At 45.2% G+C, this 288358-nt stretch overlaps 1 protein-coding gene and 1 long non-coding RNA gene across 3 annotated transcripts; one reads left to right on the top strand and one right to left on the bottom strand.

Annotated features, from left to right (window-relative positions):
- Positions 1-80377: 80377 nt before the first annotated feature.
- On the top strand, positions 80378-174051 carry LOC142467074 (5-hydroxytryptamine receptor 7). Of its 2 annotated transcripts, XM_075572642.1 has the most exons (4): positions 80378-81073; positions 81787-81821; positions 81904-82355; positions 167673-174051. In XM_075572642.1, the coding sequence occupies exons 1-4, from the start codon at positions 81007-81009 to the stop codon at positions 168442-168444; spliced, it is 1326 nt and encodes a 441-aa protein (XP_075428757.1). In that variant the 5' UTR covers positions 80378-81006; the 3' UTR covers positions 168445-174051. The 2 variants fall into 2 exon arrangements, with proteins under 2 accessions (XP_075428757.1, XP_075428758.1); XM_075572643.1 differs by lacking the exon at positions 81787-81821 and having other exon boundaries at positions 80379-81073.
- On the bottom strand, positions 167422-266711 carry LOC142467100 (uncharacterized). The gene is made up of 4 exons (XR_012788309.1): positions 266608-266711; positions 224371-224510; positions 177543-177711; positions 167422-168345 (listed from the first exon to the last, which is right to left on the bottom strand). It is a non-coding gene; the product is annotated as an uncharacterized LOC142467100 (long non-coding RNA).
- Between the last annotated feature and the right edge of the window lie 21647 nt (positions 266712-288358).

Below are 288358 nucleotides of genomic sequence, written 5' to 3'. Positions count from 1 at the left end.
CCCGGCATTAATTTAAATGCCGTCGGGAAGCGCGCGTGGGCCTCAGTAAACACCGCGCCCCCCGCAGCAAATCTCTCCCACTTTGCGCACCGCTGCACTATCGTACGACCAGTTTTTTTATCAGTGCCATCACGCTAGAAATCCTCTAGCGCGGCAACTGATAGAACAAAATTCAGTATGGAAGAGCTGCGTCTCCATGCACGGCTTTTGCAGGCGATCATACTGTTCAAATTTACATTTTACTAATAGTGTACGTCAGCAGGGGGGTCTCCTGAGCTGAAACGCATTGATTTCTGCCTCGGGACCCCCTACTTCCGAGATACAGACCCACAAATACACAACCCCCTGTACCCCCAACAATCCCCCCTAACAAATTCTGCAACGTAATGGGCAAAATTACTACTATCCCGATATGGATAATAGTGCATTTGCCCATTTAGAATAAAAACAGCCAGCATAAAGTAAATAAAACTTGCACTTACCCCTGCCAGCCTGCCTGTAACGATGCTCGTCTCACGCAGGAAGTGGACCCGCAGGGCTGAGGTAGGAAGGTGAGAGAACCGACCTGAGTCCTGATAGAGTAGTGAGTCGTAGGCCGAGGGTCAGGGCTGGCAGCAGAGTTGTGTATTCGGTGTGGATGCAGAGGTCGAGCCAAGCTGGAGACAAGGACAGTCGAGGTACGTGAGCCACCCTCCCCCACTACCCACCCGGGAGGCCTAACTCTGGCTGTTAATGGTTGTTAAAAAGCCATTATTGCGTGAAACTGCAGTGTTATCCCTGCTTTATGAATAGCACAGGAGGTATTATCACACAATAAGGGCATTTATCGACCATTAAACCACTTATCACCGCTTTGTGAATAGGTGCCTTAGTGTGCAAGAGAGGGTAAGGAGGAGATGTGAGGGAATATGATCAAGGGGGCAGGACGTAGAGCGAGATGATGACAGGAGCGGGGAGACCTCATCCTCGGTCACAGGGGAAAATGAGCCGTGAGTGGATTTTGGTTTGCGAGGGGAGCTTCACATGAAGAGATGTCATGTCTGATTCACTTAATCTTTCTGTGAAGTAGGTGGCAAGGTCTCGGGCTGTGAGGGGAGAGGGGGTGTAGGTATTATTGGGTGGAGAAGGGAGTTAAAGGTGGCAAATAGTCATTGAGGGCGGGAGGACAACTTTTGTATGAGTGAAGAGAAGTAGGTTTGCTTGGCAAGGGAATGGGCAGGGTGGTAGGAGGAGAGCATACATTTATAGTGGAGGAATATAATTTGAGTGAGATTTCCTCCAGAAACGTTCTGCAGTGCGTGAGCACTTTTACTGGTAGTGGGTGAAAGGTGTGGCTTGGATTGTCAAGGGGGATGTGTGATTGTGGGAGCAGTCTTGTCTAAGGCTGATGAGTGTATGCTGTTGTATAGAGAGGTTGCAAAGTTAGGGCACGAAAGGGTAGAGATGGGAGAGAGGAGAGGTTGTAGAGATGTTGAAAATCAGAGGGGGTCTAGGGTATGTAGGTTTGTGTATGTGCATGTAGGTGTTTTGGCAGGTGCATAGGATAGAGTGAGGTTAAAGGTTAGGAGGCGATGATCATAGAGAGGAAAGGGCATGTTAGAGTAGTTGGAGAGAGAGCAAAAGTGGAGAAAACAAGGTCAAGGGAGTGACGGAGGAGGTTAGAGAGATAAGATTGGCAGCTGAAGTGGAAGTGGGATTGTCAATAGGTATGTTAAAGTCTCCCAATGTGACAGTAGGTGTGTCAGAAGAGAGGAAGTGAGGGAGCTAGGTGGCAAAGTTGTAAACAAGTTGGGATAGATGACAATGGCATGGAGGAAAATGGGAGAAAAGAGGCAGACAGTGTGGACTTCAAAGGATGAGGACAGGGAGGGAAATGGGAGTATGACATGAAATGTGCAGCGTGAGGAGAGTAGTATTCCAACTACCCTGCCCAGTCTATTCCCTGGTCTGGGGGGGTGGCTGAGGGAGAGACCACTGTAAGAGATGACAGCAGGGGAGGCGGTGCCTGAATGAATCATAAGGCAAAATTAGGTCCATACCAGATTAAACAGAAAACAATTTATGAAGGGCGGCTTGAATTTTGATCAGAGGGGTTCTCAGGTGAATCAAATGTAACAGTGTTTCCCCCACCCAATTGCAGATAGGGGCCATTACATGGTGTATGGTGCATATACCTGCTGGCAACAGGAGGGCTGAGTCATCCGCCGATGGTAGTGGGGACACAGGAACATGCTTCTGGGTTTCATACCCCACTTATCTCCGTAGCAGTGCAGCGCCTCCATCTGCCGTAGACTCCAGGAACTGAAAGTGATCTTCTATGGTAGAACTTATTACCTCTCCCCCCAGTAAGGTCACGCACCAGGCAGGAGGTATATTGCAAAACAGGAACGGGTTTATTACTACATTCTGCAGTAACAGTTACACGGCAGTCTTCTGCCAGATACAGTCTGTCAGGTTAGCTATCACTGAAGATGGTCCCTGGACCGTCACTACAGGTCAAGGGACCTGCAGCCGTCCTAGCTCTTCCCCACCTCCATAGCGGAGGCAGATGTATGGTCCACACTCACTCTCCCCCGGAGGGAAGAGCATATGGGAAGGCCCCAATCTCAGGCTCAGGTTCCTCTGGGGTGCAGGTCTGCCCTGCTAGTTAAGCACAGGAGTCGTGCAGTGGCACGGATTGCAGGATGTGGCTGCGATCTACAACCTTCACCCTGCCAGAGCCCAAAGTGGTCCAGACTGCCCTCCTCTTGGGACGTCTCTGAGGCAGTGGTGGCCTCTCAGTTGGTGCCTGTGTTGGTCAAGAGGATGCACAAAAACTGCCTATTTCAGCCTTCAGACTCACAATCTCTTCCTGCAACACATGTGACAGTACCGGAACCCCCAGAATGTGTCATGTAACAATACTGCCGTATCCACTGCACAACAGCTAACATTGTAGCAGACGTATACGCTATTGTCAATGCTGTGATCAACTCCTGTGTTCATACCCCTGCTACTCTTAAAAACTCTTATTTAAACACAAAGCAGATGGCACTTCCAATAAACAGATGCTAACTGGTATTTATTTATTTTTAGTTATAAAATGTTATACCAGGAAGTAATACATTGAGAGTTACCTCTCGTTTTCAAGTATGTCCTGGGCATAGTTAAGATGACAAATAATCCATGGATACAAATACATAGTTACATTAAGTGAGCAGGTTTATTCATTATATACAATACATTGCATGCAGTTAGAGAAGATGTATATTATAGGTTTATGTAACAGTTACAGACCAGATTAAAATGTGAGACAGCTTTAGTTTTAAAAGAACTTAGACTGGTGGCGGCTGGGAGAGTCTCCGGTAGGTTGTTCCAGTTTTGGGGTGCACGATAAGAGAAGAAGCAGCGGACGGATACTTTGCTGAACCTTTCGGACCATGAACAGTCTTTTGGAGTCTGATCTCAGATAAGTGCTGCATGTTGTAGGGGTGGGTAGCTTGTTCAGCTAGACGGGTAGCTTGCCCAGAAAGTATTTGAAGGCAAGACAGGAAAGGTGAACTTTGCGTCTGGACTCGAGTGATGACCAATCTAGTTCTTTGAGAATTTCGCAGTGATGTGTGTTGTAGTTGCATTGGAGAACAAAACGGCATATTGAAATGTAGAGGGTATCAAGTTTGCTAAGGTGGGTTTGGGGTGCCGAGCCGTATACTATGTCCCCATAGTCGATAATTGGTACAGTATTAGCATCTGCTGTGCGATACGCTTTCTGACCAGCAGACTTAGGGAGGATTTGTTCCTTTAAAGTACACCTAGTTTGGCATAGGTTTTGGATGTCAGGGTATCAATGTACATCACAAATGTTAAATGGGAGTCAAACCATATGCTCAAGTATTTAAAACTACTAACAGGAGCTAGGGTGATATTAGCGTTTGTTCTGATCTGGAGCTCAGTCATTGGAAGATTTTAAAATTTAGCCTTGGTCCCAAATACCATTGTTACAGTCTTCTCAGTATTTAAAAACAGTTTGTTTTGGGAAATCCAGTTTACGAGTCTCAAAAAGTCAGACTGAAGTATGTGTTGAAGGTCAGAGAGGCTATGGCTGTGTGCATATAAGATTGTGTCATCTGCATACATGTGTATTGAAGCTCCCTTACATGCTGTAGGAAGATCATTAATGAACACTGAGAAGAGTAGGGGCTCCAGTACAGAGCCTTGCCGGACACCACATGTGATATCCAAGCGGTTGGAATTAGAGCCTGAGATAGACACATGTTGGGATCTACCTGATTGGTAGGAATTAAACCAGTTTAAAGCATGCTGCCCTATTCCAGAGCTCTGGAGTTTGTTAAGCAGGATTGCATGATCAACTGTATCAAAAGCCTTTGCAAAATCTAGGAATACTGCACCAGTGAGTTGTCCCAGTTCCATTCCACACTGGATTTCATTGCAAACTTTTAGCAGGGTAGTTACGGTGGAGTGTTTGGGGCGAAAGCCAGATTGGAATTGGCTAGGGAAATTTGTTTTGGTATAGTAATCGCTTAATTGGGAGTGAACACATACTGTAGTGAGCAATCTCAACACTTTAGCAAATGGTACAAATAAGATACAGTATGAAGAGCTCAAGTCAGTGTGTTAAAGCTGCAGACCAAACAATATCCTACGTGTCTTAAGAAAAAAAAAAAAAATCAGTTCTGTACTATGAGAAAATACTTGTAGCATTTTTTTTAAACAATGCTGAATTAAATGTTTAATGTAATATAATGTAACATGCATTTTTTGTTTCTATAGCAACCATTTCCAAAGTCACATCCCCTTCCTCTTCTGAAACAGGCTCTGGCACACTATTTTTGAGCCCTGCCCTCTCTCTAGTAGTGACCCAATTGTATCTAGTGACTGCCTGGTCACATGATCTTCCCTACAGAACTTTGCATCTTGGGTCCTCTTCTGCTGCACTGACAGCCATTTAGTGAACCCCCGAGCCGAATCTTCGCCGATCGATCACAGGAGAACGGATCGATCGGCAACTTAGCTAATTACTTATCATTGTGTGGATTGTATTGCTGCACATATTAAAGGGACAAAATAAATAAAATAAAAAACGGCAGCTTGGACTGCAGCTTTAAGGGTTTGGCAGGGAATCCACAACCTTGACCAATATTTATGGGATTTGAACAGGGCAAATATTTTAGAATTGTAACCTTTAGCAGAGCAATGTGTTCCTCTCGCCGGGAACTCATTCATGTTTCCCAATTCCATTTATAGCTGCAATCCCCCAATACCAGCACCCCATTCTCTTCCCTCCACTGCACACATTCACTAACACACACACACACACACACACACACACACACACACACACACACACACACACACACACACACACACACACACACACACACACACACACACCAACTAACAGATACACACACACCATGGTACACACAGCTCAACACACGGATACACACACACACCATGATACACACACATAAACACGGATACACACACATCCAAACACTGATACACAGATCAACACACACCTCAACTCACTGATACATACACCTCAACATAGTGATACAAACACACCAGATACATCTACAAAACACGGATACACACCTCAACGCACTGATACAAACACATCAAGACACAGATACACACACATTAACACACACATACACACACATCAACACATGGATACACATGCTTCAAAACAGATACACGGATACACACACATCAACATGCATCAAAACACAGATACACACATAAACACACTGATATATACGCCTCAACAGATGGATACACATACATCAATACACAGATACATACTCATCAACACGCAGATACATACTCGTCAATACCCGGATACACACACCTCAATACACAGATCTATACACCTGAACAGACGGATACACACACCTCAACATACTGATACATACTCATCAACACATGGATACACATTATTACATACCGATATACACATCCACACACTGATATACACACATCAACACATGGATACTCACATCAATACACTGACACAGACAGGTGCTGCTATAAACGCAGACGGACTGATACAGTATGTATAGTGATATAAAAAGATTGGCACAATCCCTCTCGTGTATAAACACACACACAGACCCACACATATCACACTGCTGAGATTGTAAGACAAAACTTTTTTTGATTAAATAAGTCCTTTCACCATTTTGGTGAAAAGATTTGCAATAGCTGGGTAAACTAATCAGTCTACATTGTCTACACTATTATATGACAGATAAATGGAGTTAAGTTATAATTAGATCATTAGATGTCTTAAACGAGGACCTGAGTGGATTCATTGGTCCTTGAAACGTTGTCTCTCTGTCGGACGGCTAATAAAGTACCCTCTCTATGCAGCCTTTTGTTCCTTTCCTTGGACTAATTGGATCAAAACAACATTTAATTGGGTTGTTGATAGTTTATTGAACCTAGCTGAATAAGATTGTATAAGCTCGTTAGACGCTCCTTATAAACACTGAGATGAATGTTAACATTATTATTTTCAATAATAGGCGTGTGCTGTAAGTTTAGGTTTCTGAATGATTGTCGGCTTGTGCCAGTACATACTATTCATACATTCACAGATAATAGGAACGATATTTTAGTCCAGAAAAAGACACATCGGATTTGACAGCGGAGAAGAATAACGTGCCCCACCTCGCCTGAATATTTCTCTGTCCGCTGTGAAACCGCAGATCCTATGATCCTTTCTTTCTTTTATATTAAGGATCTAGCCTTATGCCTATCCCACATATTTGTTTAATTCCCTTTCTGTAAATGGGTACATTTTTAATGACACTAATGAGAACTTTGGTATAATATGAAACCTTTTTATTTCCTTTTGGGCCAAGCTTCTGAGAGCTCTCTCTCATCCTCAGGACAAGCAATACTGATATACAGAATACTAGCTGTACCCTGCGTAACATACGCCGATCTAGCAAGGTCTATTAATGAAACATTACTCTTTGTTTTCACCCCTCCCTGTAATGCCTTGCTGTCTCTTGTCCCCTCTTCCCCACGTTACTCTCTCCTCCATCATGCCCTGCTCCTATTTGCACTCCCTGCCATGTCTGCTCCTCTCTGTGCACACTACCTCCTCATCTTATCTGTCCCCTCCTCTCCTTGCTGTCTCTGTTTCCTCCTCCTACCACATTGCTGTCTCTCCTCCCCTCTCTTTGCATTCCCTCCTGGACCATGTGCACACTGCTCTTCATTCCCTCCTTGTCATCCATCTGTTTCCTTCTCTTCTTGTAGTCTCTCTGTCTCCTCTCCCCTCCTTGCTGTCTCTCCTCCCCTCCTTGCTGTCTCTCCTCCCCTCCTTGCTGTCATTGCTTAGCAACCCAGGTGAACCTTTGTAGGGAAACATACCTAAGATTATATAGCAACTGTAAATATTACTGTATGCTCATTTGCATGTCTTAGACAGGTCTGCAACCCTGTCTTTCCCCATCATCGCCCAGCATACAGTGCTTCCACTGCAGCAAGGGATTCTGGGAAATGACATGCAAATGAGCACTCAGTGCCACCTTTTGTCTCAAGCTCGTATTACACAAGCAAATCCTCAAGCCAATGCATGCTGTTTTAAACACAGCTTTTAGACAGAGGCTGGGATGAGATGCAAAGCCATTAAACCCACTCACAGACATGTTTCAACCTTGATGGGTATCATAAGTGTGAGGTTGGTCTTAATGGCTAAGCAGGTTTGAGACTAGACTAGGTAATCACCACTATTATTAAGGTTATGGTGGGTACAAAAAGTGACAAAAACCCTCCACAGTAAAGCATAAAGCAACTGTAAATATTACTGTATGTTCATTTGCATGTCTTAGACAGGTCTGCAACCCTGTCTTCCCCCATTATCGCCCAGCATACAGCGCTTCCACTGCAGCAAGGGATTCTGGGAAATGACATGCAAATGAGCACTCAGTGCCACCTTTTGTCTCAAGCTCATATTACACAAGCAAATCCTCAAGCCAATGCATGCTATATATATTCTGGGAGTTTAACATAGATGTGAGATCCAAGATAACAATGTATTCCAGGGGACTAGTAAATAAACAGATGGAGCAATAAATGGAGGAAAGGGATAGTGAGATGTGGAGAGCATGTAGGACCATATATCCATCAGCAGTGTGAGGGGGAGGTGGGGGGTGGAATGGGGTTTGAATTATAAAATGAACAAAGAGGAAGGAGGAAGAAACATTACACAACATGTCACTGAGGTGGGGGCCTGGGTCCTGTCACTTGGGGTTTAACTCTTATACTGGGTGGTACACAGGGTGGCAGGCAGGAGTAATTAGATACAACACAACTATAAAGAATTATGACAAACTTTATATTTCTATATCTATAACTCTGAAAAGGGATACACACAGGGTTACTAAACTCATGTGACCCTAATGATCAGGGCCACCACATAACCACACAGTATGCCTACAATCCTACTAAAGGTTACCAACGCTGGGCCTCTGATTTTATATATTACAGTTACTGGACCTGGGTTCACATACCCTGTTGATCAGACAGGGTATTTGCACAATAACACCTTCGTTGGAGCTCTTGATTCAACTAGATGCAGGCCTGTGCTTCTTACTGTTAATGTGAAAACATAACCTCTTGTTCCAGTGCAAGGGAATCTCTTCCTTTCCTCTGGGCTGAGAGCACTCTGGGTCTTTACTCATCTGAGCCCTGATCCTTTTCCTCTGGGCTGGGCAGTGCTCACTGAGGGGGTCACTGTGCTTTGATACTAGCCCGCAACTCCTCCAGTCTCCTCACTACCAGGATCTGTCAGGCACTTGCAAAGTACCTTTGCAAGCACCCTCGCACTCCGAAACTCCATCCAGCTCTGAGCAACACAAGATGGCCATCTCTCCCAGACTCAATGTTTCACTCACTCACTGGTTGATACCAGTCACATGTCCATTAGAGAGCATAACAATTAAAAGGGCGATGTCCTGTGTAGCATAACAGTTAAAAGGGCAATGTCCTGTGCTGCTTGCAGGCATAGGGGGTTACACTAATAAAGATATTAAAGAGTGCCAGTCCCAGTATAGATCCCTTAGGTTCTCCACTTGTCACTTTCCCTTCCTCTGAATGTACTCCCTTTACCCTACTTCTGTTTTTGTGGACTGAGACTACATTTGCGCTTCAACAGTCACCTGGAACTACACCTCTTATTAGTGATTGGTAAAATACCGGTTTTGTTCGACTATAAATCAATGTTTTTTTCTTTTTAAATAAAGTTACGTTGAAAAGTACATGCTCGCCTTCTAAACGGGCCTCACCTACTTTGCAATCCAATCAGCAGTTGGATGTATGAGGTAGGAGGGTAAAATGAAGGAAACACCACCTTGGGAGCCGAGGCAGCCATGTTGCTTGTGGCAGGAAGGCCAAACCGAGTGATAGACACACACACACACACACACACACAGTGAGTGTGTATGTGTGTGTATGTGTGCCTAACCTGAGGGTCACCTTATTTTCACATTCGCCCTATAACCGGGAACTTCTATTAATGGTGGTGCCGGCCATTCCCTAAGCTCTTTTAAAATCCTTGGATGAATCCCAGGGGGCCTTATTGACTTCCACTTTCAGTTTAGAAAGCTGCATTAGGACTGTCTGCTCTGTAAGTGGACTGGTTTCCAATCTATCTAAGAATTATCAATGTACCACACCAGCAAAGACATTAGTCTAAAAAGCTGGAGTTTTTCACCACAATTCCAGATGGGCCTGTTTTTGTTGTTGTTGCTAAGTCTGCAGACTTATTTTGCAAGTCACCAATGTAGTTGATTTTGTAATGTATTTCTTCCATATACCCCCATATTGGCTTTATTCCTTTGCAAGTCACTACCCAGAATTCTGCAGTTTAACTGACATATCACAATGAGGTAAAGGAAGCTGGTTTGAGGACCTGCGGAATACTTGCAGATATAGTCATGAGTTCATTACTCGCTGTACTTTTTGCCATTGAGGGCATAGATAACCACAGTGGCAATCAATGGGCACCCTAAAAATCACAATTAAATTAAATACAATCAATGTGTGTCACGGGAGACCAGGACTTTTAACAACTTTATACCGGGATTATTCACTAAGCAAAACACAGTAGTAGAATAAAATGAGGGTTATTCGGGTAAACCCGCGTACACGCAGTGAAATACAAAGATACAGGCAAAATACACACTTACTGGGGGTCTGGGGGTGAAATCTGGGCTAAAATAGGTGCAGGGCGCCTGCTTCGGTAGGCTTACCCTGATCGGAATATACTCCCGGGCCTCCTGGTCCCCTTTTCGGCTTCAGTTCCTAGCCACGACCGCTACGTTCCAAAACGAGAACTTGCACTTCGCGTCTGACTTAGTCTCTGCAGGGCACACTTTCCTAGCTTCAAAACAAAGCAATTTTGAAAAGCCCGCCCTTGCGTCATCGACTGAAGCTACAAGATGGTCTGGTTCTCTGACTGGGGTATCTCCTTACATACCTTCCGCTGTTCTATGTTCAGCGAATTGACCAATGGGAAACGCGTTGACCTTCTGCCGCTTCCCCCAGTCAACACATTGCCACCTACTGGGCAGGCTCCACTAAGTCTCGCAGACCAGAGTGTCCTCCCCGCAAAAGGTCTCTGTTCTTCAGACTCAGAACTCTACCCTGGCCACTTAGCACCCTGACACCTCAACATCCCGTCTCCCCTTTAAACAACGATATCTAACCAGAAATTTGTATATGCCTGAGCTGGCTGAATAGACATTTAGAGAAAATGCACAACTAACAATACATTTACACAATATCTCTTAGAGAGACCCATATCTGTGCGGGAGATGGATCTGGGATATCTGGACTAGAAAACCAGGAGTCTGGGGGACACTGGGTAGCCCCGGTGTAATTCCACCCGCGTACTAGCAAATACTGTAGTGCCTACACGTTGGGGAGAATTAGGGGACTACCGGTATCTTTGGCCCCGGAACGCCTGCAAACAAAATAATTGCATTTTTACACAAATATCCCACATTAAACGTACACACAAGAAGTTTCACGTTTCTAGGGCAAAGGGAACAAGTTAACAGGAAAAGCAGGGGTCACTTTATTTTTACATGTGTAATCCCTGGTCTCTGGTTTATGGCGCTACACTAGGTAGCTGTCAGGGGCCCCACGGGTTCAGGGGTAACCACATGGGCTTAAACCTTTATTGTATAGCCTGGTTACCCCCTGACCATCGCAATATGTATCTTACCCTTGCCAGGATGAAGGCTCATCCTCCTCATCCAACTACAGTACCAACAACTCTTGACCCATGAAGCAATGAACCTCATCTTGAAGAACACCATGATGTGCAGAAGTCCATGATCTTCCGTTGCTTGAAGAGGAGGCACCGGTGAACAGATCTTCCTCCTTCTTTTCATCTTATCTTCATCCATGTCTTCTTTCTCCTCTTGAACAGGTCCAGGAAGAGATGTTGCCACGCCATCGTCTTGCTGTCAAAGGAGACGTGACTGGCCTTATACAGTCACATTACAGTATATAAGCCATTTCAAAATGTATTTGATATCCAGAACTGTATAGAGAGGAAGCGTTAGATACAGAACCTCTGTTACAGTGAATACATCGTTACATCGTAGATGGTACATTTTTATTTGAACTAATTCTTTTATTAAGAAGGGAGAAGGAGCGGCTCAGTGAGTAACGACACTGACTGGCACTGAGTTTGAAGCAGGGGAGCCTGGTTCAATTCCCGGTGTCGGCTCCTTGTGACCTTGGGCAAGTCACTTTATCTCACTGTGCCTCAGGCACCAAAAACATAGATTGTAAGCTCCACGGGGCAGGGACCCGTGCCTGCAAAATGTCTCTGTAAAGTGATGCGTAAAACTAGCAGCGCTATACAAGAACATATATACACTGGAGCATACTATTATTATTATTATTATTATTATTAATAATAATAAAGCATTCACTCATTTTTTCAATTTACCACCAGTCTAGCATGGATGCCACAACTTTATTTATGCTAAAGAGAGTGACGAAAACATTGGCAAAAATTCAACTGCATTGCTCAATGAATCAATATGCAGATTCCTCTGGAAATGACTTTATTACGTGGAAGTGTTGCATCACAAAGCCGTACTCAGGCATAAGCTTATAGGGACCCATGTTAAAATGGACAAGAAGCCAAAGGTTTACACTGTGTGCTAATTTGCATGTCATTACCCAGAATCCCTGGCTGCAGTGGAAGCACCGAGCGATATTGGGGAAAGGCAGGGTTGCCGACCTATCAGACATGTGACAAGTGTATTTTTATTTGCTATATGTTCATATAGTGCTCTGGAGTTATTACATACTGTACCTGCACACTAACCCCAACTGTGCGATAATGATCCCGTCCCGTCTGTCTTAAGATCGTACACTATTATACTGAGGTTGTTAAAAGGATGAGACCAGTGATGCTAAAAATTAGTAAATTTTCCCAAATCAGTGAGACTTGCAGAAAATCAGCGACAGTTGACATGTCTGCTAACACAAAACACAAGCTGTGGAAAAAGGTATATCTTACATACTGATGTGTCTCGTAAAAACGGAAGCAAAATAGAGGAAGAAGCATCGATAACACAATTAATATTGGTATTATTTGTATTGTATAAATGAAACAGGACACGTCTGCATTCAGACGTGAGAAAATGCTACTGTAAAAAGATTTGCTGTTGTCCGGCGCCACCTACAGTTTAAATATAGAATTGCCATCAAAGCACATTTTGCCGGTGAGCTAAACGTGCAATCCCAATGCAAAATGACGTGCCATAAATGTTCTGAGAATAAGTTCTAAAACGGGGAAAGAACCAGTTGTTGCTGCAAATAAAAGTACCGCCCGGCACTGGGTGAAAAATGCCTGCAAACAAAAAAGCTGAAAAAACAGGAACAAATCTGATTAGTAAAGCATTGTATTGAGCAAAAAGGGTTCCCCATTTCGGTTTCATAAGTCACTGGTTCTCAACTCCAGACCCAGGTCCGCTGACAGATTTCCCGGTGTTCAACTCCAGACCCAGGTCCGCTGACAGATTTTCCGGTGCTCAACTCCAGACCCAGGTCCGCTGACAGATTTCCCGGTGTTCAACTCCAGACCCAGGTCCGCTGACAGATTTCCCGGTGCTCAACTCCAGACCCAGGTCCGCTGACAGATTTCCCGGTGCTCAACTCCAGACCCAGGTCCGCTGACAGATTTCCCGGTGCTCAACTCCAGACCCAGGTCCGCTGACAGATTTCCCGGTGCTCAACTCCAGACCCAGGTCCGCTGACAGATTTCCCGGTGCTCAACTCCAGACCCAGGTCCGCTGACAGATTTCCCGGTGCTCAACTCCAGACCCAGGTCCGCTGACAGATTTCCCGGTGCTCAACTCCAGACCCAGGTCCGCTGACAGATTTCCCGGGGCCCAGGACTAGAGTTACGTCCCCCCCTTCCCACACGTGTCGACCGTATTTCGAGCCCACCCATGTCATGGTATTGAGAGCCTCCCACCCCCATTTCACACCTAACGAGCCCCCTCTATTTCCCCCCTTCTTCCCATGTATCTCTCTCCCCTCCGTCTCACTCCCTCTTCCTCACTCACCCCTCACTCTCCCCCTCCCGCCTCACATGTATTTCTCTCCCCTGCGTCTCACTCTTACTCTCTCTTTTCCTCACTCACTGCCCCCTCTCTCCTCTCACTCGCCCCCACCTTCCGTCAATTACACCACTCTCACTCAACCTTCCACAAAATACATACCAAAAAACACCACGCCCAATGCATTTTTTTTTCCAAAACACTCCCCACCGTTCCAATACATATTAAAAAATTACCCCCATTCCTCCCAATACATATATAAAAAAACAAATACATATAAATAAAAAACCCAATGCATATAAAAAAGATAATGCATATTTAAAAAAGACAATACATATAAAAAAATACATATAAAAAAACAATGTATACAGTATATAAAAAAATACATAAAAAAAACAATACATATAAAAAAACAATACATATAAAAAAATACATATAAAAAAAATAAATACATATAAATAAAAACCCCAATGCCTATAAAAAAACCAATGCATATATAAAAAGCCCCAATACCAGGTGTTGGGCCGGTTCTCGGATCCTTCATGTTTGTGTATTTTTGCATCTTATTATTTGATTGTTTGATGTTTTGTTACTGTGATTTCCCCCCCACACTCTTTTTTCTGTACCCCAAAATCTGAAAAGTTCAATAAAAACAATTGTGATAAAAAAAAGCACAAAAACATATAAAAAAAAGCCCCAATGCATATAAAAAAATCAATGCCTATCTATTGTATATATAAAAAGCCACAATACATACAGTATACAGTATAACGAGCCCCAATACATAAAAAAACAATACATATAAAAAAATAAATACATAAAAATAAAAAAAACCAATGCATGTAAAAAAAATACATATAAAAAAAATACATAAAAAAAACAAATACATATAAATAAAAAAACAATGCATATAAAAAAAACCCCAAAGCATATATAAAAAGCCCCAATACATATTAAAAAACCCCACTAAATACACAAAAAAAGCAATGCATATAAAAAAAAACACCCAATAGATATAAAATATACACTTACCTTGTGGATGGTCTCGGGGCCCCGTGTCTGCTGGGGGGCCGGCCGGTGCTGCAAGTTGGGCCGACCTCTGGCCAGGCCTTGATGCCATTCGCAGCCCCGGCTCTCCATCAGCTCCCTACCGGCTTCTCCCTCACTCTGTCCCATGCGGAACTTCCGACGTCAGCGCACGCCAGACCTCCCATGCCAGCTCACGCCAGAAGCTAGGCTAAGCTTACTTCCAGCGCGTTGACACCAGAGGCCCATCGCGCACCGCCAGCGCTGCAAGCTCGGCGGGGCACAGACAGAGGAAGAGGCCTGCAGGCAGCTGATGGACAACCGCAACTGGCCTGGCCAGAGGTAGGGCCCAATTTGCAGCGTTGGCTGACCGGGCCCCTGCCAGCCTCTGGGCCCGGGACACCTGTCCCTTCTGCCCCCCCTATCAGTGGCCCTGTTCAGACCTCAATAACCCCTCCCCAACAGGTCAGTTTTAAGGATATCCCACTCCTGTACAGGTGGCTTTAATCAGTGATTGAACCACCTGTGCTGAAGTAGGGATATCCTTCAAACCTGACTTGTTGGGGGGTCTTGAGGACTGGAGTTGAGCCCCCTCTGCCCTAAGTGACCATCATCGGATCTGCTTTCCTGTGTGCAATTCCTTGCAAAAACAAACCCGTGAAAGATATGGGGAAGCAAAAATACCCCGCACCCTGTTTTTACATAGTTTATATTTCTCCTTGGAAGTTATGTTGTTATACTGAAATGCTGAGCGTCAAAGCCACTATTTATTTATTTATTTATAAAAATGTTTTAGCAGGAAGTAATGCATTCAGAGTTATGTCTGGTTACATTAAAAGAACTGAGGTTACACAGTCAATTCACATGCGTTTCATGACAGATAGAGTTGGAAAATTGGGTATAGGGGATAAAAGGGCTGGTGAGACCCTGATTGAAATAGAGAAGCTTCAACATCACCAAACATCAACAAATGGCTCACACCCTTTAGCAGCCCTTCGGCTATATGCTCAAATACTGTATATACATATACAAAACAGATAAATGTGGCGCTCATCTAATTGTGAATGTGTACAAAAATCTGTACAACCCCAATCTACGGTGTGACTACCTTAAAAACAGAAACATACTGTGTATTCTCCTAGAAATGTAGATCAGCTGATATACATATATACATACCATATGTAGTACCCGAAGCTGGAATTAACGCGGTTCAGCTCGAGAGACCCCCTCCTTCATATATTGTGATGGTGTCACTGTCTCTGTATGCTTGCCGTGTCTATGTTCCAGGGTGTAGGAGCTTAAATTCCTCTGCACCTGCAGCTAATTAAGCAGACTGGACTCCTGAATAAACAGGGATTTAATAGGCAGACAGGGAGGCAGCTGCCACAGAGAGAGACTTTAACCCCAACCAGGAGGATACTGGTTGGTCTGGTCCCCAGGCCTGCAGGGAGCAGGGTATTGGAACCATCTGGGAATCACACCCAGGAAACAGAATCGTCGCCACGGGGGTGAACAAGCCTCAGTACACGGCCCTGCTCCATGGAACCGGCATTCATGACCTGATGAGGAAGAGGAGCTCTGATGTATCCAGAGGGATTTGCTGGACTCGATTGGGACAGAGTTCCCCAACTAAAGATAAGTACTTTATATCTTATTCCAGACAATGTGTGATTGTTTAAATCTGGAAATTGGCTAGTTACCCAGGTAGATCACTGGTGCTGTTCTGTGAGTTAGGCCTCGGCCAGGCTCCCTGCTGGCGTACTGAGGCGCACTGAGGCTCAGGAAAAGCGGTTGCATTCCCTTGCCTTGCGGTTGCTTACGTTGCTTACGGGGGCAGGCACGTCACTGGCCGTGGGCGGGCCAGTGACGTCACGGAGCTGGTTCGCCCTCATTGGGCGAACCGCTCATGTGACCGGCCTGTCGCGCCGGCAAGCGGGGGAATTTTAAATTCCCCTAAGACTTACGCTTCCGCGTGCTTGCGGAACCGTAGGCGAGCCCCTACTAAAGCCGCTCTAATTGCGGCTGTAGGGGCTCAGTGCTGAGCGGGAGCGCGCCTCAGCGCGCTTCCGCCAGCAAGCAAGTAACATGGCCGAGGCCTAAGTCTCTCAAGGGAGGGTAGGTTTTTATTTTATGATTTGATTTGCCTTAAAGAGACAGTGTGCCTATTTGTTTTGTTTTGGAAAATAAACCTCTGAAGGTTTAAATCCTAAAAACATACTGTTTGGACTCTTACTGACCTTACAGCAAGGCTCTCCTGCCATAATCTATATAAACTAGTAATTGAATGAAACTGCACCTTTAATAACCATTTCATTCTACAAACTACAGGCTGTACACCTGAAAAGGTGTATAATTGGTTGTTCACTTGCATCCTACAGGCAATGCTAGTAAATTAATAAACCTTTAACAGGAAATACAGATCTCGGCTTCATTTGTTAGTGAGTTATTGCTTTGATGCGCGAGAAACTGTCAATGTCTGTTGTACACACATGGTAATGGTACAGCTGGGGTGGGGAGATAACTCAGAAAAATTAGCTCTGCATTCTGATTTAAAAAGGTCACATTGATAGAGATAATGAAGGAATTTAACTAAGCAGCAAATGACTTATTGTAGGAAGCACTGATTTCTTTTCTGTTCATCTTCTTGAATACAATGGGCTTGTAGCAGAGAGGGCAAAACTGGGGGTGTGAAATCAGAACCTACCAGAACCAGAACCTTACATTCCAAAACCAAATAGAAAAACAAAAAAAAAACCCTAAGATTTTTAAAACCAAAACCTTAAAATTGTTTAGAACCAAAACCAGAACATCAGTCCAAGTGCCCATCTGTTGGTACTTCTCAGAATATATTGTGCAATAATTTAAAGGTTTTTAGCAATATTCCCCCCCCCCCCTGTAATTGTTTTGATATTATATACTTATTTTAAGCGTTATCCATGCTATAAAATGCTATCTTAGCATTTTTCTGCTTATTTTAATTTTTTCTTGCATTTGTTAAAAAAAACAACACCAATCAAATTTATGAAAACAACAAAAAAAAAAAAACAGTGCAACAAAGCGTAAAACTAAAACCTGGTCTAATACGAACACACACATTTTCTTTAGAATGAAAACATGAGTGTATATACCCACACAGTGGCGTAGCTAGACATTCGCGGGCCCCCAGGCAAAAAAACAAACATGGCCCCATCCCTCCCCCCATCCACCCCCTGATCCTCTCTCTCATCATCTCCCCCCCATCATCATCTCCCCCCTCATCCTCCTCCACATCATCATCATCATTTCTCCTCCTCCTCATCATCTCTCCCCTCCTCATCATTATCTCTCACCTCCTCCCCCACATCTCTTTCTCTCCACTCCCCTCAGCATTTCTCTCTCCTTTCCCCCCAGCATGTCTCTCTCTCCTCTCCCCCCTCCTCATCTCTCTCCCCTCTCCCCCCTCATCATCTCTCTCCCTCCTGATTATCTCTCTCCCTCCTCCTCCTCATTATCTCTCCCCCTCCTCCTCATTATCTCTCCCCTCCTCCCCCACATCTTTCTCTCCACTCCCCTCAGCATTTCTCTCTCCTTTCCCCCCAGCAAGTCTCTCTCTCTCCTCTCCCCCCTCCTCATCTCTCTCCCCTCTCCCCCCTCATCATCTATCTCCCTCCTGATTATCTCTCCCCCTCCTCATTTCTCCCCCTCCCCCTCCTCATCTCTCCCCCTCCTCCTCCTCATCATCATCATTATCTCTCACCTCCTCCCCCACATCTTTCTCTCCACTCCCCTCAGCATTTCTCTCTCCTTTCCCCCCCAGCATGTCTCTATCTCCTTCCACCAGCATGTCTCTATCTCCTTCCACCAGCATGTCTCTATCTCCTTCCACCAGCATGTCTCTCTCTTCTCCCCCCAGCATGTCTCTCTCTTCTCCCCCCAGCATGTCTCTCTTCTCCCCCCAGCATGTCTCTCTTCTCCCCCCAGAATGTCTCTCTTCTCCCCCCAGCATGTCTCTCTCTTCTCCCCCCAGCATGTCTCTCTCTTCTCCCCCCAGCATGTCTCTCTCTTCTCCCCCCAGCATGTCTCTATCCTTCACCCAGCATGCCTCTTTCCTTCCCCCCAGCATGTCTCTCTTCTCCACCAAGCATGTCTCTCTGCTCTCCCTCCCATTAGCATGCCTCTCTTCTCCCCAGCATGTATCTCTCCTTTGCCCGAGCATGTCGTTCTCTCTCCTCCCCACACAGTATCATTCTCTCTTCTCCCAGATCATGTTTCTCTCTATCTCCTTTCCCGCCTAGCATGTCTCTCTTTCCCTCCTCCCAGCATGTCTCTCTTTCCCTCCTCCCAGCATGTCTCTCTCTCCCTCCCTTCAGCATGTCTCTCTCCTCTTTCCCCCCACTAGCATGTCTCTCTTCTCTATTCCCCAGCATGCCTCTCTCCTTTGCCCCCAGCGTGTCTTTCTCTATTCTCCCCACACAGTATAATACTCTCCACCCCCCACATCATGTTTCTCTCTCTCCTCTCCCCCCAGCATATCTCTCTCTCCTCCACCTCAGCATGTTTCTCTCTCTCCTCTCCCCCAAGCATATCTCTCTCTCCTCCCCCTCAGCATGTTTCTCTCTCCCTCCCGCTGAGCATGTATCTCTCCATCCCCCAGCATTACTTTCTCTCCCCCTCACCATGTCTTTCTCTTCTTACACTGCTCATCTCATCCTCTCGGTTCTCCCCTCATGTATTATCTTATTTCCCCCCCATGCCTTTTTTTCACCCTCTTCTCTTTTCTCACACATGCCATTCTCTTTATTTAATCTCCCATATATGTCCCCCTGTCCTCCTCTCTCTAACAACCCGAAGTTTCTTTTCCCAGCATCTTTTTCTCTTTTCCTTCTCCCCACATGTCTCTCTTTGTCTCTATTCTCCCCCTCATCTCTCTCTCTTTTCTCCCCCTCATGTCTGTATCTCTCCATGATATCGGTTTCTGTTATCTCCCCCTCATGTCTCTCTCTCTCTTTTCTCCCCCTTATGTCTCTCTTTTCTCCCCTGTCCCTCTTTCTTTTCTCTCACTCATGTCTCTGTCTCATCTCCCATTCATGTATTTCTCTTTTCTCCTCATTTTCTCTCTCTATTCTCTCTTTAGTGTCTCTCACTCTTCTCCCATTCGTGTCTGTCTCTCTTTTCCCACCATGTCTCTCTCTTTTCTCCCCTCATGTCTCTCTCTTCCCCCCCCCCACCCTCAGGTCTCTCTCTCTTCTCCCCTCATGTCTCTTTTCCCCCTCATGTCTCTCTCTCGTTTCTCCCCCTCACATCTGTCTCCCTTTTACCCTTGTGTCTCACTCTCTCTTTGCTCCCCTCATAGCGCTCTCTCTCTCTCTCTCTCTCTCTCTCTCTGCTCCCCTTCATGTCTCTCTCTCACTCTCTTTGATCCTCCTCATGTCTCTCTCTTTTCTCCCCCTGATCTCTCTCTCTTTTCTCCCCTCACATCTGTCTCTCTTTTACCATTGTGTCAGTCAGTCAGTGTGTGTCAGTCAGTGTGTGTCAGTCAGTCAGTGTGTCAGTCAGTCAGTGTGTCAGTCAGTCAGTGTGTCAGTCAGTCAGTGTGTCAGTCAGTCAGTGTGTCAGTCAGTGTGTCTGTCAGTCAGTGTGTCAGTCAGTCAGTGTGTCAGTCAGTCAGTCAGTGTGTCAGTCAGTCAGTCAGTGTGTCAGTCAGTCAGTCAGTGTGTCAGTCAGTCAGTCAGTCAGTGTGTCAGTCAGTCAGTCAGTGTGTCAGTCAGTCAGTCAGTGTGTCAGTCAGTCAGTCAGTGTGTCAGTCAGTCAGTCAGTGTGTCAGTCAGTCAGTCAGTGTGTCAGTCAGTCAGTCAGTCAGTGTGTCAGTCAGTGTGTGTCAGTGTGTGTCAGTCAGTCAGTTGTGTCAGTCAGTCAGTGTGTGCCAGTCTGTCAGTGTGTGCCAGTCAGTGAGTGTGTGTCAGTGAGTGAGTGTGTGTCAGTGAGTGTGTGTCAGTGAGTGTGTGTCGGTCAGTGTGTGTCAGTCAGTCAGTGTGTGCCAGTCAGTCAGTGTGTGTCAGTCAGTCAGTGTGTGTCAGTCAGTCAGTGTGTGTCAGTCAGTCAGTGTGTGTCAGTCAGTCAGTGTGTGTCAGTCAGTCAGTGTGTGTCATTCAGTCAGTGTGTCAGTAAATCAGTCAGTGAGTTTGTGTCAGTCAGTCAGTCAGTGAGTTTGTGTCAGTCAGTCAGTGAGTGTGTGTCAGTCAGTGAGTGTGTGTCAGTCAGTCAGTGAGTGTCAGTCAGTGAGTGAGTGTCAGTGAGTGTCAGTCAGTGAGTGTCAGTCAGTGAGTGTCAGTCAGTGAGTGTCAGTCAGTGAGTGTCAGTCAGTGAGTGTCAGTCAGTGAGTGTCAGTCAGTGAGTGTCAGTCAGTGAGTGTCAGTCAGTGAGTGTGTGTGTGTCAGTCAGTCAGTGTCAGTCAGCCAGTCAGTGAGTGTCAGTCAGTCAGTCAGTGAGTGTGTGTCTGTCAGTCAGTGAGTGTGTGTCTGTCAGTCAGTGAGTGTGTGTCTGTCAGTGAGTGTGTGTCTGTCAGTCAGTGAGTGTGTGTCAGTGAGTGTGTGCCAGTGAGTGTGTGTCAGTGAGTGAGTGTGTGTCAGTGAGTGTGTGTGTGTGTCAGTCAGTCAGTCAGAGTCAGTCAGTGAGTGTGTCAGTCAGTCAGAAAGTGTGTGTCAGTCAGTGAGTGAGTGTGTGTCAGTCAGTGAGTGTGTGTGTGTCAGTCAGTCAGTGTGTCAGTCAGTCAATGAGTGCGTCAGTCAGTGAGTGTCAGTCAGTCAGTGAGTGTGTCAGTCAGTGAGTGTGTCAGTCAGTGAGTGTGTCAGTCAGTGAGTGTGTCAGTCAGTGAGTGTGTCAGTCAGTGAGTGTGTCAGTCAGTGAGTGTGTCAGTCAGTGAGTGTGTCAGTCAGTGAGTGTGTCAGTCAGTGAGTGTGTCAGTCAGTGAGTGTGTCAGTCAGTGAGTGTGTCAGTCAGTGTGTGTCAGTCAGTATGTGTCAGTCAGTGTGAGTCAGTGTGTGTGTGTCAGTCAGTCAGTCAGTTTCAGTCAGTCAGTGTGTGTGTGTGTCAGTCAGTCCGTGTGTGTGTGTCAGTCAGTCAGTGAGTGTGTGTCAGTCAGTTAGAAAGTGTGTGTCAGTCAGTGAGTGTGTGTCAGTGAGTGTGTGTCAGTCAGTCAGTGTGTGTGTGTGTCAGTCAGTCCGTGTGTGTGTGTCAGTCAGTCAGTGAGTGTGTGTCAGTCAGTTAGAAAGTGTGTGTCAGTCAGTCAGTGAGTATGTGTCAGTGAGTGTGTGTCAGTCAGTGAGTGTGTGTCAGTGAGTGAGTGTGTGTCAGTGAGTGTGTGGTAAGTCAGTGAGTGTGTGTGTCAGTCAGTTAGTGTGTGTGTCAGTCAGTTAGTGTGTGTGTCAGTCAGTGAGTGTGTGTGTCAGTCAGTGAGTGTGTGTGTCAGTCAGTGAGTGTGTGTGTCAGTCAGTGAGTGAGTGTGTCAGTCAGTGAGTGTGTGTGTCAGTCAGTGAGTGTGTGTGTCCGTCAGTGAGTGTGTGTGTCAGTCAGTGAGTGTGTGTGTCAGTCAGTGAGTGTGTGTGTCCGTCAGTGAGTGTGTCCATCAGTGAGTGTGTGTCTGTCAGTAGGTGTGTGTCCATCAGTGAGTGTGTGTCCGTCAGTGAGTGAGTTTGTGTCCGCCAGTGAGTGTCCGTCAGTGAGTCTGTGTCAGTCAGTCAGTCAGTGAGTGTGTGTCAGTCAGTCCATGAGTGTGTCAGTCAGTGAGTCATTCAGTGAGTGTGCCAGTCAGTCAGTGATTGTGTCAGTCAGTCAGTGAGTGTGTCAGTCAGTATGTGTCAGTCAGTGAGTGTATGTCCGTCAGTGAGTGTGTGTCCGTCAGTGAGTGTGTGTCAGTCAGTGAGTGAGTGTCAGCCAGTCAGTGAGTGTGTGTCAGTCAGTGTGTCAGTCAGTGTGTGTCAGTGAGTGAGTGTGTGTCAGTCAGTCAGTGAGTGTGTGTCAGTCAGTCAGTGAGTGTGTGTCAGTCAGTGTGTCAGTCAGGGTGTGTCAGTGAGTGAGTGTGTGTCAGTCAGTCAGTGAGTGTGTGTCAGTCAGTCAGTGAGTGTGTGTCAGTCAGTCAGTGAGTGTGTGTCAGTGTGTGTCAGTCAGTATGTATTTATGCGTGGGCTTCCTCCCGTCTCTCCTGACTCCCTCCCCCCTCCTCGCCTAACTCCCTCCCCCCTCTCTCCTGACTCCCTCTCTCCCGACTCCCTCCCCCCCTGCTGACTGGCAGTGGCGCGCTAGTGTCAGCGGCGAGTGGACAGGTGATGCACTGCTAAGAGAAGGGGGGGTGGTGGGGCAGAGGCAGCTGCAGTGGTGTTGTCCTTCCCCCCCCCCAGGATCTGTGTCGGCAGCGGGTGGGGAGGAGGTGAAGCGCTGCTGAGAGAGGGTGGGGGGTGGTGGGGCAGAGGCTGGTGTCGGCGGCGGTGGTTCCACCCCCCTGCGCGGAGCTGTGTCGGTGGCGGGTGGGGAGGCGAGGCGCTGCTGAGAGACGGTGTGGTGGGGCAGAGGCGGCTGTCGGCGGTTCCCTCCCCCCGCGCGGAGCTGTGGCGGGTGGGGAGGAGGTGAGGCACTGCTGAGAGAGGGTGGGGGGTGGTGGGGCAGAGGCGGCTGTCGGCGGAAGTGGTGTTGTCCTTCCCCCCCGCAAGGAGCTGTGTCGGCGGCGGGTGGGGAGGTGAGGCGCTGCTGACAGAGGGTGGGGGGTGGTGGCTGTGGTGTGTGTGTTGGCGGGTGTGAGCGGAGGAGGCTGCTCACGGTGTGCGGTGATGGTCAGAGGCGCACGCGGTCACGGTGTGAGGATGCTGTGAGGTTGCGTGTGTCCCTCTTCTCCCTGCCTGGCTCCTCCCTGCCCGGCCCGCAGGCCAATGAGCTGTCGAGCAGAAACACACACAAACATTATTTAAGTCTTATATATATATATATTTTCTCTCTTCTTTTTTTTATCCTCCTATGGTAATTAAGCGGTTAACTCCTCGCACAACCTTCCCGGTAGGCCTAACCACCCACCCTGGGCCAAGAACCCCCTTCACTCACCTCCCCTGCCCCCAATAAACGTGGTAGTCTGCCTTAACCCCTTCATTGCCTTAGCGGTTAGCCACTAAGGCAATTAAGCTGTTTTTTTTTTATTTTATGGGGTGCCGGTATCCCTCTGGTTTGTTAAAATCCCCCGATCACGTGACGCGGTAGAATTTAAACATGGGGCCTGTAACTCGGGAAGCAGGGAGTCCCCGGACCTGAAATCAATGCGGTTCAGCTCCGGAGACCCCCTGCTACAATACTGTATTATTAAAATTAAATAAAACCCCCGCGATCTGCCTGTCAGAGGCACGCTGGGAAAGTGACTGATTTAGTCTCTCTCTAACTGCGCGTCTCTTACAGACAGGAGCAGCAGCCGGTAGGATTCACGCAGCAAGGACCGCTGTAACCTCGCGACATGCTAGAGGTGTCCGTGCAAAACCCGTATGGCAAGTGGTCGGCAACAGGCACCTGCAACTTAATGATTTGTCGCCAGTTAACATGTCTAACATGAAGTATGTCCCTGTACGGTGAGCCTTATAAACAGATGTGAATAAAGCCCTCATTGTACTATCAAAAGTTATTGGCGCCCATCTGTATCCTATCTGCATACCCACGCCCAGCCTGCATGGTCCCAGCACCCCGACCAGCTATGGGAGACTGAGCACAGCTAGGTATACAGTTCAATTCGTTTAAACTCCTCTGGAGCCGTTCAAGGAGGGTTACATTTTACTTTAAATATTTGTCCAATAAGTAGGGTGACCAGATGTTCAAAATGAAAAACCGGGACACATTAAAAAATTATTTATAAAAACAAATTACATAACATGACGCACCCCGTTGCCATGACAATGAGACACTGACGTCAGACGGTGACATGTTGCCATGACAATGTGGCATCACGTGATGCCTCGGCGCCATAATGCGTCCCGTTGTCATGTCAACTTGATGCCGCGTGACGTCACGGAGCAGCTCGTTGTTATGGCAATGTGCATTACGTGACGTCGCGCAGCCATGTTAATGGAATTTGGAGGGGAGGATACAGCCAAAGGCAAGATAAAAAAATATATAATAAATAGATCTAAAAAAATGTTATCTCCACACAGAGCCACACACCCACACACCCACTGACCCACATCCACTGACCCACACAGACACACAGAGCCGCTGATCCACAGAGTCACTGACCTACGCACAGAGAGCCACTGACCCACACACGGAACCACTTACCCACACACACGGAGCCACTGACCCACACACACGGAGCCACTGACCCATAACACCCACACACACAGAGCCACTGACCCGTAACACCCACACACACACACAGCCACTGACCCACACACACACAGCCACTGACCCACACACACAGAGCCACTGACCCACACACTCGGGGCCACTGATCCACAAACACACACAGAGCCACTGACACACACACACACACACAGAGCCACTGACCCACAGAGCCACTGACCCACACACCGAGCCACTAACCCACACACACACACAGAGCCACTGACCCACACACACAGACCCACTGACCCACACACACACAGAGCCACTGACCCACACACACACAGCCACTGACCCACACACCCACACACACACAGAGCCACTGACCCACACACTCGGGGCCACTGATCCACAAACACACACAGAGCCACTGACACACACACACACACACAGAGCCACTGACCCACACACAGAGGCACTGACCCACAGAGCCACTGACCCACACACAGAGCCACTAACCCACACACACACAGAGCCACTGACCCACACACACAGACCCACTGACCCACACACACACAGAGCCACTGACCCACACACAGAGCCACTGACCCACAGAGTCACTGACCCACACACATACAGACACCGGGCCACTAACACACACACACACACACACACACACACACACACACACACACACACACACACACACACACACACACACACACACACACACACACACACACACACACACACACACACACACACACACACACACACACACACACACACCAAGTGTGTACTGTATGCTGTTCTCTGTATGTGTCTTTAAAAGGAGAAGTACTGCCATTAGACACTAGGTGGCACCTCTAGCTCTTCTTGCTGGGTTCCGTTCGGTAATGGATGTGTGCTGCGTATTATAGCTGCAGTTCAGTCAATATCCTGCATGTGTTTTTTTTTTTAAATAAATCAGTTCTGTAGTAAGAAAAAATACTTTTAGCATTTTCTGTTTTTAAAAAAACAACTTTGAAAGACCAATTTTCTTGTATTCTATTTTAACAGCCATTTGCTAAGGCACTGCCCCTTCATGTCCTGTCACAAGCCCTGGCACACCCCTTTGTCAGTCCTGCCCTCCCTCTAGCACATGTCAGTGCAGGAGTGCTCATGAATATTCATGAGCTTCCACTGACGGACTGAAGCAGAATATAAACAGATCCCTTCACTAATTATGTCACCAAATTTCGCTGATCAATACATGGATAACGAATTGACTGGCAGCTATACAGTTCTTTAGGTAATTAGAGATTGCTCACATGAAACTATTGAAGTAAAAAAATAAATAAAAATAAAAGATAAAAAAAAGACTGAACTGCAGCTTTAACTCTTTCAGTGCCCAAGGGTCGTACCACCTCTGTCACAGACCCTAAGGCACTTCAGCATCACATAACTGCCATAGGGTTGATGGGACTGTGCTGGTACTGTGGGTATAGCGGGGTCTGCGGGATCAGAAGGTACTGTGGCACCTGCTGGGGATACAGGTACTGTGGGTATAGCGGGGTCTGCGGGATCAGAAGGTACTGTGGCACCTGCTGGAGATACAGGTACTGTGGGTATAGCGGGGTCTGCTGGATCAGAAGGTACTGTGGCACCTGCTGAGGATACAGGTACTGTGGGTACAGCGGGGTCTGCTGGATCAGAAGGTACTGTGGCACCTGCTGGGGATACAGGTACTGTGGGTACAGCGGGGTCTGCGGGATCAGAAGGTACTGTGGCACCAGCTGGGGATACAGGTACTGTGGGTATAGCGGGGTCTGCGGGATCAGAAGGTACTGTGGCGCCTGCTGGGGATACAGGTACTGTGGGTACAGCGCGGCCTGTGGGATCAGAAGGTACTGTGGCACCTGCTGGGGATACAGGTACTGTGGGTACAGCGGGGCCTGTGGGATCAGAAGGTACTGTCGCGCCTGCTGGGGATACAGGTACTGTGGGTATAGCGGGGTCTGCGGGATCAGAAGGTACTGTGGCGCCTGCTGGGGATACAGGTACTGTGGGTACAGCGGGGTCTGCGGGATCAGAAGGTACTGTGGCGCCTGCTGGGGATACAGGTACTGTGGGTACAGCGGGGCGTGCGGGATCAGAAGGTACTGTGGCGCCTGCTGGGGATACAGGTACTGTGGGTACAGCGGGGCCTGCGGGATCAGAAGGTACTGTGGCACCTGCTGGGGATACAGGTACTGTGGGTACAGCGGGGCCTGCAAGTTGTGTGCTGGCTGCATGTACAGGGGGTAGTGCAGACATTGCTCCGACCTCCGCCATGGTGCCGGAGTTGTGTGTCGTTCAGGGTTTCCAGACTTTCCAGTGACCTTGTTACATTGTATAATGTATAAAAACACGTGTTAATCAGTGAATCACACAACTAATTCTGCTGGCTGCCTGTGTCTGGTCCGCGGCCGAGTTGTGGTGAACAAAGTGCTCCTGCGGGTGAAATCTCACACCTTGTCACAGTCCTGAAGCCCGTAAGTCCGGCTGCATCTGTAATACAGGCTGTTGGAAGAATAGCAACATTCTATAATAATATTCTTTTGGGGGAAGGTATGTTATGTTGGACATGTAACGTAATCACTCTTATATAATGTGGAATAGGATTTTGTCATGTCCCAATACATACTGTAAATAACTAACCATTCTATTGGTTAAGGGAATTTTGTTTTTATTTTTATAAAAAAAAAAAAATTTTAATTATCAAACGGCCCAGCATAATTTGAAGTGGACACCTGCTCCTACTGTAAATACAGCTGCTATAACAATGTACAATTCTTGACCATGGTGTGTTCCAAATGCATGGTGAGGTGTACTGTAAGCAGAATCAAATGCATGGGGAGGTGTAAGCAGAATCAAATGCATGGGGAGGTGTAAGCAGAATCAAATGCATGGTGAGGTGTAAGCAGAATCTAATGCATGGTGAGGTGTAAGCACAATCTAATGCATGGGGAGGTGTAAGCAGAATCAAATGCATGGGGAGGTGTAAGCACAATCTAATGCATGGTGAGGTGTAAGCAGAATCAAATGCATGGTGAGGTGTAAGCAGAATCAAATGCATGGTGAGGTGTAAGCAGAATCAAATGCATGGGGAGGTGTAAGCAGAATCAAATGCATGGGGAGGTGTAAGCAGAATCAAATGCATGGTAAGGTGTAAGCAGAATCAAAGGCATGGTGAGGTGTAAGCAGAATCAAAGGCATGGTGAGGTGTAAGCAGAATCAAAGGCATGGTGAGGTGTAAGCAGAATCAAAGGCATGGTGAGGTGTAAGCAGAATCAAATGCATGGTGAGGTGTAAGCAGAATCAAATGCATGGGGAGGTGTAAGCGGAATCAAATGCATGGTGAGGTGTAAGCAGAATCAAATGCATGGGGAGGTATAAGCGGAATCAAATGCATGGGGAGGTGTAAGCAGAATCAAATGCATGGTGAGGTGTAAGCGGAATCAAATGCATGGGGAGGTATAAGCGGAATCAAATGCATGGGGAGGTGTAAGCAGAATCAAATGCATGGTGAGGTGTAAGCAGAATCAAATGCATGGTGAGGTGTAAGCGGAATCAAATGCATGGGGAGGTGTAAGCAGAATCAAATGCATGGTGAGGTGTAAGCGGAATCAAATGCATGGGGAGGTGTAAGCAGAATCAAATGCATGGGGAGTGTAAGCAGAATCAAATGCATGGTGAGGTGTAAGCGGAATCAAATGCATGGGGAGGTGTAAGCAGAATCAAATGCATGGGGAGGTGTAAGCAGAATTAAATGCATGGGTAGGTGTAAGCAGAATTAAATGCATGGTGAGGTGTAAGCAGAATCAAATGCATGGTGAGGTGTAAGCAGAATCAAATGCATGGGGAGGTGTAAGCAGAATCAAATGCATGGTGAGGTGTAAGCAGAATCAAATGCATGGGGAGGTGTAAGGAGAATCAAATGCATGGGGAGGTGTAAGCAGAATCAAATGCATGGGGAGGTGTAAGGAGAATCAAATGCATGGGGAGGTGTAAGCAGAATCAAATGCATGGTGAGGTGTAAGCAGAATCAAATGCATGGTGAGGTGTAAGCAGAATTAAATGCATGGAGAGGTGTAAGCAGAATCAAATGCATGGTGAGGTGTAAGCAGAATCAAATGCATGGTGAGGTGTAAGCAGAATCAAATGCATGGGGAGGTGTAAGGAGAATCAAATGCATGGGGAGGTGTAAGCAGAATCAAATGCATGGTGAGGTGTAAGCAGAATCAAATGCATGGTGAGGAGTAAGCAGAATCAAATGCATGGTGAGGTGTAAGCAGAATCAAATGCATGGGGAGTGTAAGCAGAATCAAATGCATGGGGAGGTGTAAGCAGAATCATATGCATGGGTAGGTGTAAGCAGAATCAAATGCATGTGGAGGTGTAAGCAGAATCAAATGCATGGTGAGGTGTAAGCAGAATCAAATGCATGGTGAGGTGTAAGCAGAATTAAATGCATGGAGAGGTGTAAGCAGAATCAAATGCATGGTGAGGTGTAAGCAGAATCAAATGCATGGTGAGGTGTAAGCAGAATCAAATGCATGGGGAGGTGTAAGGAGAATCAAATGCATGGTGAGGTGTAAGCAGAATCAAATGCATGGTGAGGTGTAAGCAGAATCAAATGCATGGTGAGGAGTAAGCAGAATCAAATGCATGGTGAGGTGTAAGCAGAATCAAATGCATGGGGAGGTGTAAGCAGAATCAAATGCATGGGGAGGTGTAAGCAGAATCAAATGCATGGTGAGGTGTAAGCAGAATCAAATGCACACACACACACACACACACACACACACACACACACACACACACACACACACACACACACACACACACACACACACACACACACACACACACACACACACACACACACACACACACACACACACACACACACACACACACACACACACAGCCACTGCCCCCACACACACACAGAGCCACTGCCCCCCCCCCACACACACACAGAGCCACTGCCCCCCCACACACACAGAGCCACTGCCCCCCCCCACACACACACAGAGCCACTGCCCCACACACACACAGAGCCACTGACCCCCCCACACACACAGAGCCACTGACCCACACACACATAGCCACAGACCCACACCCACACAGAGCCACTGACCCCCCCCCTCCCCACCCCCCCCCTCCCCACACACACACACACACACACACACACACACACACACACACACACACACACACACACACACAGCCACTGACCCACACACACACACAGAGCCCCTGACCCCCCCCACACACACACAGAGCCACTGACACACACACACACACACACACACACACACACACACACACACACACACACACACACACACACACAGCCACTGACCCACACACACACAGAGCCACTGACCCCCCCCCCCCCCCCCCACACACACACACACACACACACACACAGCCACTGACACACACACACACACAGAGCCCCTGACCCCCCCCACACACACACAGAGCCACTGACACACACACACACACACACACACACACACACACACACACACACACACACACACACACACACACAGCCACTGACCCACACACACACAGAGCCACTGACCCCCCCCCCCCCCCACACACACACACACACACACACACACACAGCCACTGACACACACACACACACAGAGCCCCTGACCCCCCCCACACACACACAGAGCCACTGACACACACACACACACACACACACACACACACACACACACACACACACACACAGCCAGTGACCCACACACACACACAGAGCCACTGACCCCCCCCACACACACAGAGTCACTGACACACACACACAGAGCCACTGACACACACACACACACACACACACACACACACACACACACACACACACACACACACACACACACACACACACACACACACACACACACACACACACACACACACACACACACACAGAGCCACTGACCCCCCCCCACACACAAACACACACCCACAGCCAGTGAGAGAGACACATACACACACACACACAATCACTCTCTCTCTCTGTGTCCTACGTGTCACTGTGGAGCATGAAGGGGGGGGAAGCCATCTTGACTGGCAGCAGGCACCTCACTTCCGGCTCTCACTGCTGCTGAGGCTCTGCTGACACTAACCCCGCCCCCACCCTCTGCAGCTAACCCCGCCCCCAACCTCTGCAGCTAACCCCGCCCCCACCCTCTGCTATCAGACCGGCCTCCGCTCTCCTCCTGCTCTCCTCTCTGCCTACATTCTGTGCTCTCTGCTGCCCCACTGCTCTGATGGCTAACTCCGGAACAGCCAAAAAAATGCGGGACATTTAAAGAAATGCGGGGCAGCCGGGACAGCCATTAAAAAAACGGGACTGTCCCGGCTAAAACGGGACTCCTGGTCACCCTACCTCTCACACACCTCCTCACCCCCTTTATTACACCCCCTTCTCACACTCCCTCACCCCCTCTCCTTCTCCCTGACTCTTCATGAAGCTTGATATATGAGTCTACAATGAATTGCATGGCCTCAGCAGGAAATATGTTGATTACTGCCTGTTGCACTGTTACAAATAATACATCAAAAAAACATTTTACCTGAGCACTGTAATCTATATTTCACACTGCTCTCCGCCCCAACCCCCCCCCCACCCCCCCCCCCATTGTTCAACCGTATTTATTAAATGTTGTACCAGGAAGTAAAAAAAAAAAAAAAAGTTACAAAAAAGTAATGAGTATCAAATTAAGCAAAATACTTGCAGTTTAGTCCCGGTCGGTGCTTCTGGGTCAGGGAAAACCTGTCAAACGAAATCTTGAACATAGATATAAATGGAAGATCCAAGGCACTACGGATTTATTATATCAAACTAGCGCTAGTTACATATTATAGGCGTATGTCACAGTTACAGACCAGATTAAAATGAGAGACAGCTTTAGTTTTGAAAGAAATTAAACTGGTGGCGGCTGTGAGAGTCTCCGGTAGACTGTTCCAGTACCTTAAGGCATGTAATATAGTGCGTGCGCTACCGTGCGCGCATCAATTACAATTGGCTGTGGAAGGCTGATGTTGATACAGTCGAGACGGCTGACCCACATACCCACACACCGAGCCACTGACCCCCCAACCCACACACACACACACAGAGCCACTGACCCACACACACACACACAGAGCCACTGACCCACACACAGCCACTGACCCACACACAGACACACAGCCACTGACCCACACACAGACACAGAGCCACTGACACACACACACACACACACACACACACACACACACACACACACACACACACACACACACACACACACACACACACACACACACACACACACACACACACACACACACACACACACACACACCAAGTGTGTACTGTATGCTGTTCTCTGTATGTGTCTTTAAAAGGAGAAGTACTGCCATTAGACACTAGGTGGCACCTCTAGCTCTTCTTGCTGGGTTCCGTTCGGTAATGGATGTGTGCTGCGTATTATAGCTGCAGTTCAGTCAATATCCTGCATGTGTTTTTTTTTTTAAATAAATCAGTTCTGTAGTAAGAAAAAATACTTTTAGCATTTTCTGTTTTTAAAAAAACAACTTTGAAAGACCAATTTTCTTGTATTCTATTTTAACAGCCATTTGCTAAGGCACTGCCCCTTCATGTCCTGTCACAAGCCCTGGCACACCCCTTTGTCAGTCCTGCCCTCCCTCTAGCACATGTCAGTGCAGGAGTGCTCATGAATATTCATGAGCTTCCACTGACGGACTGAAGCAGAATATAAACAGATCCCTTCACTAATTATGTCACCAAATTTCGCTGATCAATACATGGATAACGAATTGACTGGCAGCTATACAGTTCTTTAGGTAATTAGAGATTGCTCACATGAAACTATTGAAGTAAAAAAATAAATAAAAATAAAAGATAAAAAAAAGACTGAACTGCAGCTTTAACTCTTTCAGTGCCCAAGGGTCGTACCACCTCTGTCACAGACCCTAAGGCACTTCAGCATCACATAACTGCCATAGGGTTGATGGGACTGTGCTGGTACTGTGGGTATAGCGGGGTCTGCGGGATCAGAAGGTACTGTGGCACCTGCTGGGGATACAGGTACTGTGGGTATAGCGGGGTCTGCGGGATCAGAAGGTACTGTGGCACCTGCTGGAGATACAGGTACTGTGGGTATAGCGGGGTCTGCTGGATCAGAAGGTACTGTGGCACCTGCTGAGGATACAGGTACTGTGGGTACAGCGGGGTCTGCTGGATCAGAAGGTACTGTGGCACCTGCTGGGGATACAGGTACTGTGGGTACAGCGGGGTCTGCGGGATCAGAAGGTACTGTGGCACCAGCTGGGGATACAGGTACTGTGGGTATAGCGGGGTCTGCGGGATCAGAAGGTACTGTGGCGCCTGCTGGGGATACAGGTACTGTGGGTACAGCGCGGCCTGTGGGATCAGAAGGTACTGTGGCACCTGCTGGGGATACAGGTACTGTGGGTACAGCGGGGCCTGTGGGATCAGAAGGTACTGTCGCGCCTGCTGGGGATACAGGTACTGTGGGTATAGCGGGGTCTGCGGGATCAGAAGGTACTGTGGCGCCTGCTGGGGATACAGGTACTGTGGGTACAGCGGGGTCTGCGGGATCAGAAGGTACTGTGGCGCCTGCTGGGGATACAGGTACTGTGGGTACAGCGGGGCGTGCGGGATCAGAAGGTACTGTGGCGCCTGCTGGGGATACAGGTACTGTGGGTACAGCGGGGCCTGCGGGATCAGAAGGTACTGTGGCACCTGCTGGGGATACAGGTACTGTGGGTACAGCGGGGCCTGCAAGTTGTGTGCTGGCTGCATGTACAGGGGGTAGTGCAGACATTGCTCCGACCTCCGCCATGGTGCTGGAGTTGTGTGTCGTTCAGGGTTTCCAGACTTTCCAGTGACCTTGTTACATTGTATAATGTATAAAAACACGTGTTAATCAGTGAATCACACAACTAATTCTGCTGGCTGCCTGTGTCTGGTCCGCGGCCGAGTTGTGGTGAACAAAGTGCTCCTGCGGGTGAAATCTCACACCTTGTCACAGTCCTGAAGCCCGTAAGTCCGGCTGCATCTGTAATACAGGCTGTTGGAAGAATAGCAACATTCTATAATAATATTCTTTTGGGGGAAGGTATGTTATGTTGGACATGTAACGTAATCACTCTTATATAATGTGGAATAGGATTTTGTCATGTCCCAATACATACTGTAAATAACTAACCATTCTATTGGTTAAGGGAATTTTGTTTTTATTTTTATAAAAAAAAAAAAATTTTAATTATCAAACGGCCCAGCATAATTTGAAGTGGACACCTGCTCCTACTGTAAATACAGCTGCTATAACAATGTACAATTCTTGACCATGGTGTGTTCCAAATGCATGGTGAGGTGTACTGTAAGCAGAATCAAATGCATGGGGAGGTGTAAGCAGAATCAAATGCATGGGGAGGTGTAAGCAGAATCAAATGCATGGTGAGGTGTAAGCAGAATCTAATGCATGGTGAGGTGTAAGCACAATCTAATGCATGGGGAGGTGTAAGCAGAATCAAATGCATGGGGAGGTGTAAGCACAATCTAATGCATGGTGAGGTGTAAGCAGAATCAAATGCATGGTGAGGTGTAAGCAGAATCAAATGCATGGTGAGGTGTAAGCAGAATCAAATGCATGGGGAGGTGTAAGCAGAATCAAATGCATGGGGAGGTGTAAGCAGAATCAAATGCATGGTAAGGTGTAAGCAGAATCAAAGGCATGGTGAGGTGTAAGCAGAATCAAAGGCATGGTGAGGTGTAAGCAGAATCAAAGGCATGGTGAGGTGTAAGCAGAATCAAAGGCATGGTGAGGTGTAAGCAGAATCAAATGCATGGTGAGGTGTAAGCAGAATCAAATGCATGGGGAGGTGTAAGCGGAATCAAATGCATGGTGAGGTGTAAGCAGAATCAAATGCATGGGGAGGTGTAAGCAGAATCAAATGCATGGTGAGGTGTAAGCGGAATCAAATGCATGGGGAGGTATAAGCGGAATCAAATGCATGGGGAGGTGTAAGCAGAATCAAATGCATGGTGAGGTGTAAGCAGAATCAAATGCATGGTGAGGTGTAAGCGGAATCAAATGCATGGGGAGGTGTAAGCAGAATCAAATGCATGGTGAGGTGTAAGCGGAATCAAATGCATGGGGAGGTGTAAGCAGAATCAAATGCATGGGGAGTGTAAGCAGAATCAAATGCATGGTGAGGTGTAAGCGGAATCAAATGCATGGGGAGGTGTAAGCAGAATCAAATGCATGGGGAGGTGTAAGCAGAATTAAATGCATGGGTAGGTGTAAGCAGAATTAAATGCATGGTGAGGTGTAAGCAGAATCAAATGCATGGTGAGGTGTAAGCAGAATCAAATGCATGGGGAGGTGTAAGCAGAATCAAATGCATGGGGAGGTGTAAGGAGAATCAAATGCATGGGGAGGTGTAAGCAGAATCAAATGCATGGGGAGGTGTAAGGAGAATCAAATGCATGGGGAGGTGTAAGCAGAATCAAATGCATGGTGAGGTGTAAGCAGAATCAAATGCATGGTGAGGTGTAAGCAGAATTAAATGCATGGAGAGGTGTAAGCAGAATCAAATGCATGGTGAGGTGTAAGCAGAATCAAATGCATGGTGAGGTGTAAGCAGAATCAAATGCATGGGGAGGTGTAAGGAGAATCAAATGCATGGGGAGGTGTAAGCAGAATCAAATGCATGGTGAGGTGTAAGCAGAATCAAATGCATGGTGAGGAGTAAGCAGAATCAAATGCATGGTGAGGTGTAAGCAGAATCAAATGCATGGGGAGTGTAAGCAGAATCAAATGCATGGGGAGGTGTAAGCAGAATCATATGCATGGGTAGGTGTAAGCAGAATCAAATGCATGGGGAGGTGTAAGCAGAATCAAATGCATGGTGAGGTGTAAGCAGAATCAAATGCATGGTGAGGTGTAAGCAGAATTAAATGCATGGAGAGGTGTAAGCAGAATCAAATGCATGGTGAGGTGTAAGCAGAATCAAATGCATGGTGAGGTGTAAGCAGAATCAAATGCATGGGGAGGTGTAAGGAGAATCAAATGCATGGTGAGGTGTAAGCAGAATCAAATGCATGGTGAGGTGTAAGCAGAATCAAATGCATGGTGAGGAGTAAGCAGAATCAAATGCATGGTGAGGTGTAAGCAGAATCAAATGCATGGGGAGGTGTAAGCAGAATCAAATGCATGGGGAGGTGTAAGCAGAATCAAATGCATGGTGAGGTGTAAGCAGAATCAAATGCATGGTGAGGTGTAAGCAGAATTAAATGCATGGAGAGGTGTAAGCAGAATCAAATGCATGGTGAGGTGTAAGCAGAATCAAATGCATGGTGAGGTGTAAGCAGAATCAAATGCATGGGGAGGTGTAAGGAGAATCAAATGCATGGGGAGGTGTAAGCAGAATCAAATGCATGGTGAGGTGTAAGCAGAATCAAATGCATGGTGAGGTGTAAGCAGAATCAAATGCATGGTGAGGTGTAAGCAGAATCAAATGCATGGGGAGTGTAAGCAGAATCAAATGCATGGGTAGGTGTAAGCAGAATCAAATGCATGGGGAGGTGTAAGCAGAATCAAATGCATGGGGAGGTGTACGCAGAATCAAATGCATGGGGAGGTGTAAGCAGAATCAAATGCATGGGGAGGTGTAAGCAGAATCTAATGCATGGGGAGGTGTAAGCAGAATCAAATGCATGGGGAGGTGTAAGCAGAATCAAATGCATGGGGAGGTGTACGCAGAATCAAATGCATGGGGAGGTGTAAGCAGAATCAAATGCATGGGGAGGTGTAAGCAGAATCTAATGCATGGGGAGGTGTAAGCAGAATCAAATGCATGGGGAGGTGTAAGCAGAATCAAATGCATGGGGAGGTGTAAGCAGAATCAAATGCATGGTGACGTGTAAGCAGAATCAAATGCATGGGGAGGTGTAAGCAGAATCTAATGCATGTAATGTACTATATGAATCCTAAGCCGAGTGTTCGATCATATTCATTACTTCAGGAAATCACTTATTGTACAGCGTGGATGTGGATGTGGACCGTTGTATTGTATCCACTGCAAAATCCTGCTTGTTCTATAGGTTGGGCAAAGTCCTGGGTCTGTTGCAGCTAATTAGTGAGTATTTTTGTCAGCATCTACTCCGGGATTTGAAGTACACTTATTGGCCTGGAATTTTCCTATTCTTCAAGCTGCATGAAAAGAGTTTTTCAAGCATTTTCTCGACTTCTTCCCCAGCTATTGTAGTACTACGCCTACTTACTGTATTTTCAGTTGTAATTCCATCTTCCCCGCAGACCTTTCCATTCTTCATCTTTTGAAAGGACACATGGTGCCTCATTAGTGGTTTCCTATCTCTCTTTATCTGCTGTAATATGCCCTGTTTTATCTGTGTTATCTGTGTTCTTGTATGCAAGTCCTCAATTCTCTTTATGACAAGTTCACAGTGTTTAATAATTGATCCATCGTCTTGTTTGGTGATTGGTTTCTTCTGAATCAAAGGTCACTGCATTTTGGTATACTTATCCATATATCTGTAATAGATATTATTTTGGTATACATATATACATTATAAAGCTCCTCCATATAAAAATAAAGAACAATAAAAAAAATCCATAAACCCACAAAACCCAAATCACGATAATTGCTTCATAAGATATTCAAAACAATAATACCTAAAATATTGATAACAACAAAAGCTAGAATCAAAAATATAGAATAGGCTACAAGAGAGTAATGTGATTAAACATAATTATATTTGTAACCCCCCCCCCCCCCCCACATCTCAGATAGGGTCTATTGTGGGAAAGACTACACTGGTTATTCGAAGTAGCGTGGTGCATACCTGCTGATAAACAGTAGCCCTGAGTGTCCCGCCTGGTGGTATACGGGAGGTCAGGACAGGCTTCTGTGGTATCACCTGAATCGTACTCACAGTGACAGCGCCTCCATCTCTTGCAGCCCCCAGAGATATGAGGAGAAATCTCTGCAGGAGAACTTCTTCTTCCTGATAGATTTCAGTTTCAGGCAAGAAGTATGTGAAAACAGGTGTTCTTTATTCTTATGCACATGCTCAGCAATCAGATAGCAGTATAAAGCATACTCTGTAATCAGTCAGGATCAGTCAGGATCTTCACCCTCAGGATGTCCCTGGACATACATTGTAAGGGGAATAGTCTTCCACCTCTCCGCGTAGGGAGGGCACTCAGTAAGCAGAGCCCTGCACTACTGGGTTGGATAGACTAGCCCAGCGGTGCGCAAAGTGGGGGGCGCGAGATTACCGGCGGGAGGCGCGGGGTTTACAGAGGCCCCGCGCGCTTCCCGAAGGCACTTAAATTTAATGCCGGGGGAGCTGCAGGGCCTCTGTAAACCTTCACTTACCTTGATTCAGCCGGCATCTGGAGACGCGTCGCATTGGCAACGTGGGGTCATGTGACGACGGGAATCAAGGTGAGGAGGGAGGGGGCGCGCGAAGAGGAGGACATCCGGCAGGAGGGCGCAGGGAAAAAAGTTTGCGCCCCCCTGGACTAGCCTTTCTCAGGGGTAGAGGCAGCTGCCCAAATTCAGGATCCCTTAAGTACGGATCCAGTTGGAACCAGCCCCTTGCCCCCTGATTGGACAGCAGGCATGATTGCACTGCCTTCTCTGACTCACTGAGCTGCAAAGGTGTGGGGAAAAACCCATGACTACTCCTGGCAAACCTGCCAGTACTAGGGATTACTGCCAGGAAGAGGGCAGACTGATAACCAAGAACTAGCCAGGGCTACATATTTTTAAGTAGTTAAATAAATATCTGCAGGTAGACCCCAAAATGTAGTAAGATTTTTGTTCTACCTGTTTCCATATATCTCATAGTATGTTCTGGAAATTTACCACTAGGGGTTTGAGACTCTTGATTCTGAGTTGTTGAATGTCTAGATAAGCTGTATAAAGAAAAGCCCCTTTCAATGCTTTGAATATGCTCAGTATATCTTGCCCCCAGGCAGTGTCCGATTTCCCGTTAGGCTCCGGCCTAAGGTGGTAACATTTTGGTGCGGCAAAAATTTCCGCCCCCAAATAAGGCTAAGTCCATGGTCAGCGCTTATCCGCTGACCCGTGCTGAGGTGCGCTGACGCTTTTCACTGATGCTTTTTTGCGATGAGAGCGGCTTTAGCAGGGGCTCGTGCAGGCGTGCGGAGGCGTAACTCTTCATTTTTTTAAGTTTTGGCGCTCACGGGAGCGCAGGGCCGGTCACGTGAGCGGTTCGCCCCCTTGAGGGCGAACCAGCTCCGTGACGTCACTGGCCTGCCCCCCCCGACACGCCCCCGGACAGCGTGCGAACTAAGGCCAGGGAAAGCACCCGCTTTCCCTCAGCCTCAGCGCGCCTCCGCACGGCTGAAGTCACCATGGACTCAGCCTAATGTTGCCGCGCTGTCGGGCCTCTCGGACCTAATGGGAAGGTATTTGCCTGTGTCTGCCGCCTCCTTTCCGCCGCCCTGCTGCTCCTTGGAAATCCCGGTGTCAAATGATGCTGTGGACGCCCCCACAGTGACGTCGCAGGGCATCTCGTAGCACCGTCAAATGACATCATGGCGTTGCGTTTCCGTGGCAATGCGCCGCCGTATGACGTTACGTTGGCGACATTGCGGCGTCAATTGGATTCCAAAGGAGCAGGAGGGCGGCAAGAAGGAGGTGGCAGACACGGGCAAGTGTTTGGGGCGGCAAATTTGGAAATCCGCCGCTGTCCCCAGGGCAATCTTTGTTGAGTGTTTCATAATGTAGTCCACAGAGACAATGTAAAAGATCAACAACATAAGCTGTTGTGCCTCTGTGAGGCAGGCCTTAGCGCGCGCGACTGCGTGTGCGATGCGAAGTGCCGGTGCTCGCCATTCATGGGCAGACAAATACATTTGTTTCTGTCGCCCGATGGCCGGGTAACAGGAGCTGGTTCAACCAATGAGGGCGAAACAGCTCCATGACATCACGGCCACGCCTCCCCTTCGCGTCTACCCTTAGGCCACCAATCGCTCCAGCTACAGGCGCGCGTGACGCCACTCGCACGCTCGCGCTCACCATGTACGCGGTGGCCTAAGAGTATTTTATCTTGTGCTGTCTGTTTCAGATCTACTACACAGATCATCGACATGGGAATAGGTATGATACTTGGCCAATGGGAATGATAAAGTCTGAACTGTCCCCCTCCCTAATTGAACAACACATCTCATATACAGGGTTAATTAATTAAAGTATCCTGGTTACTGAATAATTTGCCCTAGTTTTGCCCTGGTTTTCCAGTCAGGAGACTTTGCTATACCGCCCTCATTACTGTGCAATGGGATTCATATGTATTGTATGTATTTATTTATATAGTGCCATTAATGTACATAGCGCTTCACAGTAGTAATACAAGTGGTAATCAAATAAATAACAGATAATATAAATAACAGATCATGGGAATCAGTGCTTCAGACATAAAAGTAACATTAAGGAAGAGGAGTCCCTGCCCCGAGGAACTTACAGTCTAATTGGTAGGTAGAACGTACAGAGACAGTAGGAGGGAGTTCTGGTAAGTGCGTCTGCAGGGGGCCAAGCTTTATGTATCATGTGTCCAGTATTATCCACAGTGCTAATCATATGCTTGTTTAAGCAAGTGTGTCTTAAGTTGGGTCTTAAAGGTGGATAGAGTGGGTGCTAGTCGGGTATTGAGGGGAAGGGCATTCCAGAGGTGCGGGGCTGTCAGCTGTAAAGCTTGATACCCCACGCCAAAGTGTAGGAGAGTACACTCATTTGATGGGCTCAGCATATTGATGAGGGTACATACTGAGAAACGTGAAAGAAATACTGACTGAGATATGGGTCTATGATAATATTTATTTTATTCATAAACTGCACAATTTGAACTAAAATACGATTTATGAAGAGTTATTACCAGTCTTTCATTTTTATGGGGCACGATGTTCTCATCAGCAGACGCCTTTATAAATTTTGGAACACTCCTATAAATATTTAAGGTGCCACCGCGTATTCACCAATGGGCTTATCATTCTGGATCACCAGTTCAGTACATACTGTAACCGCTTCAACAGCTGCAGCACACAAACGCCCTGACTCATCTTCCCCCGAATGGGGGAATCCAACGCAGATCTCACAGCTAAATTTAAGTGACAGGTTTTGAAATGATGTTGTGGGAGTCGTGGAGAACTGGCACATTTGTGGTTATATGAATCTGTATGTCAAGGTACTTAAAATAACTTCATAATTTAAAGCCATTATGTGGTCAAAGTGTGATTGAAGGGGGGGGTGGGGGAGGGAGTAAAGAGAAGCACTTCTTTTTTAAATTGAAACCCCCTTTACTTTTCAAGAGCTGTAATATAGTGCGCTACCATGCGTGTGCGCGTCAATGATAATTGGCTGTGTTAGCCAGACGTTTGTAGACTTGGGACGCGCGCACACGGCCGTGAGCGGTGGCGCGGCAGACCAGAGAAAATACAAGAAAATTGTATTTTCGCGCTGTTGCCGCGCCACCTGACGCTATGAACCAATCACAGTGTGGCCTAACGCTGTGATGTCATAGCCACGCCCCCTAGCCTCGCAGATTGCCCTATACAAACGAAAAGCCCGCACAGCGCCTACTATATAACAAGCTTAAAGCAGCAGTCCAAGCTGCCATTTTCCCCCCTTTAATATGCGCATCAATACAATCCACACAATGATAACTAATTTGATTCTCCTGTGATCGATCGGTTAAGATTCGGCTCGGGGGTTTCACTAAATGACTGAAGAAGAGGACCAAAGATGCAAAGTTCATTGGGGAAGATCATGTGACCAGGCAGTCACTAGATACAATTGGTGCACTTCTAGAGAGAGGGCGGGGCTCAAAAAGGGGTGTGCCAGAGCCTGCTTCAGAAGAAGGGGATGTGACTTTGTCAATGTTTGGTATAGAAACAAAAAATGCTTGTTACTTTATAACACATTACAAATGTCTTTCAGAGTTTTTTTTTTTTTTTAAATGTTACAAATTTTCTGATTGATTCCCATACCGTTGTCTGACGTCACGACAACGAGATTTGGACCTCCTATTGCGGGATTCCACTGCCGGAGCAGCAGCCTTGCAGAGGGACGCCAACAGACGCTTCCAAGTCGAGAGGGAGATGCCGATTTGCCATTTGATTGTTTGTGCGGTGACATACACGCACACAGCGCTATTTTACCTGCTACATTTTAAGTAGTCGATTCTCTACCTGCGTATAAAATGGCCTTTTAGTACTTCACTATTGTGGCTTTTCTTCATTTTCCACAGGATTGAAAGGAGTTGGGACTTTGTTACCATCGTGGACACCTTCCGTTGATACATTGTACTATCTACACCTTATTTATAGGTTTCACTTATTTGTGCCCTATATACATTTTTTGTTTGTATATATATATATACACACACACACACACACACACACACACACACGCCTCGCTATCTGTCGTTTCTCTTTACGACCGATTGCATATCCAACGCTTTACAATGCACTCCTATGGGGCCATTTTTCGACGCTGGAATGCATTATCCGACGCTCACCGCCACTGATTAACATGGGACTCACTTTACAATGGTTTCACTATCCAACGCTACTTCCAGATAACCGACCCGCGCTTGTGTCACAGATAAAAAAAAAAAGCCTATGACATTCACTGACCAAGCGGAGCACTATAACAACAAAGATGTTACATTTGTGGCTGGCAATGCTGTAGAAGTGCTGGGTTGTTTGGGTTCCCATAAAATGGACATAACATTAAACGTGATGCCACTGGCAAGTTGGCAATTGGAACTGGTGACGATGAGGGGGGTGGAGAGTAGTAGGGGTGGTAATATGCCTTGGACGAGGTGGCACTGGTGGCCGTTCCGCTATACTGCTCACACCTGTATCTTATCCAGCTATTGGCATATCTCTCAGGTATATCAGGTGTGTTCCTTTTTGTGCACAAGGGACATTGAACATGACAATTGCAACCAGGAAGTGGTCTACTTTGACAAGAAGCCGGGGGCTACAGGTGCGAGCAGTTCGAAAGTATGCTGTGGCAGCACGGCCAACGGGTATGAGAGGAGGGCACAACGGACTTGTGCAAAAAAAGATTTCATCAGCACTGCTACACATCAGCTGGTCTGGCACACTAGTGCTGCTGCTCAGAATAGCAAAGGTGGTGGGTTCTGATTCTCTTGGGTCTGACACCAGTGCAGTACCTCAAAAACTGCCTTAGACTTGTCAATTCAATATAGTATACTTTGCATATCTCATTAGTATATCTCTCAGGTGTGCTCCTTTTGGAGCAGAGGTGTCTCTTCCTATTTTATTTGTAGGGACGTTTGAGTATATATAATCTCTTGAGAGAGACACTAGTAAAATAGGACACAGGCACACACCTACCTACCTCTCTCTACCAAGAGCCCTATTTCCTCCGTAATCTGATTTCTAGTGATCGAAAAAAAACTGATCTGAATTTTTAAGACTGATCCACTGAAATCCTCGAACTGGCCAATTCGCGGTGAATTCGAATTCTGGTTATAATTTCGCACACCCCCAGTAGGAATGTTCTAATACACTTTATCATGCAAAACACGGGATGGCACGGAACTGCACTAGGCCAGACACGATAAATAGGGTTATTACATCTTTATTAACGCTGTATTATAGCACACAACTAGATTGATCAACTATTTGAAATCATTTGTCACTCTCTTATGGAGTTATCTGCTGGGGCACGAGGATAAGGTGAGAATCAAGCACATACTGTATGTTAAAGCGTGATTTCCTCTGGAAACGTTCAGCAGTGCGTGAGCACTTCTGAAGGTAGCGGATAAAGTTTGTGTGCCATGGTAGTGGCTTCAGTTGTTGGGGGCTGTCTTGCCTAGGACTGATAGAAGTGTACGACTGCATAGAGTTGCTAGGCCTGGGCAGGAAAGGGTAGAGAAGGAATGGAGGAAAGGTTGTAAAGATGCTGAGAATCCTGTATGTGCCTGTGGAAGTAGGTGTTGTGGAGGGAGCAGAGAGTAGAGTGAGGTTAAAGGTTAGGCGTCCTGGCTTTGCTATTTTAGCTGTGCACCGGCTATTTCTACTTGGATCTTTCCCTGTCCACTACAGTATATGTGGTTTATCTGCAAATAATGTGTGCGTGCCACAGTACAAGTAAGGCCTGGGCCAGGGTGGCGCTGAGCGGGCGTGCTGACGCTGGCCGTGATGAAACACATTGAGGCAGTGTGTGGCCAGCGTGAGTGAGCGCCTGCACCTGCTCGGCGCTCGGCCGCTTGCAGAGCAAGCAAATTTGAATTTGCCACTCGGAAGCGCGTCACGTGAGCGGTTCGCCCAATGAGGGCGAACCAGCTCCTTGACATCGTGGCCGCGCCCCCAGGCGAACGCGCACCTAGCCGGCCGCGCAGGGCGCAGCACACGAGCACCAGCACGCCTGCTCCCTGCCTTGCCGCAGCCTTAGTGTAGCGGTGCTCAACTCCAGTCCTCAGGACACCCCCACGGGTCAGGTTTTCAGGATATCCCAGCTTCAGCACAGGTGGCTCAATCAGTGGCTAGATGGGTCGAAGACTGAGCTATCTGTGCTGAAGCAAGGACTGATTGAGCCACCTATGCTGAAGCAGGGAAATCCTGAAACCTGACCTGTTGGGAGGGGGCTAGAGGACTGGAGTTGAGCCCCCTGAGTTATTGCCTCATTTTTCTTGTTAAAGGACATGAGTCTGTTCCTCCTTTCTTTACCCCAGAGGTTTCCCTTATATCTATCCCAAACATTTTTCAAAATATGACTGAATTGAGTTAGTAAAACCGCATGTGATGAAGGGCACTGATAAATTGAAGGGGAAAAAAAGGTTAGGCAAAAAAAAAAAAGGTTAATGAAATCGGTTTTTTTTGTTTTTGTCTTTTTATGATCATTTGTCTTCTAATGCAAGGAGATAGGTTGGCCTTTGGGTGCATATCAATCAAACACACAATTATACAACAATGGCATGTCCAATAGTGAACGTCTCCTGATAAAGAGAGAGGAGATTCCTAATAGCAGACGAGCTGTCATACAAGTCTTTTATCCATCCACAAATGTTCTGTGTTCCTGTCTAATCTGTCACCGGAGACACAGCTGCCCTGCGGTCCCACTGATCTGAGGCAGAGCTGGGAAAAGTATTGTCATCAGCGTGCTCCAGGTTTGTAACTTGTTTAATAGGCAGCAATCCAAGTGTGTGATTATGAAAGCAAAAAAATCAAACCCTGAATTATTCACAACGGCTCTGAAGGCAGATGGGCTGTAAGAAACATGTCACACTATTGTCTTAGTGTTCAACCAGCAAGAAGTGTTCACATACTGTATTGTCATTTATCTCCTGTGTGTAGGAAGCTTTCACAAGGAAAGCTATTCCTTTAATGGGGGAACAAGTATATGAATATTGTGACATTTTGAAGTACTATTTGTTCTCCTGCTTTGAATATGTTTCTATTTGCTATTTTGGAAATGGCTTGTAAAGTATGTTTACATTTTGTGTTGTTTTGACAGTAGACGTGAAAAAGGGAACGGTGAAGTTTCAAAAGGTACGCTCCCATTATTATAGCTATAAAGAATTCTCCAGCTGGCCCATTACACAGAATCACAAACCGTGATAAATGTGCAGTGCTTTGTAACACTTTAACAAGATGACATTTTACATGAACATTGCACAGGTGTATAGACAAAAGTAATAGACAGCACTCACACAAAGTAGATAAATATACACAAAGCGGGGTGCCACGGACTAGAGAGGGCCCAATCCCTCTCAAACACAATAAAGTACTGAAGAAAATCCAGCACACCCTAATAATAGATACAAAGTCACTGGTATATAACCAATTTGAAAATTTAATCAGTGCACAAATAAGTCAAACAACTGACAACGCCACACTAGGAGAACAGATAACATACAGGTAGGGCCATACGTGGGATGTACAGGAGGATAAGGGATAAAGGAAAAGTAGGATGGGACAACAAAGGAAAGGTGAGGTGAATGTGGAAGGGGAACAAAGAAAACAAAAAAAGTGGGTCACAACGGGGGAGTATAGGGGGGCAACGTTTCGGGACTTGTCCCTTTGTCAGGCCCGTTCCCCTCAGTCCCAGGGGGACAAGAGGGTACTTCCCTAGCCCCAGAACCCACAACAACAGAACTGACCCTAAGTAAAAACAATAGAAGACCCTCCACAAATTCTAAGTAATATTCTAATTAGATACACATACAATATCCCTAAACTAATTGGCAAAATAAATCCACAGTTTAACTTTTGTATAGACATATTCAGGGACAAACTACATGCAATCAGCTACAATGTATTAGTGAACTAGCAACAACTGAGAACACCAGAGAACAGCAAAGAGAGGAGGCAAATCAGGAGTAATGCAAACCAGACAGTCCTTAGTTAACAGGACACACGAACCACGAGCCTGCTCCTCACTCTAGAGGGTGTTTGCAGTGAATGTGCAGTTCATAGGGCTTCTTAAGGGAATCCTGACGTCATCTGCTGTGCGCGTTGCTCCAATCAGCCTGATAGCATACAGGTGGTAGTGTCCATAGCGCTGTATCACTCTCTCCTTCCTCCATGTAAATGTAAACAGATCAGGTTACCATGCTAACCACAGGACTTCACTGACGCCGTGCCTGTCCTCTGGAGCTTGAAGAAACTAATCTTTTGATATGTGGCAGTATAGGAGTCTGGCAGCATGCAGTAAGATCCCAAACCATATTTAGATGTGTGGATAATTAGCTATAGTAGGACCTCCACAGGATTACCCTCAGAGGGCTACCTATAACAGGTGGAAATAAAAACATACCATATTAAAAGCAGAGTATTATTTGGTCCTCTCATAAGCTAAGCAATGTATGAAAAGAACTGAACACACAAACAAATAATGTATATAGAGGCTACTAGATCATTAAATCTATGAAAATATGACCTGGTGGGTAATTGGGGACCCTAAACATAGGGCAAGATTTCAAAGGAACTATATAGAACCAGGGTGTCAGGCCAGCGGTGGGGGACACCTACCACTGGCGAAAGTTGGATCAATCTGCACAGGCGGCAAGACGCAGGTACCCAACACCACAGACACATACCCCAATAAAAGGGGGCACTAGAGACACAAGTAAAGGGTACCAGGCATCACAAGACCATGGAGCCAGAGAAACACTCTGTGGCAACTGTGGAAGAGACAGCAAGAGGCACTTTGGTTCAGAGGTAGCAACCCATATTGAGTTCTTTGTTCATGCCCGATGGGGTGATAGTGCCAAGGGTTCTTATCCATTTTGATTAATGTGCAGTGCTTTGTAACACTTTAACAAGATGACATTTTACATGAACATTACACAGGAGTAACATGAAGAGATCAAGATATATCAATTATAAAACGAGATATTGGCCACCATGGCAGTGTATATATATATATATATATATATATATATATATATATAAAAAGCAGAAAATAGCTGTGTTAGTCCAGTTGCGATAGTGAAGAATAAATGAGTTCTTCAGTATTAGGTGATACCTTTTTTTTTGGACTAAAAATTTATGTCATAGGACAAGCTTTCGAGAGTTATCCTCTCTTCTTCAGGTCAGCAGTTGTTACGCCGATGCTCGCCACAAACCGGGACCGGACCGCGGGGCTGAGGTGGGGTTATATAATCACCGACCTTAGTCCACGCAGACTGATCCGGAGTGTGCAGTTCATAGTCGTACATCGCAGGGTCAGGATTGGAGAAGGCAGCATCGTCGTTAATGAAGCAGGAGTTCAGCAACAGGAAGTCAGGAGTTCCCCGCTTCAGCTTAGGAGCGTGAGCGCGGGGGTGGCTTCTGCACGAGGAGCGGCCTCGGCCCATGACGCCGATCTCAGCAGGAGGAGACAGCAGGCTGGCCAAAGTTCACCGCAGGGCAGCGTCGGGAAGAACCAACGCTTCAGCGCAGAAGTCCAAGGCAGTCCTCTGCAAGAGGATAGCAGCAGGTCGCAGGAAAGGAAGGGTAGCCACTGCTAGGAGGGAATGCAGCAGGAACCAGTGCTGGCAACAACGCTTCAGCACGGACGTCCAGGAACAGGCCTCTGGATACTCAGGAACTTGGTAGGAAGAACACTTGGAGTGAGGCCTGGGGCGGTTTGTGGCAGAGTCAGTAACGTCCAGGTAGGAAATTATGCTCGGCGCTGGTTCAGTGCCAACGCCTAGACTATAAAGGGCGGAGATCCAATCACAGGAGGAGGGTGTGTGAGTATTCCTCCAATGATGTAGCACAGGACAGAAGCTGCAATGAGAGGCAGCACATGTGCCTTTGATTGCCAGGGGAAGCTTGCAACTGCATGATTCTGCAAGGCTATAGTCAAAACCAGTAGTGGATTCCTTACAGTACCCCCCCCTTCAGGTGAGACCTCCGGACGAACAGGAACCATCACAGATTTGGGGGACATGGAATTGTTCCTAATCCTCCTTAGGCGAGAGGTGGCGTTGAAAGCCCATATTTTGTTAGGATTCCTTACAGTACCCCCACCACTGGGTGAGAAGCCTGGGTGGACAGGACCATTCATAGGTCTGGGAGACATTGAGTTGTTCCTGAAGTGTCTCCGGAGAGAATTAGGTCCACAATCCAGGTGTACATTGGCGAGTGCATAAAAGACAGCGGTGGCACTGCAGTTCTTGGTACATGGACAATGGGACCTGAGGGCTCCGGAATGGGAACATCAGAAGGGCAGTAGCCAGGTGTCCGGTGCATAGTAATAGTCCAAGAGTACGGGACACAGGACACAGATTGTCGGACAAAATTGGCAGAGGGATCTTCAGAGAAGGCAATGTCTTTAGTGAAATCAGCACGTAGGAAGTTGAGAAAGTCTTTAGCTTCCAAGGAATTCCGGGTGATGGTTAGCGAGGGAATGGGGCGGGAGGGTTCACTACACACTATAGCAGCGGTACTTTTGATACAAAACAGGGTTGCTATCCTAGGCAATTTGCAAGAGTCTGTAGCAGTGTGTATGCAACCCTTGGTCATGGTACTGGCAGTTGAAGAAGGATCCGCTTCCTTTGGTTTGTGATCTTTAGAGAGAATCAACTCCGAAATTGTGGCCTTGGTGAAGGACATAATAAGCATGTCTATACCCATAATGGACCCATAGAGAATAGGGACGGACGCTTCAGGTAAAGCGACGAGGTCCAGTAAGGGTATCTTCGTCTTAGAGAAAGGCCAAATGCCATCCAGAAAGGGCACTTTGGGCACCGCACAGAGACCTGCGTGTAAGGAGTCTGTTTGAAAGGTGAGAAAACAGATTTTATCCAAAAAAAAAGGCAGGCGGTTAAACGGTGCATCAGCCTTAGGGAAAAAAGTCTTGGGGTTAAAGCTGGGTACCTCCAACACAGAGAAAGAAGACAGAGAACTAGAGCTTGGCTTCGGAGTGGAGGTCCCAGGTGCCCAGGTTTCACATGATACTGTGGGAGAAGCAATGCAAATTGTTACTGTTTTAAACATAGGGTTTTTAACATCGGTAGCTCCAGGCACCTTCTTGAGAGGTAACCATAGTTTTGGGACAGGACAGTCAATAGCAAGTACCCCAAGTATTGTGGAAGACACAGAGAAATATACGTCCATCTTAAAGACGGGATTTTTTGAAAAAAGGGAAAGTTCCAAATGCGATAACCCTGAGTTTGTGGTAGTAGACATACAGTCAGTAGTGGATATCCCGAATACTGTGGGTGAATCAGCGTGAAACAGTATTATTACAGGATTGGGCATCCCAGACTTAAAGTCATTTTTAATGATCCCGGAGGCTGTGGCATGATCCGTGAGAGAAACTGGGGTAGACTTTCCAAAAGAAACAAGGGACATCTTGCTTGTAATGAAATCAGAGAACATTGCGCTTGTTTCAGAATTGGGTCCCAGAGAATCCCTAGTGAGGGCATCAGACTCCATGGGAAACTTAGTGACAGGGTTTTTGGAACCAATTAAAGGAATTGCAGGTATCACAGACTTAATAGGAGAAACACCTTGCAAAACAGAAATTTTAGTAAAGGTGATAGGCATCACAGAAAGGACAGACAGAAGTAAGCTAGGCAAGATTGCTTCTACAACAGAAGATTTTGCAGCGGCAAAGCTTAACTCAGCGGCTGCTTGAGAACCTTTAACTATAGTGAGAAGGGACTGCAGGTTTACAAAATCAGGGATAAAGGGAGTTTTACATTTGAAAACTTGATCCTTCAAAAAGGGGAACCCTGACTGTAATGGTACAAAGGGAGCAACAGCAGATATGCTGATCTCAGAAGGGGTCACTTGGAAAGGGACATAATATGTACTGTTCACTTTAAACCCTAGGATTTGAGAAAAGGAGACCACAGACAGTGCAAGTGGGGCAACCACGACTGTGCTGGTCTCTGAAGTGGGTATTTGGGAAAGAGTGTCTGGGACATCAGAAACGACAACAGATTCCACGAAAAGGGGTCTATGCTCGGAAGCAGGGGTTTCAGCTCTCTGAGTGACAGACGGGGTCAGCGAAATACCTAGGAGTAGAGATTCTGCGAACAGGTTTAGAGAAACAAACGGCTCCAGAATACTCTTAACTGGAGCCAGTATTATTGCCGAAAGTTCAGGGGGCGTAGCCCCGAGAATTTTAGCTGAGTCAGGGGACATAAGGGGTTCATCCTCTGAGGCTAAGGAGGTATCCCTGACTGACGGACTACAGGGATTTACCAAAGGAGATTCATAGGGCTGACCTGTAGGGGTTAACATAGGAAAAACCTCAAGGGTTAAATTACTCTGTACCCGAGAATCAGGGGAATAGAAGCTAGTCTCCGAGAGTGGGGTCATAGGGGGTTCTGCCTCTTGCCCTAGGGACCTAACATTAAAGTGCGGAATACTAGGGTTAGCAGTGGGGACCTCACAGAGCAGACTAGCAGGGGTTAAAACAGAAAAAACCTCGGGAACAGAGCTTAGAATTATTGGGTTAGAAAAAGAGGGCAAACAGGATTCATTCTCTGGTGCTAGGGAAGACACACTGACCTGGGGAATGCAGGGATTTACAGTGGGGGACTCATAGGCCTGACTAGCAGGGGTTAAGACCGGAATATCCGCAGGGACAGAATTTAGGCAGGTTAACTCAGGATTAGGGAGCGTGGCAGCTTCTTCCTTCGTGGGCAGCGACAGAGAGATGGTTTGGCCATTCTTAGGAGAGGGAGGTACCCCCACAGGTTTAGCAACAGGACTGGCAGCATAGGAGATCTGCCAAGCAGCAGCGTAGCTGGCAAGGAGGGGGTCCTGTTCTTTTATACAAATGTCAAGTGTTAAGGAAAGTACATGGAGTATATCCTGATATTGATCCAACATGAGGAGGGCGCCCTGTTGTACTAGATGAATGTCCAGTGATGAGGCCAGGGCATAGAGTGCCTCTTGGGCGTCGAGCAGTTCCAAAGGGTACACGTTATCCCAGGTTAAAGGGGAATCAGGGGAGCGTATACAATCAGCTAGAGACTGTTTTAAGTCCTGGATGCAGCAAGCCTTAAGGAAGAGATCACAACGGCATTGTCTTTGCAAAGGGGTTAAACCTTCATACGTATACAGGTCTTCAATCAAGGCTATTATTTCACACAGATACTGGCCTTCACAGTGGGACTGGTACGGAGGCCGGGACATAACTTCAGTTGGAAAATTGCCCACCCCCGCCACGGCGCGGTCCGGTTTTTGTTGGCCGAACATACTGTTACGCCGATGCTCGCCACAAACCGGGACCGGACCGCGGGGCTGAGGTGGGGTTACATTATCACCGACCTTAGTCCACGCAGACTGATCCGGAGTGCGCAGTTCATAGTCGTACATCGCACGGTCAGGATTGGAGAAGGCAGCATCGTCGTTAATGAAGCAGGAGTTCGGCAACAGGACATCAGGAGTTCCCCGCTTCAGCTTAGGAGCGTGAGCGCGGGGGTGGCTTCTGCGCGAGGAGCGGCCTCGGCCCATGACGCCGATCTCAGCAGGAGGATACAGCAGGCTGGCCGAAGTTCACCGCAGGATACTCAGGAACTTGGTAGGAAGAACACTTGGAGTGAGGCCTGGGGCGGTTTGTGGCAGAGTCAGTAACGTCCAGGTAGGAAATTATGCTCGGCGCTGGTTCAGTGCCAACGCCTAGAATATAAAGGGCGGAGATCCAATCACAGGAGGAGGGTGTGTGAGTATTCCTCCAATGATGTAGCACAGGACAGAAGCTGCAATGAGAGGCAGCACATGTGCCTTTGATTGCCAGGGGAAGCTTGCAACTGCATGATTCTGCAAGGCTATAGTCAAAACCAGTAGTGGATTCCTTACAGCAGTATTGCTTGACCTGAAGAAGAGAGGATAACTCTCGAAAGCTTGTCCTATGACATAAATTTTTAGTCCAATAAAAAAGGTATCACCTAATACTGAAGAACTCATTTATTCTGCACTATATATATATATATATATATATTCTCTTTCTCTGAGTGTATATATATATATATATATATATATAGCAACTGTAAATATTCCTGTACATTCATTTGCATGTCTTAGACAGGTCTGAAACCCTGTCTTTCACCATTATCACCCAGCAAACAGCACTTCCACTGCAGCAAAGGATTCTGGGAAATGACATGCAAATGAGCACACAGTGCCACTTTTTATCTCATGCTCACATTACATGAGCAACCCTTAGTCAATGCATGCTGCTTTAAACACAGCTTTTAAGCAAGGACTTGGGAGATGCAAAGTCAGTTAACCCACTCACAGACATGTTTCAACCTTGATGGGTATCATCAGTGTGAGGTTGGCTTGCTGACATTTGCTCAAATGAGATAAGAGTAGGTAATCACCACGACTATTAAGGTTATGGTGGGTAAAAAGTCACATCTTGTAAACAATGTAATTTGCCATGGAAATGTACATATTATATTGTGTGTACGTCAGACACTCACCTTCCTTTCCTGCTGATGACACTGAGGATGCAAGTGGGGACACGTGTTGTGGCGGAGCTGGCCCAGGTTACCCAGGAGATGGCGGCGCAACTATATAGAAGAAAAACATCACAGGCTTAAATTATGTGATTTAGGTACACATGACAGTATCTGTAGTGGGAGTACTGATGTAAAACTATCACCATTATTTCACGAGATAACAATGATATGCTTAGCTCCATCTGTAGATGATCCATCTTAATGCAAATGTACATGTTTACATGATTAATATACATCTTATTTTAAGCGTACAACATACATACTATGTTAATGCAGATATGTATGAAGGGATGTGTAGTCCAATTAACTGGTCTCTGGTCTATTCTTCATACACTGGATATGTTAGGTATTATTATAGGCACAATAAGTGACATCACTGCCATGAATGAAAACAATACTCTATACTTACAATTCAGCACATAATTGTTTCACATTGTATGATATTACTTAGAAATCAGTATGAACATTTATGAGATGCAGGGGTAGCTCTGCATGTGGGTGATACTCAGCACCACATGCAGTCTCTCGCTCACAGATGCTACTGGTGTGAGAAGTTGGCGTATCAGTAAGGTTACAATAGTTATTTAAAACACTCATGACAAAGCAACTTTGTCATATTTTGTCTAAAGGTTGTTTAAAGTTGTAATAGAATTCGCATTTCAAATGACTGTCATGAACTTATCTTCCCATTGTCACCTTCAACCACCTCTACCCCCTCCCCCAACACTTCACCCCACCATGACCCCCTGACCTCCCTCTTTCCCACCACCCTGTTCACCTCTCTGCTATGATTAGATATTTTTTGAAGTTTTTTTCACACACATCAGCGTACTTACATTATATATAGGTAGCTATATATTAACAGTATTTAATTATATATGGTACATGTTCGTATTTCTGCTCACATGAGGCAACATCAACACAAAACAGAGCATTATTGACCAATAATGGAATGTCTGTGTGAAAGTTCCTCGTGTTCGCCTTTGACTTAACAATATTACAGGCAGGACATTATTATGCAGTAAGGCCCTATTTAGAGGTGTTACATAGATACATAATTATATATATATTCTATCTATAGATATAGATAGAGAGATAAATCAAATAGTTAATTATGTTTTTTTCCCCATACACACTATAACCAAGAACACAGTGATGACACCCATTAATGTGACAACGGCTGACTGCGGGTGTGTTTACTGGGTATGCATGTTAACCCTGGGTGTGCTCCAAGCTGTGACCGTACTGCAAGCTTAAACCTATAGGGGACACATGTTGAATGGTTTTGAAGGTAAAAGGTGGCACGGTGTGCTCATTTGCATATCATTACACATAATCCCTTCCTGAAGTTCAAGTGCTGTGTGCTGGCTCATAATGCTGTAAGGCAGGATTGCAGACCCAATACATGGACATGAGCATACACATATATTTCACACACACACACATATATATATATATATATATAAATACATATATTATATATATATATATATATATATATATATATATATATATATATATATATATATATAAACTATCATCACCAAGCTGTAATATATATATATATATATATATATATATATATATATATATATATATATATATATATATATATATATATATATATATATATATATATATATATATTACAGCTTGGTGATAATAGTTTATATATATATATATATATATATATATATATATATATATATATATATATATATAATATATGTATTTATATATATATATATGTGTGTGTGTGTGTGTGAAATATATGTGTATGCTCATGTCCATGTAAAAAAAAATATATATATATTTTTTATATTTGGTTTATTTAGGACATTTTGGGGGGACAATTGTTAATAACAGTTTGATACGACACGTGTAGTACAGTAAGATTTTTCCCCTGGTGGGAATGGATGTTCGTATATTCTGATATCTCGGTCCCCAGGCAAACCCTCCACGATGACCGGCACAAATTCCTCACGCACCTGCTCCTCCAATGGAGTTAGCGTTAGAGCTGGTGCTGGTGGACCGCCTCCAGTAGCACAAGCATGCATCCATTGTGCTTGGATTTTTTTTTTAATATTGGCCTTCACATCATCAAATCTCTTCCTACAATTCGTGTGGGTCCTGACACTATTCCCACACGCAGACATAGACAATCTAATCTGTTCCCACAATTCTTTCTTCACGTCTGAACTTGTCCATCCTTGAAATACATAACAATTATGGTAAGTTAATATGTTATTTAATGACGAATAACAAATAATTCTGTTAACTGTTGAAAGAGATTAATAACATGCTGGTTTAGGTTCAATATGTGTGGCACATGACTATTACAATTATGTGGAGACATACAAAGCTAAGGAAGCTTGCGTGAATGTTCAATGAACATACAAAATCACATTTAAGGGATTAATATGTTCGGTGTAAACAATCAATGATAATGTGTGTAACAATCTACTATCATTGATAGATATTAAAGATTATTAGATGTCATTTAACACATGTGACATCAGATATGAGAAAAAGTTTTTGAACAATCAATGCAAAGATTGACTTAACTACTAAATGCCCATACAGATGGTCATAGTGCTCCAAAATACCTGTCACAAGAACTCTGTTTTCCTCATCATTGAAACATGGATTACGTGGCCACTCCACACGTTTCTTCCAACCACATCCAGCCACTGAGCTTGGCTGCTGCTGGCTGGACTCTCCTTCCAACGGAAGAGCCTCCAAAAGCGCTGCACCACCAGAGGCACCACCAGACACCCCACCACCACCAGACACCCCACCACTACCAAACACCCCACCACCACCAGACACCCCACCACCACCAGCACTCACAACACTACTAGCACTCACACCAATACCACTAGCACTCACACCAACACCACTAGCACTCACACCAACACCACTAGCACTCACACCAACACCACTAGCACTCACACCAACCACACCACTCACACCACCTGACTCCCATGTTCACTCAGATGCGTACTCACACGACTACCAGTACCACTCACACCAGCATCACTTTTCACACACCCCTCTCGGCCATACCTATAGCACTCACAAATAACAGAAAACAAATTTAAACACAACCGCACTCAACACTGGCAAACTGACAACAACATAAAGATGTTAACAAAAAACACAGGACAAACCAATCACAATACACAGCAACTCTCTTTATATCAAATATGCAAATCGCCCAGCTCTGTCTGTCTGTCTCTCTCTCTCTCTCTCTCTCTCCCAACAACACAGAGATTGAATTGAAAAAAACGTTGCCTTTAAATGGGCCGCTCAATCAAGAAAATGCTTGCTTCGGCAGATTCAGAAACAATTTTCATTGGCGAACATAACATGCCATCGCCAAGCTCTCCGATACACCTATGTCTGATCGGCAAATCATCGCCATAGTGGAACAAGTGTTATCGGCTTGATTCGACAATGAATCGGCCCTTATTGCATACTGCGAGGGCAAATCGCCAAAATCATGCCGATATTCAACCCCTGCCGAGAGTGCTTTTTCGGTGCTTACTGCATGAGGCCCTGTCTCCGGCAAAACCCACCCTGAAACTCCTAGCTTCACAATCTCTGCTTGCTGGCACTCCTGGAAAGGCAAAAACACAAATTCAATTATATGCTGCACATCTTATGTAGCCATGTGTAAAATTGGTGTACATATCTCTCTCTTACTGAGCAGTAACTCCTGTTAAAAGGGCAGGGTTGCCAGTAGTCATCATGGATCTTTGCCCTCAACCCCTGTGATGTGTAAGATAGTAGCCAAGGAAGTGACAGCATGCTCTGTGTCCACTATTAGTGACACAGAGGTGGGTCTTTCTGGAAGCTGATATATTACACAGCACTTCCTAAAGTTAGTCTGTTCAGTGAGAGTCATGTGGAGTGTCTGCAACAGTGTTGCAGGGTGTCAGAGCAGAGCCAGACAGTGCAGTGTCTGATGCAAGAGCTGTGAGGCTGTGCAGCTGAAGTGGCAGAGAGACAAGCTGCTTACATACTGTGCCCAGGGACCTGGCACAGCTGTGGTCTCCCTTAAGGGGAGCGGTGGACAACCAATTTAATTAGGAGGGGCAGAAGGAACCTTCCTCAAGATGGTCAACCCCAAGATGAGCGGCTAAGTACGACCGCTATGAGGGGCAGTCTGCCTAGAAAGATGCCAATAAAGATGCCCTGGTTCCAAAGATCCCTTCTGTGTGTGTGGAGTCATTCTGCAGAAGGAGGTACCACAGAGGAGTTCCCCATCAGATACATCCCCCTGCGGCAGCAGAGATCCTGATGGGGTGGAGGCCCTGCATCGAATGTGAGTAGGACTCAGAGACACTACCTCAGATGCCTGTCATGCTGATATTCCCCATACCAATAAACAAACAAACAAAAGATTCCTCCTTGAATGCACTCAGAATGGCTAATGAAGTGATATGGTAAATATAGTTAAAAAACCTTTTAATCACATAAGAAATTTAAAACATGTTAGTATAGAGGGGTATGGTGTAAACAGTCCAGGACCAGCCCCTTGTTAGCAAACCAACAGAATCTTCGACACTTATAGGAAGATAGTAACAATACTCCACCTTAAAGTGGGCTTACTCGCTTAGAAAATCCCCTATATATAACTCCAGACTGGAAGGCCCATAACGCCTATGGAAATCCTATTGTCAATAATTCAATAAACCTGGGATGGTGAAAACAGTTAAACTAAAAACATATATTCAGCGCTCAAACCTATTAAACCTAACCTTATAAATTAATTTGAATAAATAAGTGCTCTAAATAATAAACAAGAAAGAGAATCCCCTTTGAGGGAAACTATATATGTGATTCCTCACAAACTCAGAAAAGGTGAAGGGAAACACAAAATGGATGTGCCCCCTAAAAGAATTCACTTAAATGCACACCAAAACGGAGGCTCCAGGACGTGCTGCAATGTGCATACTCAGTGAGAGGAGAAGAGGTTGATTAGCCGGGTACGTCATCAGAGGAGGGACTAGGCGCTCCGAGTCGCGGCCACGAAGCGGGGACCCACGCCGGTTCCAGCCTCCTCCTGCATCCCCTCGGCACCCTCCCATGTGAGCGGACGGCACGTTGTATGTCACGCATAGGGCATAACGGCATGTGAGTGCATGTTTTTAACCCTTGTATTTTTAGAAATAAATGTGTTGGTATCACACTATTGGTGCCCATCTTTTTTTCCACACGGTTTATGGTGTTGCTGACGCTTGGAGTGAGACTTTCGTCACCAGCTGCAAGCATCCAGTCAGGAGCCAACCGTGAGGGAACTAAAGAAACCTTTTGAGGCCCATTTTTATTTACTTTTAAGTGAGTAGCTAGCAACGGTGGGGGTGTACAGAACTGACCATTGGGTACTGCGCAATGGCTGTCTTGTTTCTATCCCCAGATCAGCCTCCCATCTAAAGGAACTGAATACTGTGGACTGTGGATCTCACTTTTATCATCGTCTGATTCATGGGACTGCAACTTTCTTGCCAGGTCTAATTATCTGTCAGCGCGCCTAGGAAATTATTGTTTTGTAATATATGTTTTCTGTTTTCTGTGTAAACCTGGGATGGTGCAGGTATATTGAAGCTGAATCTGAAGGGGTGATAAACTAAAAGCCGACTGGTCAGGTAGTATAAATCTGTGTGATATCACTAGACCACTTTGAGGGTAGGTATAAAATAACTCCAGAACAGGGTGAAGTCAACAAAAAGAAAAGAAAATAAAGTGAATATTTAACCACACATAAAATGATGTATGAATATACAGAAAGTAATAAAATGCGTGGCTAGATGGTGTTAATGCTCTGCAAAGGGCAGGCACAAAATGTGCTCTTATGGATGCCCTGAGGCACGGTTGAAGGACCGTATCCAGTTATAGCCTCATTAACATGCTAATACTTTAGCGCAGAGATCATTAACATAGTCTCCTTGCTTGAAACCAGTAGAAGACACAGGGCAAACAGGATCAATCTTGGTTATTGATGAGTACACAGGGTGTTGGACACACTAAAGGGTTAATAGTATTGTGTCTCCGTACATGTAAGCATATACAGTATATGAGCAGCTAGTGCTGTTCACAGTGAGTAAATAATACCCCAGACTCAGCCCCTTAGTGTTGGGGATTAAACCATTGATCCTTATATCCTGCACGGGTGATACGATTACAGAATGGTGGCTATATGGGGAGGGAGGCAGAGTATATAGTGCAGTGTAGTCCCAGTTCCCTAGACATAGGCATCTGGCAGGCTAGTTAAGTATTATACTTAGCTCCTGGACGCTGTCTATGTTCATAGCCCCTTCGTTTCTTCCCCGAGTGGAAGGGAAAGCAGGCAGGATGCCAAGGAAGAAGTGTCCCGGTTTCAAAGTAGCAGCTGCAGCCGCGGAGGCGCCATCTTGGGTGCGGTGACGTCACCACGTTCTGGTCACCTGACGCACGTTTCGCGCGTGATCGCGCTTTCTCAAAGGTATATGCACGTAGTAAACGTGCACTTTAAGTAGCTACTGGTTGCCATAGCGACTGTCGGGGGAGTGTCTCCCCTATGTCGCCTGCTAAGCTATCTGCTGCATTGTCAGTCTCGCAGCTTACTGATTAATCTCGGAAGTAACGTGGCCTGCACATATGTTGGGGATAATTGCCCCTATTGGATGTACCCAGTGCAGGCCAATATTAACACATACCAGTTGAGTAGAGTGTGTTTATATACATGCAAATGAGAGCAGCAGCAACTCGAATAAAATGTATGCAGCTGGTTTACCAGCAGTAGTTTAGATGGTGATGCCAAATAAATAAATAAAGGCATTACCGTCATGCCTGAGACCCATATGGCCGGTAGATTCGTCTATGTCCCCCTTACAACACTACACTGTAATCGTTGCAGGATAGGGGGGCAGAGGGAAGAGGGTAGAGGGAGAGGGATGGATGGCCATATCTCTGTCTGCAGAGGTGAGTAAAAGATTACAGTACACCCTGCAGGTAAGTAGCTTGAGTTTGGGGACAGGGGTACCCAGGGGAAGGTAAGGGCTCAGATGCAGGTAAGTAGCTTGAGTTTGGGGACAGGGGTACCTAGGGGAAGGTAAGGGCTCAGATGCAGGTAAGTAGCTTGAGTTTGGGGACAGGGGTACCCAGGGGAAGGTAAAGGCTCAGATGCAGGTAAGTAGCTTGAGTTTGGGGACAGGGGTACCTAGGGGAAGGTAAGGGCTCAGAGGGACAGGAATAAAGCAGAGACACATGTAGAGATACGCTGCCCATTGTAGATGGTCAGGAAACCAGTAGCTACTTAAAGTGCACGTTTACTACGTGCATATACCTTTGAGAAAGCGCGATCACGCGCGAAACGTGCGTCAGGTGACCAGAACGTGGTGACGTCACCGCACCCAAGATGGCGCCTCCGCGGCTGCAGCTGCTACTTTGAAACCGGGACACTTCTTCCTTGGCATCCTGCCTGCTTTCCCTTCCACTCGGGGAAGCAACGAAGGGGCTATGAACATAGACAGCGTCCAGGAGCTAAGTATAATACTTAACTAGCCTGCCAGATGCCTATGTCTAGGGAACTGGGACTACACTGCACTATATACTCTGCCTCCCTCCCCATATAGCCACCATTCTGTAATCGTATCACCCGTGCAGGATATAAGGATCAATGGTTTAATCCCCAACACTAAGGGGCTGAGTCTGGGGTATTATTTACTCACTGTGAACAGCACTAGCTGCTCATATACTGTATATGCTTACATGTACGGAGACACAATACTATTAACCCTTTAGTGTGTCCAACACCCTGTGTACTCATCAATAACCAAGATTGATCCTGTTTGCCCTGTGTCTTCTACTGGTTTCAAGCAAGGAGACTATGTTAATGATCTCTGCGCTAAAGTATTAGCATGTTAATGAGGCTATAACTGGATACGGTCCTTCAACCGTGCCTCAGGGCATCCATAAGAGCACATTTTGTGCCTGCCCTTTGCAGAGCATTAACACCATCTAGCCACGCATTTTATTACTTTCTGTATATTCATACATCATTTTATGTGTGGTTAAATATTCACTTTATTTTCTTTTCTTTTTGTTGACTTCACCCTGTTCTGGAGTTATTTTATACCTACCCTCAAAGTGGTCTAGTGATATCACACAGATTTATACTATCTGACCAGTCGGCTTTTAGTTTATCACCCCTTCAGATTCAGCTTCAATATACCTGCACCATCCCAGGTTTATTGAATTATTGACAATAGGATTTCCATAGGCGTTATGGGCCTTCCAGTCTGGAGTTATATATAGGGGATTTTCTAAGCGAGTAAGCCCACTTTAAGGTGGAGTATTGTTACTATCTTCCTATAAGTGTCGAAGATTCTGTTGGTTTGCTAACAAGGGGCTGGTCCTGGACTGTTTACACCATACCCCTCTATACTAACATGTTTTAACTTTCTTATGTGATTAAAAGGTTTTTTAACTATATTTACCATATCACTTCATTAGCCATTCTGAGTGCATTCAAGGAGGAATCTTTTGTTTGTTTTTTTACCAGTATCCTTATCCTCTTTTGCACCAGTATTTGGCATTATTTACTCATAATCACTATTGTTATTTTTGCTGATGCGGGAGCATCCCCCACCCTTCCCTCCCCCTCTTCCCACTCCTGGAATTAATTCCCCATACCAACCAAGCGGGAGACTCAGGAGTCCTGTAAGCCAGCAGGTGCACCACACATACCCATCCATGTAATTGGGGGCTTTCCTTACATATGGGTCAGGATAGGCAGGGCCCAGGGAAAACACCGTTACAGTTGGAGGCGCTGCTGAGATACTGTATCAACAGGACAGGCTTTTGCTGGGCACACTAGGAAAAAGGGAGAGTGTATGCTGCCAGTCAGTGCTGTAGATGTGGGACGGAGCCTAGGGGTAGCCAGAGTATGTAATATACTTGTCTAGGGCGACCTAGGATCCTGAGAGGAGTACAGTGGTCTGGAGCCAGGGCTATAGCTGTCCTAGTCACCTTGAGGCAGCTAGTCATAGGATGCCTGAAGGGATAGCCTGGTTATCATGGGTCAGGAATTCTGGACAGGATCTGCGTTAGTGATAGCCAACAGTAGGTTGACGCCTTAGTACTGCATGGGAGAAGCCAGAGTACTCTAGCCAGGAGCCATGACACTTACCGCAGAGCACAGACTGGAGGAAGGTAGACACAGCATACACTGAGAGAGTGAGCCTAGCCTGAGATAGTGCACAGGAGTCAAACGTACATTAGATACATGTAGGTGGTGCACCATGGCATTCTTTGTTGCATCGAAATGGCAGCTGCCCCACAGAGAGGAGTGCCATGTGTGATAACAGAAATTTCAAAGTAAAGATGGCGACCGCAAGAGGTGAAGTTCCGCGCGGTGCGGAGAATCAAAGATGGCGGCCAGCGCCAGACGGAGCGAGCGCACGTGTGTGTATACCACAGAGGAGAGAGCTGCAGAAGGGACTTTTGCCAGCATGCTATGGAGTGGCGCTAAGGCTGTGGCCGCGCCGTTTTTGCCCTGCCTAGGATCCCAGGGTGCTACCCTGGAGGACAGTGTTGAGGACATTGTGCTTATGTGTGGTGTGGATGGAGAACTTGATTGCCAGACGGTGATCCCAATACAAAGATCTACCTCAGTTGCTATTGTGAATGGCCGTGCAAACCAAGATGGCGGTTCCCGCTTCCCTGGGAGACCGCGTGGGCCGAGTGCAGAAAATTCTGCAAATGCAAAGATTGCAAGAAGTTGGCTGGGATTGGTGCCAAGTAAAGAACCCCATCCTGCTAGGGGTAGTGGCGCGAAAGCTGTGGCCGCGCCCTCCTGGACTGTGACAGGCTCAGAGCCAATTATGGGTCACCCTGTGAACCTGTGTGACCCTCCCCAAATATTCACCAGGGGGAGGGGTCTCTATCTCTGCCAATCGAGACCCGAGTTGTCTGAGGGAGGAGCTGGATGTGAACTTCCTGTCCCTCAGTTGCGAGGAGCTGGTGAACAGGAGAGACCACTGTGCAAATTGTCTCCTTTAACCAGTACTACAAAGAACGGGATGGACATTGGGGTATATCCCTATTCATTGCCAGGAGGCTTCCTGGTAGTAAAAGCTGGGGACAAAGAGACATTGCGGTGCCTGTGCATGCAGTGCAGGTTGCCCGGCGGAGAAACCAGCACGACGGCAAGGTGTCCCCAATGTGGCATCTACTATCTGTGGGCCGTACAGCCCTTTGTGCCCGGACACGCCGTGGAGGCGGGAGGAGAGACAGCCAAGCTGACGGCTGAAGCCTCTCAACAAGTCAAGACCGAGAAACCTGATCCCGGAGAATGGGGATCGCTATTGATGATAGCCACGGAGCAGAAAGATAATGGGGCCTGCAACCGCAGCGAGAACCCAGAACCTCGCACGTGGTCCCCTGTGGAAGTACCGCTACCCCTGTCGGAGACCGCTTCATCGGAGGAGGAGCAAGCCAGCCCGACATCGGTAGTGATGTGCCTACCGGCGGGCCACTACAGCTGTGCTGAAAAAGAGCCAGCACTTACCTGCATTGTAGTGGAGCTGAGTCCGGAGAGTCCGCGATCCCCTGCGCTGGTGCGACTGGAGCGGATGAGTACCACGGCCATGGTGACTCCCCATGCGGAAGCGGAGAGGACCTCATCGCAAGCCGACGGAGCAGTGAGACACCTTCTTACCCCCCACAGGCTCCGATGGAGGTGACGGAGAAGGAAGGCCCAGCCAAGGCCCAAGTGGAGCAGCAGGAAGAACCATCACATCCGGCGGCGGATGTCGAATTGGAGGAAGGGGTTCCGGTGAGAACCCAACCCAAGATTGCGCCTCATCCCGAGAGAACGATGACGTCACTTCTGGTGGCCAAAGCGGAGCCGACCGGAAGTTGCTGTCGCCTGCCGATGATCGACACCAGTCTGTCCCAGGAAAACATGGACAGGTATCGTCAAGCGGTGAAGAAGCATGGCAGCAGAAAGAATGGTGAGCCTGCTCTGTCCAAGAAGCCACTGTCCCCTAAGGTAGGCTGCGACCTAACCCAAGTCAAGGACTTTACCCCGGACACTGTTGCTGCCCCGGTCCCAGCCCAGAGTCACCTTGCCCATGCCATTGCCCCTATCCATGCCCCAGCTATTTCGGGTCCCCGCCATAGTCACTGTGGGTCATTGGGTAAATAGGAAGGCCCCAAGCCACCTACGGATTACTGGTGCGGGGTGGGTTTAGTTCAGGACTCTGGGGTTACTACAAATGTTGTGCCTATTGTGTCTGTTGACCGGGTAAAACCCTATGTGCCTCCAGTGTCAGCAAGAGTTGCCCGGAATCACCTAAAAGCTTTGCTTTATTTCCACCATCCAAGGGAGGGAGAAATTGAGTTTGAGATGGGTTCCACTGATGAGGATAGGGGATATAGTTCTGATGATGAGGAAGAATCAGACGAGGAGAATTGGGATACTGATAGTTCCATAGAAAATTGGGATCGTGAAGTATCCAATGAGAATTGGTATAATGAGACAGTAGAAAAGATAGCTTACATCTCCAGGACATACCTTAAGGAAGTGTATGGGCATGATCCTCTCAGTCCACTAGCATCCAGACCAGAGTTATGGGCTGATTGTGGGTGTCCCGTATGTCACCCAGAGTGTTATAGTCTTTCTGTTCTAAACCCAGTGGACAATGCTGTGCGCAGGCCACCTTAAGAGGGTATGGTAGTACAAGAGATATCCTGAGGGTAAGGTAGTAAAGAAGCCTGATCTCAGGCATTAGTATTAAAATGGATACTCCATCAGGGAGTAATCCTGATTGTACACCATCTAAGTTAGGATGTATCTGGTTATAAGTACTGTATGGAAATGCGTTCATCATAATGTGTAATAATGTATTGTATTGTTATGTTTTGCAGTTGCCTCTGAAGGAAGGTTCCGCAAATTTAGGTCGCAGCCGGGCCGTTGGGTTCCACCAGGGGGAGAATGTAGCCATGTGTAAAATTGGTGTACATATCTCTCTCTTACTGAGCAGTAACTTCTGTTGAAAGGGCAGGGTTGCCAGTAGTCATCATGGAGGTTTGCCCTCAACCCCTGTGATGTGTAAGATAGTAGCCAAGGAAGTGACAGCATGCTCTGTGTCCACTATTAGTGATGCAGAGGTGGGTCTTTCTGAAGCTGATATATTACACAGCACTTCCTAAAGTTAGTCTGTTCAGGGAGAGTCATGCGGAGTGTCTGCAACAGTGTTGCAGGGTGTCAGAGCAGAGCCAGACAGTGCAGTGTCTGATGCAAGAGCTGTGAGGCTGTGCAGCGGAAGTGGCAGAGAGAAAAGCTGCTTACACACTGTGCCCAGGGACCTGGCACAGCTGTGGCCTCCCTTAAGGGGAGCGGTGGACAACCAATTTAATTAGGAGGAGCAGAAGGAACCTTCCTCAAGATGGTCAACCCCAAGATGAGCGGCTAAGTACGACCGCTATGAGGGGCAGTCTGCCTAGAAAGATGCCAATAAAGATGCCCTGGTTCCAAAGATCCCTTCTGTGTGTGTGGAGTCATTCTGCAGAAGGAGGTACCACAGAGGAGTTCCCCATCAGATACATCCCCCTGCGGCAGCAGAGATCCTGATGTGGTGGAGGCGCTGCATCGAATGTGAGTAGGACTCAGAGACACTACCTCAGACGCCTGTCATGCTGATATTCCCCATACCAACCAAGCGGGAGACACAGGAGTCCGGTAAGCCAGCAGGTGCACCACACATACACATTCATGTAATTGGGGGCTTTCCTTACATATGGGTCAGGATAGGCAGGGCCCAGGGAAAATACCGTTACACTTAAATCATATACATAACAGTATTACCGGTGCTGCTGGTTCCAGGGATACCTGTAAACATCCAGTCTTGAATAAATGAAGAGATCCAGCGCTCCACGGATTTTAAAAGTTCAATTTTATGGCGCAATGAAATTGAACTTTTAAAATCCGTGGAGTGCTGGATCTCTTCATTTATTCAAGGCAAAAACACAAGCATTATTTATTGTTGCATAATTTAAACACACAGTGTAATGCATGTGCGACAGCCAGGTTCAAGTGCTGACATTCTAGGAACCCAAAACACGGATCAGGAGTAACCAAGTTGGTTTAACCTTTATTATTGAGCTTGGTTAACCCCTCACCGTCACAACAACTTGTAGTGGTATTTAGTGAGGTCTATTGACAAAAGTATTTCAGGAAGAAGAGGGTAGTGCACCAGATCTCCCTTTGACCCATGCTCCTCTAGGTTCAGGTGTGGTGAAGATCTTCAGATGAGTACAGAAAAAAAATCTTTGGGGCAGATCCACAAAGCTCCATTAAATCAGGGCAACTAACATATTACCTAAATAGTTAGCAGACGTTAGGCTCCCTGAGTTTAATACAGATCCAGAAAGCTAATTTTTAATACAGATCCATAAAGCTAATTTTAATGCAAAAACAACGTTCGTTAGAGCCCTGATTAGCATAGGATTAACAGTATGTTCAGATGTTTGCGCACATGTGTTAAACGCCAAGCTACGTATTAACATCTACTACTGCACATACGCGTTAAACCACAGCTTTCGCGCACTCTCGATACAGAAGTAGGCTGCACATGCGCTTTACTATCTAATACAATATATATAGTAGTACACACACGGGTTAGCTTTCTGTAACGTGCATGTGCATTACGTGACAAACAAGTTGAAATAAAGCGTAAATATAAGTTTATTAATGGTCGTTACTGAAATCCCATACCTAGGTTAAGTAAGCAACATGTCCCAGCCAGCATGTGGTGGTCCTTCCCTTGTACCGCAGCCGATCTGTGTATATATGTGTCTAATTGCCTTTTCATTTATGTTTACACCCATATGAGAGGAGAACCACTGTGAAGAATCTATTCATCCAACGACAAACATCAAGGACGTAGTAAGAAGAAAAGACAGGAAGAGAGGACCATAAAAAAAGAAGAAGCATCCCCTAGAAGAAAGATACGACTGCAAAAGAAACCTCGATGGGATACAACTTACACAAGGCCGTGTAAGTTATCCATTTTTTGATTTTATCTTTCAAATATAGACACATTTATCCATATACGTCAACTCCCCATCCAAGGGGTTGCCCATCTCTCTTCGAGGGTTCATTGAAGGTGTATACACCCCATTGAACATCAGCGAGAGATAACACACTTCAACCCCATCATTCCTCACGTTGTGCTCCCCCATCTCTTCTTACGTTCCACATTTATCAAGGGTCCTGGATAGACCCTAGTGGGGTAGTTTGAGTCACACGAGGACATCTCAAGCGAATTTTAAAGTTGTATTAAACATTTCTCATCTTAATAAGACATTTAGATCTAACACTAACCACGGTCAGAGTTAGCGCCCGGGTAACACACTACAGGTCCTTCTAACCAGGCAGGTATGATAAGGATGGCCAGCTTCACAGCAGAAGAGCTAGACATTGTAATAAATAGCAAAGTAGACAACTATGCAAAGTTATTTGGGGGGCTGTGCTATCGCCACTGACATACTCCAAAAAGAGATTGTCAGACAGCAAACAAAAGATGAAGAAAAAACGGTCTGACCATGCCAAGGCTGCATGAAGAACCAGAGGTCCACCTGAAGAACTCAACCTTGAACCATATAAACACAGGATAATGGAGGCCATTTCTGAGTCACAGGTGGGACGGTAGGTCTGCCCAGTCTTATAGACACTACTGACCTGCAAAGGAGGAAACTGGAAAGTGATATAAAAATTATTTTGAATAACAAACAAAATTCCCTATGTCCTAATGATTGCACGCACATTGAAAACACAACTCCATTACTCAACTATTTTCAAAAGATATGGACTGCCCCATTCACAAACATAAGTATAAGAATGTTTCTCTTGCTATTATGGGCTTTCCAAAATATGTGTAGCTTATAGAACCCCTCACCCCTCCTCCTGCAAGGCTCCGGCATCAAATGACGTTGCAGGGTCATGTGACATCACGTTGCCAATGTGACGTCACAAGAACCGCGGCGTCATTTGACGCCGGTTACCATGTAAAAGTTATTTTCTGTCTGTCTTTTTCAACCATATCTATTTTGTAACTGTGACCCATACCCACACCCACTCTGCAATCTCCTATGCATCAACCACAAATTAACCTCCATCTTGCCCACAAACATGTCTTCAGCTGCCCTTTTATACCGCGCTAATTGGTCATCACACACACATTTGCTTAATTAGTTGGTTAACACATTGTACTATTAAGTAATTCTGAACGTGGATGGGGTACGTGCATCGCCACTACAATTAACCACTTGAGATACTGCATATGTATAATGTGAATAATCTACTCCTTTGCTTAAAAGTAGTCTCACATGCATGGAATGTGTGTATTTAGAATATAGTGTTATAGTATAAAATATACAATAAAAATATAGAGTAGAGTATAGTAATATAGAATGATGTGTCTAATTCTCTGTTGTTAATGTAGCCATGTAACCCTTGGCTACTAAAATCCTCTGCCTTAACATATAAGCCCTGGTACCAGTGCAGGCAGTGTTAGGGTTAATCCCGTGCTCTTGCCCAGTAATGCCCAGTAGTTACATCGGGGAGGGCCCACGGCCGGGGTGCGGCCTACCTACCGGGGCTAAGACCTGGGACCCTCCCTTGGTAATAAAAAGGGGTTGCAGCTCAAATTTCGAGTGGTTAGTGGTGTGATGAGCCAGGGTTCTGGTTCTGTCTTCCCTCCCTCAGAGGAGTGGGAGCATCTACCCCTTATCCCAGCGGTGCGCAAACTGGGGGGCGCGGGATTAACTGGAGGAACTGCGGGGGGCGCGGGGTTTACAGAGGCCCAGTGCGCTTCCCGAAGGCACTTAAATTAAGTGCCGCGGAAGCGGCGAAGGACTCTGTAAACCTCGCTTGCCGTGGTTCAGCCGGCATCTGGAGATGCGTCGCCATGGCAACGCGGCGTCAAGTTACGCAGTGGGGTCATGTGACGTCGCATTGCTATGGCAACGGGACGTCATGACGCCCAGACACCGGGAACCACATTAAGGAGGAGGGAGGGGGCCGCGCAGAGAGCAGGACAGCCGGCAGGGGGGGCCCAGGGGAAAAAGATTGCGCTCCCCTGCTTTATCCCATCAGGGGATAAGGGAGCTAAGGAGGGACTCTTGGGGCCTCAAGCTCCTTGGGTTTTGCTCCAGGGACAAGGTGAATAACCATGCTGTGAAAAGAAATAAAAGCCCCATTGTTTTACTCCTGCCTGAGTACGCAGTTATTCAGGGGGAGAGAAGAGCGTTTTCCTGCAGGGACTGCTCCTATCTATGACAGGGCCCTGGAGGATGGAGGCGCTGCACCAAAGAGATGAGAGATGAAATACCAAAAGCCTGTCCTGTTGATCCCCAACACCAACGGCGGACGCTCAGAGCTCCTGAGAACCTACAGTTGAGCACCGCACCAGGTAGCGGACAAATTTCCCTTAGGTGGGGGGTGGGGGGCGGAGGAAGGTGCTACATTAACATGCATTATATAATGTGTATTTGTCATGCAGAACATGAACTCAAGCATTTCCGTAATTGTGAGGTTTAATAGGTGTGTATGTTATGCATTTCTCCTGTTGATTTTTAGAACTTAAACATGTGCCAGATGGAGATTGGTAATTTGATTAAGTGACCTTTGTGACCTGTTTACGGCAAGAAATAATAGAGGGTTATTTAATAGCTGTATTCACTCTGTTATTGGTATGATCTTGATTATACAAGTTAAAATGTATTTATATTGTTTCTAAAAACGTATGTACAGACTTTTTAGGAGATCTTACGATGCTTTCAATGGATTTAATACTGCAAGGATGATAGTATAATATTAAACAATGTTAAATCCCTGCTCTAACGAGTTCTGCGTTGTTAGAGGGAAACACCTCTTTGCAAATCAATAGACCCAAAGTCTGTTATAGTAACTCAATTGCTCATTAGGACTGAACGCAGCAGTTAAGTTACTGCTTTGAAGATCCCAGTTAGAAGTTAACTAGAGGTTCCCCTAAATTAATATCTCGTTAATTAATGACCAGAGCTTTGTGGATCTGCCCTTTAGTGAGTGGAGAAAATGAGCAGACGGTTTAATTATCATTGGTGCCATGTTTCTCGCCACCACTGCAAATCATAATTAAAAATAAGACACGCAAAACATTTTCGAACAAGATGAACTGGAAGATACGGCGGATGAGAAAACAGTGGATTAAATGGGTGTTACTAGACTTTATTATGGAACATGATGCAGGTAACTCTCAAGGTATTTTTTCCTGGTAAAATATTCTTTATAAATAAAATAAAAATAGATAAAATGTTCAACATTTCTTAGAATTGTTAATTTGAAACGCAGATAAAACTGCATTTCGGATTGAAGAAATAAAGGAAAAACCGTGTACCATAGAAAGCTGGAAATCAAAACGTCTTTCCATTGAGAGTTATCCTTTTCATGGGTGGGGAAGTCCCAATACTGGCGCCTGCAGCCCTAAAAGGATTAAGGGATGTAGAATGAATGGACTCTGCTTTTAAAAGTCTTAAGCTGTAAATTTAAATTGACCCAGTTTATCTGAATACTGTAGTTTGCAATGGATTAAAATATGTTTGGTCAACATGTATAATCCTTGAGGATATATATATATATATATATATATATATATATATATATATATATATATGCACGCACACACGCACACACACACACTTTATTCCTCCTTATGAGGATGACTTGGAACAAGGAGAAATATTCTGTATAATTAGATTCTATCTCCTAATTGATTTTGTTACGGAAATAAAAATGATGTTGCATTACATTATAGACAAGAAGGGATGTCTTTTCTATGAGGGGTATTGTTCATGCCTCCTTTTCCCAGTTTCAGCTTACTATTATAATGAAACAGTGAGGACAACACCGCTCTCTAAATATACAGAAAAAAAAGTGCGGTGTGTGCTGAGCACGCACTTTATACGTGAAACTTCTTTGTGTTTTGTCAATCTCAAAATGTTCATTACATCAAAAACATAAAAAGCAAACTACAATGTCATTGATAAAATGCATTGAAGTTTGACTTGGAACGTGCGTGCTCGCCACAGACCCGTTAAAAAAAATAAAATTACAGTTGCTATATTAATGTGTGTGTTTGCTTCCTTGCTGGCGTCTCCCTCAGGCTCCGCAACGTGACATCCGGGCTTTGCCGCATATCTTCTGGTTTTGGTTTAAGGCTCAACAACGCGTCTGTGAGTGCTCTGAAGATTTGGGGACCACCACTCAACGCGTTTCGCCAATCCCTTGGCTTCGTCAGGAGAGTACCCCCCTCCCTCATACAATGTGAATTATTTAGTGGTGGCAATTATAAACAATTAAGCAATAAAACAGCATAAAATAACATTAATCTGTTCCGCGCATATGGTTTTAAAGTATCGAGTGCACACAATATGAGCAAAAAGACAGGCATTACAGAGACTGAACCAGCTAAATGTGGCAGATACTGTATATTCATGAGAAATTCAGCATATAGTTGCTGAAAGAGGGGCTTATTCGATAATTGGGACGTAGGGATAGTAATATCTTTCAGATATTTTGATGCTCAAACTACCAGGTTTTAATCTTCCTTAATGCAAGTATTAATTATGTATCTGGAGCCAATTAGTAAAATTGTTTACTATGAGTTATTCACAGTGAATGGGAGTTGTATGCTGAAGTCTATTGTAATACAACTTACTGATATTTATACAGTGTAGGTGGAGGGGAAGAAGTATTTTTGAAAGTTCTAAATGTTTTGCACGAATATGTGAAGATCAATACAATTCTCACATTTGAAAATTTCTTAAAATCGAGTGTGGTACATTTCTAAAAAGGATCAATTTCTTTTAAATGCTGATAAACACGTGAGTCAAATTTGCATGGTAACTTTATCCACTGTGTAATGAACAAATATCCCTTTCAGTGACAATATGCTTATCTCACATACATCAGATGTTTATAAGAACAAATATTCCAGAAAATACATATAATTACAGAAAAATCCACATAAATGACGCCAGGGAGACAGGAAGAGAGAAGAAACAGGAATTAGATGTACATATTATCTTAGTGTATCTATGTCAAGGGAGACTAGGCATTTACACCTGTATACCGGGGTCATAACACTGAGCAAAGCGAGTTGATGAAATAAATTGTGGTTTATTCACTTACAATAGGCAAACACACAGTGGAACACAAAATACACAAGAAAGCCACACTTACTGGGGGTCTGGGCTACAAAACTAGACTTTCCTAGTTGAAATTAATGAAAAATCAGTGTCTGCAGTTGACCGGGACTTGGCCTGAAATGTCCTGGAACTCAAATTGGCATGAAGTTCCTGATGCCACCGCTCTCTTTCCTCCGGAGGTGCTGAAATCTCTTGACAGGGAGTTATCTCCAAACGTCCTGGAGTTAAATTCGTCTTGCAATCCTAGCCGCGACCGTTACGTTCCTTTTGTAAAACTTGGTCTCCAAAAGCTGGACAGAAAATATTTAGACCTGAAATTTCTGAAGCCGTCTCGCTGCTATTTCTCCGAGATCATCTTTTAGTACATTCAAATTTGCCGCCGCTGTTCTGGCGCTTAGAATCTGATCACCGGATTGGCTGAGGGATTCTTATAGAATTTCAGAGTTCATTCATGAAATACTACAGCCAAACCAAGCGTGGGAAATTTCCTACCAGCCAATCAGAGCGATGCCAGTCTTCTGAAGCCGGGTAAGCAGATCTTCTGAATCAGCCAAGGGCATGCGCAAGCTTGCCACCTCTGCCACTTGGTATTCAGTAGCCACCCGCTGGTTTAGGCTCCTCACAGTCTGGGAAGGCAAATGGTAGTCCCATTGACTTCCATTCATCCCAGGACATGGGTACTCAAGCCTAAGCCTCTGTAACGACCTGGGAGTCACGCCGCCCTCGGCGTGCTCCCCACTTACCCGCGGTTCCGCCGGGCTCTCCCGCGCCTCGCAGCGATCCTCCCTCCAGGACGCCGATCGCCATCTTGCCTAGGCGCGCGCACGCACGTCAGCGCTCCCCTTCTAGTGCTGGGTCTGGGCGTGTGCCCGGTCACGCGCCCACAGGTACGGCCACACGGAGGCGCGGCCACACGGAGGCGCTCCAGCCTCTTAAAGGCACATCTCCTCTTTGTAATGCTGCAATCAAATGTACCCTTTCTTCTAGTCCCTCCTCCAGGAGATTCTCTGGACCTATCCCTGCCTCAGCCTGGCCCATATACACACCCCCACCTTGCACCTCTGCCATTGGACCCTCTTACCTATATATACCCTGCAGCTTCATTAACTCGTCGGCTGAGCATAGAACCAGTTGATCTCATCACTCTCTGCCTCCCTAGTCCTGTCTTGTCCTGTCTTGTTTTGCAGTCTTCCTCGTGTACCGAACCAGCTTCCTCTACGTCTACCCGCACCTCTGGCATTCTGAACTTGGCATACGGCAATACGACTCTCCGCACCTCTGGCACCCCGAACCCGGCAAACGGTAAACGATTACGTCCCTCTCTCTAACCCCGGACTTGGCGAACAGAACCCTCTACCATCCGAACCTCTCCTGCCCCGACTCGGACTCCCAGACCACTCTACTCTCAAGACGTGTCCTCGTGGCTGTGGGTGGCGTTATATCCTATTCCACCTCAGCACCGCGGTCCCGCCTCGTTTGTGGTGAGCTCGTCCTGACAGCCTCCTGCCCAAATGTTCTTCACACCTCTGGCATCCTCTCATGTTCGATGTCTGAGTAGACACACTGGCACCAAGCTGGTAGCCCAGTGACTCACTCAGAACATCGGTCCGGAAAGACCCAGCTCATTATACCGTGCACACGCATGTACAGTATGTACTTTAAACACACTGTTTAATAAACTATACATTTTATACTTTCCTAAGTCTTAAGTTATGGGAAATATATATGTATGTATATATGTGTATGTATGTGAAAAAACAAATTAAACCAGCACACAAATATATACAATATGTTAAATAAGTATAGGCATAAAAAAATAAGATAAAACAAATAAACCCGGCGCCTGAAAAAGTATTAATTATAAACATTGTGGAATCGGATCATATTAAATGTCCAGTGTACATGGTCCGGTGATCATCTTCAGAAAAGCCACACGAACAGTTTCACAACATGTAGAAAAAAGAATATAGAGAATATCATAGCATATAACTGTTAAACACTGTAGGCATAAACATAACTAACATAGACCAACTAACAGACGGACAATCTAACAATACATTAAGACAACACCTGGTGCTAAGCTACAAAAACTAGTTATTAAAATATATAAAATATGACCATAGAGATAGTAAACAGAGCAACCTACTCACAGCAAGTAGGATTAAACAAGCATATAGGATAGTCTCTAACCAAAGGAGGTAGCTGCAAACCACAAAGGGACACTCTGCCAGAGTACTTGCTTGGCCTGAAGATGTAAGTGGTCGGGTCCATCTCGCGTTTGCCCCGTGGTCTGCAACCGTGGTTGGAAGAGTCACTCCGGGGTGTTCGCGCCAACACTGCCCGTGTGGCTGATCCAACTTTCCCTGTGTCCTCCCCACAGTTCAAAACGGTCGTGCGCTTTCACGTGCACACGCGTAGGACGCGAAAGTGGCGGGAGGCGTCGTTGGAGCAGACTGCTCATTGACTGTTGTTCAGCTACACCCGGGGGCTGGAGCGCCCGGGAAGGTATCCGCATAAGTGCACCAACATTCACGTGGGCAGCGCTCCCACACTGGGGGGCGGGAAAGGCCATTGGGGTCTGGACACTGGGACACTGGCGCCACTGCACCCAAGTACTGTGGGGATATTTCGTAGGTTGAAATACATATATGTCGATTGCTGTTCCTATTGTTGTCATTGTTTATTACCTCCCAGTAAATACTTCCCCATACTCTGTGTGTGTATTACTGGGCATATTGTCTTGGGTGGGGCTATCCTACTGTGTGAGGATCCGTATCAGGTGGAGGCGCTGTTTAGTAGATATACATACACCCCAGGCTCCCCAGTGGCGGAGGATCAGACCTCCTGTTTCCCACACAGGTATAGCAGCACACGTCGTCGCCCTGACACAGGGGGAAAGGGGGATACACTTGGTATTTATTAAGACTAACTAGACTTGCAATTACTGTATAAAAGCATTCTTTGCCCAGATTATAGTATATTTTGTGGCATATGGAAATCAGATTTTTTTTAAAGATCAGATTGATATATTTTGCATAGAAATGTGGACACACAACTCATTAGGAATACCAGGTAAAGAGCTAATTGTTGGTGTTGTTGGTGGTGTTAATTAATATGTGAAAAATGCAGTATTTCTCTAAGCCTTATTATGTAAGATGTACGAAGAGACCACGTATAATAGGATTTGCTTCATGTGGAAATAATAAAGGCTTACATTTTGCAGTCATTTTTAATTACACCACACTAATGACTTTATGCAGTTGATATCATGTATCGAACTTATTTTCAGAGTTGTAATCCTTGCATTGACATGCTGCTGTATCGGCAAATTCAATTCAACACCACTTTAATTAAATGGCTATAGCATTATTAAGAAATATAATTTGTAATAAAAAAACCACCATTTATATACTGTTATAAAATGTTATGAAATATTGAAACATTACCAGTGCAAGGCACTGTATATTGTAAACTTTGTAGCTCATGGAATCTTTTTATGTTCAATAAAACGATATATTTTTCAACTACAAATGTATTTTACCAGTTATGAGATCTTTATTTGTTTTAAATAAATATAGAACTGTGTAATACATTCAAATATTATTATTATTATTATTATATTAATACTATGGGTTTTTTTTAATTTAAATATAGAATGACATGTTCCGTCGGCAACAGAATAGCGGGCTGGGTTGGCCTCTGCCCTGAAGGGTTTGCAATCTACAGATGTAGCAAGACAAGCAAAAGTCTGTGGCGCCTGGGACAGTGTCTGCCGCGATCGAGCTGCGGGGGGTCCATGCTTCTGGATGGGACTCTATGCGCACTTATCTCATGGTGTCAGGACCGCACATGGCAGCCACACTGAGAACTCCAAGCGATGCTACATCTGTAAATCTGTTGCATCTTCTTGTCTCCTTGCATGAGTTTTGGCGCCCGCGAGACCTTAATAAGTGACCCGCGCTAGTCGGTGGTCAACGCACTTCTCAGATTGCTCCGATTTACCATAAGAATAATAAATAAACGCTTCCTGTTGATCCACTAAACGGTAACACGGAAAAGATGTACCTCTGGATCCTCACTAAAAGGTATTATAGCCTGCAGTAAATATACTAATTGTAATGCTTGTCTTACTTTCGTAGGTGAGAGCATAAGGATACGACTCTGGGTATGAGCATGACTGAGAGTACATAGTTATCTAGTAGTCAGCCACTAGATGGCAGGGCTAGATTTCTCATGTATTGAGTAGGATAGTGATCGCCAACATGGTTATACTTGAAGGGCCTCATTAGGGTTCTCAGAATTGGCACAGATTAATATAAATAAATAAATATATATCTATATAACCCAGGCTGTGCTGGGTATATATATATATATACACAGCAGAGCGTTGCAGCCGCGGTATCAATTTTAATTTGGACCCCATAAGATTATGCCTGCTGCATTACACGGCTTTTCAGCACAGCCTGGGTTAAAGAAGTGCAGAGCCAGTAACCCTACTCACAGACAGCTGTTTCGAGCTGTTGGGTCTCATCAGCGTGAAGTTACCGTAGTTGCTGGCTGTGCAACGGGAAGCTGGTAGCTAATACAACCAGGCATTAAAAAAAATGTTATGGTGTGTAAAAGTAATAAAGACCCTCCGCCCTACAGTGAACGGCAAATAAACATAACATTGGGGGGTACATCATGGAAGATATTCCAACGATGTGTAAGCTCGTTCATGTTTTGTGATGCTTGAATCAGGGTAAAATTAGACATTTTATATCACAGCATTTAATGCCGAATTGTCATTGGGTGATTTCTGAGTTTGTTAGCTCCCCAGATTCTGCTTCTCTATCCTTTGTCACTGTGTGTTTACTCTGATCTCCAGATGTCCGTGTCAAGCTGAATTTAGCTCTTTAGTCTTCTAAATCCTACACAATCTTGGCATAAACCTTGGATTGTTTTAACTCTCACTGTACTGGAAGAAGCAAAGCTCTAGTCCAGGGGTCTCATACGTAGTCCTCAAGGGCCAGTAACGGACCAGATTTTATGGATATCCCTGCTCCAGCACAAGTGGTTCAATCAGGGGCTCAGTCAGAGAGCTACCTGTGCTGAAGCTGAGACTATTCAGCCACCTGTGCTGAAGCAGGGATATCTATAAAACCTGGCCTGTTGTTGGCTGAGTTTGAGACCCCTGCTCTAGTCCATAGAAGATGAACATGTAAACACTAACACTGATATGTTTCATAGACTAAACAATAAAAAACTAGGTAAAATAAAAATAGATACGTACAAATATTTGTAAATAATGACAGGTTTTTCCTTTTTTTCATCACATATTATATAAGTTATGGTGGGTACAAAAGTGATAAAACCCCATCCACGGTACAGTGTGCAGCAAATAAATATCACATTAACACATTATCACATTAACCCGGTCGGCAACCCTGCTTTTCCCCGTTTTTCATCAGAAATTGTGACTGAAGAAGGGTATGGTGGTCGGTCGTGTGTTAACCACCTCAGTGATAAGCTAATTAGATGTATTAACGTCCTCTTCAAAATAAATCGCCAATGCGTCAGGCAGAGGGCAGTGCAAGGAGAAAGTAAAACTGAGATTGCAGGTGGAACTTCAGTGGGGACTACCAAAGTGTCCCGGCCAGAGTTCTGGGGCAAAAGAGCCACATTAGATGTATCATGGTGAAACTTTTCCATTTAAACCTAATGGATTTGGGGAGTTATTTACTGAAATCTCTTGGCTGAAAAACTGGCAAGACCAGAGCCAAAACATTGTTTTTAATGTACAAAAAAAGGTGTATAAAAAAATAAAATCCAATTACTTTCAACAAGATACCTATTGAACCGAAAATCCCACCACTTTATATCCAAGTCCTAATCTTTGATAAATCGAGTTCTTTTTTTGCACATCTCACATTTGACTCTGTTTTTTTAGCTTGCACATTTTTTGATGAATACGGAAGTTATTTACTAAAGTATCTTGTACAGTCTCTTGTAGGAGCAACACCAGGGCAAAATAATTGCTCCAGATTTATCAAAGGAAAAATTTGAATGGGTCCAAGTTCAAATCTTAGAGCAAAATTGCTGCAAATGCACTATTGCAGCCGAATAAATAACCCCCCCATAAGGGGGTCAGCTTTCACGGAATGGGACGTTTGGCCGCGAGCAAACCGCCACCAGCGCTCCATGCCGGTTCTTCTTGACATTTCTTAGACCTGTAATATAGAGCACGCTTGTGCGCGTGCGGGCGCGCGCATGGCGTTGCGCATGCATGTGGCGCGCGTTTTGTTTATATGTTGTAAGCCGTGGCGTGCGTGGCTAGGGGCGTGGCTATAGACGTCACAGCGATAGCCGCACTGTGATTGCCTTGGCAGCGTTATGTGGTGCGAAAGCAGCGCGAAAATATACATTTTCATTTATTTGCTGTGATCTGCCGCGCCACCACTCACTGTCGTGCGCGCGGGCGGCTGAAGTATAGAACGCCAGGCCTGGACACAGCCAATTCTAATTGACGCATGCCCGGTAGAGCACGCGCACACTATTAGTCGCCGCCATATTTAAATGTCCCGGCCGTCGCTACGAATGTGTTGTGAACGCGCCTGCTAATCAGGACCCACTCAGCATGCCCGCCGGACCCTCTCCGCCCAGGCACACTGGCGAATGTGATTGCGCCCAGGCACACCGGCGGGCACAATCACATTAGAAGCGGGGGCCGGGACATTTAAAGATGGCAGCGACAATGAAATGTCAATAAGTAGTAACATGTCAAGCGATGCATTTTCCAGGCGGCCATATGCGATGTAGCAGGGTGCTGGTGGCGGTTTGCATGCGGCCAACCATCCCAGACCGCGTTTTTCAGGCATTTATTAGAACGAAAGTGAACCATTAAGACACATTTAGTAGGTTCAATACTGTTGATTGCCACCTCTAAAAAAAAAAAAAAAAATGTTATTTTCGGAATATTATTTCCATGGTAACCAAACAGACTTCTTACCATCTTTGTAAATTGTCAATCTGTGTTGTTTATATTTTGTTTTTTTGTTAGTCATCTAAATCTAGCTAAATCATTAGTCATACAGTACTGACCATGAATGCATTTTATATGAGCCAAAAAATAAACAAACATTAATTTTGCACCAGAAACAAACACATACATTTTTTTCTAGTAATGGTGACTGGATGAATATTTGAAAGTGGATCAATCATTCATAAATTGCTTGAAAAATAGATATTTTGCCTATTTTGGGGCACTGTCCTTTGAATATTTTCATAGGTATTGTTTCCAGCTAAACAAAGCCTAATCCCCTGCATGGAATAAAACTATTGAGAATAAGTCACATCTGTTTATAAAACTGGGTGTAAGTGGATCTGATTGAAATCCTTCGGCAATGGAGCTCATCAATAAAGAGGGGCTTCAATACTCCAAGGGGGTTGTTTACTAATGTTTCCCCCCTGCATAACTGGGGCAAATTCTGTGCAAAAGAACCGCACCAGATTTATCCAAGGAAAGACTTTCAATGGGATTCCTTTTCTTTGATGCATATGGGTGTTTATGGCCTATTTTTGCAGCTGGGAGACTGTGATAAATAACTGTGGCAAATAGACCCCCAAGTGTTATAAGATTCCAATGGAAAGCTATGTACAGGATTGTAAATACAAGTCAAATTAACCCATAGTGCTATCATTGTACTATACCTGGGACATGTTGCTGTGCATTACCAATAAAGAATGTGCTTATTTAGTGGAATGAATGTAAAGGTTTCATTCAATGCAGAAGACATTCTCACCCTTCCCATATCATTAACCAGTGTAAAAAAGAAAAGAAAAGAACTGGTCTGTTCAGCTAAACTCCTTACAATCTCAAGTGGTTAAACGGACTGAGGGGTTTGAAGACAGCTAAAAACGGATTCAACCTGAAAGATTAGCAGCAATGTACTAATCAACAGACTGCCAACTGTGACAGAGGAAGAAAGGGAGGGGTGGGGGGGAGGAGAGAGAGATGAAGGAGAGGAGATAGAAAGAGAGAGAGGAGGGAGGGAGACAGAGAGGGGAGTGTAGGGAGGGAGGTAGAAAGTGAGGAGGGAGGTAGAAAGTGAGGAGGGAGGGAGACAGAAAGAAGGAGAGAAGGAGTGGAGAGAGGGAGACAGAAAGAGAGGGGAGTGGAGAGAGGGAGATAGAGAGGAGGGAGGGAAGAAAGAAAGAGATAGAGAGAGGAGTGGAGAGAGGGAGATAGAAAGAGAGAGGGGAGAGAGAGGAGAGCAATAGATAGTGAGAGAGGTAGAAAGAGTGAGAGAGGGGCGTTAGAGAGAGGAATAGGGGGGTGAGATAGGAAAGGAATGAGTGTTTGGAGTGGGAAGCTACAGAACATTTCAGAGCTAGTTTGATGGGTTTTTAAGGGGTTGGAGATGTGTTGCTAGGATCAGGAACTAATGTGATTTCTTTTATTTCTTCATGATGCTGAAGATGTGGAAATGTGAAGTGTCCTCACTGGTTCCCGCGACAGCGAATGAGCTGTCAGATGGATGTGAGCATCATGAATGGGAAAGTGATGTGATGGACTATGAAGGCAGGAGAGCCGGCTCTGGGCACCAAAGTCCCTCCACATGTTGACATGGCATCTGAGAGCAGGGCTGGGCCGGGAGAGGGGTCGCACTGCACTGAGACTTCTCTGCTGCCCCACACCTTGAATCTGCAGAGAGAGTTTGGGACATCTAACCAAGAACTGACATTCGAGATCCCCTGAGATCGGTTTGCTGATAAAGAAACCAAGCAGGTGTCAAGAAGATGAACATGTGCGGAGAAGTGACAAGGGGCAACTCATGCAAGCCACCTGCCAACATATACATCAGAGGTAATACACAGTACTGCTATAGGATATTCATATGGTTATACCTACATATGTTTAAGGGGTTCCTGCATGACTGTTCTCTGCATAATATTTGCCTGGCCTACATATAGCAAGTTATGTAATCTTTGGATGAGTTGTTCCTTCAATATTCTATGTAACCCTTTCAGCGTGGAAGCGTCTTGTAAAGTTAGTGCAGGGTTACTTTTGATAATATATACACCCTTGCCTTAAACTTGTTGCACTAAACCCCAGCTGCGGAAGGGGCAATCATTGTGAGTCTGTTTATCAGATATTAATTAAGAACCCCAGTACCAGACGCACTAATGCTGGGTGATTGTAATATCCTGTAGATCTCCACAGAGCAGTGTTCAGAAAGACAGGGAGTTTTTGATGTTGTATGTAATAAGACCTGACACAAGAAAGTAACTGTTAAAAACGATTTCAACTCTGAAAGTGTCACTTGAAGTGGAAGTAATTCCTAAGGAAAGGAGCATCCCCATGAGAGCTCTTATAGAGAAAATAAAGAAATATAAATAGACTGCATGATTCTGTGCTTGGGAGGTATTTCATTAACTATAATAATGCACATACAATTCAAACCACTGTTATTTCCCTTTCTGTTGTTGTCATATTGTTAGTGCAAATGTAACCAAAAGCAGGGAATTATCTTGTCAGATCTCACAGGAGGCTACAAATAATAATCTTCTCTTCTATAGGATTGCCCAACAAAAAGAGCATCTTGAGTATCTTGGTATGTTTGTGTGCTGCAAGCAGGAAGAATGCTGGTACGGGTCAAGCCAAGTCAGTTGACAGAAATTCATCTCTCTTTACAGAGTGCAGAACCAGCCTGTCACCATCAGAACCTTCTGCCATCCGCATTCATGACTGAGAGACCTTCAATTACAACTGAACAAGACTTGGTCACTCTCAACCTCACCAACATTACTGATTGTGGAGAGGAGATCCTGCTGTATGGGGACACCGAGAAGATTGTCATTGGGGTAGTGCTGTCCATCATCACTTTATTGACTATTGCCGGCAATAGCTTGGTGATCATCTCGGTCTGCATTGTGAAGAAGCTCAGACAACCTTCCAACTACCTGGTGGTCTCCTTGGCAGCTGCTGATCTCTCGGTGGCTGTGGCTGTGATGCCCTTTGTCATCATCACAGACCTGGTTGGTGGAGAATGGCTCTTCGGAAAAGTGTTCTGCAATGTATTTATTGCCATGGATGTGATGTGCTGCACTGCATCCATTATGACTTTATGTGTCATCAGTGTAGACAGGTAAGAATTATAGTACTGTAAGCATGCAATGGGTACACACTTGCTATGTGAGGTTGAATGACATGGTCTGTTATGTATGGCTTAATGGCATCGTCCAAAGTGCTATTGCGTTGTGTGGTTGTGGCATGACCAGAATGGGTATCACTCAGTGTAGGTTGATGGCATCACCTGGCAGACCATTGCTCTTCCTTGTTCAATATTCTGAGAACAAGCACTGCTTGCCTTGAGTCAGTGAATGGAGATAGCTACCTAAATACCCTACTGAATATATAACCAAATCCTGAATTCCCTATCCAAAATCCTAAATTGTTATGTCCATTAAGCGAGTTATGGGTTAAAGGAAAACAAACATACAGATGCTGTAGAGGAAAAGTGATCTATGTTGTTGTGGAGTATGTCTTAATCCATAATGGTGCAAAGAGTGAAAGGTCAAGAATCAAAGGAAGCTGACACAAGTCAATGGGAATGTACTCTAAAAGCACTATGCCAAATCACAGACTTATAAGAGGCTTTGCTGCTTCCTTGTGTTAGGTTGTGGAAGATGAAGCCGATTATAATAAAAGCCTAATATCAGGATTTAATGCATATTGAGTACACTGTATGTACATCATACTGTATAACCCATCCATAAAAAAAAACCTTTGCTGATATTAAGAGTATTGACATTTATAGTATACATAGTTACATAGTTACATAGTTACATAGTTACATAGTTACATAGTAGATGAGGTTAAAAAAAGACGTACGTCCATCAAGTTCAACCTATGCTAAATTTAGACGACAGATACTTTATCCTATATCCATACTTACTTACATTAACCATTGTGGTGAAAGACTCCTTTGGTGAACTGGGATCTCCTATGGAATGCCACATTCATCTGGTTTAGGGTGTCACTAACATAAAATAATAATATCTCATACTGTCATGGATGGGAATTAAGGATACTCGGTTGGGGAGGGGCAAGAAATGGCAGCACATACAGTATATTAAGGGAAAGCATTCCCTGTAACATCAGTTGGATTTAACAACTTGATACATCTGGGGCTAAAATATTTCTGCATTAATTTTGCACCAATTTTGCAGCTTATTTGGCTCCAGCTATTTCACAGAATGATGGGTTATGCATGGACATTTTCTTTCTTTGATGCAATGTGTGCAATTGTATTGCCATGATATGTTAGCCAAAAGATTTCAACTTAATCAGAGTCTCTCTGCTGCAAAAATACAGCACCGGTTTTCTAACAGGAAGAAGCAATCCCATTGAATGTCATGAGAAGAAGTTTATGTTACTATGTAACTATATTCATAGATGGGGGAGGGGGGTGGTTTTCCTACACTAGATTTGTAGCAGATATGTGATACGGGGCCAATAAAATAATATTATTTCCCATGTTACCACTGAGCAAATTTGAAATATGAAGTTCGTTTGGGGGACTGTATATTAAAGAATAGTAGAAATAAGGTGTACTAGTCCGATCTACAGGCTCGCCGACGAGTATTCTAAAACTTGCCATGGAAAATCTGGGGCTATCACCAACAAGACCAAGGTACATGCTGGGTACATGCTGCAAACATTTCAGTTACATTTCTGCAGAGACTAATGGCCCATCGGATTAACACAGCGGGGGTCCCTGGCAGTCCCATTCAAACAGTTTGAATGGGACTGCCAGGGACCCCTGCTGTGTTAATCCGATGGGCCATTAGTCTGTCAGCAGAAATGTCACTGAAATGTTTGCAGCATGTACCCAGCATGTACCTTGGTTTGCTGGTGATTGCCCCAGATTTTCCAAGGCAAGTTTTAGAATACTCGTCGGCGCACTTTTAAATAATAATAATAATAATAATAATAATAATAATAATAATAACATGTTCTTGTATAGCGCTGCTAGTTTTTACATAGCGCTTTACAGAGACATTTTGCAGGCACAAGTGCCCTGTGGAGCTTACAATCTATGTTTTGGTGCCTGAGGCACAGGGAGATAAAGTGACTTGCCCAAGGTCACAAGGAGCCGACACCGGGAATTTAACCCAGCAAACTCAGCACCAGTCAGTGTCTTTACTTACTAAGCCGCTCCTTCTCCCTCATTCTACATCCAAAAATGCCATTTGTACTGGAACTAGGCTAAAATATAACACATTGGTCATGCCACGTGAGGAAAGATATACAGGTACACTTTCATATTGGGACTTTTCTCAAGGATATTAAACAAAATAAAAAATAAAAAACAGTTGCAAAATTGGCACGAAAAAATACCTGAACCAAATTTGACACATAAAAATTACTTGAAAAATAAAGGGATTTTATCTTCTCTTCAATATATCTATCTGTTTTTGTCTTTTTTTTTTTCCACCAGTGTTGCTATATTCTTAGCAGGTGGACTTTGTGAATTCCTCTTTAGAAATTCTACATAAATAAGTAGGGCTTATTTTTATTTAATGAAATCATATTTTTTTTCTTGCACCAGATTGCCAACCAGAGGACTAAGGGGGTCATGCACTAAGCAGTGATAAGTGCTTTTAAGTGAGATAAAAAGCCATTATAGCGCGATATTGCCTGCTGTGAGGTTCACAAAACAGTGATAAGTCTTTTAAGTGAGATAAATGCCTTTATAGCGTGATACTGTCGGCTATGAGATTCACAAAGCAGTGATAAGTGCTTTTAAATGGGAAAAAATGCCATTATAGCACGATACTGCAGTGTTATCACTGCTTTGTGAATCTCACAACAGGCAGTATCACCCTATAAAGGCATGTATCTCACTTAAAAGCACTTATCACTGCTTTGTGCATAGCACCCAGAAAACCTACTTATCACTGCTTAGAGCATGACCCCCTAAGTATGCTACATTCCCCACAATAGTCCCTGCTAGAGATGTGTGAATGTCTTCAAAATGGGCTTCATGGATGTATTTGACGAATTTTGCCTTTTAAATAGAATAGAGGATATTTTTTTTGTTTTAGTCCAGCCATAAAAGTTATGCAAAAAAGTGGTGTAAAATACAATATGCCAGGTTATTTAAATGCCTAATTCCCATGTCTTTTAATGGAAGTTTGTTTCCCTGTGCTAGATACTGCAGGTACTGTATGCTGTTTCTGTGCGTCAGGCTCTGCTGCATTCTTGCAGCACGGTGTCTATGTAAAGATGCTACAGTATCGCCCTAGAGCCACTGAGGAGGTATTTCTGTCAAACCCATTCTTTCAGCCCCACTTTTAGGGTCAGTCGCTGAGTGTAACTGGCTTTCCTCCAAAGACTCAATTATCCTTAAGGCAACAACTTTATTTAATTGTGTGTCCTGTAAAAAAAAAACCAGGGTCTGCTGAATTCAAGCTCATTATTACCCATATATTTGTATCTGTTTGACAAGCAATGATAGGAAAATTGGCAGGCTTGGTGGTCCAAGTTGGTTCCTATCTGCGGTCAATTCTACGTTTCTATGACATCATAATTGTTCTTTTAAACAAAGATCAAAAGAAACAGACAATTTAACTAACCTGTTTTACCAAAATCTTCCAGCTGTAAAACTTTGGCACATGAAATATATAATATTTATCAAAGAAAATAAATATCCTATTGATTTCAAAGGGATTCCTTTTCTTTGATAAATGTGTTTTTTTTTGTGTGTGTGTGCCATTTTTGCAGCTGGAAGACTAGTAAACAAACTCTGTTGACAAATGACTTCTATAGGTATGCCTGTCTTTAATACGATTACATTTATGGGGCTATTTCTAAATGTCTTAGGGCTGAAAAATTCAGGAAAAAAAACAACACTAAAGAATTGAATTGGAAAGAATCCAGGTAGTCACTTTGTGACTGTGCGTTGAAGGGAGCCCACACGCTTGTCCTAGTTATGGGAAGACTTTATCTACTCTCCTGGATTGTGAATGAAATGACATAGGAAGTGTGCGTTGTTTTGCAATCTACCTGACACCTGAAGTTACAAAAAGGGGGGTCTGCTGAGGAGTTTACTGTGCTTTATGCACTAACTAAGGCGTTTCATTATCCTACTGCGCATCTTAGTGATAGTGTATAATAAAAAAGGCATTTTCACTGTTATTGCTCCCTGTGCCTCACTTTGGGATTTGGAGGAGTTATGGAATTATAGATTACAATAAAATATTTCCTGTTATCTGTATGTTTTTCATCTTTAATGTGCTTTAAAAAAAAAAAAGAAGAAAGATATGATGCATTGCACCAAAACGCGCGGGGGCCTCTGTATTAAGACGAGACAGTATTTGAATGTTTATTGTGCGTCAACATTTTAGTGTTAAAGCAGTAAAATAAAATATATGTCATGCGTATAAAAGCATCATACACATGACGTGTCGTTCGTCATGTTCAATACCTGATTGATGCTGTTAAAATGAAAATAATTATGCGTAGTTTTTATTTGTAACCAGTGTTAGTAAATATCAGTTATTAGTATTATAATATTTATGATAGCAGTACATTGTGTCAGTCTATATAATGAAACATCTGGGATGTGTCAAATACAGTTTTTGGTTCATACATAACAACTTAATTCTGCACTAACACTATTAATAGACATGGTGGTCAGTTTTAACACACATTCCTTTTTTTGGCGCACAAAAAATATATATTTTTTAGTTTATGACATTTGTACCTGTGTGTCTAGGGCAGTACTTTTTTGTGCACGAAAAAAGGGGGGGGGGGGGAGGGGAGAATCATTTTTGACGTTGAAGGTGCCATAGACCCAGTTCTGGACAAGTTTATGATATCAGACATCATTAAGCTTGGTGTTATGTGTAAAACAATTTTTTTTATATCAGACACACCAAATGCACACTACATTTCTTCACTTATCTCCTTACAAATGTTTTAAGGAAAATTAAATCAAACTAATAATAAAAAAATAAAAAAATTGTATTTGTTCACATGTGCTCTAAAGTATTAATAGCAGACATAATAAATGTTAAGTTTTAAATAAACCTTGGTGTGCATCATTAGAGTGCTTCTTTTTTAGAGACTGGCTGCTAACACTAGCCTTCCCTCTAAACCTTGAAAATAGATTTCAGTTCAGCACTCAGACTGCACCCAGTACCAAATTGGTACTTAGGTTAATATATATTATATATCCAACACTGTTGATTATTTGTTATATTAGTGAGCGGTATATTCTCCTTTGGTGGTTTTTAATATTTATGATAGCAGTACATTGTGTCAGCCTATATAATGAAACATCTGGGAGGTGTCAAATACAGTTTTTGGTTCATACATAACAACTTAATTCTGCACTAACACTATTAATGGACATGGCGGTCAGTTTTGACACACATTCCTTTTTTTTGGTGCAAAAAAAAATATATTTTTTAGTTTATAACATTTTTACCTGTGTGTCTAGGGCAGTACTTTTTTGTGCACGAAAAAAAAGGGGCGGGGGAGGGGAGAATAATTTTTGACGCTGAAGGCACAGATTAAGAAATTTCACGGTAGTACAGTACCTAGCTGTGCACAACCGTAATTTAAAATGAGATTTCCATGTGCCAAAAAAGCATGTTACATTGCTAAGTACATTGACCTCAAATTCTCTGCTCCAGAATTGCTTAAGTACGTAGACCCTGATGTATTTATTTATACAATGTTTTACCAGGAAGTAATACATTGAGAGTTACCTCTCGTTTTCAAGTACGTCCTTGGCACGGAGTTATGATGACAAATACATGGTTACATTAAGTGAGCAGGGTTATACATTATGTATAAAGAAACTGCATGAACAGTTTAACATATTTTATCTTTTAGGCGTATGAAACAGTTGCAGACCAGATAAAAATGTGAGACAGCTTTAGTTTTGAAAGAACTTATACTGGTGGCGACTTTGAGAGACTTTGAATTGTAGAGGGTGTCCAGTTTGCTAAGTTTGGGGTGCTGTACAATATACTATGTCCCCATAGTCTATAATTGGCATTAGCATCTGCTGTGCGATGCGCTTTCTGCCCAGCGGGCTTAGGGAGGATTTGTTCCTATAAAGTACACCTAGTTTGGCATAGGTTTTGGATGTCAGGGTATCAATGTCCACCCAAATGTTAAATGGGAGTCACACCATATGTCCAGATATTTAAAACTAGTAACAGGGGCTGGGATGGTTTTAGAGCTAGTTCTGATCTTAAGCTCCATCATTGGTAGCTTTAGAAATGTAGCCTTGGTCCCAAATGTCATTGTTACAGTCTTGTCAGCGTTTAAAAACAGTTTATTTTGTGAAATCCAATATTTAAGTCTCAAAAAATCAGATTAAAGTACGTGTTCAAGGTGAGAGAGGGGAGGGCTCTGTGCCTATAGGATTGTGTCATCCGCATTCATGTGTATTGAAGCTCCCTTACAAGCTGTAGGAAGATCAATGATGAAGACTGAGAAGAGTAGGGGCCCTAGAACAGAGCCTTGCGGGCCACCGCAGGTGATATCTAAGGGGATGGCGTTAGGCAGGTGATGTCCAAGGGGATGGCGTTAGTGCCTGAGATAGACACATGTTCGGATCTACATGAGAGGTAGAAATGAAACCAGTTTAAAGCATGTTTCTCTATTCCAGAGCACTGAAGTTTTTTTTTTTTTTACCAAGATAGCATGATAAACAGTATCAAAAGTCTTTGCAAAATCTAGGAATATTGCAACAGTGAGTTGTCCCAGTTCCATTCCACACTGGATTTCATTGCAAACTTTTAGCAGGGTAGTTACTCTGGAGTGTTTAGGGCAAAGCCAGATTGGAATTGGCTAGGGAAATTTTTCTTGGTATAGTAATCGCTTATTTGGTAGTGAACACATTTCCCCATGATTTTGGATAGTATTGGGAGAAGAGAGATTAGCCTTTAATTTGAGACAGTGTTTTTGGCGCCACTTGTGAAGATTGGGACCACACTGGCAGTTTTCCCGGTCTTAGGTAAATCGCCTGCAGACAGAATAGAGTTGATTAGGGAGGCAAGCAGTTTGGCAATGGCTGGGGCACCAAGTCGTAGGAACTTAGATTGCAGTAAGTCAGGTCCACATTGGCTGCTTAGTTTTCATTTGAGGAGCGCTTGTGTAATCTCCTCTTCAGATACTGGGACAAAGTGAAAATTGTGGGCAGTGTTGGGAGGGGGTGGGGCTATGTGGGTACTCCCAGATTGAGCTTCATGTTTGTAGTTCAGGTTGCGTATTGCTAATAAATTAGTAGCACACCCCGCAAGTATTCATTGAATGCATTTGCAATGTCAGTGGGATTTGTCAGAGTAATATCACTCTTAGTGATATTACTTGGTTGTTGATGGTTAGAAGGCTGGAATTTATTGTTGGTGACCTTCCAGAAATTTTCTGGATTTGATATATTCTGGTGGAGATTGTCAGAGTAATATTGTGCTTTTGCGTGCCTTGTTTGCCTTGTGCACATATTCCTCAGGCATCTGTAGTGATTAAGATCCTTGTTAGTGCCAGTTACTTTGTAGCTTTTCCACAAGTGATCCCTAAAATGGTAGAGCACTATAAGGTCGGTTGTAACCCACGAAAGGTGGGCCTTGTACCCTTATTCTGCGTAGTGGAGCATGGGTGTCACAGATAATTAAGAACTCTGATTGGAAATAATCAAGCGCAGAATCAGGGTCAGGTATTAAGTTGATTCTGTACCAAGGGCAGCTGTAAGATCAGAAAAGGTGAAGGGAAACACAAAATGGATGTGCCCCCTAAAAGAATTCACTTAAATGCACACCAAAACAGTGTAAAATTTAGCTTTTAATAAATTTACTTAAAACATATGTAGCGGTCATGTAAAATGCCTACAGTCATCTCTCCTGCTGGCAGTAAGGCCTGGTAAGTTGTGGGCATGCCAGCAGTAATCATGGAGGTTTTCCCTCACACCCTGGTGATGTGCCCTGTGTATGGATGGGGGTAGTCACATGCTCTGACTCCATGGTTAGTGATGTCAGAGGTGTGTCAGCTTCCAGAGTATACATAAGGCACAGCACTGTGTCTAAAGATAGTTCTATCTGAGTTCTGAGAAGAGGAGGAAGAGTTCTGTCAGAGAGTTAGTGATGTTATAGTAAGCTGAAGTAGGAGTCTGTGTCCAGGGACCTGGCACAGGACCGTGAATCCCTGATCTAGGTGACATACCTTTCAAAGGGAAGCACGAGCACCATGATTGGCTAGAGACAACCCCATTGTGGAGGGCAGCTATGCCCACCAGTATAATAAAGATGGAGCTGATCAGAGAAACCCCTGTGTGTGAGAGTCAAGTGATTACACAGGGGGTTGCACCACCGAGGAGTTCCTCACCAGGACCATCCCCTTGCGGACGCAGGGACCCTGATGAGGTGGAGGCGCTGCACTGGAACTAGGTGAGACTCAGCACACTACCTCAGCTGCCTGTCTGGACGGGTCCTCCCCACACACCATCATGCGGGAGACTCAGGAGTCCTGTAGCCAACAGGTGCACCACCCGACACTACCACACTGTAATGGGGACCGGTTAGACCACAGGGGCCAATGTGAGATTGGGTGGGTCAGGCCGGGCCAGAAATACCGTTACATTTGGAGGCGCTGCTGAGAGCAGATCTGTCATCAGGACAGGCTCTAGCTAGGCACACTGGGAAACAGGGATAGAGTCTGCTGCCACTCTGTGCTGCGTAGGGATGGACCTAGGGGTGGTCAGGGGGCTGACGGGATATTGTCAGTTCGCAGGGACAACCTAGGGGCCCGAAAGGAGTGAGGGGTTTGGAGCCGGGCTATAGCTGACCGAGTCACCTTGAGGCAGTGCTAGTTGGTAGGATGCCAGAAGGGATAGCCTGTTAACTTGGTCAGGAATCCTGGAGAGGGTCTGCGCTAGGCTGACCAAGAGAGGTAGACGCCCCAAGTACTGCATGGCAGAGCCAGAGTACCTAGCCCATTCCAGACACTCACCGTAGGGAGCACAGACTGGGAGGAAGGAGTCACAGCAGACACTGAGAGAGTGAGCGTAGCCTGAGGTAGTGCAACACTGGGTCACACCTAGATAAGGTACACATGTGGTGGTGCATCTGAAGCTAATCTTTATTGTACCGGTGTGGCGGCTGCCCCGCAGAGCGGAGCCCCATGTACGATAATTGGTACGAGAGTGAGACAACCCAAAGAATGGAGGATCCGCGTGGCGCGGAGAACCCAAAATGGCGACCAGAGGCTGATGGGGAGGGCACCCGTGGCGTGCACCCCACTGAAGAGCAAACAGTCGCCGAGCTGTCGTTAACCAGTCTGCTCTGGAGTGGAGCGAAGGCTGTGGCTGCCCCGTTTTTATCCTGTTTGGGACAGCGAGGGGCCACCCTTGAAGAGTGTGAGGAAATTGTAATAATTGGGGGAGAACCCCGTGAGGAGAGCAAACAAACGGACTTTTTAGGCTTAAAAGTCAATCAAAATGGCGGTTCCCGCTTGCTAGGGACACCGCATGGGACAGTCACAGAAAATGTGGCTGGTGCAGGACTTGCAAAAAGCTGGCCGGGAATGGCGCGAACAGCAGAGCCCCGCCCTGATGGGGGGCATGGCGCGAAAGCTATGGCTGCGCCTACATGGACAGTGACTCACTCAGCCCCTGTGCTGAGTCAACCGCTTAGTCTATGGGACCCTCCCCTGATTTCTACCAGGGGGAGTGACTTTCAACTATGGCCTGTGGGAATGCACCCACTGGGCCCAGGGACTGATATCCAGACGGCGCCACTACAAAAAGTAGTTCCGGCCATGGAAGAGCCGTGCAAAAAGGATGGTTATCTTGCACAGAGGGCGGCTGCCAGGAGAAGGCGGGAACTTGCCGCGGGAAAAGACCCCCACCCTTGTGGGGAAATTGGCGCGAAAACGCTAACCGCGCCCACCAGGACTGAGAGAGGTGCGGCCTTAATTAAGGGGCATGATATTCCCCTGTGGGACCCGCCCATAATTGCAACCCCTGGGGGCGGGTTCCAGCTCTGTCAGAGAAGGGAGGAGCCGAAGCAAGGAGTGGCGGATCCAGCAACTTCCACCAGTCAGTTGCGAGGAACCACTGAGACAAAGAGACCTATACAGGAAGTGGCTCCTGTACAAAGAATGGCCTGCTCCTCCACTGTGGGCACGATGGTCTCCACCCAACCCTACTCAGTACCCGGCGGGTTGCTAGTAGTGAGGGTGGCCAACACCGAGACGGTGGTCGGGCTCTGCCTACAATGTGGGCTGCCCGGAGGCACGGTCAACACGGCGGCACGTTGCCCTCATTGCGGGACATTGTACCTGTGGCCTATGCCCACATTTATTCCAATCCAGCCTGCTGACCCCCCGGTGGACATGGCAAGGCGCTCCGCCGAATCCCCGGGCGCGCTATGGATCAACCGCGCGAGTCCAGGAGACAAGGGACTGGAGCCGGTCAAGTCGGCTGGGTCAGTGGCGATCGAGGCGGTTGAATCACTCCCCGCAATCGGGGAAAAGAGACTTTCACTCCGCTCGGAGACCCCTAAGTCAGGGAAAGGGGATTACTCGGACGAGGACCTCCATGAGCTGGCAGTGTTAAAGGCGGAGTCAAAAAGGCAGACCGGAAGGACGACACCACCGTGGGGTGAGTGGTGGCCTTGAGAACAGGGCGTCCCCCGCAGATCGGCGAGCCGACAGACGGAGTCCCGCCATCCCAGGACCTGATCTAGGAGAAGGGAGAGAGACGCCTACACCCCTGCGGATGGGTAAGCCAAGCAGCCCTATCACTTACCTGGTTACAGCAGATGGCGAAGCGCTGGAAGGGCCGCGCCAGGCCCCGAGCGCACGTGGAGTGGCGGCATCACTTCTGGTGGCGACGACGGCGGAGCTTCCGGATGTCGTAATTGAGGAAGAGATCCCGCATGGGGGTCCCACGCAAGATGGCGACGCTTCCGGTTCCGGGGGAGACATCGCTTCCGGTGGTGATGGCGGAACCCAGAGGGAAGACGCAGCGACGCTTCAGCGATTGGGGGAAGGTCCCCAATCACCTCAACGGCTTCGAAGCTGGACGGGTGATCTGAGGACTGAGGAGGGTGAAGTATCGTCCTTTGAGATATCTACGGACAGCCAGGAACGGGTCGCAGCCCCGTGGCGGTCGCTACCCCGTCCGTATGCCCAACCCCCTGCCCTAGCTAAAACCCCTACCCCTATCACACGATCCCCGGGTTCCCCGCCTAGCCTGGAATCAGTGGACATTTCCTCAGAAGGGGAGGTGAGACGGACTGGGGAAAGACAGCGCAGTGGCGCTACGGAAGGTATCTCCAGGGGAGGGGGAGAATTGAGAGTGGCAGCGGTAGGCCGGTGGTTGCCTCCTACAGTTCCAGCGCCGGTGAGAAAGGCCCCGGGATCTAGGTGGTCGGTGCCGCGGTCTGAGCGGTCGTCGGGGGTATATTCCCTTGAGGATGATAGGGAGTCAGGGAGGTCAGACAGATTTAAGGAGAGTCGTTGGTGGGCCCCACTTTTTGAAGGGTACTCAGCCTGGATGGACCGTACCCGGTTCCTCATCCGGCGAGAGGATGTAGTGGACTATTGGTGGGCGGTGGGAGAGTTTACCCCAGAACAAAGGGACAGGGAATTGCAGGAGCGCTGGCTTCAAATAGAGCATAGGGAGATAGAACCTATGGGTCCCAGCATCTTGTCAGATCCCGTGGACCCTGACGAACCCCTATCATGGGTGCTACCCGGGAGGGCAGGTAAGGCTGACCTGACTAGGATCAGTAGGGCCGAACGGGCTATAATAGCTCGTTACAAGTCATCCCACGGGTTGGAGTATCCGTATGTCCCTGAGCCACTAATGGATGAAATAGAAGAGAATAGGGATAGGTGGCTCAAGGAAAATATTGAGATGCACTTAGTCAGTAAAGGGAATGATGTGGTGGGGAAGAAGGCTGAGGAGCGGATAGAACACTTGATCCGCATATGGGCCATTGGAAGAAATATCCACAAACACAGAGTAACATATAGGCCCGAGAGGGGATTGCCACGGCATTACTCAGTTACCTTTCTAGATATGGGGGGTAGGGAAGTAAAGAAGCCGGACCCCTATCACTATTTTTAGGTGGTACTATGCATTACGCGGGTTCGTGGCTGCTGGACGGGGCGGGCTTGGCGGATGACTGTATTCATGTATACTGTATTTGAATCGTGTGATGTTGATTATGTTTTCTGTTACAGTGCTTCCTGGAAAGAGGTATACAAATTTAGGTCCCAGCGAGGACGATGGGATTCACCAGGGGGAGAATGTAGCCGTCATGTAAAATGCCTACAGTCATCTCTCCTGCTGGCAGTAAGGCCTGGTAAGTTGTGGGCATGCCAGCAGTAATCATGGAGGTTTTCCCTCACACCCTGGTGATGTGCCCTGTGTATGGATGGGGGTAGTCACATGCTCTGACTCCATGGTTAGTGATATCAGAGGTGTGTCAGCTTCCAGAGTATACATAAGGCACAGCACTGTGTCTAAAGTTAGTTCTATCTGAGTTCTGAGAAGAGGAGGAAGAGTTCTGTCAGAGAGTTAGTGATGTTATAGTAAGCTGAAGTAGGAGTCTGTGTCCAGGGACCTGGCACAGGACCGTGAATCCCTGATCTAGGTGACATACCTTTCAAAGGGAAGCACGAGCACCATGATTGGCTAGAGACAACCCCATTGTGGAGGGCAGCTATGCCCACCAGTACAATAAAGATGGAGCTGATCAGAGAAACCCCTGTGTGTGAGAGTCAAGTGATTACACAGGGGGTTGCACCACCGAGGAGTTCCTCACCAGGACCATCCCCTTGCGGACGCAGGGACCCTGATGAGGTGGAGGCGCTGCACTGGAACTAGGTGAGACTCAGCACACTACCTCAGCTGCCTGTCTGGACGGGTCCTCCCCACACACCATCATGCGGGAGACTCAGGAGTCCTGTAGCCAACAGGTGCACCACCCGACACTACCACACTGTAATGGGGACCGGTTAGACCACAGGGGCCAATGTGAGATTGGGTGGGTCAGGCCGGGCCAGAAATACCGTTGCACATATATTACCAAAGTAATGTGTAATGTGAATTAAAAATATATTAAATCAACATTATCAGGCAACCGTGTCGTTTATTTTAAGTATATACTATCCCATTGAACCACTTGATAATGGTGGGATAAGAGGACACAGGTTGCTAGAAGTCAGGGTGTTAACCCCTCTGGAGCAACGATGAGACCCAAAAATAAAAGTATATAAATGTACACAAGTGAGTGGCCAGTGTGTTAAATGTCCAGCTACCTTGCTAGAACAACCAGCACTGCGCACTATAATAGAGATGCCAGAAACAGCAGTGCTGTGCAAGGAAAGCAGGCACACTCACTATAAATAAGGAATAAATAATTAACTAATGGGATCAACAAAGTTAGAGCCAGGAGACTGCTGACACTACATTAAAACAGCTCCAAGTAGGAAACTTTCCTGGCTCTAACTTTGTTGATCCCATTAGTTAATTATTTATTCCTTATTTATAGTGAGTGTGCCTGCTTTCCTTGCACAGCACTGCTGTTTCTGGCAGGTCTATGCTGCAGTGTATGTATCACCATTATCACTGCACTTGCCAGCTTTATCACTCCAGCACTCTTACTTTAACACACTAAAGTCTCTATTATAGTGCGCAGTGCTGGTTGTTCTAGCAAGGTAGCTGGACATTTAACACACTGGCCACTCACTTGTGTACATTTATATACTTTTATTTTTGGGTCTCATCGTTGCTCCAGAGGGGTTAACACCCTGACTTCTAGCAACCTGTGTCCTCTTATCCCACCATTATCAAGTGGTTCAATGGGATAGTATATACTTAAAATAAACAACACGGTTGCCTGATAATGTTGATTTAATATATTTTTAATTCACATTACACATTACTTTGGTAATATATGTTTTAAGTAAATTTATTAAAAGCTAAATTTTACACTGTTTTGGTGTGCATTTAAGTGAATTCTTTTAGGGGGCACATCCATTTTGTGTTTCCCTTCACCTTTTCTGATTCACTTTTCAGTTCACAGTTTGCACCCATTACTTGATTACCACATTGATGTATTTGACCACTTTATTCAATTAGTATGGTTCTGTGATCACTCCCTATCCCTTTGTTGTTTCTTTCAGCTGTAAGATCAGCCAGAAACTGTTGTGGGTTAAAGCTTATACATTTTCTAGTGAGGAGAACTTTAGGGCTTGATTGGGGTGGTTTAATTTTCCTTACACAGTACACTATTGCATGGTCACTGAAAATGTCAGGAAGGATGCCAGATGATTGGATTATGCAGGGACTAGAGGAGAGAATCCAGTCTAACAAGGAATGGTTGTGAGATTTCAGGTTTGTCCGTGTGGATTGGAAAATTGGGTTAGGTTAAGTGACTTGAGTTGTACCTGGATTTTGTTGTTTTTAAGGTCAAGCCAATTGTAGTGGAAATCCAGAAGAACTAACAGCTCACTCTTCTCGTTCAGAGAGGAAAGTGACAAACACCCACGCTAACACAAAGTGACTGTCACGGTAGCTTATGACAAGATATAATGAACACCAAATATCTGGGTTGAACTGAACGAGGCTTAGATAAAATAAAATATAATTTATTCCTTAAATAAGGTGAACACAGCAATATAGTACAATTAACAGACAAGAAGGTAACACTTACTTAGGGTTGGGGGATGGAGAAGTATCAGCTAGCAATTCTCCAGCAATCCGGTGACATTCCAGGTGGAATCAGAAGCACAACTAAAAACTGTAGGGTTGACACAGTTTATATACTAGTGTAACCCTATTCTTAACATTGAATACAGACTATTGGTGAACAATTATCTGTATCCAATCCCTAACGTGGAGACACAGATTAAACCATGCCCCCCAGCTAGTTAGCCCATGTGTACTGGGACTCTGTGGATCTTATTTCTGTAGCCCCATAATTAAATCAGGGGCGACGATCAGTCTACCAAATTAAGTATCTGGTAGGATCTGCATTGTTTGTAGGTGTAGACATAACACTTACAAACCACTCCAGTTTGATGATTCTCCGCCCTCAGGTAACAGTTAGAGTGGCAGAGTCTGTTGATTAGTACTTGGTCTGTTGATTAGTACTTAGGCTCAATCATCCGGCTGCCCTTCCTAACCTATTTAGCATAGCAGATGGGGTCTGCATTTTTAGGGCAGATCCAAAATACCATACATATACACTTTAATATCTACACATATTAATAAGTTCCATTCTGGTGGGCTCAGTGGGTCGAAATTTGCCAGTTCTTAATGCCTACAGTGACTCCACATATTGGCCAAATATCAACTCTCTGCGACCTCCAGAACTGGAGATACAGAAATGCACTTTAAAACATCTTTAAAATACAGGATTATAATGAAACATGGGAACAGGGGAACATACAGTTTCCTGACATGACAAGGTGTAAGCCACATTCCTGGACCGCAGTCCAGTTAACCACTTGCCTCCCTGGTGAGGTCAGGGGGTGGCCATATGGGGTGCAACCCCTTTAATACCGGGCCAACCCCCCTCTTCCTCTACAGTCACCAACGCCCATGCTAACACACAGTGACAAACTCCCACGCTAACACATAGTGGCAAACACCCACGCTAACACACAGTGACAAACGCCCGCACTAACACACAGTGACAAATACCCACTCTTACACACAGTGACAAACACCCGCGCTAACACAGTGACAAACTCCCACGCTAACACACAGTGACAAACACCTTGCTAACATAGTGACAAACTCCCGCGCTAACACACAGTGAGAAACACACACGCTAACACACAGTGACAAACGCCCGCGCTAACACACGGTGACAAACACCCGCACTAACACACAGTGCCAACGCTCGCGCTAACACACAGTGACAAACACCCACGCTAACACACAGTGACAAACGCTCGCGCTAACACACAGTGACAAACACCTGCGCTAACACACAGTGACAAACACCCGCGCTAACACACAGTGACAAACACCCAAGCTAACACACAGTGACAAAAGACCACGCTAATACAGTGACAAACGCTCGCGCTAACACACAGTGACAAATGCTCGCGCTAACACACAGTGACAAACACCCGCGCAGGCACACAGTAACAAACACCCGCGCAGGCACACAGTGACAAATGCTCGCGCTAACACACAGTGACAAATGCTCGCGCTAACACACAGTGACAAACACCCGCGCTAACACACAGTGACAAACACCCGCGCAGGCACACAGTAACAAACACCCGCGCAGGCACACAGTGACAAATGCTCGTGCTAACACACAGTGACAAATGCTCGCGCTAACACACAGTGACAAACACCCGCGCAGGCACACAGTAAAAAACACCCGCGCAGGCACACAGTAACAAACACCCGCGTAAACACACAGGGCCTTATTCAGAGAGGGTTGATAAAAAAAATCGCCAGGGAATTTAAAATGCCGTTTTTTTGGGTGTTGCTATCCCGGTATTCAGAAAGGCTCGATTACCAGTGATAGCAAAATTCCCAAAACGGGCGAGTTGCTGCCAGCGAGAGCATCGAGCCTCTGAAAAGGCCTGAACCGGCGATTCATTTCTGCTGCAGAGATAGCGGCTCTGAGAGAGTCGCCTCTCACAGCGGAAATGTTGCCCGAAAATTATTTATTTAAATATACATTTCTTTAATAGTGTAGAGGTGAAGGGGATCTCTGGAGCTGAACCACGTTGGTTTTATGTACGGGGACCCCCTGCTTCCCGAGATACAGGCACCTTTATGGGGTGCCGGTATCTCCTATGCAAGGAAATGTCCCAGTCACGTGACGCGGGACATTTCAATGCAGAGGGATACCGGCACCCCATAAAGGTGCCTGTATCTCGGGAAGCAGAGGGTCCCTGGACATAAAACCAACGTGGTTCAGCTCCGGAGACCCCCTGCACAGCTACACTATTAAAGAAATGTATATCAATAAATATTTTAATAAACATCAATACACGCCCCCCCCCCTCCGCCCAAACCCATACGGTACAGCAATGGGCAAAATAACTATTATCCAGATATGGATAATAGATTATTAGCCCATTATTAATCACTGCATTAGCATACAAAAATAAAGTAAATAAATACAGTTATACTTACCACAACAGCAGGTCCCTCTGTCCTCCATAACAAGAAAGCATATATACATAAAGACATTCTAATGGCCCCTAACCCCTTAATCACCTTAGTGGTTACTAACCACTATAGTCATTAAGGGGTTAACCCACCCTGACCCGATACCAACCCGGGAGGCCTAAGCACCCACCCCTGACTGACTATACCCACCCTATACCCATTGAGTAGTATAGTGGTACATCATACCCATATAATAATAGTAATATGGGCATGATAAGTCTCTATAGCACTCAATTGGCACCCTAATTACAATACATTAATACACAAGACACATAATAATAAAACCTAACTAAACTCCAAAAAAACAAACTTCACTAAATAAAAACAGTAGCCAGCTAATCCAATCAATAGAAGCAATTACAACATCAACAATGAATTAATTAAACCATTACCCAATCAAACCAATTAATTCCTAAACCAACTCAAAATGAATAGTAACACTAACCAATCCAAACAATGAATTACTCCAACATTAATGAATGTAACCACTAAAAGACAAAGAAATAAATTAAAACAATCTCTGAAGTAACCATAAAACATATTAGCTAACATAATATAACATTAAGGGGCCTATGCAAAGAGGCCGTTTAACAGTAATAACGCCATGTATTTGCCAAAATTAGCTTCCCTTATGCAGAGAATAGTGTACTAGTGGCGAGTTTCCAGTATATCGCCAAAAAAATGCGCTAGGTTCACTGAGATAGCAAATGTGGTGGCGAATTATACCATTTTCAGGCATTTCGCAATTTTCCCAGTTTCGCCAAATGCAGGGACGCAATGTTGGACATTTCCGCCACGTTCAGCTCCGTTATGTGCGCTATAAAGGCCAAAATTGATCGCCAGAAAATACTGGCATTGACTGTGTAGTTACATGTTATGTGTACTTTATTATTATTATTATTGTAATTGCTAATGTGGAAGATTTGTGGAAATGTAAATGTAAAATTGTAATAAACCCTTCTTTACCGTCTAACGCTTTCTGCAATCCAATTACTTTGCTCGCGCCACTATTCTATATTCCGTTTCTGTTAAACCCGCCCCCTCCCTCCCACCAGTGCAGAGTGGCAAAAAGGCAGAGTGACGAGATGTTGAAAATATGTGTAGATGTGCCTTGAGTGTAGTACAATGTACTTGTGAGGCGAGACGTTTCAGTGTCACAGGAATCTCTGTATGCATTCACAGAGACGCTGTGACTGGAATGGATTCCTGTAACTTTAATTTTCGGCGGCAAATGGTTTCAAAGTCGCGCGAGAGTTGCGCGAGGACAGTGCCACAAGTAGAAGAAGAAAAAAATCGCTAATGCACAGTCACTCCGCTGAACATGGCGAGATTAAAACGGACAAATTTTCGCCACTTCAGCTCTAGCCTTGTTATTCAAGTTTCCCACCTCTCTGCATATGTTGTATTAAATTCACCAAAATTTTGAGATTTTGAGCACTTGGAGATTTACAACGTCAAAACGTATCTGCATAGGCCCCTAAGTACAAGCGAACACCAATCGCAAACCTTTTATTACATTAAGCATGAACAAACAAACAATCACATCCACATAATAAACTGCAATGAAAAAAAGCAACAGCAATAACAAGCGAGAAATGCCCCCCAAATATTGTCATAATAATGTATTAATCTGTACCCTAAAGAGGTACAGATTAATATATTATCAGTCAATGTGCATGACACAGAAAATCAAAAAACACATCCAAAGATTAAACCTGTAAAAAGAGACATTTACAAACATTGAATATATTACTTACCATTAGAAGCGGTGGCCCTCCGACTCCCGGGGTAACAGGAAGCTCACGTACCTTGAAGGCCTCCAACAGCATCCGATGCCACCCGCCATGAAGATCCGGATCAGGTTCCCCAATCTTCTTTTTTTTTTTTCTTTAATCACCTTCTTCCATCTTCATCTGTAACCATTTCTTGTTCTTCTTTATCGTCTTTCTTCATCTGTCAATCCAAAATACCCCATGTTAAATCCCAGCCGATGCTGTCTCGTTCGGCTTCTTGGGCTCAAATGAGGCGTCACAGCCTTAAATAGGGCTTGTGATGTCACATTTAGCCTCAAAATGGTTAACAGCCACCTGATTGGCTGGTAAAACCATATTCCAACTTAAATTTTTTTTTTGGACATGACGTCACTTAAAGGGAATGATGCCAGCCAATCAGAATGGCTGTGCTTCATTTGCCTTTAAGATGACGTCACGAAGCCGGCGTCACATGGTATTTCAGCCAATCAGATCGTGGCAACCAATTCCACACTCTGATTGGCTGAACTACCTTGTGACACAGCGGCCATCTTGGATTTAGTGACGTCATGTTAAAGGGAATGATGCCAGCCAATCAGAATGTCTGTGCTTAATTTCCCAGTATTGTATTGTATTGTATGTTTTTACAGTAAGCCTGGCACGGGTGTTTAACCCCTTCATTGTCTTAGTGGTTAGCCGCTAAGGTAATGAAGTTGCTGTACATGCATGTTTCCTGCCTCGGATGCATGCCGGGGGGGTCCGGAGCTGCTATTAATGGCTATCAGCTCCGGAGACCCCCGGCATCAATCCGAGGCAGGAAAGGGGCCTGATTTTTTCTAAGTCCCAACACATCGCAGCTCATCGAGGCATCTCCCCACCAATTTACCAAAAATTGGTGGTGTATTGGATTTGGGGAGAAGAATGCCTTTTAGGGCTGCGATGGGCTGCGATAGGCCACGACAGCCGACTCGCGGGTCTCTGAATCGCGCACGTTTATCATCCCTCCAAAAATGGTCGATAAGCGGCTGATCGCCTCTCAATTGGCGATTTTCTGTTGTTGATAAAATTTTGCGTCGATACAGGCCGTTATCGAGCACTTATCGAGGCTTTCTGAATACGAGTAGCCATTTTGGTCGATAAGTGCTCGATAAGGGCCTTATCGAGGCTTTCTGAATAAGGCCCACAGTGACCAAAAGCCACGTTAACACACAGTGACCAACACCCAAAGAGAAACATACAGTAACAAAAACCCACACAGAAATACACACACAGTTACAACACCAACATAGACACATACATCTAGAACACACACACACACACACACACACACACACACACACACACACACACACACACACACACACACACACACACACACACACACACACACACACACACACACACACACACACACACACACACACACACACACACACACAGTGACAATCAACCACGTAGTAACAAACACAGAAACAGTGATAAAAACCTACAGAAAGAGACAGTGACAAACACCCACACAGAAACACACACACTGAACCCCGCCCCCCATACACACACAGAAATACAGCGACAACCACTCACAGAAACACACATAGATATAAAGACCCACACAGAAACACACAGTAACAAACAGAAAGGAGATGTTTCAAAGTGAAAAAACACAAATACAAGTTTGACGCTTTGATTCATTTTTAACTCACATCTGCATCATCTGTATCAAAGTGGTTTACATTTTGTCTTCCTCTTCTTCAGTGGGAACCAACAAAAAAATAACTACTGGCCACTAACCCCTTAATCACCTTAGCGGTTATTAACCACTATGGTAATTAAGGGGTTTATTTTACTGTTGGTGCCCACTGAAGAAGGGGTAAGTAGAACTTTAATTTACGATATGCTGGCTGGGTCATGTTTTGGTTATGTTTTATTTATTTTTTAATGGGCAAATGAGCTATTACCAGATATGGATAATAGGGATTTTCCCCATTACTGTACTGTATGTGTTGGGGGTGGAGTGTGGGGGAGGGGGTTCAATGTATTTTATTGATGTTTATATTGTAATGTTTATTGTTGGTAGAGGGATTGAGTGAAGGGTGTAGTTGCCCAGGGTGGGTGGTTAGGCCTCTCGGGTGGGCAGTTGGAGGGGTTAACCCTTTCATTACCATAGCGGTTACTACTGCTAATGTAATGAAGGGGTTAACCCCTCCCACTGCCCACCCGAGAGGCCTAACCACCCACCCTGGGCAATTACCCCCTTCAGTTACTCCCTCTGCCCACAATAAACTAGGTAGCTTAACCCCTTCATTACCTTAGCGGTTAGCCACTAAGGTAATGAAGTTGCTTTTATTTTAATCACACAGTATTGTAGCAGGGGGGGCTTTGGAGCTGAATCGCATTAATTTCAGGTCGGGGGACCCCCTGCTTCCTGAGTTACAGGCCCCGTTATGGGGTGCTGCAGTCGCCTGTTAGAGGTGCGCAGGTAGAGTGACTGATTCAGTCTATCTCTTACTGCGCGTCTCTTACAGACAGATGAAGTCTGATAGGATTCACACAGCGTGAGTCCCATTCTTCTGGGGCAGTCTGCAGAAGTCCCGGTGGACTGCAAAGGGACTACTATCTGTGGGAACGGGCTTGAAGAAGGGTCGTCAGAGGCCCCAAAACGTTCGTTGCCCCCCTACTTTTTTCACCCTACATTTTTACCTTTATTGTACGTTTTTCCTTTTTTCCCCCTTTTTGTTGTCACATTGTTGTTACCCTTCATCCCCCTTTTTTTCACCCCCAACCCCTCCTCTCCCTCCACATTATTGTAGTTCTTGTTTCACGAGATGTGATCTCCAGACCCTGCATTTGGGTCAATTGTACAGCTGCTTCATATTTTGCCAAATATATCTTTATTGACTTATTCAAATTGACAATTGTCTATGGTATCTATTTGCATGCTGGGGCCCTTCTGTGTATATATCTGATTCTATCAGGGGGGGTGGGGGAGAGGGGGTCAGAGGTCCCCCCTGCCTCTGTGCACCAATTTATCTACAGTGTATATTTATACATATACTTCTTTGTGCAGTGCGACCTAACTAACATACTTTTTGCTCTTTGCATCAATGTATCGTGGTCTATCCTCTAAATTGACATAGGTTGTGATCTGGGGAGTGTCAGTAGGAGGGGAGTTGCATGATGCACAGATTGTCGGGAGCTGTATCTGTCTCTGTGTGTTCCTTTTGTATTCTACCAATGTTTCTTAAACGATTGGCGGTTCAGAAGTGACATAAACTTTTTTGGTTACCAATTTGTGTTACATGTACACTGGCGACACACTTTATTCGAGCTCGGCTAGTCCCACGAATTCGGGTATACCCGGGTGTATTGAGGTTTGTGACTGTTTTCTGCCCGAGTGCATTGGGTTATTTTCCAGGCAGGGATTGAAGCATTTTATTCCCGCTGGCTGCAATACTGCACAGTATATATATATATACTGCATTACAATTCATGAATTTATGCCATCTGGTAGACACGCGAAGCATTGCAGCCTATTAAATCCTAATCATTATCATTTAACAGATCAGCCGCCCGTCAGCCAGGCATGAACCCAGGCTGGGAAGGCAAACGCAACGGGGCTTGTCAGAGGTGAGGAGCGGCGCATTCCAGGTATCTGCCAGGTACATACTGGGTATTTGCTCGAATAAAGTGTGTCGGTGCAGTAAGTAACACTTTCTTACATTTGATGCAAATAGAAAATAGAATAATGCATAAAAAAAACTTCTGCCTGTTCTTTCTTTGTGTTGATACTTTACATCTCCCCACAAAATGTTTCCTTTTTAACCTTATTATACTTTCTGTACCAGCTTTGCAGCACGGAAACTTTTGATAAACAACTTTCCACACAGTCCATTCTGCTTAAACACTGACATATTTTCCCAACCATTCTCGCCAAGCGTAAGGGGAGCGGTGGTGAATATCATATAAAAAGAAACAATTCACATATTGCAATATTGTAGTGTGAAAGAGTTCCCAAAGTTCCTACTCACAATGGAGCAGATGAATAAGGCAGTATCCCAATCAGTGGCAATGGTGTCTCTGTCTTGGATTGATGTTGGGTGGTGTCAGTGGATCTCAAGGAAAAAAAATCAAACCATAGTGCAGATGGAAAGTATAACAAGTGCAGATGGAAAGTATAACAAGTGGTTTATTTAAAATAACCTTAAGATTCAAGGCTTACACACAGGCAAAGTAAAATGGGCACGTGAGAAAAAGACAGCAAAACGCGTAGGGTTTTTGGCTCAGTAGTGAGATCAGCAGGACTGACAGCGGGTCATCCACTGGTGTGCTGACAGCCGTGAAACCAGAACTCGGAAGTGACACGGACGGACGTGACGTATGCGGATGCGAGTGTACAGACGAAGAAGCTGTGAGATCGCGACTCACCTGTTACTTCGAGACACTGTGTCTTTTTCGCACATGCCCATTTTACTTTGTCTGTATGTAAGCCTTGAATCTTAAGGTTATTTTACATAAACCACTTATACTTTCCATCTGCACTTGTTATACATTTCCTAATTTGAAGGGCTCATTCAGCTGCGGATGCTGCAAAATTTGTCCACATATCATCAAGACTACCGATTTCCAAGTTGATGCCACCAAGTCTGCTCGGGTCCCGGAGTTGAATGCGGCAGCGATTTCCAAGGTGTGAGAGCTATTTGGGTGGAGGAGTTAGCCTCAAGTACCCTCATCCTGGGCTGAATGGAAGTCATCAGACAACCATTCGCCCAGCCCAGACCTTGAGATGCCTAACTAGCACAGGTGGCAGAGGTGCCAAGTTGGTGCATGAAACTTGTGATTGTGGATACACACTATAATAAACATTGTTAAGTTACTACTAGACATCTTATGTTCATTTAGTATTGAACATCATTAAAAAGTACACTTTAATGCCAATATGATCTATTTATTCTCTATGTGCACCATAGAGGTAACCAGTGGGTTAATTACCTCTAACGTACAATGGTTTGCTTTACATTCAAGTGATTTTAATTAATTGGAGACAGCATGCTGTACGCGGGTCTTCCGGTCTTTTAAATGTGTCTTCAGTCCATGCCTCCCCACTCCTAGAGGAATCACCCTGTGTGGCGTGATACACGTAGAGGGAGGACATGGTTAACCTGTCCATATGTGTGCATCAATAAAGCCTTTTTTTCTTGACCTGGGTTCACTTTCGCTGATTGCTGGTTCACTGCAGTGGCTTCGGACATTTTCCCTTCATTCTCAAGTATTAGCAACAGTTAGCAAAATGTGGAAAATTCACACATACCGTAACGTTATGAAATACCCAAAGGAGTAAGTGTCACAGGAGACCAGGCATTTACACCTTTATACCAGGATCATATCACTGAACAAAACAAGAGAAAGGCACACTTACTGGGGGTCTGGGGGAAATAAACTAGACTTTCCTAGCTTCTACAGTCCATAAAACAAAGTTTGTAGTTGACAGAGACTTAGCCCAAAGTGTCCTGGAACTCAAATCGGCATGAAGTTCCTGACGCCACTGCTGTATCCGCTCTGGAGACACAGAAATCCCTTGACTGGGAGATAACACCAAACGTCCTGGTACTCTTTTCAGCTTGCAATCCCAGCTGCGACCGCTACGTTCTATTCTGAGAACTTGGCCCTTAAAAGTGTGACATTTCTCGCCTTAATTTCTGAAGCCGGCTCGCGTCTATTACTCGAAGAGCATCTTTTGGCGGTTTCAAATTTGCCGCTGCTGTCTTGGTGCTCAAAATCTTGGATAATCTCAACACCGGATTGGCTTCAGGGTTTCTTGTAGTATTTTGGAGTTCATTCACAGAATGCTACAGCCAATCACAGCGTGGGAACTTTCTAACCAGCAAATCAGATGGCTGCCAGTCTTCTGAAGCCGGGCAAGCGGATCTTCTGAATGAAACAAGGACATGCGCGAGGTTGCCACCTTAGCCACTTGCTATGCAGAAGCCACCCGCAGGGCTAGGTGCTTCCAGGCCTGGGAAGGTGAATGCTAGCTGGAACCGCTTGCATTGATCCCAGGACGTGGGCACTTCACCTAGCCATCCTGACCAAATGTTCTTCTCACCTCTGGCAGCATCTGTGGCTTTCAAGTCCGGACCCCGAGTAGACACAGTGGCACCATAATTTGGTAGCCCCCTGGGTCACTCAGAATACCGGCTTTGAAAGTCCCAGCTTATTTTCCAGTGCACAAGCATAATTCATTTTAAACGTACCGGTTTAATAAAATATACTTTTACACTTTTCCCCTGTCTAAGTCTCTTGGTTATGAGCGGTAGAATGGGACTCTTACTTTTTATTCCCACTGGCCATATCCCTCACACATTGCAAACCTGACTTACACTTTAAAATCCTCATAGCTCTATGGGCTATTAAACATTTATGAAACAAACTATTTTTCCCAATATTTCTTCTCAGTCCCAAAGTAGAATGAAAAGATGCTTAGGTTTATTCCCAGGGCTGTAACTCATTCCCTTATGAAAAACCAAACTTAGTTAGAACTAAAAAACGCTTAGGTTCATTCTCAGAGCTGTATCTCATTCCTTTACTGGACACTGGACTTAGGTTTGATAAAAACCCTCGCAACCTCATATATGGTTAGAGTATCTCCAGAACCTCTATACTAGTTCTGGGTTTCGGGGCATATACTGGGGGACCCTCACTAACTTAGGGACCCCTAACAGTACCCGGGATACACATATCCCTATGCCCCCATTTACCTTTCTGGTCTGTGCTGAAGCAGGGAAACCTGGCAGTGAGTCGCGTAACTGTTTATATGTCCCCGGGAATCTGACCTGATTCCCGGATACATTTTTGGGGAGGCCAGCAACTCTGGACAACGGCTACCTAGACACAATCTGACAACACGTTTACTGTCCCCCACCCACCCTTGAAACTCACAGCCCCCAATCTCCACTAGTTAGCACTCCTGGAAAGATAAAACACACATAAATCCTTTGTTGTCATACAATCATATGCATTTAATGTGCAACAACCAGGTTCAAGAGCTGACACTCTAAAACCCCAAATATGGCTCAGAGGTAACCAGCCGGGCATAATACCTTTATTGATGACCTGGTTACCCCCTCACTGTCACAGTAAGCAGTCACTGACCCTGCAAAATTACAAATAGCCTTTGCTTGCATAATTTGAGGGAACATCATGAATTGAACAGGGGCAGGTGCACACAGCTCTGTTGGGAACACCCTCAAAATTGGCATGCTGTAGCATAAATAGCTTTCCACTTCAAGGACTTGGACTAAAACTTTCCAATTATAACAGCTGCTGCACCACCACACTTTTCCCCCAACGCCACACAGTATAACATCCTCCAATTGATGTACAGTAGATCAAAGCTTCAGCAGTGACAGTGGTGCTCCTTGAGAAAATGTAGATTTTATTGCATGTTGCGATATTTTTTAATGGGCCAGCAAGAGAGTCCTTTATAAAAAGTGAGAAGCACACACACGGAAACACAGTGACAAATACCCACACAGAAACACAGTGACAAATACCCACACAGAAACACAGTGACAAATACCCACACAGAAACACAGTGACAAATACCCACACAGAAACACAGTGACAAATACCCACACAGAAACACAGTGACAAATACCCACACAGAAACACAGTGACAAATACCCACACAGACACACAGTGACAAATACCCACACAGAAACACAGTGACAAATACCCACACAGAAACACAGTGACAAATACCCACACAGAAACACAGTGACAAATACCCACACAGAAACACAGTGACAAATACCCACACAGAAACACAGTGACAAATACCCACACAGAAACACAGTGACAAATACCCACACAGAAACACAGTGACAAATACCCACACAGAAACACAGTGACAAATACCCACACAGAAACAAAGTGACAAATACCCACACAGAAACACAGTGACAAATACCCACACAGACACACAGTGACAAATACCCACACAGAAACACAGTGACAAATACCCACACAGAAACACAGTGACAAATACCCACACAGAAACACAGTGACAAATACCCACACAGAAACACAGTGACAAATACCCACACAGAAACACAGTGACAAATACCCACACAGAAACACAGTGACAAATACCCACACAGAAACACAGTGACAAATACCCACACAGAAACACAGTGACAAATACCCACACAGAAACACAGTGACAAATACCCACACAGAAACACAGTGACAAATACACACACGGAAACACAGTGACAAATACCCACACGGAAACACAGTGACAAATACCCACACGGAAACACAGTGACAAATACCCACACGGAAACACAGTGACAAATACCCACACGGAAACACAGTGACAAATACCCACACGGAAACACAGTGACAAATACCCACACGGAAACACAGTGACAAATACCCACACGGAAACACAGTGACAAATACCCACACAGAAACACAGTGACAAATACCCACACAGAAACACAGTGACAAATACCCACACAGAAAAACAGTGACAAATACCCACACAGAAACACAGTGACAAATACCCACACAGAAACACAGTGACAAATACCCACACAGAAACACAGTGACAAATACCCACACAGAAACACAGTGACAAATACCCACACGGAAACACAGTGACAAATACCCACACGGAAACACAGTGACAAATACCCACACAGACACACAGTGACAAATACCCACACAGAAACACAGTGACAAATACCCACACAGAAACACAGTGACAAATACCCACACAGAAACACAGTGACAAATACCCACACAGAAACACAGTGACAAATACCCACACAGAAACACAGTGACAAATACCCACACAGAAACACAGTGACAAATACCCACACAGAAACACAGTGACAAATACCCACACAGAAACACAGTGACAAATACCCACACAGAAACACAGTGACAAATACCCACACAGAAACACAGTGACAAATACCCACACAGAAACACAGTGACAAATACCCACACAGAAACACAGTGACAAATACCCACACAGAAACACAGTGACAAATACCCACACGGAAACACAGTGACAAATACCCACACGGACACACAGTGACAAATACCCACACAGAAACACAGTGACAAATACCCACACAGAAACACAGTGACAAATACCCACACAGAAACACAGTGACAAATACCCACACAGAAACACAGTGACAAATACACACACAGAAACACGGCGACAAATACCCACACAGAAACACAATGACAAATACCCACACAGAAACACAGTGACAAATACCCACACAGAAACACAGTGACAAATACCCACACAGAAACACAGTGACAAATACCCACACAGAAACACAGTGACAAATACCCACACAGAAACACGGCGACAAATACCCACACAGAAACACAATGACAAATACCCACACAGAAACACAGTGACAAATACCCACACAGAAACACAGTGACAAATACCCACACAGAAACACAGTGACAAATACCCACACAGAAACACAGTGACAAATACCCACACAGAAACACAGTGACAAATACCCACACAGAAACACAGTGACAAATACCCACACAGAAACACTGTGACAAATACCCACACAGAAACACGGCGACAAATACCCACACAGAAACACAATGACAAATACCCACACAGAAACACAGTGACAAATACCCACACAGAAACACAGTGACAAATACCCACACAGAAACACAGTGACAAATACCCACACAGAAACACAGTGACAAATACCCACACAGAAACACAGTGACAAATACCCACACAGAAACACAGTGACAAATACCCACACAGAAACACTGTGACAAATACCCACACAGAAACACAGTGACAAATACCCACACAGAAACACAGTGACAAATACCCACACAGAAACACAGTGACAAATACCCACACAGAAACACAGTGACAAATACCCACACAGAAACACAGTGACAAATACCCACACAGACACACAGTGACAAATACCCACACAGAAACACTGTGACAAATACCCACACAGAAACACAGTGACAAATACCCACACAGAAACACTGTGACAAATACCCACACAGAAACACAGTGACAAATACCCACACAGACACACAGTGACAAATACCCACACAGAAACACAGTGACAAATACCCACACAGAAACACAGTGACAAATACCCACACAGAAACACAGTGACAAATACCCACACAGAAACACTGTGACAAATACCCACACAGAAACACAGTGACAAATACCCACACAGAAACACAGTGACAAATACCCACACAGAAACACTGTGACAAATACCCACACAGAAACACAGTGACAAATACCCACACAGACACACAGTGACAAATACCCACACAGAAACACTGTGACAAATACCCACACAGAAACACAGTGACAAATACCCACACAGAAACACAGTGACAAATACCCATACAGAAACACGGCGACAAACACCCACACAGAAACACAGTGACAAAAACCCATACAAATTAGGATGACCAGATTTTCAAAATGAAAAACCGAGACACATTAAAAAATTATTTATAAAACAAATTACATCACGTGACGCACCCCGTTGCCATGACAACGAGACACTGACAAATACCCACACAGAAACACAGTGACAAATACCCACACAGAAACACAGTGACAAATACCCACACAGAAACACAGTGACAAATACCCACACAGAAACACAGTGACAAATACCCACACAGACACACAGTGACAAATACCCACACAGAAACACAGTGACAAATACCCACACAGAAACACTGTGACAAATGCTCACACAGAAACACAGTGACAAATACCCACACAGAAACACAGTGACAAATACCCACACAGAAACACAGTGACAAATACCCACACAGAAACACAGTGACAAATACCCACACAGAAACACAGTGACAAATACCCACACAGAAACACAGTGACAAATACCCACACAGAAACACAGTGACAAATACCCACACAGAAACACAGTGACAAATACCCACACAGAAACACAGTGACAAATACCCACACAGACACACAGTGACAAATACACACACAGAAACACAGTGACAAATACCCACACAGACACACAGTGACAAATACCCACACAGAAACACAGTGACAAATACCCACACAGAAACACAGTGACAAATACCCACACAGAAACACAGTGACAAATACCCACACAGACACACAGTGACAAATACCCACACAGAAACACAGTGACAAATACCCACACAGAAACACAGTGACAAATACCCACACAGAAACACTGTGACAAATACCCACACAGACACACAGTGACAAATACCCACACAGAAACACAGTGACAAATACACACACAGAAACACAGTGACAAATACACATACAGAAACACAGTGACAAATACCCACACAGAAACACAGTGACAAATACCCACACAGAAACACAGTGACAAATACCCACACAGAAACACAGTGACAAATACACACACAGACACACAGTGACAAATACCCACACAGAAACACAGTGACAAATACCCACACAGAAACACAGTGACAAATACCCACACAGAAACACAGTGACAAATACCCACACAGAAACACAGTGACAAATGCCCACACAGAAACACAGTGACAAATACCCACACAGAAACACAGTGACAAATACCCACACAGAAACACAGTGACAAATACCCACACAGAAACACAGTGACAAATACCCACACAGAAACACAGTGACAAATACACATACAGAAACAAAGTGACAAATACACATACAGAAACACGGCGACAAACACCCACACAGAAACACAGTGACAAATACACATACAGAAACACGGCGACAAACACCCACACAGAAACACACAGTGACAAAAACCCATACAAATTAGGATGACCAGATTTTCAAAATGAAAAACCGAGACACATTAAAAAATTATTTATAAAACAAATTACATCACGTGACGCACCCCGTTGCCATGACAACGAGACACTGACGTCAGGCGGTGACATGTTGCCATAACAATGTGGCATCACGTGATGCCTCTGCACCATAATGCGTTCCATTGGTGGGCCCTGCAGTGTGTGTTTGTGTGTATAGAGGTGGGGGCTGCAGTGTGTGTTTGTGTGTATAGAGATGGTCCGTGCAGTGTGTGTTTGTGTGTACAGAGGTGGGGCCTGCAGTGTGTTTGTGTGTACAGTATAGAGGTGGGCCCTGCATTGTGTGTTTCTGTGTATAGGAGGTGGGCCCCGCAGTGCGTGTTTGTGTGTATAGGAGATGGGCCCTGCAGTGTGTGTTTGTGTGTATAGAGGTGGGGGCTTTGCTTGGGCCCTTCAACTCTTACAGCCAGGGCATTATTGGCCAGGAATGCCCAGTTCAGAGGGGATGATTACTACTTCAAAATGTATTTATTTCCAATTCTTAACATACTGTAACACAAACTGTCGTCTCCCCCTCTTCATTCCCGTTCTCCCTCTCTCTTCTCCCTCACCCCCAGGTGTGTGTGTGTGTGTGTGTGTGTGTGTGTGTGTGTGTGTGTGTGTGTGTGTGTGTGTGTGTGTGTGTGTGTGTGTGTGTGTGTGTGTGTGTGTGTGTGTGTGTGTGTGTGGTTTCTAAACTAGTTGGAAAAAAATGAAAAGCAACATATATTTCTTTTAAATTATTTTTATTATTTTCTGGACTGACCTGAGGTCTGTATGGATCAGTGGTGGTCTGTCAAAACTCGCCCTCGTGACTGGCACGACAATGTTCGTTGTGAGTGCCCACGCAGCAGGAAAAAGGGTGCACAAATATGAATTTGAAATCAGCATTTAAATGCAACACATTTAAATTTCTAGACAGCAGCAGAAAAAAACCCACAAACCACCTTTTTTAAAGTTTAACTTCAACATGACAAATTCTATTAAATAAAGGGATTTCACTATCAGAAATAAAACAAACCACTTTGCAATCTGAAATGTACTCTCTACTCTACTTTAATTAAAATGAAGACATTAATTAAAATTAAAACAATTAACAAATTAAAATGAAATAATTAATTGGCATGAATTTTAAATTAAATAAAAAACTGTATGCATTATCTAAAATGAAGACATTTAAAAAATGTGACATTCCTGACCTTGTGTGTATATTACACTTTGCAAAATAGGGTCTCTTGCTCTCCTCATGACAGTCAATGACATCACTGCCATGCAGGGCCACAGACAGCTTTCCCGGGGCCCAGGAACAACATTTCCACTGGGGCCCCCCCACCCACGTTTCGGCGGCCTTTGCGTGAACCCCCCCTTCTCACACACCTCCTCACTCTCACCCCACCTCACACTCCCCAGTCACCCTTTCCTTCCCCCCCTCTCTCTTACACCTCCACCCCTATGTATTTTTCTCCCCTCCCCACACTCAACCTCCCTCCCCAATATACGTGCACACACAGTGACACACACACACAGTGACACACACACACACAGTGACAAACACACACAGTGACAAACACACACAGCCCCTCCCCCTCCCTGCCTCATACCTTTCCCTCCTCTCCTCATACCTGCCCCCTCATACTCCCCCCTCCTCTCCTCATACCTCCCCTCCCCTTATACTTCTCCCTCTTCTCCTCCCTCATACCTCCCCAACTCTCCATATAGCTCCCCTCCTCTCCTCATACCTCCCGCTCCTCATACCTCTCCCTCCCCATCCTTTCCTCATACCTACCCTCTCCCCTCCTCATACCTTCCCCCTCCCTTCCTCATATCTCCCCCTCCCCTCCTCATATCTCCCCCTCATATTTCCCCCTCCCCTCCCCATATCTCCCCCTCCTCATATCTCCTAATATCTCCCCCGCCCCATCTCATATCTCCTCCTGCCCCCCTTATCTCTCCCTCCCCACCTCATATCTCCTAATATCTCCCCCATCCCTCCTTATACCTCCCTCTCTCCATCTCATATCTCCCCTCAGCTCCTTATATCTCCCCCTCTTCACCTCATATCTCCCCCTCCCCACCTCATATCTCCTAATATCTCCCCCTCCCCGCCTCATATCTCCTAATATCTCCCCCATCCCTCCTCATACCTCCCTCTTCCCATCTCATATCTCCCCTTAGCTCCTCATATCTCCCACCTCCCCTCCTCATATCTCCCCGTCTTCACCTCATATCTCCCCCTCCTCATCTCATATCTCCACCCACCTCATATCTCCTAATATCTCCCCCATCCCTCCTCCTCATACCACCCCTCCACTCCTCATATCTCCCCTCCCCTCATATCTCTGTAGCGGTCATGTAAAATGCCTACAGTCATCTCTCCTGCTGGCAGTAAGGCCTGGTAAGTGTGGGCATGCCAGCAGTAATTATGGAGGTTTTCCCTCACACCCTGGTGGGGTGCCCTGTGTATGGCTGGGACTGGTCACATGCTCTGACTCCGTGGTTAGTGATGTCAGAGGTGTGTCAGCCTCAGAAGTTACATAAGGCACAGCACTGTGTTCTAAAGTTAGTTCAGCACAGATCTTCAGTGTTAGTTCTAGCACAAGTTCTGCTGGGAGGAGGAGTTCTACCTGAAGTCTGAGTTGAGGAAGGAGTTCTGCTAGAGTGTCAATTATGTTATAGTAACTCCATGGGAGACTGTGTCCAGGGACCTGGCACAGGGCAGTGATTCCTGCGGGAAGGGTGAACCCCTGATCTAGGTGAAATACCTACTAAAGGGAAGCACAGAGGAAATGATCGGCTAATTACACCCATTGTGGAGGGCAGCTATGCCCACCAAGACAATAAAGATGTGTTCAATCAGAAACCCTCTCGTGTACATGTATGGAATGAGTGTACAGAGGGGAGCACCACGGAGGAGTTCCTCGTCAGGATCATCCCCATGCGGACGCAGGGACCCTGATGAGGTGGAGGCGCTGCACTGGAACTAGGTGAGACTCAGCACACTACCTCAGCTGCCTGTCTGGACGGGTCCTCCCCACACACCATCATGCGGGAGACTCAGGAGTCCTGTTGCCAACAGGTGCACCACCAGACACTACCACACTGTAATGGGGACCGGTTAGACCACAGGGGCCAATGTGAGATTGGGAGGGTCAGGCCGGGCCAGAAATACCGTTACATCTCCTTCTCATCTCATATCTCCCCCTCACCGCCTCACATCTCCTAATATCTCCCCTGCCCCTCCTCATATCTCCTCCTGCCTTCCTCTTATCTCCCCTCCCCCACCTCATATCTCCCTCATCCCTCCCCATCCCCTCCTCATATCTGCCCTCCTATCTCCCCCTCCTCATATCTCCCCCTCCCCACCTCATATCTCCTAATATCTCCCCCATCCCTCATACCTTCCCCTCCCCTCCTCATTTCTCCCCTCATATCATATCTCCCCCTCATCTCATATCTCCCCCTCCTCATACATTCCCCTCCCCTCCTCATATCGCCCCCTCCTCATATCTCCCCCTCCACATATCTCCTCATACCTCCCCTTCCTCATACCTTCCCCTCCCCTCCTCATCTCATATCTCCCCCTCCTTATATCTCCCCCTCCTTATATCTCCCCCTCCTCATATCTCTCCCTCCTCATATCTCTCCCTCCTCTCCTCCTATGACAAACACACACAGACAGACAGGACACACAAACAGACAGGACACACAAACACAGACAGGACACACACAAACACAAACCGACAGGACACACACCGACAGGACACACACACACACACAAACAGGACACACACCGACAGGACACACACCCACAGACAGAACACACACACACGACAGGACACACACACACAGACAGACTGGACACACACACACAGACAGACAGGACACACACACACACACACACACACAGGACACACAAACAGACAGGACACACAAACACAGACAGGACACACACACACGACAGGACACACACACACACACAGACAGACTGGACACACACACACAGACAGACAGGACACACACACACACACACAGGACACACACAGACAGGTCTCTCCTCTCTCTCTCCCCCACACCCCCGGTAAAAAACACCCCGCATCCTGAACTCCATCCAACCAATCCTCTGCTTCTACTCTAAAGCCCAACCCCCTGGCATTCTACCATTGAAAGTACTCACCGGCTGCCGCATCCTCCTCACCGCCGCCGCTAACCGGGACATTTACAAAATAGACAGGCAGCCGGGACAGGACACAAAAAAACGGGACTGTCGCGGCAAAACCGGGACATCTGGCCACCCTAATATAGAAACACACACGACACTTGCCCGCACAGAAACACACACTGACAATCGCACACAAAGAAACACACTGACAATCTCCCACACAAAAACACACACTGACAAACGCCCACACAGTGACAAAAACCAACACAGAAACAGGCAGTGACAACACCCACACAGAGACAGGCAGTGACTAACACCCACACAGAGACAGGCAGTGACAACACCCACACAGAGACAGGCAGTGACTAACACCCACACAGAGACAGGCAGTGACTAACACCCACACAGTGACAAAAACCAACACAGAAACAGGCAGTGACAACACCCACACAGAGACAGGCAGTGACTAACACCCACACAGAGACAGGCAGTGACTAACACCCACACAGAGACAGGCAGTGACTAACACCCACACAGAGACAGGCAGTGACTAACACTCACACAGAGACAGGCAGTGACTAACACCCACACAGTGACAAAAACCAACACAGAAACAGGCAGTGACAACACCCACACAGAGACAGGCAGTGACTAACACCCACACAGAGACAGGCAGTGACTAACACCCACACAGAGACAGGCAGTGACTAACACCCACACAGAGACAGGCAGTGACTAACACTCACACAGAGACAGGCAGTGACTAACACCCACACAGTGACAAAAACCAACACAGAAACAGGCAGTGACAACACCCACACAGAGACAGGCAGTGACTAACACCCACACAGAGACAGGCAGTGACTAACACCCACACAGAGACAGGCAGTGACTAACACCCACACAGAGACAGGCAGTGACTAACACCCACACAGAGACAGGCAGTGACTAACACCCACACAGAGACAGGCAGTGACTAACACTCACACAGAGACAGGCAGTGACTAACACCCACACAGTGACAAAAACCAACACAGAAACAGGCAGTGACAACACCCACACAGAGACAGGCAGTGACTAACACCCACACAGAGACAGGCAGTGACTAACACCCACACAGAGACAGGCAGTGACTAACACCCACACAGAGACAGGCAGTGACTAACACTCACACAGAGACAGGCAGTGACTAACACCCACACAGAGACAGGCAGTGACAACACCCACACAGAGACAGGCAGTGACTAACACCCACACAGAGACAGGCAGTGACTAACACCCACACAGAGACAGGCAGTGACAACACCCACACAGAGACAGGCAGTGGTAAACACCCACACAGAAACAGGCAGTGACAACACCCACACAGAGACAGGCAGTGACTAACACCCACACAGAGACAGGCAGTGACTAACACCCACACAGAGACAGGCAGTGACAACACCCACACAGAGACAGGCAGTGGTAAACACCCACACAGAGACAGGCAGTGACTAACACTCACACAGAGACAGGCAATGACTAACACCCACACAGAGACAGGCAGTGACTAACACTCACACAGAGACAGGCAGTGACTAACACCCACACAGAGACAGGCAGTGACTAACACTCACACAGAGACAGGCAATGACTAACACCCACACAGAGACAGGCAGTGACTAACACCCACACAGAGACAGGCAATGACAAACACCCACACAGAGACAGGCAGTGGTAAACACCCACACAGAGACAGGCAGTGACTAACACCCACACAGAGACAGGCAGTGACTAACACTCACACAGAGACAGGCAGTGACTAACACTCACACAGATACAGGCAGTGACTAACACCCACACAGAGACAGGCAATGACTAACACCCACACAGAGACAGGCAGTGACTAACACCCACACAGAGACAGGCAGTGACTAACACCCACACAGAGACAGGCAATGACAAACACCCTCACAGAAACAGGCAGTGACTAACACTCACACAGAGACAGGCAGTGACTAACACTCACACAGAGACAGGCAGTGACTAACACTCACACAGAGACAGGCAGTGACTAACACCCACACAGAGACAGGCAGTGACTAACACTCACACAGAGACAGGCAGTGACTAACACCCACACAGAGACAGGCAGTGACTAACACTCACACAGAGACAGGCAGTGACACAGAGTCACACAAAGACAGGCAGTGACTAACACCCACACAGAGACAGGCAGTGACACAGATTCACACATAAACAGGCAGTGACACAGAAACTGTGACAGATAAAACCCTTAAACTATGAAAACACACTGACAATCTCCCACACAAAAACACACACTGACAAACGCCCACACAGTGACAAAAACCAACACAGAAACAGGCAGTGACAACACCCACACAGAGACAGGCAGTGACTAACACCCACACAGAGACAGGCAGTGACTAACACCCACACAGAGACAGACAATGACAAACACCCTCACAGAAACAGGCAGCGACTAACACCCACACAGAGACAGGCAATGACAAACACCCTCACAGAAACAGGCAGCGACTAACACTCACACAGAGACAGGCAGCGACTAACACCCACACAGAGACAGGCAGCGACTAACACCCACACAGAGACAGGCAGTGACTAACACTCACACAGAGACAGGCAGTGACTAACACTCACACAGAGACAGGCAGTGACTAACACCCACACAGAGACAGGCAGTGACTAACACTCACACAGAGACAGGCAGTGACTAACACCCACACAGAGACAGGCAGTGACTAACACCCACACAGAGACAGGCAGTGATAAACACCCCCACAGATAGAGGCAGTGACTAACACCCACACAGAGACAGGCAGTGACAAACACCCTCACAGAAACAGGCAGTGACTAACACTCACACAGAGACAGGCAGTGACTAACACCCACACAGAGACAGGCAGTGACTAACACTCACACAGAGACAGGCAGTGACTAACACTCACACAGAGACAGGCAGTGACTAACACTCACACAGAGACAGGCAGTGACTAACACTCACACAGAGACAGGCAGTGACTAACACTCACACAGAGACAGGCAGTGACTAACACCCACACAGAGACAGGCAGTGACACAGAGTCACACAAAGACAGGCAGTGACTAACACCCACACAGAGACAGGCAGTGACACAGAGTCACACATAAACATGCAGTGACACAGAAACTGTGACAGATAAAACCCTTAAACTATGAAAACATGGAGGTCATCCCTCCTGTGTAGTAGCTGTAAACACACACTGGGTTGTGAGGGAGAAGGGGAGGGAGGTATATAGCAAGGCAAATTAGAGCATAAAGTATGCTGTTTCCATCTCTTTGCATCAATGTATCCTCTAAGTTGGTGTGTCAGCTTGTGATTTGGGGAATGTCAGTAGGAGTTGTATTATGCAGATTTTGGGGAGCTTTTTTATTTTAACCTTATGTCCAAAATAATGGCAGTTCTGAAGAGGCTTAACGTTTTTTTTGGCTAACAATTTGGCCAGTCTTACATTGGATGCAAACAGAAAATAGAGGAATAAATGACTACTTTTACTTCACTTTCTTTGCATTGTTACATTTCCCCTTATAATGTTCCTTCTATGAACCTACAGTACAGTACTACTATTTCTGTACCAGCTTTGCAGCAGGGAAACTTTGATAAACAACCATCTATACAGTCAATTCAGCTAAAACACAGACATATTTCCCCAACCATTCAGTTAGTTCCCTGGCAGGATGAAAACCTGGCAGTTGTGTAACAGACACATTTATACACGCTCAGTAGTCTCTCTCCGTTACAAACTAAGACGTTCATTACATTTGAGCAGATTTTGGATACTTGCATTTGGAGGAAAAGTCAGAACGATATAAAACTTCACACAAAACTGCAATTTGCTTACTTACCAGATACCTTTAACCTATGTTTGTGCATGATATGGTAAGAGTTGGCAAAATGTGAAGAATCCACCACACATGACGTAACGTTATAAAATACCCAAAGAAGAAAGCATTCACTGATACCGGGCATAACACCTTTATTGATGACCTGGTTACCCCCTCACTGCCACAGTAAGCAGTCACTGACCCTGCACAATTACAAATAGCCTTTGCTTGCATAATTTGAGGGAACATCGTGAATTGAACAGGGGCAGGTGCACACAGCTCTGTTGGGGACACCCTCAAAATTGGCATGCTGTAGCATAAATAGCTTTCCACTTCAAGGACTTGGACTAAAACTTTCCAATTATAACAGCTGCTGCACCACACTCTCCCCCTAATGCTACACAGTATAACCTCCACCGACTGATGTAGATCAAAGCTTCGGCAGTGACAGTGGTGGTCCTGGAGAAAATGTAGATTCCCTTGCATGTTGTGATATTTTTTAATGGGCCAGCAAGAGAGTCCTTTATAGAAAAGTTAGATGATTTTGGTGCATTCATTATTCATTGCTTACTGTTTTCATAGAATTCTTAGGCTTAGTCTGTAAAACAACTACATTTTATCATCCATCCGAGGATCCCAGAACACTGTTTGTGCATTGCCAAAACTTTTATTATGTTTCAGACTGAGCCATTAAATATTTATTCTAGAATGAATTGTGTTGAATATTTTCAAGGTGCAGTCCCACCCAAATTGAACATTGTATGTGTTCTGTATCAAAGGGGGATATACCGTATATTAAAAACCAGTGCACAAAAATTGGGCCGACTGTATAGATTTTTATACAGAATGTACCAAACGTTAGAAAACGTGTTTTAATAAAGTATATGTTCTGGGGAACCTTATACCTGTGAAGGAAATGGGTCTGGGATACTTGGATTCGAAAAGCAGGATTCTGGGAGTAACTGTGTAGCCCCGGTGTAATTCACCTCGCGTATCACAAATCATGCTTGCAGGTCAGGGAGAATTTCGGAACTAACGGTAACTTTATCCCCCGAACTCCTGCAAACAAGGCAAATGCATTTCGACCCAAATATCCCAAATATCCCTTAGGCCGCCTCTTCTATAAATTGCGATAGCGCCAATCTGAAAGGATAGAATAAGGTCCTTAATCTGATAGAGAGAATAAATACATCAGATGCATCTTTAGAATAGATGAAACAAGATACGAACCATCAGCAGTAAATTGAGCCGTTTACTTTTTCCAACTAGATTTAAACCAATTATACGTATGCATATTTATTCAGATTTTTTTAAGACATCAACCACCAAGGTTTAATATATTTGACTTATTACTACTTGACCCACCTGATTCATATTGGTTCCAAGTGGGACCGAAAATGTATGAAAAGATAGATATAGATAAATAAACACACAATCCCTGCAAGATCGAACCCCAGAACCCACCACGTCATGTACACAGCACACAGCAAATACACACAGCACAGCAAATACACACAGCACACAGCAAATACATACAGCACACAGCAAATACATACAACACACAGTAAATACACACAGCACACAGCAAATACACACAGCACACAGCAAATACATACAGCACACAGTAAATACATGCAACACACAGTAAATACACAGCACACAGTAAATACACACAGCACACAGTAAATACACACAGCACACAGTAAATACACACAGCACACAGTAAATACATACAGCACACAGTAAATACATACAGCACACAGCAAATACATACAGCACACAGTAAATACATACAGCACACAGCAAATACATACAGCACACAGCAAATACATATACAGCAGCACACAACAAATAAATACAGCACACAGTAAATCAAACAGCACACAGTAAATCAAACAGCACACAGCAAATACATACAGCACACAGTAACTACATACAGTACACAATAAATACATACAGTACACAGCAAAATACATACAGCACACAGTAACTACATACTGTACAGCACACAATAAATACATCTAGCACACAGTAAATACATACAGCACACAATAAATACATACAGTACACAATAGATACATACAGCACACAGCAAATACATACAGCACGCAATTAATACATACAGTACAGCACACAGCAAATACATACAGCACACAGCAAATACATACAGCACACAGCAAATACATACAGCACACAATAAATACATACAGCACACAATAAATACATACAGCACACAATAAATACATACAGCAGATGGTAAATAGATGCAGTCAATTAAAGTCAAATTAAATCAATGCCCTGTGTTGGGGATTTATCATTTTCTTATCATCACCCCTTCCCTGCAATGTGTTGCCGGCATCTCTGGCTGCGAAGGGAATACAATCGTGCCAATGCCTTTCAACTTTCCAATTATTTATTGAGCAATTTATGAGGAATACCTCCAGACACAGCTGACTTCGTGTGAGGGGATTTCATTTTGTGTACTAACTTTTAAAAGGACAAGATTAATTAGCCCTCCCAACGCATTTGTCCTCTCCCTTTGATGTACAGTACGAGCATTTCCTTTCCTGCCTGCTTGTTCTTTCAACACAAGTCATACAATATCTTCAGGGACAGACGTGCTATATCCCTGCTGTGAAATGTACAGATTAGAAGCCACTTGCTTACAGTAATATACAACCATGATCTGTCAATGTCAGCGCAGGGTGCTTCACACAAACGCTTTCTGATTGCTACCTGAATCCTTGTATTACATTGAGTTACCATGACAAACTCTGCAGGGGGCAGGTCTACCAGTACTGGGGCGATCGCTAATTTGACATTTTGGCGGGGTCTCTTTAATGCTGCCTCTGTTCATCAAACACATTTGCACAGCTATTGAATATTTTGCTTCACAATAGGAGCAGGAAAGAATGGGGTATAAAAATGAAGAATAGAAAAAAATGAAACAACAAGTATATAGTGTATCAAGTATAAATATTATCTCCTACCACACCCAAGAGCTGCATCCACTACTTGGATTGTAATCAAACCAGAAGGCATTTCTCTTTTATGTATGACAAAATGCAAGGTATGGTTCCAACTTCCAATGATAAAAAACAGCTTTCACTGTTACATTATTTGTGATTTCTTTAAACATAAGTGTGACAGTAGGGGGTAGCCGGCCTTCATAAATAAAGGTGAAGCCCAGCTGGCTGCCCCTAAAACCATAGATCAAGGGCTGAGAGTGTCAGCTCTTGAGTCTAGCAATGTATCCTAGGTTTCTCTATACCTCTGTTCCCATTATACTGTTTCCTGCGGGTTTAAAAGCTATGGATATGTGTGGTTAGGGTCCCCGTAGGAATTAGCTGCAGAACGGGGACTTTGAGAGTGGGGGGCTAAGGGTGGATATTGGAGGGCAACTTGACTTAGAATCTGTATAAATTGTTGCTGACCGGAGTTACCGGTAGTACTCGTTTTTTACCCGCAAATCACGTATGATTTGCGGGTACCCATCTGTAGATGAGGAGGGGGGTGGTTTATGGAAGTACAATGTAAGGTATAGCAAAAAAACTGACCTGTTCTGGGCTTTACCTGTTCCCCTTGCCCCAGAAACATTAAACTTCGGTAGTGTAAGTTTTAGGTGGGATATTTTGGTCGAAATGCATTTGTCTTGTTTGCAGGAGTTCGGGGGACAAAGTTACCGGTAGTCCCCTAATTCTCCCCGGTGTGCAGGCACGATTTGTGATACGCGAGGTGAATTACACTGAGGCTACACAGTTACTCCCATAATCCTGGTTTTCGAACCCAAGTATCCCAGACCCATTTCCCTCACAGGTATAGGGTTCCCCAGAACATATACCTTATTAAAACATGTTTTATAATGTTTGGTACATTCTGTATAAATATCTATACAGTCAGCCCGGGCATATACATAGGTGCCGGGATGTCTGCATAGACATCGGAGTTCAAAAGAGAGAGGATGTCCAGATGTGACAAAACCTTTTGGTGAGCAGGGATGGGCGATTTGCCACTTGCGGAGAACAAAGGGCACCCTGTGGGGACACCTTTTGGACGGCCAGGCCTGGTGGAGCCTGCCCAGCGGGTGGCAATGGGTTAGCTGCTGGAAGATGCAGCTCGTAGGCGCATTTCGCATTGGCTAATTCGTATATCCCGCTCGCCTGGCTTTTCGAACCGGCTTGGTACGCCTCCTCCTCTGACATCAGTCAACAGATGAGCCCCTGTTTCTATTGGCTAGTGGGAGGGAATTCCCACGCTCTGATTGGTCGCTCCTCCTACTTCTATGCTGAAGATAGAACAGCAGAGAGTATGTAAGGAGACGGACACGACAGAGAACCAGACCACCCAGTGACTTGAGTTGGTAATACAAAGGCCGGCTTTTCAAAGTTTCTCTGTTGCAAATAGCAGAGCAGCCGGCTTCATTCTGAAGCTAGGAAAGTCTGCCGAGACTAAGTCAGACGCTCTGTCCAAGTTGGGAGCGGTTGTACCTTAAAATAAAAACAAAATCTACATAGTGTGAAACTGTTAAGCACAATGAAGTGGTTTCTAAGAAACTTAGAAATCTTGATAGGAAGGCTATAACACATATAACCAACCAAAATGGTTTAAACCACAAGAGGAGTTGAGATTTTAAGCAGAGACAAACACAGGGATAAAACAAAACACTTTTATACACAAACGAATGAATTGGAGGCTTACAGGATCCAAAAGGATTAACAGCATAGGGAGTAGGTAATCATCCGATCATCCGATCACTGCTACTGCTGCACGCCACCCGACTGTGTCTCAAACAGCCGTCACGTCACTTCCGGAATTCCGGCCGGTTGGAGATGACGGGGCTCATCGCGGGAGCGTCCGCACGGCTCAGCGCTGACTGCCCTTCTATGGACGCAGCCTTAGTCTATCCATCAGGGCAGCATGTTTATTGTAACGTGCTTGGTATTCACCTCCCTTTCTGGTGGGGAGGGAGTTCGCTCCGTGACTTTATATGGGTTTTTTTTTTTTAGAATTGTATTGTGTTTGTCCACATCATTGTTGGTATATTAATAAAAGGTGTATTTTGATATTTTTTCATATTTTTTGCACGTGACTGCGAGTGCTGCCAGGTTGTGGAGTTTCAGGGATTCCCTTCTTTGGGAGTCCCACCCTGGCTTGTTAATTATCCAATGACTTACTCTGAGAGTGAGTGAGAGTCTGAGAGATGAGGCTGAGTTATTTGTGCTGATGTGTTGCATTTTTTGGTAGTACAGTAGGGCTTTTTCCTTACCCTCCATTTCTCAGATCTCAGCCAACGCCTGCTCTCTATAGCGGTCCAACGTCTGTGTCTGGATCAGAGAGAGACCCTTAGACAGATGTCATGCAGGCTTTTAATGTCTATTAATGAGCCAGGTGGAAGCATGTTTAGTGTCTCATGCTGATGTAACCCTTTTTGTGAACCGGCCGACCCACCCAATCTCACATTGGCCCCTCGTGGTCTAACCGGTTCCTTTCCCCGCAACACACCTGCTCTAAAGGGCTACTGGTGACTGTATAACACCTGTGGCTCCAGGAGATCTGAGCCTCCGCTAGCTGGGAGCCTGGGGAAACCCTTACCATTACCTGGTGCAGCGCCTCCACTTACCCAGGATCCCCCGTTAGGAAAGATAGCCCTGAGTAAGAAATACAATAACTCTCATAGATGAAACAATACTAACACTTTACTTGAGAACACATATCACATACCATAACACATTACATAACACAACATAACCAGATGCTCTACCCGCATCACCTCAGCCCAATGTCTGGTGTTCCCCACCCAGTGTCCTGTGATCACCCCACACCCAATGTCTCGTACTCCTACGAAAGGTCATGGGTGACTGCGCAGTCACTATATTAAGCTAGGGCCCAGTTGGTGCACTTATAATACTCCAGATACCTTCCGAGCACTCCGATGCTCGGGACCGCAACTCTCTTCTCAAAGGGTCAGACGTCCGTCTGATCCTTTCCAGGTACTCTGCCGGTGGACCCCAACGAGGTTCCCACCGCTCCACGGGAACTGCAACCGGACCACGGCAACACCAACCACATGGGAACAGCAAACGCAGCTATCCGCTTTCTCCCTCAACTACTTCTAGAGTGACAGCAACCCTAACCTAGGGCCTGTCCCTGAGGAACCGCAACCTGGGATGGCTTGGGGAAAACTCCTAGGGCCTGTGGACAATAACCTGCCCCCCTTCCCCTAGCTACCCAGTCCTATCTGTATCTGGCTAATCCTAACAGCCTAACGCACCTGCAGCCAACACTCAGCTCATACTGTCAGCCGGCAGGGATCCACACACACTTCACACACACTGCACGCACTGCGCCCAGCACATGCAGCGACACACACACAGACAGCTGCAATCACACACAGCCACCTGGATCCCGTAGCAATCCACTACTAGCACACTGTGCCTATTTGCCAGTGCCCACAGCACTCTCCGCTGTGGCACTGCCAAACCGGCACCTTCCACACCTAAGGGTCACCTCCCTAGCTATGGCCGTCCCTCTTCAGTTACCCCCTGCCCTTACCGGGAATTGGGGCCTGCCTGGGGATCTAGGGAGAACCCTTACCTCGGTACAGGAGCCACGCGCTCCCTGCACCCTTCCTACTCCTTCCTCTGCTCTGCCCTGACTCACGCAGCACAAGCCCGGGAAATGTATCTATATTCCCGGGCTGAGCTTCCTCCAGCCCTATTGGCCACACTCAGGCACCTGATGCCTGTCTCTCTAAGCCTCCTGGGAATTGTAGTTCCCAGGGGCTGCCTAAAGCATTGGGGCCGCGTGCGCGCTTCCCTTGCGCATGCGCGAACCCTTAATGGCCGCCTCACTCTCTCTACTACCTTCCCTACTCTCGCGCGATCTCTCCCTCCTCTGAGGACCCTATCGCGCGCTTTCCGCCTCCTGCGCATGCGCGAGCTTATGCGCAATGGCGGCGCCCTCTCCTTTGCAAGCCGGACCGGTGGCAACGCGATCGCGGCCCTAGCGACGGCCCGATCGCGTCCCTGGCAACCGGCCTGCACCGCTATGCCCTGCGCTGCTCCCTGCTCTGGCCCCCACCCTCGCGAAGTGCCGGCAGGTCCGTCGCAGCCTCCGGCGGCACCCGCTACCGCACGGCACTCGCGGAGGGCAGCCAGAAAGTGAAAATATACCTCGGGGCTATATTCTCCCCTTCACAGAATCCCAACGCCCTCGCTTGGGTAGCAACCATACAGGGTAAAATACATGGCATAAATCACATCACATGTAACATGCATTTTGTCATCAATCCTCATATGGATACCCGAGGCCAGCTGAGTCTCAGAGTGGAGTGCCCCTAACAGATTGGGTGAGGGTATCCCACCGTGACTCCTGTGAGTCTTTTGGAACTCTAGACCTGCCCCTTGCAAAAACCCACCTTCTCCCCCTCGCAGAAAAATTAGTAAGGGGTCCTGGGTGATGACCCTTGCCGGATCCTCCGATCTCGTCTCACGGGAGACAGGAAGGCTCAGTCTCTTTCCTCGATCCACCACATGGCGAACATAGCGCTCCATCGCGCATCTGGGAGAGGCCACAACTACCAGAGCGGTCTCAACAGAGTCTTTGTCCGCTCCAACCATCCCTTTAACGGTGACACCTTCTGTGGACTGTACAACTTCTTCGGGTAGGCCCGGGTCTTGAGAAGGCCAAGCTTGGAGACTCCTCGAGCAGGGGTAGGTGTCGCTCCGGTCCGCTACACCGGATACCTTGATGAGGTCGGATTCGTTCCATAATCCGCAGAGATCTTCTGGGGGAGACACCTCCACCAGGACGCGATGACGGGGTGAGCCCATCGCCCGGGTGACCCTACCTCTGGAGTCACCAGGCTCCACGATCACCGGGGAGCTCACACCCGACACCCCTGGGGCAGTCAACTTACCCCTATCGTTGTCGGCAGGTACTGATCCCAAGCCTGGGACCGCTGGTACCTCGGTGGTAGGCCGGACTGGCCGTTGCAGGGCACACGGGCCCACATCATGGTCTGCATCAGTTGAGGTGGTTGCCTCGGTGACCTCACTGGAGTGGTCCGCCGACAGGCGCATCACCACGCTCGGTTGGTCGCCGAAATCACCACACATGGGCGGGGGTACAAACACCTTACCCTGGCCTTCCGGAATCTGTGGTTCTGGCCTCGGGGGTTCCTGCTCGGGAACCGGGTCTGGAACCGACATCTGGAGCTCCGCCTTCAGCGGCTCCGCCTCAGCGTCTGGAAAGTCCATTTGGGCACACGGGCCCTCCACCACCCCCATCGCTGAAGTGGGCAATTCAGGAGCGGCTTCACCCACCTCGGTAGCACCATCAGGCGCCTCGTCCTCCGCAGGTTCCGCCATCAAAGGTTCCTGCTCCTCCATTTGCACGTCCCCCTTGAGAGGGTCTGCAACAGTGGTCTGGACACACGGGTCCCCGGAGGCCTCTGTAATCAAAACAAACTGAGGACAAGTATCCTTTACTGTAGGAGGGATGTCCGGCTCCTCCTCTTCTTTCTCGGCTGGTTCCGCCGCCTGGGGCAGGATAGGCTTTAGGAACCAGGCCCCGCAACACTCACATTGGGGCTCCCACGCCAGTGCTTCCCTCCGGTTACAGCCACATTTGCGGCTCCAACACTGGGTAAACGTTTCTCCATCCACCTCAGTTGACCTGAAACCTAACTGTAACTGAGATGGTTCGACTCCATCTTTAAGGGCTTCACTCAGACAGGGGCACATTAGCGTCGTGACCCCCATTCCTGGCAAATTCCAGGGCTCATACACATCAGGGTGTAACCCCTGGCAGTCTCTCTCATCCTCGGGGAGGGAACACTCCATTTCTGCAACAGAGTCCTCTGCCGCTGGCGGTTTGGGTTGCAGGAACTGCGCCGCACAGTCAGGACACTTAGGCCCTTGGGTCAGCTCACCAACGGCACACTCACAGTCATGCAGACGGCCGTGCAGACATTCTTCCCCGTCTACCACGGTCATCGTGAGAGCAACTGGTGACTCAGATGCTCCGTCCAGCCAGCCACCCATCGCTTTCCATTCTTTCAACGCACACGGGCACACCACCATTGGCAAGACTAAATGGGGGGCCCGTACGATTCTATACAGCCAAGGGTGGTTTTCTCGGCATCCCTGGCTTTCCTTAGGGGGAACAGAAATTTCTGATTTCTGCTCAAGACACTCCCTCCCCCTGGTGGACTCTAGAGGAGGGGCAGCACAGTCTTTTGGGGAATGTTGCAAACTCGGTACTGAGTCACTCACAGTGTAGGGGCGGGGCTCTGATTTTCCCGCCAGTCCTGGATAACTGGTTGCAACATTTTCCCGCGCGGCCGGGAGCTTAGCACGTGGCTTCCTCCGCCTTGAGGGCTTCCCCATGGCGAAACAAAAATAGGACACAAATTTAGAAAAACATGTACAGGGCACCCCAGGTCTGATCTCTCAGCAGCGCCTCCAAATGTAACCCTTTTTGTGAACCGGCCGACCCACCCAATCTCACATTGGCCCCTCGTGGTCTAACCGGTTCCTTTCCCCGCAACACACCTGCTCTAAAGGGCTACTGGTGACTGTATAACACCTGTGGCTCCAGGAGATCTGAGCCTCCGCTAGCTGGGAGCCTGGGTAAACCCTTACCATTACCTGGTGCAGCGCCTCCACTTACCCAGGATCCCCCGTTAGGAAAGATAGCCCTGAGTAAGAAATACAATAACTCTCATAGATGAAACAATACTAACACTTTACTTGAGAACACATATCACATACCATAACACATTACATAACACAACATAACCAGATGCTCTACCCGCATCACCTCAGCCCAATGTCTGGTGTTCCCCACCCAGTGTCCTGTGATCACCCCACACCCAATGTCTCGTACTCCTACGAAAGGTCGTGGGTGACTGCGCAGTCACTATATTAAGCTAGGGCCCAGTTGGTGCACTTATAATACTCCAGATACCTTCCGAGCACTCCGATGCTCGGGACCACAACTCTCTTCTCAAAGGGTCAGACGTCCGTCTGATCCTTTCCAGGTACTCTGCCGGTGGACCCCAACGAGGGTCCCACCGCTCCACGGGAACTGCAACCGAACCACGGCAACACCAACCACATGGGAACAGCAAACGCAGCTATCCGCTTTCTCCCTCAACTACTTCTAGAGTGACAGCAACCCTAACCTAGGGCCTGTCCCTGAGGAACCGCAACCTGGGATGGCTTGGGGAAAACTCCTAGGGCCTGTGGACAATAACCTGCCCCCCTTCCCCTAGCTACCCAGTCCTATCTGTATCTGGCTAATCCTAACAGCCTAACGCACCTGCAGCCAACACTCAGCTCACACTGTCAGCCGGCAGGGATCCACACACACTTCACACACACTGCACGCACTGCGCCCAGCACATGCAGCGACACACACACAGACAGCTGCAATCACACACAGCCACCTGGATCCCGTAGCAATCCACTACTAGCACACTGTGCCTATTTGCCAGTGCCCACAGCACTCTCCGCTGTGGCACTGCCAAACCGGCACCTTCCACACCTAAGGGTCACCTCCCTAGCTATGGCCGTCCCTCTTCAGTTACCCCCTGCCCTTACCGGGAATTGGGGCCTGCCTGGGGATCTAGGGAGAACCCTTACCTCGGTACAGGAGCCACGCGCTCCCTGCACCCTTCCTACTCCTTCCTCTGCTCTGCCCTGACTCACGCAGCACAAGCCCGGGAAATGTATCTATATTCCCGGGCTGAGCTTCCTCCAGCCCTATTGGCCACACTCAGGCACCTGATGCCTGTCTCTCTAAGCCTCCTGGGAATTGTAGTTCCCAGGGGCTGCCTAAAGCATTGGGGCCGCGTGCGCGCTTCCCTTGCGCATGCGCGAACCCTTAATGGCCGCCTCACTCTCTCTACTACCTTCCCTACTCTCGCGCGATCTCTCCCTCCTCTGAGGACCCTATCGCGCGCTTTCCGCCTCCTGCGCATGCGCGAGCTTATGCGCAATGGCGGCGCCCTCTCCTTTGCAAGCCGGACCGGTGGCAACGCGATCGCGGCCCTGGCGATGGCCCGATCGCGTCCCCGGCAACCGGCCTGCACCGCTATGCCCCGCGCTGCTCCCTGCTCTGGTCCCCACCCTCGCGAAGTGCCGGCGGGTCCGTCGCAGCCTCCGGCGGCACCCGCTACCGCACGGCACTCGCGGAGGGGGGCCAGAAAGTGAAAATATACCTCGGGGCTACACTGAGAAGAACAGCTGGATTTAACAGCTAGAGACAGGCTTCTCTTGTAAAGACTTTAGCCAGCGGAATGACGTTGTCACTATCATAATATGTAAAAAAATGGGCTAAAACGCAAGTGTGCCCAACCATTGTCTCAAATTCTTTATTTAAGACTCTACAGGCTTAATATAACAAGGAGATTATTTTAGTGAGTAAGATTGGAGAGGTGGGTACAGGGGTAACAGTTTGTGTACATAATATAAGAATTGTGCCTTTTGGGTCTCAGTTTAGACATTGACCTTGTTTCCTATTTATAGGCATACTTTTTATAAAAAAAACAATGTAATGGCCACATTTGTTATTTCTATATTACTTTATTCATCTTTTTCCTTTCTTCTCACCCCTGTACATTGATGTCAGTGTCTCTTATTGTTATACTACTTTATGTTTGTTTAATTCCTTTTAAATATTTTCACTTGGTTATTAGTTTTTCTCTGTGCTTTTTTTTACAACTTTTTAACCAGGTTAAAGTTGTGATAATTAGTGATGATTTTGAATACACATTCCGTATGTTGCAATATATATTAATATCAAATATGAATATATACATTTTAAATATATACAGTATATAGAATATATATACAATATGTATATGTACATACCTATACATACTGTATATATATTCCATATACTGTATATATTTAAAATTGTATGCAATATGTATTTCTATTGATGCCTAAATACTGTGTCTGGCCACTAGAAACTTTTTGATCATTATGCTGGACTAGGATCAGCCATATATTCAGTATGGACCAATCAGTATTTCATACAGTAGAGTAACCTGGGAAATAAGTTAATTGAAATATAATTCAGTGGTCACTGTGCTAAATAAGACTTCTCTCTCTCTCTCTCTCTCTCTCTCTCTCTCTCTCTCTCTCTCTCTCTCTCTCTCTCTCTCTCTCTCTCTCTCTCTCTCTCTCTCTCTCTCTCTCTCTCTCTCTCTCTCTCTCTCTCACTCTCTCTCTCTCTCTCTCTCTCTCTCTCTCTCACTATCTCTCCCCATCTATCTTACTCTCTTTCTCTCCCCACCTATCTCACTCTCTCTCTCTCCCCCCCTATCTCACTCTCTTTCTCTCCCCCACCTATCTCACTCTCTTTCTCTCCCACCTATCTCACTCTCTTCTCCTCCCCCACCTATCTCACTCTCTTCTCTCCTCACCTATCTCACTCTCGCTCTATCCCCACATATCTCACTCTACCCACCTATCTCACTCTCTTTCTCTCCCCACCTATCTTACTCTCTTTCCTCTTCCCACCTATCTTACTCTCTTTCTCTCCCCACCTATCTCACTCTCGCTCTCCTCCCCACCTATCTCACTCTCGCTCTCTCCCTCCACCTATCTCACTCTTGCTCTCTCCCCACCTATCTCACTCTCCTCTACTCCCCTTCTCCACCTATCCACCTCTCTTACTCCCCACCTATCTCACTCTCTCTTACTCCCCACCTATCTCACTCTCTCTCTCCCCCACCTATCTCACTCTCTCCCACTATCGCACTCTCTCTCTCTCCCCACCTATCTCACTCTCTTTCTCTCCCCACCTATCTCACTCTCTTTCTCTCCCACCTATCTCACTCTCTTCTCTCCCCCCACCTATCTCACTCTCTTTCTCTCCCCCACCTATCTCACTCTCTTTCTCTCCTCACCTATCTCACTCTCTCCCCACCTATCGCACTCTCTCTCTCTCCCCACCTATCTCACCTCACTTTCTCTCCCCACCTATCTCACTCTCTTTCTCTTCCTCACCTATCTCACTCTCGCTCTATCCCCACCTATCTCACTCTCTCCCCACCTATCTCACTCTCTCCCCACCTATCTCACTCTATCTCTCTCCCCCACCTTCTCTCTCTATCTCTCTCCCCACCTATCTCTCTCTCTCTCTCTCTCTCTCTTCTCTCTCTCTCTCTCTCTCCTTCTCTCCTCTCTCTCTTCCTCTCACTATCTCTCCCCATCTATCTCACTCCTCTTTCTCTCCCCCATCTATCTCACTTTCTTCTCTCCCCACCTATCTCACTCTCGCTCTTTCCCCACCTATCTCACTCTCGCCTCTCTCCCCCCACCTATCTCACTCTCGCTCTCTCCCCACCCCTATCTCACTCTCGCTCTCTCCCCACCTATCTCACTCTTGCTCTCTCCCCACCTATCTCACTCTCTCTTACTCCCCACCTATCTCACTCTCTCTTACTCCCCACCTATCTCACTCTCTCTCTCCCCACCTATCTCACTCTCTCTATCTCTCCAACTATCTCACTCTCTCTCTCCCCACCTATCTCACTCTCTCTCTCTCCCCACCTATCTCACTCTCTCTCTCCCCACCTATCTCACTCTCTCTATCTCTCCACCTATCTCACTCTCTCTCTCCCCCCCACCTATCTCACTCACTCTCTCCCCACCTATCTCACTCTCTCTCTCCCCCCCCACCTATCTCACTCACTCTCTCCCCACCTATCTCACTCTCTCTCCCAACTCTGACTCTCTCTCCCCACATATCTCACTCTTTCTCTCTCTTTCTCTCTCTCTCCCCACCTATCTCACTCTCTCCCCACCTATCTCACTCTCTCTCTCCCCACCTCTGACTCTCTCTCCCCACTATCTCACTCTCTCTCCCCACCTATCTCACTCTTTCTCCCCACCTATCTCAATCTCTCCCCACCTATCTCACTCTCTCTCTCCCCACTATCTCACTCTCTCCCCACCTATCTCACTCTCTCTCCCCACCTATCTCACTCTCTCCCACCTATCGCACTCTCTCTCTCTCCCCACCTATCTCACTCTCTCTCTCTCCCCAACTATCTCACTCTATCTCTCTCCCACCTATCTCACTCTCTCCCACCTATCTCACTCTCTCCCACCTATCTCACTCTATCTCTCTCCCCACCTATCTCACTCTCTTTCTCTCCCCACCTATCTCACTCTCTTTCTCTCCCCACCTATCTTACTCTCTTTCTCTTCCCACCTATCTTACTCTCTTTCTCTCCCCACCTATCTTACTCGCTTTCTCTCCCCACCTATCTCACTCTCTTTCTCTCCCCACCTATCTCACTTCTTTCTCTCCCACCTATCTCACTCTCGCTCTCTCCCCACCTATCTCACTCTCGCTCTCTCCCCACCTATCTCACTCTTGCTCTCTCCCTACCTATCTCACTCTCTCTTACTCCCCACCTATCTCACTCTCTCTTACTCCCCACCTATCTCACTCTCTCTCTCCCCCTATCTCACTCTCTCTATCTCTCCAACTATCTCACTCTCTCTCTCCCCACCTATCTCACTCTCTCTCTCTCCCCACCTATCTCACTCTCTCTCTCCCCACCTATCTCACTCTCTCTATCTCTCCACCTATCTCACTCTCTCTCTCCCCCCACCTATCTCACTCACTCTCTCCCCACCTATCTCACTCTCTCTCTCCCCCCCACCTATCTCACTCACTCTCTCCCCACCTATCTCACTCTCTCCCCACCTTTCTCACTCTCTCTCCCCAACTCTGACTCTCTCTCCCCACATATCTCACTCTTTCTCTCTCTCTCCCCACCTATCTCACTCTCTCCCCACCTATCTCACTCTCTCTCTCCCCACCTCTGACTCTCTCTCCCCACCTATCTCACTCTCTCTCCCCACCTATCTCACTCTTTCTCCCCACATATCTCAATCTCTCCCCACCTATCTCACTCTCTCTCTCCCCACCTATCTCACTCTCTCCCCACCTATCTCACTCTCTCTCCCCACCTATCTCACTCTCTCCCCACCTATCGCACTCTCTCTCCCCACCTATCTCACTCTCTCTCTCTCTCCCCAACTATCTCACTCTATCTCTCTCCCCACCTATCTCACTCTCTCCCCACCTATCTCACTCTCTCCCCCCTATCTCACTCTCTCTCCCCACCTATCTCACTCTCTCCCCACCTATCTCACTCTCTCTCCCCACCAATCTCACTCTCTCTCTCCCCACCTATCTCACTCTCTCCCCACCTATCTCACTCTATCTCTCTCCCCACCTATCTCACTCTCTCTCTCTCTCTCTCTCTCTCTCTCTCTCGCTCTCTCTCTCTCTCTCTCTCTCTCTCTCTCTCTCTCTCTCTCTCTCTCTCTCTCTCTCTCATGACATTTTCTGCGCATCTTAAACTGATTTTGCAATTTGTTTTAACCTGTTTTTTTTTTAACATGAAAATGTTGTAAATGCAGCTTGGACAATGTCACACATCTCTACTTCGCACTTGTTTATCACATATTTGCTCTACAACAGTCTCACAAAAATAAAAAATAAATGTTCATCATTGCCGTGTCTCTAAAAAAAACAGCCCTTTTGGGGGCATTAAGGAAACTCTCCAGGCTGCGAAACTGGGCAGAAAAATGGCACCAAATGTAATAAGAAGGTTTCCTGTGAAGATAATAGAAATGTTTCTAATCATAAACCTAAAGCGCAGGGCTCACGAAACGCGTAGGTGTTTTTTATCTGTTAATGCGGTCCATGTGAGCTGAATAAATTCTATATTTTTATGGGAGTTACCCGTGTTTGATCCTCCGTTTTTTGTACTGCTGTAGCTGTGCTTCTTTCTACACAGATTCGACCTGGTCATCATAATCCTAGTGTATTGTATTGTATGTCTTTATTTATATAGCCCCAAAAGTGTATTCTTCACAAAGAATACAGTACAGGGAATTATAATTATACAATAAGTGCAGCAAAATCAGACAATAGGAAAGGAAATCCCAGCCCCAAAGAGCTTACAATCTAAGAGGTTTAATGGGAAACTTACAGAGACAGCAGGAGAGCGATAAGTGCTGTAGATGGCAGTGCTTGGCCACAATGGGTGGTAGGAGTGACGGAGTGTGGGACAGTAACCATGAGTGCAGGCTATTGTGATGCTTTGTGGGGTGAGTTTTAAGGTAGGTCAGTGTTAATTGAAAAGGTTAACACTCTTTACAGGGGAAGAGATGGCAGGGAGGCATGAGTGAGGTCAGGTGTGAATGTCTGGCTTCAGGTTTAGGGCAGTATTTTTGCCCTAGTTTTGCAACTGGGAGACTTTGATAAATGACCCTTCTTATGTTTTGGGTACAGAAACACGTGCATGTCTTACTAGTCAACTCTCCCTATTTAAATGGCAGACTTTCTCATGATGTGATTGAAAAATATAGATATATTTGTTTGACATTTCCCCCTGAGTTCTTTTTCTCTCTCATCCCAATACACGTTAACGGAAGATGACGAGATCTCCTGCAATTCCTCCCTTGATAGAGTTTTCAGACTGTACATTGGTCAGTATGGCCAGTGTTAAAAAAAAAACCTGTAGTTAGTATAGAGATGTGGAAATTATTAGTTGGCAAATTTGTTGTTTTGCAAAACACTCACCAAGAATGGCACACTAATCTAGTGGTTGTAATTACTTTCTGTATATAATCCCTTTACTCTCAATTCGGAATGAAAAATTGATTGTTTTTTTCTCTTTTCTTGACATTTTGATGTTATTTAAATGTTATGATTTCTTTTGTCAAACATATTTATTTCAATATTTTTGTAACATACTGTACAGGCATACCCCGCATTAACGAACGCAATGGGACCGAAACATGTATGTAAAGTGAAAATGTACTTAAAGTGAAGCACTACCTTTTATCCACTTATCGATGCATGTACTGTACTGCAATCGTTATATAAGTGCATAACTGATGTACTGTAAATAACGCATCTGTAACAGGCTCTATAGTCTCCCCGCTTGCGCGCAGATTCGGTACAGGTAGGGAGCCGGTATTGCTGTTCAGGATGTGCTGACAGGCGCATGCGCAAGCTGCCGTTTGCCTATTGGGCGATATGTCCTTACTCGCGAGTGTACTTAAAGTGAGTGTCCTTAAAGCGGGGTATGCCTGTACTACTCACCAAGAAACTCAGTACTATAGCGCGTGTACAAACGTAGGGAGTGTGAGGGCAAGGGTATCCAGGCTACATAATTAAGGTTAAGCCCTCTGGTTACCCATGGGCCACGTGGGGCCCTGGGAACTACCTACCACTATAAGCCAGGGGGCAGGTATCATGTCATGAAAAGTTAAAGTGACCCTGTTTTTCCACTTTCCATGTTCCCTTTGTCCCAGGCTCATGAAACTTGTTTTGTAAGTTTTAGGTGAGATATTTGGGTAAGAATACAATTATTTTGTTTGCAGGAGTTCGGGGACCGGAGCAACCGGTAGTACCTTAATTCTACCTGGCGAGCAGGCAGGATTTGCCGGCATGTGAGGGGAATTACACTGGAGCTGTCCAGTGTCCCCAAGACTTCTGGTTTTCAAGCCCTGATATCTCAGTCCTATATCCCTTACAGTCATGAGTCTCCCCAAGGTCCCCAATGTATTAAAATATGTTTCCTGTGTTTTATACATTTATTATAAGGCTCTATGCAGTCAGCCAGGGCATCTGCTTAAGGTGCCAGCTAGTCTGCCTACGTTGTTCAAAGGGGAGAAGGGATGTTGAGAGGTGTCGGGATGCTAAGTGGCTGGGGCAGGGCGGAGTACTGAATCCGAAGAACAGAAACCCCTTTCGGAGAGGATCCTCTGGTCTGCCAGACTAAGTGGAGCCTGCCCAGTAGGTGGCAATGGGTTGACCGTGGGAAGCGGCAGAATATCGGCGCGTTTCCCATTAGTCAATTCATATGTCCCACCTAGGGGGCTTCCCAAGCCAGCTTGACACATCCACTCCTCTGACGTTAGCCAAAGGACGAGCCCCTATTCCTATTGCCTGATATTAGGGAATTTCCACGCTCTGATTGGTCGCTCCTCCTACCTCCATGCTAAGTATAGCTTAACGGAGTATATGTAACGAGTAAGCTGACTCAGAGAACCAGACCATCCAGTGACTTGTGTCGATGAAGCTAAGACAGGTTTTTCAAAGTTGCTTTGTTGCAAATAGCAGAACAACCAGCTTCGTTTTGAAGCTAGGAAAGTCTGCCGCGCAGAGACTAAGTCCCGTCTTTTGCGCCCAAGTTCTACAAATCGAATGTAGCAGTCGTAGCTAGGAATTGAAGCCGAAAAGAGGACCAGGAGAACCAGGTGTATAACCCGGTCAGGGTAAGCTCACCGTAGCGGGCGCCCTACACCTAGGAAGCCTACATTTTCCACCCAGAATCCCAGTAAGTGTATTTGTAACTGTATTTTGTGTATTTCTTCTTGTTGTACATGGGTTTACCGAAATAAACTACATTTTGTTTCTACTACCTTGTTTTGCCTAATGCATGATCCCGGTACAAGTATAAAAGGTGTTAAATGTTCCTGGTCTCCCGTGACAGGGAGGACACCCAGACCTACAACTGAGACCTACCGAAAACATACTGTATAGGGGAATGACGAGGAAGACCAACAAAGGGTGGGAAACATGAATGGGAGCAGGAAAGCTGCCACTTTATTAGGGTCTGTTTGTAATGTTTCTGAATGGAAGTAAAGCTTCCTGATTTCTGAAAGCCACAGGGAGTTTATTACACAGTCTTGGGGCGGTTCTTAAAAAAACTCTCCCTCCAGCTTTATTGACCTGAAACTGAAGCTGAATTAGTTGAGGGGCGATGAGAGATCTGAGGGCCCGATTAGGGGTGTTAATGATTAGGCAGCTCTGAAGGTAAAAGGGGCTAGTCCATGATAGCCTTAAAGGTGAGGGTCAAGATCTTAAAATGAACGCTTTGCTCCCCTGGGAGCCAGTGCAGATCTTGTAATACAAGCGATATGTGGTCTCCTTGCCCTGCCTGCTATGAGAAGGGCGGTGGCATTTTGTACAAGTTGCAGGGCTTTGATATTATGTTTTTGGAGACTGTGACAGGGTAAATAAAAGCCACCAGCTATATGCCTGGCAGACCTATGTCTAGTCTGCAGTGCAGCAGTGACTAGGTTAACTTCAGCTGGGAACCTCAGGATAATTAGTTTGATCCCAGCTGCCTAATCAAGGTGTGTTAAAACCCCAGGCTGTAGACACATGGTGCTGGCTGTTGAGGAGAGAGGAGTAAGCTACTGAAGAGATTACTGATACAAGGTCTGTTAGCAAAGTACATGATTTATGAACTGTCTGTCTCCTGCATAGAAAAGGGTAGCTGCCTTATTTTTACACTGTCTGCTAAAGAGAAACTGTTTTGTTTTGTCTGCTGAAGAAAAAGCCATTTTCCTTTTGTTTGCTGATGAAAAGCTATTTTTGTTTTTGTGTGCTGTATATCTTTTAAGGCTAAATAAATAAGCCTTGTCAAGAAACCCGCGTGTGTAGTTGCATGTACCTTGCAACAGAGACCCATCAGGAGAGGATTTGCATAATCCAGTCTGAAGAGGACCAAGGCAGATGCTACTATCTATAGATTGGTTTTTGAGAGAAACACTTTAATTTGTCTCAGTCAATGGATTTGTAAATAACAGTTTTTCACAATAGATGCAATATGAGGCTGATCAATTATGTTTTTGTCAATAATTGCTCCAAGGCTTCTCACCTTCTCTTTATTTGCGATGGCAGAGTTATTGATTTTTAGATTGTTGAAGGCGTTACTCATAGCATCTGTTTGTGCTTTGGGGCCTATTAGGAGCGGCTCAAAATAAGAGATATTAAGTTGTAGCCAATTCAATGCCATCCAATTAGAGAAGTCACTTAGGCTGTTCACGTTGGAGATGTCCGACATCAACTGGATATCATCTGCATAAAGTGGTGGATTTGAAAATCCGCCGCCCCTAGGCACTTAGCTGTTGTGGCCACCTCCATGCTGCCGCCCATCCTTCTTCTGAACCCGACGTCACCAACGTGACATCACACGGCTTTGCGTTGCCATGGTAACACGTCATCATGATGTAATTTGACACTGCAATGTCGCATTGCCATCAGGTTGGTGATGTTCACGGCGTCAATTGATGCTGTGGATCAGGACGAAGAGGACGTCAGTTAAGGAGGCGGCCACAACACCTAAGTGACTTCCCATCAGGCCTGAGAGCACGGCAAAAGTATATGGCGGCGGGCAGTTTTGCCACCCCAAAATGTTGCCACCCTAGGCCTAATGGGAAATCTGCCCCTGTCTGCGTACTAGTGGGACGGATTTTGCTTTCGACTCATAAAGTCCCCTAGAGGTATTACATATATATTGAATAGAACCGGGGAGATGGCAGATCCCTGAGGGATGCCACAAATCAGCGGGATTGTGTCTGAAGAAGTCTATTTGAAGGTGATTTTCTGACTTCTGTATGATTACTAATAAAGGACTGGAACCAGTAGGGCACTTTGCCTCTCAACCCAACATCCGATTTAAGTCTGATCAGCATAAGAGTTTGATCAATTGTGTCGAAAGCCAAGCTCAGGTCAAGAAGGGTCAGAGAACCGGCGCCCCATTTGTCTACAGTGTTGTTATTTTTTCAAAATCCCGATTGGTGGGAGTCCAACAGATTAAATCGGGTTAGGTGGTCCACTAACTGTTTTAGGGCTTGTTTTTCAATGATTTTAGCTTAAAATTGAATATTAGAAACTTGTCGGTAGTTTTCCGTGTTCAGTGGCTCGAGGGAGGGTTTCTTTAAAAATGGTGAAATAATAGGAGTTTCACATACAAACAATTATAAGTCCCTCTACCGGGCAAACTTCTCCACGCTATTCCAAACGTTCAGAATTTGGTCCACATATTATATCACGGATAGGCAAGATTCAGTGTATTAAAATGAACTTGCTTCCTTGCATTTTATACTTATTTTAGACCCTTCCAGTGCCGGTTATATTAATAGATATTCTTTCCCTTCTGTCTCTGTTTACCAAATTCATTGGGAAGTATAAGAAACCAAGAAATAAGGGAAGGATTCTTGGAAGACCGACATTGGCTGGGGGATTAGCAGTACCTTGCTTGTTATCATATTATAAAGCGGCCAAATTTAGCCAAATTTCCCAATGGCATATTGATCTCAACTTGAAAAGGTGGGTAGCACTAGAAAAAGAGACGTTCTTCCCTTAGAGCTGAACAAAATAATTTGGTCCCGAAAACCAGTAATAAATTCGATCAGAGACCCGCTGTCCTCAATGAACAACTCGTTGAAAATATGGGAGGCCACCAATTTCAAATTTGCATTGATTACGAAAAAAAAAATCATTAATGTCCCTTCGGATTTTGCTCCCGGTCTGAACACTAAAGACTTTACAATTTGGCAACAAAAGGGGCTATATAGGCTCAACGACTTAGGGAGTGATACAATTATTAAGCATTCGAACAAATTAGATCGGAAAAGGATCTGCCACATACAGAACTCTTTAGGTACCTCCATCTCCGAGCATTTTATAATAAGCACTTACCCTTCTCCCAATTAACAAACTTTGAAAAGTTATGAATACTGGAGACCGACACCAGTGCCCTTACATTGCAAATATATAAAGAAGTGATGTGCACAGGCACGGAGTTCACACAAAAACTGTAATATGTGACCCAGTGGGAGGCAGATTTAGATGAAGTCCTAGGAAGAATGGAGTGAAATCTTTGTATCAGCCACTAAACGTTCAATATACACCACATTAAAGGAGAATGCATATGAAGTCTTAAAGAGATGGTACCTTACCCCTGTAAATCTTTCCAAATTTATCCCAGGCTACTCTCCAATGTGCCCGAAACAACTGTGGAGAACAGGCTGACTTGTTACTTATGCTGTGGTCTTGTCCCCAAGTTACATCCCTTTGGAAGAAAAAAAAAAATTGGTTACAGAGGATTTTGGGCCAAACTATACTATGGATCCCTGGTTATTCCTTCTAAATAGACCAATGCAAGGATTATCCAGAGCAGAAAATAAGATGGTTGCTCACTTTGCAACTGCAACGAGGTGCGAGATTGCAGCACGATGGAAACAAAAAGACACCCCACAAGTGTCTAAAATCCAAAACAGAATTTGGTTTGATTGCCAAATGGAGACATTCATAGGCCTGGTTAATGATACTGGCACTAAATTCCAAAAAGTTTGGCAGCACTGGATAGCTCAATCAGATATACCAGGGATAAGTATGGCCACAATTCTGCTATGATAGTTATAAGTGCATTCTCCCTTGACAAGATATTGAAGGTGACTGTGTGGGGTAGCTCTGACTAATAACATTATTGGACAATGTTGGGCCAAGGCTTTGCAGAGCTTGTGGATGTACGTTTAAGTGAATGTAGAAATGTAAATATGTCAACCCTCCCCCCCCCAACCTTCCATTCCCTAGATTTGGCCCCCCCCCCAATTTTATTTTACCCCAAATTGTGTGTTTTTTTTTTATATTATTGATGTGTATTTTTAATGTATTGAACTTCTATAAAAATTGAGTTACAAAAAAAAAAAAAAAAAGGGGTGAAATAAATGCTTCCTTTAGTGAGGTTGGTAAAAAGCCTCAAGACAATGAAAAAATGAGAAAAACAGAAATCTGGCTCAGATACAATCTAGCACATTTCCATTTTGTGTTTTGGTACTGACCAGGCATTAGTAAAGCACAGGAAATGTCACCTGGGGTATTCAACACAATAGGGGAACCAAGAGGAGGAATAGTATCAAGAGAAGATGGTGATCGAGAACCAAAACTGGTTATGGTCGATATTGAAGTTGATTAGCCTTCCTATCCGCTAATTTATTCATATTAAGGTCAGCTGGTAGACTGAAAGGTAAGATCTCAGCTCTCCTTTTCCCTTCACAGAAGTTGGGTATTGGAAAGAGGGGGGGAGGTGGAGATTCTGTTTTGCGCTGGTTGTCAGTCTCTCGGGAACTTTTTGTTAATGTTTTTTTTTGTTGTGTTGGTGTTATGAGTCGAATCTCTGGGTTCTCTCCCACATCGGTTTAGACTTTCCTTCTGTTTTTTTTTTCTCCGAGTTTCCTCTGTTCCTCTATGATCTGTTTGTTGTCCTGCTGCAGGGTTAGTATAGTAGTTTTTAGATCCTGCATATTTGGCTAATTTCTTCACTTACTTGGTCAGCGCTCACCTCCTGAGGTTATTTTCTTAACGAGTCCTCTTTGAATTGTGTGAAGTCCCTCTTCGGTTGGGACTGCTTGCCTGTGATAGTGGAGGAGCATGGATATGATGTGCTGGGACAGGGTGGGATATCTTTGCTGGCTATGTTTCTGATTGGGACTGGGTTTTTGTTGTGTATTGCTTTGATGTCTGTCTCACGGTTTTTCTTACTTGTGGGGGTTGGAGGGATGGAGCGCCTTGGTTTAAGCTTTGGCTTAGACTAGAAGTAACTGGAAGATAATCTCAAATCCCTGCACACTGCTCTCACTGCCTTGGATCATGATGGTGCTGTTGTGATAAACATTTGCAGTTAGCACAGTGCTGTCTGAGTCTTCCACAACATGGACTCTTAGGCTGCGCTTATACATAGACGACAGCGACGTCATGGCAAAATAAATGCATTGCCGCCGTCGCGTACGCTTACAGTAAGCACAGCGCGACGGAGCGACGGATTTGTCGCGACCACTGGAAATCATCTCTATTTGATATTCCAGCGACCGTCGCTTTACGAATTCCTCTCTTTGTGGTGTGTATGTGTAGGGTTTGCACATTGCAGTGTGGCAGGCTGCAGGGGATTCAGCATAGAAAACTAAGTTTGTTTTTACTTTTTTTCTCCTCTGTATAGGCAAAATCAGCAAACAGAGTTTCTGCCTGTTCTCTTCTCCTTTCCTTGAATCATTTTTTGGCACATTGGATCTTTTTTGTTCCTCAGGGTTTTTGATTTCAGAGGTGGACAGCGGTTATCAACATGATCTGTTTGGAGATGGTGTTTGTCTTGGTGTCTTTTTGATTTTTTTAAAGATACGTTTACCATTTTTTGTTATTTTTGTGCAAAAACTCTATATTTGTATCTGTATTTTCTGTATTATTCAGTGTGTTTTCCTGTATTGCTGATATTTTAGGTGCAATAGTATCGGTACATTCTTACTATTTACTGTTCTGTCAGGATTTCTGTTGGTATTTCAAGTTCTATTCTGATTCTTTCTTTCCTTCTTTCCTTCTTTCCTTCGTTCCTTCTTTCCTTCTTTCCTTCCTTCTTTCCTTCTTTCCTTCCTTCTTTCCTTCTATCCTTCCTTCTTTCTTTCTCACAGAGAAGGCATAACGTTGATATGAATTAGGAGCTCACCTTACCAGCTGCTTCTCTATGCGCTGCCTATCAGTAAGAAGATAACATGGACTTGTTCCTCTTAGTTCAATCCTCCCAAATTTGTTTACCAAATCGTAGGGCAACAATCAGCACAAGTTATGGCATTTCCCATTGATTCTTCAACAGAAAGGCCCTGAAATAGGACTGAAATATTGATGAGCACTCCTGATGACAACTTTATGTATTTAAAAAATAAAAGTTTGAAGCAGGGGGTCTTTGGGGCTTAACCGGGTTGAGTATCTCTGCTCAGTTTAAATGCCCAACAACACGTGGGTCAATAGGAAGCCACAAGGGATGGCATCATGGAATAAAATAACACCATATTTATTAAATAAATAAAACAAACACCGGGGTCTATGGATCAGATGCTCTGAGCTCTCTTGAGCCACTGAATGTGATGTTAGAATAACCTTAATAGTAACGCTGCATCCTCGATGCACAATAACATGCTGTTAACTCATGGTTTCTCCCGAAAAGAGCATGCATTACTGTAACTGTTACCGGTGTAAGTGTTAGCACGCTACTTATATGCAAATGTGGCATTATCATAGCATCCCATATCCACTGATGTCAAGTTAGTGCGGGGGCTTAACTTCCCATTATTTCAGTTTTAGCTCATTTTGCTGTTACTGCCATTGTGAAATAAAGCTTTTGCGAAGTCTGGATGGAAGTAACGCCACAGTTGGAAATAATTGAAGTAAGATAGCGTTATTACCAATGCGTTATTTCCGTCTCCTGCCCTCTATCTCTAAACTTCAGCAAAGGGGCTATTTCTAAATAGGAGAAACTTTAAGACGTACTTAATGTCTCGTTATTAAATGTTAACTCAACATTATGTTACAACAGGGGCGGTCAAGTCCAGTCCTCAAGGGCCACCAACAGGTCAGGTTTTCAGGATGTCCCTGCTTTAGCACAGGTGGCTCAGTCCAAGACTCAGTCAATGAGCCACCTGTGCTGAAGCAGGGATATCCTGAAAACCTGACCTGTTGGTGGCCCTTGAGGACTGGAGTTGGCTACCCCTGTGCTTAATAACATGACGCTGATGAAATGTAGTATGACTGTTGTTTTCACACTTAATTAGCTTTGTGGATACCATGTGGACACCCAAGAAACACGTCCATTCCTGTTTTAATAGCGTCACGTTATACTGTCATCTCTGATTTTACTGAGTTTAGAGCATCTGGCCCTATGTATTAAGGCAAAAGTAGAGCATTTCTGGGGCAAAAAAAAAACTGCACAAGACGTATCAAATAAAAAAAAATACTATGAAAGTTAATGAGACTTTTTTCTTTGAAACATATAATACAGTTATGTTGCCCCAGAATTGATCCACTTTGCCTTAATACAAGGGTCCTCAACTGAACACCCCAACAGGGCAGGTTTTAAGGATATCCCGGCTTCAGCACAGGTGGCGTAATCAATGGCTCGGACAAAGACTGAGCCAATGATTGAGCCACCTGTGCTGTAACTGGGACATCCTTAACAGCGGACCTGTTGGGGTGTGTTGAGGACTTCAGATGAGGACCCTTGCCTTAATACAAACTGTATGCCCCCTTGATGTCAATAGTTTCGATTTTTGCGCGGATAAATCCTGGTTCTTTGCCCCGATTGTGCCTCTAGGAGACAACCTCGGGAGATTTTGATACAGATGTGGCCAACGTCACTTGGCATTCCCTGGCTGTTGGGAAGAAAAGCCGCAGGCAGCTGGTGAGCTAGTTTTGAGCTGCTTCTGCGTCGGCTCTTGACTTTCATCTACCCCAGGGTCAAGACACTGCAAAATGATTTCTCTCCCCCCCCCCTCCCCTATTAGCTCCAGGAAAGGTAAGTCTAGCTAAATCTGTACATCAGTGCAGGAGGCTGCTGACTTTATTATCCATCGCCTAGTACCATGCTATAAAAATGTATAGGTGTGATAAAATGACGGAAATATAATTTTTATTGGAAAAGTTTCCTTAGAAGATTGTAGTTGCATAGTTGCAATCAATGCTCTTCATTTTTCTGTCTTCAAGTAAGGGTTGACCTCATTCAACTTCTTTAATTTCTTCTTCCACTTACTTGATACATTGATATATTGACATGCAGCATAACAGCAAGGTTTAATGGGTCATGTGTTATAACAGAGATCTTACATACCATATGACAGAATTGCTCCAGATACTGTATATTAGATATGGAAATGTAGAAGTAGCATGTGTGTGTAGCCAGGTCCCCCTTCTGCTTGCGGACCCCCCCCTCCGGGTACACACTGTGCGGCGGTCGGGATTAGATGCGGCCGTTCGTGGGGAGGTGTGGGGGCATGTGCGCGCTCAGCGTGCTCTCCTCAGATGCGGCCGGTTGCCGGGGACGCGTGCGGCCGGTTGCTAGGGCCGCGGTCGGGTTCCCGGTGCAGGGCGCCGCCATGACAGTTCCTCACGCATGCGCAAACTGCCAATCCGACGGGAGGCCCTGGTTAGCTCGCGCATGCGCAGTACAAGCGCGTGAGAACGCCACCAATGAGAGGAGGGCTCTAGATAGGGACTACAGGTCCCATGAGCCTTAGGGGACCCCACGTGATGCCAGGGAGCCAATAGGACTGTAGCATCTCCCTGGCGAAGGGATTTTAGATACATTTTGCGGGGTTTTGAGCAGCACCTTAGTCAGGACCAGGACAAGCCAGGGGTAGGAGGTGAGTGCAGGGGTCAGTGACCCACTGCATTAGGCCAGCAGCCCCCTAGGTCCCAGTTAGGTCCTGAGCCACTGTGTAGCTTGTTGTGCTATAGGGACAGGCCCTAGATAGGGACACTGCCCCATTAGCTGTTGGCATTGTCAGGGACAAAGCGCTGAAGCCGTGCAGCCCTGTGAGGTGGGTTCTGGGCTCAGAACGCCACCAAAGACACTGAGACTAAGGTGATATTATCCACGCCGGAATTCACCCAACGCAGTGCGGAGGACAACGTCGGATCGGGTGGAATCCCTGTCGTAGACTGCGGAACCCGGGGTGGGAGCCCCGGGCAGGTATCATTCTTCAAGTATCATTCTTCAAGTGCACCAACGGGTGGGGGTAACACTTGGGGACACTTACGTGGAGAGTGGCCAAGGGCCTTGTATAGTGCGATTGGACACGGTGTGGGGATACACGGTGGTGGGAGCGGGGTGTATGTTATACCTTACCCAAAATGCAACTATGAATGTTATGTATAGTAGAATATAAGTTATGCGCATATATGCAGTAAAGCCTGTCCTGTTTTACAACTGTGTGTTTACCGTGATTGTTTCCTGTGAGGGCTCCTCCCACTCCGTGGAGATCCCTCCCAGGTGGAGGCGTTGCACCACAAGATTGTGTTATATGTAGGCACCCCAGGCTCCCCGAGCGGAGGCTTAGGCTCCTGAGAGCCACACAGGTTACACAGCAGTAGTAGCGTCTGTATTCACAGGGAATACCCGCTACATGGGCAAATGTAAAAATCTGGTTCATTAAGTCCTACTCCCCAAAAAGCCAGAAATTACCTGGCCGTTCTCGCCCCGATTGAAGAAGCTGAGCGTTTAACCCAAAGCTAGAGATGGGCGATTTTATTTTTAGGCAGATTTGGATCGGTCGGTCCCTTTGGTCCGCTGATTTCCGCGGGTCAGTCTCAAAAAGGGGCGATTCATCTGTTGCGGCTTTTGTGTTATTATTGACAATACATTCCACGGATTCCTTAATTACGCTGACGGATTTTAGGAATCCAAACCACGGATTAACCGATCCGAACACGGATTGCCGAATCCGCCGATGGATTGTTACAATTGGCCAGCGGGTTGTATCCAATGGGGGTTTCGAATGAATCCACTCGTATTGAAACTGTAACAATCCGTCGAAGGATTATACCCCGCGGAACACATTTTGCATGGAAAGCTCAGGAAACGGAGTTGAACTGGTTCTCCCATCTCTACTCAAAGCATTAGTAGCCCTGTTCTGTGGGGATTATTACTATTGTACGCTACATTTGTTTAAATTGTTGTTATTTTAATGTTAACATTTATTTTAATGGTGCCAATTGTTTCTCGTTCAAATTTCTTGCCATTCCAAGGACATTATTGAATTAAGACCAATATGAATCGCTTTGTTTCTGAATGCTGTAGAAAAGCAAACATCTGCAGGGGAAATGATTAAACATCGGTAGCTAAGTAACTGCTACATACAGTAGGAATCCGTCTGTCTTTCAGCAGGTTTAGCACAGGTGTGAAGGAGGTAGTTTGTATCAACTCTGCTACTGTGGATGTTACTAAAGTCGCTTGGCTGAAAAACTTGCACCAGACCAGTGCACATACTGTATATTGCCCCAGATTTATCAAAGGAAAAAATATAATTGCTTTCATGGGATTCCTTATGTTTGATAAAGACGGTGCTGGGTTTTGCTCCAGTTTTGCTGCGGGAGACTTTAGAAAAGGGATCCCTGTTTATCATTAAATGTCATGGCCTGCTGTTTATAAGTGCACATACAGTAACTGTATAATTAAAGTGTTAATGTTAGCTCTACCACATCCTGCTAATTAGTTCATCAGTATAGTGCATGGATCATTAATAATGTTTAATCATATTACAAGTTTATATGTTTTCAGTCTGACTAGCGCACATTTCAAACAAGATAATGATCTTGCCTTCTACAAACAGATGCAGCGGCCATCATTTTAACACATACCTGGGTACGTCCTGCGTTACGACACGAGGTGGACCCGAGATGGTCAGTTGCAGACTAATGGCCCGCCGGATTCCCTGCTGTGTGAATCTACCGGGGTCTGCTTTTCTGTAATAGACGCGCAGTAAGAGGCTGAATCAGTCACTCTAACTGCGCGCCTCTCACAGGTGATCGCGGGGGGGTTTATTAAAATTCTAACATTACAGTAATGTAGCAGGGGGTCTCCGGAGCTGAACCGCATTGATTTCTGGTCCGAAGACCCCCTACTTCCTGAGATACAGGCCCTGGTATGGGGTGCCGGTATCCCCATGTTAAAATCCTGTGGGTCACGTGACCGTGGGATCTAAACAAAGCAGAGGGATACCGGCACCGGCCTGTATCTCGGGAAGTAGGGGGTCCCCGAGGCTGAAATCAACTTTGTTCAACTCAGGAGACCCCCCTGATTTAATCTCCATATCCTCTTTCCATGTTTCTCCCATATTAACACAATAAGATGTATAATGCAATGTGATATTAATAACGTGGAGTATGACAATATGGTTTAGAAGTGGGGCTCATCTTGAGGCGAATATGTGCTCTCTATATATAGTTGCTGGTTGTGGAGTCTAATTCTTGCTATACTTATGTATCTATTTGATCTTCACAATTATATACTTAAGATTCATTTGTGCCAGAAAATCCCTCAAAATGAGCAGAATGGGATGGAGTACTAGTATTGATCTTGTGTTCAAAATGATGTATTTATTTATGCATATGATTTTGTTAACAAGTGTATACACATATTTCTTCCAATATCTTCCCCCCCCCCTTACCCCCACCCTTTTTTTTCTTGTGGATTGTCCAGTTAATTAAGGAGGAAGAATAGGTTCTTATAATCAACTTTACTATTTAGTATAACAATGAAGGTTTATTATAATATAAGTATCATTACTTTTTGTTTTTAATTTGGCTGTATGTTTCTATGTTTTTTATGCATGTTGTTGCATTGTCTGGTTCTCCCTGGCAACAGAGGGCGATGCGTGGGAGTGTCTCTCTGGGCCAGCCTCCATTTGCCCATGGACGGTTCTGTGGGGGGCTGTGGTCCTTGGTTCGCCCGTGGAGCTTGGGGAGATGGGGGCGGACTCGGGGTTGACCGCAGTCTGGTTACTCCCGTTCTCCTTGATGGATGGGGGAGTGGCTGACATTGCGGCTCTGCCCCCAGCACGTCAGGGACTGTGGGCGCTTCCTCTTCATAAAAGTGAGTGATCCCATTCTCCACGAGTGGCGTAACCGTGGGCGTGCCTTGGTCCGTCGCCCTATCACATCGCTCTGGGGGCGGGTTGGAGGCGGCCCTGTAGATTGTGATGCTATTACGCTTCTTTGAGGCATCTGCGTGCTGCCGGTTTTGGCACGCAATGTATTTAAGGACCTCACAGAGGCTGTTTGTGTACTCCTTGATAAAGTGTATATTTGATACACAAAATGCGTAGGAGGGTGTCTACCTCCGTTTTTTATATGGACCAATAAAGGAATATTTTTTTATTTAATATTTTGGTGACCCACTCCATTGGCTGTGCACCAGTTTTCTCTTTCTCATTATATCTCTTCAGATAGAGACAGGCGTGGGGAGATGGTATGCTGTGGCGGCAGGCTCCTGGTCTTAAATAGAAGCTGGTAGATCAATCAGCACTTGTTGCGCAGGTAGAGCAGGATGGCAGAGGAGGAGCGCGCTCTAGCGGTCTGACCCAGAACTCTTTCTTACTGCCGGTGTCTGCTGCTTGAGCGCGCTTGTCCTGTTTTGCCTGTGTAACAAGTGATGATTCCTCTACCGGCTTCTGTTTAACGCTGAGGGCCCGCTGCCGCATACAGTACCATCTCCCCCCACCCATCTCTATTATAGGTAATCATGGAGGAGGAGAGCTGATGGTGATGAGGGGCAGATCGAGGGGGGGATCTGATGTTGATGAGCGGGAGATCTGATGATGATGAGGGGGTGATCTGATGGTTATGAGGAGGAGAGCTGATGATGATGAGGGGAAGATCTGATGTTGATGAGGGGGAAATATGATGATGATAATGATGATGATGATGAGGGGGAGATCTAATGGTGATGATGAGGAGATCTAATAGTGATTATGAGGGGAGATCTGATGGTGATGAGAAGGAAATCTGATGATGAGGAGGGGGAGGAAGTGGAGAGATGAGGAGGGAGAGGGAGAAATGAGGAGGAGGAAGAGTAGGGGAGAGATGATGATGTGGATGGTGAGAGGATGAGGAGGAGGAGGGCAATAGATGAGGAGGGGAGAGATGATAAAGGGGAGAGTTGTATTAATGGTGTTGCGAGGACACTCCTAGCCTCTTTTAATATTCTTGGATGTACAATATCCTGTCTGGCCCCATTACTTTGCCCACTTTTATCTCTGAAATGTATCCTCTGCAAATGAACATGTGGCCACCTCCTTTCCATGTATATTCCTGTTGCCTAATTGTGGTCGCTCCCCTTATTAAGGTGGTCAGCTATATCTTTGTCTCCCTCACCATGACCACCCTCTTCTGTCTTTAGCCCTACTATTCCATCTTTTTTTTCTCTTTTCACTTATATACCTAAAAATAGTTTGTCTCCCCATCGTTACTGACAGATGTTTTCTCTTCTGCTTGGGCCTTTGTACAGTACATCTGATTATTTGCTTGGTCCTCTTCTGCCTGTCCCAGGTATAGTTCTCTATTTTCCTTCTTTTGTGTCTGCTTATATTTCCTAAAAGCTATCCTTTTAACTTTTACAATTAGGGTTGCCAGGTGTCCGGTATTGAACTGGACTGTCCTGTATTTGGATACTCTGTCCAGTAAAAAATGAGAAGTACTGTAATACTGGACATGTATGTGTCCGGTATTACCTCCCTGAACATAGTAACCTGACGCACCTTTCACCATTGAGTCCAGTATTTTTGGAGAAGCCACCTGGCAACCCTATTTACAATACCCACCTATACCCTTTGAGGACCGTACCGACTTGCTTTTCCTTGTGCTTTTACTAACCCAAAGGTCTGTTGCTTTTAGTATTACATCTTTTAGACGGCCATTTTTTACCCAGAAATTCTCTTACTGGAGTTTAATTAATGGGCCTCTATCAACCTCTGTGAACATGTGATTCTTCTGTGCACAAGTTTGTGATTTGGGGGAAGGAAAGATGGAGCATACAAAGAATTAGGGAGGAATTAAAACCATGCATGTTATTATGAGATACGTCAAATTTTGTCTAAGTTTTCATGTTTTCCGGGCAAAAACTATTTTTGTCCAGGCTGAGTTGGCACAATCCAAAGGGAAAACTTAACTGTGGAAGTCAAAGGAAATTTGACTAATACAATTGTTAAAATTGACAATGCGGCGAGAAGAAGTTAATAATATTTCTATTGTCAATCCATATTGCGAACTGGAGGAGGGTTAGAGAGGGGTAAAAGTTCTGCCTGTGAAGGTCCACTCAAACGTTTCCACTTCTTTGCAAACCCAATTTTTTTTTTAAATTGCGCAAATTAATGCAGTTCCACCACTAAGGCTCACCTCCAGGAACTTTATAGCTTTAATAAATTTGTCATTTAAATACATTTTGCCTATTCAATTAACATACATCTGGTGTGCTTATTTTTGTGTACAGGTGTTTCTCCAGATGTTGTACAAAAGGTGTTTTTGGGGTGGTACATAAGCAACTTGAGACTCTCCATCTCCCTTTCTCCCTCCCCTGTCTCTTCCTCCCGATCTCTGTCTCTCCCTCCCTCTTTCTCTCCCTTCCTCTTTCTCCCCCCTTTCTCTCTCCCTCTCCCCCCTCCTATCTCATCCCCTCCTCACCCCCTCCTCACCCCCTCACCCTGCCTCTTTCCCTCCCTCCCTCTTTCTTTCCCGTCTCCATCTCTCCCTTTTTCTCTCCCTTCCCATCTCTCCCTCTTTCTCTCCCTCTTTCTCTCCTTCCCCCGTCTCTCCCTCTCCCTCCCCCGCTTTCCTACCTCTCTCGCCCTTCCCCCATCCTCTACCTCCCCCATCCTCTCCCTCCCCCGCTCTCCTTCCTCTCTCGCCCTCTCCTCATTCAAGGAAGTACAAAGTAAACATGTTAAATGAATCAATCAATTTGGGAAGAAATAAGTACAAACCCATGCATTGTATCACTTAATATCTAAGCTCTTTACCTCCTGCCTCTTACACGATTCCTGGCCGTTTGCCATTTCAGAGAGAACCCATCAGAATGCCCACTAAAGTGTTTTTTGGAACAGCTAGTTCAGATTAAGTGATGTAATAAAAAGTCAGTTGTATATTTATTTATAATGAATATTGATTAAACACAAATGTATCTACTGGATGCCATAACAGTGATGCATTTCTTTCCAATTGTTTATGGATTTTGTTCTTGTCACAGTTACTCTTTTTAATTAAACATATAATTTAAAAGGCAAGGCATACAGTACTCACCCTTTTAACACGTTGACAAGTCTTGTGATAGGAAAACTTGGTTAAAACAGGGGCAAATTACCTACACTAGATATATCAAAGATGCTATTCCCTCCAAAAATGTATATTCAGAAACATGGGATTCCCTTTTTCAATCAGGTTGCCAACTTTATATTTTTTATTTTCATAGCTGAATTTAATTTAAATGTTTCATAGTTACATAGTTACATAGTAGATGAGGTTGAAAAAAGACATAGGTCCATCAAGTTCAACCTATGCTAAATTTAGACAACAGATACTTTATCCTATTTCTATCCTTACTTATTGATCCAGAGGAAGGCAAACAAAAAACCCCATTAAGGGGAAAAATTAATTCCTTCCTGACTCTAAGAATTGGCAATCGGATTAATCCCTGGATCAACATCCTTCCCATGCATACTTATTTGGTATATCCCTGTATACCTTTCCCATCTAAAAAGATGTCCAACCTTTTTTTGACAAATCTATTGTATCTGCCATCACAGTATCCATGGGTAATGAATTCCACATTTTAACTGCCCTTACTGTAAAGAACTCTTTCCTTTGTTGCTGGTGAAATTTCCTTTCCTCCAACCTTATATTTGTATATAGTTATCATATCCCCGCTTAGACGCCTCTATTCTAATGTAAATAAATCTAATTTAGCTAGCCTCTCCTCATCAGTTAGATTGTCCATCCCCTTTATTAATTTGGTGGCTCTTCTCTGCACTCTCTCTAGTTCCATAATGTATTTTCTTAGGATTGGTGCCCAAAATTGTACTCCATATTCAAGGTGTGGTCTTACTAATGCTTTGTAAAGGGGCATAATTATGTTTACTTCCCTTCCATCCATTGCCCGTTTGATGCAAGATAAGATCTTGTTTGCCTTTGCAGCTACTGCATGACATTGGGCACTATTGCTAAGCCTGCAGTCTACAAGCACTCCTAAATCCTTCTCCATCAAGGATTCCCCCAATGTATCTCCATTTAATTTGTAAGTCGCCTTTTTATTCTTGCATCCCAAATGCATAACCTTACATTTATCTGTATTAAACCTCATTTGCCATTTACCTGCCCACGTTTCCAGTCTCTCCAAGTCCTTCTGAAGAGAAATTACATCCTGCTCTTATTCTATTACCTTACACAATTTAGTATCATCAGCAAAGATGGAGACTTTGCTCTCGATCCCAACCTCAAGGTCATTAATAAACAAGTTAAAAAGCAGGGGTCCCAGTACCGATCCCTGAGGTACTCCTCTCACGACTTTAGCCCAACATGAAAAAGTTCAATTTATGACAACCCTCTGTTGTCTGTCCTTTAACCAGTTTTCAATCCAGGTGCATATATTATTACTGAGTCCAATTTTCTTTATTTTGTACACCAACCTCTTGTGTGAAACCGTATCAATGTTGATTTAAAGCCTGCTGTAGAGTTTTTCCATGGCCACCTAAGCTAGTTATTCTCACTTGATCCACCTCGCCAAGCTGTACAGAGTTGATTTTTATACAGAATTGAATGAACTTTTTAACGAAACTGTCTTATCCTGAGCCTCTCAGGTCCAACTCTTTGTCATCAAATTTGAGAGCTTACGAGCCATGTTGAGTTCAGTTTTGGGTTAGTTGTTCAGGAATCAAACCCTCAATTTAAAAAAGGCAATATATATATATTTTTTAACGGGGTTGAAACCAGGATGCCCGCCCTAAGCTAACCCCATTATTTTCAGCTTCGGGGTCTCCCGGCCCCCTGAGATACTTACAGGTGAAGTTACTGGTGTGTCTGCCCCTTCCGTTGAAACAAAATGTCCGTTATAATTTTGCGAGTCCAAAAGCCAATAAGAAACTGCAGCATCATCTGTTGCAGCTTCCTATTGGATGGCTATTTCAATCCAATGGAGAAACCAGGAATTAACTTCATTGGTAACTATTTCAGGAACCGTAGGGTCCCGGAGTAGAAAATAAAGCATCAATCTAGAAGCAGGCAGACCTGGTTCTAAAAAAGATTAGGTTTTAGGCTGCACTCTGTGAGGATGAGCAAAAAATTATGTATATCAATTACAAACAAGTAATGAGAACTGTATTATTCAAAAATAATATTTTATTACAAAAAACAAATGGCACATTGATATCCTTACTAAAAATACAAAGCGAAGCATAGAAATAGAAAAGAATACTAAGAAATAGGTAGTAACAAACAAACAATCAATTAGTCACGTGATATATACTGTAAATCTAAAAAGCTGTTTCCCATCTAGGCTAATGAATTCTCATTACTCAAGTCCATAGTTGTTTTTAAATACATATGCAGTATAGTTTCACACAGTGCAATCTGCCATCTATAAGCACTGTCTATAGAAAATTATGGATTCCTTTATTTGTTCTCGTGTGTGATTAACCCCAGTAGGCTCTTGGCTTTAATATGAATAATGTCAAGGTTAAGTAAAATTACTCCCGTTCCATTGAATATCATGGCAGTCCTGTGCCTCTTTGTCCCTGCCCTAAGACTTCCATATACACATTCTGGTTCATAGGAGTCTTAAGTGATTTCTTGTATTATATATTCCCAACCCCCTTGTTAAGAATTTTTAGGGATCCTGTGCAGTACGCACAGTTAATGGTGGTCATACTGGATAACCTCGATTATCTCAGCTTCTGCTGTTAGATCCTCTTGTGAGGATGGTCACCATTTAATTTTGCTATCAAAGCTGCTGCTTGCAAATATAGTACAGTATTTAGGTATGGTGGAGGAATACCACAATAAATATCTTCTTATTCTGAGCATATCATCTCCAGAGGCATATTTCTGTGTCCCATCGACACCCACTTGTCCTTTTCGCTTGTTCTCAAACCTGTACTATTGTCAAAAAGAGTCCCACTGCACTCACTCCGCTTGCATTGCTCCCCTCAGGCCCAGCTTACCCTTGTGGAACCAGCATACACCATATACCAATGCGCGTTTCGCATTTATATGGGCTGACATATTTTAAAAAATAAATTCAAATTAAGTTTAGATAGGGTATCCCTTCGGAAAGACTAGCACCTCTCCTTTATGGCAGTAATTATGTGTATAGTATATATTTAAGGGAGATCTGTGGAGGATACAGTTTTTATTTATTACATTCATCTGTAAGGCTGGACGTAACTAAAGTTTGTTTATAGAGGATCCTGGTTCTAATCCTTGGCAAGTCGATTTTTCTCCCTGTGCTTCAGACACCAACATTAGATCATTTTAGACTTTAGATAATGTATGAAAACATAAAACCAATTGTACGTGATGAGTATTTAGAGTATGAATCAACCTCTATACATCAGATTGCAGTAGGTAGCTTGCTGTCAATTCTACCAGGAGAAGAGGTTAAATCAAATACGAGCCACAAAGATTCACAGTAAAGGGGCAGCCTGACTGTAACACAACTGGATTACAGACATCCAAGTAATGGCAGCTGAGGGGCAGACATATATTCATGGGGCATCTGCTGCCCCAGCTATTACTGTAAGTAGAAAGAGAGCTTCAGTATAAGTTAGCTCCGTATCTCCTTATATAACACGGAGAATAGTTAATCTAAAAAACTCCATGGAGACAGCGGAATAGTGTCATATCTTACAAACGCGCTACTTGAACATGCATGCAAATGATTTTCTAGTTGCAATATTTTTGTACATATAATTCTTATTGAATATGGCAAGATCTCCAGATTTGTATCCCTACTATGTTAAGAGCCTCTCTCATTATAACACCAGCATGAGCTAACCCATTCTTCTTGCTTGTTTACATCCACCATTTGCATATGGAACAAACAAACTGCTTCAGTATCTAAATAACACTTTGTGCATAGTTTGGATTTGTGAAAACTCTGCAATGAACACGGCGAGTGTTTCTTTCCCTCTATTGCTTGCATTTTTATAAATATGGAATGCAGTTTTTTGGGGGGACATTTAAGGGGAATGTTTACGACTGTGTTTCCCTACATTTTTGGGAGTGGGGAATGGCAACAGTTTCGTGAACTTTTGAAAAGTGTGAACTGAGCACAAAACCCCACTAAATGTTATAAACAATCCCAAGTGGAGTGAAAATTGCAAAGCCAGTGCCACCAACCTCACACTGATGAGACCCAAAAGGTCAAAACAGCTGTCTCTGAATGGTTTCACTGGCTTTGCATCTCATCCCAGGCTGTGCTTAAAAGCTGTGTTAACAGTGGGCATTAGCTTATAAGGGTTCCATGTAAAAATGGATTCAGGCAAAAGGTGACACGATGTGCTCATTTGCATGTCATTTCCCAGAATCCCTTGCTGCAGTGGAAGCACTGTATGCTAGGTGATAATGGTGAAAGGCAGGATTGCAGATCTGTCCAAGACATGTGAATGTGCTCACAAGTGATCTTTTTATTTGCTATATATATATATATATATATAGCTCACATGCTGTATATATATGTGTGTGTATATAAATACATATATATATATATATATGCAAATATAGCTGTATGCTCATCTGCATGTCTTAGGCAGGTCTGCAACCCCGCCTTTCCCCATTATCACCCAGCAGACAGCACTTCCACTGCAGCAAGGGATTCTGGGAAATGACATGCAAATGAGCACACAGTGTCACTTTTTGCCTCAATAACCATTTTTAACATGGTTCCCTATAGGCTTAAGCTTGCTGCATGGTCACAGATTTGAGCACAGCCAGGGTTAAGGTGCATAGCCAGAAAACCCACCCACAGACAGCTGTTTCGACCTTGATGGGTCTCATCAGTGTGGGGTTGATTTTACTGGGAATGCAAGAGAGCCTATGGGATAGGCTAAACCATAATACTGAGCTAAGACATGCAGATGAGCATACAGCTATATTTGCATATTTGCTTTCCTGTGGAGGGTTTTTGTCACTTTTTTTACTCACCATAACTTAACTATATATATATATATATATACACACACACACACACACACACACACACACACACACACACACACACACACACACACACACACACACACACACACACACACACACACACACACACACACACACACACACACACACACACACACACACCATGTGAGTGTTATCCTTTTTTTTTTAACTTATTGCCTTTCACTTAACTGTGTTGCACTATATAGTTTTGTTTATATATATAAATAATATTTTTGTTAATATATATAAATATTTTTTTTGTTATTTTATATATATATATATATATGTATATATAACAAAAATATATAGTGCAACACAGTTAAGTGAAAGGCAATCAGTGAAAAAATAGGATAACACTCACATTGCATACGTTTTGTTCAGGCAATATATAGAGCTCCCAGGAGCAAAATATCTGGATTCCAGGCATATCAATCACAATAGTGTCGTAAAGAGAAAATACAACAACAAAAAATTAGTGTGATACTGTTTAATATTATAAAAGGCTAAATGTTTAGAATCGCACTCACAATACGCCAAAAGGCTAAGCGCAGCCACTTCGTTCGTCCTCTCTGTCTTGGGGGCACCAGGCTCCCCATTTCTGGTCTGCGACGTCACTTCCGCTCATGTCATCGCTATTAGGATGCACTTAGGCCGAAGCCATGCTAGGCACGTGACGTCACACATGCCGCAGAAGCCATATGTGGCCTGTGGGGTCTGGAGGGGGAGACTTGACCAAGAGCAGCTGTAATTCTACCGTATTTCCTCGATTGTAAGACGCACCATCGATTTGGCCGTTAAAATCAAGGAAAATTCACTTACCATGTTTCAGGAGAGGTCCCATGTCAGCGGAGGATGAAGCGGGCGGCGGCAGGAGAGGTCCCATGTCAGCAGAGGATGAAGCGGGCGGCGGCGGAAGGTGAGGTCCCACATCTGCAGATGGTTGAAGATGGACAGTGTGCAGCGGGAGTGCGGCGGCGGCAGGACAGGATCCAAGTCTGCAGGTGAATGAAGATAAGAAGACAGCGGGCGGGCGTGCAGTGGCGGCGGCAGGAGATCATAATAGCAGCAGAGCTGAGCAGGAGCAGAGCGGCATAGGGGAACGGCTTGGGAGGTGCACACTGTAACCGGAAGTCAGACACCGCTCAACTTCCGGTGTTACAGGTGTGCACCTCCCAAGCCGTTCCCCTATGCTGCTCTGCTCCTGCTCAGCTCTCCTCCTATTATGATCTCCTCTGCCACCGCACGCCTGCCCGATGTCTTATCTTCAATCACCTGCAGACTTTGCACCTGTCCTGCCGTCGCCGCACTCCCGCCCGCTGTCCATCTTCAACCATCTGTAGACGTGGGACCTCTCCTTCCGCCACAGCCTGCTTCGTCCACCGCTGACATGGGACCTAACCTGAAACATGGTAAGTGAAAGAGGGGGTTAGTACAGAAGGCACATTTTTTAAATACATCGTTTCTAAGACGCACCCCGATTTCAGACGTGAAAATCGGAAAAAAGGTGCGTCTTAGAATCGAGGAAATAGGGTAATTTGGGGGGCTTGGCCGTGACGCCACGTGAGTGGTTCACCCTCATTGTCTGAACCACGCCCGTGACCCTGCCGTCGTGCGGCAAAAACCAATAATTTTGTCTCCTTCAGCATCGCTCTTCCCGACGCTCACATGCATGTGCGCGTACACTATGGACGTACGCATAGACTTAATGTGTTTGATCACACCATATGCGATAACTATGGATGCGGCCTTAGGCCGTGCTTATTGTGCCGGCGATGGCGATGCTGACATCACGCTGCAGTCGCTGAAAAAATCAAATTGAAGTGACTTCCAGCGATCGCGACCGCGCCGTTGTGTCGCTCCTACTATAAGCGCTCGCAATGGCTACAATACTTTTGTTTTGATGCGACGTCGCCGTCTCCGGCACTATAAGCGCGGCCTTAGAATCCTCCAGCACTGCTGCAGACGCTGAGTGTCCAGGAAACAAAGAAGTCCAGAGCAACATCCAATGTGACAAAAATACACAGTGAAATACCTATATATCTCTTGAAAAAAGGGTCATTTAGTTAACCCTTTGGCCAAAGCGTCCAACCCTGCGAGCCACTTTCAAGGCATGACCATAATATTGCAGGTCCTAGCACTAGCTGATTAAAATCCTTATTTACCTCTATAATTAGAGGAAGGATGGTCCTGGTATTTAACCTGTCGCAACCAGCTCCATGAAAAGAAAACCTGCTTACTTGGACATTGGGGACGGGTGAGCTTTAAACCCTGGGTGGGAGGAGCCACTAATCTCCAAAACAGCTGAGACCAGCTGGACAAAGTTAACAAACACACAGATACCCAGCAAGCTCTCAGAACCCCCCCCCCCCCAAATTACCACAATATATATATGTATGTAAGTGTCATAAGGAGTGCTACTGGGCGTGGCTTATTATATAACCAATTGGTTTCTGAGAGCTTGCTGGGTATCTGTGTGTTTGTTAGCTTAGTGTCCAGACAGTAGAGTCTCTTGGGGTGCACAAATCACCTGATCTAATATACAGTATGTCTGAGAACACTAGCTGTGGAATGCTTCTCATCCAGGGTATGTGTAACGCTTGACTGCCCGCAGACCTGGCCAGTCCCCAGTACTGAGGTGGGTAAGGGTATAACACGCACCCACAGCAGTGTGGGCGTGCCCGGAGTGTGGTATGATGCGTTGCCAGGTCTGATGAGAAAGGGTTAGCCTGATACTTGCCGCGTCCGGGGTGCCAGAGGTCCGTAGGTAGAAATCCGAAAGCCGTAGGTCAAGGACAGGAGAGAGCAGCATAGTGAGGTCCAAAGCCGAGTCCAGGGAGTAGCGAGGTACATGAAGTCTAACGAGAGCCGAGATCAAATCCAAGGGTATCAAACGAGGGAAGGGACTGGAGTGAGAGCTGCAACACAAAAGAGAGCCAGGCATAGACCTCAGGAAAACTATGCAGAGCGAGGAAGGGGAGGGCAGACAGGAACTATAAATGTTGTTGAACCAATGGGAGCAAGAGGCGGAGCGGGGGCTTGACTGAGCGGTCCCAGGGATAGGTTAGGATGCCTGGTGTGGTGTTCCCTAGTGGGAATAGCCTCCAGCTGATGGGACGTGGAGCCAAGACTACAGGAGGAGTGTAGAAGAGGACGGGTGCGCGCGGGCCCTGTAACACTCCTGCACGCGCCCCTGCAACGTGTGGGCGGAGGCGGCATGTGCCGCAGAGGAGCAGAGCGGCGCGCGACCGTAGCGGGTAAGGAGCTGGCGGAGAGGGGTCCTGGGACGAGCGGCAGTACTGGGAGCCGGGGTGACGGGGACCCGCTGTAAGGCGCGTGTCCCCCGATCCCTTACAGCAGGGGTGGGGAACGTCAGGCCCGAGGGCCGTATAAGGCCCCCGAAATCATTTTGTCTGGCCCTGCTAAGGCAACTGCTATAGCCGGGTCACGCTAATTTTTAAAAAAATGGCCGCCGCGCGCCTGTTCGGGAGGAGGTGGTGTGATGCGCCGGCAGCCCTACACGATCTCCAGCAGCCACTGTACTAGCCCCAGCAGCCACCGTACTTCCCCCCCGCAGCAGTCCCCGCACTTCCCCAGGAGTTCCCCCCGCACTTACCCCAGCAGCCGCCCTACACGATCCCCCCAGCAGCAGCAGCAACTACCAGAGGTGGGGGGGGGGGAGGATCTTTGTGGCTGTGTGCCTGTCTGTGTCTGTATGGCCCACGATCGATGTTATAAATATCCAAATGGCCCTTGGCAGAAAAAAGGTTCCCCACCCCTGCCTTACAGTATGGTGTTATAATGGGTGATTTATTTATGCTAAGGGTTCCCTATAGAACATTCAATCATTATGTGATGTTATTGGGTTGTTAGTGAAAGTTGGAACACGACTTAGGATACAAGTGAACTAAGGGCTGTGACATCTTTAATAGCTTAAATATACTTTATTTAAACCTTCAAAAAAGTCTAATTATTGGTAAATAATCTTTGAAACCTTTACCTTTTTCATGGTAAATTTGTATCTAATGTCTTAGACAACATTAATTGGGGCTTTCATTTAGCCCATTGTTTGTATAGTAATTATGAAGCTATTAGTAATAAAATAGATACACATAAGTGGCAGATATCCTTGAATTAAGAAACCTACAGAAAAGCGAATCATACATTTTTTTTAACAGGTTGCAAATAAATAAAAATTGCTACTCAAATGCTGATCAAAGCCGTGTAACAAAGCCGATTACACTGATAAGATGTTTACTTTTTTTGAATTACACGCTCCTTCCAAATACTAGAAAAATAGTCAATTATGTTTCAACACTCTCATTCTGATAATGTAGCAATTTAAAATCTTACATTTAGCAGCAACTCATTGTTCCAGTTTCTAAGCAGTATTGCAGACGGTTGAATGAACTTAATTATTAACAAACGAATGGAGCGTGGGTAGCAAATGGATGAAGCAATGTTGCCTTTCTGAAGCAAACGGTCCAGAAACACTGAGCTAGCATGTGTGATTAGTTGATATTATCTGTTGTGTAAATTATATGCTGCTGATACACTACAGGAACAATTTATCAGTGTCCAATAACCAGGCACTGCCAGTGGATGATGTTTGATAATGCTGTACGTGGAAGAGATTGTAAGGATGCTGGCGGACAGCTGGCTTGTGCTTATTCCAGGATAGCTGATGGTTATCATTGGCTTGGGAACATGTCAGACAGGAGTCATGAGTAAAGCAAGACTTCACTTTATACGTGACACGGAGCTGGATCTGAACTAAATGACCCTCACTTATGAAAATAAAATAAAAGATACATATTTAACTATATAATTTGTAATATTGAATGTAGCACTGGGATTTCTTTTGTTTTGTGTCATATACATGAGGTCACAATCCCTGTAGCACAATCCTTTTGACACAAATATATACTGTATGGTGTGGTGGGTTTGGGTTCTGAGCATGCGGGGATTGTGTGATTTTGTAGATTTTAATTGGTAACCAATCGTTTGGAGGTTTGTGACCAAAGAATGTAACTAAATGACCCTCACTTGGGAAAAGAAAGACAGATAAGTATACAACTTGTGACATTGGATGTAGCACTGAGGCCTTTTGTCCTTTGTCATGAAGCTGGAACTTACCTACTGTGGGGGATTTTCAGTTGTGGCTCCGGAGACAGTAAGTCTCGTTACACCTGTATTTACTAAAGTGTCCCAGCTGCAAAAATTAGGGCAAACCCCGAGCAAGAAACAGAGCCACGTTCATCGGAGATAAAGAATCCCATTACAATCAATGGCAGTTTTTCCTTTCATAAATCTGATGCAGTTATTTTGCGCAGACATTGCAGCTCTCAGACTTTAGTAAATGACCCCCGCTGCTTTAATCTATCACAAGGCTGTGCATGCATTAACGTATCAGACTGAATCACTTTACTGGGGATTTTCATTGAAATCCGGTTGCCGCATATAGCGCATAATGAGTCTTCAAAGAAGAGCTTGTGGGCTCAAGTCTAGTGTCAGCCATATGCTCTGGGGCGCCAGGCAAGTCACATAGTCTAAAGGCTCCCGCCTGCAACACGGAGGTAAAACTGGTGAGCCAAACCGCACACGATTTATCAAAGAATAGGAATCCTATTACATCCAGGAGGTTTTTGTACATAACCCCCTGTGTGCATTTACCTATCAGACTGTGGGCTCTTAGGGGCTAAGGCTCATTGAAGACGATTTAGAGCTGGCTGTCATCAGCGGAGTCGCGGTGCCTGGGTGCAAATCAGGGGCTTGCGACTCGTAAAAATAAGAATTTAGATATGACAGCATCAAAAAAGGACACAAATGGCAATTATGACGTGACAGGCGGAGTGTAGTGATGTCTATCTTTAATTATTTAATGGACGTACATCTATCAAAAGAGCACTGGTCTTGCATTTGGGAGAGGGAGGGGCTCAGTGAGTAAAGACACTGGCTGGCACTGAGTTTGAAGCAGGGGAACCTGGCTCAATTGCTGGTGTCGGCTGCTTCTGACCTTGGGCAAGTCACTTTATCCCCCTGTGCTTCAAGCACCAAAAACATAGATTGTAAGCTCCACGGGGCAGGGACCTGTGCCTGCAAAATGTCTCTGTAAAGTACTACGTAAAACTAGCAGCACTATACAGTACAAGAACATGCTATTATTATTTGTTTCCAATTTAGAGGCATTTTATTGGTTGTTTTGTGCCGGCTTCTTTATTGTGTTCCAACATGGACCAGGTGCCCATCAGACACATGACTATAAGAACACATGAATTTCACCATGGATTTTGAGAATCTGGGGGCGCACAGACGCTACCCGGCACAGAATGCGGTACAGGACAGTAGACCAAGATGCAGGAAAAATGGCAAGAACGTACAGTGCTATTCTAGTTGGAGACACAGGTCACACCTAGAAGAGGGTTTTAAGGCATCCAAGGATGCAAAATATGAACAAACGTTCCGCACACATAATTGTCACGTCTATAACTGCAACGGACATATCAACTGCGCGTCAGCAATCACACTAATCTAAGACCTCATTCACATGAATATAGACCAGATGCTAATGACTCTGTATTGTCCAACTCTAAATCGCATCCTAAGCACAGAAATTACTGCGGCACATCGCTAATATTTTTACGCCAACTCTATTTCTGCATTTCCAACAAAATGAGGTACGCCGGGGCACATTTATCAGGTGCTGGTATTGGAAGTCAATAGAAGTTCACGCTGGAACGGGGGCGATGACCTTTTCCGGCACTTGATAAATGTGCCCCATTGTGCCTTTTTCTTGGATGTGTTAATTGTTCCTGTCACAGACAGTATTGTACAATGTAAAGAGACAGTGTCACTATTCAGCTGCAGCCTGTGCAGAACGGCATTTCCTGGCTTCTGAGAGATGTTCAAGTGTTCTATTATACATTCTATAAATGTGCTATTATAAATCCCAGCTGTGGCACTGACCAATCAGGCCCTATTCACCAAACTGTGCTAAGTGAGAGAAAATGCCAATCATTATTGTGAGGCGGAAACAATCAATATGGGTTATTCAGCATTAACCCCCGTAGTCACTATGAAAAAAAACCCAATAGATCAACAAGACACTTATTAACATACTGTAGGACTTTTCAGCCATTCAATACTTTCTCCTGCATTTCTCTTATTTCCTTTTGTTTTTTTTTGTGTGATTACTTTTCTTATGACCTTCGTACCCATCTTTCTCTGCTTTTCTCTGTACCTCTGACTATCTCTTTTCACTCCCTTCTCTCCTCTCCAACTAGAAGTAGGTGACAAGCATGTATGTGTGTTTTTTTGTTGTTGTTGGTGTTATCAGTTATTGGAAATGAAAGGTGCTTAGGGAATACGGAGTGAATACATAATCAATTTGTGACACATTTCTATTTTTAGGCTTACGGTATACAGTATACGTGTCAGCTGCTAACAATATCACTGAGCCATTTGAATAAGAAAAAAAAACCCTATTGCGTAAACCCCCACCCTGAATTTACCATATGGAGAGGTTTAGATAATAATATATATCAATGGTTAAACCCTTACACATAGTTTAGCGAATATACTTTTTATTTCTAGACCCCGATATTTCTCAGATTCTTCACATAGAGATGTTATAGATAGGGAAAAACTGATTGGGGCTTAGGCTGTTTTCATGGATATATTTAGGTGTTCCGGGAGGGGGTGGGCGAGAGGTAATTAGGTCACCCGGGGGGAGGTGGGAGCGGTTACCTACCTGCAAGCCAGAGCAGCTAATAAGACATTGCATGGCAATAAATATACTGTACATCAAGCTAAACAAATGATAGATTTTATATATGTTTATATTTTAATATTTACAAGAGTACTCCAAACATAGACATGGGACATTGGAAAGCGATTACAATAAGTGCAAGCGAACCATTGTGTGCTATGTGAAACTTAATATCTGAAACGTGTGCCTCTCAATGTGTAAAGTAATACATTTCAGAAGGAAGTTAACTGTTTGAGTTTCCAAGCAGTTTACCACATTGGTTGTTTTCATTAGTATGGCGAGTGCCAATTTACATTAGGAGTATGACCACGTTATGTTTTTAGAAGATAAATCAGAAAGAAACTTTCAGCATACTGTCCAGACACCATTACAAGAATAAATGTTCTAAAAGCAACTTGTCTTTGCAGATACCTTGGAATAACGCGTCCTCTGACATATCCTGCGAGACAAAATGGGAAGCTAATGGCTAAGATGGTGTTCATTGTTTGGCTTCTTTCTGCCTCTATAACTCTTCCACCATTATTTGGATGGGCACAAAATGTCACAGTGGAAAGGATGTGTCTCATAAGCCAAGACTTTGGATACACAGTCTACTCAACTGCAGTTGCCTTTTACATCCCAATGACCGTCATGCTCATAATGTACCAGAGGATCTTCATAGCAGCTAAAATTAGTGCAGAGAAGCACAAATTTGTGAACATTCCCCGGCTCTATGAACAAGAAGGCATATATTGCATGGAGGAGAAGGTCGCACCGAAGAAGCCCTCCAAGAAAAACAAAGCAGTCGAAGAATTTGCCACATTGTCCAAGCTGATCAGGCAAGATCGGAAGAACATCTCAATCTTCAAACGCGAACAGAAAGCGGCAAGGACTCTTGGAATAATAGTTGGAGCCTTTACCTTTTGCTGGTTGCCCTTCTTTCTACTGTCCACAGCCCGACCTTTCATCTGTGGTATAATGTGCAGCTGCATGCCACTAAGACTGGAGAGGACTCTTCTGTGGCTGGGCTATACCAACTCTCTCATTAATCCCTTGATCTATGCCTTCTTTAACAGGGATTTGAGGACTACCTTCTGGAACCTGTTGAGGTGCAAATACACAAATATAAATAGGAGGCTTTCAGCAGCTAGCATGCACGAGGCATTGAAAGTTACAGAAAGACACGAGGGTATTCTGTAATCTGTTGCTCTGTATTCCACTTTAAATGTGAAAGATTTCAAACTGTGATATGTTCTTGAATTAAAAAATACAGAAAAAAATCCTCTAGAAGACACGTTCAGTGCCTAAGGGACAATGCTTTATTGTGAATTACGTATTTACATTTTTTTCCAATATAAATATTTACCATTACCATTTGAGATGTGATTATATTTGTAATTTCTCATAAATGCAGCAAAAGCGGACAAAATACACCACATACTTGAATGATGATTCTTATTATGCACAAGGTATTTTTTTTCAAATCCATATATTTTCCAGCACATGGTTGTATAATATATATTTTACTTAAATTATCTGGGTATTTCTAATGCAGTATCCATTAATGAATGTATGTGCTATGTGCATTTTAAGTTTGCTAACGAGTGCTATTCCATACAAGAGGGCAGATTTCACCCAGCTATTACAAAGCTGTGCATTAGCAAAAATCTTTGCTGAAGTGTTTGTGATAATGTTCCTATTGCTATACTTTAGAGTGCACTTAACACTTGCTTTTCTGTCATTTGTTAGCCATTTATAAATCATTGCTAAGGACATCAGTAGCTAAACACTTGTTAGAACAAGAGACAGGGATGTTGTGTAGCAGGGGGCGATGTCATTAAAATCTAGACTGTGGTCTCAGAGGAAATATGTATGTATATCTTTATTTATATACCTGTAGCGCCCACGGCTGTGCTCAGCGCTATACAAAAGAGACAATACTGTACGGGGAATTATAATACAATAAGTGCAATAAGCAAAACGGACAACAGGAACGGAAATCCCTGCCCCGGAGAGCTTACAATCTAAGTGGCATGTTGGGAGACTGAGGCTTGTTATATAGTATGCGCTGTTGGGCGTGCGTGCGCGCGTCTGGCATTGTGCGTGCATGTGGCGTGCGCTTTTAGTTGCTATAGCACAAGCGGTGACGCGTGCGGTTAGGAGGCGTGACTCTGACATCACAGCTTTAAACCGCGCTGTGATTGGCTCGCGGCGTGGCAGCAGCGGCGCAAAAATACAATTTTCTTGTATTTTCTCTGGCCTGCGCCTCCACCACTCACCGCCATGCCCGCGTCCCAAGTATACAAACTTCTGGCTAACACAACCAATTATAATTGACGCACGCATGCATGTCAGCTCATGAGCGTTTACTACATTACAGCCCTTAGACACAGCAGGTGAGGGAATAAGTGCAGTAGATGGCAGTGCTTGGCCACAATGGGTGGTAGGAGCGACTGTGGGTGTGGGACAGGAGCCACGAGTGCAGGCTAATAAAATGCTTCATTTAAGAGGCGAGTTTAAAAATTGTGACTTTGTGGGGAGAGAAGGAGCTTGGCATTTACTGAGTGTGAGGGAGCTCCACAGGTAAGGAGCAGTGAGGGGAAAAGGTTCAAGGCAACAGAGAGCAGTAGAGGTGAAAGGGGTGGAAAGGAGACAGTTAAGGTAAAGTGTAGGAGATGAGCAGGGGCATAACGAGAGATCACAGCCGATATGTAGGGAGGAGCAGAGGAGTAGAGAACCTTGAGGAGAACTTTGATGCTGATCCGAAATTTGATGGGAAGCCAGGAGAAGGATTTAAGGAGGAGATGAGTAGAAACGGTTTTGGGAGAGAGTGAAATTATTCTAGCAGCAATATGTTGGATAGATTGTGAGACAAGGAGGCCTGTTAATAGTTAGTTACAGTAATCCAGCCGGAAGACGATAAGGGCATGTATTGGTGTTTTAGCCAGAGAAAGTGCGAATCTTGGCAATATTACAGAGGAAGAAGCGACAAGTTTTAACCATGCTGTAAATGTGAATGGAGAAGGAAAGGGAAGAGTCAAATGTCACCCCCCTAGGCAATGTGCTTTGGCGACAGGATAGATGGTGGTATCATTTACTATGATGGAGAAAGGGGATATTGGGCCAGGTTCAAGGGGAAATAAGAGGAGCTCAGTTTTAGCCAGATTAAGTTTAAGGCGACGGAGTTCCATCCACGAGGATATAGCTTGCTGGCAATCAGAGACATGGGACTGGATTGCAGGTGTGAGAGTAAGGGTGGATAGATATATCTGTGTATCATCTGTGTAGGGATGATATCTAAGGCCAAAGGAGCTGATGAGGTCACCAAGTGATAGTTACATAGTTACATAGTAGATGAGGTTGAAAAAAGACATATATACGTCCATCAAGTTCAACCTATGCTAAATTTAGATGACAGATACAGCACTTTTTGTACATTTATACTCACAGTATATTGATCCAGAGGAAGGCAAACAAAAAACCCCAGTTACATATCATCTAATGATATCTCATAAGGGGAAAATAAATTCCTTCCTGACTCCAAATATTGGCAATCAGATTTCTCCCTGGATCAACATCCTTCCCATGTTTACTTATTTGGTATATCCCTGTATATCTTTCCTTTCTAAAAAGATGTCCAACCTTTTTTTGAACAAATCTATTGTATCTGCCATCATTCTCCATGGGTAATGAATTCCACATTGTAACTGCCCTTATTGTAAAGAATCCTTTCCTTTGTTGCTGGTGAAATCTCCTTTTCGCCAACCTTAAGGGATGGCCCCGAGTCCCTTGTACTGCCCTTGGGATAAATAGTTCTTTTAAAAGCTCCTTGTACTGTCCCCGAATATATTTGTATAAAGTTATCATATCCCCTCTTAGACACCTCTTTTCTAATGTAAATAAATCTAATTTAGCTAGCCTCTCCTCATAAGTTAGATGATCCATCCCCTTTATTAATTTGGTGGCTCTTCTCTGCACTTTCACTAGTTCCATAATGTCTTTTCTAAGGAGTGGTGCCCAAAATTGTTCTCCATATTCAAGGTGTGGTCTTACTATTGCTTTATAGAGGGGCATAATTATGTTTACTTCCCTTCCATCTATTGCCCGTTTAATGCAAGTTAAGATCTTATTTGCCTTTGCAGCTACTGCATGACTTTGGGCACTATTGCTAAGCCTACTGTCTATAAGCACTCCTAAATCCTTCTCCATCAAGGATTGTCCTAATTTATCCCAATTTAATTTGTAAATTGCCTGTTTATTCATTTTTCCCAAATGCATTACCGTATATCTATCTGTATTAAACCTCATCTGCCATTTACGTGCCCAAGTTTCCATTCTATCCAAGTCCTTCTGGAGAGAAATTACATCCTTATCTGATTCTACTAACTAACACAATTTAGTGTCAACAGCAAAGATGGAGACTTTGCTCACTATGCCAACCTCAAATCATTAATAAACAAGTTAAAAAGCAGGGGTCCCAGTAAGGATCCTTGATATACTCCACTTACAAGTTTAGCACAGAATGAAAAAGTTCAATTTATTACAACTTTCTGTTGTTTATCCTTCAACCAGTTTTAAATCCCGGTGCAAATATTTTTACAGAGCCCAATTTGCTTTCATTTGTGCGGAAACGTATCAAAAGCCTTTGCAAAATCTAAGTAGACCACATCAACTGCATTACCTTGGTCTAAATTCCTACTTACCTCCTCAAAGAAACTAATAACGTTAGTTTGGCCTGATCTATCCTTCATCAATCCATGCTATTACTTATCATTTTGGTTTCCATTAGGTATTCCTGAATATTATCCCATACTAAACCTTCAAGCTGCTTCCCCACTATTGAAGTCAGGCTTACAGATCAGTAATTCCTGGGTTGTGATCAAGCTCCCTTTTTAAATATTGGCACCACATCTGCTTTATGCCAATCTTGTGGTACTGAGCCTGTGGAAATGGAGCCCTTGAATATTAATATGATTAATATTAATGGATGTGTGCAGAGGGAGAGAAAAGTAGAGATACCAGCACAGAGCCGTGAGGTACACCAACAGACAGATCAACATAAGACAAGGACCTGTTAGCAACACAGACTGAAAATGTGAGATGGGAAAGGAGTTTAGCATATAAAGGAGAAGAGGAGAATCAAAATGATCGAAGGCAGCAGAGAGACCGAGCAGCATTAGTAGGGAAAAATGACCATGAGATTTGACTTCATGTAGATCATTGGTTACTTTAGTGAGCACAGTCTCTGAGTAAGCTGTACGAAAGCCAGATTGTAAAGGGTCCAGGAGGGCATGGGAAATAATAAAGTTGATTATATGGCAGAATACAAGACGTTTTAGCAGTATGATGATTTAATTGAATTAATAGTAAAACAATAAAGCATGGAGAAGGAGTAGGTAGTGTGATACCAATTGTGGGCCCAATAAAAGGTATCACATTACCCAATCTTTCTCCCTCCCTTGTTATTTCACGTGCCACATTGAAGAAAGGACCAGCATGGCTACCGAAATATTTAGCTGCGTGGTGATTAATATACAGGTGGTTATTCAATAAAATGCGATAAGGCCGTTCGGGGCAATAAACTCAATGGACGTTTCAATGTCATTGGGCCCCCAATTAGCACGATCACAGTTTAATGAATAACCCCCACTGTAATGTGACTATAGATAGGGGTCACGGCAAGGTTAATGGTAAGGTTTTTCCGTGGGCAATTTTGTGGTAAAAAATAAATCAACTCAAATGCGTGTCAACTAATGTTGCAATACCAAAAGTACAGGAGAGGCCACCCGCTTAGCCTTGGTTTTTCAGGCTGCACTAGGGTTAATTGAATAACAAAAAAGAGAGAGGTACCTCTCCCCACAGATGGAGAGAGTATAGAATACCCAGAATGTTCACTCACTAGACTATATGATCTGAAAATAGGCTTAGTATTAAGCTAGTATTGCCAGTCACAGTTCGTATACTAATACTAAGCCTTTTCTCACCTCAGATAATCTAGAGAGTGCATGTCACTGGGTATTCTATACTCTCTCCATCTATGGGGTACCTCTCTCTTTTTTGCCAACTAATGTTGTTACAGATGTAGCAAACATCATTGTACTTGCCAATGATAAACCAGCGGAGGCAATAACGCATTAGCCACGCCCCTTTCCCGCATGCGGCTCGTGCAAACACAATGGCGGCTTTTCCAGCTTGCACGTTGCGTGTATCCTGCTGCACCTCTGCAGCGGGAGCAATAACTGTGGCTGCATCCGGTGATGTTCTGATGGATGTTGACACATCTGATAATTAGTCATCTTTCGGAACATTCTAAAATTGTATGGATTTGTACATGAAAGCGAAATATTCACACATCTTTAGAAAAAGGATTCATTGCAGGATAGGAAAAGAAAGATAAAGCCAGAAAGGTCTAAAGTGTTACTCATAAAAAGCGTTATTTTTAACTCCCAGTATATAAAAAGGAATGCAAATGAGCTAAGTATGGGCTAAACCACATGCATCCCAAATTGAATAAGTAGAACTTTTGTTAGCACTGATATATAATGGTAATGTGTGTTATTTGCCTGCTAGCTAAGGAAGGCACAATCGACAAATTTACAGTCCCAGCACAGTATATGTTTTGGTCCTGGACAAATGGAGACGTGCTTTAAGTTTTGAGAACATTCAGGGAATCCACAAAATTATCAAATGCAATTATCCCAAATTCTGAAAAATATGAAACTTTCTTCAATATCATCATTGAAAATCACTACATTTACACTGCGTTAAAACCACATATACAGTACATAAAAAAACATTACTCTAATATGAAACAAAATATATATATATATATATATATATATTTATATATATATATATATATATATATATATATATATATATATATATATATATATATATATATAGAATCCACAGAAGCAGCCGGCACTCCACTTGCAAGTAGAAAAAATTGGGTGCTTGCTCCATAAAGCAATAATAAACCATACGATACCGTTTGAAGCACGAGATCAGGAGACAGCACTCTGGTAAGTTTGATCACAAGTTTTTGTATTGAAAAAGACACATAAACCAACATTTCGGTCCCCCAGTGGGACCTTTCAAAAGGTGGTGCAATGAAATGTTTCATTCATTCATTGCACCACCTTGAGAAAGGTCCCACTGGGGGACCGAAACGTTGGTTTATGTGTCTTTTTCAATACAAAAACTTGTGATCAAACTTACCAGAGTGCTGTCTCCTGATCTTGTGTTTCAAACGGTATCGTATGGTTTATATATTTATATATATATATATATATATATATATATATATATATATATATATACACACAGCCCTGAAGAAGGCCCCCCTAGGGACCGAAACGTCGGGCATATGTGTGCATTTTGGACCCAATAAACCACTTTCATTTGATAATCTCTCATGCTGTACCAGTATATTGAATCTCTAGGGATCCTCACAGGATGCTGAAGCAGGGACTGGTTGACCCACCTGTGATGAAGCAGGGATATCCTCAAAACTTGACCTATTAGGGGCTCTTGAGGACTAGAGTTGGCCAGCCCTGGCCTAATGAATATGTAATTAATGGTCTGTTGCTGTTTTGGCTTGAGTACAGTTATTTTCACGGATTGAATGCTACTTAGTGGACTTGGGTGGGTCTACTTCTGTCAACAGGATATTACCACTTGTAAGGTTTTATATGTTTAAATGTTACTTCTAATTGTGATGGGCAAACTGCGAATGTTCTAGATTGAATATTGTAACTCTCAAAAATGCATACACTGGCGACACACTTTATTCGAGCTCGGCTAGTCCCACGAATTCGGGTATACCCGGGTGTATTGAGGTTTGTGACTGTTTTCTGCCCGAGTGCATTGAGGTATTTTCCAGGCAGGGATTGAAGCATTTTATTCCCGCTGGCTGCAATACTGCACAGTATATATATATATACTGCATTACAATTCATGAATTTATGCCATCTGGTAGACACGCGAAGCATTGCAGCCTATTAAATCCTAATCATTACCATTTAACAGATCAGCCGCCCGTCAGCCAGGCATGAACCCAGGCTGGGAAGGCAAACGCAACGGGGCTTGTCAGAGGTGAGGAGCGGCGCATTCCAGGTATCTGCCAGGTACATTCTGGGTATTTGCTCGAATAAAGTGTGTCGGTGCAGTAATGCAACATTGACCAAACTGGGCGTGGAAAGACTATCAAAAATCATGAGTGTTGGAAAAGCCCAAGGTGTTTCCATATCAATTTAAGATGTGACCTCAGTGAGCAGGGCCAGCATAGGTGACCAGATAGGTGATCCCGAAAGTGCTGCTGCTTCCAAAATGAGCACCCAAACCTCTCCCACCACTCAACAAATTTAGAGCCATGACTTGCCCTACACGCTCAACAAATTTAAGTAACCAACCCGACCCCCTCACTCAACACATTTAGGGCCCAACCACTGCTCCTTACCCTGGTCAGTTCAAAAGTTCAACCTTGTTCTTCGGGAAAACAGTCAGCTGCCAGTGACAATCAGATGAGATGTACATACTGTACCAGTCAGTTGTCATTCTAAAATTATTAAAACGTCTCCTTGGTTGGACATCTCATTTATTTACCCTCTTAAGTATAATGGTCAGTGAGGGTTGGAACCAGCATACAGTATTTGAGGCCTCTTTCCTCTTTGCACCACTACAAAGCCTATTACATCCTTCTTCCCAACACCCATTATACAAAGTTGAGTTTGGAGACTGTTTAGTTGATTAAAGGGTCATCCCTTTGTAGGATCAAAATAACCTGATAAAAGGGACATGATTACTGGGTTAAATGTTCGGGACCAAAGAGAACTTATCACACTGATTCTCCAGGAGTTAACGGGATAGACATGGAAATCACTGTAGGCAAGCAGACAATGGTGTCTTTAGGGGGTACTATTTTGGAGCTTTTATCATACTGACGTCAGCCTTGTGAGCATCTTTAATATGTTGTATTTATATAAGCAGAAGAATAACTGTGCTCTACTAAACCTCACATGGAGAAAATTGCCACAAAGCAATGAGCGCTCACTCTATAAGAGCTAGGGTTCCTTGGCTCTTCTCTAGGCTTCTAGAATAAGAGCTAAGGTTCCATGGCTCTTCTTTAGGCTTCTAGAATAAGAGCTACTGTAGGGTTCCATGGCTCTTCTCTATGCTTCTAGCATAAGAGCTAGAGTTCCTTGACTCTTCTGTTCCTAAAAGGGGGAAGTTCCTCAAAAGCTCCCACATTAAGACACTCGGTCTCAGAAATGGTTTCCATATGCACCCAAGGACTATCTATATGATGTTACCTACCCACGCTCTACAGTGATCATCTGTATTTTCTCACATGTAAGTGATTATTGCTATTACTCTTTTACATTTATTATACTGATCAGTGGTTGTGCCTGTCTGTTCTTCTCATCTATTTATTTAAGGATCCCCGTTTGGGTGAAGAAGAGCCCTAGCTCTTACGGAGTGAGCACTCATTGTTTTGTGGCTATTTTCTCCATGTGAGGTTTAGTTGAGCACAGTGCTTCTTCTTATATAAATACAACATGTTAAAGAAGCTCACAAGGCTGACACCAGTATGATAAAGGCTCCAAAATAGAGGACCCCCTAAAGACACCACTGTCTGCTTACCTCCTGTGGTCTCCATGTCTGTCCCGTTACCTCCTGGGGAATCAGTGTGATGAGTTCACTTTGGTCCAGAACCTTTAACCCAGTAATCATGTCCCTTTTATCAGTGATCATCTGTATTTTGTCACAAGTAAGTGATCATTGTTTGCTATTATTATTGTTACATTTGTTTTAATACTGATCAGTGGTTGTGTTGTTCTGTTCCTGTCTTCCATGTGGTATTTATAGCAGTGAAGGAGATTTCTGAAACAATGTGCTGGGAATGTGCGTACAGCTGGTAAAACGGCTCAATAAAACTTGGACCTCCAATGCAGTGAAACTATTCAGAAAGAGGATTTCGTGTAATATACGCTGGTTTCATAAATACCACTATACAAGCACATCAATGACCAACAACAATATTATTTTTCAGATTGATAATATGTGCTCTATAAAATAAACATGATGGTTCTATGTGATCTTGTAAAAAAGGAAGAACTATCACAATTACAACATCATTTTCATATGGTGCCAACAACATACAGTACAGAGATTTACATTTCCGAAAAAATACAGAAACAGGAGACAAGAACCTCCGCTTACAATGTGACACATTCTTCTTTTACATGTACACATTGCCCCGACTTGTATGCTTTGTTTTAAATACTGCAGCTCACCCTGTATCCTGGTTTCAAATGCTGGTCTCCGTGTCTGTTTTCCAACCCACACAGCACATTGTCTGTGTTTGAGGCTTACGCAGTAACATCATGTACCGTACTGTAGTAGGAATTCTTCAGGCTCCTTTTCTGCATTGCAATGCTGCTCCTTCACTACAGCTTCACAGGTCTGCAGTGAAAGAACGAGGAACTACTGTAACTGAGTGGACAACTCATACGGTATGGTTATTATCCACTAAAGCAGGGGTGTTCAACTCCAGTCCTCAAGCCCCCCCCCCCCAACAGGTCAGGTTTTCAGGATATCCCAGCTTCAGCACAATCAATCATGAGCCACCTGTGCTGAAGCAGGGACTGATTGAGCCACCTGTGCTGAAGCAGAGACTGGTAGAGCCACCTGTGCTGAAGCAGCGATATCCTAGAAATCGTGAGCTGTTGGGAGGTTTTGGGGACTGGAGCTGAGCCTTCCTGCACTAAAGCATGAACACTCTTGCTGCACAGAGTAGCAGCCATTCAACTGCATGATTGGTGATGATGACTAACGCCTCTGATACAGTGGGCGCCTGTTGCCTCAGCGATCTGTGGCCCTGATGTCACAAAGCTGTTTTCGCCCTCATTGGCTGAACCGCTCACGTGACCCGGCCGTCGCCCCGACAAAATCAAATTGTTTTGTCGGCTCCAGATTTTGCCGCGCGGTCGCTCGCGCTCACTATGGCCGGCCCTATAGAGCTGCTGCATTTTGGTCGCGCCGCACCGTCGCTCACACTATGGACGCAGCCCAATGGGAAGCATTACTGTGCTTTAGCGAATATCAATACACAGATATTTACTCATACAATATAAAGAAATAACTACATCTAAAACACGGGATTCATATCTTTGGATCATTCTTCCTCTGAGAAATTTCTGGTCAGTGCATAGGTGGAAATTAGTGCAATTTAAAATTAGATTTCTGTGCACTAATTTTGCCCCCAAAATAGGCTTGGGACACTTCCGTTTTGGAGTTTATTCATCTAACATTGCACTGAGAACACGGATGGAGGTTTATTTTATAACTGCTGCAGTATTATTATATCTATATGTCTATAGATATATCTATAGATATATGTTATTATTATTTTTTACCAGAGTTTCCTTATATTATAACTTAGTTCCTATGACTTTTTAATTAGGGTCACCATTTATTTTGGCATGGAAGGTCCATGGCTTTCTTTTCTAGCAATTAAGAACATTAAAGGGACAGTAAAAGGTTTTATCAAATGACACCCTGCAGGAAACATCACCCCCTTTAGATCACAAATTGTGCTCCCATAGTTCAGACATCTGTGCATTTGCCACAAGAAAGGTGCCACCCTCCGTTTAATTATCATAGGTTAATTAGCCTTGTTTCTGAGGTGTGTGAAGACTGATATATTTGCTATAACATATTATGATGTACTGTATCCACAGTCAAGTGATGTGTTTCCATAACTTGTGATTGATAAACACTTAAGCACAGCACAGCTGTCAAAAAGAATATTTTTCACTGATAGTTTAGATGTGTAGGCCCCGCAGTGGCTTGCTTTGTTGTAATGTATACCTGGCCTCTTCAGTTTGGGATAAACCAGCAGTGTATAGCAGAGGGATGTTCTGCAGGTCTCTCCTGCTCTAAAGACTGGATAAAAGAGAACCAGGTCCGTGTGTATGAACCTGAAAAACTCTATTTGCTTTCTGCTTAACATGAAGTACAACTTTGACATGTTTCAGCATACAGTACTGTATTTTAAATTGTGAGTTTAAGTATTCTAATAAAGTTTGAATAAAATGGTAAATTATTCATAATGTACAGTGGAGTTCTTTAACATTGATATTCACACACAGTTTCTCTTTTCTGGCACCTTCTCACTCCCCATCCCCTTCCTTATAGCCTTCTCCAGTTGTTACCTCCAAACCTTTTCCTCGTCTGCTGCTGGAATTTCCTGTCCTTCACCATCAGATTTTCTAACCATCGTTAATACATTTAAAGATGTCCAGAAACCACGTCCTTAGAGAAGACTATACCAAAGCCTCCTGAAAACCTTACTACTCCTCACCTACCTACTTCAACCCTCACATCTGTGATCAAATGTACTGTAAATGAAATTAAGTCTGACATAGTAGCTTGACTCATGACAAGCAAAGTAGTTATAGAATCAACCATGAGCCTTATCCTCCATTAAACTTCACGTTTCAATAGCACCAACCTTTTCCTTCACTAAACCTATGGTTTCCAATCTACCCTTTCAACATTGCTGATGGGAATCCCCCCAAGTGACAGGAATATATAAATATTTTTTAATCAGGGATAGGTATACCTGATAGATACTCAACTACCTTAAAAAGGTGAAATAAAAAAACTACTTTTTCAAATAAATGCAAGCTATAGAAAGGAAGGAGTCTTCAAATTATTAGCACTCAGGGCAGTTATTTCTTATCCATTTATTCTTGACAAGCATGTCATTATTTTATAGACAATTAAACCTATAAGTTTCCTTTACTGGAAATTGGTGCAATTTTATACACTCCTGAAAACATAAACAAAACTAGAAAATGTCTTCGGCGTTCTATAGGTCAAGTTCCTTACATTACCAGGGAATATGTGGAGCAACTGTTTGCTGTAGGCTGTGATAGCTTTTAATTAGCCAACAGAAGGTCTTATGGATGTATAGATTTGTACGCATGAAGAAGAGACCTGTACGTTTTGTAGACTACTAGAAAAATGATATTTTTTTAATACAGTACCACATAGTGAGATGAGCAAGTAAACCTAATAGGAGAGAGATTTATAACACGGAAAGAAACATGGCCATAATACAATTTTAAATGCCATAAATTTGTGGATTTTTTCATCAAATTGTCAGAGAATTCTTAAACTTCAGTTAAAAATGACTATGTCTGGCCAATTTAATTCTTACAATATTGTTTGGTATTATATGAGTCGATAAATAAGCCTAGTTTCCTGCAATGAAGTTATCCAGAAATGCGGCTTTTGTCTTTCACAACGATCAAGCGTAGTCTTGAAGTCCAATAAAAAAGGTAAACACCGAATCCCACTTCAACTCTCACATTATTGCGACTTAAAAGAGGTATGTTTAATATAATATCACAAACGGCAAAAACCTTTCCATGTGACAATGACAATCTCATTTGCAACAATGTGTCCGAAGGTTGAAAAACCAAAAACACTGCACAAAACTCCCTTTTCTCAAAAAGGCTGTGAAGTACGAACATTTATATGAACAGCATGGATACCGTGGAAAGCCAATCAAAAACGTATTGTGCAATGAATAATTATTACTGCCACTTAGATGTCTAAGTAAAGCTACAGGTTGTTATTGTGCAGTGTTTGTTACTGTGGCTACCAATTTATTTTCATTTGAAATATTTAATTTCTCTAAAATGCTTCAAGCAAATTGTCAGAAAATGAAGTATAAGTTTCAAAATAATACATTTAGTGTTTTGTATCCAGAATCCCGACGATGAGATGTATAGTATAATTTTTCTTTATCACTTAAAAAAAAGAAAAACATTATTTCAAGATGGGGGCTGCACCGATTCGGTATAATCGTCTGGCAGATCTAAGGCAAGACGGCAAAAAGGTACCTCCAAAATTCCATCAGAATCAGTCAAAGTGTTTGGCCTGTGGAGAGAGAACACACAAACACACAACCAAAGTACACATAGTCTAGTTGATGTCTTCACTTTGCTCTCTCATCCAATCCCTTTACTCGCTCATCCAATCCCTTTGCTCACTCATCCAATCCCTTTGCTCACTCATCCAATCCCTTTCCTCGCTCGTCCAATCCCTTTGCTCACTCATCCAATCCCTTTGCTCACTCATCCAATCCCTTTCCTCGCTCGTCCAATCCCTTTGCTTGCTCATCCAACCCCTTTCCTCGCTCGTCCAATCCTTTTGCTTGCTCTTCCAATCCCTTTTCTCACTCATCCAATCCCTTTGCTCACTCTTCCAATCCCTTTCCTCGCTCGTCCAATCCTTTTGCTCGCTCATCCAATCCCTTTTCTCGCTCATCCAATCCCTTTTCTCGCTCATCCAATCCCTTTGCTCGCTCATCCAATCCCTTTGCTCGCTCTTCCAATCCCTTTCCTCGCTCGTCCAATCCTTTTGCTCGCTCATCCAATCCCTTTTCTCGCTCATCCAATCCCTTTGCTCGCTCATCCAATCCCTTTTCTCGCTCATCCAATCCCTTTGCTCACTCTTCCAATCACTTTACTCGCTCATCCAATCACTTTACTCGCTCATCCAATCATTTTATCTATGAACAAATCTTTCGACGGTCCGTCAAAATATTACAAACTCTGGCATACAGTATCTATTCTTCTTCAGCGGAAGTATGACTGCCAGAACGTTGAACATAATTTGGAACGAGTCTTGACACCATCATCTCAAAAATGACAAATCTTTTAAACAAGCTAATGAAGAATAAAATCCAGGGCTTTATAAACAAATGGGCGCATGGTCCTCCCAGGTGAGACCCCATCTGTGTAATTCTTGTTTCCTAGTCACATGTACTGTACTTAAGAGGAGACTTTTCAGGGTCTTGAAAGTTTGCCGTATGGTAAAAGATCTAATTATCACAAAGTCAATCATATTGGTCAGCAGCAGGGAATCCCCAAACTGCAATACACAAACAATGATAAGATCAGTATGTCTGTTATTGGTTAGTACAACTAATTAATAGCAAATTAATAGATCAATCCTTGTCCGTGTACTTACACTGGCGACACACTTTATTCGAGCTCGGCTAGTCCCACGAATTCGGGTATACCCGGGTGTATTGAGGTTTGTGACTGTTTTCTGCCCGAGTGCATTGGGTTATTTTCCAGGCAGGGATTGAAGCATTTTATTCCCGCTGGCTGCAATACTGCACAGTATATATATATATATACTGCATTACAATTCATGAATTTATGCCATCTGGTAGACACGCGAAGCATTGCAGCCTATTAAATCCTAATCATTATCATTTAACAGATCAGCCGCCCATCAGCCAGGCATGAACCCAGGCTGGGAAGGCAAACGCAACGGGGCTTGTCAGAGGTGAGGAGCGGCGCATTCCAGGTATCTGCCAGGTACATACTGGGTATTTGCTCGAATAAAGTGTGTCGGTGCAGTAAAATAAGAAAATCCTCCTGCAACTGAAACGGCTAAACGCATCACATAGCATTAAGAAGCCCTCTGCTTCTGTGTTGGTTGCTCTGACAAATTCGGAAGTGCAGGGTTTCTGACCTGGCTTTGGGGGATATTCAACAACACAGCAAAAGAGTGGAATAAATTGCACTGAAGGAAACATGCTGTTTCAAAGGGAGATGCCTAAGGGGAAAATGAAATGTTTATAAAGCGTAGAGTACTTAGATGTTCTATTTTTAAAGGGATAGACAGGCAGACAGCCTGCACTTTATTTTATTAACACATCGCATTGATGTGCAGCTCACAATTCCCATATATCTGCAGTATATTGCAGGCGAAATTAAATCTTGCATTAGGATTTTGTTATATAAGGCGATACAGCTACTTACGTTAAATAACCCCAATTATTTATGGAGCTAAGAGTTCCTTCTTTCTAGTTACAGTAAATGCCTTAATAGCGGAATCCCCTTTTCTTCCTTGATTTATAACCATATCAATGGGTGCTCTATATGGCTACGCTCCTCTTGGCTCTCGTGGAAGGCACTGAGTTGAAGACACTGTTTCGTGGTAATTGTAAGCAAAAATAATTAGAAATAAACCATACTGTATGCCACTTGAAGATCAAATGTAGGAAGGCACCTTCTTACAGCTGGGAACCAGCATCACTTTTCCCTAAAGACCACTAATTGAAGGTCTCAACAACCCAAAAACAGTCCAGCATCTCTGGAAAGGACCAGCCACCTGCCCAAGCTGTGAGGTTGTCTTCCCCTAGTTTTAAGCCCCACTCAAATTATTTAAATGTAAATCTTTTTCAAATGGCACATATAATTGGGGCCAAAAACCACAGTAATCCCTTCTTGGCGACCTAAGTGGAATATGTGTACAGTTAAACAAAGAACTGAAACATGCATTTTATCAAACCAGCCTTTGCTACCATTGTGAAGATCCCAGTATCTAATAATCAAACCTCATGCATTACTAACAAACTGCAACACAGCTTTGTTGAAACTACTCCTGCCGCACACCATCGACACAATACACCCCACTATTTCAGTCAGGGGACCACTTCAGATAAAAAATAATATTGCCCTAGGAAAACTAATAGGAGCTTGTTCCATATCATCAATAAAATCCAGCACTATTTATGATGGTGAGGGGGTTCCCAGGCCAATAATAAAGGTATTATGCCCGGCTGGGTGCCCCTGAGCCATATTGGGGAGTTGAAGTGTCAGCTCTGCAACCCAGTTATGGCATGTGCACTGTATTGTAATAAAGATGTATGTGTGTGTTTTACTGGTCCAGGAGTGCTAACCAGCAGAGGTTCACAGGGCATGAGTTTCAGGGATGATTATACGGTAAAGTGTTGTCAGGGTGTGTTTGGGTAGAAGGGGGCCTGACTTGCTGGTTACCGCAAAACATGTACCCAGGAATCCTACCAGATCCTTGGAGACACGAAGACACAGACAACCGGACAAAATCCTCCCTAGGAAGCAGTTAGCGGCTCATTGCCAGATCTCCCTGCTTCAGCACAGACCAGAACAGTAAGACCTGGCAGAGGGAAATCACATTCCAGGGTCCCCCGGTATATGCCCAACCCCCCAGAACCCAGTGTAGGGGTTCACCAGGTATAAGGTGGCGAGAGTAAAAATGTCTTTAAGTTCAGCGCTTGCGGAATAAAAGCGGCAGTGTGCTAACTTTGGTTAGAAAGCTCCTAGCGCTCTGAAACTTGCTGTGCACGTAGTTCAGGGAGGAACATGTAAAACGACCATAGCGTAGGTTTTAATGTATACATTTTATAAAAATTGATAAATCAAAGTCTCCCTCAAATAGTGTATTAAACATGATAGGCACATTTGGGCTTTCATTCAGACCACCGGGGACCGGGAAACACTCATTTATTGTAGCCCCCACCTCGTCTAGTGAGTCACAGAATGAGCTGAAGATGTGCAGCTCTGGACTTGATGCCACAATGTCTGTAGAAGTTCGGAGTTGAAAGGGGCCAGTGTCCCCAAGGTGTCAGTTGGGGAGGCGTTCCTCAAGTACCCCCATCCTAGTGTAAAGTCCGGGCAGTTTGGCAAATGGTGGCCAGCCCAGATTAGTGTCGCCAGGTAGAGGGGCTGGGTCTCATATGTTAAGAAGCAAAGGTGCTAGGTTGGCGCATGCTCTTAGCAGAATGAGAAGCCCCCTCTGCCAGGTTTCTAAAGTATTGGCAACTTCGGGATAGGTGGGAAAAGTTATTCCCATGGAGAGTGGAGAGATTGGCTGCACTGGTTAGGTATAGGGTTTTGAACCTTATAAAAAACTCTGCAGCCCATCAGGAATCAGATTCACCTAAGAAACATCTACAATTCATCAAGCTTCGTAAGATCTCCAGATTCCAAGGGCCATTACCGTGGTGGTGGAACGAAGGAAGCAGCTCTGTCAGAGTACACAGCGGTGGCAATGTCGAGGATCCGGCTTTTTAATTGGCTGTCCCTCGTAGTCTTCTACCCATACTGAGTAGACTTAAGGGACACCAGCTTGCTGGCGGACCTCCACCCTATCCATATTAATGCAGGTGCCTATCACCCATTCTCCCATGATAGAGCAAATAAGTGACTTAGTAATAAACTCCTTATGGCAAGTCTTACGCTGCAGGTAATCGGTAACAGCTAACCTCAGCCACTCATGGCGATGGTCCTCTATGTCCTGCATTATGTGTTCAGGGACATAGGGGAAGTGATACCCATGGGACTGTCGGAACCTAGCTCCTATGGCCCGGTCAGCCCTACGTAGATTAAGCACCTTCCGGTCAGCTCCCTGGCCGGGTAGTACCCAAAACCCTGGATCTTTTGGGTTTATTCTTCTCTTTAGACTTTCAGAGCCCATTTACATGGGTCAGGTGACAGAGACTCAGATCTTGCACTATCAGATCTGGCATACACAGGTGAAAGGGCATTAGATGACATAGAGGGTGAATACATTGTTATAGACACCTCTGACTGAGACCCCGAGGACCTCCTAAATGAGAGATAGGATCTTCTACTCCCTGGCCTCTTAATACATCTGGACACTGGTATTTCTCCTCAGACTCCTCAGAGCTTTCAGTCAACCATCTCCCCTCATTCACATCCTCTGGAAACTTAGTTAACACAAAAGGCTGCACAGTAGGATCTACATAATTTACCCTCTGTGAACCACAGGTTGATGATGGGGCAATGGCAGGGGCAGAATGGGCCCCATCAAAGTCTTGAATGTTCAACACAGGGTTAGTGGCAGATGGGGTAGCTATCATTAGGGCCGGTGAAGGGGATTTAAACACGTTAACTGGGGTATGGAAAGGAGCTTTCCTTTCCCTTCAACTGAAGACTTTGCCTTGGATGCGGCCACTCATTAACCCCTTCCCTGTCTTGCAGGGTGCGGCATCAGTGCCTGGACACGCTTCTCCCCCTTTGAACAGTCAGCCTTCACCAGGCTGGTGACATCTGTTGGAGGCAGGCCCACACTCAACGCTTGTGGGCCCAGCGGTTGTGCAACCTACTCCGCGGACGCCATTTTGGTGACGTCATTGCTGAGTGACAGTCGGCCGAGACCACGGAGTAGCTCACGCCTGGCGCCATTGATGACGTAATTTCCGGTGAGACTGAAAGTTCGTCACCGAGCTGCGAACCGAACGAGTCTGCACCCGGCGCCTCAGGCAAGCAGGCCGCAACTGGAGCAGCCGCAAAGTAAGGGCTGGGCGGCTCACCCATATCAAGGTAGGAGACGTCCATCAGTTCTACCGCAGGCAGCATACGGACATCTCCGACGTCATCTGGGATGGCAGATATCGTCGGACGCTCCAGAACCTCCACAGCCTTGTGGAAGGACGCTTCTGGACCTGAACTCATCATGGATGGACAGGTACATGAAGATCTCTGCTCCGCAGGGTCCGCCTGGTAGAGGTCTTCATAAAGGGGGGACACCTCCGCCATGACGCGATGACGGGGCAAGTCAATCGCCCGGACGATCAGACGTATGGAGCTACCATGCTCCGCAGTCTCCCGAGGACTCACACCTGACACCCCTGGGGCAGTCAACTCACCCTTGTCAGCATGGGGAGGTACCAATCTCAAGCCTGGGACCGTTGTATTCGTTGTTGTAGGCCGGACTGGCCGTGGTAGAGCACCGCAGGGTCCGCAGCAGCAGCTGAGGTAGTGGCAAGTGGCACGGAACCACTGGAGCTTCTGGACACATTTATAAGGGCACGCAGGCCCACAGCATCCGTGGCAGGAAACAGGAATGGAACCGCACCCGTCGGGTTAACGGTTCGCAAGGTAGGCACACATAACTCTGCAGACACAGGGCTGGTAGGCCGCAAATAGTAGGTGCCACAGTGCTGGAACCGCGCATTCAGGCCTACAAGGCTACCAGGCAAGCGAGAGTGCGCACACACAGCGCAGGTGGATTTGCTCTCCAACCGTCACCATCAGGTAGCCACCTGGGTGTTAGTAGTTGGAAACTTCTAAATCCACTGATTCACTAGAGGCAGCCATTTACAGTGATTTCTCATACAAGTTTAGCAGCTCTTCTCACTTCCACAGCTTCCACAGATGAATGAGCCTTCAGAGGCAGGGCTAAGTCCTCCCAGCGCTAGCCTCTCTAGGATTGGCTGAAGAACTCGCTGATAGATCCTCCCCTGGGTGGAATTAGAGGCAGGGCTGGAACAGAGTATGATCTGCTCCTACTGAACCAGGCACGTTTAGGGGCAGGGCCAAGCTTTGGCACCGAAGGATGCAATTGAGCTTTGCAACTTTTGCAAGTTTTTGCAATTGCAAGCCCATGCGGTCTACTGCTCTGGCGGGAGCGCCATTTTGGATATCTTTAATGCGCGACCACCACGTGGTGGCAGCCATTTTAGATCGCACATGAGGTGCACATGATCCCTGCCTCATACAACAGAGCCTGTCCCTTTTTGGTAGTAACAAATTGGGGTACACACTTCCAGAATAGTTTTCCCTTCTGGAAGCCTCTAATACAGAACATAGCATTAGCAAAGTGGGTGTCATGTTACCACGGACGCACTGTCCAGTATGACTCCTTCACTTTACGGGGTACGCCCAGCACGGTGGCGCTAGTTTACTGTACTCCTCCCATGTTTACCCCCTCGGAGGGTCAGGGTGTTGCCGGGTGCACCACTCCTCAACAACTAATGCAGCAGGTGGTCCCCTATATGGCAGAGTATACAAATCAGGGTACATGCTCCCAGGAGTCACACAGTCTCCTGGTGGGAGCCCCCTCAGATAATCTGGACATGGAGCGTGGGGGTCATGCTACGATCAGACACACTGTCCAATGCGTCTCCCCCACAACACAATGTCCACACAGTACACGTACAATTTTCAATATATCATCCTGTTTTACCCCCTCTGAGGGTCAGGATGCTGCAGGAGACCTGATCTCAGCAAATAATGCAACAGGGGTTCCTTAATGGCTGCGATCACAGATTGGGGTACACGCTTCCAGGACACACAGTCCTGTTGGTTGCCCCAATATAGAACATAATTGGGTGAAGGGTATACATGCTCCCTGATGCTGGATGTCACCAGGGTGCGCCCCAACACCATCCATTAAGGATGGTTCAGGGATGGTTCAGGGATTTCTTATCTCTCCACCAGGCAAGCCCAGTGAGGATTCCCCCTTTCCCGCACAGTCTATGTGCTTGGTGCCCAGGGGCTCCCCCATACATAATGAGGCTTACCCTTGGCCCTCTTGCTCCAAAATGAACTATGGGTGCCCAAGGGTCCCTGGCATTATACCATCAGGGGCCCTGGCCCTCTCTGCATTTGCTGCTTTCTGAAAGCCTGTCCTGACTCACTCCGCAGCGCCTCCAAATGTAACCCATGCCCCCCCCCCCTCTGGGAGAAGAACTGAATTACTCTCTTATTTTGGTGCTGAGGCATACCTGCTGGTTCAGGAGAGCTGAGTAGCCGCGATGGTAAGGGGCAACAGGACAGGCTTTTGTGGTCTCTGGGTTCTTGCTCACTGCACTTCTTACCCCTCCTGCCCTGGAACTGACACCCAGGCAGAGGTATAGTGAACCAGGCAGAGGTATAGTGAACGAGTAGGTTTATTGGACATGCTACAGTAGCTCTTCATACAGCATAGTTCTTACAGTCCAACGTCCCAGGACATTAGGATGGTGCTGGCCCAATAGTATGGGGCCTTGAGTCTTGGTGGTCTTCAGACCCTTAGGCCTGAGGTGGGCCAGCTCATCCATGCAATTGGAGAGGCTGACAGCCCATGCTTTCACCTTGGAAGGCAGAGCAAGACTGCTCTAACTTTGCAACCCCCACTGGCTAGCTTGAGGAAGGGGCGGGCTCATGGACTGTACCCATCACTGATAGGCTTACACAGGCCATGAGTCACCACCTTACTTCCATCACTTACAAGTGGGCGGAAAGAGTGGGGTCAATGGCCCATTGATTAACCCATGAAGGTCCTGAACTTACTAGGGACTTACATCACAGATACACTATGGGGGGGAAAAGAGAGGTACTTATGGACATGCCATTGTAGAGACAAATAGAAGAGGTCCCTATAAAGAATCAATGTTACTAGTGCTGGATAAGATCTGAAATTGTTCTAAAAAGTCCCTACAGCGGAATGGTAGAGACCTGGAAGCCAAATATAGCTAAATATGGTAACATTACCTTGATATACTGTTGCGGCCGAGTTTATTCTAACTTTTGCCTGGTCTCGGCCGTGACAGAAAACGGGCGCATGCCGGGGTGTCCCGGGCACGCGCCGGAGCCTCGGAGGATCGGTCCTCCGATCGAGGCACCCCCCTCCCGTCTCCGGGTCCACCGGGACCCCCGGAGCCCCGCACCGCAATCCCCCACATCGCGGGACACCAGGGCTCCCTTCGGGGAGCCCAGGGCACGCACGCCGTGCGCGCACGCTCCCGATGAAGCGTGACCGCGCATCAGTGATGCGCGGCACGCCGAGGGAATTCACTGCAAAAGCCGGGACACCTCGCGGCTTGCGGCTCTAGCCGATGTAAAATAAAACGTGACGCAACTGTACTGCATTGATGCTTTGAAACGCTTGTTTAAAATATCTCTATAGGTGTCAATTGTAAGGCAAAATGTTTGTGTCCCTCACAACATAGACCCCTGTGCTGGACAAAAATCGCCCCAGAATTAGCAAAGAAAAAGTTACTATTTAATCAATTACTGTAACTTTGCTGCTTTAATATGATGGTGTTTTGTGTTTATTGATGTATTTAAGTGTACAATTATTGCCTAGTTTTGCAGCCAGACTTTGATACTGCTAACATTGAGTGTCTTTCTCTGTGTTATCTGGTTCTTTAGTAAAGGGGTGTTGTTTACTGAAGTTGTGTAACCCCTCTTTTCTGTCTCCTTAGACTGACTCCTATTCGTTAAGGTGAGGGCCCAAGTCCTACTCCCCATTATAACAGTGCTATCCCCCGTGCTGGGCATGTGGCCCAAAGGTCAGACAATAGACCAGGACACCTTGAATAACAAAACGTATTTATAGAAAACCCATATTGCCACAGATATACAGACATAACAGTGATCCCCAATCGGAGGATCAGATACACAATATTACGGTATTAATAAAATGATGCGCCAATGTCTCCCTCAAGTCCCCATGACCCCATATTATGAGGGGCCTATTGAGTTTTTGCCGGCACTATGTTGGAGCTCTTAGTAACTGTGGATGTAACACGTGGCAGGTCTGTTCTTCGCAAAGCCTTCAGTACCTTTGTCTGTGACTGAGGATTCCCTCGTTCATTACTCACAACACCGGTAACCCGCTTGGTTATTGATCATCCCAACCTCCAACAGACCATCTCAGCTCTCTCTCTCTCTCTCTCTCTCTCTCTCTGCGACCGCTTGTGTCTCCATGCATCTCTATTTCTCTGCACATTCTGCTGGGCATCCTTGCAGGAAGGACTGACCCCGAGTTTCAGCCAGTCCATCCTGAAATGTATGTACAGTATATCTTTATTTATATAGTGCCATTCGTGTATATAGCGTTTCACAGCAATAATACACTTGATAATCATATAAATAACAAATAATACAAAAAATACATAATGGGAAGAAGTGCTTTCAGGCATAAAAGTGACATTTAGGAAAAAGAGTCCCTGCCCGAAGACATTACAATCTAATTGGTAAGTGCGTCTGCAACGGGCCAAGATTTATGTACGAGGTGTATAGCATCAGCCACGGAGCTACTCATGCTTCATTCAGGAGAAGTATTTTTTTAGATGGGTCAGAGGGGGAGCTAGAGTATTCCAGAGGTGTGGGGCAGTCAGTGAAAAAGGCTCCCTGTAGGACGACCACCATGTGCTGTTGCAGCCACCTCTTAAAGATTCCTTAAAGAAAAATATAATGTGAGGTCCAATTAACCCACATAGGTTGCACTCGCGTTACCTTAGATGACGCCCATGAGCATGCTGCAAATTCAAATAAATTCACATTACATACTGAAATACTCAGCCATATCAGCTAGACAGTTCCACTGTGGACATGGCTGAGCAGGCAGCACCTCTGCTGCTGGAACCAGTGCTCCTGCTTCTGATGCCTGAAGAACCCGAAGTCTCACGTTCACCGAGGAGGAACTTGAGACTCTTATTAATGGAGTGGTGGACAACTAAAAAGTATTGGGTGCTTTGTGCTCATGCACCAGCACTGCAGAGAAACAGGATTTGGGGCAGGATCCAGAATACACGAGTTTGTGGATCAGGGCCTCTATATATTCTACTGCTTAAATGTTCTAGAAATAAACAAAAATGTTAACAAAACGCTGCTAATGCTAATCAAATGTATCAAAATGTGCTTATATGTGCCTAAGTTCTGTATGAAATTATTTGATTATAATATGTCCTTTTTTCTCAGGACCATCAATCAGGTAGACAGCCATCACCCGTGACTGCAGAGCCAGTGGGGGAAGAACAGACTGAGAAGGAGACGATTACCCTAATCTTCAACTCCTCCTGCTGCTGCTACTGTCCCAGCTATACCTCCTGCTGCCCGTGTTGTAGCTCTTGCTTCCCAAGTTGCAGCTCTACAGTATATTGCAGTCATTGCCTGAAGCAGCTGAGCCAGTCGGTGAAGACCACGCTGAGGAGATGATCACCCTCATCCTCACTGAGATTCCTCTGAAGAATTTCGATGATCCTCCTCCCTCTTACCCTGCTGCTCCACCTGCTCCAGCCACAGCTCCTGCTGCCCCTGTTGTAGCTCCCACTGCCCCAACCGAACCTCCTGCTGCCCATATTGCAGCTCGCACTGCCCCAGCCGAACCTCTTTCTGCCCATATTGCTGCTCCCACTGCCCCAGCCGAACCTCCTGCTGCCCATATTGCAGCTCCCGATGCCTCAGCCACACATCCTGCTGCCTGTATTACTGCTCCTGGTTCTCCAACTGTTGAAGCAGCTCCAGCCGCTGCTCCTTCTGCAGCTCCTACTGCACCCATATGTATGAAGCAAAGTACTGGTCCTATGTGTATTGGAAATTTATTTACTTAAAATCCCTTTATTGGTATACGTTAAAATGAATTGGAACCAGATAGTAAGTTACAGTAGAAGTTTAGTTAAAAATTATAGTACGTCGTGCGTTAGTCCACGTAGGGGCTAAAATATACACAGCGTAGTAAGCTGGTGAGACAGCACAACCAGTAGTTATGCGTATTACTTTGTCCTTATATGGACCGAGAAAAAAACCCAGTTACAAATAAGTAACTGGTTATACTGCACGACGAACTGGGATAAAACAGAAACACAAGTCAGAGGTACCCAGTCAGTCCTTAACTGACAAGTGCTTCTGTTAAAGTCATGACGTCAATGGATAGCATCCGTACAAATGACATATATACGTTGTAATACGTTCAGAGTCTATATAGTCAATTCATAAAAGCCCATAAACATATACTCTGACACCAAATTATTGGTAATTGTTAGCCTGAAAAGCCTGTTGCCATATTCCTGTGTAGAGAATAGAGACAGTGATGGGGTTAATGCAATATCAAAACATATCCCAATATGCAGTGCACGTGAGGATAAGTTAACCATACTTATAAGCATGGGTCCACAAGAGATGTTAATGCAAAATGTACTATAAAATTGTAATGAGCTCCTGTAGCTCCACGCACATAGTACACACAGGCTGATTGACTATTAGTGCTCAAACCTGCAAATCGGCAGAGTAACCAAGCTGCTGGAGTGTGTAGCAGTAAAAATGTAAGCACTTTCAAACAAGTAGTAATACTGTGAGGAGGATAGTACCGTTACCCGCATAGTCTAACCCTGAATGTTATTAACTACACATAGGGATGGGAGAGAAGATATAGAGGTCCCTGCAAACCAATATATACTGTTCCTGCAGGGAGATTTAGCAGCATAATAATGCTGAGTGAACGGATCATCAGCTCCTGAATGCTGTCCCTTGAAAAAATACCTCTACATCACCAGGGCCATCTTAACAACATTAGGGGCCCCAGGGCAAAGCAGTGCACGGGGTCCTGCCTACACTGTTGCTCCCAGCCTCCCACGCGCTCACTAGCAGCAGCAGGCACCGGAAGTACTGCACTGCTAGGCTGCATGTGGTTGTGACGCAAGACGTGGTGCCGGGCGGGCAGAGGGCGAGTGGAGCTGGGGTACCGAGCGGGGGGAGAGCGAGCGGAGCTGGATGCCGGGAGGGGGGGGGAGAGCGAGCAGAGCCGTGGTGCCGGGCGAGGGGAGAGCGAGCCGGGGTGCCGGGTGGGGGGAGAGCGAGCAGAGCTGGGGTGCTGGGCGTGGGGAGAGCATTGGTGGGCACGCATGGGCTGGGCACGTGGGCCCCCCCTATGCTGTGGGGCCCCCGGACAACTGCCCAGCGTGCCCATACGTTAAGACAGCCCTGTACATCACATGGGAGGAAGGGAAGGGGGAGAGGAAAGAAAAGTACGAGATCCCTCAATCACTTATCTGTGCTTTCCCTATAGGACCGCGATCCGAGATGTCTGTGTGCCTGTATTGGTGCAGCTCGCGCTCCTCCGCCGGCGTCCCAGTCAAGCCTGTGTCAGTCTGCAGGCTGCCAGAGTGCGTGTCGCAGCGCGTGACGTCATGACGCTTGCCCTCTGATGTACGTTTTGCTTTTGCTTCTTCCAGAGGGGGATCCCTCTCTTTAAAACAGTACGTTGATTGACTGCGACTTAGCCCAAAAATCCCTGGAATTCACATCGGCATGAGCTCCTGGCCGCTGCCGTACTTTCCACTCAGAAATGGTGCTGAAACGAGGATCTAGAAGACATTCCAGCTGAAATACCTGGAGCTGTCCAGTGCTGAAGTTGTGACTTAAAAAATATTTTGGTTTTAAATGTCCTGCAGCGTTTTTCCTTGCAATTTCCGCAAGGCATCTTTGGGTCTGGTCCGACTCGTTCTTGCCCTTAGGGCAACTTGGACTTTTGGATCTTAGAGGGGACACATGTACACTTCTGGGAACACCTAGCCACCCCCTCTGGAACACCGGGTATAGCACAGGAACATACGGGAATACCCTTCTGGGATGGCGACTAGCTGTCTTAAACCCTTTGGGACAGGCAGTCCCACAGCTCATCTGCCAACCCGCAGCGTTGGGAATTTTATCTCTAGCCACTCACACACTTTGCCAGGTTTGTGAAAGCTGGCACCTATGGCTTCAGAAAAGTGAGAGGGCACGTGCACAAACCGCCATCTTGCCCACTTACTATTCAAAGCCCCCCACAGGCTCAGTGCCTCCAAGTATAGGAAGGTGACAACTGGCCAGGCTGGTCAGCTATCAGTCCAGGACGCGGGTACTTGACTTAGCAGTTTCGCCTGAATAGCTTTCACACCTCTGGCAGCTAGTGTCACTTTGATCTACAGACTGGGCTGAGACTCACTGGCACCAAAGCCCAGGTAGTCAGGAGCCCCCCCCCCCCACCCTGTCCCCCCCTTCATCCCCCCTGTCCCTAGGAGGAAAGACACTGCTGCTTAATAAAATATACTTTTATACATTCTGATGCTAAATAAAATGTGTTACAGTTCTTTGGTGTATGAAACAGAGTGTATAAACTAAACTGTTCCTCTTACAGCAGCCTTTATTTCTGACACACAGCAAACTAGACTTCTAAACATTTTAACTTTACTTTTAAAACTCTGACAACCTTATCTCTGGCTAGAGTAACACCCAAACCTTTATACTAGGTTTAGGGAGTCTGGGCACACACTGGGCATCCCAACATTACACCCCTGGCACACACAGAGGAGACAAGTACAGCCATCGAACCAGCCCAGAGAGGGACTTCCACTGAGAGATATGCACTTTCAACCCAGGAACCAGCACTAACTGGGGACAGGTTTAGGGGTACCTTATCCCCCGTGCCCCATTTACCTTTCCTCTTTGTGCTGCAGCAGGACATCCTGGTGGTGAGTCGCAAGAATGTTTTCAGGGTATGAGTTTGCCCGGACCAATGTGCTTTGATATATCTGAGAATCTTACTTGATTCCCGGATACATCTTTTGGGGTATGCTGTTACTTTGGAACCCCGATACATAGACACATTCTGTAAAGTCTTTCTCTGGCAAACCCACCCTGAAACTTACAGCCTAGAAATCTCCTGGTCCCAGCACCCTCCGGAAAGGCAAAACACAGAAAAATCTTTAATGTCGCATAATTCGCACACAGTCACAGTAATGCATGCACAGTACACAGGCCAAAGAGCTGACTCTCTAGGACCCCAAAACACAGTTCAGGGGCAACCAAGTGGGCTAAACCTTTATTATAAAGCCTGGTTACACCCTCACCGTTACAAACTGTGTGTGACTACAAGTTTTGTTCCCAAGTTCTGGCACTTGGTAATTATTGTTAGTATATTTAGACACATTATTGTACACCCATACTTAATACAGTCAACATTATACACCATTTTAGGCCAGACAAACATATCCTACACTCCCTTTAATCAGTAAAAACCATAGTAAAGTTTATTACATGAACATGACACTTTATCAGATGCCTCTGTTGATGTGTTTCAGACATTTATATGATCCGTATTATATAGCTTTGTATGTATGTAATTAAAGGGTTAAGTCCTACTCTCAGTACAATTATTTGCGTAGCACGTAAGACCTGTCCCTTTTCCTTGCAGGCTATTCCCTGAAATAACACTATGATAATGATGATCTGGATGTGAGTAATGGCAGGTGTTAATGTGACCTAATTATCGTAGTGTTATATCCATGCGCTAATATGAACAGAGATTTGTGAATCTGCAATGTTAGGTTAATGACTCATTAGTATGTGATTTACATAAGTAAGCCAGACGTCCGTTAAAATGTATCGATACCACTAAAACTGTCAACATTTGATGCAGGTTACTCCCCATTGTGCCCAAAACAATGTGGAGAGTCAACGGACTTGTTACATATGCTGTGATCTTGCCCTCAGATTGCATCTCTTTGGGTGAAAATTAGAGATTGGCTACAGAGGATTTTGGGCCTCACTATCCCATTAGGCCCAAGGCTATTTCTCTTAAATAGACGGACGCAAGGTCTATCCAGGGTTGAAAGCAAACCAATTGCACATGTTGCAACAGCAATTTGCAACATGTTACAACAGCAAAACAGAATTTGGTTTGTCTGCCAGATGGAAAAGTTGACAAGTTTGGTTAATGACACTGGCACAAAATTTCTAAAAGTGTGGCTACCGTGGCTACCGCAAACAGATATTCCAGGGGTGAGTACAGCCACAATGTCACTTTAATAGAGATGGGTGCGTTCTCCCTTGACAATTGATGGAGAGCGCCAGGAAGTAAGCTGGTGAAATAAAATTATTTTGGTCCTGTTGGTAAATGATGGACATGAGACCGCACAGGGAATATGAGGCAAGGATCTGTATTGTGAAGGAGAATACCATGTACTCCTCCCCCCCCCCTCCTAACCCCTCTTCCCTGTGTCACCATCAATGCTTTTCTTTGATTACATTTGTTACATACAGTACTCATAAACAAGAAATGTATTGTGGATTTTCTGTATCTTGTTCTGAAACGTAATACAAATTTTAAGTTTAAAAAAAAAAATGTATTGATGTGACGCAAGGGCATCGTTGCGCTAATCACCCTTTGTGGATTTGTTATGACTATTGATACGTTAAATGGTGGTAACGTCACAATAAAACATTTAACAGAGCTCTGTGGATCTAGCCCAAAGTCTTCCTAATAACTTTAAAACCACTGAGGTATAGACAGAAACATTATATATATATATATATATATGCAAATATAACTGTATGCTCATCTGCATGTCTTAGGCAGGTCTGCAACCCCGCCTTTCCCCATTATCACCCAGCATACAGCACTTCCACTGCAGCAAGGGATTCTGGGAAATGACATGCAAATGAGCACACAGTGTCACTTTTTGCCTCAATAACCATTTTTAACATGGTTCCCTATAGGCTTAAGCTTGCTGCATGGTCACAGCTTTGAGCACAGCCAGGGTTAAGGTGCATACCCAGAAAACCACCCACAGACAGCCGTTTCGTCATTTCCCAGAATCCCTTGCTGCAGTGGAAGTGCTGTATGCTGGGTGATAATGGGGAAAGGCGGGGTTGCAGACCTGCCTAAGACATGCAGATGAGCATACAGTTATATTTGCATATTTGCTTTCCTGTGGAGGGTTTTTGTCACTTTTTTTACTCACCATAACTTAACTCAGTATTATGGTTTAGCCTATCCCATAGCCTCTCTTGCATTCCCAGTAAAATCAACCCCACACTGATGAGACCCATCAAGGTCGAAACGACTGTCTGTGGGTGGTTTTCTATATATAAAGTGCTCCTTATTATAAAAAGTATAACGGCAACTAGTTTATGACAAAAGTCCAGATAAAACACTGCAAATTAGGCAGAAATAATGTAAGAATTTTTATTTATGTAAGTGATACATTCTAGCAGTTCGCTCTAATTTAAATAGAAGATACTGTATTACGTGACTGCTACAAATATAATTGAAGTACATCTTATAATCTAACTGCCCTTAATAAAAGTAGTCTATTAGTCTTTATTAAAAGAGTAATTCAGTCAGGCATAAAGAATTATGTCTATAAAGCTACCTTGGCAAATAATATATTAAAAAAAGGCGTTTGGAATTGACATCCAAGAATAATTTGTTGACATTCAATAATGCAGCGTAAAATCCCAGTGAAAAAGAAATGTTTTAAGATCCATCTTCCCTTTTCCACTGTTGGACCCTCGCCTAATCTCTTTTGCTATCTCACTACTCCAGAGATACGAACTTCATTCATCTTTAATCTGTCAAAATATCCCCCAGCTCTAAACTCTCTTCTCTATCCTCCAATGGCCAAAACGATTTGGTCACCACCAAGGTGCGAGTTGGCCTGGGTGTCAGGCGGGCAATTGACTAGAGATGGAGGAATCTACTCAAATCTGATTTTCTTGCATTTCCCCCTCAAAATCTGTTTCGCGGCGGAAAATCCACAAACTAATTTGGAGGGATTTAATCCGCGCGGATGAATAAAAAAAAGCCATTGGATACAATCCATTGACGGATTTGTAGAATCCAAACCACGGATTCAGCAACTCCTGGGCGGATTCTTAAAAACATGTCAGCGGATTCCATGGAGTGTGTTGGCAATAATAATAAAAAATATGCAAAACGCCATACGCCCTTTGAGATTGATTAGCTGAAATCCCTGGATTTAAGTAGAACGTTTGTGCCTTGTCAGGGAGTGCCTCTGCGTTTGTGCTGGTCAGTGTGTTTGAATTTGTGCTAGTAAGTGTATGTGTATGTCACTCCCGCTTGTCTCAACTCCTTTCCTCCGTTGACATGGTCCTCTTCTCCCGCCGACCTCTGTCTTTCTCCTGTGCCGCTCCACTCACGTGGTCTTCAGTCCTCCTGTTCTGCAGCCGGTAAGTGACAAGAAGGGTGGGTTGCCACAGATGTCAGATAATACTTTCCGTATTATCCATCATTTTCGGTTATCCGACTCAGTACCTGTCCCGTTTAGGTCGGATTACCGAGACTCTACTGGGAGTTCCAGGAGATTCCGGGCTAAGTCCCGGTCAGGGTAAAGCTCTTCTATAGAGTTCCCTGCACCTAGGAAAGTCTAGTTTTCTACCCCAGTCCCTCAGTATGTTTGTCTTTTTGTCTGTATTTTGTGTATCATGTGTGTATGCGAATTTATGCTGAATAACTTACAATTTATTTCATTACCTTGTTTTGCTCAATGAATGATCCCGGTAAAAAGTTGTAAATAACCTGGTCTCTGGTAGATTGTTCCAGTTGTGAGGAACGATATTTTGTTGAACCATGGGACCATGAACAGCCTTTTGGAGTCAGATCTCAGATATGTGCTTTATGTGGTAGGGGTGAGGAGCTTTTTGAAGGCAGGACAGGAAAGATTAACTTTGCGCCTAGACTCAAGTGATGAGCAGCCTAGTTCCCTCCTCTAGATAAGACATGAGGGGAAAGATGAGACATACATGAGAAGAGGGGAAAACTGACAGCGACACAAGAGGAAAAGATGGAATAAAATGACAGATGTGTGAGAAATTCACAACAGGGAAAAGGAGAGAGAAAGACATAAGAGGTGTAGGAGGTTGGGTGCAAATAAAGAAACATGGGGAGACAAAGTAGACCGAATTAAAATTATGTTATAACTGTAGGCGAGAAAAGGATGGGGGCCCCATTCTTAAATGTTTTCCTGAAAGTGGCTCAACACTCAGATGTCTAACCCATGACACCTTTTCTCTGTGTTTAATGCTCTCCTCAAATCTTCTATCTATCATACGTCATCTCTCCTCAATTCTTTGCGGACTACTTCAAAGACAAGGTGTACTCTATCAGACAAGAGATCCCATCTGTGCCTTCATCTACACCTTTCTTCTGAACCCCCCTATTTTAGATGCCTTCTCCCTTACAACAGAAGAAATACTGTATCTCAGTTACTTTTCTCATTTTCCTGCCGGCTTGATTCCATTCCTTCCCCTCTTCTCTGATCACTTGATCTCCCTCTGATCCCTGCACTCACTCACATTCAATTATTTCCTCTCCTCCTTTCCTCAATTAGTTTATTGTCCCTTTAAACTGTTGTGATACCCATTCTCAAGAACACCTGTGAACCTCTAATCCAGGGGAGCGCAAACATTTTTCCCTGCGCCCCCCTGCCGGCAGTTCCCCTCTCTCCGCCCCCCACTCTTACCTCGGCTCCGGCGTTGGCGTCATGATGTCACGTTCCCATGGCAATGTGACGTCACATGACCTCGTGCCATGGCGACGCCGACGGAGCCAAGAAAGGAGAAAATTTAAACAACTTACCGTAATTTTCTTTTCCTGGAACCATGGCAGTGGGCACCATTGGGTTAATCCCTTCTCACTCTAGGTAGGACAGGAAATAGACTTTTGCAGGTAGGCCATATAAGGCCCCTCCCTCTACCTGCACCTTAGTCTTACGATTCTTCCATAGCTGAAAAATATAACTGATAGGCATTAGACATACATAGGGAGGGTAACTATGTGCCCACTGCCATGGTTCCAGGAAAAGAAAATTACGGTAAGTTGTTTAAACTTTCTCCTTTCCTGATCACCCTGGCAGTGGGCACCATTGGGACATACCCAAGCAGTGCAAATTTTTAGTGAGGGATACATCAGAATAGACAACACCAGTTTAATGCTTTATCAGTTTGACCTTTATTAATATACTTTACACTTTATTTCCCTACAGATTCTAACACTCTACGACCAAAGCTTGCGTCAGCTGATGATTGTACATCTAGTCTGTAGTATTTCAAGAATGTATTGAATGAGGACCAGACAGCTGCTTTGTATATTTGTCCTGGTGTAGCCTGGGCCTTAAATGCCCATGAAGTAGCCATGGCCCTTGTAGAATGAGCTTTAATGTTCAAAGGTTTATCTTGTCCTTTGCTTTCATAAGCTTTTTTAATACAAGACACAATCCACTGGGAAATTGTTGTCTTTGATGCTGCTTGTCCTTTCTTTGGTCCCTCTGGAATGACGAATAGTTTGTCTGACTTTCTGATATCTCGCATCCTTTCCAGGTACACTTTTAGACATCTTACCACGTCTAATTTGTGTAGTCTTTCTTCTTTCTTATTTTTTGGTTCTGGACAAAATGACGGAATCACAATTTCTTGATTCATGTGGAACTGTGATACCACCTTTGGCAGGAATTGATGCACTGGTCTGAGAACTGCATTGTCTTGATGTATGACTAGGAATGGTTCCTTGGCAAATAGCGCCTGTAGTTCTCCCACTCTCCTTGCTGAGGTGATTGCTATCAGAAACGCCATTTTCCATGACAACCATTTTAGGCCTATCTCCTGTATAGGTTCAAACGGATCTGCTGTTAGTACATCCAATACTAGAGACAAGTCCCATGTAGGTACCCTGTTCTTGATTTGAGGTCTTAACCTTTTAACTGCCTGAAAAAACCTGATGATCAATCTTTCCATTGCCAGATTTCTTTCCAACAAGGCTGATAGTGCAGACACCTGTACTTTCAACGAGCTGAGACTGAGACCTTTCTCAAATCCTTTATGCAGGAACTCCACTATAGATACAATTCTAGGTGAAAGGAAATTTTGTTTCTCTTTTTCACACCAATCGCAAAAGCAAAGCCAGATTCTATGGTATACTTCGATGTGGAACTTTTCCTTGCTTGTAAAAGGGTTTGAATTGTTTTGTCTGAACAACCTTTCAGTCTCAATGTTTCCCGCTCAATCGCCATGCCGTCAAAGCCCATTGTTTGGCATTCGGATGACATATTGGCCCTTGTCGCATCAGCCCTTTGCGATCTGGTATGTGCCATGGTGTATCTACTGCCATATTTACCAAGTGTGTGAACCAAAGCCTTCTTGGCCAGTATGGTGCTATGAATATCTCCTCTGCTTGGTCTTCCCTGATTTTCCTGATTGTTTTCGGAATTAAGGGAATTGGAGGGAACAGTTATGCCAACTTGAAGTAGTGCCATTTGAGACTGAGAGCATCTGTAGCTTGTGCGCTTGGATGAAACTGTCTGGCACAGTAGTTCCTTACCTTACGGTTCTGGTGTGTTGCCATGAGATCTATGTCTGGTTGACCGCATCGCTCTACCAGTTCTTGAAACACCTGTGGATCTAATGCCCATTCTCCTGGGTGTATGATGTTCCAACTTAGAAAGTCTGCTGTGACATTTTCTAGTCCTGGGATATGTATGGCTGTAATATCCGACAAGTGGCACTCTGCCCAAAAGAGGATTTCTGCTGTGAGGTTCATCAGCTTTCTGCTCCTGGTTCCTCCTTGTTTGGCTATATACTTGACAACTGACCTGTTGTCTGATTCTATTTTTATACAGCCACCTCTTATATGGTCTTGGAAAGCTTCTAGGGCCCTTTGTACTGCTTTTAATTCCAGTAGATTTGATGGCAGGTGCTTTTCCTGGTTTCCCCAGGTTCCTTGCACCACCTTTTCTCCCATCTGGGCACCCCAACCTGTTTTGCTCGCATCTGTTGTAATTCTTACCCAGTGTACTGGTTGTAGCGTTTTTCCTTTCCCCAGCTTTCGGGTATCTTCCCACCACTTTAATTCCTGTTTTGTGTGTGGGTGTAACAAGATTCTTTGTCTTGTGTCTTTGTGATTCCCGTTCCATTGTTGTAGAAAATTGTTTTGCAGTGGTCTCATATGTAGTGCTGCCCATTTTGTGACGCTTAATGTTGAAGTGAATTTCCCTAGGAGCTTCATGCATTCTTCTGCTGAAGTCCTGGTAGCTTTCCTGAGCTTCTTTGTTTGTACGGCTATATCTTGCCTCTTTGCCTCTGGTAGTCTCACTTCTCCTTTTGCTGTATCGAATTCTACGCCCAGAAATCTTAACAGCTGAGTGGGTACGAGATGGCTCTTGTCTCTGTTTATTAATCAACCGTGATGTTCTAGGAAGGTTATTACCATATTTTGGTCTTGTTGGAGTTTCTCCAGATCCTTTGATTTTACCAGGATGTCGTCCAGGTATGGGTATATTTCTACCCCCCTTTCTCTCATTTCTGCCACTAGAGGGAAGTCTTTGTAAACGTCCTTGGGGAAGTAGCCAGACCAAATGGCAGTGCTGTGTACTGATAATGATCTTGATTTACTGCAAACCTTAGGAATCTTTGATGTCCCTTTGCTATGGGCACATGTAGATAAGCGTCTTTTAAGTCTATCGCCACCATCCAGTCTCCTGGTTGTACCTCTTGAATAATCGGATTCAACGAGACCATCTTGAATTTTCTTATCTTCAAGAATGAATTTACCCTTCTTAGGTCTAGGATTGCTCTGTAATCCCCTGTAGGTTTTTTTTACTAGAAAAATCCTGGAATAAATTCCGCTTCCTCTGTCTTCCTGAGGTACCTTCTTTATTACTTCTGCTTGTAATAATTTCTTTAAAGCCAAATTCATCTGTCTTCTTTTCTCCTTGGACTGTATACATGTTATTACGCCCATATTCCTTCTTGGTATCTCCCTGAATTCTATACTGTACCCCTGACGAATGGTCTGTAATACCCAATTGTCCTGTATTGTTTGGGCCCATGTTGCAGAAAACTGTCTCAGCCGCCCTCCTACGGACAACTGCTGGGCCCTCTGACCTTCATGTGGATTTATTCTTTGTGAATGATCCTCTTCCTCTGGGGCCATGAAAAAGCCGATTCTGGCCACCTCTCCATGTTGTTTGCCTTGGGAAAGACCTACCAGGTCTATATGCCTTTGCTTCTTTATACTGGTTTCTATTAGCCTGTTGGAAGCCGAATCTTCTGGCTCTGTATTCCTGAGGTAAAAAAGTGCTCTTACCTCCTGATGCTTTTGTTATTATTGCATCCAGTTTGCTGCCGAAGAGGAATTCACCTTCAAATGGTAATGCACACAAGGTGTTCTTTGATGCTGTGTCAGCCATCCACTGTCTGAGCCATAAAGCCCTTCTTGCTGATACCGCCAGTGTCATAGATTTGGCAGCTAATTTTACTGCATCCAACGAGGCTTCTGCTATGTAATCTGTTGCCCATTTTACTTCTGACAGTGCCTTAAGAATAGCACTTCTTTACGCCTTTGTCTATTGCCTCTTCAATGTTGGAAATCCATACTCGCATAGCCCTTGCTGCTGACGTAGTTGCTATGGCAGGTTTGTAGGCTGTTCCTGCGGTAACGTATGCTTTTTTCAATACATAATCCATCTTCTTATCCATAGCGTCCTTTAGTGACGCAGCTTCCTCTATTGGGATTGTGGTCTTTTTTACTATTCTGGAAATAGCAGTATCCAACTTTGGGCTAACCTCCCAATTTTTTACCTCTTCCTGTGGGAATGGATACATCTTCCCAAATCTTTTAGGCTCAAATACTCTGGCGTCTGGTCGAGCCAGTTCCACCTGAATGAGGTCTTTAATCACTTGATGGATAGGAAAAACTCTACCTTTTCTTTGTCTTGCCCCAAAAAGTTTATCTTTCTTGTGGGTTAACTCCTCGGTGTATTCTAGTTCCAATGCCTGTCTCATGGCTTTGATAAGTGGATCCACCATTTCTACATCAAATTCAGATTCTTCCTCCTGAATATCTTGATCTGATGAATCCATTTCCCCCTCTGATATTTGAAAACAATCAATTTCAGACTCATCTGACGAAAAACCTTTCCCCTTATCCAGACTGGTTTGGGATCTAGATCTTTTCTGCGTAGGGTTAACAGCTTGCTGGACTGCTTCATCCACACTCTGTTTAACTGCCTCCTTCATCAATACAAGGAACTTGCTCATTTGTTCATTGGCATCACCTGCTGCTGCCTTTAGACAATCTTCACATAATTTCTTCCCTATTAGAGCTGGTTTCTCACAAGCTGAACACCATTTAGTTTTTTTAGCAACCTTTCTTTTATGTTGCAGGGATTCCCCCGTCCCTTTTGAAGATTCTGCTTCTGGGAGGGTAACCACCGAACTAAATTATAAAAACAAAATAAATACTAAACATACACCCTAATTTATATATACCATCTCTCTTTCCCTTGTAGAACTAAAACTAAGGACTCACCTAGCCTTGGGAACTGAAGTTTTGGGTGTTTCCATTTTTGAATCCATTTCCAGCACTTTGTTTCTCCCTGCTGAGCGTTCCATGCTGCAGCTCTCACTCACACATACACACAGTGTGTTCGTCGCTTCTATGACGTCATCAAGTGCTCGTGCACGGCTCGCGTGTCTGTGCACGCATCTGCCGGCCGGATGTGACGCGCGCGCTCCAGAGCGGCCGCGTGCACTGTACCCTTTACCGCAGTGTTCCAGACACTAACGCGGTCAATATGAACCTTCCTCCGGTTCGCAGCTAAGGCTGCTACTCCCTTCCGCGTGTAGCATGGCTCCTGGGGTACTTTACCGCCGCGTACCAGACGCTAGCGCGGTCAACTGAGCCTTTTCTCCAGCTCGCAGCTATGGCTGCTCCCCCCTTCGCGTGTAGCGGGCTCCTGGGTACTTTACCGCAGCGTACCAGACGCTAATGCGGCGAGTCTGGGCCTCCACGGCTCCCAGCTGCTGTGCACCTTCGTTTGGTCCTGGGGCTTTTGCACATAAGCTTCCCCGTCCGCGGCTGCAGCTGCTCCCCCCCATTGGGTTCCAGGGGCTCCCCTGACTCTAAGGGGTCTCCGTCTTGCCACCCGTAGGGTGCGTCGATCGGAGCTTCAGGGCAGAGAGGCTGAGACCCTGGATATCTGCACTAGGTGCAGTAGGTGAGTCCTATTAGAAAATAAAAAATCCTACTCCTAGCTGGGAGGACAGGAAAAAGACTAAGGTGCAGGTAGAGGGAGGGGCCTTATATGGCCTACCTGCAAAAGTCTATTTCCTGTCCTACCTAGAGTGAGAAGGGATTAACCCAATGGTGCCCACTGCCAGGGTGATCAGGAAAGTGAGGTTTGCAGAGGCCTTTGCCGCTTCCCCGGCACTTAATTTAAGTGCCTTCGGGAAGCGCGCGGGGCCTCTGTAAACCCCGTGCCCCCTGCAGTCAGCCTCCAAGTTTGCGCACCGCTGCTCTAATCATCTGATCTCTCTCCAGCTTTTAATAAACTTCTAGAACGGATTTGATCTTTTTGAATGCTTTCTCTCCTCAGCTCAAATACTGTCCTACACCGCCTCCAATCAGGTAGTCATACTACTCACTCTAATAAAGTATCACCCAAAGTGTCAAACAACCTCCACATTCCTAAATCTCATCCCAAGGACATTATTCTCTTCATATTCTACTCATCCGTTGAAGCTATCCAGCCTCCGTCACTTTTCAGGTTGACTAGCAATGCACCGCACCCTTTGATACTGTTGACCACCCATTTCTCCTGCAAACTCCCCACTCCCTTGGTGTTAGGGTGAATAGGGTATGAACCTCAAAATTGGTGATTCATTATTCACCTTTATTCAAATTTGAACACTAATGATGTTAATTTACGTTTCACTTATGAGCACATTGGGATGATGTTTTTGCAGGGAAACATGTAGAACAGGCCTGCACAACTCATAAAGTGAGAAGGGCTGAACTGCTCCAAGGAAAAAAAAATTGGGCCGCACGGGTAAAATCATCTTCATCATCATCATCATCATCTCTCCTCCAGCACCTCTCATCATCATCATCATATCTCCTCCAGGTCCCCTCATCATCATCCTCATATCTCCCCCAGAACCCCTCACTATCAACCTTTGCGATACTCCCCATCTATCTCTCATACCCCCATCTCCCCCTCACCCACACACATAATACTCCCTCTCCACATCAAACACACAATACCCCCCTGCACACCACACACATCCCACCCCCTGCACCTCACATCCTTCTCCCCCCTGCACCTCACACCACTCTCCCCCCCTGCACCTCACACCACTCTCCCCCCCTGCACCTTACACCACTCTCCCCCCTGCACCTCACACCACTCTCCCCCTGCACCTCACACCACTCTCCCCCCCTGCACCTCACACCACTCTCCCCCCTGCACCTCACACCACTCTCCCCCCCTGCACCTCACACCACTCTCCCCCCCTGCACCTCACACCACTCTCCCCCCTGCACCTCACACCACTCTCCCCCTGCACCTCACACCACTCTCCCCCCCTGCACCTCACACCACTTTCCCCCCCTGCACCTCACACCACTCTCCACCCCCTGCACCTCACACCACTCTCCCCCCTGCACCTCCAATCACCCCCCTGCACCTCCAATCACCCCTGCACCTCCAATCACCCCTGCACCTCACTCCCTGCCCCTCACCTACCCCCTCCTGCACATCACATCCCCTGCACCTCCAATCACCCACCTGCATCTCCAATCACCCCCCTGCACATCCAATCACCCCCCTGCACCTCCAATCACCCCTGCACCTCACATCACCCCTCCTGCACATCACCTCCGCCCTCCTGCACATCACATCCCCTGCACCTCACCCCCTGCACCTCCAATCACCCCCCTACACCTCCAATCACCCCCTGCACCTCCAATCACCCCCCTGCACCTCCAATCACCCCTGCACCTCCAATGACACCCTGCACCTCCAATCACCCTCTGCACCTCCAATCACCCCCTGCACCTCAAATCACCCCTGCACCTCCAATCACCCCTGCACCTCCAATCACCCCTGCACCTCACATCACCCCTGCACCTCACATCACCCCTGCACCTCACATCACCCCTGCACCTCACATCACCCCTGCACCTCACATCACCCCTGCACCTCACATCACTCCTCCTGCACATCACCCCCCCTCCTGCACATCACATCCCCTGCACCTCACCCCCCTGCACCACACCCCCCTGCACCTCCAATCACCCCCCTGCACCTCCAATCACCCCCCTGCACCTCCAATAACCCCTGCACCTCCAATCACCCCTGAACCTCCAATCACCCCTGCACCTCCAATCACCCCTGCACCTCACCCCCTTCACCTCACATCACCCCTCCTGCACATCACCCCCCCCTCCTGCACATCACATCCCCTGCACCTCACCCCCCTGCACCTCCAATCACCCCCCTGCACCTCCAATCACCCCCCTGCACCTCCAATCACCCCCCTGCACCTCCAATCACCCCTGCACCTCCAATCACCCCTGCACCTCCAATCACCCCTGCACCTCACCCCCTGCACCTCCAATCACCCCCCTGCACCTCCAATCACCCCCCTGCACCTCCAATCACCCCTGCACCTCACCCCCTGCACCTCACATCACACCCCTGCACCTCACCCCCCTGCACCTCACCTCAATGCACCTCACCTCACCCCCCTGCACATATCCACGTTCGGATCAGGGGGGGGGGGGAGCTGCCGCAGAAGAGCTCAGCTGGCTGTGACTTCCCCCTCCGTCCCACGTTGCGAGCGGGGGTGGGAGGTGGGAGGGAGCAAGGAGCGGGAGCGGGCACTGCGCATGCGCGCCGGGACCGCGGGGAATCGCCGCCATTTATTTATTTTTTTTTCAATGTTTTTTTTTTTTTTTTTAAATCTCATCGAGGGCCGCTCAGAGAGGCCAGGCGGGCCGCACAGAGAGGCCAGGCGGGCCGCACAGAGAGGCCAGGCGGGCCGCACAGAGAGGCCAGGCGGGCCGCATGCGGTCCGCGTGTTGTGCAGCCCTGATGTAGAAGATAAATGGGCAGTCTTAAAAAACACTGTTAGAAAATCACACTTATCAGTGTACACCCTTGGGTAATAAGTATAAAAGAAATAAGTCAAAACCAATGTGGCTAAATAAACACGTAGGGGAGGAAATGCAAAAGAAAAGGCAGGCTTTTGGATTCTTTAAGTCAGAAGGGACAGAGACATCGTATCAGAATTATAAGGAATGTAACAAATATTGGAAAAGGGCAATCAAAACCAGCTGGTGATTAGGGAGGCTACACTAGAAGTGATGCTATCTGGGATATAAGGTACATGGAACAGGGAGAAAAAGAAATCCCTAATGATGCACTCGCTAATGACCAAAATAATAAAGTTTTAATACATATGCAAAGAACACACAAAAAAATTCATTAAGCTAATTAAAACCTAAATAGTAGCGCATGTTTAATAGACATAGATGAGTAACTTCTCACTAAATACTTGAAAAACCGGGAAATACCAGATAGAATCCAGAATCACATACAATGTGGATTGTCAAAGGTAGGTAACTTTAAGCATACCGCTCAACGTATATTGGGGAATGTCCCTATTAAAGTTTGTAGGGTATGGTAAAACAATGGTACTGGAAAGTACAGAATCCCTGCACAAATGTAAATGCTGAGTCTGCATCTTTGCTGATGATACTAAATTATGTAAGGTAGTAGAATCAGAGCAGGAAGTAATTTCTGTCCAGAAGGATTTGTAGAGACAGGAAACTTGGGCAGGTAAATGGCAGATGAGATCTAATACAGTTGAATGTAAGGTTATGCATTTGGGAAGCAAGAATAAACAGGCGACTTACAAATTAATACATTGGGGAATCCTTGATGGAGAAGGATTTAGGAGCATAGATTTATAGACAGCAGGCTTAGCAACAGCGCCCAAAGTCATGCTGTAGCTGCAAAGGCAAACAAGATATTATCTTGCATTAAACGGGCAATGGATGGAAGGGAAGTAAACATACTGTAATTATGCCCATGTACAAACATTAGTAAGACCACACCTTGAATATAGAGAACAATTTTGGGCACCACTCCTTAGAAAAGACATTATGGAACTAGAGAGAGTGCAGAGAAGAGCCACCACATTAATAAAGAGGATGGAAAATATAAGTTATGAGGAGAGGCTAGGTAATTAGATTTATTTACATTAGAAAAGAGGCATCTAAGAGGAGATATGATACCTATATACAAATATATTCGGGGACAGTACAAGCAGCTTTCAAAAGAACTATTCATCCCACGGGCAGTACAAAGGACTCGGGGGCATCCCTTAAGGTCGGTGGAAAGGAGATCTCATCAGCAACAAAGGGAAGGGTTCTTTACAGTAAGGGCAGTTACAATCTGGGATTCATTATCCATGGAAACTGTGATGGCAGATACAATAGATTTGTTCAAAAAAATGTTGGATATCTTTATAGAAAGGAAAAATATACAGGGATATACCAAATAAGTAAACATGGGAAGGATGTTGATCCAGGGAATAATCCGAATGCCAATTCTTGGAGTCAGGAAGGAATTTATTTTTCCCCTTATGAGATATCATTGGATGATATAACACTGGGGTTTTTTGTTTGCCTTCCTCTGGATCAATAAGTAAGTATATATATAGGATAAAGTATCTGTTGTCTAAATTTAGCATACAGTTCCAATCAATACTACTGCCAGTGTTATTCAGCAGCTACAATGTATCCAGATATTACTAAGGTAACATTGTCTATTGTTACAGTTTGCAGCTCAAACTGCTGGGAATATTGTCAACAAATTATCACAAACAGGAAAGATCTTGCACTGCTGGGGAGATGGGCTAAAGCCTGTTATAGAAATGAAAGGAAGCTCAGTATATTAAATCTCATTAAAAATGGAATAGAGTTGAATAATAAAAAAAATAAAAAATAAACAGTCACTAATATCAAATACTACAGAACTGATTTATTAAAAAAAACTAAATTTCACACATTTTGCTGCTCTAAAGCAGCAAAACATTTAAAACCTACTTGTGTGTTTAAAAAAAAAAAAATCAGTTCTGTAGTATTAGATAATTCTTACTGCATTTAAAATAATAATAATTCTATGCTTAATTCCATTTTAAATGACTTTTAATATACTAGTTAATAACAGGTTTTAGCCAACCTCCCCAGCAGTGCAAGATCTTTGACAACAAATGATCACACACAGGAAAGTGTTGCAGTGTTCCCAGCAGGAGACTATGGCTGAGTGGCAAGCTATAACAATAGACAATGTTACCTTAGTAATATACACTCTCTATCATCATGTTTTCCAAGCACCATCTCCAGGGCCCGCCAACAGCGGGGGAGAAAGGGTACTGGCGTCCCGGGCCCCGTGGGGAAGGGGGGCCCGGCCGCTTGGGCCCCCTGCGCGGCCGGGCGCCAGTTAATTAAAAAAAAAATCACTGCAAAAAAAATAAAAGTCGCCGGGTCTCCCTGTTAGCAGCGCCGGAAGTAGGCTGGGTTAATCTTCCGGCGCCGGCGTCAGAGGGAGGCGCGGCGGCATGGGAGACAGGTGCAGCCACCGGGCCCCTTGCAGCACCGCCACCTCACTCCCCTCACAACGGGCCGTCCAGCTACCCCTCTCCCCATTGGGCCAAAACCGCCGCCCCCCCCCCATTGCCATCGGGCTGTCCTGCCATTCCCCCCCGCAGCATCGGCCCCACCCCCGCAGCACACGGGAGAAGCACGGTGGCGTGGTTACTGCGTTGGGGCCGGCGGTCCCCCGCTGCACCGCTAACCCACCCCCCGCTGCAGGACAGGGCCATCCCACCACCCCCCGCAGCCGCCGGACACCCCCCCGCCGCAGTCGCCGGACACCCCCCCCCCGCAGCATAGGCCCCCCACAGCATCGGTCCCCCCCCAGCACCGCCGCCACCACCGCCGCCACCACCACCCACCCTTGCAGGTAAGTCTGATTTTTATATATATAGGTATTGGGGTATTTTGTATAGGGTTTGGGTTATTTTTTTATAGGGTTTGGGGGGCTTGGGTTATTTTTTATAGGGTTTGGGGGGCTTGGGGTATTTTTTATAGGGTTTGGGGGGCTTGGGTTATTTTTTATAGGGTTTGGGGGGCTTGGGGTATTTTTTATAAGGTTTGGAGATAGATATATATTCCCAGTAAGATGTACAGATATCTATCTATCTTACTGGGAGTGAGTGTGTGTGTGTGTGTGTGTGTGTGTGTGTGTGTGTGTGTGTGTGTGTGTGTGTGTGTATTGGGTAGGTGGGGTTTTTGTATGCATTTGGGGGGGGAGAGGATGTATATATTTGGGGGTGGGAAGTTTTTTGCATTGGAGGGTGGGAAGTTTTTTGCATTGGAGGGTGGGAAGTTTTTTGGTATATATCTTGTGGGGGGAATTGTGTGTGGGGGGGGGGGTGGAATGAGTGAGCATGGGGTAATTGACGGAGGGAGAGGAGAGAGGGGGTGAGTGAAGAAAAGAGGGAGTAAGAGTGAGAAGCAGGGGAGAGAAAGACATGCGAGGCGGGAGGGTGAGACGGAAGGGAGAGAAATACATGGGATGGGGGGGGGGGGGCGAAAGAGAGGGGGCTCGTGAGGTGTGAAATACACTCCAACACATGTACTCCTACTGTTTCTTTTTCTCTCCCCACTTCCCCATTAGATTGCAAGCTCTTTGGGGCAGGGACTCCTTTCTTCCAGTGTTACAGTTATTAAAAAAAAAAAAAAACACTAGTGCAACTTATCAAATATAGGGCCTCATGCAGAGAGCATAGAATTTTAAAAGTGGCGAATTTCATAAAAAGTAGCTTTTTTGGAGAGTTTTATTCTCCATATGCAGAAAAGTGCGAATTCTGCTATGTTTAACATGGATGCGTGTGGCGAGTTTAAATTGGCGAGATGCGCGCTTCAGAAACGTGTAAAAACAAATTCGCGCCTTTTTTTCCCCCTTTACTATAGGCGGCGAGCGCCATCTTGCCATCTTTTCCTGGCGCGGCAAAAATGCGAGAATCGCGCCATTTTTTGGCGCGAACAGCCGCTACATGCCGTTCGCACCTCTCTGCATTCGGAGAGTTTTAAAAATGGCGAGATGGAGGTTCTCGCCAGCTGCGAGGCGAGTTTTAGACATAGGAAAAAAAAATTGGCGCGTTTTTCGTAACTCGCCATTTTCTGCGCGAAATTGAACAAAAAATGGCGAGTTTTGAAATAACGATGCTCTCTGCATGAGGCCCATAGTGCCAAATAAATGAAAATGGTGCCTTAGTGATTATTAGGAAAGTCGTCTTTCTGCAGACAGAATATAGGGGTTCTCGAATCCCCTATGAACAGAATGCAAACAGGAGAGATCTGGTGCATGAAATGAGATCTAAATGTAACGCTGTAATTACCGCGGTGCCTGAAGATGAAATACATAAATCACTGATATTTAATATAAAATACACATTTATTAAAATACACAAAGAAAAGAAAATATACGAATAATTATACCTAAACCTGGATTGAGCTAAATCGACATATAACAATATCTATGAGACTGGTACAGGTGCAATTCAATATATGCTCTTGCATGAGCAAATGCCGTTTCAGCGATGTGTGTCCCGGTATTACCTTAACTCCTGCTGTATTGATCTCAGCGCTGGATCACAATGTGTGGAATGTTACATTTATGTCTTAATGCACGTAGCTCATGTGTAATATTTTCCCCCATATTAACTTCCCTGTATCAGATATATGAAACTTTCTATCATTTGCAAAATATCGCTACTTTTAATAAAGTGTTACTTCAAGATGTTTCCTTAACCTTGAAGCTACCTTGCTTCAAGGTACCACACACCAGGCCGCGTTTAATTCAGAATCTTAATATGCCTTAGCGTTAAAGGTCATTCAAACTGTATATTCGGAGATTCGAGTAATAAACTTCAATGTACCAAATCAATTTCTATTTAAGTGAAATTATAGGGAACAAAGAGGAGCTCTTGAATGCACCATCCCTCAGATAGTATTTATTTTTCTTCTATTGAAGAAGCAATCACGCAAAACATTTGAGCCTAAATGGAGACAAAAGAAGGTTGATTGTGCAGAAGATTATTTACCAATAGATAGCATGGACAGGAGAGAAAATTGACATCACCCTATTACTTTTAACCCATGGTAGAGGGAGGTAAATAAAAAATAAAAACAAATTAAAAAAGGTGTTGAGGAACGCATTAATGGGGACTATGGTCAAACCATTATAATACTATAAGGTCTAACAAATTAGTAAAGAAACAGGATAATTAAATATATTATTATACTCTAGAAAATTGTAAAATGGAAAAAAAACTGCGCACAAATTGTAAAAGTGTCTTGTATTAATGTGACCAGTGCTTAAATTTAATAAACTTATAAAAAAAACACAGTGATATAACCACATCATAAGTGCACCAAAAGGAAAAATACTTCTTAACCTTTTAAAGTGAAGAGGAGATGGTCTGCTGCTCGTCAGTATTGACGGCTCAGCACCATAAAAAAAAGTCTTACAATTCTGTTTGTGGTTGCCAATCACAATTGAATAATGGTATTTACCCCTCAAAAATCCTTGGCAATTTCTTGTGCAGTGGGATGGTTATGTGTAGCATGGGATATTGTAAATTCATGTCTACAGTATGTGCTCCACCTTGGACAATGCAACAGTATACGTAAGGTGGGATATTGTGAATCCATGTCTATGTGCTTCCCTCACCCCCAAAAGGAAAATTGTTTTTTTTTAGTGAGACTATGACTATGGATTATGTATGTTTTAAGGCATTATATATGCTGTATATTTAATTATTATGTGCTTACACTTATTGTATAATTCATGTTATTACCTATTATTATTAATTGTTCTATCCCTCTTTAAACACACCTACCAACACACCCACTCACAAACACGTATCTTAATAATTCATCCTCGACTCAGCATATGTCGGGATCATCTCCAGTACCTCGGATCGAACACCTTCGAAGGATTTTTCCCACTGTTACAGCCCTGGAAAAGTAATCGAACGTTCGGAGGAGAAATAATTGAGTCTGACACCAATGTGTGATCAAAAATATCTCCTGTTTATTAGGCGTTTACAGCCACGTTATATAGGCCTTGAAACAAAGATGACTATTTGCCAATTTCCATTTCCCTTATTTTGTGCTTATGTTAGACATAACATGTCATTAAATCATTTATTTGGAAACTACCGTACATCACATGTCGCCTGATAAAATAGCTGAGGACGTATTTAATTTCCCGTTCGCTACCTTGTTTGGTCAGTACTTCCTATTTCAACACAGCAGTTCAGCCAACATTAGATACAGAAAAAGGGTAGCTGGAAAAATGTTAGTTAAATCGTGTGACTAAGCATAATGGCAGTGTTAGTATAAAATGGTTATACAGCAGACAAAATGGAGTCACCCCTGAAATATATATATTATCAACGTATAAACACTCACATGTGTTTTACATCCACACGCATGTACAGTATGTATTGTCAACTCAGCCACGCTGTTGAATCGTTGCTGTAACATTAAAGGCATGAGGCATAAGAATCTGTTTGCAGGTTTATTCTTAAAGGCATGTAACACCTTCCCCCCCCCCCCCAATCGAAGATAGGGACCATGTGGGGAAATCTACACTTGTGTTACCGGGTGTGGTGCGTTACCTGGTAGGCTCAAAGAAGGCCTGAACCTCCGCCACTGAGAACCTGGGGTTTCCTGATCATTCGAACACAGCGCCTCCATCTGTAAGGGTTCCAACCTGAGTGGGATGGTCCTCTTACAGGAACCACAATAATAAAACACGCACACAGTATATGCTGACAACTGTTTTACTATTACTACTAACTTCGGTACCCTGTACCACACAGAATAATGCATATAACCATACACATAGAAGTGCACCGGGTGCACACATGAACATAGATATTCCCCAAAGTACCTGGGTGCTGGACACCAATTCCCTGATGTCCTTTATGTTCAAACCCACCCAATGTGTTGGAGATAGCGCTATCCCTTGAAGTGTTAGTGCACTACTATAGATACCTGCCCGGGGCTCCAGCCCACGGGTGCCGCAGTATAACTGGATTGGATCCGCCTGATCTGCCAAGATGTCCTCCTACGCGTGGGATGAATTCCAGCGTGAATGTATCTATTCCCTGCTGCCAGGAATCCTTGGCCCTCATTGGCCACACAGGAGCACCTGATGTACTGTGCCCTAAACCTCATGGGAATTGTAGTCCCGTGGAGGCTACTACTGCACTGGACCGCGTGCGCGATTGTACTGCGCATGCGCGACTCTTCTAATGGCCGCCGCAACTGCTGATCACTACTGCGCATGTGCGACAACTGTGCATGCGTGCTCATACCACAATGGCGGCCCCCGCTAGCCGGCTCTTTGTCATCAACTTCACATGGGTGGTCCGCCGGCTGGGGCATCACCACGGCTGATGGGTCACTGTCGTCATAAGAAGAGGTGGGAGGTAGGGACACCTTACCCTTCTTTGGTTCCAACATCTGTGGTTCCGTAGACCGCAGCAGCATGGGCTGCAGGAACTGAGCTTCGCAGCAAGCACTCTTGGGTCCCAAAGGCAGTTCTCCTTCTGGAAAGTCACATTTGCTGCAGAAACATTGTACGCACCCCTGCTTGTCCACCTTTGCCGCCAGAAGTTCTATTGGTAGATGATAGGGGTCAAAGTCCATACCGCCATACTTATTCAATTCGTTTTGTAAGCACGGCACAAAAGATAGGGCACTTTCACTCCTCTTACTCGACAAACTCTATATAACTGAGGGTGCTCGCGCATACCACAATGGCGGCCCCCGCTAGCTGGTGCGCCGCAGAGCCTCCCGAGCATCGAAGTGCTCTCTGCTCCGGCCCCCACCTTTGTGGACAGCCGGCGGGTCCGTCGCTGACTCCGGCGGCACCGGCGACCGCGCTGCGAGCAAGGAGGGGGGTCTCTGGAGGTCTAAGGGACCGGGGCTACAGGCATTAAACAAAGCAACAATAAAACGAAATGCCTAGCTCCTCTCTGAGCACAAACTACACACTACACATTTTGCCCCTAACTAGTTACTCTGCTTACCAGTTAAACAAAGCTCAGGGATAGCTTAATCAAAGGCAGTGCAACTAAATCAGGCTACATTGTTCTCACTGTAGTCTGCTGCTGAAGGCACAGTCTCTGTGCAGCTTGAGTTCCTCCTGGCTAACGGCTGCAGTTCTGAAGTACACCCTTCTGGGAAGTTTCCATAGCCGCTTGACCGGTGTCTACAGGTTTTGGAACAGGTAGTATGGAAAATAGCTGAAGCGCTCAAATGCAGGTATATCTCAAAATGATAATAAGCCAGACCACTGTACCAGGGTACTAACAATTGATATAGTACCTATTGTGTCATATAATGGGTACTATCCTCCTGAAGACAGGTGGTGTGTGGTGCAACCCACTCACCATCAGTCTCATTGGCAGGTTCCCCTGAAAAATATGCAAATACTCACATCCTGGTAGGGCAGGCAGGCAGGCTGTGCAGCTACTCAATGCAATACAGGGAAAAGGGAGACCAAAAAGCGCACCAGCACAAACGGAGCAGGAAGAACCCAGGACAAAAAATGATTAAAAGGGCACTTTAATGTGACAAAAGACCCATCCAACGCGTTTCGAACGTCACAGCATTCTTTATCAAGGGTCTTTTGTCACATTAAATTGCCCATTTAATCATTTTTTGTCCTGGGTTCTTCCTGCTCCATTTGTGCTGGTGCGCTTTTTGGAACAGGTAGCAATGACAAGCACCCACTTCCTGCCTTGAAAAGTCCTGCTCTGGAGCTAATTGTTCACATCCTAGCACAGCATTCATCTAGGGCAGCGGTGCGCAAACTGTGGGGCTCGACCCCCAGGGGGGCGCGACACTGCCGACGGGGGGCGCGGGGTTTACAGAGGCCCCGCGCGCTTCCCGAAGGCACTTAAATTAAGTGCCGGGGGAGCTGCAGGGCCTCTGTAAACCTAACTTACCGTGGCTCCGGCGGCTTCCTCCCTGTGGCGCCATGGCAACGCGGCGTCAAAATGACGCTGCGAGGTCATGTGACGTCACGTTGCTATGGCAACGTGACGTCATTACGCCGGAGCGCGGGGACAGCTGTCAGGGGGGCGCAGGGAAAAAAGTTTGCGCCCCCCTGATCTAGGGTGTGGTCTGCCTGCAGAGTGAGTGACTTAACCCTTCCCTCCCTCACAGTATGTACTTACACATATGTATGCATGTACACACATGTATATACAGTGTGACATGTGTTGCTATTGTGTGCAAAAAGTGTGTTACTTCTAGATGTATATTCTGCATATATGTTCTGTGTGTGTGTGTGTCTGTGCATATATGTATAGCATGCACTGTGTGTGTTTGCGATTTGCATGTGTTTATTTAGTGTTTGTTCATGCATGCTGCGTGCATGTGATGTGTGTATTTGGTCTGTTATCGTGTTTGTTATTTATTTCTGGTGTGTGTACATATGTATAAGGTATGTTTATCTGGTGTGTGTACATATGTATAAGGTATGTTTATCTGGTGTGTTCATTTATTGTTTCCTTGCATGTGTAGCTAAGTCTCCTTGGGCTACTAATTCCCTGGCCCCTCTAGCACGGTAAGTCCCGGTAAAGAGTGTGCAGTGTTGGGAGCAAATCCTGCAGGGCCTGTTATATTGTTATATGTGTGTTACCTAATAAAGTTCAGGATTACAAGGGGGGCCTATGACTGACAGGAGACCGGCTTACAAGCCCCTCCCCTGGGAAGGAGAGGGTTTCCCTCTAGAGGTTAGAGTAAGGGTTCTGGGAGGTAGTTCTGTGCTGCCCTTCCTGCTATGCGGACGCAGCAGGAAGTCTCTCCTGGACAGGAGTGTGCTGAGGCCTTGCTCTGGTAGGGTGTAAGATATGTCGAGGAGGGGTGCTCAGGGCCGTACTGCCTTCAGGGAATGGAACCTGTAATATATAATGATGTACCCAATAAACCCCAGTTATAGCCTCTCTGGTGTGATGTTTGGAGTGTGAGACCATATAAAAGGTTGCCTATGTGGTTCATCCTGACTGTACCAGGATTATCCTGGGCTGGAGGCGCTGCGCTCACCGACGAACCATCCCTGATAGCCTGTCCTGATGTCTCCCTATACCATCGCGGAGATCTCAGGCCTTCTGTTCTACCTCACAGGTATGCACCAGCACCAGAATACACCGGTAGCTACATGATCTCACTTAGGGTGGGGAGAAAGGTGCTACACATGTATACGGAGCTTGCTCATTGCATGGTGTGTATGGCTGTTGGGTGCATGTAGCGTGCATCTATGTTTGGTGTGTGGGCGGCCTAGTAACTGGGCCAGTTGGTTCGACTTGCCTCCCAGGCTAAAATTTGCCAGCCAGCCTCTGGACTTAGGTGATGTTCCGAAACAAATGGGGGGTGGTGGGGGGGGGGAAGGAGGGAGTGGCTATGTATATAACGTTTTGTCCTACAACCGACACACAAATTCAGGTGTCATTATGCACCAATGTATAAAACCCATTATGTTGGGTGGCACTTGTGGTAACTTATTTTTCAGTAAGAAAAAGTGATGCTAGGAGGTTATTAGAGGATGAGTTGGGATTATATATATATATTTGTTTACCTGCTATAACTATATTTACCTGCTATAACTATATTTACCTGCTATAACTATATTTACCTGCTATAACTATATTTACCTGCTATAACTATATTTACATAGGGTAACATTTTCTACAACTAATGAAACAGTTAGAACCATCAATCTACTGTGTACACACTACTGTATATAAATATGAAAATGTGTCCATTTTGATGTTGTGTAATTAGATGCAACATACCCATGAGACAGCTCAATTATTTTACAATTCAGTGTCTTATAATTGTGTTGTGATTGGCTAATTACCTATTAATTAGCATTAATGTATTTGACATTTTCAAACCATTTTTATAAATGAAGTTTAACACTTTTATGTAAATTATTATAGAAGTGAAAAAACGTGGCACTATCTCTGTAATAAAATAGGTCTACAGTATGAGGTTTTGCAAAACCCATGACGAATTTTGCAAAACCTCATACTGTAGACCTACCTCCCGACCGGGATTTTGCTCTAGCTCGCCCTCTGTGGCAGGATCCTCCATTTTTGCTCCTGGCAGCTTCCTTCAAAAGGACACCCCTGTAACCAGGAAGTTTCCGAGCAAAGTTTCAGTTCATGCTGAGTATATGCAACGCACTTACCAGACCCGGCTGACCTAACTCGACCACCCCTGTCTTCCGCCTGCCTCCATCTCTGCATTCTCACAGACTATGCAACTCTGCTGCCAGCCCCGACCTTTAGCTTACGACTCCCTTCTCTTTCAGAACTCCACAGCTCAGGTCGGTTCTTTCACATTCCTACCTCAGTCCTGCTGGTCCGTTTCCTGCTTGAGACGAGCATCGTTATATTTTGCTTGGCCCAAGCATGGACCCTGCTGAGGTAGAATGAGCCATTACCCTGCAAGGACAATACTTGGGGGACCTTGAACAATGCCTCGCGCTACACCAGGCACAGATGTGTGAAGCGGTTCAGGACTTTGTTACCCACTTTGGTACCTCCCGCTACGCACCAAGGGCCAAATCACCCACCCCCGCTACTCACAATAAACACTAATACCCACCTTCTCTACCCCACATGATTGATACCAGAGGCCGTGGGTGTCCAGAAGGCCTCAGGTGGTCCCTGCGGTTGTCTGTGGGCTCTCGTATGGTCCCCAAGGGTGTCTGAGGTCCTCAGATGGTCTCCGCGTGTGTTTGGGGACCCTCAAGTGGTCCCTGCGGGTGTCTACGGGTCCTCAGGTTGTCCCCGCATGTGCCTGGGGCCCTTGGGTGGTCACCACCGGTGTCTGGGGGCCATCGGGTGGTCCCCGCGGCTGTCTGGGGGCCCTCAGATGGTCCCTGCGTGTCTCTGTGGGCCCTTGGTTGGGACTTACCATAGGGTTGGATTGACGGATGAGGAGAGAAGATAGAAATAATTACAGAAGAAGATAGAAGAAGGTGATAGAAGATAAAAGAGAGAATAATTTTGTTACCTCTTCCGCATCTTCAAGGTGGATGGCGTTGGATTGACTTTGATGACTTTGATGACATCGCGGTACGAGAGCTTGCAGAAATGCCGGGATTTGGAGGGGCAACACTTCTAAAGGTCAGAAAACTATTGAATGTATGTAAATTCTTTTTTTCAGGTTTTTTTATTGTATTTTTTTATTTTTTATTATTTCATTGCCTGATAATGTATTCATCAGTGCCAGTTTGGGGTTTGGGGTACAGATAAATTCAGATAAATACAGTGACAGCCTATGCATTTTTTGTTTTTTGTTTTTTCTTTTTCTGTTTATTGTTTGGCTTAAATTGTTTGTAATTTGGATGGCTTGTTTTTATTTCATGTTCCGATTGTTTAGCGTTTTTTATTTAATTATTTATTTTGTTGGCTACTGGTTTTAATTGATGTGTTACCTAGTGCTTTTATTTATGTAAATGATTGGTTGGCTAGTGCTTATATTTATTTACTTGGTTGGCTAGTGCTTTTATTTCTTGAATTGGGGTGTTTAGGTGCTTGTGTAAATGTTTTATTATTGTGTATTTTTGGCCTTCATGCTTTTTTATTAGGTTGGCCATTGACTGCTATAGTGGCTTATAATGCCCATATTATATGGGTATGATATACCACTATGCCAATCAATTGGTAAAGGGTGGGTATAGTGGTCCCAGGGTGGGTGTCTAGGCCTCCTGGGTGGGTAGAAAGGGAGGGTGAGTTAACCCCTTAATTACTATAGTGGTTATTACCGCTAAGGTGATTAAGGGGTTAGGGACCATTAGATTATATTTTTTCTTGTATTCTTTCTGGCAACGGAGGAAATGGACCTGGAGTATGCTGATGAAGATGCCCTTCATGATGGCAGGGGTAAGTAGAAAGTTTTATTTCCTTTTTTTTATGCGGGCTGGCTATTGTTTTATGTAATAATGGGCAAATGAGCTATTATCCATATCTGGATAATAGTTATTTTGCCCATTACTGTACTGTATGTGTTGGAGGGGGTGGAGGGGGGTGTATTTATTTAAATGTATTGGAAAAAAATTGTTCACAGTATTGGTACCGCAGGACAGCGAGGACCCGTGGGAACAACCCGAGGGCCCACAGACACCCATGGGGACCATTCGATGGCTCCCAGACACCCATAATGCCCACCTGAGCACCCCTGGATACCTATGGGACCAACTGAGGGCCTCCAGACACCCGTGGGGACAACCTGAGAACCCTCAAACACCTGAGGGGACCACCGAGGGCACACAGACACAAGTAGGGACCACTTGAGGACCCCCGGACACCCACGGGGACCACTCGAGCACCCCCAGACAACCACGGGGTCCACCTGAGGATCCCCAGACACCCACAGGGACCACCCGAGGGCCCACAGACACCCGCGGGGACCACCTGATGATGCCCGGAGACCTGAGGCCTCTGGTATCAATCATGTGGGTGTACAAGAGGTGGGTTTTAAATGTTTATTGTGGGTAGCAGCTGTTTTAATATACATTTTATTACTACTATACGTGAGCAGGGGGTCTACGGAGCAGAACTTTGTTGATTTGAGGTACGGGGACCCCTGCTTCTCGAGATAAAGGCCCGTTATGGGGTGCCGTTATCTCCTATGCATTTAAATGTCCCACGTCATGTGACCATGGGAATAAAATGCATAGGAGATACCGGCACCCCATAACCGGGCCTATATCTTGGGAAGCAGGGGTCCCCGGACCTGAAATCAACACAGTTCTGCTCCGGAGCCTCCATGCTCAAGTACACTCGTAATAAAATGTATATTAAAATACATTAATTTCGGGCGAGATTTGCACAGGGAGAGGCGGCTCTCTCTGAGCAGCTCCCTCTGCAGCTAAAAGAAATCGCGGGCAAGCCATTATGAGAGACGCAATCTTCACGTCGCCGGCTACTCGCCCGTTTTGGGAATTTTGCTAGCACAGGTAATCGAGGCTTTCTGAATACCGTGATAACAAAGCTAAAAAAAATTGCCGGTTTACATGGCCCGGAGATTTTTTTTATGAACTCTTATAGCATAGCAGGTAACAAAATAAAGCAAGCGAGAGACTACTATGCATTCAAGATGTTTGGAGTTAAAAGGCATGGGAGAGACAGGTAGGTTCAGGTTTAAGTAAGAGTGCAACTGTTGTGTGCTAGAAGGAGGTGGTAAAGGTATCAGAGCGGAGAAAGAAGTTGGAAATATGTTAGTGTGTAGGGATTTGCATAGGTTTGAGGAGATGGGAGGGAGAGGGGTCATGAGGGCAAGTGGTAGAGGGAGAAGAGGAGCAGCCACACATTCTCCTCTGGCAGCGAAAAAAAAAGTCAAGGAAGGCAGCAGACAGCTAGGAAGAGGTGTATAATGTGAGGAGGATACATTTGTCTCGACAAATGGAATCCACCTTTGTCTTGAAATAGAAAAAAAGGGTTGGTGGTGTACGCGCTCAAGTGCTGGATCAGTATATATTTATACTATGTATTAAATCATGCATAAATAGAAACACACGACATGAGACTACAGTAGATATACCAATATATATATATGAGTGAGTAAAAAAAGTCTCAAGCAATAAAGCCCTAAAAAGGAACAACGTTTCCCTGAAGGCGTGAGTTGGTGGGAATAAACCCACCCCTCAAAGCCTCATTGGGATAGTCTCTGGACTAATTAGAGAATGAGACTCATTATGTATGAATAAATATACATACTCACTTTGGTATGTCTCTGTCCTGTGTCTTCTCAGTAAGCGTGCTGCCAATGGTACAAGATACTGTAGATAAGGAAAAAATAGGTATATGGCTCACAGCCAAAGAGAGTGTGTCAAAATGGAATATAAAACATTATTCTATTGGATCAATATTAATATATCAAGGACTCCTTGATAAAGTGCATACCGCACGGAATGCTTAGGGGGTTGCTAGACCTCCGTTTCTTAATGTTGTTCCAATAAAATAATGATTTATATTCCATTTTGACCCACTCTCTTTGTCTGTGCGCCATATATCTACTTTTTCATGATTTGTCTTGAAATAGTCAGCAAAGTCCTGAGTGAAATACAAGGAGAAAAACAGGTAACAGACAGAGGTTGAGTAAAGAGTCAAAGACAGAGAAGAGTCGGCGTGGGTTAGACTTGTGAGTATTAATTCGTGAAGAAAATTGGGCTTGTTTAGCCTGCGAGAGGGCAGATTTGAAACAAGATAGAATACATTTGTGGTGAAGGAAGTCAGGGATAGCATGAGATTTCATCCGAAGGTGTTCAGAGGAGCGAGTGTGTAGGCGGTCTAGGGTTAGAAGCGTGAGAACGGCATAATTAATTTGGGTCCATTTTACTTTAGTAACTAAATAAATTACTTATATTGTTTGTCCTTTAAAAATCAAAGATTTTATTTAATATACTGCACTGCATTTTACATGATTGCTGAATAAATTTAATTTGACATATTTCAGCATGATGGTCTGAAAACAGATGTTCCAATTGTTATATGTTTTGTTTACTCGTGCTCTAAATAGATTCACATTTTTCTGATAAAAACACCACCAATGTGTGAATTCTATATCCTGCACATCTGGAAAAAATATCAATAATGGCATGCTGTACATGTAATTATATATAAGTACTAGCATACTATGCTAATGTTCTCCTTTAATGTGCATCACAATTTCCCTCTAATTACATGTAAACATAAAGTAATACAAAATAATGATTTGCAGGTTATTATACAGTTTTGGGGACTAAACCTTAAGACTGCTTATGATTGTTCTTCAGATCAACTCCAGGAAAAGTTCCTGAACACACTCATAGTTGAACATTCATCAAAGCTTCCACTATTAGTAAACACAGATACAGGAGGTGACAATCATTCATCGTACAATGACCTCCCCCAGTCATGTAAAGTTCTAAAGCATAGAAAGTGTAACGATGCTCGACCCAAGAAAGAAGCGGACCTGCAGGGCTGAGGTAGGACTGACCTGAGCTGAGGGACAGAGTCCTGATAGAGTAGTGCATCGTAGGCTGAAGGTCAGGGCTGGCAGCAGAGTTGCGTAGTCGGTGTGGATGCAGAGGTCAGGACGGGCTGGAGACAAGGATAGTCGAGGTACGTGAGCCGGGCCTGGTAACGTGAAAGACATTAGGTATAAGCGCGTTGCATGAACTCAGCATGAAAACTGAAACTTTGCTTGGCAACTTCCTTCTCAGAGGACTGTCCATTTAAAGGAAGCTGCCAGAGACAAAGATGGACGATTCAGCCACAGAGGGCGAGCAGGAGCAAAATCCCAAGCCGGAACCTGAAAACCCAGATATGATTTTGCCAAACTCATAGAAATTGTGCAAAATAGAGGTTTAGAAGTTGGAGAACTTGGACACCTGTACAACTTTTTCATCAGCTGGAAAAGTGTCAAGTTCCCCACATTCTTGAACTTACTGTAGATGTCACAAGGAAGTTTAGTTTAAAATGATATAACATGTTGATATATTTTATTTGATCTACACAAATGGCTTTTCACAGATGTTTTGGTTCATGGGCTTTCGGTTCTACCAAACCCTCCTCTGTAGCGGTTAACATGAGAAGTGCACACAGGATATGGGGGAAGCAGAAATTGTAACATCGTGTCCCAAATGGAGGAAACAAAGTAAGTTATTCCTTTATTTCACAGCACAAAAGATCACAGTCATGAGACATTTAGAAAGGTTGTTCTCGTTTTGGACTGCCGTGCATCACTCCCTACAACATGACTCAGTGAGAAATGTTGGGTGAGACGAATAAGCTGCATTGCTAAAGATCTGTACTAGCAAAAATTGAACAGAAACTTGCAAAGATTTAAGCCTTAATATAATCCAGTTTTTGGAACTGAATACCCATCCCTTTTTCTGAAATATAAGGGAAAAAAAACCAAAAAAAAAACAAAGTTCATACATTCTGGATGACAAAGCCATATCGGTGTGAGTCACAATCCCCTTAACTGCTAGCATTCAGCTTTACAAATGATAAGTAGGTCAGAAAAAGCTTTTAGACGATCTAATACCATATGGCATGGGTTGAACTATGCGTATCAAAAAGTCTTTAACTTACAGTAAAGTTTTACAGCTTACCATCTCTTAAATCAGGGGGGCTCAAATCCAGCCCTCAACCCCTCCCCCCCCCACAACAGGTCAGGTTTTCAGAATATCCCAGCTTCAGCACAGCTGGCTCAATCAGAGGGTCAGTCAAAGAGCCACCTGTGCTGAAGCAGGAACTGATTGAGCCACCTGTGTTGAAGCAGGGATATCATGAAAACCTTACCTGTTGGGAGGCTTGAGGACTGGAGTTGAGCACCCGGCCCTAAATGCATCATAACCATCGTTATAATAGGCAATCAGAGGCAATAATTACTATGCCCTTCTTTGGATAGCATGTCATTAAATTATTTAACGTCTGACTATTAAAAAACTATTACACTTGTACATGCTTGCTTCCAATTTGCAACAATAGACAAAGAAGCCCAAATTCACATTAAATATGACAAATTATTTAGTTTATTACTAAAAAAGTTTTCTTAATTTCTAGAGATGTTCAAAATGTTTGCCTAAATTTGCAAAATGTGCCCTATTTTCTCTCAAAAATGTTCACAAAGGCTCACAGTTTCACCAAGAATTTTGAATCCAGGCTTTTGCTTGAGAGAGAAAGAGGGACTTATTCAATGAAGCGCGTGGTACAGAATACTCTGAATAGAATAGTTCTATTTAGTAGAAGTCCCATTTTGCTTTCATACCTTCAAATAGTAATTTAAACTCCACGTGGAGAGATACCTGTGAACACCACTGACATACACAATAAACCAAAAATAAAGAACTCAGATAAGCATAAAAAAATGGTATATTTGATTACATCACATTAATAATAAAAACAAGCTGTAACTAATTATAGCCTGGATCGGAAGCCCCTTATAACATGCACACGCTAATTTGTGTGGAGAGCAAAGGGTAGAAGCTAAGCATTAGGTGAGAGTTACTGTAAGTGTGTGGTGCACAGAATAACTGTACACAGGTAGTGTCATATAGTAAATGTCCCAGACAGGTTAGTGAAACCACAGTTGCTATTGGACAAGTTTAAAATAATTTTAATGGGGATCCAATGAACCAAAACTCTACTCACTGAGCAACGCCTTCTCTTTGTAGGTAAACCTCAGGAAGGAATTGACACTGTGAAATATTTTATGTAAATGGGGCATAAATCTGAGTCATGATTAGGGATGAGCAGAATTGTCAAAATTCGTTCCGTGGATCATTTTAACAAAATGAGCGAGAGAGCGAGAGCAATTTTACAGTTAAAAAGTGTTGCCAGTTGTATACATATCCCCTCAAACGTCCCTCAAAATAAAGGAGGAAGACATGCCTGTGCTGAAAAAGAAGCACACCTGAGGTACCTGACTAGGAGATATCATAATGCTATGCAAAGTATATTTAAATGAATCCCACCCCACACGTCCTATAAAGAATTTCCATTCCAACTATATAGAGTTGATAAAAAGCCTAAAGCAGCAACCTAATGACTGAATGGTGTCAGACCCAACAGAACTGGAACCCACAACCACTGCTTTCTAGGCCACAGCTCTAGCAGTGTGAGCTAAACCAGCTGATGGCTAGACAAGCACACTCTACTAACCATACAACCAAGGTGTCAGTGTTTAAAAACAGTTTGTTTTGGGAAATTCAGTTTTCAAGTTTTGAAAAATCAGATTGAAGTACGTGCCCAAGGTCAGAAAGCTAGGGATGTGTGCACAAAAGATTGTGTCATCCGCATACATGTGCATTCAAGCTCCCTTAGAAGCTGTATGGTAGATAATTAATGAAGACTGAAAAGAGATGGGGCATCAGAACAGAGCATCGTAATTGTAATTGTGATGCACTTCAAGTCCCATTGGGAGAAAAATGTATTATTATTAGATATCATACCTGTAATTACAGTTTTGTTAGTAGTTAAAAACAGTTTGTAAATAGACCATTAATGAAGCTTGAAAAGAGCCTTGTGGGATTGGAGTTAGAGCCAAAGATAGACACATATTGGGATCTACCTGAAAGGTGTGAGTGAAACCAGTTTAAAACATGCTACCCTATTTCCAGAGCACAGAAGCCTGTTTAACAAGATAATACTGTATGGTGAACAGTATAAAAAGTCTTTGCAAAATCTAGGAATATTGCACCAGTGAGTTGTCCCAGTTCCATTCCACACTGGATTTCATTGCAAACTTTTAAGAGGGTTGTTACCGTGGAGTGGTTTGGGTGAAAGCCAGATTGGAGTTGGCTAAGGACATTTGTCTTGTCATAGTAATCCCTTAATAGGGAGTGGACCCGTTTTTTCCATGACTTTGGATAGTATTGGCAGAAGAGAAATTGGTTTGCATGTGGAGACAATGTTATTGTTATTAATGTTATTATAGACATGAATGTATGCCAGAAAAGAGATATTTGTGAAATAGAGTGTAGCCTACTGCCCCTGGCTATAGCCTTTTCCACTGGCCTCAACACTATAAGTCCTGATAGGAACAGGCAGTGTTGGGGTTAAACTCCTGCACAGGGCCTAGCCTGCAGTTGCAGCCTGGATAGCTACAATGTTGTCGTATCCAGGGTCAGGCCTACTGGCAGTTTGGAGAGTCATACCTGGGGAGGATGCTGACTGAGTCACATGTAGATGGTGTGATGCCTGTCAGTACCTGGACCTTCCCTGTTATGGGGCAGGGTTACAAGCCCCTCCCCGGGTATAAAAGCTGTCACTCCATCAAATTGGCTGTGTGTGCTTCCCTCCCTCAGTGGAGTGGGAATGATTCCCCTTGCCCCATCAGGGGGTGAGGGAGCTAAGGAGGGACTCTTGGTGCCTCAAGCCACTTGGGTCTGCTCCAGGTAATGTGGAGGATGAATAAAGACCAGTTTTACCATCAAGAGTCTCAGTGTCTTGTTGGAGAAAGTAAGTGTCTGTGGGGTACAATCCTGCCACTGCCAGGACCCACATGGGAGGGAGGCGTTGCACAATAAACAGGAAATGCTACCCTGTTGCTGCTCCCATATACCACCAGTGAAGCCCTCAGACCTCCTGGAAGACCACAGGTGAGCTAAACAGCACCTGAGCCCACCCTGTAGATACCAGATCTCCCGTAGGGGGGTGGGTGGAGAGGGTTGGGGGGGGGGGGGGGAACAGGTGCTAAGAGAGTTAACGCCGATTTGAATGTAACAGTGATTACTGTAGTTAGAAGCTTACCCCTGTTCCCAATAGCAAGCTATTTGAAAGGGATGGGTTAGCAGGAGTCTCCAGGGCAACTAAGGGTGTAAGCGCCTGACTGCAGGTGTGTTGCTTGGGAAAGGGGGCAATTCCTCCAAGTGTAGTTGGGTAATGCAAGTACCTTTACATAGATTAAAACACGGATGCATGTGCACTTTAATGTAAATAGGGTTACGTATAGTATATAGTAGTATATAGGTAAAGGAATGTTGAGTGTAGCAGCATTCAATTAAACCATGGGAGAGTGTTGCCAGCCATTAGGACTGTAACGGATAAACTCCCAACCATTTAAGTGCAAATGCATCCATGTGGTAATCTTTGTAAATTCCGAAACATAATTGTCTCTCCTTATAGGGTCTGACCTATCTCAGCTAGGGGGTGTGGCCTAATGCTAGACTATAAATAGTGGTGTCTGTGCTGAGGTAAGTTGAAGTGAAGAGGAGTCATTCTGCATCCCACCTGGGCCCGAATCCCTAATGAGAGTAGCAGCACCGACACCGTAACCTCCCCGGTTAGGTCACATATGTTTACAGTACTTCAGTGAACTCAAGGACCAAACGTATCACTGACTGTGAACTGCTTTGTTAATTGTTGCTTCAGGTCATGTCGTCTTGTCTCTTTTTGTTTCCTACTGGCGTTGATAGCCTGGAAAGAAAGTGTCTTATTAGATATAACGATGCCCTTTTGAAGTGAAGCCCACTCACAAGATTTTAAATGATTTATTTATTACATTTGCATGGATTGCATCCAATATCTTCCGTGATACCAAGTACAGTGTAGCACAGAGGAACATACAGTGGAGAAGGACATCTTACAGTGTGAGTAACAGGACATCTCCATAGTCGATATAGCCGATATAATGAATGGCTGTTTCCAGGAGCCAGAAGATCAGTGTATGACTCTCTCTCTGATTCATTATCCACTCCATTACGCGGCTTACCATTTTCTTTCTCAGAACTGGAGGCAAATCCCTACTAAAAACTAAGCAAGCTGTGCACACAGACCTTCTCTGCGTGGAAAATAGGCACGAGGGAAGCAAAAGGTCAGGCAGGAAAGCACAAACGCGGCAACGAAACTCCACGCTATTTATTTATTAATACCTTCAGTTGTAAGGGTCGCACTTTATGAAGCCTGAAGGAAAGTATGCAAGTTTCCTTCCATCTGTAATAGTCCTTCAGTATTTCCATTCACAGTCACTGGGCTGATCTCAGCCCACGGCGATTTCCAATTATATCACACTGCACAGGGAGCTTGACATTTCATCACACGCATTAGGCTTTGGGCGGCCGACGTGTCCTGCGGTTTTCCTGAAAACAAGTGCTAATCTGTGGACCAGAATTAGAATAGAGAAAAGACCGGAGCATGACTATTCTCGGTTAGCATGCAGGGGTTAAGGGAATAGAAGCCCTCTTTTTGCTTTCCATTGCTTAGCCAGAGACAATACAAATATCCAGCTGTTTAAAAATAAAATAAAAAATAGCATGTGGAGGCTCCTATTATGTCTGACCTTGTGATTCAAGCAAAGTGAGAGAATGAAGTGCATTGCAGGAAAAGAAACAGCGGTATTCATGTATGATTACATCTTTCAGATCAGGACTATAAAAGTTTGATACAAATTCAGGATCACTGTTCAGTCGTGTATGGTAAGTGCACAATACTAAATATTACACTGGTTACATGTGCCTATCACCTGATATTTACACCAAATTAGAAAAAACATGCATATTTATGTAACACCCCTTCCCTCCTCCTCAGGGAGATATGCGTGTTACGGGTGTTATGGTGCTACCTGTTAGGCTCACAAGAGGCCTAAACCTCCGCGCTTGGGGGAGCCTGGAGCGGCTGGTGCAGCGCCTCCACCTGTGAGGATCCCTGCCTTGGCAGGATAGCCCCTCACGGGAACCTGTGTACCCATACCACAATCACAAGAAATATGTACAACCGGGTTTTACCATGGTCCCATAGTCTCCTGATAACACAATACAGATATAGTAACAGTATCCCCCACAGAACTGAGGGTGCCCTGGCCACCTAGCCCCCGATGTTCACAGAACAGTCCCACCCAAATATATGTGAGGGCAGCGCTACCCACCCATCAGGCATAGAGGCAGCGAACCAGGTGACGCCACACAGCCAATAGGGCTGCAACTTTCTCCTGCACTACATATAGAGACATTTGACAAACTGAGACCACGCCAGTCGGAGCTGGGACAAGGAAGGGGTAGGTTGTGTGTGCAGGTGTCAGTGGCACCTGCACTAGGCCAGATACCCCCTATTAGGCCCCAGCTAGGCCCAGACTCCCCTGTGTAGCTTGTGGTTGCTGAAGGGACAGGCCCATAGATAGGGAAACAAAGTGGATAAAGTGCGCTACTACAATCAAACTCTGAAATTTAACCACAAAGTAACCCAAGTGAGATAAGTGGTAATACAAAAAAAACCATAAAACTAATTGTTACGTGATCCTAAGTGTATTCAGGAGAGCGTCTGAAGCCGTAGAAGCAGGGGTGGCTCAAACACCCCCTAAACTAAGACAGAAAAAACAGCGCACAACGCTCATAGTGTAGTAAATAAATTATTATTGAGTTACACAATATAAGGTAAGTATTCTGCGTACATCAGGGATGAATTAAAACAGCATGTCAAGGGATATTGTTACCCAAGCGCCAACCAGCAGGACCAGGTCTCTCCAGCAAAATGTCATCTGGTATTCTACAGGTTCTTGCTTCCGGATCCAGAGTCGTCGCACTGGTACCTTGTGTTGGTCCTTATGGTAGGTCCATGGCTTAATCGCCAATCCTGTTACACATAAAGTGCGATGCAGGTAAAAGTGTCCCAATGCTACAATTCCACTGCTAGTTTGTTGTGAGGAGTCCGCTAGTGGGAGTAGTCTGATGGCGGTGGTTCACTGCATATCTGCATCTGACCGCTTTTCAATCTACCCGTCAATGACGTCACTCGGCTGCGACACCATGTATCGCACACCCGATCCTCTCACTGATCATAAATCACACCAGCAGCAGGTAGTGGATGTCAAGATCATCGGATCACTATGGCCTCAATATTAGTACTGTCCAATGCATTTCGAAACCGCAAGGTTTCTTCATCAGGGAATGCACTTAGTGGGTTTCAAGATAAGCCCTTTTTCCCTAATTCTGGCTAGCACCGCAGCTACATGCACTAGATGTGATTCCCATGAATGACTAAATACAGCTATCTCCTCCAGGTAGGCCCTTGCATAACTTTGCACTCCCTCCAGAAACCTATTGACCAGGCGTTGGAAGATAGCCCGGGCATTCTTCATCCCGAATGGCATCACTAAAAACTCACAGAGGCCACTCAGAGTGATGAAGGCTGACTTCTCCCTAGCCTCCTGGGTCAGGGGTATCTGCCAGTACCTTTTACTTCAATCCCTAGTTGTCAGATGCTTTGCCCCCGTGAGCTCATCTAGCTCACCCATGAGGGGAATGGGATAAGCATCTGACACCGTCCCTGCATTGACCTGCCGGTAGTCCCGACAGAAGTGGGTGGTCCCACCCTTCTTAGGTACGGGACTACCGGACAAGCCCAAGGGCTCTGAGACTGTTCACTTACCCCTAGGGCCAGCATCTCTCCTACCTCCCTCTCTATACTGCCCTTCACCTCTGCAGATTCCCGGTAGGCATACTTATGCAGAGGACGCAGATCACCTGTGATGATCTGTACTATGATCCTGCCCGACTGGTCCGAGAACAGAACCCTATGCTGTTCTAACCTAGCCCTGGCTACTGCTCTTGGCTGCCTACTTACCCGGCACCCTAACTCAACTAGCACCCCTCTAGGAAACCCTATCCTAGCAAAGGTACCTAACACTGCCTTAGCTACTCTCTGAAACATGTTCCCCATTACCGGCAACGAGTCCAAGAGTATCCTCACACAATCACCCACCTTACCCACTGGCTGGCTGGCATCACCAGGGCGGCAGAAATCTACCACTGCCACTGATGCCTCCGGCCAGGAGTAAGGCTGCAACAGCCAGGCTCTCGTCTGAGTGACCCCCTGATGCCCCACTAGTGGAATGGAGTGGGCTACCTGCAATAACTGCTGCCTATACTCCATGGGTACCACTATCGTCTTCTACCTGTCCAGACTCTAACTAACCCGATAGAACCTTGTTCCCTATACAGAAGCCCGCGGTGCCACAGAAAGTAGTCTGACCCTTCACTTGCCCTAGATTCGGATGCCCAAAGTCTCATACCTTCCAAGCTGGGGTCAGCTTTCACTGCATCCCTAAACCCTGTTCCTAACACTAACCACCCACCCTTAGAATCTAGTCAGGGGGAACAGGAACAGGTAAAGGGAACAGTGGAATTCCCAGGAAACACAAACAAGCTGACCATTGGCGGGACGGTGTATTCGAGGTCGAGTCACAGATGCTGGGCCTCCTGGTCTACCGCAAAAAAAGACGCGGATGGGCAGGTAAGGATCTGGCACCGTAATCACCTTCTCCCTATCCCGCAAGTGGGAGATGACAAGCCAGAAATATTGGCTACACCACTGGACGGTGAGCCGCAACCAATGGAGGCTAACAATGACACCAACCATGAGACCACCAAGGATCATACTGACAATGAAGAAACTTAATCGAAAACATATAGGATCCTATGAGGGTCCCTCTCAAAGGGGACCCCAAAGTCACAGAGCACCTCCCGGAGGAGCTACGGGTAAAGGGCCTCGAAGAACAACACCTACTAGGGTGGCTTCCATGAGCCAACCTCTGGATTCGGGAAGCCCGTGCTTCATACCTCAAATTAACTTTCCAGAGACATTTGTACCCTTAATGGGAGAGGCTGAGCCTCAGAACTATGTCTATTTCTGAAGAACCGCTCAGACGGAGCCAAAGAGTTTGGCGTCTTCCCAATCGGATGACCTATGATTATATTGAGGCACCCCACTACGAGGCTAAGCAGTGGTCTCGGGAAAAAATACAGTCTGTGATCACAATGTTCACGGACTGTACAATCTTGTATAAAGTCATATATATGTGTTAAGTTGTACATTTTGACTGCATTTTAATTATATAACTTTCTGTATTGTTATGTTACACGATCCCAAGCGAGGTCATTGGGATTTCACCAGGGGAGAGTGTAGCTAGGTTCCCCCCTGGGTCCCTTTTTCATTCCCCTTACCTCCGCTGTAGTGCGGAAGGCTGCGGTTGGTGCCGGTGCCGTCGGACTGCGAGACAGACTTGCCAGTCGGGGGGGGGGGGGAATGTGCAGGAGGTTTTCGAGGTGTTTTGGAGGGCAACCGGATTGCCGGTGCTACTTGGCAGGTCGCCAGGAAGGGTGTCACCATGTTGCACACAGTCACGCATGCGCAGTGAGTTGCACATGCGCAGAAGGAGCTGCAGGGCGGCCATTAGGCAGAGAAAGCACCTTAGGGGACTACAAGCTCCATTAGGCATAGGGGCAGCAAACCAGGTGATGCCACACAGCCAACAGGGCTGCAGCTTTCCCTTGTACCACATATAAATACATTTGGTGAGTGGAGACGACGCCAGTCGGAGCTGGGATTGAGTAGGTTGTGTGTGTTCAGGTGTCAGTGGCACTTGCACTGGTCAGATACCTCCTATTAGGCCCCAGCTAGGCCACAACTGGTGTGACTTGTGGTTGCTGCAGGATAGGCCCATAGATAGGGACACTGCCCCTGTAGAACCAGCGCATAGGGACACAGACAGGACGCAGATGTATCCTGTCCTCAGGTGGTCTAGGACCAGACACCTGCTGCTGTTAAAGACTCTCATCAGTGTGGGACCCTCCATCTCTATACCACCCACCGCAGAGGAGGACTCATTGCTGACATCACTGGATCAGTGAATCCTATCTTCTACAGCGCGCCCGAGTGTGGGACCACCCTGCAGGTACCTCAACGCATCAAGTGCACCAACAAACACTTTAGTGGGCAGCGCTGTACCACACTTGGGGGACATCAGGGTGGTTGGGTGCGCAAGGGCCCCTCTGTACTTTGGGGACATTGTGTTGGTGGAAGAGTGAGGGTACTGCTATATGTGGCCAGGTTGGTGGGACTATATATCTATATATATATATGTGTGATTTTATCTTTGGTTGCCTGCAGTAAAATCATTGTCTTATACCAAATGTGTAATTCTTTATGTGTCCTGTAATGGGGTTATTCCACACAGTAGAATCCCATACAGGTGGAGGCGCTTCCGAGCATCACTCGGGTGCACCCCAGGTTCCCAGCAGTGGAGGCTCAGATCTCCTGGACACCACAGGTATTGCACCATATACATACACCGTTACCACATATCTCCCAGGGGATGGGGGAAAGTGCGCTACACATATATATTGAGAGAATGAGAGTATTGCAGAGGGTACTCACGGTTACATTCATACATTGTCTGTAGGCTCTGATGGAGAAAATCTGAATTTGTAGATGAGGTAATACAGGCAGGGGACTACACAGGACTTACACTTGGCCTTTTATCAAGACACATCCAAAGTGGCAAAGTCCCATATACAGTAAATGACATGCCACTAAGTGTACGCTCACTTGGTGTGCAATGTCACCTAGCAACTGCTGCTAGGTAGTCATATAAACCCAGTGGGTGTTGCTACCAGTGGAGCATCTCATTCAGAATAATGTATGTGCAGTCAGGCTAAGCAGTGATAAAAATGCATTGAAAACTGTAAAAACAGAATGGAAAACTTAATATTAAAGTTTGTTATACAGTCAATCGGAAATTAATCTGGATACCATAATATAGAGAGCAAAAAATATATAGGCATATTTGGAATAAGGTTCATGTCTCCCAAGAAGCATGACCGTGCTTCCAAGTAATCAGGAGAACACACATGGAGGGGAGACAGCCTCTAAAACATTCACAGATGCACTGTTTCAGGTCCCGTAGTGCATGTAAAGAAAATTTGCCAGAAGAGTTCCATCATGATAAATAATTGCCTTTGCTATCCAGCAATCAGGAAAACATCCCCCAAAGAACAACGTTTCAGGCCCACGTGGCTTTTCACCTACCTGATGAAAGGCCATGTGGACCTGAAATGTTGTTTTTTGGGGGATGTTTTCCTGATTCCTGGTTAGCAAAGACAATTTACCATGATGGAAGTCTTCTGTAGAATCTTCTTTACATGCACTAAGAAACCTGGAACAGTGCGTCTGTGAATGTTTTAACGTGCTGTCTCCCCTTCATGTTGGTTTTCCTACCAAAGTCTGCTGCCATAACCCGTAGACATTGTAATTATTAGAATGAAACCAAGTAATATGATCCATATATCAGTGACAAACAATCCAGCACAACAGAACGAACATGGATTTATTGCGCTTTTATCAAAGGACAGTTCTTATTCTGTAAAGGGAAAAATATAAAGGATTAATCAAAATGTCCAAAAGGCCATATACTGTATCAAACAAGTATCAATCACGTTTTCAATCTACTATATGGTGTTATCAAGGGTATGATCGTTAATACAAGGAACTAGATTATACCAAAACTCATCAGCCAGATCATATTATCAAAGTGGATACTTCCATTGAGAGAACCCAAGAGGAAAGAGCACTAGACATCTAAATCTGGGAGTTGCAGAGGTAATCAGACACTTACAGGGGGCAAAAGAACAGGTTTCTCATGTTTTAAAAAAAACATCCCAGATGCAGGTTCTCATTTAATCTGAGTAGGGTTTTGCGAAATGGAGTAGAAGAAGTGTAGTGGTGAGTGAGGTAGATGAGTCTGGCAGCAGCATTTTGGATGGATTAGCTTCAGGATAGGTGGACAAAAGGAATGATACCTAGAAGAAGGTTAGTCAAGGAGGGACAAGATGAGTCAGGGAATTAGGATTTTAGTTGAATCATGAGTGAGAAAATATCTGGGATGGAGAGGTAAAAATCGGCATAGAGATGATACTGAAATCCAGAAGATTATATTAGTTCACCATAAGAAGAGGTGTAGAGTGAGAAGAGCAGAGGGTCAAGGACAGAGCCTTGTGGACACCAATTGAGAGAGGGAATGAAGAGGATGAGACACCAGAGAAGGAAATACTGAAGGAGTGGTTGGATAGGTTGCATGTGAACCAGGAGAAAGCTGCACCACAGAGGCCAATTGAATGGTGAGTGCTCAGGAGAAAGGGGTGATCAATAGTGTCGAATGTAGCAGAGATCCAGGAGAATTAGTAAGTAGAAGTGACCATTAGACTTACGGTACATGAGAGAAAACCACTAGCCACTTTTGTTAGTGCTGTCTCAGTAGAGTGTAGAGGACGCAAACCTGATAGCAAAGAGTCAATCAGGGAGTTGGAGGAGAGAAAGCGAGGAAAGCGGTTGTATAAAAGTTGCTCAAGTAGCTTTGAGACAAAGGGGAGAAGAGAGATAGGTTAAATGACGTGCAATACAGTGTGCTGCGGTTTCTGAGGCTTATAAGAATTTCTTGCCTCTACCCTCAGTGCCACTTGTAGGGCCATGCACTCTTGATGATGATAATGATGTCAAAGTGATGAAGACATTGGCTACTGTTACTGAACATATTGATGAAAGCTGCTTCTTAGTTTTATTTCTTGTAGTTCTAGAAGGTACTGAGCTCTTGCGCAATTGTCATTTTCTGCCACTGTCAGTCACAGCCGCAATGACTGCCACCAACATGCCACGTAACCTATCCTCCTATAACCAATATAACTAAACATATTTTTATTTTCATTACCAGCTGTATGTGTGTAAAAATAAATAATTTAACCTGCGCTCAACTCCCTCTATGGTTGCCCACATACATAGTAATGTGAAGGGATATTTGTAAATGGAAGTTTTGGTTATTACCGCAGGAGTACTCAAACAACGTCCATAGAAATAATTAGCCACTTTCCGTGTTACCATTTGGGTCTGATAACTAAGGTCTCCACAACTTGAAAAAAATAATAACATTCTTTTATCGCTTTATTCTTAATAACAAAATAAAGTATAAAAGACATATCATCATCCTAGGCAGTATTCAGACATGCATCACGGGCATCTTAAAGCAGAGACAGAGGATCCACCTTTAGGCCAGTTTCCGCCTACGTTACACTTCCAACACGTTTTGCAATGTTACGTCGCTTCATCAGGAGTATGGTAACTGTAATTTTTTTCATTAAAAGTGGGTGCCAAGGGTTGATGCCGTGGATCTTTGTGGTGAACTTTTTCAGAACCACCATATTATTTTAAGATCTAATAATGCTAGAGTAGTCATCTCAGTCAACTAATTTACAGCTAATTCCCCTCCAGTCATACGCTTATTACTGTAAGTGAAAGCAGCACTAACCACTAAACCGAGATAATGTGGAGTGTTAGTATAAAAATGTAAGTGTCTAAAGTGTTGAAACCTGTTAAGGATAAACACATCAATAGCTCCCAATGTAGTTAAATGTTCCATATATAAGGGAAATACTTAAATCCAGCTGACAGATTCCAAAGAGAGAGTTCCACGTCCCTCCAGAAACATCGGCAGAGCATGCAGGTAGAAAGGTGCAGCACCCTGAGAGATATTAGGGTCCATCAGTAGACCAGCCAGTAATTTACCAGAGTTAATGGATGCTGGCTGAAGGGAGTAGAGCTCAGCGCAGCATCCATCTGACAGGAGGCACGTGTAGTGACAGATTATCCAGACAGAGAGAGAGGACTGTACATCTGCAGAAGTGGAGGGAAAATTCAGAGATAACATCACAGATATTGCTGTCACTGACAATCTGGGAGTATAAACATATGCATAGTTCTGAGACATTCAACTATATAACATGTAAGTGTCTTACATTATGAAGTGGACACTTGGTCATTTATTTCCCATAATACACCGCTCTGTCTTCTGTTTATTCCATGTCTGGAATCATCAACTGAGTCTACATGCCGGAGGACATCTTCTCCTTTTCTGCAATACGCTTATTAAGACCATTTGTTCTTTGCAGTTTATTTTTTAATATCTGTTTTAAATCTATGCATTTACAAAGGTCTAAGAACATAAGACTGCATTAGTACCTTTAAGGTCTCTACAAATGTAGAATGACAGATGGGTTATAAAATAATGCTGATTCTTTTTCTCGGTTTTAAGTTCCAGTTGTTCAGGAGGCTTCAAGCTGAGGAAGTCACGACGTGGTCCACTACTGACCGTTGGAACCTGCTGGCAGCACTGTAAGAGATCTGGATGTTGGGTCTGGTGGTTAGGTTGGTTATTGCAGACCCAGGAGGGATTGGCAGTCTTGGGTCCAGGCATTTTTAACCATCAGAATCATCTTCTGGGATCACAGGCTTGTTTTCTTGCTGAGAAAGAAGTGCCATTAACAATTTTCCGTCAGTTCAGATCTCTCAATCTTAACCAGTTTGTAATATTTTACTATGGCTCATGGAAGGATGGACTACTACTGCCAGCTTGTTATGGATTCTACTGAATGCATTTGTCAGTGTTATGAGGCTATCCTTTTTAAAGCAGGCTTGTGCATTGGTATTTTATGGGGCTTTTAAGTTGGGGGGGCTTGTTTCTCTGTCAAAGTCTTGCCCATGGGGTTTGTCATTTGGGTCGTGCTGTGTTTGTTAAAATCATGCTGTGATGGTCTAAAATTCATCAGCTGGTGAAGGGCTGTGAAACCGTGCACAAAGCTAATAAGGCCAAGAGGTGAAGGTGTATTTTCTCATCCACTGGTTCAGTTTGCTGCTATCCCGTTTCCAGTATGCTAACCTTTTAAAAAGATGCCTGGATAGGGCAGATCATACTCCTTGATCTTACTTACTCTTGACTTAACTGTCCGAAACGCGTAGGAGGACCCTGTTCACCTCCTGGGGTGATCTTTTCTGTTCTACTGTGCTGAATAAATAGGATTTTATTTTTCACCACCTGACTCCCGGGCAGTGCGCTGTTTTCTCTTGTTCGTCTACTCTGGATAGGGCTGATGTTTACAAATCCTGTTTTAGTACAGATTCCATCCACATCGTGGGCTGCAACTGAGGCAGTGCGCTTGGGTCTAGAGAGGGAGGTGGAGAAACGTATAGGTCGCTGATGATTCAAAAGATACAAACTACAGGTGCGCCGATGAGTATTCTAAAACTTGACTTAAACTTGCCTTGGAAAATCTAGGGCTATCACCAACAAGATCCAGGTGCATGCTGGGTACATGCTGCAACATTTCAGTGACATTTCTGCAGAGATTTATGGCCCATCGGATTAACAAAGCAGGGGTCACTGGCAGTCCCATTCAGTTTGAGGGGGCTGCCAGGGACCCCCGCTGTTAATCCGATGGGCCATTAGTCTGTCTGCAGAAATGTCATTGAAATGTTGCAGCATATACCCAGCATGCACCCAGCATGTACCTGGGTCTTGTTGGTGATTGCCCCAGATTTGTTTTAGAATACTCGTCGGCACAACAGTATATGTATGTTCTGTTTATGTTCAATTGGGTTTATTTGCTCAAGTTAACATAGTTTTTTTTAAAGTTACAGGCATAAGCAGATTTAGATCACCGGGGATTCATTAGTCTTCTTTGTCGGTCGCCGAATGCAAGAGCAACTGTACTGCCATCAGCTATGATTCAACCTGTACCAGGCCTCCATAACTTTGAAAGACATGAAGAGTTTTATTGGATTTAGTTACTGACAGACATTTTGAAACAGAGCATTTTTGGCAACATTTGCTCGCAGTTTACCTGATTTAGTCTGAAATTAACCCCCGACTGTTCTGGCATGGGGCTACGGATCACTGTGTAATCAATAGATGCCAGAGTAGGATCAACCAAGGTGATGGGGAAATTGTCAAACAGTTTGGGTGTTTTTTCAATAAGGCCCTCAGAATTGCAGCAAGCCATACGTGGCTTATTTTGAAAGATGGGATTCATCTGTCAGGGATCAGTAACAATATATTTAATATAATTCTACAAGAGGGCGTTTAAAAAGTAGTAGCCATGGCGGCCATTGCAGTGGTGGGGTTGGCCGGCCAGGCTGAGGGAGGTCAATAACTTAAGGTAAGTCATGGGTAAGATTGCTCTCTCTGTTTGGGTTGGTGGAGTGATTCTGCAATCCTGATATGGTTAGAAGTGGGGCCAGGAGATCTGAACTAAGGACATCCAGTCAGGCCGGGGGAGAGTAGTTTTGGATAATGAAATACGTCACATAAAGCTGTGGCCTGGTTCTTCCCACATTGAGCATTGAGTGTTTACTTTATTTGGGAAAGGGTGTGGGCTTTTAGCGTCGCATATTCTCCCTACCCCTGCTCTTTTTGCAAATGACTGCTCTTTCCCTACCACTATTTTCTCATCTCTACCTCGATGTCCTCCTGATTTCCCACCATTTCTCTCCTTTCCCCCTGTCTTCTCTTCCTCATCAGTGTGTACTTACTTCTTCATCTTCTTGACTTCTGGCTTCTCTGCTTTGATTTCTCATCCATTCCCTGGGTGACTCATTTTCAGTGACTCATTTCTGACTTTCACTTAGAAACCCATTTTTGTGCCAGATGAGACTGTGGCACATTAAAAAATAATGCACTGCAAGCCTCTGACAACTGAGAGATGATCAATATTTCTTCCAAAGCTCACAAACTTTGCTTTACAACGTGACTGGATTATGGATAGTGAACTGGTTAAACGAATCCAGTTTTAATAGTTTTTTTTTTCACAACTATGGATTGGTGGGCAACATGATATACGTCAAGGACCACGTGTTCCAAAGGGCCACACATTACCCTTAATGTTCAATAAGGAAGCAGAACACATGGCCCGCAAGTGGGAGATGTGGATGAGGGGGAAAGAATAACCTGGGGGACGAGAGAGAATAATGTGGAGGGAAGTAGGTAACATGGGGGAGGGAGCAGGTTAAATGGGGGAGGGCGGCATGGGGAAACTTTCTCCCTGTCTCTCAGGGAGTAGAGAGTTTGCTGCTGCCGATAGGAGCGCCTTCCTGCCCCCTCCAGTCAGCTGCATAATACCGGGGCACTCATTAATTCTGTCTCACTCCTCATGTTACAGAAATAGTATTGAGCAGAAGAGTGGAGCGAACCCAGTTTATGAGTGGGTTGTCATTAAAAAGCTGAACAGAGGGTGTGAGGAGGAGCTCTGAATCTGTAGCAGCAATGGTCCCGCTCACCCTTCACTTGCAAGAGATGGACAGCAGGCTGCCCTGGTCTCAGGTCACAGAGGGCATTGGTCGGAGGTTGTTAATAAAGCCCTCATGGACCAACTGTGGCCCACCAATGAACTAGAGCAGGAGGTGCCAACTCCAGCCCCCAAAGATCACCAACAGGTCAGGGTGAAGGATATCCCTGCTTCAGTACAAGGGGCTCAATCAGCACTGCTTGAGTTGGCCACCCCTGGACTAGAGCCACAGAAGCAACGTTGAAGTTAAACGTTTATGAATTCCACACATTACACCTTTACAAAAGAGGCGTGAAAGGGGAATGCTGAATGCATAGTGCCTTTAAGGTCTCTTACAAATGTAAATGTAGAATGACAGATTGGTTATAAAAGAATGCACCATATTCTTGCTTTGGCAGAGTCACAGTGTTCTGAGTACCCACAAGCCATCTGATGTTTTCCTTCTGGCACTTTGAGTACATGGGCAGATGACTCCTAAGCATAATATGTGCATCATTATAGATCCCAGGGGTGCTGTTTGACAGGCGTGTGTCATCTGCTCACCTGGGATTTTTTGTTTATTAACCCTTTAGCTGCTACACATTGCAGACCTCTCTGGCAGTAAATGGGTTCCTCTACTGTAAGTCAAATACCCCAGTGTGCTGAATACATATAGCAAGTGGTGGGTGTGAAACTGTGCCCTATTAGCAAACACAGAGAGTTAATGATCAAAGTCTGCCACAACAGTTTGTGTTACTGTGTCTGGTTTTACTTGTACCACTTTTGCAGCTTTGAGGAATATATGTATGTATTCAGGTCAACAAAAGACAGAAAAGCCCAATGCTACATCCAATGTAACAAACTATATAGTAAACAATATAAAGTTAAATACTTCAATAATAATATTCTCATGAGTAAGGGTCATTTAGTTAAACCCTTTGGCCAAAGTGTTATCAGTCTGCAAGCCATGTCAAGGCATAACCAAATATGCAGGTCCTAACACTAAACTGTGAAACTTCTCTGTTACGTTTTGTGGGAGGGAGAATGGCTGCAGTGGGTCTGTTCATACAACAAAATGAAAAAAACTTACCATTTGTGTGTTTGTTAATGTATTCAGACATAAAAAACTTCTTTTGTTTTTTTATGTCTGTTGTATCACTCACTTTGGGTAGTTAGTGAATTTTAGTTGGCAGCCCACAACATTTATATCGCCTTATATTGTTATTAGGGTGTCTATATTGATTTTTATCAATTGTATTTTGAATAGCGCTACACAGCCTGCCCTTTTTCTTTCTGTTAATGTATTCAGGTCAAGCATAAATAACAGAAAATAAATGATTAACATAAATGAACAGAACAGGTATTAAGAACAGTGTGATTAACAACACCTTTGATGCAGAGCATTTCCTGGCCATATGTGCCATTGCAAAATTATTTAAAGACACGAGGCATAACCTAGCCAGGGGAATGCATTCCAGGCGCCCCATGTAGCCAAATGGTTAAAATTATGTTAGTGGTGTAATATTATATATACTAATTAACAGCGGTGTTACTGAGCAAATGTTCACTGCTGTCAATTTAGATTTGCTTTTTCCTTGTTATAGAATTGAAGGGTACAATATGTACTTATATTTTCCATTTAGTGAGGGGCTATTTACAGTGGCTGCAGTTTTCCGTCACTGGAAGTCGTCATTTTGCCGTTTGTTCAATAAATACACATTGTGTAACTTGTAAAGAGAAATGTGGGATTTAAGATGACTTGAAATGTCAAATCTGGCAAAAAAAAATAGCAGGCAATTTGATGTGAACAAAATTGGAAGTTCTGACTATGCTTATTAAGAATGACAAATGCCCTAAATATCACTACCAAAAAAATATTATTTGCATGTGCTTCTCACTTTACTGACTACTATATGAATGCTTCGTTTTATGAAATTGCTTCATTTGCATCAGGGGCAGAGAGCATTATCTGCCCGGGCTGGTCCAAGTTCCAAAGTTCATGGCAGCCCCAAAAGGCTGCAGGGACCGAGAGGTACTGTAGCAATAACTGAAGTAAATACTTCTTGCCAAGGAGGTGCCAGTCTGAATACAGTTACTGCTCTTGCCCGGACCCTCGGGCTACACAGTACAGAAATGTAACTTCTTCCTGATTCTACTGTATTTATTTATGCAAAATAGTCTAAGGAGCGCAAATAATCCCATGGCGTAAAAAACACCCCAAATAAACGGAAATATATATTTTTGGCATATATCATGCAGAAAATGTGTATTAATAAAGGCAAAACCCTGAATATTTTGCCACCCATGTGGTATTGGATAAATATAAATACAGGTGATCCTGATGCCAGGTAGCAGGGACTTCAAGGTTTTACCAAGCAAGAGAAAACAGAACATTGTGCAAATATGCTTTTTACTACGTGTAACCTCCTGTGTGATGCAAGCAACACGCTAACACTGCCCCCCTGGCCGGTTCTTCTCTAATATGCTATGGAGATGTGACTGATGTGGACATACTGTAAGAGGTGGCATGGAGCATCGAGCTCTGTCGGAGGGGAACCTCAATGGCTGCAATTAAAGTGATACCGGTGCACCTTTGTGAAGTACAGGACTGCATTATTAGTGTATTAAGAGCTCCCACGGTGTGCCGGCACCATTTCATAGGCCCATATACCCAAGATTGGGTGGCCTACTCTCAACTGACACAGAGTTATTGTGGGGTATTGTGATATATATATATCATTAAATACAAAGAACCGGCGCCTCCAAAGTGAAAATATATAAATCCAACCAAAGGTAAAGTCCAATACAAATGGCAGGCAATCCTGAGGGGAATCTTCAATGAAGTCTCATAGAAGGACAAACCAACATGTAAAAACAAAAAAGACAAAAAGAAAAGATCATAGTGCAACTCAAATAACAACAAAAATCTACAAACAAAACACTGAAAAGATTGCCAAAGGATAAATTACAAATTTAATTCAATTAAATAAAAATATTAATAAAACAACAAACACATTGGGGCCTATGCAGAGAGCAGCGCTATTTCGAAATTCGCCATTTTTTGGAGAAAATCGCGCAGAAAGCAGCAGAAAATGGCGAGTTCCGAAAAACGCGCCAATTTTTCTTTTCTATTTGTAAAACTCGCCTCGCGGCTGGCGAGAACCTCAATCTCGCCAGTTTTAAAAATATCCTAATGCAGAGAGGCGCGAACGGCATCTAGCGGCTGTTCGCGCCAATAAAATGGCGCGATTGTCTCCTTTTTGCCTCGCCAGAAAAAATTGGCAAGAAGCTGCCGCTCGCGGCCATTGCAAAGGGAAAAAAAAGGCGCGAATTTGTTTTTACACGTTTCTGAAGCGCGCATCTCGCCAATTTAAACTCGCCACACGCATCCATGTTAAACATAGCAGAATTCGCACTTTTCTGCATATGGAGAATAAAACTCTCCAAAAAAAGCTACTTTTTTATAAATTCGCCAATTTTAAAATTCGCTGCTCTCTGCATAGGCCCCACAGTCCGTTGGGCTGAAGATGCTAATGAAGCTATATCATCCTGTAGGGGTAAAATTAAAATCCTACTTACAGCAAAGCTGAAAGGAAAAGACCCATAGAACAGCTGTCCTGAAAGTCAGACCGGAGCCTCTGCAAATAGATGGAACAGCACGACCTCCAAAACTCCACACTGCCGGGACGACCACTGCTGCCACACACGCAGACCTTCAAGGTAGGTGAGAGGTGCCACAGGGAGGAACCAGAACTTCACGCTGCTGGGAGAATCGCCGACGCCGTACACACAGACCCACTGGTCGCGTGATGTGCCGGTGATGTCACAATACAGCGCGAGGGCAAGGGGAGCGCCTGGACAGGCAGTGGAGCTCAGAGAGCTGGGAGGCAAGGTCTGATAGGGACAGTGTACACATGGGGGGGGGGGGGTGATAAGAGTCAGGAGCCAAGGAAAACCACCCTACGCGTTTCGTGACGGAAGTCACTTCATCAGAGGCATGATGGGAATAAAAAATGCTGGCATATATATACCATAGCACTAATTGAAACCAATAACTGGAATAATAGCATAATAGTATAAAAATCAATACAAGTCAATCTTAACAGTGATAGGACAACATTAAACTAATATATACATACAGACATAGGTGAAAGAAATGACAACAATAGCAAGACAATAATGAACAATAAAGCTGAGACTTCATAGAGCCCATCAGGGCTTGACAAACCCTATCTTTAAAGGCACAGTGTTCAAAAATAAATGTAATAACAGAAACTCTGAACATATTAAATCTGTGGATGAAATATACAAACTGCTAGCACTGCCAGTACCAACAAACAGCGAAAAGGTATAAATTTGAATGTGAGGCACATATTGTTTAAAATATATAATTATTAGTTACTTAGCCAAGAAAGCTGAGAGGTCAAAATCGATGTTAAGACCATTGGGAGATAACGTTTTTAGTTCATATATCCAATGTGACTCACGTTTGCTGATACCATTTATTTTATCTCCTCCTCTCCAATTGCCCGAAATATATTTCAATTGCTTGACATTTAAGACCTTTGGGGTTTTGCTGGTGGTGGATTAAAAAATGATGTGATACACTGTGTGTAGTTAACCCTTTCCTAATATTGTACACATGTTCGTAAATGCGTCTTGATAGGACCTTATTTTTTCCTAGGCAGACCCTACTTTAAGTTTAAAGTTTATTGTATTTACTTCTGTCACTTATATTGTCACAGTTTTATATTTATTGCATTAGCGCTGATTTCACTGCTCTTTCCTTTTATATATATCAGTATTATTTCCATTTGCTACAGTATATGCTTTACGGTGAAGGGTTTTTTGTCACTTTTTTTACCCACCATAACTTAAATAATGTGTGGTAAGTGTCTGTCCAAAGCTTCAAATTGCAAAGCCAGTATAACCAGCCTCACACTGATGAGACCCAAAAGGTCGAAACAGTTTGTCTGTGAGCAGGTTACTGGCTGTGCATCTTAAATCAGGCTGTGCTGAAAATCTGTGCAATGCAGCAAGCATAAGCTTATAGGGATCTATGTCAAAATGGATTTGAAGCAAAAGGTGGCACTGTGTGGCATTTCTGCATTGATTAATGGCCTATCAGATTAACAGCGGGGGTCCCTGGCAGTCCCATTCAAACTGATTGGGACTGCCAGGGACCCCTGCTGTGTGGATGTCATTTCCCAGAATCCCTTGCTGCAGTGGAAGGACTGTATGCTGGGTGATAATGGTGAAAGGCGGGGTGGCAGACCAGTCTAAGACATGCAAAATATATACTGTATTTTGAGTGCAGTGATCAATTGCTGAGGATCACAAGGTTCTTAATACTGGGTAACGGTTAAATAAAATCAGTTATATCACACAAGTGGTGTACTTATTGCCCCCCGTCTGACTGTAAGCCACATGTGGCATATCGAGTAGCAATAATGGACTCCGGCCTGCACCTCAGCACCAGGTGTCAGTATGAGGCCAAGAAATACTGTAGTGCCCACGGTTATTCTAACACAAACCAGTGGCAATCGCCAAAAAGACCCAGGTACACCCAGGTACATGCCTTAAACTTGCCTTAAACTAGAACCAGCATTTCTGCATTGGTTAATGGCCCATCAGATTAACAGCGGGGGACTGCCAGGGACCCCTGCTGTGTTAATCTTATGGGTCATTAGTCAATGCAGAAATGCTTTAAACTTGCCTTAAACTAGCCAGGTTACACCCAGCACATACCCAGAATGTAACCGGGCTAGTTTAAGGCAAGCTTTAGAATACTCGTGGTCTCGTCTGTAAGTGGGATTACATTGGAGGCACTCCGTCGACTTTTTGATTTGAACATGATTTTGGAGAAATGGCAGATAACATGGAATGGTAATAGGGCGAGTCCTGGCCTAGTATAATAGAATTGTGCAACCATGAAGCTACCCCTCCCAACAAGGAAGCCTCCTGGTCCCAATCCTTCAAGGATACCCGGGACATGGGGTATGGGAAGTTACCATACAGACTTGGTTGTGGGTTCCCACATCCCTCATTACGGGTCAATGTTGCCCGGGGGTCTGGATCAGGTGTGCCTGTCTGAAAGTTAGAGCTTAGGAAGTTCTTGACTAGTCACACTGCCACCGGAAGGGTCCCACAGCATGGCACTTTACCCAGTGATGGGCAGGAGAATTTAGAACTTGGATGAACTGTTCCAAGATAACCTGTTCCATTGCCTCTTCTTTACTGTGCTCCTCCGGTCGGAGCTATTTGGTACACAAATCTCGCAGGTGCTATGCAATGACTCGGTCGGTCCTTGAGAGAACTTTGATAGGTCCGGAACCTGTGATGATAGGTCTCCTCGGTCAGGCCTTCCTACTCCAGAATGACAGCCCTGACTTGATAAAAGTTCAACTCTTGCACTGTGGAGAGAGCTTGGTAGGCTGCTTGCGCTTCTATGGTAAGTAGGGGTCCTAAAGTAGTTGCCCAGCAATCCATTACCCAGCTGTGAGCGGTAGAAACCCTCTCAAAGGGCAGGAGGAATGCCTCTTGTTCATCTGTCACATTCAGTTTAAGCAGCAGCACCAGTGGGTTGCCTGGAAGCTCTGGTCTGCACAATGCCAGAGCCTGGGTTAGCAGTTGGAGGAGCCTCTCTGTTTGTTGAGGCTGCTGTTGCAGGAATTGTTGCAAAGAAATTTCTATGATGGGCCCCTTCAAAATCCAAGGGCCATCTCTCGCATCCCATTCTCACACCAACTGGAAGTAATGCACATAGAGCTAATTACAAGAGTCTTTTATTCAGCCAACGTTCAGCAACTCAAAGTACAGCTCTTTTCTCATCTCCAGCATATAAATGTCCATATATACAAACATAACATGGGAACACAAATCAGACCCAGTGTCCCTCTGCAGTCCAGGAACAGCAACCTCTTGTGTTGCACTCACCCTCCTTTTATACCTTTACTACCAAGATGGGCTGGGTAATCCTCCTACTTCATCCAGGCAGGGATTAATTCCTTGCTGGCCAACACCCAACAGCCCTAGCTGTTGGTAACGAACTTCCCCATGTTACACAGAGCATCTGCTCTGGTTGTTCGGTCAAACTGTGTGTTGATCTAGCTCTTTGCTTTGTTTATGGGTTGCTTAAAAACGTGTCCGTCCGTTCTTGTGGGATGTGGGCTGCTTCTGAGTATCACTGAGTGGCATCCGTCATTATTCAGTAAGTGTATTAATTGCTTGTTTACATGCATTCTATTTTAAAGCCCTGATGAAGGTCCAAATTTAGGGCTGACACGTCAGAGTTATGGATTTTTAAATTGTTTCAATGCATGTTCTATATGGGCATTTTGAAGGAAAAAAATCTAAAGTGGTGAGGAACTTTTAACTTTCCAACTGGAGGTACCTCTATTGTTCTTTTTGTTTTTTCACTAATACTTTCTTCTTGTACTATTGTGTGTCAGATCACACCTTGTTTTGTTTCACTGAAACTCAGCTTACCAGCTTCTTCAACAGCCTCCGTTCAGCCAGTGTCTCAAGCATCCAGTATGCCCATAACAATGTCGCTGTGTATCACCTGCTTGAAGGTTGTTTCATATATCGTGTATAACACACACACATTGGCAGACCTCCACCGGTTCCTCTTCGGTGCTTTATTTCTTTGGCCATTTTTTCCTTTTTCTTCCGCTTGGTGTCGGAATATCAAATCAAATCAAATCAAATCAGCTTTATTGGCATGACGAAAGAACATTTCAGTATTGCCAAAGCGTGAATAATAGGGGGTGGGGGACAATAATTACACGAATACTAGGGGGTAGGGTATAATATATACATAAATATATAGAATATCGTTTTTTGCAGTGCCGGACAATCTGTGGAAACATACCAATGTTGTTTACAACATCAGCAATTTTGATGGCACTTGATGTCTTGGATGCCAGCTTGTCAATTAAGACAAGATTTTCTTAGGCAAAATTTTGAATATTAAGCAGCCGTTGCCTCTCTGCTGCAATTTTCAGTTTCTGGAGACTGTAGCATTGCCTCCACTGGGCCTTCACTCTGTTCCCTATCTCCATCAAGACTCGTCCCATGCCCCTATGCCCTTTCCCCCTATCTCCTCTCCCCTACAGTCCACCTAACCTGCTGTAAATCGTGCCTCATCCCTTGCCCACAACTTGTTATCTCCTCAACACCACTCCCTGGCTTGCAACTCTTCTGCTTGCCGCTTCTGCACTCGTAGCTCCTGCGCTCACCACCAGGGACATCTAGAGCTTTCCTGGGGCTCAGGACTAGAGTTTCCACCAGGGAACCCCAGTGTTGGTGGCCTTGTAAGACCCCCTCTTTCTCTTACATACCTCCCTAATTACACACCTCCTCACTCTATCCCCCTCTATTTCTCTTCCCCTTCTCACACTCCCCCTCAATCCCCCCATGTATTTCTCTCCCCATCTGTCTCTCACTCCCCCATTTACTCTCCCTCTCTCTCTCTCTCTCTCTCTCTCCCATCTTCCTCTCTTACACCACCACCTCTCCCCTCTCCCACTTACAGCCCCACATCTCCCCCTCCTCTTACATTCCAACCTTTCCTGCTCCCCTCTACCTCCCTTACACCCCAACCTCTCCCAATTGTCCCCCTCCCTTTCCTACAACCCCAGCTCTCCCCCTCGTTCTCTTAACCCACCTCTTCCCCACCTATCACACTTCCCTTCTCATGCTCTCCCTCCCTCATGTATTTATCTCCCTCCCTTTGTCTCTCACTCTCCCCCTCTCACTTACACCCCAACCCTCTCTCATCAACACCCCACTATTCACCCCCCTCTTACACCCCTTTCCCTCCATCCTCTCTTACATCCACACTTATCCCCCTCCCTCTCTTGCTCAATCTCTTACTTACTCACTCACTCCCCCTCCTCACTCTTCCTCCTCACACTTTCACCTCTCTGACCATCTTTCACCCTTTCCCCCCCTTTTGCACACACTCCCACCCTCGTCTTTGTTCACTCAAAGCCCCTCCCTCTCAAATCCCACTTCTCACAAATCCCATCCCTTCCTCACACTCAACTTCCCTCCTCACACTCAATTCTCTTCCTCTATTCACACTCAATATCCTTCCTCTCCTCACACTCATTACCCCTCGTCACACTCAATAAACCCCTCCTCAGACTCAATAATCCCTCCTCCACTCCCTCTACTCACTGCACTCACTCCACTTCTGCTCTCCATCTTTCACAACAATCACAGACTCACAATGCACACTCTTTCAAACAAGCACACAATAAAAACTTTAACTTACATTTAACAATGCATGATCTATCCAGGTCAATGAGTCATAAACTTGAATGAATGTACAGTTATTTAATTGTGTTAAATTCATTTTCCCGGATGTACTGTATCTGAAAATAAGATGTATATCTTAATGGAATGGATTCTTTGTCCTAGTATTATCATTCTAATATGTGCTCGCACTCTGGCCCCGACGTGTGACCAACGTAAAAGCAAAGTTAATCATTGCTATTCAGACATTCCTTCCTCTGCAACATTCATTCTCAAGAAGCAGGGGAAATATCATCCAAGATTACTGATTGTTCATCAATGCCTCTGAAAATACTGCCAATGCTATTAAGATATTGAAATATTTTTGTTTTGCTTTTTTTTTTTTTGCCATATGTTAGCAAATCCACTGTCAGGAATGGAGATTAGCCACAGCTAATTTATTTTCGAAAGTTGAATAATGATTTAATGGTGCCGCTTGAATATGAATGGGCAGTAATACAACGGTGAGAATCAAAAGGCTATGTACCGCCTTACATATTAAGGTCAAGGCAGTGTCATCTGGTATCAGTGAGAGAGTTTCCTTTGATACATCTGGTACAATTTTCTCGCCACAGAACTACACAGCATTTGTCTTGATAAATAGAAGATAATATTAATGCACAAGCTTTCATGTGCAAGTTGGTAGAAAATAAGTGCTACAGATGTAACTCAAATAATTACACTCTAAATATTATTGAAAGGATGAGGGTACTTTTCTTTGATATATCAGCTGTTTTTTGGCCCAGAATTGAACCAATTTGCCTTTACACCAAGGTTTTTTTTTTATCAAAGTGTCATATGTATATTTTCTTTGATACATCTAGTGAATTTTTGCACCAGTTTCATAGTGGGAAGTCTTTTATAAAGTCACTATAGATCATATTTAGTGTCCGGAAATAATTGGACACTGACACAATTTTCATAATTTTGGCTCTGTACGCCACCACAATGGATTTGAAATGAAACAACCGAGAGGCAATAGAAGTGCAGACTTTCAGCTTTAATTTAAGGGGTCGAACATAAATATCGTATGAAAAGTTTAGGAATTGCAACCATTTTCATACACAGTCCTCTTATTTCAGGGGCTCAAATGTAATTGGACAAATTAACACAATCATAAATAAAATGTTCATTTTTAATACTTTGTCGAGAATCCTTTGCAGGCAATGACTGCTTGAAGTCTGGAACGCATGGACATCACCAAACGCTGGGTTTCCTCCTTTGTGATGCTTTGCCAGGCCTTTCCTGCAGCTGTCTTTAGTTGTTGTTTGTTCTTGGGTCTTTCTGCCTTAAGTTTTGTCTTCAGTGCAATGCATGCTCGATCAGGGGATTGACTCGGCCATTGCAGAATATTCCACTTCTTTGCCTTAAAAAAACTCCTGGGTTGCTTTCGCAGTATGTTTTGGGTCATTGACCATCTGTAAAGTGATGCGCCGTCCAATCAACTTTGCTGAATTTGGCTGAATCTGAGCAGACAATATATCCCTATATACTTCAGAATTCATCCGGCTGATTCTGTCTTCTGTCACATCATCAATAACCACTAGTGACCCAGTGCCATTGTAAGCCATGCATGCCCATGCCATCACACTGCCTCCACCGTGTTTTACAGATGATGTGGTATGCTTCGGATTTTAAGCCGTTCCAAGCCTTCTACATACTTTCTTCTTCCCATCATTCTGGTACAGGTTGATCTTAGTTTCATCTGTGCAAAGAATGCTGTTCCAGAACTGGGCTGGCTTTTTTTAGATATTGTTGCAAAGTCTAATCTGGCCCTTCTATTCTTGAGGCTTATGAATGGTTTGCATCTTGTGGTGAACCCTCTGTATTTGTTCTCGTGAAGTCTTCTCTTTATGGTAGGCTTGGATAATGACATGCCTACCTCCTGGAGAGTGTTCTTCACTTGGCTGGATGTTGTGAAGGGGTTTTTCTTTACCATGGAAAGGATCCTATGATCATCCACCACTGTTGTCTTCCGTGGACATCCAGGCCATTTTGTGTTGCAGAGCTCACCAGTGCGTTCTTTTTTTCTCAGAATATACCAAACTGTTGATTTGGCCACTCAATGTTTCTGCGATCTCGCTGATGGATTTGCTTTTTTGCAGCCTAAGGATGCCCTGTTTCACTTGCATTGAGAGCTCCTTTAACCGCATGTTGTGGGTTCATAGCAACAGCTTCCAAATGCGAATGCCACACCTGGAATCAACGCCAGACCTTTTACCTGCTTTATTGAGGATAAAATAACGAAGGAATAGCCCACACCTGTCCATGAAACAGCTTTTGAGTCAATTGTCCAATTACTTTTGGTCCCTTGAAAAAGAGGGGGCAACATATTAAAGAGATGTAATTCCTAAACCCTTCCTCCAATTTGGATGTGAATACCCTCAAATTAAAGCTGATAGACTGCACTTTAAGCCCATATTCTTTATTTAACTGTACTGTAACTTAAATTTATTTTGGTACACAGCCGAAATAACAAAACTTTTATCCGTGTCCAATTATTTCCGGACCTAACTGTGTGTGTGTGTGTGTGTGTGTGTGTGTGTGTGTGTGTGTGTGTGTGTGTGTGTGTGTGTGTGTGTGTGTGTGTGTGTGTGTGTGTGTGTGTGTGTGTATATATATATATATATATATATATATATATATATATATATATATATATATATATATATATCAGTACCATGTTAGCCGAGCTTCAATAATCAAAAAATAAATAGATGATACCGTTCTGTGGCTAACGAAATGCTTTTCGTTAGCCACAGAACGGTATCATCTATTTATTTTTTGATTATATATATATATATATATATATATATATATATATATATATATATATATATATATATATATATATATATATATATATATATATATATATATATATATATATATATATATATATACTGTATATAAACCATACGATACCGTTGGAAGCACGAGATCAGGAGACAGCACTCTGGTAAGTTTGATCACAAGTTTTTGTATTGAAAAAGACACATAAACCGACGTTTCGGTCCCCCAGTGGGACCTTTCTCCACCTTGAGAAAACTTGTGATCAAACTTACCAGAGTGCTGTCTCCTGATCTCATGCTTCAAACGGTATCGTATGGTTTATTATTGCTTTATGGGACAAGCACCCAAGTTTTTCTACTTGCAAGTGGAGTGCCGGCTGCTTCTGTGGATTATATACTGTCTATATATATATATATATATATATATATATATATATATATATATATATATATATAACAAAACAAAACAAAAAAATATTTAAAGGAGCGCCTATTTAAAACAACCTGCTAAATGTGAGTACGTCTAACTAACTGTGATTGCACAACCAATGGGGTGGCCAAGGAAGGTAAATAGTAATAATAAACCTATGTCACTTTAAGATAATACATAAAAACCAAAAGTGTAACTTTAATAAAAAATATAGAAAATGAAAAAATATAAAAAATACTCAAGGTAATGTAAAAAATAAAATCAATGGATAAGTCTATAAAAACCTTAAAAATCCTTAAAAAACACACGGAGTCCCGTTCCAGATGAATGCATCCAGGTATTAGGCAGCCCGTTTGGAAGGGATCACAGCTCCCTATAGATACCTATGGAAGAAAAGAAAAAACAGGCGCACACCTAGTGCATAAAAGTATAACAATTCAGTTTATGGAACAATAAAAACAGACAAATGCCCACTCACAAGTGTACACGGTAGTCAAGCAGTTATGAGATAGGCCCTCATAAGCCAGTGTTAGCGTCCGAATCAGCAATGGTGTCCTCTCCTGCACACAAGCCGCAAATTACCTTCCTATAAATACTGTGGGGTCATAACCAATGGGTAACCCCTGATGAAGTCATCATAGATGACGAAACGCGTAGGGCGTGGCTAAGGCAGAGGAGACACTGTCCCACAGAGACTTTCGCTATGGGCTGAGACTAATGCAGGCAGAGAGAGGCAAAGCTAAACAGAAGTCCGGATCCCTCTCCGTTTCCCCTGGCGGTGCAGCAACCAGAAGCAGGTAGCTGACGGTCCTGGTTCCCGGAGGGACTTCCTTTGCGGGGCACCCGACCGGGTGGACGTCACATCCGGTAGAAGTAGACCATGCGGCTTGTGTGCAGGAGAGGACACCATTGCTGATTCGGACGCTAACACTGGCTTATGAGGGCCTATCTCATAACTGCTTGATTACCGTGTACACTTGTGAGTGGGCATTTGTCTGTTTTTATTGTTCCATAAACTGAATTGTTATACTTTAATGCACTAGGTGTGCGCCTGTTTTTTCTTTTCTTATATATATATATATATATATATATAGACAATTAATTATAACCACACGCCCGTGGCGAGTGGATTTCGGCCGCTGGCGAGCCGTGCTGCGGCTCTATGAATTCCCCATGCAATTATTCCTGCTCGCACTATGTGAGCCCATTATTTGGCTCCTTCAGTACCTGCAATGGCTGCGCGGCATCAGACGCCGTGTTGCCATGCCAACATGATGCTCGTGATGTCATGACGTCACGCAGCGTCAAGGAGCTGAGGAGCACAAGCCACCATTGGAGTCTGGCACCGGCATGTCCCATCTCCCGCCCGGCTGGCCGCATTTTCCATCTACCGCCCACAACTCCCGTCCCCTGCCCGCATTTCCCATCTCCCGCCCGCATCTCCCACCCGGCTGGCCGCATCTTCCGCCCGCATTTCCCATCTCCCGTCCGCATCTCCCACCCGGCTGGCCGCATCTTCCACCCGCATTTCCCATCTCCCGTCCGCATCTCCCACCCGGCTGGCCACATCTTCCGCCCGCATTTCCCATCTCCTGCCCGACCTCCAGCACTGCCCTCATCTCCCGCCCGACCTCCAGCACCGCCCGCATCTCCCGCCCGACCTCCAGCACCGCCCGCATCTCCCGCCCGACCTCACTCACCTCACACCCAGCTGCCCGGCCTCACGCACCTCCCGCCTGACCTACCGCACCAGCTGCCCGACAAACAGCACCTCCCGCCTGGCTGGATGAACTGCTGCACAGGTGGGCCCCTCCTTTCAATGAATACCCTGTCTGTGAGTGTGTCTGTCTGTGAGTGTGTGTGAGTGAGTGTCTCTGTGTGAGTGTGTGTGAGTGAGTGTCTCTGTGTGAGTGTGTGTGAGTGAGTGTCTCTGTGTGAGTGTGTGTGAGTGAGTGTCTCTGTGTGAGTGTGTGTGAGTGAGTGTCTCTGTGTGAGTGTGTGTGAGTGAGTGAGTGAGTGTGTGTGAGTGAGTGAGTGAGTGAGTGAGTGTCTCTCTGTGTGAGTGTCTCTCTGTGTGAGTGTCTCTCTGTGTGAGTGTCTCTCTGTGTGAGTGTCTCTCTGTGTGAGTGTCTCTCTGTGTGAGTGTCTCTCTGTGTGAGTGTCTCTCTGTGTGAGTGTCTCTCTGTGTGAGTGTCTCTCTGTGTGAGTGTCTCTCTGTGTGAGTGTCTCTGTGTGTGAGTGTCTCTGTGTGTGAGTGTCTCTGTGTGTGAGTGTCTCTGTGTGTGAGTGTCTCTGTGTGTGAGTGTCTCTGTGTGTGAGTGTCTCTGTGTGAGAGTGTCTCTGTGTGAGAGTGTCTCTGTGTGAGAGTGTCTCTGTGTGAGAGTGTCTCTGTGTGAGAGTGTCTCTGTGTGAGAGTGTCTCTGTGTGAGAGTGTCTCTGTGTGAGAGTGTCTCTGTGTGAGAGTGTCTCTGTGTGAGAGTGTCTCTGTGTGAGAGTGTCTCTGTGTGAGAGTGTCTCTGTGTGAGAGTGTCTCTGTGTGTGAGTGTCTCTGTGTGTGAGTGTCTCTGTGTGTGAGTGTCTCTGTGTGTGAGTGTGTCTGTGTGTGAGTGTGTCTGTGTGTGAGTGTGTCTGTGTGTGAGTGTGTCTGTGTGTGAGTGTGTGAGTGTTTGTGAGTGTGTGAGTGTGAGTGTGTGTGTGAGTTTGTCTGTGTGTGTGTGTGTGTGTCTGTGTGTGAGTGTGTCTGTGTGTGAGTGTGTCTGTGTGTGAGTGTGTCTGTGTGTGAGTGTGTCTGTGTGTGAGTGTGTCTGTGTGTGAGTGTGTCTGTGTGTGAGTGTGTCTGTGTGTGAGTGTGTCTGTGTGTGAGTGTGTCTGTGTGTGAGTGTGTCTGTGTGTGAGTGTGTCTGTGTGTGAGTGTGTCTGTGTGTGAGTGTGTCTGTGTGTGAGTGTGTCTGTGTGTGAGTGTGTCTGTGTGTGAGTGTGTCTGTGTGTGAGTGTGTCTGTGTGTGAGTGTGTCTGTGTGTGAGTGTGTCTGTGTGTGAGTGTGTGTGTGTGTGAGTGTGTCTGTGTGAGTGTGAGTGTGTGTGTGAGTGTGTGTGTGAGTGTGTGTGTGTGTGTCTCTGTGTGTGAGTGTGTCTGTGTGTGAGTGTATCTCTGTGTGTGAGTGTGAGTGTGAGTGTGAGTGTGAGTGTGTCTGTGTGTGTGTGTGTGTGTGTGTGTGAGTGTGTGTGTGTGTGTGTGAGTGTGTGTGTGTGTGTGTGTGTCTGTGTGTGTTTCTGTCTTCCTGTCTCCGTCGCCCTCTCCCTGTTGCCCTGTCTCTGTCTCCCTCTCCCTGTCTGTCTCTGTCTCCCTCTCCCTGTCTGTCTCTGTATCTCTCTCCCTGTCTCTGTATCTCTCTCCCTGTCTCTGTCTCTGTATCTCTCTCCCTGTCTCTGTCTCTGTGTCTCTCTCTCTCTCTGTCTCTGTGTGTCTCTCTCTGTGTGTCTCTCTCTGTGTGTCTCTCTCTGTGTGTCTCTCTCTGTGTGTCTCTCTCTGTGTGTCTCTCTCTGTGTGTCTCTCTCTGTGTGTCTCTCTCTGTGTGTCTCTCTCTGTGTGTCTCTCTCTGTGTGTCTCTCTCTGTGTGTCTCTCTCTGTGTGTCTCTCTCTGTGTGTCTCTCTCTGTGTGTCTCTCTCTGTGTGTCTCTCTCTGTGTGTCTCTCTCGCTCGCTCTCGCTCTCTCGCGCTCTCTCTCTCTCTCTCGCTATCTGTCTCGCTCTCTCATCCGCTCTCTCACCCGCTCTCTCACACACTCTGGATCTCTTATTTACCCTATATATCTTAAGTGCCCTATACCTACACCGAAATAACCTATACTGCTATCTTCCAGATCTAACTCTCGAGCTTCACACGGAAGACATCGGAATCCCCCCCTAACCCAGAAGACAGGTAAGGAACACCTCCCCTCCAATGTATAACATGTACCTGGACATTGAGGGACTGCGGATCAGGTAAGATCCCAGGCGGGATTGCTGCTTTAGATATTGTGACGCGGGGGCGTCCAGGCACTAGTTATGGGGTTCAGGAAACTAGTCATTCACATCTGGCTTTTTTTTCTAAATCCGACATTACACACACACACACACACACACACACACACACACACACACACACACACACACACACACACACACACACACACACACACACACACACACGTAACAAGGACTAATTGTAGTATAATGTAATACAATAAATAAACTAATGTCAAAAACAAATGTTGTTCTTACTAGGAATTTATTATTTTTTTTTTTTTTAAACTAGGGTCTGGGCTAGGTGGCGAGTAAATTTTTTGTTCGGCGCGTAGATTTTTGGGTGATTTGTCGAACACTGTATATATATATATATATATATATATATATATATATATATAAAATGGAAGTTACTGCTGCGCTAACTTGGATTTATGGACTCTATATATTTGGAAGTATATCTTCTATCTCTTGGCGATTTCTCATCCCTTTACTCCTCCATCTGAGCACTGTTATTGTGCATACTGAATTGCGTCCGGATCCTGTGACGTCACCCAGTGAGCAGCTATCGCGAGACTTGACAACCAGGAAGCTACCTAGTGCACGCGCACGTTCCTGGCATCCGCGGCGGAGGTTACCAGAGCAGCTACACGTGGATCGGCGCACCGAACGGAGGAACAGGTGATGAGCCAAGTTATTTCTAATTACTGCTTATTACATTGTGAGTGTCCGTAGTCTAGCAGCATTAATTAATAAATTATTTTACACAGTAATACACTATGGGAGTCTTCTTTCTGTTATATATATATATATATATATATATATACAGTGCTCGACAAATAATGATAACCACTCGCCCGTTGCGAGTGGATTTAGGCCGCTGGCGAGCCGTGCTGCAGCTCTATGAATTCCCCTGCTCCTGCCAAATTTTTTTTTTTTTTTTTTTTTAATAAATAAATAATCTCCCTCCCTGATTGGGTTAACGCGGGGAAGAGCTCCTTCCCCTGATCTCCTCCCCCTCCTGATCTCCTCCCGTGAGTCAGGGGGAGCCCGGCCGGGTGCCTGTTCATTACATTTTAAAAAAAAGTTAAAAAAAAAATGGCGGCGATTTCCTTGGTCCCGGCGCGCATGCACAGGGCAAGCAGGGTGTCCTGCCCTCTGTGCTGCCTGTGGGCCCTCTGTGCTGCCTGTGGGCCCGCTGCCTGCCCCCCCCAGCAACCCAGAATCCCCCGCACCCTCACCCCCCCCCCCCCGCTCCCCACGTGGGACGGAGGGGGAAGCCCAAAACAAGCGCCGCGCACAATTTAGCCCCACCCCCCGCTCCCTCCCCCCTCCGCTCCCTACGTGGGACGGAGGGGGAAGCCCAAAGCAAGCCCCGCGCGCAACCCACGTGGGACGGAGGGGGAAGCGCCAACCCAGCTTCCCCCGTGCGCGCCTCCTGCGCATGATCTCCCCCTAATCACCTGCCCCCGATCCCCGCTTGGTGTTCGGGGAGCGTGCTTCGGGGGGGGGGGAGGGGCCTGCTGCCGTGCGGAGGGGCCTGCTGCCTTAAGGAGGGGCCTGCTGCCTTAAGGAGGGGCCTGCTGCCTTAAGGAGGGGCCTGCTGCCGTGCGGAGGGGCCTGCTGCCGCGTGCGACCCGGTGAGTGTGTGTGTGAGTGACAGAGTGAGTGTCTGTGTCTGTCTGTGAGTGAGTGTCTGTGAGTGAGTGTCTGTGAGTGAGTGTCTGTGAGTGAGTGTCTGTGAGTGAGTGTCTGTGAGTGAGTGTCTGTGAGTGAGTGTCTGTGAGTGAGTGTCTGAGTGAGTGTATCTGTGAGTGAGTGTGTCTGTGTGTGTGCCTGTGTGTGTGTGTGTGCGTGCCTGTGTGTGTGTGTGTGTGTGTGTGTGTCAGAGCGAGTGTGTGTCTCTGAGTGTTCTGAGTGAGTGTGTCTCTGAGTGAGTGTGTCTCTGAGTGAGTGTGTCTCTGAGTGAGTGTGTCTCTGAGTGAGTGTGTCTCTGAGTGAGTGTGTCTCTGAGTGAGTGTGTCTCTGAGTGAGTGTGTCTCTGAGTGAGTGTGTCTCTGCGTGTGTGTCTCTGCGTGAGTGAGTGTGTCTGAGTGAGTGTGCCTGTGAGTGAGTGTGTCTGAGTGAGTGTGCCTGTGTGTGTGTGTGTGTGCCTGTGTGTATGTGCCTGTCTGTGTGTGTGTGTGTGTGTGTGTGTCAGAGTGAGTGTGTGTCTCTGAGTGAGTGTGTGTCTCTGAGTGAGTGTGTGTCTCTGAGTGAGTGTGTGTCTCTGAGTGAGTGTGTGTCTCTGAGTGAGTGTGTGTCTCTGAGTGAGTGTGTGTCTCTGAGTGAGTGTGTGTCTCTGAGTGAGTGTGTGTCTCTGAGTGAGTGTGTGTCTCTGAGTGAGTGTGTGTCTCTGAGTGAGTGTGTGTCTCTGAGTGAGTGTGTGTCTCTGAGTGAGTGTGTGTCTCTGAGTGAGTGTGTGTCTCTGAGTGAGTGTGTCTCTGAGTGAGTGTGTCTCTGAGTGAGTGTGTCTCTGAGTGAGTGTGTCTCTGAGTGAGTGTGTCTCTGAGTGAGTGTGTCTCTGAGTGAGTGTGTCTCTGAGTGAGTGTGTCTCTGAGTGAGTGTGTCTCTGAGTGAGTGTGTCTCTGAGTGAGTGTGTCTCTGAGTGAGTGTGTCTCTGAGTGAGTGTGTCTCTGAGTGAGTGTGTCTCTGAGTGAGTGTGTCTCTGAGTGAGTGTGTCTCTGAGTGAGTGTGTCTGAGTGAGTGTGTCTGAGTGAGTGTGCCTGAGTGTGTGTCTCTGAGTGTCTCTGCGTGAGTGTGTCTCTGCGTGAGTGTGTCTCTGCGTGAGTGTGTCTCTGCGTGAGTGTCTGCGTGTCTGTGAGTGTGTGTGTTTGTGAGTGTCACCCTCTCCCTGTGTCGCCCTCGCCTTCTCCCTGTGTCGCCCTCGCCCTCGCATTCTCGCCCTCGCACTCTCTCTGTCTTTGTCTCACATTCTCTCTCTCTGTCTCTCTTTTTCTGTCTGTCTCTCTTTTTCTGTGTGTCTCTCTTTTTCTGTGTGTCTCTCTTTTTCTGTGTGTCTCTCTTTTTCTGTGTGTCTCTCTTTTTCTGTGTGTCTCTCTTTTTCTGTGTCTCTCTCTTTTTCTGTGTCTCTCTCTTTTTCTGTGTCTCTCTCTTTTTCTGTGTCTCTCTCTCTCTGGCTCTCTGGCCGAGTCCATAGAAGGACAGGCCGTGCTGAGGCGTGCGGACGCTCCGTGCTGAGCCCCTGCATCCTCAATGAGGATGCCTTGAGAGGGGGCTCACGCGAGCGTCCGCAGGCGTGCTGAGGCGCTGGATTTTTCAGCCGACAGCAAAACTGTTTTTCAGAGCACTGTCGGCTGAAAACATCCAATCAGCGCGGAGCAGCGTCAACGTCACGGCGCCATGACGTTGACGTCGGTGCGTCGCGGGGGATTGGCCCAGCGACGTCACTGCCCCGCCTCCGTCAGTCTCCCCCCGTCTCCCGATCGCGCCCGCTGGCTCGCCTGCATGGGCATGAAATCGCGCAGATTTCAGCAGGCGAGCCTCAGCGTCAACGCGGTTCCGAATTGCTCACCCCTCTATGGCCCCAGCCTTAGTCTCTCTCTATCCGTCTCTCTATCCGTCTCTCTCTCTGTCTCTCCCACCCTCTCTCTCTCCCACCCTCTCTCTCTCCCACCCTCTCTCTCTCCCACCCTCTCTCTCTCCCACCCTCTCTCTCTCCCACCCTCTCTCTCTCCCACCCTCTCCCTCTCCCTCTCTCTCTCCCCCACTCTCTCTCTCTCTCCCCCACACTCTCTCTCTCTCTCCCCCCCACACTCTCTCTCTCTCTCTCTCCCCCACACTCTCTCTCTCTCTCCCCCACACTCTCTCTCTCTCTCCCCCACACTCTCTCTCTCTCTCCCCCACACTCTCTCTCTCTCTCCCCCACACTCTCTCTCTCTCTCCCCCACACTCTCTCTCTCTCTCCCCCACACTCTCTCTCTCTCTCCCCCACACTCTCTCTCTCTCTCCCCCACACTCTCTCTCTCTCTCCCCCACACACTCTCTCTCTCCCCCACACTCTCTCTCTCTCTCCCCCACTCTCTCTCTCTCTCCCCCACACTCTCTCACACTCGGGATCTGGATATCTTATTTACCCTATATATCTTAACTGCTCTATACTACACTGAAATAACCTATACTGCTTACTTCCAGATCTGACTCAAGCTTCACACTGAAGACATCGGAACTCCCCCCCCCCCTAACCCAGAAGACAGGTAGGGAACACATCCCCTCCAATGTATAACATTGCCGGAATGAGGGTACCTGGACATTGAGGGACTGCGGATCAGGTAAGATCCCAGGCGGGATCGCTGCTTTAAATATTCTGGCTTTTTTTTCTAGATTCGACATTTATACACACACACACACACAACTAATTGTAGTATAATGTAATACAATAAATAAACTAATGTCAAAAACGAATGTTCTTACTAGGAATTTGTTTTTTTTTAAAATGAGGGACTGGGGGCGGGATTAGAGGCGGGGTTGGGGGCGGGGTTGGGGGCGGGATTAGAGGCGGGACTAGGTGGCGAGTAGATTTTTTTGGTTCGGCGAGTAGATTTTTGGGTGATTTGTCAAGCACTGTATATATATATATATATATATATATATATATATATATATATATAGCCCCCTGTAAACAGCACAGGCTATACCTATCTTCCTTCTGCTGTGGTAAGTCCTGTTAAGATCAGGCACCAGTAATCATCCTGGGTTTTCCCCCTTCATAGCCCTATCCTGAATGATAGACGCAGGCCTGGACTCTGCTGCAGGCGTGAGCAAGGGGGGAGGTCCTGTTGACATCACGAGGGGCGGGGCTAGCTCTATATTTAGCAGCCAACTCCGGTGAGAAGAGTTAGAGAGTTGATAGTGATACCGAGAGTCTGGCGTTGCCGGTTAGTTATGCCGGGAGTATGCAGTGCAGTTAATATGCTATAAGTCAAGAAATCCTGCGGATCGGTCCGAGGATTTGGAGGAGACTACGGTTTCCCCTGTGCAGAGTGCAGGCGAAAGAAGAGCGGAAAGATTCAGCGTCCTTTAGTAGAGCTGATAGAATTATAGACTTGGTGGACCAATGCCCTCACCCCACTGCCAGGGGTGTTGGGGAGAATTCAAGACCCACCGCGAGGCTAACCTCGGGGGTGGGCCATGGGGTATTGAAGCCCTAGCCCAGACCATCCTGACTTGGGGGGAAGGAGAGGAGGAATTATCTGGGTGAAGGCGAGCGGCGTGTAACCCGTCCTGGCTATTGTGTTGCGGCTGTTGGAAGCCACTATCGTTGGAATATTGTTGCTCTGTCAATAAAAGAGACTATTCTTCATCCGTAAAGACTGTGTGTGACTTGGAAAGTACTACACTGGGACCCAAGGGGTTCTACTATACCGGTCCTGTCCCATATTCCTGGGAGTATAGAAGATGGAGGCACTGCACCACTAAGAGATCATGGAGGCTACCACCCCAGAAGCCCGGTCCTGGATCCCCCACAACATCGTGGGAAGCTCAGGCCCTCCTGTTCCTCACAGGTACGCACCACACCGCATGTAATCCGTCCTCATGCACCCTAGACACCACCGTAGAGTCTGGGGGAAGGTGGGGAAGCAGGGTTACACATATATATATATATATATATATATATATATATATATATATATATATATATATATATATATATATATAGTTAATTAAATTCTGAATGTTTTGGGAAGATGTTCATTGAGGAAACAGACAGTCCTCGGTTATCCAACGGAATCCGTTCTGGAAGTAGCATTGGATAGTGACACCGCTGTAAAGTGAGTCCCATGTTAATCAGTGGCGGTGAGCGTTGGATAACGCATTCCGGTGTCGAAAAATGGCCCATAGGATTGCATTGTAAAGCATTGGATAAGTTGTACAGTGAAACGTTGGATAACGAGGACTACCTGTGAACATCACTAGACATGACTCAAGACTACGTCTACTGCCTGTTGAAACTGATTATGGCCCAGATGCACTAAGCTTGGTTAGGCTATTCACCTAACGCTAAGTACAGCCCTCTATAGAGCAGGCCCCAGTCGGCGTGTGTGCAGGCGCGCATAAAGCACGATGCGCGACCGCCTTTGCCAAAAGACAAGATTTTTCTCTTTTGGCGCGGCGGCTAAGAATTGGCCAGGTCATGGCGACAGTTCAGCAAATGAGGGTGAACCAGCTGCGTTACATCATGGCCACGCCTCTACCACGTCTCCGCCAAAAATCTTGCCTGTTGTTCTGGACGCGCATCCCATCAGGACCCTTTGACCGCAGATCGCAGCTTAAACTGGCACACGTGCCGCCAGCTGCTCCGACGTGCACGCAGTGACTGGGTTCATAACATAAGACAGGTCTGCAACCCCGCCTTTCCCTATTATCTCTTAGCTTTCAGTGCTTTCACTGCACCAGAGGAATGTGGTATATGTGGTGCTCAGAATTGAACAAGTGACCTCATAAGACATATTTAGTGATGAAACCATTGTTTTGGTGGTCCGGCGATGATGGAGTGCCCCTCAATAAATGCAATGAGACTGCGTAATTACTGTAGGGGAAGTGACAAGTGGAGTCAGTTAAGACAGCCACCGGGATGTACACAGTAATCACCCTGACAGTATAATGAGGAAGGAACAATGTCCATTAACAGCAGGATTTACATAAGGCACATTGGCACTTTACCTGCTCAATCCAGGGGGCACTCTCAGGATCTGTAGCGTGCAATCCATCCGTTGATGAGTACAAGAGGGTGGTTGGTGTAGATAGAGCACAGCTCCAGACGCCCTGCAATGTCAAGCAGGGAAAACAAAACCAGGCCACTCCGCAGTAGTTTTTGTTCCCTGTATGTGTTAGCTGGCACCAATACAAATTTGAAACTACTGCGGAGTGGCCTGGTTTTGTTTTCCCTGCTTGACATTGCAGGGCGTCTGGAGCTGTGCTCTATCTACACAACCCCCCTCTTTCACTGCACCAAAGGGATTCTGGGTAATGACATGCAAATGAGCACACAGGGTCATCTTTGCTGCAAATCCATTTTATCATGGACCCCTACAAGCTTATGCCTGCTGCAATGCACAGCTTTTCCAGCACAGCCTGGGTTAAAGTGCATAGCCAGTATGTTGTTTCAACCTTAAGGACATCCCAGCTTTAGCACAGGTGATGCAGTCGAAGACAGAGAAACAATTTCTTCTAAGTGCAGGTCTCCTCTAAGACGTGGAAAGACAACGTTTCAGCTCCCAAATGGACCTTTCACCAGATGAAAGGTCCATATGGGACCTGAAACATTGTCTTTCCACTGTTCTTGGCTATCACATTAAATGGAGAACTTCATTATGAGCGTGTGAGTAGAGCTCCACTTTGTATCACTGTCTTAGAGGAGACCTGCACTTTGGAGGAATTTGTTTGTCTAATGTACGTTGTGTTGGCTGCACAAGCAGGTTTCTCCTGGCCTGAAGCTGTGTCCCCGCACTTTGGTATTGCAGTCGAAGACTGTGTCACTGATGGAGCCTTCTATTCTGAAACCAGGATATCCTTAAAACCTGACGCGTTGGGGGGTCTTGAGGACAGCAGTTGAGCACCCCTGCTCTAAAACCTAGAGACTGCAACTGGTGAAGCGATTTCTCACTTTATTATGACAGTTCTGAACATTCTGTTCAGTTTGCTATTTAGAGTTAAGTAAAATGTAATGAATATAATGAAGGCATTATCTCCGAATGTATTTAAAAACTGAAGCAAAATTAGTGCGGAGGCAAGTGCGAAAAAAAGTCTGAATGTCAGCAAAGCACATGCTAGCACACATATTGGAGGCTTCAATTTGTATTCATGCCTAGCATTTGACATGTCGTGGGCTGAGAAATTAACTTCACTGTAATGGTGCGTCTGTGTGTCGTTAACACTTAAACCCAATAACAAATATGAGAAAGTTTTTATTTTTTTCCCCCTTTGCAAGATACAGATGCATACAGTATTTCCAACATCGTGTTTATTGTAGGTTTGCTATACTTAAAGAGATGAACGGAAAAGGAGGGGGGTGCAAAGGAATATAATCAGCAGGTGAGCATAGAGATAATATGTTCACTCAGAGAAGGCAACAGAGTGGCAACGTGATGCACTAAAAAGGGTGAACGCAAAAAAGCAAATCTTCAGCACATGCATCAAACAATGGTGGAGCATAAAAAAGGTGAGTTCATATAGTACAACGGAGTTAACACGCTGATTCAATGAACCGGGTGAGCACTGAGGGTGATCTCCAAAATCGATAGGGACAGGGGTGTATATATATGTCAAATGAGCACTACTTACACGGCCATGTGTAAGTACAGGCACGTAGAGAATCCTTTCAGTCAGCTTCCCACGTCAGTTAGGTAGGTATGCTTCTGGGTGGTATTCCAATAGCCCAGGGGTGGGGAACGTCCGGCCCGCGAAGTCATTTGGTCCGGCCCCCAGGAAGCCTGCAAGAATGGTTTATTTAAAAAAAAAAAAAAAAAAAAAAAAAACTCACCCTCTCCTGATTGGCTGCCCGTGCTGTCACTCTGCCAAGATTTTTTTTTTTTGGCCCGCCTCTTCCTACAGCACTGCTCCCTCCCTTCTCTCCTCCAGTAATGCCGGGCTCCTTAGGCTCCGCCCCCCTGTCCCTCCCTTTAGGCTCCGCGGGCCTGCCAGTCTCTCAGCTGCACTGGCCATGCTGCTCCAGCAGCCCATCCACGGGCCCCAGGTAACCCACATACCCCCCTATACCCCCTCCCAGGCACCTTACCCACCCCAAGGGGGGAGAGACCTTATTATTGTGTGTGTTTACAGAGGTGGGCTTATTGTGTGTGTATCTGTCACTGTGTGTGTGTGTGTGTGTCAATGTCACTGTGTGTGTGTGTGTGTGTGTCAATGTGTGTGTGTGTGTGTGTGTGTGTGTGTGTGTGTGTGTGTCAATGTCACTGTGTGTGTGTGTGTGTGTGTGTGTGTGTGACTGGCACTGTCACTGTGTGTGTCTATCACTCTCACTGTGTGTGTGTGTGTTTGTGTGTGTGTGTGTGTGTGTGTCACTCTCACTGTGTGTGTGTGTCACTCTCACTGTGTGTGTGTGTGTGTGTGTGTGTGTGTCACTCTCACTGTGTATGTGTGTGTCACTCTCACTGTGTGTGTGTGTGTCACTCTCACTGTGTGTGTGTGTCACTCGCACTGTGTGTGTGTGTGTGTGTGTGTGTTGTGTCACTCTCACTGTGTGTGTGTGTGTCACTCTCACTGTGTGTGTGTGTCACTCTCACTGTGTGTGTGTGTGTCACTCTCACTGTGTGTGTGTCACTCTCAATGTGTGTGTGTGTCACTCGCACTGTGTGTGTGTGTCACTCTCACTATGTGTGTGTGTTGTGTGTCACTCTCACTGTGTGTGTGTGTGTGTCACTCTCACTGTGTGTGTGTGTGTCACTCTCACTGTGTATGTGTGTGTCACTCTCACTGTGTGTGTGTGTGTCACTCTCACTGTGTGTGTGTCACTCTCACTGTGTGTGTGTGTGTGTGTCACTCTCACTGTGTGTGTGTGTGTCACTCTCACTGTGTGTGTGTCACTCTCACTGTGTGTGTGTGTGTGTCACTCTCACTGTGTGTGTGTGTGTGTGTGTGTGTGTGTGTGTGTGTCACTCTCAGTGTGTGTGTGTGTGTGTGTGTGTCACTCTCACTGTGTGTGTGTGTGTGTCACTCTCACTGTGTGTGTGTGTGTGTGTGTGTGTGTGTGTGTGTGTGTCACTCTCACTGTGTGTGTGTGAGTCACTGTCTGTGTCACGGTCACTGTGTTTGTGTGTCACTGTCTGTGTGTGGCAGCAGCCGCCTGAGGTGATTAAGGACCTGAGTATCACCAGGGCGGCGTGGGTACGCAGCGCTCCAGGGGGGAGAGGGTATAAGAGGAGTGGAGGATGGGGGGGGGGGAAGGGGTATAAGAGGAGTGGGGGATGAGGGGGGAGGGGGTATAAGAGGCTTGGGGGATAGAAGAACGAGTCTGCGGTGGGAGAGACACCTCACTACCGCCTCTCCTCCTCCCCACACCGGGCAGCAGTTGTGGAGGGTACCTGCTCCGATCTCCCCCTGCTCCGCCCCTCCCCCCGTGCACTTACACGGCCCTCCTCCCCACACTGGGTAGCAGTTGCGGAGGAGGGCACCTGCTCCAAACCCCCCTGCGCAGATTCCCCCCCCCCTTGCACACTTACACAGTCCTCCTTCTCCCCACACGAGAAGCAGTTGCGGAGGGCACCTGCTCCGATCCCCCCAATCAGATTTCCCTCCCCCTGTGTGTGTCAGAGAGACTGTGTGTGCGTCTGAGAGAGTGTGTCTGAGCGAGTGTGTGTGTGTGTCTGAGCGAGTTTGTGTGTGTGTCTGAGCGAGTTTGTGTGTGTCTGAGCGAGTGTGTGTGTGTGTGTCTGAGCGAGTGTGTGTGTCTGAGCGAGTGTGTGTGTGTGTGTCTGAGCGAGTGTGTGTGTGTGTCTGAGCGAGTGTGTGTGTGTCTGAGCGAGTGTGTGTGTGTCTGAAAGAGAGAGAGGGAGAGTGTGTGTCTGAGAGAGAGAGGGAGAGTGTGTGTCTGAGAGAGAGAGGGAGAGTGTGTGTCTGAGAGAGAGGGAGAGTGTGTCTGAGAGACAGAGGGAGAGTGTGTCTGAGAGACAGAGGGAGAGTGTGTCTGAGAGACAGAGGGAGAGTGTGTGTCTGAGAGACAGAGGGAGAGTGTGTGTCTGAGAGACAGAGGGAGAGTGTGTGTCTGAGAGACAGAGGGAGAGTGTGTGTCTGAGAGACAGAGGGAAAGTGTGTGTCTGAGAGAGAGAGGGAGAGTGTGTCTGAGAGAGAGAGGGAGAGTGTGTGTCTGAGAGAGAGAGGGAGAGTGTGTGTCTGAGAGAGAGGGAGAGTGTGTGTCTGAGAGAGAGAGAGGGAGAGTGTGTGTCTGAGAGACAGAGGGAGAGTGTGTGTCTGAGAGACAGAGGGAGAGTGTGTCTGAGAGAGAGGGAGAGTGTGTGTCTGAGAGAGAGAGGGAGAGTTTTGTCTGAGAGACAGAGGGAGAGTGTGTGTCTGAGAGACAGAGGGAAAGTGTGTGTCTGAGAGAGAGAGGGAGAGTGTGTCTGAGAGAGAGAGGGAGAGTGTGTCTGGGAGAGAGGGAGAGTGTTTGTCTGAGAGAGAGAGAGGGAGAGTGTGTCTGAGAGAGAGAGGGAGAGTGTGTCTGGGAGAGAGGGAGAGTGTGTGTCTGAGAGGGAGAGTGTGTGTGAGGGAGAGTGTGTATGAGAGAGAGAGGGAGAGTGTGTGTCTGAGAGAGAGGGAGAGTGTGTGTGTGAGAGAGAGGGAGAGTGTGTCTGAGAGAGAGAGGGAGAGTGTGTCTGAGAGAGAGAGGGAGAGTGTGTGTCTGAGAGAGAGGGAGAGTGTGTGTCTGAGAGAGAGGGAGAGTGTGTGTCTGAGAGAGAGGGAGAGTGTGTGTCTGAGAGAGAGTGTGTCTGAGAGAGAGTGTGTATGAGAGAGAGTGTGTATGAGAGAGAGTGTGTATGAGAGAGAGTGTGTATGAGAGAGAGTGTGTATGAGAGAGAGTGTGTATGAGAGAGAGTGTGTATGAGAGAGAGTGTGTATGAGAGAGAGTGTGTATGAGAGAGAGAGTGTCTGAGAGAGAGAGTGTCTGAGAGAGATAGATAGAGAGATAGAGAGAGTGTGTCAGAGAGAGAGGGTCTGACAGTCAGAGAGAGAGGGTCTGACAGTCAGAGTGGGTCTGACAGAGTGGGTCTGGGTCTGACAGTCTGAGAGTGGGTCTGACAGTCTGAGAGTGGGTCTGACAGTCTGAGTGAGAGTGGGCCTGAGAGTGAGAGTGGGCCTGAGAGTGAGAGTGGGCCTGAGAGTGAGAGTGGGCCTGAGAGTGAGAGTGTGGGTCTGAGAGTGAGAGTGTGGGTCTGAGAGTGAGAGTGTGGGTCTGAGAGTGAGAGTGTGGGTCTGAGAGTGAGAGTGTGGGTCTGAGAGTGAGAGTGTGGGTCTGAGAGTGAGAGTGTGGGTCTGAGAGTGTGTGAGTGGGTCTGAGTGTGTGTGAGTGGGTCTGAGAGTGTGTGAGTGGGTCTGAGAGTCTGCGAGTGGGTCTGAGAGTCTGCGAGTGGGTCTGAGAGTCTGCGAGTGGGTCTGAGAGCCTGAGCGAGAGAGTGGGTCTGAGAGAGTGGGTCTGAGAGAGAGTGGGTCTGAGGGTCTGAGAGTCTGAGAGAGAGAGTGGGTCTGAGAGAGAGAGTGGGTCTGAGAGTCTGATTTCCCTACCCCCTACCCGATTTCTGTGTGTGTGTGTGTGTGTGTGTGCACGTGTGCATTTGCGTGTGCACAGACACCAACCCACAGTCAGTCAGTCACCCAAAAAGAAGAAGTTCCAGCCATCACATTAGGGGTGAGTTCATTAAATGTTTCACCAAATACAGCAGGCTAATTTTTAAGTTGATAATTTTGGATGGCCCTCGAATGATTTTATAAATATCAAAATGGCCCTTGGCAGAAAAAAGGTTCCCCACCCCTGCAATAGCCCAATGGCTGGATGATGTCACCGCTTAGGGACTCCGCCAAGTAGAATTAAGATGAGAAGAGCGTGTGTTCAGATATGCATTAAACATTTATTAAAAATAATAGCACATACACACTTACATAAAAGAAAGCCCGTGTCGGCGACCACAGGGATCCGAATCCACTCTCGCAGTAAGTGATCTCTGCTCCCGCATCCGGTATAGAGAAACTGGTTAGATGGAAGGTGGAGTGTGCTCGCATAGCTACGGAAGCTTCCTTGGACCAAACTGGAACAATTTTGAGCAAAGCGTTTCGCCGTCTTCCACGGATTCGTCAGGCTCATTGAAAGTTAGATTTGAAAGTCCTCCACATATATATAGTAGTCACAATCGGTATAATGTTCTTTGCTATACTTAAAGCAATGCCCTTCAAAGGTGCAATTTCCCTTATGTGTCTAAAAAATTACATTTTGTAAAGAATATAATTGAATTCATTAAACACATTGCACTGCGCTAAAAGCAAATATTTGTTCCTTTTAGATATTAATTACACGTTGAATTTATTTGAGGCCTGTAAAAAAGGAGCAATCCAAGCAACATCCTACATGTTTTTTTTATTTATTTCAAGAAATCAGTTATGTAGTACAGTATTAGATAATATTTACTACATTCCTTTTTTTTTTAATCAGCTTAATTACATTTTTAATGAGTTTAATTATGCTGCGCATCATTTGATTTCTATAGCATGTTTTAGCAATTTACCGAGCAGTGCAAGATCTTTGCAACACTTTCCTGTTTGTGATCATTTGTTGCCAATATTCCCAGCAGTTTGAGCAGCAAACTGTAACAATAGAGAATGTTACCTTGTTAATATGAGAATACAATTGTAGCTGCTGAGTTACGCTGACTAAAGGATTGATTGCAACTGAAAGGCGGCCATTAAGTGAACCCTGGAAACAGGATCGTTGCTGATCAATCACGGGAGAAAAAATCGATCTACAGCGTAGCTAATTCGTTTTCAATAAAGATAATTAAACACTTCATATATATATATACATATATATGTTTATGTAGACTGGTGGTATATCATATGTTTATTTAAGATTTTGTAAGAATATTAAACCCATTGTGGTTTACGGTCCTCTTTTACTTATTATAATAAAAATATTTATTTTTGTAAGAAAAAATTTAACATTGTCTAGTGAGCACTTTGTTTGCTGTCAACTATCAAATAAATGCACATTCCTACATTCTTTTGTGGATCACATTTTTCTTATCACTCATTCTTGCTTTCACCGTTGCTCACTTTATCACATTGGCACTCATCAACACTGATTTACACTCAATACCACCGAACTACAACGCTCACTAACCCACAACACTAACTTTCCCACTCTTTATCTCTCTTTGATGCTCCTTTCCTCTCTCCTGCAACCTCTTGTTTCTGGTCACACCAACACACACACTCAACACAGAAGCAAAAGGCAACAGGTCACAAAACCCTATACAGGCATACCCCACATTAACGTACGCAATGGGAACGGAGCATGTATGTAAAGCGAAAATGTACTTAAAGTGAAGCACTACCCTTTTCCCACTTATCGATGCATGTACTGTACTGCAATCGTCATATACGTGCATAACTGATGTAAATAAGGGATTTGTAACAGCCTCTATAGTCTCCCCACTTGCGCACAGCTTCGGTACAGGTAGGGAGCCGGTATTGCTGTTCAGGACGTGCTGACTGGCGCATGCGTGAGCTGCCGTTTCCCTATTGAGCGAGATGTACTTACTCGCGAGTGTACTTAAAGTGAGTGTCCTTAAACCGGGGTATGCCTGTACTGTATACAGGTATGCTGCCGCTATTGGTAAATTTCAAAGTACTTCCAGTTTGGCCCCCAAAAAATTATACTGCCATTTCACTTATTTGCATGCGATTTTAGGGTAAGCACAGAAAATGCAGCAACCACGGCTAGTTTTGAGAATTTAAAGCATTGTGGGCTTCAGCAAAAAGGTTCATCAAAACGACTTCCCTTCCAGGCAACTTAGTGACTTTGATAAATAGACCATCATATTTTTATGACAAGTTTTCAAGAGATAGATTTTATTCTGGGGTCAATGCAGTACTAGTCTGCAAATTGTTTCACTAAGTTAATAAATCATATGTGTTAAATCTTGACACTTCTTGATGCTTCGGTAGCGTTTCCTTTCTAAAAAATAGAACACATATGAGATAAAATAAAGAGAGAGCAGAGATGGACAGGTGGTAGTATCTGCTTGTGCTGTTTGTCATACTATATGCAACAAAAGGCATGGAATTTACATTAGTACTATTAATAAGGAGAGATGTCTATCTCATTTTTTTTTTTAAAAAGGACATTTCTATTGAAGTTATGCCATGGCGCCGGCCAGCAGAGGGGCACTATTTTAGTTAGAGTCCCAAATACTATATATATAACTTCAAACAACAAGTGGATAGACACCTCTGCACAAAAAAATGGGTACACCTTTGATGAAATCGTATATGCTAATGACTCTATAGCAAAACCCATATTTCAGGGTCTGGAACTTCTGGACTTCTGGACGAATGGAATGTGTGAATGGTGCCCCCTGGCGGAATCGCATACATTTTCTTGAGATTTTTTTGCCTTCGAAATATCGTCTGCGAATTGAATATCGTCTAAAACTCTGAATAATTTGTGCATCTCTAGTTCAGGGCTTATACATCATTTACTCGAATCCCCTGAGGAAGCTCATGGAGAGTGAAACGCGTAGGGTGAGTTGGTGTTGGAGCTTCCTGCAGTGATCAGAACCACTCCAAGCCGAGATTGAATTTTTCCATTCCTGGTTGGTGATATTCGCTGAAAATGGCCGTGACAGCGGGAGCATCGGTGGGACAGGAAGTGAGGATTGCTGTTCCAGATACGGACACAGGGTGGTCTCAATGCTGCTATTACTACTTGGATTGTGAGTGCAATACTGTATTAATTTATAAAGCAATCTGCACCAATGTTGCTTTTTTGGTTTTATGTGGGATTCCCCCTCCCCCTTTCCGCCTGTCTTGATGGATGATTGATGAGGGTAGCTGTTGATCTGATGAATTGGTCACTCTACATAACCACAACGCTTGAACCACGCATGGAACATGTGAGGGGGATATCTATTCAGTTGACATTTTTTCACATCTGTTTTTATCATTTTGCACTATTATATACACTGGCGACACACTTTATTCGAGCTCGGCTAGTCCCACGAATTTGGGTATACCCGGGTGTATTGAGGTTTGTGACTGTTTTCTGCCCGAGTGCATTGCGTTATTTTCCAGGCAGGGATTGAAGCATTTTATTCCCGCTGGCTGCAATACTGCACAGTATATATATATATATATATATATATATATATATATATATATATATATATATATATATATATATATATATATATATATATATATATATATATATATATATATATATATATATATATATATATATATATATATATATATATATATAAATTTATGCCATCTGGTAGACACGCGAAGCATTGCAGCCTATTAAATCCTAATCATTATCATTTAACAGATCAGCCGCCCGTCAGCCAGGCATGAACCATGGCTGGGAAGGCAAACGCAACGGGGCTTGTCAGAGGTGAGGAGCGGCGCATTCCAGGTATCTGCCAGGTACATACTGGGTATTTGCTCGAATAAAGTGTGTCGCAGCAGTATTTTATTTTTCATGTCCTTGGATTTATTTGCGCTCCGGAACCTGTATGCTTATACATCATTTGCCATCGTCAGCTTATCAGTGCAGCTCTCTCACACTTTCCCTCCTTGAGAGATTGTGTGATTGCGGATGATTTTGCAAGATTTAATACCGAAACTTTCACAAATATCCAAAAGATTTGCTTACATTTTTGCGAGCCAAACATGGAGACAGATGGGGGCTGCAGTGCAGGAGGTGAGGTGCTTCTCGAGGCTGTGGGTAGTACATGGCAGCAAGGAAGCTGCAGTGAGTGTGACACAGGGACGACTGAGAGCTATCTGCCGGAACTGCAGCACAGGAAGTTGTAAGAGAATTCCTGGAGTGGGCTTGGTCAGCGAGGGCCGTGCAGAATAGCTGAGCATTAACTCGGGCAGAGAAAGTTGGTTTTATAGTAATCTAGTTTGTTTATAGTTCTTAAAGTCTATGTATTTAGGACCACGAGATGTGCACCATCTGAGCAGACTCACTCACCTAGCAGTTTCTCAGTAGAAGTTATTAATTGTTTTTTGTTATGTCTCAATTTTTCATACGTTATTTTTTACGTTTAGAAGTGTCTCAAAGGTTGAGGAAACATTGTCTGACCGAAATATAACATATGTCTCTGGAAGGCTTAAAAGGTTTGCTCGCCGAATGGAGCTATGAGAAAGCGCTGACCATATTGTGACGGTAGGGGGAAATATGGCTGCTGTTTATAAAGGTTAGGTCTGCCATTACCCCTACCTGTCAGTAATACATTGGTATTGTATTACTGTATATGTTATGTATGTATATATGTATGTCTATGCTTGGTTCCAGCACCTCAGGAATCAGGGGTTAATATGTTTGCACTAGAATTGTTGCAAATGTTATGTTGCCGTCCTACCCACCAATCAGGGCCTGGGCATGTAGGCAGCTCCTGGCCCTGAGTGTTGCAATATTATGGATTAAGGGCCTTATGCAGAGAGGAACGTTATTTAATGTGAAAACGGCAAGAAAATAGCCACAGAATTGGAGCAAGTTATGGTCGTATGCAGAAAGCTGCGTTACCTAATTTTTCTGATGAGATTCAAAATTGCCAAGTTTTTCTGGCTAGATTGAACTCACTATAATATAGGGCAGAATGGCGAGTTGCAGTGCATCTATGCTACCTGCATACCACCCTATTTTAACATGGCGAATTTACCAATCTCTCCACGTGTTTGGCAATTTTTAAAGTAAAGAAACCTGCTGTGGAGAATTTTATGAATCTCTCCATGTTCTCTGCAGGAGAAGCTTCTCTGGGAAGTATTTTCTCCAAAATATGGTGCTATTTCCCTTCTCTATCCTCTCTGCATAAGCCCCTAAAGCTGCAGTTCAGTCAATATCCTGCATGTGGGTTTTTTTTAATAAATCAGTTCTGTAGTAAGAAAAAATACTTTTAGCATTTTCTGTTTTAAAAAACAACAACTTTGAAAGACCAATTTTCTTGTTTTTTATTTTAACAGCCATTTGCTAAGGCACTGCCCCTTCATGTCCTGTCACAAGCTCTGGCACACCCCTTTGTCAGCCCTGCCCTCCCTCTAGCACATGTCAGTGCAGGAGTGCTCATGAATATTCATGAGCTTCCACTGAGAGACAGAAGCAGAAGAAAAACATATGCCAGCTCTAATTATGTCACCAAATTTCGCCTATCAATACATGGAGAACGAATTGACCTGCAGCTATACAGTTCTTTAGGTAATTAGAGATTGCACACATGAAACTATTGAAGTAAAAAAAATAAAAAAAGACTGAACTGCAGCTTTAAGTATATAAAAAGGTGGGGAGGGAGACCCCTAGCAGACAGAGCCTGCAGAGAGTTACAGAGGTGTTGCTGTGACAGGAAGAAACTGCAGTGTCCAATCCAGTGCTGGTCTCAGGCCTGAAAATCAGTCCTGTGGGCACTGGGCAAAGAGAGAGAACAGGGGAAATCTCTGCAAGTGGGTCCCTGCGACTAGTTAGGCAGGGTATGCCCCAGATGGGTATGTGCGATGTTTGTGTCTTTTGTATAGTTGTGGAAATGTTTTTCCAATAAATTCATTTTATCAACTCTCGAGTTCTGTCTGGCGATATTGATCCTTGGTGTTAGTCCTGGTCTCCCGTGACACATATTGCCTGTGTCTAGCTCACTGTTTGCTCCCAATCAAAGGTGGAAAGGAACCTGATTTGGAATCACAGGTGGGTGGTGTTTTAAAGGCTGAACTACCTGCCAAATTGTGCTCTCCAGCAAAATAGATCTCAATTTAGACCAGCAAGATATAGAGAAAATCAGAAAACGCACTTCCGATTTAAACATGCTGAAGCATGAAATTGCCATGTGGTAAAAGTAAATAGATGACCCAGAGAATATAACAGTCGAAATAACATCAGGATCATTGTCCTTCCTAGAAATAACATCTGGATCATTGTCCTTCCTAAAAGAAAGCCAAGGGCTAACTTGTCAAAGAATTTCTGTAAAACTGCCAAAAATGTCAATTAGGTGAAAACTTGTTCTCATTCCCAACTACCTCAACTGGGCGCAAGGCCTCTGCTTGAAAGGATCCTGAACAAAAAGAACACGGATTAAATAATTTTGTAGGGCAATTGAAACATTAAAAGCCTAACGTGGCAATAAATCCTATGGAGAAAATGTTCTGAATGAAGAAAGAGACGACCTAAGCGCCATGCTAACTGTGCAATGTTATATCCTGCTAGACTTGGTGTTGTGGATGGGCAGAGATACAAAGGTTGTACTGCAATAATAGAAACTGACGGTAAATAGAGATGTGAGATGATTTATTGCCACGGTATTACTTGGTTCCGGAGTGTGGAGAAGCAGCTTTGAAGCTGCCACATGTGAGACATTCTCCTCGCACTCCCTTTCTCCCTCTTTTCCGGCACTGCTTCTGACTGCAGAGAGGGAGGAGGTAGCGTCTGTCAGCTCTGTTTGAGACGGCGTACAGCAAACAGCAACCCCTTTCCTTACTTGTTTCCTTCTCCCAGCAATTTAATCCCTTCGTCCCCCTCCCACCAGGGACTTGTAACATCCCTTCCTCACTCTTCCTCTAAGATTCTTAACCCCTTGCTCCCTCGCCCCCCTGGGACTCTTATCCCCTCTATTCCACATTCGGATTTTTCCATCTTCTTTCCATTTTCTTTCCATCTTCTTAAAGAAGGGGTTACTAGTATTTTAATGGTTGGCATTGGCTCTTTCTTTAATGATGGTGAAGATGAAGAGGGGGAAGAGGGTCCTCATCCTGGCAGGTAAGTAAAACATTTATTAATGTCATTTATTTTTATTTTACTATATATTTGAATGGGCAAAAGCCCTATTAGCCATATTTGGCTACTAGGGCTTTTGCCCATTGTTGTGTGGTGATGTTGAGGGTAGAGGGGGTGGGTGAAGGTGGTAGTTGCCCTGGGTGGTTAGTTAGGCCTCCCGGTGGGTAGTGGAAGGGTTTAACCCCATCATTACATGAATAGTAATTACCTTAAGGTAATTAAGGGATGAATCCCTCCAGCAACCCTCACAGGAGGCTGAACCACTCACCCCTGGGGCAACTACAACATTCACCCACCCCCTCTACCCCCAACAAAACAGGTACTTCTGTTTAATCCCGTCATTACCTTAGCAACTAAGATAATTAAGCAACTTTTATTTAATTAAGGCTGCTAAATAAGCCTATACTGGTCTGAGGAATCCAACAGGAAGCTGGTTAATTGTAGCTAGACAACTGACCAGCTCCAACTGACCAGCTCCAATCAGACAAGGGTAACAACCTCCTGCTGGGAACAGACCCAAAGACTCCTTAGCACAGTCACAACTGTGCTGACAAAGGAGATGATGTCTTGAGCACAAAGGCGTGTTCTGAGACAAGGCACCTGGACACCAGACCCAGAGACTGACTTGAAAAGCCACCTGCTTTGAGGTTTCCCTTGAGACTTTGAGGGCGATAGGCTGGTAAGGGGCTTTTCCTCCCAGTCTTGCAGATAGGGATTGGGGAAGTAAGTTATCCCTTACAAAGGATAGGTGTTTGTTTCTTTTGTATATATGTATATTGCCTTAAACTGCTGTTTAAATTGACTGGCGTAATAAAACCATGTTTAATTTCCCCCAAATCGGTCTCCCTCAGTTTACGTCTGCACATTTCTGTTACAATATCACTGAATCATCGAGTCTCTGAAGCTGAACCACATTAATTTCCTACTTACCTCCTCAAAGAAACAAATAAGGTTAGTTTGGCATGATCTATCCTTCATAAATCCATGCTGACTACTTCTAATGATTTTGTTTTCCATTAGGTATTCCTGAATATTATCCTGTATTAAACCTTCAAGTAGTTTCCCCACTATTGAAGTCAGGCTTACAGGTCTGTAATTCCCCCCCAAAATGGCAAACCCGCCGTTTTTTGCCAGTCAACAGGATTCACAAAGCAGTGATAACTGAATCGTTTTGTAAAAGCTCACCATTTCTTTTCACCAGCTAAAGGCTGGCGCAAAAGAGATGGAGACATGCATACAGTAAAAGCATTTGTTTGGGTTTTTCTGCACAGCATTAATACAAGAGGCCAGCGGGGGTCTCCTGGTGGTTCCCGCGGTTGTCCGGGGGCCCTCAGGTGGTTCCCGCGGGTGTCCAGGGGTCCCCGCTGGCCTGCGGTACCAATCCTGTGCCAAAACTTTTTCCCCCCAATACTTTGAAATAAATACACCCCCCTCCCCTACCCTCTAACACATACAGTACTTTAATGGACAAAATTACTATTATCCAGATATGGATAATAGTGAATTTCCACATTTAAAATAAAACATTAACCAGCAGAAATAAATTAAATAAATAAATCGCCTGTAAAAGCCATCTCCATGCAGTTCTTAGAGGCTGCATTTTTTTCTATAAGCTATTGCACTATAGAATTTATAGCACGATAGCACTGATACAAAAAAACAGCTTGCACGATAGTGCATTTTTTTAACCGGACTTAAAAAAAATTGCCTTCACTTCTTACTGAATCCCACTTTTGGCTTCATGTCTTTTAGCAAGATAACAAAATGCATAGGGGCCTGTGCACTAAGCAGCGATAAGCCACTTATCGCCCGCCTTATCGCCAAAAAAGCCTACTGCGATTCAGTAAGCCCTGATAAGTCGGCATAAGAGACCTTTTCGGCAATTTTAAGGGCTGAGAAAAAGAAATTGCCAAACGAGCGGCACTGGGTTTTCAAACTCGTGTTATTCTAGTAGCCCCGATTAGCTTATCGCCGCTCTAGAATAGAGATTTCCTCTCAAAATCGTCTCACCAGGAAAAGTTGGCAGGAAGGTGTTGAGAAGCTACATTTTTCCTGCATCGGATTGATGCCGGGAGACTCCGGAGCTGATTCCCATTAATATCAGCAGGAATATCCCACAGGGACTACCCGAGGACCCCCTGCTTCCCGAGTTCATTATTTAAATCCCCCGGTCACGTGACATGGACGATTTAAAAATGGCGGTGATTCTGGCACCCGATACCCCATACCAGGGCCTGTAACTCGGAAAGCAGGGGGTCCCTGAGGCAGAAAACATACCGGTTCAGCTCAGGAGACCCCCTGCTCCCGCACACTATTAATAAAAATGACATTAAAGCAGCTTCATTACCATAGCAGATAGCCGCTACGGTAACAAATTTGTTTAATTGTTTTATTTGGGTTTTAATTCTAGTGTAGATGAGCAGGGGTCTCTGGACAAGAACATCATTGATTTGAGTTCCGGGGACCCCCTGCTTCCCGAGATACATGCCCTGTCATGGGGTGTCGGTATCCTATGTATTTAAATGTCCCCCATCACGGGGCCTGTATCTCGGGAAGCAGAGGGTCCCCCGACCTGAAATCAAACCAGGTTCTGCTCCGGAGACCCCCTGCTCATCTACACTAGTAATAAAATTTCCATTATAAAATATTCATTTTGTCCGAGATTTGCTCAGGGAGAAGCGTCTCTCACTCTCTGCAGCAGAAAGAACTCGCCGGGTGAGCCCTTTTCAGGGAGACTATCAGCACGTCGCCGGCTACTCACCAGTTTCGCAAATGTTGCTATCACAGGTATTCTGGGTTTTCTGCGTACCGTGACAGCAACGCTGTAAAAACTGGCAACTTAAATAGCCTGGCGATTTTTTTTTATCTGCACCTAGTGCATAGGCCCCATAGTCATACGCAAAAGCACTGATTTTATCACTGCTTTGTGAATCGCCTCCATAGTGTCTAAATATATTTCCCCATTAAGGATAATTGTAATCCAGAAGAAATCAAAGTGAAAGCTATTGAAAATTTAAAATTAGAGTCTAGAGGAGGTGACAGATTTAATTTATTATCCAAGCGGGAATCCTTTTGTATATTTCAATTTAAATGTATGAACCCATCGGTCTTAAATTAAGATATAGATCTCATTCCTTTCATTAAAAATTAACCCATTCCCGGTGTCTAATGAATACAGTAGATATTTTCATTCGAGGGCAACCCCTGAGTCTCTTTCAGTATATTTAACTCGATTCAGTTTATTTTGTGTCTTAGTTTCCCCCTGCCACAAGAGACCAGGTTTATTAATAGCTTTTATACTGAGATCCTTTGATTGAGCAAGACAAGGCAGTAAAATAAATTATAATTTATTCCACGATTAGAAATACACACAATGTAACCCAATTTGCACTGAAAACCCACATACTGGGAACGGAGCTAACTAAATAAATCTTTCTTGGAATAAAATGTTAACAACCGACGCCTGTAGGAGCCCTTTCCAATGACCGGGAGGTACTCATGAAAGTCCTGAAAAGCAATTCGGCAGGCAATACCAGCCATGACTGCTACGTCCCTGAAAAGCGGGACTTAGAAAATGTCTTGAGTTGAAAATCTCTGAAGCCGGCTCGCGTCTATTTCTCACGGAGCATCTTTTTTGTAACTTGAATTTGCCGCTGATGGTTTGGCGCTTGGAATCTGAGGCACTGATTGGCTGCTAGGTTTCTTATAGGTTTTGGAGTCCCCTTCAGAAACTACTACAGCCAATCAGCGCTTGGGAATTCTCCTGCCAGCCTATCACCGATTTGCCGGTATGCTGTAGCCAGGTGGGCACCGATTTTGTTTCTGCTAAGGGGCATACGCCAACCTGGCACCTCTGCCTCTTAGCATATTGAGCCCTCCCGCTGTCCAGGCTCCGCAGAGTCTGGTGAAGGGCAAGTGGTCGCTGGATAGCCCTTTTTTAGACAGGATGGAGGTACGCAGAGATAACTACAGTACTCCCCCTTTTCTAACACCTGGGCATCCCTGAGGCTTTCAACTCCAGGTCCTGAGCAGACTGAGTGGCGCCAAGCTTGGTAGCCATCTGGTCTCTCGGAACCACGGACTTGGAAATCCCACAGTCACATATACAAGCATATACATTTATCAAATAAACCTTTAATAAAATATACTTTCACTCTGTGTCTTGTGTTTAAACAGGTCTAAGTCTTTGGTCCGGTGTCAGGGATAGAATAAGAATATATTTTCCCTACTCTTACCAGTCTTATCCCTGGCACACTGCAAAACCCTGACTTTAGCTTTATACACAATTAAAATCCTCGCAGCTTCATTACCTAGCTGGAGCACCCCCCCCCCCCTGAACCCCTATACCAGGTTCAGGGTGACTTGGGCATGAACTAGGCATCCCACCTTATGCTGGGGACCCCGGGACTGTTCTGGGGATACCTTGATCCCTGGTGCCCTTTTTACCTTTCCTTTTTGTGCTGAAGCAGGGAACCCTGGCGGTGTGTCGCAAGAATATTTCCAGGGTAGGATTTTGCCGGAGCACTGTGCTTCAAAGTGCCCGAGAATCTTTCCTGATTCCCGGGTACATCTTTGGGATATCCCTTAACTTGGGAACCCCGCTACATAGCCACAATCTGAAAGAAGCCTCTCCGCAAAACCCACCCTAAACTCACAGCCTCGCAAGCTCCGATGTCCAGCACTCCTGGAAAGGCAAAAACACAAAAATACTGTATTGTCGCAAAATTTACACACAGTCACAGTGATGCATATACGACAGCTGACACTCTAGGACCTTGAAACACGGATCAGGGGTAACCAAGTGGGCTTAACCTTTATTATTGAGCCTGGTTACCCCCTCACCGTCACACACACCCTTTTTATCAATTGTTTCTTTTTTATTATTATTTTTATTAACTTGAGAATTATCTTGATCTCTTTAATATACTGGAACTTATTTTTATACATATTTTTATATATATATATAAAAAAGACAAAACGTAAGCGCTCACTTTATATAACCGCTTGTTAATGTAATATAAAATATAAAATCTTGCCCAGTTTAAGGTATTGGATAGTTGTAAATGCTGAAGGTGTAGACAGAGAGTGTAGTGATATTATAAATGTGATAATGCTTGACAATAAAATTAAAAACGTTAAAGGGTCAGGGTTAAACAACAATACATCATAGTAAAAAGAAAACCATGAGAATATTACGCAGAGGGTAAAGGAATTATCCAAACAAATGCCTATTCCCAAAAACCGTGCAGGTGAATGTATAGGAACTTCTGATGCCGTGACTTCTCCGCAGCCTCTCACAGATGAACCTCATCCAGTTAGGATCTGAAGGAAAGAGAGAAAGAGAGGCGCATGCCACATAGCATAATTCTGTTGATAATTTATTCTCAAAGGTTATGATCTTAAAAAAGCACACTCACAATCAGCATTTAGAGTTAATACATCACATAAGAGATGATACCCATCTAGAAATTATGCCTCCGCCAGGAATCCTCATTGCACTCAGCAGGATAATGCAGGAAACAAAAGTCCTTGGTATATAACTCCTCCAGGAGAACCTCCAGGATACACAGAAATAGATAATAATACTTGCAACACTTGTTGGCGATCGATCATGCGGGACGGCACGCTGAGACACATGACGTCAACCCGTCACCACAAGAGTTTTGCGTATCAAGACACTGCCTCACTTTAACTACCACTGTGGTAAATGGGACTATCGATCGCCAACTGGACTGCAGAGTATAATACTCAGAACATCAAAAACGACTAAAGGACCATAGTGGTCCCAAGAGACCCCACTAATATAACGAAAATAATAAAAGTTTATTAACACATATACTTGAATAGTAACAGACACAATGATAATTAAAATGCAATGTAAATAAAATCCCCTTGGTGAAAATGGAAAGCATATGTGTCCTGTAAGGGATTGAAGAGGTTAACTCCCTTCCCAGGCATCTAAAGACTGCACGGGTGTCGGATTGGACACCTGAACAGGGAGGTGTGTACAATCAACTCCTGGTGGAGCAGGGATAAAAGACAGGAAGCTTTCAGAGACAGGGAGACTGCTTTCCTCCACAGAGAGAGAGGAAGTGAAACTTCTCCCAGTCAGGAGAGAGTCTGGCTGCTATGGACCCTAGGACTGAGGGAAGCAGGCCTGTGGGGTCCAGCTGGAAATCACACCCAGGATAAAGATTGCTCCCCAGAACCGGTGTTCCTGTTTGCGGTTGGAGCTACACAGAGACCCTGGAATAGGAATCCCCTACATCAGAGAAGACTTTCTATATTGCTCCCTAAATACTATTTCATATGTTTTGGGCTGGGAACAAGGTTAGTTGGCCAGCACCATTAGCTAGGGATCTGCTGGTGTTGTTAGTCTCCCTAATGTGAATAGGATTTGATCTTATTATTTTGTGTTTTGCCTTAAAGGGGCGGTAGCCGCAATGTTTTGATTGCTGTTTGGTGGCAAATAAACCTAATCCAGTTAAGCTTCACCCTCAGTCTGTGCATCTATCTGCCCTCGCCTACAGGCCGCTCCATCACATATGGTGTCAGAAGTGGGATGCAGCATCTCCCGAGGTCGGCAGAAGAGTCAAATGCAGAGGATCACTGCGCTGGATAAAGCAACAAAATGAGTCTGCACAACAGACAGTGACCCACAAACGGTACTGATTCTGGAAGCAAGATGGCTACAGACTATGACCCACGAGAGGTACTGATTCTGGGAGTGAAGTCTGCACCACCAGGTGTGTGGGAAACAAATTGCCCTGAAGCAGTGAATTCAGAGAGTGACCACGAGCGGTACTGATTCTGGAAGAAAGGACTGCCACACCGCATAGGACTACCAGCTGTGAATGGAGTATATGCAGGAAAAGTGTGAAAGAGTTGATGCGAAGCTTTGCTGAAGCAGAAAAACGAATACAGACTGTAACCTACGTGAGGTACTGATCACAGAAATAGGTGAATGAAAAGTCTTAATTGATATTTTGCTGAAGTCCAGGCTGCACAGCGATGGCAAGACACAACGGCAAGATGCCCCGATGCCCCTAGTATGTATGGCGTGCGAGGACCCAGGGAACTCGGAAGAGGCGTGTCCTTACGTGCTGGAGTACGGGCAGTTTGAGGAAGATTGTCTCTGACTGCAATAGCAAGCAATGCGGGTGGGCGAGGAGAAAATGCAGAAGTTACGAGCAAAGAAGGTGAACCCAGTACTGCTCATGCCTCAGAGCCTACCAAAACAAAGAAAAAAAGAAACGTTTGCAACTTACAGCGGAAGGTACACAATCGGTTAATGATGAGCCTCTATGACGTCAGAAACTCATAATTCCAAAGGGAGCCAAGATATTCTGCAGTCTATAGGGACTGGAGGAATTCTCCTGGGAATGGCGGAATATCCAGTGATGAAGACGTGGATTCAAAAGGAGAAGCAAAGGAAAAAGATGAGAAAAAAGTTGATGATTCCTTGAGCCTGATTAAAGATGCATTGCGAAGTGCCAAGCATGACTATGATCTCCTCCACAAACAGTTGGTTAAAGAGCAAGAAGCTAAGACTGTGCTACAGAGGGGTCTGTCCGCAGTGATCGCCAAGTGTGTAACTTTGGAGAAGACAAAGTGTCACTTGCAGAACGAGTTACAGGACATGAGGACTAAGCTTGAGCGGTCAAATGCAGCTGCTGCCACCAGAGATGAAGAGGCAAAGGCTGAATTAGAAGTGTCTCAGAAGGAGATTCACAGTCTCACCGCAGGACTGAATTTATATGATTACGCCCTTGAAGAGGTCGGGCAAACTGTGGAGTCTGTAAGAGAGGAGAAGAAAAACCTACTTGAGAAGGTTTCCGAGTTGACAAGCCAGGTCATTGAAGGAGATAAGAAGTTTCACCAAGCAGAATAAGTGAATAAACAATTGACCCTGGAAAAGCTAGAAGTGCAACAAGCACTGCAGAATATAGAGAGAGTACTGCCAGGGGAACGTGTCACCTTGGAGCAGCGCACACAAGCAGAACAGAAGCTGCAGAGCCAGCTGCAAGGACTGCGCGTGAGTCTGCAGGATGCCAAGCAGAAACAGGCAGATGCTGAGGTGAAGCAGCGAGTGCTACAGGAGCGTCTGAGTACCCAGGTTGTCCCCGTAGAGCAGCATGAGGAGCTGAAGGCCACACTGAGCATAACCACATAACCAGAGCATTGCTGGAGGCGGAGCTTAGAAGCCAGGTAACTCTGTATGAGAGGGAGCACGAGGCGGTCCAGAAACTGGAGCAAGAACTGGAGGAGCAGAGAGGCTGCTCTATCCCCAAAAGTAAGCATGCGCTGGAGAAAGAGGCGCAACCATGCGGCAAGCTGCCGCAACCATGACAGCAAAATTAGCACGGCTGGAAAATATGAAGGACGCATTGATGCAAACTCCGAGCAAGCACAGGAAAAAGGTGGAGGCTCTAACAGAAAAATTTCAGGATCAAGCTGAATTGTTCAATAATAAAATGGAACAAGCTCTGAAGTCACTTGAGGACAAAGATAAAGAGGCTACAAAACTAAAAGAGACACTTGGGTTACAGAAGATGAAAAAAATGGCGATAGAATTACAGGATGTACTCAAGAAACAGAGGTCTCTCGTCGATGAATTAAATTTGCAGAAAAGCCTAGATGTGGAAGAGCTTGAAAGACTGAGAAATGAGATTACAGTACTGAAAAGAGAGAAAGAGTCCCAATTTTTTTTCCAGCAGACAGTTAAAATGAGTCTAAAAAGGTGAAGCTGGAGAAAAAGGTTACAAACCTAAAACAGACACACGGGTCACAGGAGTCCATGCAAAAGATGGCGGTAGAGTTAAAACAGAGTGAGGCTCTGCCGACCAGTGAAGTACAGCTTTCTCCACTACAGGAAAAGGTGTTGGCCCTGCCCAAGCGTCTGTATCCCACAGCGACTAATGGTCATGAAGACAAGGTTACAGTGAGAGCTGGGGAAACCACTCGACTGCAAAACGAGAGTGCAAAGTTTGAACCGCCTGAGAAAGCACTAGCTAAACCTCCAGCTGCCCAGCAGGCAACAAACAAAGGCATGAATGCAGAATCAAAACCAAGAGAACCCTTATCTGATGGAGCTGAAAGGATAGGACGTTCTCTGGAAATGGAGGTAGAATCCGCTGCTCCTGTGTTGAGTATCGGTAAGGCTAAAAATAGAAAAAGTACAGTCTCACAGTTTCAAAAGTAGTAATAGCAGCAGCAGCAGCAGCAGCAGCAGCAGCGCAAGGAACTCTCTCCTGTGCTTTGAAGAAAACTCTCAATCACAGGAGATGGCGAAGATCGCAGCATATGAGCCAGCTTCAAAGAGGCTCAACGCATCCGTTCAGAAATAAGCAACCGTGAGAGAGCTGCGGCTGTGCAGGGGAATCAGAGTAATCCCAGTGTAGAGTCAAGGAGATGTGCGGGGGAGTCCAACTGCTGCGTAGTCAGAGTCCCTGAAACAGTCTGCATGGGCGGTTAGTCCGTGACATTTCCCAAACGCTGTGTTTCGCTGTCAAGCTTCATCAGGGGCATGGCTTGAAAGGCATCAGTGCAACAGCGTAACATTGTAAAAATGACATCAATCTAATTAACAGGAAATTATGTCATAGAACACTGAATATGTTCCAGAATTATCCTACTGGCCTTTTGTCCTTATGTTCATTTTGCATATTTTATTTGCATTTAATATAACAAGACAACAGTTTTGTATTCCTTCACTGTTTTTTGTTCTTAGCTGTGTTGATGAGACATGATGATGATGATGATGAAACAGCTGCAGTATTGTACAGATGTAGCATACGTTATTGCACTCGTTATCACGCGTTAAGGCGCTTGTTAGTGCATTGCGGTTTGCAAATGACGGGATTTGGCACTTGCGGTTCCATTGAATTGTGCTGCAAGTAAATATGATAACGCAAATTGCCCCGTGAAACCCGCAGCTGAAGTAACACGAAATTGTACGATAGTGGGAACAATAACATCTGCTACATTTGTATGTCTCAATACATTATCCTCATTGTACAGAACAGCATGGATAGTAGTAGGGGTAGTGGTAAAAGTGTGATGGAAAAACAAAACGGGTTAGTAAAGACTGAATTATCCTGCTATATACAAATATTGCAAAAGCAGTTTGTAAGGCATCTGATGCAAAGGTGTCACTTTTAGGGCAATGAAGCCTTCAGGGAAAACAGTGATAGAAATATCCGCCCACATGCTACACTTATCATATCTGCATCATAAGCAGTAAAAATTATACAAGCATTATACAGTCAAGTCCATCTGTTTGCAGATTAGTGCCGTATCTTATTAAGACAAAGGCTTTTTGGGTTGGGGGATTCCTTCTGTCACAGGGAAAAATTACATACAGGGATTACAAATGTTCCCTACTGACATCATTCTGCACCTTTTGGCTCAGGGCTATCATCTGGAAGAAAGCAACAACTCATTCATATTTGTTTTTCATATGTTAGCTGCACAGGTTGCTAAGACAAAGCTAGCAATACAAAAAAATAGTTTTATTTTATGTTAAACTTTTCAGCTGCAACATGT

The sequence above is a fragment of the Ascaphus truei genome, chromosome 1 (assembly GCF_040206685.1).
Source record: "Ascaphus truei isolate aAscTru1 chromosome 1, aAscTru1.hap1, whole genome shotgun sequence".
NCBI lineage: Eukaryota > Metazoa > Chordata > Amphibia > Anura > Ascaphidae > Ascaphus > Ascaphus truei.
The sequence above is the reverse complement of the archived record's forward strand: the minus strand, read 5'-3'. Positions and strand labels throughout refer to the sequence as shown.

Excerpts from the sequence above, each read along its gene's own strand:
- LOC142467074 (XM_075572642.1), top strand. The coding sequence starts at position 81,007 with ATGAACATGTGCGGAGAAGTGACAAGGGGCAACTCATGCAAGCCACCT. Across the intron at positions 81,822-81,903 it reads AGAGCATCTTGAGTATCTTG|AGTGCAGAACCAGCCTGTCA; the intron begins GTATGTTTGTGT and ends CTCTCTTTACAG. Across the intron at positions 82,356-167,672 it reads TGTGTCATCAGTGTAGACAG|ATACCTTGGAATAACGCGTC; the intron begins GTAAGAATTATA and ends TTGTCTTTGCAG.